This window comes from Primulina eburnea, chromosome 15, assembly GCF_022965805.1.
Source record: "Primulina eburnea isolate SZY01 chromosome 15, ASM2296580v1, whole genome shotgun sequence".
Lineage (NCBI taxonomy): Eukaryota > Viridiplantae > Streptophyta > Magnoliopsida > Lamiales > Gesneriaceae > Primulina > Primulina eburnea.
The window spans coordinates 35,318,475-35,532,757 of NC_133115.1; the positions used below are offsets into that span (position 1 = coordinate 35,318,475).

Here is a 214,283-nt window from a genome sequence, read left to right on the forward strand (position 1 = left end):
CCTGCTACTAACTTCCATAAATCTGTAATATATCAGATATTAACATCTTCCATCATTTTATTACTTTGTGTTCTGTGTTGAATGAAATAGTGCACATGTCGCTGTAATGTCAACTCAAATATTGCAGTTATTAGGAGACATCGAACCCATTTCAACACATCATTGATATACTCGGACATTTTCATCGTCATTATCCCTCGTTTCCATTCACCATCATGGGCCAATGACAATTTTTCATTTGTGATGTTTGACAAATAAGTGAAAGATGTTGCATTATTTGTTCTTATTGCTTCCATTGTGGCATCAAATTTTCTTATTTGGTGTTATATCCCTGCTTCTCAATATAAGTCATTCAAATGAATGTTTTTGAATTTACTGTTGAAATTAGAGCAATCATGCTTCAAACAAAAACGATGAACACCACGGGGAGGCTTGAATTCAGGGAGATCTTGCAATGCACTTGTTATACCCGCATATCTATCAGATATAAGGAACACACCTCTGCACCCTCTTGTAACATGTCGTGCAACATAACTTAGGAACCAATGCCGACTCATAATTTTCTTCATCCACAAGCGCAAATGCTAGAGGCAAGACCTGGTTTTGCATTCAAAGTAACGACTATGAGTAGTTTATGCTTATACTTGGTGTACATATGTGAATCGTCTACATTAATTATGTTGCGATAATGTCGAAAACCTTCTATACATGGTTTGAAGGCCCAAAATACAAAGTTCAAAATTTTATGTAGATGATCATATGGTCGAAGGTACTTCTACTCTAAAATAGTTCCTGGAATTTACTTCGACAAAGCACCCATAGATTTAGGAAGAAAAGTCATAGAACTTTCCCATGTGCCATAGATGATCACCACCGCGCGCTTCAAACTCTACCATGCCTTAGCATACGATATATCATATCCATATTTTACTTTAATACTTTCTCGCACATATTTGATCTCGTATGCATGATCAGAGCGCACGATTCTCAAAAGTATATTGGCTATCATGTTGACGTCAAGATTGTGGTGATCTATACCCATTTGGCTAGATATGCATGTGTGTTCATCATCATATTTTGTGATCATGAAATAGCCTAATTTTTTTCAATGATTCTCGAAGTCCCCACCCACAATTGCCACCTTCTGACCAGTTTTGCATTTGATCTTCCAAATTGTTGGAGAACTTTGGACAACGATATATTAACATCTCAAACTCGAACAGAAAAATCCTTCACTAAAGCTATTATATTATTTTTGCTCTTAAAAACCATTTTCACAACGAGTTCTTGTCTATTAGGATTGTAAAAATTTGTTCGTGTCGTTAAAGAAAGACCAAATGAATCTAGAATTTGTCTGTCATATACTTCATTGAAAAATTGGGGAATTTCACGTAAATGTTGCTCTGGTGCATTACGAAAGTTCTTTGTCAGTGTTGCTCCAGACATCAGAACACTCGACTATGTGCTTTCATTTACATTGTCAACATGGTTATCATCTTCTTCGTCGATTGATGTAGCATACAAATCATTATCGCTATTCATGACATGATGAGAACTGTCCCCAAATGAATCATCTTGCTCAAGCATGTGTTCTGTAATGGGAGAGGGAATATTTGTAGCATTAGTAAAACTTTCGAAATGTCTAACATTTGTGCTATTTTCTTCATCATTCCATTAATTTAAATTCAATTGCCGTGTTCTACTCGAACCCCATGCAACATCAACTCCTGAGGGAACCGTTATATGATGATCCCAACCCCCTGGAGTAAAATCTCTTTCTCGTGTTTGAACCATCCCCATGCATAGTCTTTTTCGATGTGAGCCGTGATATGGTGATCCCAAGGACCAGTCTCGATCCCAAAATATGCATGAGTTGATTGTTCATCAATGTGATACGTAGAAGATCCCGCTTGATTTAAACATATGGTTCCCAAACTTTGCGTTATTACTGGTATGACTGCATCAAAATCATAATCACTTACGTTTGGCAACATTGACGATGAATCAACATACAAGTACATGCAATCCAGTGCAGGAAAATCAAACATAAATCGTAGACTATCATTATCTGTGATATATACATGTTCTTCAATATAATGAGACAACGAGCTATAAGAATATTTCTTTGAAAATTTGATGTAGAATTTTGATGAGTCGATCTCCAGCATGTGATGCACATAATTCACCAATTGAGAAAATGTAAAAGACCGTGTGATTTTCAAGGGTCTGGTCGCGTGGATATTATATCCAACCATATCATATTCAATAATGATATAGTCACCTACGTAAAGTAAGGCCTTCACAGTATTCATGTCTGAAACAAAAACTAATATATAAAGTCATACAATCATAAAAAAATTAATTATGAGTTTCTTGTACATGTATTAAAATATTTATTTTATCGGTGATCAAATTTCAAAAATCACTTAAATAATTATTCTTAATATTATTTTATTAAAATAAATATTCTCAAATCGATTTAATTACACAATATTTTTATTCAAGCCTATGTGTGAATTTATGATATAAAAAAAAATATGTTACAAAAACTTAATTTAGGATATACAGTAATATTTTTCAAAATTGTTTTGTATATAACCATATAATATAATTTGACATTAAAAATTAATATAATTAATTAAATTAAACTTTTAAGTAAGTTAAGTAAAAATATATTGTTGGATAAAAATATGTTAATTAGAATTATTAATTTCTTATATTAATTTGTATTAACATAAACATAATTAGAATATTATATATTATATTAAAGTGACTGACGTTATGGAGTAATTATACACTATTTTATACTATAAACTCTTATAATTTTTTTTAAAAAAAAGTAACAAAATACTTTATAATTCCATTAGTATTATGTGCAATAGTATTAACTAATTATCATATTTAAATAAATAAACTATATTAAAAATACTAATCTTGAAATATTTTCAAAAAGCACAAAATTATATTTATTATTTTTTTAATATTCCTATTATCATTTTTATATTGTGATTAATATTAAAAATATAATATTTAACAAAATTATATTTATTCGCATAATACTAGTGAACAAAATTATAATTATATTAATAAAATATAAATAATACAAATAAAATTTTAAGAAATTACTTAAATTATCTTCTCAAACGTGGTTATACAAAATTTGTAATAAAATCAGCGAACGATGTTAATATCTGAAATAAATGACAAACATTAACATAAATATTAAACAAAACAAAATATTACTTCTTAATATATAATTATAATATTATCAAAAAAATTAAATATTACCTTTTAACACTTCTTCGAATGAAATGGGTGACAAAATCAATGAATAATATTAATTCAAGACCGAAGGAGAAAAGAAGGATTTTACGCAAATAAATTGGATGAAGGAAACATTTTGCGAGAATGAATCGGAGGAAGGAATCATTTTGGGCAAATGAAACGGAGGAAATGCGCGCAATTTAAAGGAGAAGAGTTGCATATTCTTTTTCTCTAATTTTTTTTAAAAAAAAATTAGAATCCGTTATAAATTTCTATGGATTGCATTGTTTGTATAGACATCTCATTTTTACAATAATTTACTAAATACTTTTTAAATTAATATTATTTGTTTTAAAAAAAACCCAACCTTCTATCAGTTGTACATAAAAAAAAATTTATTTAAATATTTGAGGTCTTAAATGTGTGTTTTAATGATTTCACATAAATTACTATATAGGGAAAAAAATGGGAAAACGAAAGATAGAACAGAATTAAAAATGAGTGCATTAATTTCAAGATGAGTTACAAAATCCAGGGACACGTTATTATCGCCTTTGAACACCAATTTCTTTCTTTTTTTGACAAACACCAATTTTTATGCCACTTTGCTTTCAGTACTGGCAGAAATGATTAAATAGAAGCACTAATGCAAAATCAATGGTCTTAAGAGCAATTATAGTACCTTGGTATTCGGACTATAATTATGGTGAGGCTTGTAAGAATCCAACTTTATTAAATGCGTAATCATAATCTATTTCACATTTTTGCACTTTTCAGAGTTCGGAGATATAATTGAAAGATACATAGAGCTGATAAATCAGGAGAGTCAATTTTTTATTTCTTTAGTTCGAAGCCAGGCAAATGAATTAGCTCATCTGCTAGCTAGAAATTCTTGTTTACATTTAAATTCATCTATTTGGCATGAACCACCGTCATTTATAGATGATCGGTTATTGGACGATGTTACTATGTTAAATTGAATAATGAAAAGCTTGTTCTTGCTCAAAAAAATAAAAATAAAAATAAAAAGAGTGAGTCTCGTGTGAGATCGTCTCACGGATCATAATCTGTGAGACGGGTCAACCTACTCATATTCACAATAAAAAGTAATACTCTTAGCATAAAAAGTAATACTTTTTCATGGGTGACCCAAATAAAAGATCCGTCTCACAGATATGATCCGTGAGACCGTCTCACACAAGTTTTTGTCAAATAAAAATATGATATTTCAATATTACGGAGTATATAGCCAAGGGTATCCTACTCCGAACAAAAACGCTTGTTCTAAAATACCAATTTATATATGGGCCGTTAGGCCTCTGCTTTTGTTGATTTCATTATAAATGACTAGTGGGCTTAGTCCAGCCCATGTACTTGCACCACGGCCCGAACTTAGGTAAGACTACCGTTAGATCAAACTAACGCTTCATTTCTTCGATCATCCTCAAATGGCGACTGATGGTCAGGGTGCCATATTTCGGTTAAATCGAATTAATCGGCAGAATCGAATTAATTTGAAAATTCGGAAGTTCAGTTTTTTATTTTTAAACAATCGGTTAATTCAGTTCGGTTTCGATTTTAATCTGAAAAATTCGGTTAAATCCAATCAACCAAATTACTATATATATTAATTTAAATTGAATATGAGCATTAAAAATACATTAGAAGGAAGCTCATTTATCCAATGATTTCATATTGAATAGTTCTATTTGTTATTTATATTTTTTGTTCAATATTTTTTGTTATTTATAAGCTATCAATTTTTTTTTGTTAAAATTCGCACATTTAGAAAAATATCGGTTATTTTGGTCGTCGATTTGAAAATTGGTTCGATTAATTTTGTTTCTATGAATATTTCAATATGTTCATTTATTTGAAAATAAAATCGATTAAATCGAGGCAAAAATTTGTGTGAGACGGTCTCACAAGTCGTATTTTGTGAAACAGATATATTACTTGGATCATCTATGAAAAAATATTATTTTTATTGTGAATATCGGTAGGTTGATTCGTCTCATAGAAACATACTCTTAAATCAGTTATTCAATTATAAATTTATTTGGTTAGATCGTTAACCGAATAGTTCAATTACACACCTCTACTGAATGTTACGCATACAATTAAAGTCTAATATTGAAATTAATTGGAGAAAATATGGCAGGTTTTTTTTTTGTTAGAGTGAATTTTGGATTCTTCCGTTTCAATGTTCGAAATTTTTTAATTTATTAAGCATGATACGTGTTCCTGAGTCCTGACCGATGGCGTATCGACAAGGTGAAAGTTTTCAAATCTGTCCGTCCAATTTTTTCTCTTATCAACGGCTGTATCTACTGATCCGCGTGCTTTAATTTCCCGTTCCACTTCAAATTGCCAATGATCCCATCTCTCTATATAAACTCCTGAATGACTCGCCACCAAGTCACTTCCGCGTCGTTTTAGGGTTGACGGTTTGCTATCATCGCAAAGCTAAGCTAGCACAGGAGCGCGAATCTTTATCTTCACTACGATGGCGGGACGGGGAAAGACTCTTGGATCTGGGTCTGCCAAGAAGGCCCAGTCCAGAAGCAGCAAAGCGGGGCTCCAGTTTCCTGTTGGCCGTATCGCCCGATTCCTCAAGGCCGGCAAATATGCCGAACGTGTCGGTGCCGGAGCTCCAGTTTACCTCGCCGCGGTCCTCGAGTATCTCGCTGCCGAGGTTATTCATGCGAATATCTAACATTTTGTTTTACCCCAATTATAGGGTTTTTGAGATTTGATTACCTAATTTTATGAATTATCAGATTGCTCGATCTATTTACTGATATTTTTTAATTTATAAATATGAGGAGTTTGTTTTTGATTCTTTTAAGGAAATTTATTTCTCTTCTATTTTAAATCGTCGGCTGCCATAAATTGCTCGCCTTCAGGAATGCCCGAATTAAAATTAATTGGTGTCTGTCTTATGTGGGGGTAAATTCAGGTATTGGAACTGGCTGGAAACGCAGCAAGGGATAACAAGAAAACTAGAATTGTGCCCAGGCACATACAATTGGCCGTGAGAAACGACGAGGAACTAAGCAAACTTCTTGGTGACGTCACAATTGCCAATGGTGGTGTGATGCCCAATATTCACAACCTGTTACTTCCTAAGAAGGCCGGAGGATCATCCAAGCCCTCTGCTGATGAAGACTAGATCGATTCATTTCATGTTCCCAAAGATCAAACTTTTTGACCCCATGATGTCTAGTGCTGCAAGTTTTTCAGTAGTGAAATTTAAGTTCAGTCAGAAACTTACATTTGAATATTTTGGTTGTAGTCTGTGAAGGGCTTGGATTTGTGAATATAAATCGAATGAACTGGAATCTATTTCATGCTTACTGCATCTTTGGGACGCTGTTTTTATGTTATATCGTAGTTAAAAGAGCTCTGGATTTTCTTATATCCCCCACTCTGTTCGTATCTACTTAACTGTGTGACGAAATCTGGAGAAAGAGTTGCACAATTATAAATTCTCTGTTTTTGGGGCAGTAGCAGATACATTCGATGTCTGCAATCCAATTTAAACACATCTTTTGACCATCTTTCTTCATTCATTTTCTTGAAAATTTGGTTTTATAGGTGGTGAGCAGTTTTGAACATTCGTGGCATTGAACCTATCTTCTCCAGTTTTCTGTCAGCATTAGTGATAGCTTGGTTTGGATTGTGTTAGCATAGTAATGGTAAAAATGTTGGTATTGTTCTGCTATAACTCTTCAGAACGATTAAAATTTGTGGGAACCAAGAATGTTATCAATTTCGTGAAGCTTGTGGAAATAGTCTACATTTTTATTCAATAAAGTAATATGCAAGGCCCATATTTTTAAAGAAAGAAAGACCACATTTGGAGTGCAACATTAAGATTCAATTCTTACCGTCTTCATTTTAGGACTTCTTGTTTAGCTCAGAAGTGATTGGGCTTGTCATGGACCGAAGGCCGAGGATAGCTAGATTGATCAACAACTTGGTTTGCACCCCATGAAAAAAGAAATGCAGCTTAAATGCATGGGACAAGGGAGTATCATCCATTTGTACAATAATAATACTCTACTCTCGTTGTCTCAACTCAAATGCCATACAAATCGGTTGCCAGACAAAATATGATGACAAGTCTAATCTAATCTAATAAAAGGGTCAAGTAATTAACAAGTGGCTTTGGCTACCTAAGATTCATAAAACAACACGAAGGTTGTTGAGTCAATTTTTTACACCCCACATACGATTTAAGATTTTCCCATATGACGAATGAGTGAAAAAATCAACAATTTTAATATTTCTTGACCATCATTGTCGCCCTTCAACACTGATGTACCAATCGCAACAAATTTGAGTAGTTGGTATTTCAAGATATAATTCAATAACCAGACTTTTTATTAGCTCGACCGTCTACATCTCGATTTATAAAAGCTTTCCTATTCTTTACACACTTGGGCATGCAAGTACCTTTTGAAAAAAAAAGAGACGAATCGATTTTACTTATTCATGAAGCGTATGTAATGATGCTCTTCACTGCGTACATAATAATCGATTCACTTTATGTAGTAATTCAGACAATCTTCTTGTCAATTTTTTAATGCACAACTCTTTAATTTATTGCGATCTTGTTTTATGAATTGACAACATAAGGCGAGCAGTGAACATCAATAAATGACACCGAAATAGAGAAGGTTCGACACTACTTGTGGGAGTAGTGGGCAGTGCCTCACAGGATCTTGGTCATTGATTTTAAAGAAATTGGTGTATCTCATGTATGTGTATAAATCTGAACTTTTGATCTTTTCATAGAGTAGTGTCCCCATAAGATAAGATGAAATCTTCCCGAAATAGGTATGGATGGAGGTCACTAAATAGGTGCAATGGTAGCTTCTGATTTGTTCCTTTTAGCGTTGATTGATTAACATATGCCAACGACTAACAACTATGTACTACTAGTTCTCTGTCCAGTTTCACCAAAGGCCAGGTGAAGTGAAAAATTCTTGCCAACTGCAAAAAAAGATTATTATATGTAATTTGGATAATAATTATGTTTTATAATGAAAAAAAATCATGGGATTGGAATAGGACAATTTTCACACCAATTGAATTCTTTTATTTTAAAAAAATCATATGCTTGTTTTTTTACTTGTTCAAAAGAATAATACATTCATTAGAAACATAATATAATTTATTTCAAAATATAGTACGCACGAGAACTCCAATGAAACTAATGTATCGAGGTACGTGTTGTGTATTTATACAATATTTTTTATAATTTATCTGATTTATATTTAAATGATGTAAGGTATTACACTGTAATTTTGATATATGAATTAAAAACTAAATAGAAAAATAAATGAAAAATTTTGAAATAGGAATTAAATCTATAATTTGATATGAAACAAAGATCTATCTGCTAAATTATAAGTTGTTTGCATTGGAATTTTAACGCCTTATTAATATATATCTATTTTATATTATAATAATTGAAAATATTAGAAAAACTGTTTAAGGAAGGCACCGATTTTTTTCTCTTTTTGTCCTTATCTGGAACACCAAAAAATCTTTCTTTTTTCTACCATAATATTATTATATTTTTTTATTGTAATTAAGTTTAATAGAAAAATAGATTTTTTGTAATACACAAAATATTTATATCTAATTACAAATATCTAATATTCATTCTATAAATTAATTAAACAAAATTTCAAATATTTAATATTATGTTATGGTATGTTTTTTGTGAGACAGTCTCGCGAATCTTTATCTGTGAGACGGATCAATCTTACCTATATTCACTATAAAAAGTAAGGTTATTAATAAGAGATTTGTCCCACAAAATACGATCCATTGAAATCGTCTTTCATAAATTTTTGTAATTATGTTAAATTGTATATCTCAATCACTAGTATATAATTATTATTATGATTAGACGTACTCAGTAGGGTAAAACGGGAGTCGTAACGAATCTCTTTCAGAATACCGCCACCGTTGTTTTCAAAAAAATTCAAAAAGCAATCCTCACAGAGACTCTCTCTCTTGCCGGATTTACTCTCTCTCTCTCTCTCTCTGTTGTTCTACCTCCTTTTGTCGGTGTATTGTGTTGCGCCTGGTTCCTGCAATTCCAAGCATACAGATTCTGGGCATAGCTTCGTTTGCAATTTACCGCGACCCCACCAATATTTTGATCACTTAAATTCTCTTACTCTATCCCTTTCATCACGCACCTTTTCGTACATATGGATTCCAAGAACCAGAACAAGCCTCCCAGTCCTACACATGTGAGTTAAACACTAATTACTCTTGCGATTTGAAGTTCAAGTTATAGCGGCTCACTTGAATCTGTTGTAGATTTGGGAAAATGGGATCTAATTGTGCTCACAAAAGTATGTTTGTGCTTCAATTTTAGTTTTACGAAATATTTTTTTCCTCGTGTTTTTATTGTGGGTGAAGAGAATCGATATTTTTTGGGGGATAAGTTATGATTCTATTTTTTCCTTGTTTAAATGTGGTGTTTAGGTTTCGGTGGATAAAAGGCGGAGGATCGGAAATTCAAGAATGGCACCGAACACAGGGGCACGGGTACAAACTAGACACGCGTTTTCGGTACTAAATGGGGGCCAAGATCTGCCTCCTAGTAGTGGGCCGCCAAGCAACTCTGGCTCTGAATGTGGTGTAATTGAGTTCACAAAAGAGGATGTGGAGGCACTGCTTACTGAGAAACCGAGAATTAAAAACAAATATAACTATAAGGTACGGCCATTATTCACCAATATTTGTTTTATAATTTGATCATTATTTTGTACCGCACATGATCTTATGTTACATGGTAGCGTAATGAAGTAACTGCGAATCTGCTTCAGATTTGAAAGCATCAACGAGTACACTTGTTTTTAATCTGTATCTTTCTGTAGGAAAAAAGTGAGCAGATGCTTGAGATTATAAAACGTCTCAAGCAATGTATCAGGTGGTTCCAACAGCTTGAAGAAAATTATGTAGTAGAACAGGATAAATTGAAGAATTTGTTGGAACTTGCTCACAAGAAATGCAATGACTTGGGTACGTGTGTGCTCATCCAATGTTTTGATTTTGCGTAAGAATGTTACTCATTAAGAAATAACTCAATCTATAGATTTAATTTTATAACGTGTTCCGTTTTGTTAATTTTGTCAGATTTATTCATGAAGGCCAAGGAGGATGAATTGAATTTAATTATCACGGAGTTGAGAAAAAATTTGGAGTCGCTGCAAGAAAAATTTGCCAAGGAAGAAACAGATAAATTGGTAACGGATTTACGAATCATGAAATTATGAAAATGGCTTTTAGATATCCAAGTTGTGTTACATTTTATTAAATAACAAAATTATGAAATACAATTACCAGGAAGCATTGGATTCTTTGGGAAGAGAGAGAGATTCTCGACTTGCCGCTCAGAGATTGCAAGCTTCCCTCACGGAAGACCTGAAGAGAGCGCAAGAAGACAATATCGGCGCAAACCAAAAGGTAAGTACTATGTAGAGTAATTGGCAGTTTGTTTCCCATTGAGTTTTTTTAGATGTCACAGTGAAAATGTTCTCGCTGTTGACTCTCTTTGCCTTCTACAGATACAATCATTGAATGATATGTACAAGAGGTTGCAGGAGTATAACACAAGTTTACAGCAGTACAATAGCAGACTTCAATCCGAACTTCATGCAACAAATGATACGTTCAAGCAAGTTGAAAAGGAAAAGTCAGCAGTGATAGAAAATCTCAGCACTTTGAGGGGCCGTTATACGTCTTTGCAAGAGCAGCTTACATCTTCTAAGGTTCTTGTTTTTACCACTTGGTTTGATGATTTTTTTTCTGTGGATCGGTATGACCTGTTGTTGCGTGATTTTCTGAGGGGTACTGAATAATGATTTTGTCTGCCTACTTAATGACTTCATTCTTTGTTCTATTCTAGTCAATATGCATAACATTTTGACGATAATTTATTTTGACATCTGATATTTTTTATGTTTAAGGTAGCAATTCTATTTCCCTAAAAAACAACGTCAAACATATCAAGTATTTTCCCTGAACCCTCACAACTATACAAAACTAACCCTTGGAAATTCTTATGTACAATGTGTTAATTATCCCACATCGGTTGAATAAATAACTTTTGAGTGGTATATATGGGATTGGACAATCCTCCCCCTTGAGCTAGCTTTTGGGGTTGAGTTAGGTCCAAGTTCCAATCTTAACATGGTATCAGAGCCCGGGTTTCACCGTTATGTGTTGGACTGCCAATATTAGGCCACCCGTTCTGTCCATAATGGGTCATTTGTAAACTCCAACGCTCCAGATGTCAGTCCTGGGCGTCAGAGGGGTGTGTAATTGTCCCACCATCGGTTGAATAAATAACCTTTGAGTGGTATATATGGGATTGGACAATCCTCCCCCTTGAGCTAGCTTTTGGGGTTGAGTTAGGGCCAAGTTCCAATCTTAACACAATGCTAAGTACATGAGTTATGTCTGTAACTTTTATTTTTTAACCTGATTGATTGTGCTTCACAATTTGTTTAAAAATATTGGCAGGTTGCTTTTTACAAGTTTACTAATACTTTTCCACTTGCACATGTGTCGTAATGTTTGATCCTGGAAGAAATTACAAGATGAGACTGTGAAACAGAAAGAAGCACTAGGCAGTGAAGTTGCTTGTTTGAGAAGTGATCTGCAACAAGTAAGAGATGATCGGGACCGTCGATTGTTGCAAGCGAGTGCTTTAACAGAGGAAGTAGAAAAATATAAAGAAAGTACTGGAAAATACTTTGCGCAGTTGGATGCAATGGAGGCATCAGCAAATAATCTCGAGGTTTCGATTTTCATACATTGTTGCTTATTTTATATCTAAAATGCAAATTTAACAAAATTTTATTTTTTAAAGTCTACATGCATGCCTGAAAGTGAGGAAAATAAACGATTACAAGAGCAACTAGCTTTGGTGCAGAAGGAATTTCAGGTTTAGTTTTGATAATATGATTTTTTTCAATCTTGATACAGAATTGTAGCTACTGTAGAGTTGCATATCGTTTGCTAATCTTGGTGTAATACGTTCATCTGATCTCACAAGTCATTTTACCAGATTTCTGATTTATCGGCAGTGGAATCAAGACGTGAATTTGAGGAGCAAAAGACTTTAATTCTCCAGCTGCAGAATCGACTAGCTGATGCTGATTTGAAAATTTTCGAAGGAGAGAAACTTCGGAAAAAACTACATAACACAATTTTGGTATTAGATTTGCAAACATTACTATTTCAATTTATCCTACTAGTTTTTTGTTAGACGTTTGTTTCTTCTTTGTTTTAGTGAAATAATTTAGTCATTTAACTAAGTGCGATTATTTTAACAAGACCCTTTTGTTAACGCAGGAGTTAAAAGGAAATATCCGTGTATTTTGTCGGGTGAGACCACTGTTAGCTGATGAACCTACATCTGACAGCAAAATTTTATCATTCCCAACATCAATGGAAACACAGGGTCGAAGCATTGACTTATGCCAAAATGGTGAGTTTTCATTGTTGAACAATTGTAAACTATCTTGTCCTAACTATCCTTCATACTTTTCCCGATATCTCTCCTAATTTATTATCGTTTTTATTTTCTTCCAAGGGCAAAAGCATTCTTTCTCTTATGACAAAGTTTTTATGGCTGATGCGTCCCAAGAGGATGTTTTTGTAGAGATATCACAGCTAGTCCAGAGTGCCTTGGATGGTTATAAGGTTTTGTATTACCTACTGCTCTCCATTACATGTAATTTATCATTATATAGAACGCATGTGATATGTTAATGGCCTTACGATAAAAGTTGAATTTATAACCTTTGCAAAATTTGAGGACCAGTGAACTTAAATTTAGTTTGAGACTGCAAGATTTTCCTGTTTTTAGGGAGTTTATTGATTGCTCATGATATGATTATGGGGATTTTATATGTTGGACCTCCTTAAGAAGCAGTGAGCTGAACAAGCAAATTTTCTTTTAGTTTGTTATTTGTAAGGATTAAATCTGTGTGAAGAATGATTTGTTTTTGGTAGTCAGTGAGAAGTTAATTCAACAAAATGATAAAAAGAAACTTTCGATCAGGTATGTATTTTTGCCTACGGACAAACAGGTTCGGGCAAAACTTATACAATGATGGGCACACCGGGAATCAAGGATCATAAAGGTTTGATCCCGCGATCACTGGAGCAAGTGTTTGAGACTAGGCAAATTCTTCAATCTCAAGGATGGAAGTATGAGATGCAAGTGAGTAATTTCTTTACATTGTTGCCTCTTCTTTAAAAGATGTGTAACGGGTTCAAATTGATTACTTTTCAGGTGTCAATGCTTGAAATATATAATGAAACAATACGAGACTTGTTGGCACCAAATAGATCAGGTTTTGATGCATCACGACTAGATAATGCTGGAAAGCAATATGCCATCAAGCATGATGTAAATGGCAACACCAGCGTCTCTGATCTTACAATTGTGGATGTTCGAAGCAGCAGAGAGGTTTCGTATCTTTTAGAGCGCGCGGCACAAAGCAGGTAAAACGCCTTCACTTTTATTTTTAATAGGCCTTGATAACTTGGAAATGAATCGTCACTCTCAAGTGGTTCTGACATTTAGTTTTTCATGTGTCATAATTTTTAAATAGTAACTTTAGGTGATGAAATTGATGAAAATTACTAACATGATTTTAGGATTCCCTTACACCATATAATCTTTGGATTATTCAATTAGAGTCACTCCAAGAGGTTGATCTTTTCCTTCTTTTCGAATTTCTTTTTTGTTGTTCTTTTCCAGGTCTGTAGGGAAAACTCAAATGAATGAACAGTCTTCAAGGAGTCATTTTGTCTTCACCTTGCGAATAGTGGGTGTTAATGAGGTATTTGCACCTGCCTCAGTGATTCCAAACTTTGGTTTTCAACTTACATGGCTTCAAATTTTACATTGTATTCTTTCATATTTTTAGGGCATTGATCAACAAGTTCAAGGTGTGCTGAATTTAATTGACCTGGCTGGTAGTGAGCGTCTATCTAAAAGTGGTTCCACTGGGGATAGACTGAAAGAAACACAGGTGCAACCGAGCAACAATTATCTTTATTTTTTTTCAAGGTTTATGGCTTGATCTTGACTGATTTATCTTTTTATGACTATGTATATTCATATATACTAGGCCATCAACAAGAGCCTATCATCTCTAAGCGATGTCATTTTTGCCTTGGCTAAAAAGGAGGAGCATATACCGTTTAGGAATTCCAAACTCACCTATCTTCTCCAGGTAATTTGTGCCCAAATATGGATGCTACCTTGAGGGAATTGCCACAGATTTTTAATTCCCAAATATTTTTTGGCCATGTGGGGTTTTATACCTTTTTATGTGGTTACATTGTTTTTTTCTTTTTCTCTAGCCTTGCTTAGGTGGAGATTCAAAGACCTTGATGTTTGTCAACGTTTCACCAGATCCTTCATCTACGGGTGAATCTCTATGTTCACTTCGTTTTGCAGCAAGGGTTAATGCTTGTGAAATTGGCATCCCAAGGAGACAAACCAATATAAGAACTACAGACTCTCGTCTGAGCATCGGCTAGGTAATCGATCGATTACATTGTCAGGAAATTGAGTGTTTATTTATGAAAACTTGTGGCATTTGAGGCTTTTTTTAACATGACCACGGCTGAAGGCGCCTTTAACAACCAACAGTTGCTTATAATTTGTATAGTGTAAGGAGTACGATACTTGGGTATGTAACCAGCTACAGCAGGGATGGTGTAAGCCCTGCTTTCACTGATTTGAGTTGTATCCGATTATACCCCTGTAGTTTGTAGCGATAACTTATAATCACCAATGGTTTCTAGCATCTCGCGTTCAAATGTAAACTCATGTTTTCTTGAACTCTATTTCTTGCCAAGAAAGCATGAGATTTGAGTTTTTATTTTTGCATGTTTTTAAGCTTTGAGAGTGTTAGATTGAAATGAGCTCTCGAGAATTAATAATAGATTAGGCTAGTGGGCAGCACGGCGTGATTTAGGAAGTTGCTTTGTGTATGATCAACAGTAAGTAAAAAAACACCTTCATTTTTAAAAAGAAAAAAAGAATTATTGATGTCCTCGCTTCTTTACTTTTTTGTATGGATTCCACACATCACTTTCCACAATGCCATCATATAATTCTTTTGATAGTTGAAATTTTGTTCTTTTTAAATTTTTCTGGTGACACAACACCAATAAATTAAATCTACCAAAAGCGAGCATAGGATATGCATCTAATGAGGTCAGAGCAATAAATCAATTCGGTGGAGATAAAAAGAGTGAGTATGTGTTCTTCTCGTCTGATGTGTATCTATAAGATGTTCGCACGAATATCTCACTAAAAATAATGATTAATCTCATATTTTTTTATTTTGAAATGAGATATTCGCACAAACATCTTTTACAAAAACAAACCTGTGTAACATAAACTCTTCGGTAAAATACAACAATAATTGATCATCGCTTGATTCTTGAAAAGTTTGCGAGTGTCAATTTATCAAAACTTTTTTTATTACTAATTACTGTCTCGTTTTAATTTTCTTCTTTAAAGACTGATAAGCATTTCACATGGCAAAATTCTATGCAGCTTGACCATTGAAATGAAATTTATCTCCTTGCAACATAAGAAGAACATAATCTTGTCTTAATTTTTCGATATAGTTTTTTTACCTTCATTAATACTCTGAATTATATATATAAAAAAACCTAACATTAACTCATTTTTTTGGCCATACATAATGGGAAATAAACTAATATTTATCCTTTCTTCTCTTGTAGTTTTAGATCAAATTAGTGGAAACTCATGATGCAAAATATCACGAGGACACAATTATCACATTAAAAGGAAAAAAAATAGATTTTTGTTTATAATTTTTATATAAACAATCTATGATCTGACGAAGATGCTAAATAAAATATATACACTAGCTGAGTTGTTCCATATATAAGCGACTTCCCAATTTAGAACTATCACCAAGACTTGGGATGTGACACACCGACCGTTAAAGGAATAATGGCTATGTCATCATATGCTGACAGCATGTCATCAAAAATTTGTTTAGTTGTTTTTTTTTCCCAAAAATTTGTATGAGATTGTCACACGGGTCGTATTTTGTGTGACATATCTCTTATTTGAATTATCAATGAAAAAATATCATTTTTTATGTTAAGATTACTACTTTTATTGTGAATATCGATAGAGTTGACCCGTCTCACAGATAAAGATTCGTGAGACCGTCTCACAAGAGATCTATTTTTTTTTCATTTGCTATTTACTCAATTTTGAAACAATAGCATTCTCAACCACAACAACAAAAAAATTGTATTAATAAGTTTCAATCAAAAACTTATAACTTATCATATCTTAAGTTTGAGATAAGAAAAAAATTACAATCTAAATAATTAAGGATTTAAGAATTTTTAACAAGCTATTATGTTATCGAACAGAGACAGTTTAATTATTGACTTTTTTTCTATGTCATAACATAGATTTATATATCGTATCGCCGTCACACGATTGTTTATAAATGGAACGAGTCCAATGAGAATGATGATGGTGGAATTGAGTTTGTTGAAAACCATATAAGACAATAATTACAAAACTCAAATGTTTTAAAATTATAATGAGTATTTTGTCTTTTATCATCTCAACTTAGCGTGGATTTTCTTTCTTGAAAAAAAAATCATTCGAGTTCTTTTGGCACGGCACGAGTAGAAAATACAAGGCGACAATGATTGAGCATCATTTTCCCAAAGGCATCAGAACCACAAGTCTCAAATCCATCTTTCATCACCATTCACAAATAGCAACCAAACACCTCAGCATTTAACCCAATTTACCAAAATTGGATAACCACCCAAAGGACAACCGAGAGAATTTGTCTCATTTATTGATGAGTATATCTATTGTGAGATGATCTCGTAAATTTTTATATATAAGACAGGTCAATCCTATCCGATATTCACAATAAAAATTAATACTCTCAGGCATAGCTTGATACACGGGATAAAGGAGAGATTGATAAATAATCCTCCTTATCTCATATTTGGTAAATTTTTAGAAAGTCCATGATATTGATAAATAACTTTATATAAGGATAAAATATCTCTTCTATTTCTATTAAGTGTGATGATTTTAATTTAATGATAAAATACTCTACAAATGACTTAATAGCACTCAATTTATAAAAATCTTAAACCCTATCTTCTCTCATTTCACTTGTGCTTCCATCGATCCTTCACAGTCGGTTTAGTTGTTTGATATCTATTTATTTAAATTTTTTAAAATTAATTTAAATTATATATATATATATATATATATTATAATATATAAAATTAGGTAAAAATAAATAAATCATGCAATCAGAACTTCTTACACAAGTTTTTGCCTTTATTGAATAACGAACTTGACATTTGGTTTCTTAAATTATTATAACTTAAATATTTTCAATGTAACTAATTAAAATCGAAGTCGACTAAATATTTGATATTGATTTCGAATTCAACGTAGAATTATTTATTGTAATGTAAAATTGTTTTAAAGGAATATGAATAAGGTATGCACATTTTAACCATTGCTCAAATTGAGTGGAAACAATAGTGCGTCGCCACTTGCTGTGTCTGATTCCTATGGGGAATCTCCTTTTATTGTTATTATTATTTTTTTGTTAGAAATCCCAAATAGCTTTTGATTATTAAATGGTCTGACAAATTTTTATCTGTTAGGCAGATCAATCTTATCGATAATCACAATAAAAATTAATACTTAGCATGAAAAGTAATATTTTATCATGAATGACCCACATAAAAGATTCGTATCACAAAATAGACACGTACGTCCGTCTCATACAATTTTTTGTCAATGTATAATAATAAACTATTAAAAAATCATTTCCCAGTTGGATTTCCAATTTCCTCTTTAGACTCACGTGAGAATCCATTTTCTTCTCAAATCATTTGCGCAGACGCCCAATCAATCCCCTCGCGTCCATCAAAACCTTTTTTCTTTGTGGGAATCTATCTCTTTCAAGGGTTTCCCCTTTTACTGGCTGCTGATCGGAAATGGTTTCTCCGGAGAACACGAATTGGCTTTACGATTATGGGTTTGAGGATATCCCGGTTCTCGATACCAATTTATCTGCTCCGAATTCTGGGTTTTCTTGGTCCGTGCAAGCCTTGAACGGCTCATCGAATGTCGGGTACTTCAAGATTATGACTCATTTGTTCTCGTAATCAATAAAGATTTGTTCTTTGGCGAGTTTTCATTTCAATTATGTCAATCGTGCACCTAAGAATTTTTCGGACGAGGTGGCATAGATTTCAATATTTTTAATAATTAGACATGAAATTTTAGTACTTTGGGTCTGAGGGGGTGACCCAATGGTTCCATTATCGGCATAGTTGTATTTGTCTTTTTACAAGTATTTATTGGGGTTCATTTATTTGTTAGGATACAAGGAGAATTTTCTTTGTATTTTGAGTATTTACTGGGAAATTCATTTCGTAGATGGGATTGAGTGAAACCAATAGTTATATGAATTACTTCAAGTCTAATAATCCATTTAGATTGTTATATTGTGTGAGAGTAAGATGCTGTGTGGTTTGTGCTTGAAATTTCTATGGACGGTGATGGTCTTTTTTTCTTTATAACATGAGAATGTCGAGTACCTAGCCCGTTGTTGTAATTGATTGCTTTGTTATGGTTCCAAAGAATTACGATTTATACACAGCTGGATCAGTCTTGTTTTGTTGTACTTCTTTTATTTCCTTCGCATTTTCAGGCAGTAAGCAATATCCATCACTGTTATAGTGTTATTTATATTTTGATATTATCTGGTTCTAGTGTGGAAACTGATGGCGGCTCATTTGAAGAATCGGGGGGTCAGAAGGAAACTGGCTCAAAAAAGAGGTATGATAAAGTTTGGCTCTTGTTGAAAAGAAAGGAGGTGGCCAGTTCCACTCTGTATGCTAATTTTGAATTTGTAAAACTATATTGATGTTTAATTGGTCAAGTCTTTATCTCTTAAGACCGGTCTATGGTTGTCTCACTTTTTTTACTCTTCAAAGATCTCGAACTGAATTGTGTACTCCATCAAGCTCCAAGGCATGCAGAGAAAAACAGCGGAGGGATCGGCTAAACGACAAGTAATCACTTGCCCTTTTGTGTTTCCATATTCGCTCTATGTTTTACTCTTCAGTGACTTAATTGTGCACCTTTTAGGTTTCTGGAATTGGGCGCTGTCCTAGAGCCTGGTAGACCTGTGAAAACAGACAAGGCTGCTATTTTGGTTGATGCTATTCGAATGGTGACTCAGCTGAGAGGTGAAGCTCAGAAGCTGAAAGACTTGAATTCAAATCTCCACGAGAAGATTAAGGAGCTTAAGGTAGGACATGGATTTCTCATCTTTCACTTTGCATGTAAATCTTTATCAATTTCATGATCCAAGGATAATTTTAGCTGATTAGAAGCTTACTATTTAGAAAGAAGTAATTATCTATGTTTTATGTGTTTCACCGTGTTGACTTGCTGACAGGGATCGTGGACTTTGAGATGTAATCAATCTTATTCTGTTTTCTTCTGTGTTTTGCTTTTGAGAATAGGCTGAAAAAAATGAGCTACGGGATGAAAAGCAAAGGTTAAAGGCTGAAAAGGAGAAGCTAGAGCAGCAACTCAAGACGACAAATGTACCCCAACCTGGCTTTTTACCAGCTCCTCCCCCCATTCCCGCCGCATTTGCTGCTCAAAACCAAGCCATTGGCAACAAATTGGTGCCTATCATCAGTTACCCTGGGGTCGCGATGTGGCAGTTCATGCCACCTGCAGCTGTTGATACTTCTCAGGACCATGTCCTTCGCCCGCCGGTTGCCTAAGTTGGCAATGGTATCCTGCAATGGTGCCATCCGAGTCATGGTCCAATTGTTGAAATCATTTGTCTATGTTATCGTCTGTTTTTAGTTTTTGCTGAACCTTCTCTGCCTGAGATCTCATGGATAATTGGGACAATCGCTATTGTCTTGACTTTAATTTAGTTTGTTCTGGTCGCTACTTGTAAACTTAAGTAAATCTGTTATGTTGCATTTACATTTTCATAAAAATTCTCCCGCTCCAGCTAAACGCATCCTCTAAGTCTGAGAAATTGCTTGTGGATTGATATGTTTCTACGCCCAAGCAAAACTGCGATTTTCTGGGGATTGGCAGATTGCAACAGCTCTGAAAAGGCCATAGGTTATATAGTTTCTAAATGTAACTTCTGCAAAGTTTTTTTGTTGGGGTTAACAATATTCAGTGGCATAGACCATTTAAACTTGAACCTAATCTATGGATACCAAAGAAGTAAACCTGAGTCGACCCTGTTCAATACTGCCAATGATAACCCAAATTCTAATCTATTTCTAGAATTTTAGAGGCTAAAAATTTTCCAATCTGTTTTCCCTTGTCGCTATTTATATTTCCCAACTGCGATTCACAAACAGAATGACTTCTCTTTTTGACAGCTACAATGGCTTCCAAACTGTTGAAGATTCCTGTGCAAACTACCATAACTTCAAAATCGTCATCCAATTTCAAACCAACAACAACTACTTCGTTGCTTTTTCGTTAGCATCGCAACACGAGCAGAATCATAGCTCCCATCTGTTTATCTTCCATAAAAATGGAAAGTCTACGCGAAAATCAGGAATCTCGCATCTATTCCCGGTCTGTTCCATGTCTTCTTCCAATCCGCCATCCACAAAAGAAGAAGCCATTCTCCAAGCCAAGACTTCACTTATATCCACCTTAGAGAAACCCCTCAACAACCGGAAACTCGCAGGAAAGCTCAAGAAATTAAAGCAACCAAGATTCCGCGTTGAAATTCCGATAATTGACGACTCACCCGCATCTCTCTCTCAACTGGCTGTTGAGATCTTTGGAAGATGCCCATTAAAAGAAAAGGCCCACAAATCAGAAGTCTAATTTTATGGCCCAACCAGAGCTTAACAGAAGCTGCCATTAACGCCTTTGATTCTCGATACTCTGGCACTCTTGTCCAAAACGTCGACATTTCATCAGTTCTTGACGAGGATGTCCGAACTGTGAATTCGGCTGATGTAGCTGTGTTCATGGATCCGGAGGTTTCTCGATTGGCGGTTATACTGACAGCAAACCCAAGTGGGCATTTGAAGAGGAGATAGATTTCGATGAGCTGAGTGGTTTTGTTGCCTCATTCGAGGAGGTTTATTCGTCTATGGGATTGGAGGTTAGAGGGATTTTTAGTAAGAGGAAAGGTGTAATATTTAAGTGTGTGAGATGGTGTTTTGAGCTGTGAGAAATGGAATGCTTTTGTTGAGGAGTAAGGCCAGTTGAGAGTTTTTTCGAGGTTCAAAGCACGACCATCCATCACTCAGGTCGAGAATGTTTTGTATAATCTCATGGCTATCAACTCCCCAGTTACAAAATCAGCCATGTTCTTGAAAGACTTGGTTTCAAATAATGTACTATTGAGAATGCCTGATGATGATACACATTTTGTTATTCTTGATGCTCTGAGAATTTTCATGTTCTTTTGTTTAATTCGATGAAATATGACAAACGGAAATGTTGATTGATTGATTGATAACTAAGCTTTGCTTTTTTGTGATTGATTCCAGTTTTCTTTTACTTGTCTTCAGTTTCTTTGCTCATAAATGCCAAGCCAAAATAATATCAAGACCCAAGAAAAAGACTGTTTCCAGAATTTTGATGCCTAAGGCTGGGGTGTTTGACAAAAACGAATGCACAAAAATTTGAATGTTCCCTTTTAGAATATAATAAAAATGAATGAATGCAAGATAAGATAACAAGAACTTATTAGAAAAGAGATCTCAAAATTTGAATTCTCTACTCACTCTCAGAGATCATTAAAGCTGTGAAATACTCTACACATGTTCCCCGCGTTCTCATTTACAGGGGTAAAGAGACTAGATCATTTTCATGGATAAAATTTATCTATGACGCCCTTATGTGACAGCCCTTTATGAATCTATCAGAAAAGTCAACATATTTTGTCCATAGGGGCCGCAGATGTGGAAATGCTATATCTAGCCAAGGCTTCGCTCTGCCGTTGAAGTGGACGACACCAGCACTAGCAGCATCTGTAAATGTTGTATTTTCCTGGTACCCTAATCCAAGCATGTGCCAGAACGGATCAATAACGTGGACATGACCATGAAAAGCTATTAGACCAGGAGGTAAGGTTCCAAGCTGCCACAAACTTAAATCCGACTTCAAATTCTGCAATAGTGAGAAAAGGCATTATCAGAGAATCCACCTGTGTTCATATTTTATTTTGACTACCCCTAAATGAAGAAAGTGTCTCCAGATGTAATATTAAGATCTCACCTCTTCTAGCCAATAAAGGTATGTCTTGCTTATGTTTGTTCGTCTCCAAGCATCTAGATCAAAAATGTTCATGCCATAAGCCCATGCACATTCATTTGGATCGAAGTTCTTCGCTATCAGAAGATGAGAAAAGTTCAAATAGCTTTTAAGCTTCTTTGACATCACAAATTTGTCCTCTCCTTTACACGTTTCAACTGCTCCATTGACCTTTCCATTCAAATCAATGTCCCACAAAGGTGAAAGATCAGTTTGAATCACAATGTCGTCATCCAGAAATACAACTTTGTTTAGACTTGGAAACAACTGCAGCAAATTTGTACGCAGTTAATATTAATGTTGTCAAGAACTTTGTTAGGGCCATGTGATTTCGAATTTTTGAGACTCACCTCGGGTAAATGTATCCGGATGTGATTCATCAATGAATTGTACTTGGGGCTGAGTGCTTGCAACTTAGCCGCGATAATATATGGTTTTTCAGTATTATTTGCCACAATAGTTGATGAACCACCCCTAAACTGTGAGCGCACTTTTTGATCTTTCTCCATTGCCTCCAAAACTGGGAGTTTCCCCTTCGCAAACCAATCAAAATGATGCAAGGCTTTTACCTCTATTATTGCAGGTGTTAAAGGGTGTAGCGAGAACCAAGCCTGCATGGGGTAGTAGGTCTTTCTATCGGTTATTATGTGGAGGACTATTTTTTCCGGGTGCAACGAATTTTGAACAAGTGATGTTGCCACAACAGCTGCGGCAATAATGTTGTCAGAAGCAAGGACAAAGTGAAAGAACGAGTTATCAACAAGGGCAGGTACAAATTCTGCCAAAGGAATCTGGAGTCTAGCATTAGAATTAGTAGAGTGCTCATTTGCTAGTCTTAGAGCAAGACAATGAAGCTGCTTAGGGATGCTGCTAGAGGCGACGTGGCGATACAGGTATTCCTGAATTTTCGCAGTTCTTGTTCTTTGTTCAAGCAGTGAAACCTGTAATAAATATAGAGATCATTTAATTGTCACTAGCAATAGAGGTAGCTTATTTATTGAAGCATCTTCATACCATAAAGAAAATTATTTCAAGATAAATAAGTTAACATTGGTGCATAATACCATAGTTTTGAGTTTAGAAGCAAAAGTCTTAGCATCAGGTTTTTCATCCTTCATTTCTGCTATAAAATCTTCCAGCGTTTGGGGAATTTCTTGTCCTGATTGTATTTCACTTTGGTAAACGGGTTCTTCCAGTATTTGATATATTACTTCAGGAACCTGACAAGAACCCTCATAAATTAGATTCAGACGTGTGTGCAAATAGAGAGAAATCGTTTTTATGTTCGGAATTTAGGCACAACTCCATGCTGCCAAGCGCTACAGAAATATGAAGTGATGTCTATGTAATCATCAGTGTCGAAACAATTTAATTTAGGCATTTGCTTACCGTCAATTCAAGTCTTCTTCCCATAATTCTCGGACCTAATTTTTTCCCCAAGCAACCTACATTTAATCAAGAAAACATGATTTTATGAGAAACCAAGTAATGGCTGCTAGAAATCCATAGATTGATTGTTAAATTGAACATCAAGGATCCCGAATATCGAGGACTTGAACAACAGAGGAGCAAGATAATTTAACCTGCATCCGTGATTTTTTTATTTTTTCTTGGATATACATGCTCAAGTTATTATTAATGAGGACATTCACAATTTCAAGAGACCATGTAATCTGTATCTTCAGTCCTCACTCTCAAAAACATTAAATTCTTTTATAGATTTTTGTAATGCGAGATATATTGATGCCAAGTATAGTTTCCTATCAATTATATACACACACAAGTGACTGGCATACCTATTGTCAAACGCTTGGCTTCTCCATCAATAGTATCAACTGCAGTTAACACAAACATGAACCGAAGAAGAAAGGTGAAGAGCAAAAGAGCATAGAAAAGCATTCTATACGACAATAGTCTCGAACCAATCTTCGCTTTGATCAGCTCCCTAACATTTTTTGCAGGCAAGAAAGTAACATGCCTCAAGCTCGGAGACATATACAGCTGCATATTCAAGAACACTAACAAAAAACAAGAACTCACATATTCTAGCTACCTATGATTCATTTACCAAGGCAAACCTGCTGATAGCCTCTAAATGTTAGAGAGAAAAGCTGTGAAAAAAGCTGTTTTTGTGAGTGTGTTCAGGGTTGCTATCCATCACCTAAACTCGCTTAGCATGAAGGTTATATATATATGAAATCTCTTTTTTATTGTTTTATTTTCTTATTCGGTGGGGTTAGTATTATTTTGGACAGGGAAGAGGTAGTTGGATGGAAAAAGACTGGAGACCGAGAATGGTTTGCATGGTGGCTTGATTTCGAAGAAGGGAAGTTAGGAAAAAGAGACAGAAAATACGTTCTTTGAATTTAATAGTGAGTAGAAATTTGATGTTGCTTCACTTGGCCTCCACATGAAGTGCATATCGGAAAATGCTGCTGTTGTCTTAGACATTACCATAATTTCTAAATGGAAAATGACTTCTTTGTTTTATATATTTTATTTTAAGAAAATTCTAGAGCACAGCGAGATTGAGAATGAGATTAGACCCTATAATTATTCCCTTAATTGAAGAGGGGTTGAATTTATAATTTAAAGAATTCTTTTTTAGAAAGTTACGAAAGATTGTTGCTCTCGTTCTGGTATTTCTATTTTGGTCCTAGGATATGGAACCACGACATCAAAATTCAAAACCTCTCCATCAAAAACATATATTCTAAATTCGAAAATGAATCGCGTCAAGGAATGACTGCGGAATCCAAGTTTGCCCATGCTGTAATAATAAAAACGAGAAGAAATTTGTAACCATTCACGAATCACAATCTCATAAACATGCATGCATGCACAAGGGAGACGAATTGAAAAACGAAAACTTCAAATGATACAAGTCAAATGATTTCTGTTATTCACATTAATCAGCTAATCAAAGACGCCAACACCGATTTATGTCAGCAAACTTTTCCTTCAAGCTCCCCAAAAGTCTCTAGTTCACTATCCTCCACATATAGAACCCACATTCTGAAACTTATTGCGGACCCTCACGGAGAACAAAAGAATTGCTTCCTCGCCGACCAACAGGGATGTGGCCTAGTGGTACTCAGATGCAAAAGAAATTTATCATTAGCCTGGTCCATCCATCAACACATGAACAAACAACAAAGAAACCAAGGGGAAGCACAAGACTGTACGGTACTTTGAACAGGAGTCGAAGAAAAAGGATGTACCTTAGTCAAACTGGTCACTTTCTGCAAGTTTATTCTCCATTTTCAGGCAATCTAGATTATTTAGAGGTGTAAGTTGGTTATTATTCTCAGGGTGGTCTCTAGTGTTTACAATCTCAAGCCGAGAATTAGCCGATGGAGAATCATTGTTAATATTTACAACGCCCCAGCTTTTTTCAGTGGACAACCGAAGACCACCGTGCCCTGTTTGGTCGACATCCTTGTCCACCTTGTTACCCACAATTTTACCGGTGTTTACAGAGTCAAAAGCACCGGAACTACTCCTGCAGATGAACGTGCCATTCTTGGACAATGGAAGATGCCCATTGATGTCGCCCCTGATGAACGAGAAATGTTGTTTAAAACTACAGTTTCACAAGATAAAAGGACGACAAATGTAGAAAGATAATCAAGAAGATATGGAAAAAGGAAAACCATATATCTTCGGTATTCGAAACACACATACTCAATCCTCATCGAAGATAGAGTACATGTGGCAGACACAATACATACAAAATGTTAACTAATATATACAATTCATTCTGATACAAAAGCATCAGAAGAACCATCACGACATACCTCCCTTGTTGAGATTTGGGAGTTTGAAGGTAATCAAAAACTGGAACCAAGTCTTTGGGTCTGCTTTCAAGCACACGCATGGGTACTCTTTCAATCTCAATCTCTCCCTCTCCCAAAACTTCGTTTGTATTAATAGCATCAACCGACATTGACTGAAAATATATCTGCACAAAGGTAGCACAAGAACACAAGGATGTCACTCATCAAAGTGATCAATAAAGGTTACTCAGAACTATCGCAACTTTACAGAAACTGCAAGTACCTCGGATCTCACCCATAATGGATTCTGGATCTGATGCATCTGAAGCTCAGCTTCACATATATACATCCGATGCCTTTCTTCAGTACTGATATTTTGTTTCGTGGCAGTATCCACAATGCTGGAAAATACAGTAGTATTTTTCTGTTCCATTCTTTCAGGAAAGACTTTACAGCTGTCAGAATTTCCATTTTCACCATGCATGTCAATATTGTCTTGTCTCTCCTCGCGATTATGTTTTTGGCAAACATCCCATTTTCGCATGGCCTCCACCACTATCCTTGATTCACTGCTGAGATTAGATTCACAAGTGGTGTTTATGGGCAAACCTGTAGTACCATTAAGTGCAGGAGATATTCGCAGAGCATATTGTATCAAGCAACCAGAAGGAGAGAAAACAAGTAAATGATAGTTTTTCTTCAGAGAACTGGAATCTACATTAATTTCGTTGCCTTTACAATTGTGGAAAGCTGATGCGATCGCTCCAGAGAGTGAACTAATCCGCCCAGTTGAAGCTGCAGCAGCACCACTTACTGAATTTTTCCAACCATTATTTCCGTTCCTTATTCGGCTAACAGCAGAAAGTGTAAGTGGAGGGCCAGATGCACAGATGTTTTGTTGAGTCAACATCTGTAATCCTGAATCAGATGATCCAGAAACCGGAGTGTTTGACATCAAGCTGGATCCATTATTTTTGACACGACAAGCATCGGCTGATTGAAAACTAACTAATCCGCCCGAAGGAGAGATAACAAAAAGGTGGCTTGTCCCTCTTGAGGAACTGATCAAAATCCAGTTACTGTTACTACTGAAGCTTATATCTTGTATAACCTGAAAAAGCATGAACAACGAGTCTGATTCATTGCATAGAAGCTTGCATTGACAGAGAATCATAATCCTATTCTTACAGCATTTGTGAAACCACGTTGCAGCCGGTAAAGGTGAGCATAAGAAGCTGCTCCAGAGGATTCTCCAGAAAGTCCAGGCATTATTCGAAAAACATTTATGTTATGACCTTGTACGGAAGCTGTCGCTAAAAGAGTACCGCTGGGATCAAAGCACAATGACAGGATAGGACTTTTATGTGCCCTAAACTGAGCTATGACAGTTTTCTTAGCAATGTCTCTGACAATTACCTGATAGAGAATTTATAGACTATACTTAGCTCAACATAGTATCACACTGCAATCATGGATGTGCACAGGTATTAGATGAGAGCACACAAGAAAAGTCAAATAGAAAACCAGATAGTTTGAACAGGATAAACTTGCGACAAAGAACAATGCCAACCGATGTATGGCACTAGCATTGCAATTTTTTCTTAAATTAGTCTTGTTACCTTGACAACAACACAGACAAGATAAATCTGTTGGCAAAAGTAACAGAACCAAGGAAAATCCAAATACTCATTTTTATAGGTCAGTAATTCAACCAACACATGAGAAGAAAATGGCATACCATGCCAACGCTGTCTGCATCATGGGAAAATCCATTAGCAACACCGTGTACCTTTACTCGGGAAGTCCCAGATTGACTGCTATTATCTTCAAGTAACAGGTCAGAATAGTAACTCGATAGTTTCTTATAACTCATGTCCCCTAAAGTCAATATACCAGCAGCAAGTTGCTTGCTAGACTCTTTCGCATAATGTGCAACTAGGCTTCCATTTTGTGTGGGATTGGGGAAGCTGGCTGAGGGATTAAGATTTTGTGGAGTAACACGCCCAAAATTTGAAACCTCCACTTGAGTCCCACTATAAGCCATCCACCGGGGACCGACCGCAAGGGGACCAAAACCTTTATTTCCTGACCCACAACACCCCGTAACAACAGGATTGGTAAGGATTGTATACTGTCTCTCTAATTTAAGAGCATCAAAACAATGTACCTGTAGAACCGGCATATCATATCCCAAACAAGGCCAAATAGCATGTTGCAACATAGTATAGCATAATCTAAGGATTCATGAAGAGACAGAACATACCTGAGCTGATTGTAAAACAGCAACAACTCGAGAGCTGCATCGCACCAAATGGACGACTGACCTAAATCTTAAAAGATGTACATATGATTGAGATCTCAAGGAATAAAACCAAACCACAGTTGATGCACAACTACTTTTAATTGGCCCAGGGCACTGTTGGACAGAGCCATTGCGAAGAATTCCCGACCTTTCCGGAATGTTGTTATCTCCAGTAAAAGATCCATCAGCACAGATAATCAACAATGGGCGGCTGTCAGAAAATTTATCTGCGGTTTGCTTAGATGAAATTGGTTTTGGTAACATTTGCATGAATGAAACAGGCCCATCATTCCTGGAGACTTGATTGCGCACACAGTCTGCTACTTCAACATCCCAAACCTGAAATCCATGACTGTACCCCAGCAAGAGAACTTGTCGTGTGATGCCTCTTTCAAGTTCTAGTTTGTCAAATCCAGCCCACAAAACCTAAGGTGAATAATTGGGGCAAAACTAAGTAAATTGCAGAAAGGAGTTCTCATCTACATGGATCTAACATTTGTAGCAATTATAAATGACTTAGGATGAGATGGAAAAGGAAGCTACAATATCAATAAATTAACGTCGAACAATTCAGTACTACAAACGAAGGTCATAATTTTAGGATGTTAGGCTATAGCATCAAACCAGAACAGCGAAGTTGACAGGTCACCTGGTGATAACATCAAAAACAATCCCATGCAATCACCCATTGCATGGAAGTATATTATATTGGATTTGACAAAAATTCAAGGACTATTTGCAACTTGCCTTACTTTTTCTACAAAGCCTGGTCACACTTAGATTATAAAAGCCAGTGATGTACTATTTGATATGTTTTTTTATCGTCAAGCAGTCATGCTTAGTTCAAAAAAGGTTTCTTTCATTTTTTTCCATAAGTAAATGCTAAAATGTTTGAAAAGTTGGGTTTCAGTAATTTTGAAAATGTGTAGACCAAATAATGAAATCGTCTGGAACTTGTCTATGTGGTCATATTGATATCACTAAAAATATTACAAGAAGTACCTCTTATAATCTTGTCAAATGCTACCAGCAGCATCACTTATGACGCACAAAATGTAGTATGAATATAAACTAATATAGTACGTATTTCAAAAATAACATTTAACACTTAAATGGTAAGAACAATATCATATTTGATAAAGCAGTAAAATGGAAACAGAGCTTTTTCAAATTCAAAATGTGGTTACTTGGGATGAATACGAAATTAGAACCCGATAAAAAAAAATCAATTATGGGGTCTCGACAGAAACCAAATCCTCATAAGTGCGCAACACAAGTTGCATAGCCAGAAAGAAGTTTTGGAACACACGAACAAACAGAAAGTCTATGATTTCCATCCCTGGGACCCCCATCACAATTCAAAATCTGTAATTGAAACAATGGCGTTACAACACGTTAATCAGTGGTGATGGTATGTCAAAAACTCAAACCGTGAACGATTTTAAGGAATCGGGCAACTAGTTGAAGAAATTTCAGTTGCCAAGAACTTAAGTTATCCGATCTTAAGAACACAATGAGCTTTTACTAGAAATTCAGACCCTACAGGAGTAGCATCGGCAATCCAACATAGAAGGCATTACACAACAGCAAAAGCTATATTTCCCAATATTTATCTTACCTGTCCAAGGTGAAGAATCAAGAAATCAAAAATGGATAATTCAGAATCCCACCTGATCGTGGTTTGTCTCACTGTCCCTCTCCCCAACAGAGGATGTCGCAGACCTCACAGACGCTGCCACAGTAGAGGCACCTGAGGAAACAAATTTCAGGTAACTCGAAAGAGATTTAAAAGAGTTAGAAATGACCCCATTATTGCTCATCCCCGACCGTGGCGCCAAGGCTTCCATATCAACTCCAACGCCACCTCTTCTCTGGCACTCATTCTTCATATCAAGGCGGAAAAACCAATGGAAAATAATACACAGCAAACTCCCAACAGCACACCAACCACAGCTGCTCAGCTCTCTCACCTCTCTCACCTCTCTAATGACCATAAACTCCGCAAACTTGCCTGTTCCTGGCAAAATTGATGAACATCCCAGTTAAGAATACAGCTTGAAGTTTCCTGGTGTCTGCGTCATTGGCTTCCAAGCAAATTACAAAACCATGCAACTCACAACAAGCCAGCGGTTTGATGATGCTTGCCCCACAGTCGAGCTCTATTTCGTAATTGACATTAATCACACACCGGGAGTTAAACAAACCTGGATATGCATATCTGACAACCATACACGACAACAAAATTCCTCAAAAAACTCCCTTGTATATTTCTTGTGCCTATTCACTTGCCTCTTGATTATACGAACAAAAGCACCAACCCAACTTCAGGAAACAAATCAAATAATTCACACATAGTATGAAGAAATATCTATACAAAAATACGTGTATATATATATACACAAATCATAAAAGGGTTTCGTAAATCTAGCTAATATGAACTCGTTAGGATTTGGATTATGTTCGAGATCGTCTGATCCATGTAAACCAGATAGAGAAAGAAAAACGTATGAACTGCTTGTAAGAGAGGGAAAAGGCTAGCTCGATCATGAACAGATAAGGAAAAAAAAAGGCTTTTGCGTATCACGTCTCTGAAATTGATTTTTCCGTTGATTTGATTAAATTTATAATTTGTTTTCAAATTTTCTTTCTCCTTTGTTGAAATGGAAGAATATTCCGCACGTCTTCTCCTGTTCTCCCACCACGGTCAAATACAGTTTTTTTTTACCGCTGGTGTAGTTTATTTTTTCACAAAGGCAAATTTCACGAGTTTATGCTCTCAAGAAAAATATTTATTTATTTTCTTACAGAATTTAAAATGTTGATTTAGGCTTTGTATATTTAATTTTTTTATGTATCTTTTTGTATAAATACTTTTTTTTTGACATATTTTGTATAAATACTTAAAAATATCGTTTATGTGAAAAAATGCATTTGGAATTGACCTTTGAAGAATTTAAATCGATCCAATCGGACGGTGGAGGTTGGAGTGGTGAAGGGAAATTGGGTGGACGGAATCCAATGAGAATTTACGAATCATTTTTTCGCATCTCCGTTTGTGCGGTGCACGGCACATATATCCGATATATCGCGAGATGAAGGGGAAAATATACATAAATTGAACATATAATTTGTTTTTTTTAAATGAAGTATAACTGGGTTGTATCTTGTTTTAAATTTATATTATAAATGGTCAGTGAGAGTATCTCATACAAGTTTTTGTCACACACATATATATGATTGATAGGATGGGTAAATTACGCAGGTCTATATATTAAGAATCATGTCAGAATATTATATATTTGTTGTCTAACTTGATTGATAAAAATTATTATTTTTTATATTTAAAAATATTTTTTTTCCATTTTATTTATAGATCGGATCGATCGTATAGACATAAACATGTGCGACCGTTACGAAACAAACTTACTCTAAATATAAAATGGAGTGGGTCTCATGTGAGACCGTCTCACGGATCTTAATCCGTGAGACGGGTCAACCCTACCCATATTCACAATAAAAAGTAATACTCTTAGCATAAAAAGTAATACTTTTTCATGGATTACCCAAATAAGAGATCCGTCTCACAAATATAACCCGTGAGACCGTCTCACACAAGTTTTTGCCATATAAAATGATATCCCAATAAACACGAATATATGACGATAAAAATAGAAGCATACATCTCGCAATCGGGTTGGCAAATTTTATCATGTTGTCTCTTTCAGGTTTCATCTCCCCAAACAAGTTGTCACGTTACTGGTTTAACTCGCCCCCACCATTACTTTGTCATTTTAACATCGAATCAAATATACAAGATCAAAGTTTCTGTAATGCAATGATACATTATTAGACAACACATTTGGCCCTTTGATGTGTGTGTTTTTGTTCATGGCCTAATGAGATATTATTGCCTTTCTACACGAAATTCCATGTGTTTACAAAAGGAACAAATAGCATACTTAAAAAAAAAAAAAAGAATAGGTCTCTTGTGAGACTGTCTCATGAATCTTTATATGTGAGACGTGTCAACCCTAACGATATTCACAATAAAAAGTAATATTTCTCACGATGACTAAAATAAGATATTCGTATCAAAAAATACGACCCATGAAACCGTCTCACACAAGTTTTTGCCAAGAAAAATAATAATAATCCAAGTTACTTTCAAATCTTAAAACCCACCTAGTGCGACTGCGAGTGAGTCATTGGTTGATCAGACATCTTAATTTCTACAAAGAATTAGAGTTATAATTCATTTTATTTTATGTATATATTAATTAATCATTAGTAAAAAAATTAGCATTGGAACAACACTTACAACCTAAAATAAACCAAAACCACATAATTAAACACGTGAAAATAGTCCATGTCAATACATTAGGTTATTTTTATGCCTTTGTCCCAACCAATTGCTCGATGCAGTGTATGAAACAACATCCACCGTAATTATGATATATTCATCGAGACTGGTTATTTAAAGTCTAATCAAATAAAGTAATTAATTTTTTAGCTGTAAAGCATAATTTAGAAAATATGGAACACATGGTTGTACTCGTGTCTTTCATTTTCAAACTACAGTTTAAATACAGCCTTTGTTATTTTGTGGAAAGTTCAATATTTTAACTTTAGGCATCTTGGCATATATCTACTCCGATTGACTATAGAGATTTAATCAATAAGTTGAGGACAATAATGTAATCTAAATTTGCTTTTATTTGTTTAGTGTTTTATTATGTTTTCTTGGTGTTATTTTTAAATATATATCTTTTCACTTTTGTCAAAACATTCCATTACGTGATTATAACATCTATCAATCAGTTGAATTCATATTAGCTTAATACTAAATATTAAAAGCCAATAGTCTTAAATTGATTTGAACATGTGAGAACTGTAAAAATATATGAATATCTGATATACAAACTGAATTTTGATTTTTTGATGTAGTTGAGTACGTTCTCTTCATATTTCATCTGATCAAAATCACTGATTACTTTCAAATCATAATAAGGTAATGTTTAGGGCACCCACATTGGGTGTTAAAGGGGTAACACCCACTCTCACGCGAGAGAGGGTGTATGGCGTTCATCTGTATGAACCCCCCTGTGTCAGTTTATTTTTTAAAAAAAATTGCACACTTAGCGACGGTTTTAAAACTCCGTCGCTATTAGCGACAGATTTCTAGAAACCGTCGCCGATTTTATGAACGCAAAAAAATTAATATTGTTAGCATAAAAAGTAATACTTTTTCATGGATGACCCAAATAAGAGATCCGTCTAACAAAATACGACCTGTGAGACCGTCTCACACAAGTTTTTGCCTATTCTTAAATCATTCATTTCACTCTTAAATGTTTTTAAATATAAAATATTTTTTTTTAAATAGTTATCCAAATAAAGTTTCAATTCTAAAAAATTTGTATAAAATAGTTTTTTAAACACATATTTATTCTTAAAACAACTTTTAAATCATTTGACTTTTATAAAAGTTTTATAAATATTTATTCAAATGAAACCATAATATTTTGTGCACTATCGATTTCGTTGTTATATCTAGAAAGATAGAATTATAAAAAATCATAAACGACATAGCATGACAACATGAAATAACTTCATACTGAATAATGGACCAAAGCAACCATTCAAGCGATTATTGTAAATTACCCAACAATTTTAGTTTAATTATTTGTGTTCCTAAACAATGGATTGATGTGTAAAGAACCCGTTTGTCGTTCGATTTCATTTGATCTTGTGTAGTATATTATATTTCCTTGGTAAAGCCGTAAATTAAACTATGATAATCCAAATTTTCCTTTGCCATGGCAAAACGTAATGCATTTGGATGATCTTCACCATGCTGTCGCAGAATGAAACCATGTTTCCGAACAAAAGGAGGCGAAAGCAGGAGCTCGGTGGAGTTGGAGAAATTTTCATTAACTTAATTATTATATCCTTTGATTGATACAGGTAAGAAGTTCAGAAGGAATTAGCAACAAGAATTGCCTGTCTGCAGCGTGCCTTGGCCTGTTGAATCCTCTCATTCAAGGTATCCTCCTTAACAGCTGCTTTCACCATGGCCAAATCCATTTCCATTAGCTTCAAAACCCTGCACAGTTCAGTCACCATTCGCTCCTCCACTTTCCCTTCATCCACCAGCACTTCTGCTTCTTCTCTAGCTCTCTCGGCCACTATTTCTCCAACTTTAGCCAACAGCGTGGTGGAGCCATACTCTCTTTCCATCAGCTCCACCAGTTTCTCCAGAAAGTCCATTATCACGTACCCTTTTGGCTTCTCCAGTGGAATGGGTTTGGTTCTCTTCCACCCTATCTCGAAGTTCGGAGGCTCGGGTTTCACCAGCCCGCCTCTTGATTTCCTGTCTCGTATTATCTCTGATCTTCTACGCTTCTCGATGGGGAACTGTTCTGAGCTGATGGTGGGGCCTGGATTTGGAAACTGATCATCTTCAGGAGTGGAGTCGGAGAGGCTTGTGAAATTTGTTGATGGAGGGTCCGAATTTGATGTGCAGTGGATGGGAAATTGGTCGAGACGTATGGGGTTCTGAGGATTTAGCTTGGGGTGCACAAGAGTTAAAGGATTGGTGTGGTGATGGAGAAATTGGAGGAGACTGGAAGCCATTCTCAAAGTAGCAAGTGCTGATTCTAAATCAGAGATAAGGTTACCTGGCCTTCTCTTGGTTATGACACTCTTTTGCAATTTATCATAATAAACCTTTTTCTATGGAATAATATTTCAATTATGCAAAGATTTATTTCTGAAATGGGGTCAACTCTACCGATATTCACAATAAATAATAATACTCTTAGCATAAAAAATAATATTTTTTCATGCTTGACCCTAATGAGATATCTGTCTCCCAAATAAGAATTTATAAAATAAATTCTAAAAAAATCAAAATATTTTTTAATCATAAATAATAACTTAAAGATTTAAAAATAATTAATCAGGAACTTGGATACGTTTCGCAAATGGAAAGCCCAATAGTTTTGGGTCACGCATATGGATCATGGAGCATTTTATCGGGTGCCCATATTTACGCAGCCCAAGGACCCGGGAAACTAGCACTAGATTATATTATTGCCACGTATGCTTAGAGGCGAAGCAGAATATATAAACTAATTTATTACGTCCCATACGGTAATCATCGTTTCGGCCTTCTTCGAAGCCCTAATTTCCTGGTCAGGTGATCTCTCGATGCCTTCTTGGTCCCAATTCGGGATCGATCCTGTTTGATCTGTTTGATTCAATTGCGATATGAATGGTTGATTTGGAGATTCCTATTCAATTTTGTCTTTACCTTGCATTAATTATGGTGTATGTAAATAGATGAAAATTTTTCTTCCGTTCGATTAATTAAATTTATCACGCTCTAATTACTTTTTATTGTGGCTATTTTCGTTTGAATTTATTCATATGAATCACTTTATACGTGCTTCTTAAATCCATTTACATTTCGAAAGGACGTGTTAACCACTTTTATGCGCCAATTCTTTGTGGAATTCAACCTTGGGCAGCTACCTCTTTACCCTGTTAATTTCGCCCCTTGTTTAAGTCTCCTATTTTAATGAATTGGGTGCTTAAAAATTCGTTAAAACTTTAGGCCAGTCTTTCGTTCAGGTTGTGAATGTACGGGAGGTTATTGGAGTTCATGAATTTGTTTGTCTGTCTGGACAGTCTGATTTATTGCCAGTCTTGTGTTTTTGCTAGCCAAATTTGGGTGGGGTCATGCTTTCACATCTCTCATTAGTGGATCCTCATTATAATCGATCTAGCAATTTCTTTAAAGCTACCAATTACATATTCTCGTATTTATCTGCGTAATTCATTCTGATACACGACATCGTTATTATTTATTTATTTCTTTCTGTAATCATTAACTGACTCTTCGTTCCCGTATCTTAATTTCCATGTGAGATGATCTTGTTGACTGATGTTTGGTTCGTGTTTCTATCTTTACTCAGGCCTGATTTTATTATTAAAAATAATCAAGTTTCATGTCTGATTTTGACATCCAGACTCCTACTGCTCTAGGTATGCTTCTTTACTGCTTTTTGTTTGTCGATGCTGTTATAGTTCCTGTGATGATTTGAAAAATGGAAATTAAGTTGATGGAAAAATAATAATGTTTGTAAATATTTTATATGATAATAATGAATGAGAAATGATGTGGTTGTCTATTGCTAGATCTAGAGAGATTAGAAATCCTTCCTTTTCGTAGCTGACTTGATTTTCCCTTAATGGCCAGATCCTTTCGCTGATGCAAATGCTGAGAATTCTGGTGCCGGGTCAAAGGACTACATTCATGTTCGCGTACAGCAGCGGAATGGTCGGAAAAGCCTAACAACTGTGCAGGGTTTAAAGAAAGAGTTCAGCTATAACAAAATCCTTAAGGATCTCAAGAAAGAGTTTTGCTGCAATGGAACTGTTGTTCAGGACCCAGAACTAGGCCAGGTTTTGTTTATTCTAATTCGTTACTTTTCTTCACTTTTAACCCTTTCATGTTATCAATAAAGGATTTTCCTATGAAGGTTATTCAACTCCAAGGTGACCAGCGGAAGAACGTGTCTTCCTTTCTTATTCAGGTGATTACTTCTCATAGTTTATTCATCACAATATTTGCTGGCGTGATAATGTGCTGGTCAAAATCATAATTTAAAAGTATGAAAACTGACTGTTAAGCAAATATAGATAGTCTGGGAAAACACTCTACTCCATGTGCAGCAAAACAAATCATTAGATGCATAAGACTTTCTATTATATTGCTGAACCTCTGAAGCTTGTACGTCAACAATCTAATCTTTCTAATATTTGATCTTGGAAATAGGCTGGGATCGTGAAAAAGGAGCATATTAAAATTCATGGTTTCTGAATACCAGCCTTTGTCGTTCTGCTCTGGCAGTTGGATACTGCGTCAGTGCTGAAGATGATATGTGCAGTTCTCTTAAATTACGTCAGTTGTATGCTACAACGTTTCCAATTTCTCTTAGTTTCCCAGTGTCATGCGTGATGTTGACCGAACTTTTTTCTGTTTTGATGGATATGAATAATGACATTCGTGCGTTGAATGCAATACATTGTCTTAAATATTGCTTTCCATATTTGTTTTGTACTATTATAATACTGTCTTAAATATTTTTTTCTGTATTTGTTTTGTAATCTTGGACGAAAGGATTTGAAGTTATAGATTTAAATCTGTTTGATTAATTGAATGGATTTTAAATCCATTTCATCCTCAACTTATGTATTAAGATGGATTTGAAATCTATCCGTGATGGGTGACATTTCAAATCAACCAATCAAAGATAAAGCCCTGCACTCATTTGTTTACGAAGATGTAGGAATGTGGAAAGGATTTTTTCTTTAAAAAAGATTCATGAAAGATTGTTTTTTTTCTTCCCAATTATCACCTGTGTTTTTTTTCTTCCCAATTATCACCTGGTTTCGCACCTAATCTCTTTTATGTTGGAAAAAATTTATGTCATTGTACCATAAATAGGGTGGGCTGGTGGACGAATGAATCTGTCAGCATAGTGTATGCCTCGTATGATCTGCCATGGATATATATTGATTTGTCTATTTTGCAACAAATTCTCCCTTTGTTTGACACCGACACAATAAAATATCTGTCATCAAATCTATTTTACATTCAAAAAGATTAATTCAATACAAGTCTGCTCATGCTAAGATTATTTTTCAATGTAACCACATTAACATCCACATATCAATGTCATAAAATAATTATCCAATTTCTATTCAAATGGGAAAAAGCCCAATGGACCAAAGTACAAAATCCAACACGATTATACGAGACAAGCCCAGATAAAAAGTACATATAATTTGTACACCATGAGCTACTGAAAACATTTCTACATATTGATATGAGTACTATTTCTAGCTCAACAAATTGTTTTTTTCCACAGAGTCTTGTGATATCTTTATACGGGGATCATAGATAGGTCTCTTTATTAGTTTCTATTCGTGTTTTCAGGACATCGATGCCTAGTCGGAAGCTAAAATCAATAGAATAGCCGGATTAAAATGATTTTCAGATCCTATATTCAAACATTTGTCTGTTTCTCCCTGTACCAAAAAAATCTATTGTAGGAATTCACGTTAGATTTGGGGGTAGTTTTGATTTAAGCGACTCGTGATCATGTTGCTACGTACCTTCAAAAAGTAGTTCGGATATTCTATGATTTAGCAAGTGTGTTACCGTCCAGGGTCCACCCCTCTTTGGTGTGGGCCCACAGCAAATGAAAGATGGACGTCACACCACATCGGGTGAGGATATCCAGTGTGACGTGGAATTTCGTCTCGATAACCAATTTAATAATTACTAACTAGGATCATTCAATCGATGAGCGGATATCGTGGGTTTGAATATATAATATAATATAAAATGTAAAAAATTTTGTACCGTGGCTGATTTTTTTTCCCCCTCGAGTCAATGACTAACAGTCCTGAAAGGGACCACACCTATATTATTGAGTAAAAATCTATGTGAGACGGTAGTCGTATTTTGTGAGATATATATTTTATTTGGGTTATCTATAAAAAAATTTACTTTTTATGTTAAGAATATTACTTTTTATCGTGAATATCGGTAGAATTAACTCGTCACACAAATAAAAATTCGTGAGACCGTCTCACTGAAACCTACTTATATCAGTGTAACTTACTTTTGGTTTTCTTTTCTGCCAATATGATTATTTATTTATTTATGGCTTGGATAATTAGGGTAGATAATATGTCAATATTGACTGGTTGGCATTATTTCAATTATGCTGCTATATCATATATTTATAGCACGTTGAACCTGCTGTATTTTCTTTTTTTATTTTTATTTTTATTTTATGATGATTAGGTAAACTCACATGCTGATACATTAGTTTGCAAAATACTTTAATCGCCAATCACGTTAGACAAATCTTTTATATAACAAAATAAATATATTTTGTAACTCAATTTGTATGTTTACAGGTACAATATAAATTAAAAATTTATTATATGACGTTTTTATCAATAAAAATGGATTAAAATATTACTACTCCTTCATAAAATATAGCACTAAGTATATAATAGTGTATATATATATATATATTTATATTTTATTATTATTATTATTATTATTATTATTATTATTATTATTATTATTACATTAATAAATGTGTGTTGATGTGTACATGCATCCGTTAAAAAATTATATACCCTATGAAATTAAAATATGGAGAAATTATTATTGTGTTTATAATATTTTTATTTTTTTTGAAATACGGAAAGGGAAAAATAATTAACAAAAGCCTAGGCGGATGGAAACTAGGAGGATAATTTAAAGCGGTGATTTATATCGTCATCATGAAACCAACTGCATCTATTGTTTTTTTGTCATATTTTAAAAGGACAAAGAACCACTTATGCTTTAAATAAATTGAATAAATAAATATTTGATTTATATTCGAATTTATTGCATAAATTCAAACTTGAATATGTTAAAAAAAATTGAATTGAAGTAGAGTTATAATTATTTTGTTCGATAATTTACGGTCACTTGCAAGATTTAATATTTTATTAATATAATATAAGTATATATCAAATATATATAAATTTCGAGTTTTTCGAGCTTTTGAATCTCCCTTCTCGAACTTTAATATCCAAATAATAGTTTGAATAGTTCGTGAATAACGAACATTTCTATTCGAACTCAAGCAAAAAAATTAAAAATTTCAAATTTCGAATCTATATGAATCCGAATATATTCGGGGAATTCGACCCTTAAATTTTTATTAATATAAAGCTCGATTCGATTGATTTACCTATCTAAATCCACATGTTTGTTCCTTTTTCAAAAAAAAATTTCTCATGGGTATATTATATTTATTTATGGCCGCGTTGATTGCTACGAGACATTATTCCAATTTTGTACATATTCTATTACATTATCAGGGTTTACGGAACACCTCGTATATTTTACACAAGTAAAACGACAACAAACTTTATTACTACCATTACTTTTTTTTTTTTTTAAAATAATACCCTACTTTACATTTTCTGTCGGTGGATGGCCGATGGCTATATTATATATAGAGTTAATATTTTTTTTCACTCTGATTTAAATTTGACATTTAATGCTGTTCAAATAATTAATCATCATTTCAAAAAAATAATAATTAATCATATATTTTAATAAATAATTAATAATTTTAAGATTTGTTTGATCAAAATATTTTGTTAGATTTAATTAATATAAAACACAATTATTTATGATCAGTTTGTCACGAGCTTATCCCGTCATCATATAAACGTGCCTGTATTCTTTTTGGCACTGCCACACACAATAATTTGGCAGATGAAACTTTTATAATTATTATTTTAAAGGAAGTACTTTCTTTCTTATGCTATAATCTCAACGAAATAATTGTAACTTAATACGCAATTTTAAATGAGATATAAAAAGACGACAGATCTTTTATTGGAGTTATTTATAAAAAATATTATTTTATAGGCTAAGAATATTACTATTGGGAAAATAAGTTGGGTTGACCAGTCTCATATATAAAAATTTGTGATATCGTCTCACGAAATACCTACTCATATATAAATGTATCAATTACTGAAAATTACACTTTAAAAATTAAAGAGTAATCTAATATTACTCGATTTACTTATCCTTACCACCATAGTCTTCTATAAAGCAGCCGTAGAAGCAGCGGGCAAAGGGCGAACCATAGCAAGATGGCTTCAACAACTGAACCTCTGCTAAATACTCCCCGAAACTCCAGGTTCATCTGCAAGTTCCTCTACACAGCTTTAGCATTTGTCGCGCTACTCGTTTCAGCTGTTTTTCTTGCTTCAAATCTTAGCAAACAAACCCAAAACGACGTTTCACATATCTGCCAACGAGCTTTGCATCCCGAGACATGCCAAGATTTTGTTTCTCAAGTTGTATCCAGTGCTAGTTTTGAAACCAAAGATACTACGGTCATCTTGCAAAAATTGTTGATGAAGGAAGCTCGTCTCATGAAGAATGCTTCCTTTCATGCTAGAAATCTGAGGAATCAGATGAATGAGAAGACTGAACAAGGGGCTTTGTCTGATTGCCTTGACCTGTTAGACATGTCCTTTGACCGGGTTCTTGATTCCGTCAAAGCTATTAGGGATGGAACCAGGATGTCTCGTGCTGATGCACGAACATGGCTGAGTGGCGTGCTCACTAATCATGTCACCTGCTTTGATGGGCTCAAAAATTCCTCAAGAAAATCAATGGAAACCTTTCTCGAGGACCTTATCTTGAGGGCAAGGGCTTCTTTGGCCATTCTTGCCACGGTATCAGAGCCTGACACGGATTTTGCAGTGCTTTCTGCACTTGGAGGGATGCTACTACCTCCCTGGATCACCGCAATGGACAAGACATTGCTGGAGACCTCGGGTAACGCGATAAAAGCTGATATAACCGTTGCAAAAGATGGATCGGGTAATTACAAGACAGTTGCAGAAGCAGTTAAAGCGGCCCCGACCAATAGCAAGACCCGTTACGTGATCTACGTTAAGAAGGGAACGTACAAGGAGAACGTTGAAGTGGCCAGCAACAAGAAGAATCTGATGATTGTTGGAGATGGTATGGATTCAACAACCATCACCGGTGATCTCAGTGTAGGTGGTGGATCCACTACCTTCAACTCCGCCACTCTCGGTAAATAATATATTTAATCACTTGAATCCGTTTTGCATGGTATGAATTAATGGTTTGTCTGGGCAGAATAAACATTAATGGAGCCCATATATACATAATTATATATTTAGGCTTTCACATCCTAATTAACTCCACTATCTCACTATACACTGCGTGGAGTTTTTTATATTAGTGAAATGCTAGTTTTCTAACATAAGCTACTTGCGCATTGCAGCCGCAGTTGGAGATGGATTTATACTACAAGACATAGGCATAAAAAACACAGCCGGGGCGGCGATGCACCAGGCAGTGGCACTCCGCCTAGGTGCTGATAAATCCGTCGTAAACCGCTGCCGCCTCGACGCTTTCCAAGACACACTGTACGCGCATTCCCAAAGGCAATTTTACACACAGTGCTACATAACGGGAACCGTCGACTTCATATTCGGCAACTCAGCAGTTGTGTTCCAGAAGTGCAAACTGGCAGCCCGAAAACCCATGGCTAACCAGCAAAACATGGTCACAGCACAAGGCCGAACCGACCCAAATCAGAACACGGCCACTTCCATCCAAGCTTGCAACATCATCGCTAGTAGTGACCTAGAACCAGTGCAAAGTTCCTTTCGTACTTACCTAGGTCGTCCATGGAAGGAGTACTCGAGGACCGTGGTCATGCAGTCAAACATCAGCAGCGTCATAGATCCGGCTGGATGGGCGAAGTGGAACGGGGATTTTGCGCTGAAGACTTTGTATTATGGGGAGTACCAGAACCAGGGAGCTGGAGCTGGAACCAGCAAGAGGGTGGATTGGCCTGGATATCATGTTATCACCAAATCGTCTGACGCCGTGAAATTTACAGTGAAGGAACTGATTCAGGGCGGGGACTGGTTGGATTCCGCTGGTGTATCTTACATCGAAGGATTGATCTGAATCATGCGATGTTGGTTCTAGATCCATATGAGTTTAAGTTGACAAAAATTACATCAATGGCGTCATGTTGTACTTATAATCTTGTTTTTGGACGAAATAAGTTGGATATCCAACATACTTTGCTTGTGTCTACTAGTCGATGGTATTGTATATTATTATAATTATATAGATATGGCTTTTTAATTAACAGATTGAACAAAAATATATCAGCGATCTTTCACAGTAATCCAAAAGTTAGATTATGACGTTTTTTTTAAATTTATTTGTGTTTTAGAAAAGCCTAAAATATTCATGAGACCGGACTTTGGCCCAAGTAATCTCACCCTCTTTTCCTCTTGGTTAGAGTTCGAGCTTTCCACACCCCATAGTTCAGGAAATCTAAAAAAGAAAAATTAAGTGTAAAGTATTCATAGGTTCATGATTCAAACATAGGTATGTACGTAGAGTTGGGCCTAGAGTAAGGATGTGCGGCAACTAGATTCATGAAGTAACACATCTTGGTTAATAACTCGACACATTTGAACAAATTTCCTATTTGGGAGATCGGTTCATGTTTATAATAATAAGTAATATTTTTTTATATATAATCTAAATAGAAAATTCGTCTCATGAAATTGACATGTGTAAATTTATCACATAAGTTTTTGTGTTTGGATAAAAATAATCAAATTAAATTAAGAAAATTAAAATTATTATATAACTGAATTTACCAAATTAATTGAATAATATATACCAATCTATATGTGCCAATTCAATCTAATTATTGCCTGTGGTTGGTCAATCTACAATTTTGCAGAAAAAGTACTTCATAACAAAATGACAGGTTGGACTGTACGCCATTTTTCCGCTGTCTAGGTGAATGAAGTATTTGCATTTATACCCCATCTTTTGGCCTCCGCAAGAATCGCTAAACTAGAGGAAGAAAACGCTTCTTAAATTTAGTTCCTACGAAAAACGTGCGTCTCTTATGAGCCTATGCCAACATTGTTTTCTCGTCTCATCTGTATCATTTTTCTTCTCATCACCTTCATGCACCGTGTCCAATTTCACGGGGCATTGCCTGGTGATCTCTGACAAGTAAACACTTCCGGCTCTCCGCCGATCCCCAACGCTGCCTTTTTAGCTAATTCAACATCAAGGCTTATGAAAAAAATAGAAAAGGATTTGAAAACAAATCCACGTTTATTCTCACAAATGTTGGCAAGAAAATCAGGCATGAGAATACAACGGTTCTGTGTTTTACTTGTCCTGTTTGTATCCGCCATCAACGTCTCCAATGCTCAGGATTATGACACCCCGGAGACACCGCCTCCGGAACAAGAGAACTGTGATGGAATCTTTGTGTCCTACACATTCATGGGACGAGAGAAAGAGTATCCATTTGTCAAGAATGTTTCGGCTCAGGCATGGTCATTTAAGGCCATGTTGAGTGTTCTCAATGCTGGGGCTCAAGAGCTGAAATCTTGGAAAGTTTTCGTCGGCTTTCAGTATCGAGAGCTGCTGGTTTCTGCAGACGGTGCTGTGGTTGTTGATGGGGATGGATATCCTGTCCGAGTCGGGAATAATGGAACGACTCTCGCAGGGTATCCGCAGGCTGATTTGAAAACTGCGATAGATACCGCAAATGATTACGGTCAGATGATGGTGCAGGTCAATCTCAAAGGAACACAATTTGGGCTTGGAACTAAAGGGACTCCCATGCCTAAAAAACTTAAGCTTGTTAATGAAGGGTACAAATGCCCTGCAGCCACTCGAAAAGGTAAGCCAACACCTCAAACGTTATGTCTTTTGCGACACATCTGTTCGTTGAATCGTTTACCAGGACGTGCATAATTTGTACTATAAATGATGCTTTAATATTATATTTAAAATGCATTCCCTTATCTTTGTTTGAGGGTTGTCAGGAGTTTTGGGTGGATTTTCTTGTTGTATTCGTCTCATTGAATATAGTTTTCCAAGTGTATAATGTCTCGTCTGATTTTAAATCCCCTTAAAATACATCTTTATATACAAGACATGTTCTTCCTATCATATGGCTTTTGAGTACCAAATGGAACTGTTTGCAATCTCAATAATGTGAGCTGAGTAAAATTGAAAATGGGCGATTTCAGGAAGTTACATGCATGTTTGCTGCAAAAAGGACCCAAAATACAAGGACAAACTCAAAACCAAGTTTCTGCCTCGAAAGTATGGTGATCTCTCCTTCACATACGATGTTCTTCGAGCATATGAGAACAAATATCTTGCACAAGTCACCATAGACAACAACCATCCACTTGGTCGTCTTGATCAATGGAACTTGACTTGGGATTGGATGAGAAACGAGTTCATTTATGATATGAGAGGAGCTTACACCCACAAAAAAGACCCTTCAGAATGCATTTATGGCCCTCAAGGCCAGTACTACCAGGATTTCGATTTTTCTAATGTAATGAACTGCCAAAAGAAGCCAGTTATAGCAGACTTACCTCCTGAGAAGGAAAACGATGACAAGGTTGGCAGGTTGCCAAATTGCTGCAAGAATGGTACTTTGTTGCCAAAGACAATGAATGAGACTCAGGCTAGAGCCATTTTCCAGTTAGAAGTGTTCAAACTTCCGCCTGACTTGAACAGAACCGCTCTTTATCCACCTCAAAATTGGAAGATCGATGGCCGACTCAACCCGACTTACAAGTGCAGCACTCCTATTAGAGTAGATCCAACAGAGTTTCCTGATCCTTCCGGGATTGCTGCAGAGACTTTCGCAGTAGCAAGTTGGCAAGTGACTTGCAATATGACTCGTCCCAAGCCGAAACAATCTAAATGCTGCGTTTCCTACTCAGCTTACTATGCTGATTCAGTTGTTCCTTGCAACACTTGCGCATGTGGATGTGATGAAAAAGCTCGTTGTGATCAAAATTCGGCTCCTTTGCCTCTTCCCGCAGATGCCCTTTTGGTACCATTCGTCAACAGAACAGAGAAAGCAAAAGCTTGGGCCAAGATTAAGAACAAGAATCTACCGACAAAATTGCCTTGTCCAGACAACTGTGGAGTGAGCATCAACTGGCACATTGATTCAGATTATAACAAAGGATGGACAGCGAGAATAACACTTTTCAACTGGGATGATTTCTCATTTTCTGATTGGTTCTCTGCCGTCCAGTTAAAGAAGGCTTTCCCTGGTTTTGAAAAAGCTTACTCATTCAACGGCACAAAGCTACCTCACGTCAATAGCACCATATTCATGCAAGGCCTGCCTGGATTAAACTACTTGGTTGGAGAGGTAAACGGGACTCACCCTGAAACGGATCCTAGAGTTCCTGGAAAGCAACAATCGGTACTTTCATTCACAAAGAAACATCTAAATAATATAAACATACCACAAGGGGATGGATTCCCTTCGAAAGTTTTCTTCAACGGGGAGGAGTGTTCTCTTCCAACAGAGTTGCCTCGTAGAAGCGACGCAGGGCGATCTCGACTTGTTCTGGTTTCACCCATTCTTCTTTCCCTGCTGACTCTCCTGCTTCTGACATTCAGCTTTAATTGATGACAGCTCAGAATTTTCTTCTGGTATAGAGACGCATTTGTCTAAATTTTTAAAAAGATAAAAGAAATTCTGCAGCATGGTCAAGACAATTGTAGTTCAACAAGCAGATGACGAGAATGGAGATAGAGTTCGAGATTTATGGGCTTCATTCATTTGTGATTGTTTGCAAAAGAATAATACACTTTCTGTAGCTTATACTGATATAGAAAAACAAAATTTGTTTTCCTGTTGTTCATGTTTATGTTCTTCCCAGGAGTTTCTGAAAAAGAACCTATATTTTGATACTTTTAGGATCTTTTTATCACGCTTCTCTTCTCTGTCGGCAGAATCTCTCCTTTTGCGTTATATGATTTGTTTATAATCAAATCAAGTAGGCAAAAACTTGTGTGAGACGGTCTCACGAGTCATATTTGTGAGACGAATCTCTTATTTGGGTCACCTATAAAAAAGTATAAGAATAAGGTAGGATTGACACTCACATATTATGATCCGTGAGACGGTCTCAGTCACATGAGACCCACTCAATCAAGAAACGGCCAAAAGAATAATTGAAGATGCAGCAGCAATCCGATCGAAGTCCATTTGGAGAAACAACCAATTCTTCTATTTCTACCAACAGCTGACTAACCATGATCGAAAACCACGGCCCATGAGTTTTATATTACATCACAAGGGTTTGATTATTACAAAATTCTCTTTTATTTTTCCCATATTTTTAATTTCAAGGAAACCCCGGCCCCTATTTATTACAAAATTTCATCCTTTTTATTTTGATTTCAAGGAGTCGAAGTTTTATTATAAATACATGAAATAAATTTGGGCGTCGGGATTTGAAAGGCCAAGCCCCAGCTCCTTGGAATACAAAAATATATTGTTTAGATTAGATTAAAAAAAACGTAGTAATATTTATAAAAAGAATAAAATAAATTAATGATAGTATCAAATTTTAAATATTAAGAAAACTAATAAAATTAATAATAATATCAAAATTAGCTAGGGATGAACCGAATTAGCCGATTTCATTGTATAATAATGATGATGGTGCTAAAAATATAATAAATAAATAGTAATAAATGGCAAAATTGTGTGTGAGTAAAACTTTGGTTAAACTAAAATAAGCCGATTAAATTCAAAATTTGTACATCAATAATTATTCAGTTTGTTTGATTTTTATTCTCAATAAGCTTAAATTTTTTAAATAAACATCTTATTCATAAAATTTTTCGGGGGTAAAAGTTGGTTGATATGCAAACGAAATAATCAAATTTAATTCGGTTCGTTTGTTTGATTTTAACTTTTGAACTAAATTGTTTCAGCTGATGTTTTGGTTTAACCGAAATCTTATTCACCATGACTACGACAATATTTTGTTATTGAGTTTTTAAAAAACTTATTATATGATCCTGGACCTGAAGATAGGAACATTTTTCCTGGCCAAGGTTCTTTTCCTCCACGTCAAAGTAAAAGGGGTTGCATCCTGTTAAAGAAAAATTTCAGAGAAGTTTAAACTTTATTGAAAACTCAAAGTTCATTGCACAAAGTAAAGGAAGCATGGCCAGTAAAAGGAAAAACCAGTGATGCTCTTTTATCGATATGATATCATTTGATTTCGTACGAATGGTTCCATTTATTGAAGTACAACTTTTGAGAAAGATTTAAACTTTCAGAGCAGTATTAGAACATCCTATGTCTAATTCTCAGCGGTATAAATAGTTCAGAAAAAAAAACTACACAGGCAAATTGTTGAATTGTGGAATTCAAGGCAAATAGTAATACTTTTGAGATAAAAAAGCGTTTTTTTATGAGTGACTCAGATAAAAGATTCGATTAACAAAAATGACCCATTAGACTATCTCACGAGAGTTTTTTTTTTAAATTTGCTTAAAACTTCACATTTCCTTCAAATATATTTGGGCAAAGTAAAAAATCATATATGGCTCACTGTATGTTATTGAATCTGCTCTTAAATGTTGCTGTTTGACTAAGACATCTAATGATTTTGCTTTTAGAGTACCAAATATTCAAAGTCATTTACAATATATCCAATACTAAATTAAACTGGCTTAGAATTGAAATTTGTTTATAACAACCGATCTACTAAGATCAAGAAGAACAAATGTTAAAAATAGATTTCTCCCTGTAAATAGATTTCTTGGATACCATTTCCCAAAGTGCAAGACATGGAAATATTCTTGGCGATGATGAAGCAAAGTATCAACTAGCTAGGGGAACAATTTTTAAGTGGAAGCTAAGAATAACAAAAGGCACCAAAAGCTTCATCCCCACAACTTGTGCAACCACATCTACAAATACCTATCTTGGTCTCATCTTAAATTCATTAATTACCTTCAACAAAATCAGACATTTTTCGGTACAAAATTATACTATTATTGGTTCTTGGCCTGGTGGGTGCATTCTTCTCCAATGGCCCGATTTAACGTCATCTATTTCTTGGGGATTTTCAATGTTTTATTGTTGATCAAGGAAGGTGATGCATTTGAATTTAAGGTTGGTGGCTCCAAAGGTACTTGGACAGTTCCTGTTGATCCTGATTCTTCCGAGTACAATAAATGGGCCGAAAGAAATCGATTTCAAGTCGGAGACTCCTTGTGTAAGTCAATACGAAATAATTATTTATTTCGATTGGGAAAAAATATTTTAACCATGTTTAATTACATTAATGTAATTGTTTCTTTGCAGTATTTGTGTACGTTGCTGATCAAGATTCCGTTCTGCAAGTAAACAAGGATGATTACACAAACTGCAAAACTGCGTCGCCTATTGCAAAATACAATGATGGGAACACCGTGATCAAGTTCAATCAGTCAGGTCCTCATTATTTCATCAGTGGGGTGGATGATAATTGCCACAAGAATGAAAAGCTGGTGGTGGTTGTCATGGCGGATAGAAGCAAGCATTCTTCTGCTCCAGCGGTGGAGATGTCGCCACCATCTCCTGCACCTTCTGGCGAAGAATCTCCTTCTCCGCCTTCCGAAGCTCCCTCTCAGGAAGCTTCTCCTCCTAATAATGGTGTTTCTTCAATCGTGCATGGTGTCGTTGAAACCATTGGAGTTGCTCTTCTTGGTTCATCACTTGTTCTGGCTCTTTGATGTGAATGTGTTGGAGTTGAAAATGGGTTTTTTTTTTTTTTTTTGGATTTTTTCTGAGGTTGTTTTACGTGGGGACTAATGGGGATTTTGTGGGGAAATTTATTATTTGTTTGGAATTCCTTGAGAAATAAGGTGACTCCTATGAGGAGTTTCTAACTTTGTATAGAAAATTAACATGTTTGTGTGTTATAATTGTGTAAGATTGAAAATAAATTGATCTGATCATCGTTGAAGAAGGAAAGTGTCATGTTGGTTGTGTAACTTGCACTCTTGTGATTTTGTTATTTATTTAATCATCTATTAATTTGAAATTTAGTTAAATAGAGAATCAGAATCATATATAGGAGTGAAAATGGAAATTCTTTTACCTTTCAGATAAAAATCGCATTTTTTCCAAAAAAATAAATAAACTTGGCATGTGTTGTGTTGGCTCCTTTCAACGACGTCGAAATTGGTGTTCACCGCTTCGTCTTCTCGGAGGAAATCGTTTCCAATTAAATAAAATAAAGTAAATGAAGAAAAAACAAACAGAACTAATGGCAATCAAGACAGCGTTCGGAGCGTTTCGAAAATCGTTCATCTTCTAGTCGTGTGTTCCCCTGCTATCGACCTGTAAGTCATCTTGTTGTCTTGTTCATAGCTGCTTAATTTGGGTAATTAACAATAATTGAAGGCGGAAACGAAGCGTCTAGTGTTCGGAAAATGTTTTTTTGTGCTTTTAAGTAGCTAAGTATTCAGTATAATGAAGGCATTCTGTGGAAAAGATTTGATTTTTTTAGATTTAGTTGGTGAAATATGTTGGTTTAGGTTTAAGCTGCGTTGACAGAGGGGGTGGGGCAAGTATCTGAATTTGCTCTGTTGTTAAACTTGATATACCAGCCATCGGCAAGCAATGCCATGACAATTTAGTTTCTTGATAAATTGATAGCTAATATTTTGGTGCTTAAAGGAAATCCTTTATTGGTATAAACCTGGGTCTAAATTTCCTTCTATTCAATATCCTGGGTATAACAGCACACTGGTTTGAGCTGAACATGAAGGAGGCTCAATGAAAGCTTCATCGCTGAGTGCTGTTGAGGTTACTTTTCAATTCAAGTGTTTTCATCTTCTGTACAATAGACCGATGGAATAGGGTATTAAAGGTGCACATGTGAATGGAAAATAGGCTCTAGGCACATGTCTTATCAAACCGAAGTGCACCAGGTGTTAATATTTTAAAATTGGATGTATGGAGAAAAGCTTATATGTTATGTAAATTACAAGCCAAAGTCAAACAATTAAGTAATCTTTAGAGTACAAGCAAATATGAACAACTGTTACATTGGATTTCATTTCAAATTAAAGTTTCTTTAATTTAACAGGCATTTAAAATGCGCCTTGGGCCTTCTTGGTGCTCCAAGATGCTTGTTTTTTGCCCAAGACACGCGCCTCACAAAATTGATGTGCCTCGGCATGTCTTCAAGTGCAAAGGTTGCATGCTTCTTTGCCTTGAGCCTGGAGCATACTTTGATGGTTTTTAATGAATGGTTAAAAGGGTAGGATGGTCCAGGGGTGACAGCAGAAATCTGTCTTTTTTGCCAAAAATATATTAAACCATCTCATCATCAAATTTAATTGTCTAGACTTTTGGTGTATGATCAGTTGGCTTTGAATAGCTGCTAGCGACATGCTTGGTGGGAAATAATGAGGTTTATTATCAGTTCCCCCATGGTATTATTATACATAAATCTTTCTCAGAAATACAGCTGAAATATGTGAAAGTGTTTTTCTTTCACATGATAGGTATCCATGTATGAAAATATTCAGTCTCGTATTGTTTTCTAGAAAATGAAATTGCTGCAACTTATACTTGTCATTTGTCAAGTGATTTACATCATACTTTGTCCGTGGAGAAATAGTCGGTTGCTAGACCTAAAGAACTGTATGTCCGAATTTACTTTCAGGTTGTGTTTGATTTGGTGGATTTGAAGAAATGATGTCAAAGTGGATTTCAAATGATTCCAAATTTGGAAGATTTTCAAATCCATTTGAATGACTACAATATAAGTTTAAAATGGTAGTGAAGGAATTTGAAATCCAAAAAATCCACAGTTATCCAATCAAGTGAAATCGATTTATATAATGGATCTGTCAATCAAAACACTTGTTCTATTCGAAATTGGAACTAATGATATAAAACTACGGAAAAGTTGATACACTAGAAATTGTTTAACAGTGTTTAGCAGCATATGACATACTACACTATGCAATTTCCTTTTTCGGATTCTGAAGTTTGTCATATGTTTGTTATACAGGTTCTTATTGCTGATTCAGACAAGTTTACCTATCCTCTGGCAGAACCATGGGCTCGGCTAGTACGTATAGTGCATCAAAAAGGCAGCTACTCACATATAATTGCTGGATCTGGTTCTTTTGGGAAAATATACTCCCTCGTGCAGCTGCTCTGCTGGACATTTGTCCTATCACTGATGTCAGGGAGATTCATGGGTCTCATCAATTTGTCAGGTAATTTGAAAAAAATGATTTTCACCAGCAGAATTTCGTTTTCTTGTGAGAAATAAAAGATTTATTGTCTTCTGATTAACCATTCTTACAGGTAAGGAACAAAACTTGTCTGGGCTTCTGAACAGGAAACGATAGAAAATTGCTTCAAAATCACTTTTATTCATATTTAATCCTCTTTGTCTGTCTTTCCATAAGAAACCATTTATTGCAAATACAATTTAGTTTTTTGACAATTTTTACTGCCGTGTTTAGGTGCAATGTTATTACAAATAGCTATAGATTTATTTGTCGAGATATGTTATGCATAGCGGCTTGACGCAGAACATTGTGTTGTAAATGGCACAGATAACGATTTTAGGGTCTGTAGCTAAAACTTGCATCTCCAACAATATAAGTGCTAATGATGATTAAACAATGCTGATGGTTCTCGATTTTGTCCAGTTTACGCACATATATGCATGTGCTGATAAGGCATTGTTATTCTAACTGGTAGGTCAGACTGACAGACAATGCCCTCTAGATTAGGCAACCTTAGAAAACTTCATCATAATTCTTCTGGAAATGGTCGTGGTTGAATCGTTAATTACATCTTTTTAGCAGAGTCTACGTTGGCTGCTACGGAAAATGGGATTTCTTGAATTTTAACTGCGGAGACAACTACAAATTCATTATATTTTCTTGGTATAGACTTTAATAACACACACCTGCCAACCTGATCGAGATGATAGTGTTTTTATAAAATATATCGAAATTTTCTGGGACAGCGCATGTATATAATACTGAGCTGTTCCAGTTATTAGTATATTGCTGATTCATGTGAAAATTTGCATGCAAAAGTATATTGTTAATTAATTGGTTTAAACATGGCTTTGGGACACTGTGAAAGATGTTATCGGTTGTTGTTCTTTTCGGGTACTTTTTTCTCTTTGTGCTAACAAAATAGCAGTAAACCTGCAATTTTATTGGATTTGACTTTACTTCTCACTTATGAGTAAAATATAAATTACAAAGGTTGTCCCATTAAATATATAAGTTTATTGGATTTGAACTTTACATCCTCACTTCTCAATAATTGCTATGCAACTAGAATGATTGATTAAACATGGAAATTTGTAAAATTTAATCTCCAAACTACGCCTATCGATATATCTCCATCTATTGCTACTTACTATTATTTCCGGTATATTTGTTGGATGCATGAACCAAGATGTCACTTGGTTTCATCCATTAATTATGTAGAAAATTAATAATATGATAACTAATTTTCAAGCATTTCTTGATGGAAAATTCGGTCTCTTTTATGAGTTTATTATTATAATTTTTTTAAAAATAAAAATCAAGTTTTAGTACAAATTGAAAAAGATTGACGAAGCTACGAGAACCGAACAAAAATGAACGTGGATGTTGCCACGCTCGACCAAAAAAAACCAAGTTTAAGTGCTGATTGACAAAACTTATTTTACTTAGTTACACTGGTGTGGATGAATTTCGATTATAAGTTTTATCATTAATAATGAAATATATAATATATGAAATATTAAATTCATATTTTAATTATTTACACAATATTAGTTACATTAAGCTGAATGAATTTCAAATATCTATATTATTGGGTGAACTCGAAATTCATCTTAAATAATATAAAACATTATATAAAGCTGAGTGAGTCTCATGTGAGACCGTCTCACGGATCATAATCTGTGAGACGGGTCAACCCTACTCATATTCACAATAAAAAGTAATACTCTTAGCATAAAAAGTAATATTTTTTCATGGGTGACCCAAATAAGAGATCCGTATCACAAAACGACCCGTAAGACCGTCTCACACAAGTTTTTGTCTTATATAAATATGAAAAGTGATAGATTTGAAGTTTATGATCTTTTTTTATCTAAAACTATATAAAAAGAAATACATTTTAATACATGTGAAATTCATCATTCCAAATGCAACATATATAATAATTGATTTAAGATTTTAATCATAATTGATATCACTGCATTTTCATGATCCATATTTGGATTCTCCTGTTATACTAAGATAGTCTTTGCAATACCTTATTTTAAGTTATTCCTAACATCTAAGTATAATTTTCAAACATTTTATTGGTTAGAAGCTTTGAAATTCTTAAAATAAGTTTTTGCAAACAATATGTTCTTTTTTGCTAGAGATGTGATGTAAATGGCTAATAGCGTTGCATATACAATTATCTAACTTTAATGTTTCAGGATCAAGACCCAATCATAACAATTCTAGCCCAATTAAGAAAAAAAATATTATCATATCCCAAAACACGTGGAGGACTCATGTTATACTCGGTGTGCGTCGAAAACTGCCATGGTATATATCCAAGTGTTAGATCTCTCAAATCTGATTATAGACGAAGTTAAAGCATAATATTTGTCATCAAAATCCAATCTATATAATATCTATATTCTATATAAGTCAGCCACAAAAGATATATATAATTTGAATGTCAACCTTACTGTTGGAGCACTAAAGGTCAAATACTTTCTTTCATATATGATATATTATATGCACAACACATTTTATATTATAAGTGACGTAAGTATTCACATAAAAAATGAAAAGGAACTTGCTGCCTAGCTAGCTAAATTCAATGCTATGTATATTAACTTTGTTCATCTCAATCTGTATTCAATATTGGAAAGATCATGCTTTAGAGAAGAAAATAAGAAGTCCAAAAAGAATACTTGAAAGAAAGGCACAGTACTATCCAAATCAAACAAAGATCGAATTAAGTACAGTTGAATCAATGTCACTCATCACAATGCCGCGCACGCACTTCACCCTTTTTCTTGAAAATACATATTATTCAACATTATATGTATAGATGTTATATGTATCCAAGTGATTTTTATTATTTGATATCAATGATTTAATTTCTGATTCATGAAAGTTAAAAAAAAGAAAATCAATAATCACAGGTCCTCTTCTTCAAGTCCTGTGCTGTTACTCTCCTTCTCAACATGATGGTCGTTCAATGCTCCACCCTTGCCAAATATATTTCTTTTCGCCTGTTCAACAAACAAGAAATTAGATAATAATAAGCTAAACCCTCGAAATGGAATCCAAAAATATATAATCCAGTCGAACGATCATGAATTAGTAGTTTTCTTCTCGAATGGAGATATATATGTGTGTTGTGTGTCTAATTAAACATATATAAAATACCTCAGAAACATCTATCTTTCCTTTCTCTTGATGATTCATGAACTCATTCATATGAGAAATCTATTGAACCGAAGCATGCAAGAAACATAAACATTACACAAAATTCAGAAACAAACGCGAACGAATGGTTATGATCTCTTGTTCGGAGACTAACCTTGGGACTGTTTGCAGGAGAACTTGCGGTGTCCTCTAGATCATAGTCCATCACAGCTGCAGGAACTTTAGTTTTCTGTTTCTTGAAACTGTTTTGCTTGCACATGATACTAATATTCTTCCCCATCATTTTATTATCGGTATCATGGTTATTACCTCTGATTCCATTAGGAAACCCTAAATTTGTATCCGTGCGGTGAATATCTGTCAACTTTTTGGCAGCGGAAGAACCGGCATCGGAAACGAGAGAAGGGGTTTCATAATCTGAGGACGAGGAGCTGTTTTGAGCATCATCACACATGAACCCTTGTATGTAGAAAGTCCAGCTGCTCTCTTCAGTACCAGAATCCGCCATTTTTTTATCTGAAGAAATCTTCATGTTTCTTTCATTAATTAATTGAAGATGGTGAAGTTAGGTATTTAACTTCTTAATCCAGTTTTGGAGAATTAAGCCCTCGTATTGGAAAAAAATACATATGTATATATAGTGGAGTATGCGCAGCTATTATCTGAGGTATGGGAATCTTGATTAATTGAAGTTGAGGTAGGTATAAATTTGACCTACTGCAACTTAGTTTTTTTATATATAAAATAATAAAAATGTATTTGGTTTATTCCACTATTAAATTTTATATTATAATATTTTGATATGGTTCCACCGTGTCCACGTCCATGCGCATCATATCTAATAAATCTGTTACACCTAATTGATAGACACATATGTATACACAGTGAATAATCAACATATCAAAACTATATATATAATATGCATATAAGGTGTCATGGGGACGGCGTTTTAATTTGTGGTGTTAGATTAGAATATCATTGGCAGAAGAGATTTGCCAAATCTCATTTTCTTATCTCCCCTTTCCCTTTCATCTAATATCTATAATATTGGAATATAAATTGGAACAAGTCTTTAAGGTTTTGAAGAAATGGACATTTGACATAAACATTTCCTTAAATTATTGTCCTCTTTATCAAAATAATGTTCTCTTGATAATCATCGTGTGAACCAAATTAACTTAAGATTAAAAAAAAATATTCAATGGAAAAAATAAATTTAATTCAAAAAGAATTTTATAGTTGCGTCACCACTTAAATTAATACATGGATTGTTTCGAGACTGAGACAAGGAAGATTGGAATTAACTCTTGGAATCAAATTAAAAAGTATTATTTAATTTGCCTATAAAAGTCTAATATCTGTCCAAAATAAGTGTAATTTATTTATAGAATATATAAGTTCTCACCGTTGAAAACAGATAAACGTGACCCAAAGTATCTATCTATGACATTACATATTTATTGTCTTAATTAAAAAGGCTTAAGAAACTTTTGACATGCCAATTTAATTAACTATTATTTGTTGATGTCAAACAATTAACGGTATTATTAATTAATATTGAATTTTCATCGTCTTTACACACACACACACACACAAAAACATGTATTATTGCGACTAATGTAGAATCAATGTATCGTACATCGATCACTTACCCTACAAAAGTTTGGCGGCTGTAACTGTCGGAACATATGCATACGGTAAAGTTTAGTATTAGATATAACTTCATGCAGGAAAAATTTAATTACAGGCTAAGCTCCTACGACTCCCTCGCTCTATACATGCATATATTATTACTTTTTATACATTCATCTGATTCTGTTTTGATCATAACGTACAGATAAGATATAAAAATGTACTCTTGAAATTTCACAGGCATAAATACATATGTATTTATATACGTATGCACAGGGTGGAGCTACATAGCCCGGGGTGGCCCAATTTTTTTTTAAAAAAAATTATATGTAAATTTTGTATAATTTTGAAATAATATGATATTAGCCCAGACAGATCAATTTAAAATATTAAAAGATTTTAGAGTTTAAAATTCTAGCTCGGGCAGAAGCATATTTCTGGCTCCGCCATATGCATAACGAATATTTATTCTACGATATGAGTGTAAACTTTTCTTAATCATACACTGGCATCTAGCTAGTCATACAAAGAAAGTTTGTTTTCCATCGTCTCCTACAGTTTGATCACATAGTAACCACTGATCTAGGCAATCGAATTTGACTTCTAATTGTTAGAATTTGGTATTGATGGTTCTAAGAGATAAATTTAATTTAATGTGTTCAAAGTAACAATAAAATAATGAGGAAAGAAATTAACAGTTGATAATTTGACAGGTATGGATTAGAAATTTTAGACAATATTGTATTGAAGAACTTAATTAATCTATGAATGATAATAATGATTGAAAAATGATTCAAACTCCCATTGAGAACGAATTGATCAAAGGAGAAGTTAATGTTGATATTGTTGCATATAATTAATACAAAAAATTGAATCTAGAGAGTTTGTTTCAACCTAACTCAACTCCAAAAGCTAACCCAATATTTGCAACTCTCAGATATTTTATCCAACCGACGTGGTACAACTAACACACATTTTCACGCTCATGAATGAACATCTGGAGCGTGAAGTTTATAAGTGGCTCAACTATGGACAGTCCAAAACATAACAGTGGAAAATATGGAGCGTGAAGTTTTCAAGTGGTCCAACTATGGATAATCCAATACATTACAGTGGAACATGTTCTCTGATACCATGTTAAATTTGATACGTGAACCTAACTCAACAGAGACAATTGTTCAAGTCTATATATATAACTCTCATAAATTTTATCCAACAAATGCTGGACAACTAACACATATTATTTAATAGGTCTAATTTTTTATGTTCGATTCAGGTCGCAAAAATTCCTAGTACGACACTGTATACACAAACATATGTATATTTAAGATGTTATGAACACACATATCGTTTAGACCTCAATTTATGATCATCTGGCAGGCAATATATATGTTACTAATTATTACATAAGGAGTAAAGTAACAAAAGAAAACACAAAAAAGTTGAGAATTCTGTATTTGGTGGGACAAATAAGTTACCCTACAATTAGAGGAGAGCATACAAATAAATGCAAAATCAGGCAAATTCACAGGCCGACCCTCGTGTTATGATATTGCGTTTATTTCCATTTCACCTGTGAACTCTCAAAGACAAAGGACAATAGAATGCGACGCATACCGACAACATTGTTGCAACAAATATGAGGACGATAATTGTGATTAATTGGGTCTACGTCCTGTTTTAATCATTTAACCATCTGGCCAACACCCCTAATGCCAGAGAGAGTAGTAGGTCTCTTGTACGAAACGGTCTCACGAATCTTTATCTGTGAGATGGATCAACCCTACCGATATTCACAATAAAAGTAGAGTAGCTAGGTCTCATGTGAGATCGTCTCACTGATCACAATCTGTGAGACGGTCAACCCTACTTATATTCACAATAAAAAGTAATACTCTTAGCATAAAAAAGTAATAATTTTTCATGGATTATCCAAATAAAGATCCGTCTCACAAAATACGACCCAGTGAAACCGTCTCACACAAGTTTTTGCCATAAAAGTAATACTCTTAGCATAAAAAGTAACATTTTCTCATGGATGATCCAAATAAGAGATCTATCTCACAAAATATGACTCATGAGATCGTCTCATACAAGTTTTACCCAAAGAGAGAGACGTGAGTTCGAACCCACGTTACAACAAAACTTTCCAAACCCCGTTGTAATTAAATAATAATAATAATAATAATAATTTTAACCATCTGGAAAATTTCAAAATTTGAGAGATTAAAACAAATAGTTTTAGAATTTAATTTTTTATTATTTTAAAAAAATACGATTAAGAAAATGAGTCCTTCGACTGAATCACCTCTTGCATCTGACTTAGTGCAGCAATTGATTATAATACACGATAATCGTCGGCTTTTTAAATATACGAATAAATTTATAAACTGAATATTTAAGAATATCCAGGAGTTTCGAAATTAACAGCCCAAGGAGGAATAAACATTAGCTAGGGACGTGCAAGAAGACTTGCACATGATTCAGATGAAAATTTAGACACATATATTAATTACATAATTTTTTATGAAGAAATTTCTTCCTCGCTCGAAATTAACTCAAAAAATTTAATTTTATATACTATATTATATATAAGAACTTAAATTATCATTTTATTAAACTTCTAAGACATTAATTTTTTATATTATGCCATATCTTAGATATATGTTTTTATAAAAGAAATATGTTTGAGGATTTTGTTAGATGCATGCATTTAGTTTTTCAAGATGTTGGAGTTGCACTAATAATATACTTTAACTATTCTAGATATATCATATATGTTTTTATAATATGTTGGAATCGGACCAATATAATTTTTTTAATTAATTATTCTTAATGTATCGTATATTTTTAAGACTAAATTAGCCGGCAATTTCACTTCATTATTATTTTAAACGAACGACTACTCCGACGACCGGATAATTTGTACGAAATTAGGTGTAATTATTTTTATATATAGATGCATATGACGTGGAATTGGATGACACGTCATTTTAACATGTGTGGCTTGCGTAGATTGTTTAGCAACGTGCACTTTTCCACCCAAGCGCTGCTGCAGTCGGTGTGCGTTCAGACGACGTTGCTTGAAATGCTTACTGATATTATTGAAACTGAAATTCCAAAAATATTATTTCCTACAGGAAAAATTATTCTATACCTTCGATTTTCGAAAAATAAGTTTTGCAAAAGATTTGAACCATTTCAAAATGTAATGTAATAATAATACAAAAGATGGTACTTGTGAGAGCAAAAAAAAAAAAAAGACTCGTTCGATTGTACTAGAAAAAAGTTAAAAACTGGAAGTGAATGAACCCAAGTAAAGTAATTTTCTTAGATACATTTGTGGGGGAGGGAAAAGGAAACTACACCACGGTAACCTAGCAGATGGATTGGTGGCTTCAAAGACGAATCTGTCGAAACAGTGAATTTTAGAGTTGGAAAGAATAGACTTGTCCCACGCTTTAATAACATTATAAGTTCCACATCAAACCTGCCTAGGACATTTTCAACATCACCGGCACATAATTAGAAAACCTCAGCCGGCTAAGAATGCAATGAATTGTGCCAATATGTTGTGAATGAGTGATTTGAATAACTAGAAGTCACAATGGTGTTTGTGAGAACTTATAGTTTGTTTACACGTTAATACAAGCTCCAGGTAGGAGCTTGCATCCACACGTATGCACAAAAATGATAGACCATTTGAAACTTTCTTACCTCATATGAAAATATTTTGTCAGGAAATAATGAGGAGTATCTAGCCATAAGCAGAGGAATTAAAGCATATATTAAAGCTGGCACAGATATAAATCAGAATCAAAAAAGTGATCCGGCAGATAACTTATTGCCATACATATTGAATTTTGCAGGCTATATGTAGCTACTAAAATCTCATTTCAAGTAAAAGAAAATACAGAATACACGGAGTAAACCTGCAACCATTGGCATCATGAACAGCTGAAGGAAAATAGGAATCAAGAAGCCGTGGGGCATTAATTACAGCCTGCAAAGCAGCAGCCATTGCAGGAGAGGTCCAATGATGTTCCTAAAACATCACATTGGCAAAGAAACATTAGATATCCAGGCAAACTATGACCAAAGAAATTCCGACTCATTGGTAGAACAACAGAACTCGTTTGCAGGAGAGGTCCCATGACTATCAATAAGCAAAATCTCTAGAATTATTACTTCAATGGAGAAAAATAAACCAAACCGCTTGGCAAGTTAGAGAAACAGGAGACCATTTGCGCAAACAAATCATAAGAAAAGTTACAGTAACATACTCTCACAATAAATAAAATGAGTAAAAGGTGTGTGAAACATTAGTTGGCCAAAACATTGGCCTCTAACTTGCAATAGCACAATCATGGAAAAATAAAGGTGGTTATTAGATTAGATGTTTCCGACCAAAATTGAAGTAACAAACCAGAGGAAAAGCTATAATGGTCCACCGTCTAATTATGATAACACCAAATACTTTCATCCTTTGGTTATCCTACAAGTTACACAGAAAGTACCATACAGAAAGGCCGTCATTATCATCCTTGAGGAGATCAAGAAAGATATAGTCAACAGTCATATTAGTGCTATCTTCAGATTCAGAATCTGCACCTCCATCTCCAATGGTTGAACCTGTATATGCTTCATCCATGAGTGCGAGCAACATCTGTATTCAGACAAGGGTTATTAACATTGAGTAGAAATATAACTGGCATATTTTCTAGTTCTGTCCAGACCTCAGGTGCAGCGCTTTTTTGAATTAAAGCTATGCTGCTTCCAACAAGTGACCCAGAGCTTCGTTCAACCTTTTCCAGTGCCACAACCAGTACTAGTCAAGACATATAGAAAGATGTCACAGTGTAGAATGATGAGCAAGAAATTTTCAACAAACAGATCTTTCAATCGAAACAATGGTTGTGCTGTTCCTGCATACTTGAGAAATTCTTGCAAAATTGTGAGTGCAAATAAGAACCTGTATATCTAACAGATACCTATTCATGTAAGGCAAAAAGGCTAGAATAAAGAAAATTACTTAATTCTACTTTTGCTTCACCAACTCAGCTTAAACAGTGTAAAAGAACAACAAAGATAAATTATATACATAACTCCCCGATGAAATTGTAGCTTAGCACTTGAAGTATAAACACTTTACCTTTAAACTTAATAGGAACAATAACATCTGAAACTAATTTATAAGATTCAAATAATCTGAACACCAATGAACCACATGTACTGCATAAGATAAACCCTTTTGCTCCAGAGTGCTAATGAATGCAAGCCAGAGATCATAGTTGTCGCAAAATCTAGATAAACGAACTCACTAGGTAAGTCAACAAGTGATTGGAAAAGGAGAAAGAAGTATCCAGGAGACATGAATCCACCAAAAACTCTTATGAATAATTCTTCTAATCTGCATAACAGAGAAAAAGATTCAGAGCTGAAAGACCATTTGACTACAAAACAAACGACAAGCTCAGTGGTGACATAAAATGCATTTATTTGGGTGATATTTCACCAATAATTATCATTCACTAACTTGAATTTTGGTGGAGAACACAGAAGAATGTGGTAGGAGGAGACTTATCTCCATTCCATGCAATAAACTTCAGCATTAATTGGAAAAACTGCATGTTAACAAAATAACTTAATTGACCATATCATGCTGCGAGACATTAAAAGAGGAAAGTAGTGAATTAATTACTATTCTTTCAGTTATTTATTATGTCGTTGCTAACACAAATCTAGAAAGTCATTCACTTATCAACACAAAAAAAAAATACTACACTTACAATTCTTTCAGTTATTACTTTGTTGCTAATATAAATCTTGAAAGTGGTTCTGTTACAAGTTTGAGGCTTTAAGCTATGGGGTGGTAGTCGACTGGACCAAACTGGGGAAATACAAAATATCTAGAAACAAGAGAGGCAGAATGCATGTAGGAGGATAAAAGGGGGAAGTTAATATTTAGGGGGAGAAGATTTTGTTGAGAGATGTAGCTAGTACTGCTAGGGGAGGAGAGATAATATATTTTATTTTCTATATCGCGAGACCGTTCTATCTTGAGAGAATTTCATCATGACTCGCAGTCATCTATTGCACGTCATTAATTATATCTTCTCATTTATTTACTACGGCGATGAACTATCAAATTATCTCAAACCATATGCATCAATAGTATCTAGAAGAATTTATCTCAAAGCATATACCTGAGAAAGCAATGTGGGAAAGGATTTTAAAAGCTTTCCTTTGTTTGAGTTAAAAAATTCCGTAGTTTTTTCAGCAACAAGAGGATCTGCAAATTCACTACAAGAATAATCCAAAATCGGCATGTGTATGACGACCATTAAATTGATAGATCCAGGTCCATTGGACTGGATATAAGAAATCACTTCGTAAATAACATGACATTAACAAATGCATTGTGGAAAACAGATATAACTGAGTTGGCAATAACTCTGATTCCATATACCACAAAAAGTAAATAAACACATTGTTATTTTAGAAGATTTTGAAATTCACCAGTTTCGGTTGCTTGGTAATTTCAAAATTTAGTAAATAAAATGACCGCTGTCAGTTCAAAGCGTTGCTGCATACTATCACAAATTCATGAAGTTAGATACAGAATCCGATGACAAAAAAACTGGAATTTATCAGGAACTCAAGCATGAGCAAACAACGTATATTTATCAACACAACAATGGGGGCATCCAAAACTAATTAGGTAAATGTAAATGTGACCCGAACCTACAGCAGATAAAATGAGGATTAGAAAACCAGGAGGTCGAATTCAGTAAATCTCATGTTTACCAAAATTAATTTTTCCACTCTTTCAGTCTACTTTTGCACTGGATATCCATTCAATATAGCACACAACTCATATAGTATGAGTATAGGACAGATGCATAAGCAATATCCCTACATTTTTATTTTTATTTTGCCAAGAGAAGAATGTGAATTTTCCCTTACCGGCTCAAACATGAGCAGGAAAATGTTCCAAGGCAAGGATCAGCATCGTGTAAAATGACATCCCCAAAATCAAGGAAAAATTGAAGAATGGCCTAAAAGACAAAGGATGACAGCCTAGAGTATGAGCAAACAATTCGGATTAAAACGAATCAGATTCATCATCAAATGGGAAGAACAGCAGTACTTATTTCACAACAAAACAATGATTGACAACAATTTTCTACAATTCGAGAAGTCAGTAAGACATAACATCGTGCTTTGTTAATAATTTGGATCTTATTTGTTTCTCTACTGGAAGATGGAGTGAAAGATAGCCTCTGAAGTGGTTTATTTCTCAGTTACATATGTTTTTCCCTCAAAATCCCACCTTGACCGCAAATATTCCCAGAAAATTCATTATTTAGATTATCCAGTTGATCTCACTCTTACAAAGTTCATGTAACATTTTGATCTACGCGATTCAAACAAACTTCAATTAAACCACGTGCCTTCCTTAAAAAAGAAAGAAACAGTAAAAAGTAAAAATACAACTTCGTTGCCACGTGGCGAGCCCAAAATTTTCGACAATGTTAATTTAGCCCAGTTATCGGATAGTCCGGCCCACTGCCAGCACACAAGGTAAGCCTGTCTAAACTCGACCACGTCGGTTTCCACTATCGCAATCTTTCCTTGGGGAAGCGACGCAGTGCCCTGCTCCAAAGCCTAAACCTTAAGGTTAGTCCCCTTCAATGGCTGCCTCCATTGTTTAATCCAAAGTTTTGAATTTTTTACTCAACGGCACTTCAGAAAAGAGAGAGTCCATGTACTTGGATTCAAAAGTTCGGTTGGTGATATGATAGAGATTGCGGAAGATTATTTGAGATGGCTTTTGTTTTGAAGGAGGATCCGAAGAACTAGCATTCTTTTCCAGTCAAATTACTTATCTGTGCGAAGATTTTATATCATTCTCTTTAGCTCTGATGCTGATATTATAACTTCATTTTCACAATTTAATCGACTCTTTTATCTCTACAATTTTGTTTTTGTTCATGAATATACTTACTGATTTGTTAATATCATCGGAGAGGTATTTGATTCAATTATTTTTTTAAAAAAACTTTGGTCTCAATGTTTCTGAAAATTCTCAAAATAAGTGTTAGTTGTACTTGTATTGTTTTTTGACATAATGAAAAGGATGTCATCTGATCATTTTTTATATTTCTGCAGAGGGCATACCCAAGAACTGCTGAAAAAAGGTGAGCCACCTATTTAAAATCACTATTTAATATTGCATTTCAAGATGCATCTTTTAGCTGTCATCAATTATTCGTATACATAGATAAGATAACAAGTAGATAGGGTGCTTTTGAGGAACAAGTTAATATGTGGATTTAGTTTGGCATTCCTGATCTTTTATGACGACTTACGTTCATGCTTCAAAAAATGTTGTTTTTATTTTAGTTATCATATAATTATGATATTTGCGAATCTGGCTTTTATCAGTTTGATTTTTGAAGTCATCGTTGTGCAAATAAAGTACTGCATAAGAATTTTGAAACTATATCATAAAAATTCCGCGATTTATGTGGGCCTTGTATTGTCTCTTAATTCTGGTTTCTGGTTCTTGTGAGATTGGCTTGGATAGACATTGCAATCATTGAAGTCCATTACATTTTCATTTTTCGTCTTTTTAGATCTATTGTTTTCTCATTTTGTAAGAGAGATGTTAGATTCCAGGGGATTTGTTTCTCTGGTGTGTGGTAAGCTGCTTCATGGCTTTAGCTTTTGCATCCTTTTACATTGTTATTTCTTGCGCAAGCAGGAACGATGACAATGATTCATTAGCTAATTTGAAGGCCGCTGAAGATACACCGGAAGCCAAAGAAAAGGTATCTTTTCCATCAGACATAGTCATTTCATTCACTGTCGCCTAAGCCAGTTTTTATCTGTTTTTTCTTTCTTACTTTTGCTTAAACATTGAGCTGGATATATTTATTAAAATTATGAGCATCCGAGACTTTGTGCTTAAATTTATTCACTTATGAGTCGAATTACATTTGCAGCAAAAGCCTTCATTTGAGCTGTCTGGAAAGCTTGCTGCTGAAACTAATCGATTCAGAGGTAATTATTTGATTGTCTTTCCAGTCTAGTTAAAAGTTGCATCTAAACATAATGCTCTTTTGTATTCCACTTCTGATTGTGGTCAAAGTAGGAAAGATTTTGAACCTTTTGAGAGAACTGCAAAAAATTGATGCTTTTCTTCATCGTGTAGAATTATCTGCTTCATTTGATAGTATTGATTAGTTGGTTGGTGCAGAAGTGAGCATGTGATGAAGTGAAGTTGATTGAACGGTTGTTATCCTCTTTCCTTGCTTTGATAGATTATTTTAAACTGTGACCTGCACAATACTGTTGCTCTTCATTTGTGTATAAGCCATGAAATTTCTTGTCAAGCGAGCATATGAGCTGCCATTCATGCAACTTTTTTCCAGCATGTGATTGTTATTAGTTAAATCAATTTTATTTTATCCTCTATTTGATTATTATTAGTTAAATTAATTTTTTGAAAAACAAAGGAGATATATGTATTATAAAATTATTATTAAGAAAACTCATAAAGCCCTAACCAGTAACCCCACGGCCCAAATTTGTGTCTCCCGCCTCTGTTCCCAGCCATCCCGGGAGAACACGTACGCAAGTCAACGCCAGCTAACCACATAAACTTCAATTTGCATCTTCGTTTCTTCCCATTTGGACTTAAACTCGACTATCCCCGACCCATCTTCTCAATTGCTGCTCAGAATCATCGCAGCTTCTCAATTCCTCGGGTTCTTTTGTTTGAGAAATTTGGGCTTTTTTGTTAGGTGCCGGAGACAGATTGAAGCATATGGCTACAGATATTGAAACAGTTGAGCAGAGATTGAAGTCGTTTCTGGGTCAGATACTAACAGAACGAGGCATTCTTGAGAGAATTGTCTATAAACACAAAAACCAACATCGAAGATGCTCTTACTTTCAATATGTGCTGAAGGTTCTTTTTCGCTCCACGTTTTGCGCTTCCTTGTGAATGTGGCTTGGTTTGAAGTGGCGAGTTTTCTTTCTTTTGTGTTATTGTTTTGTGACGTATTTTGTTCTTTTTTAACGGGTAGGTTCGACGAGATTTGAACCTTCTGAAATCAGTGAACTTGGAGGAGATATTGGACGCCTCTTTCTTGGTGATCAACGGGAATAAACCACAGCAAAAGGTTCAGCTTTTGGAAAGGTTTTATATTCGTTATTGTTGTTTTCTTCTATTTATTCTCAGTTTTTCTTATTTTCTATACTATTTCCATTGAATTCCTTATATGCACCAGTCTTACAAATGCTCATCCCCTTTGAGTTATATTATTTGTTGGCGACCCTTGTGGTTTTAAATATGTACTTGTGAATTCTTATGTTATTTTCGTAGGCCATTTTTATGGTCACTGGCAATTATCCATTACTGTTCTGCTTATAACCATTTACTTGTGTAATGTATCTTGTGAGTACTTAGCTAATCAATTTGAGCAGTGATTTATTAGTAGTTTGGATCGGGGTTGAATTACACAGTTTAAGTGATTGGGTCAGGATATTAATTAAAGTTTCTAGCGAAGACACTATATTTGGTTAAGGCTTCTGCTGTGTTTCCCACACTTTTTTGTTAATTCTCGTCTTGGTGTATGAATATATCACTAGATTAATATAGTTTTGGAAGGAGGACATCTTAAAACTTATTTATGATATACCTATTTCTTATCATATGCCAAGGAGAATAAACTAAACTACAACAAACTAGATTATTCATTTTCATCTGTTGGTAATATAGTTAAAGTTAAATTACTAATTCTTTGTATCCGTTGATCAATTTTGCATGTGAAAGGAAATTCTTGTATAATATTTTATTCTGTTTTTGCGGCTTCAGTTTGAAGAGGAGACGGTGTGACGGTGGCAAATACAATTTTTTGGAGAGGCTCTTGGGAGCTGCCCGCTTACTGTCACAGGTTTTCCCTCCAAACTTTCAGTTTCCTTTTATCGGACCAATGTACTCTTAGTCGTAATGTAGACTATGCATTATTGCAGATGGTTGAGCCCCTGTTGAGGGCAGCTATGTATCCTTTAATTTCATTTTGGTGTTTAGTTTAGCCTCTATCCTTATATGTAGTTGTGATGTGCATGAAATCAACCAAAATGTTCTTTGTCAATGTTTTCTCTTAACAATTCTAAGGGAGATATCTACACTGCTTGCTCAATCATTTTTTATGAAGTTATCCCTGACTACATTGGCCGTGCTTGCGCGCGTACGAGTATTAGTTCAACAAGTAAGTATAACTGTGTATCTTACAGCACACACACCCAGACTTCACTGCCTTTAAGAATCTTTTTGTCATATTCATCGCTTTAATCATAGAAAAGTATTTTGGAATATTGTTTGTCTTGATTATGTACGCAGGTACTTGTTGATGTTGTTCTTGTCTATAATTATGTTTCTTCTCTTTCTCAAAGGGAACATACTATAAAATTAAACCAAGAGGGATTTGAGGTTAGTCTGCTTTAGTTCATGCAAAAGAGATCTCTCTCATGCAACACATTCATTTTGATTTCGGAAGTTGCTTTCGATACATGTAACAGCTATTTCGAGAATATTATCCTAGGAAGATGGAAGCTACCGTGACATTAGACTGCATTTGGCAAATAGATAAGTATGTGTTAGTCGAGACGACAGATGAAAGTGAATCAAAAAGTCAAGAGAAGGATGGCAAAGAAAATGTCTTCATACAGCCATCAAATATAAAATATGATAATATTGAGGCTTTCCTTGGAGGTACGTCCTCTAAATCAATGTGATGTATTATATTAATACATTATTCAATGACGGGGTTACAGAAGTTTTCATGGACCTTTAGTCTTCCTCTTTTCCTTTCCTCTTCTTTCTGTTGAATATCTTTCTTGTAGCTTAATGTATTTGGTGTGTTTGCATGATGTTATTTCCCTTTTTTATTGTGCAGTAGATGAATCTGATCCCATAGATGTGGAGCTTGTTTCAGCAGAACCGATTGTTGGTGAAGAAAGTTCAGTGAACCATCTTGAAACGCATGTTCAAGATGATTCACATAGTGCTGGATCATCGAGTTTTAATTTGGTTTCTCATAAATCTAAAACATGCGGTGAAAATTTGATGGAATATGATTCATTAACTGCTAGTAGCACGGCTCCTCTTGTTAAGCCTGTGAAACATAGAAGCCCAACAAAGAAGAGTGTTGCATTTGTATCTGTTAATCCAAGGAGAACACCATTAACTGCAAATCAATCGGAGTTTCAGCTGAGAGGAAACGAGAAGAGTGGAGAAGATCACTGCTGAAATTCACAAGAATAGTCTTTTCAAGGAGGTGAATATACATGAAAATGAAGTTATATGAGATTTTGATACAAATTTAATTCTCAAGTATCATCAAGGGACATCATATTTTTGTAAATCTAATTTTTATTGGATTGATTAATTGGCTTTTGGTCATGTTAAATTCTGTTTTTTTTTTTTCTCGTGTCTTAAGATCCCTATTTTATCAAAGGTGTGCACCTTTTCAGTGATTTTATATAAGATTATCCATTCATGTTATTGGATTTCACAATATTTTTATTTGAATTCAAAACATTGATGTTTTTACGACATATTTGCTTGCATATGATATCAAGGTTGGTACCATATTTGGTGTGAGGTTTTGGATTTGTATGAAGATCTCAAATTTCGTGTATATGATATCTCATATTCAAGATTGAAACAACTATATCTCCTTACTCAAAAAAATTTATTATTATCATAAAATTTTTTATGAGATGATGTGATAGATTTTTTATTTGAGATACTCATAAAAATGTTATTTTTATTTCAAAATTATTATTTTAAATACGAATACAGTTGACGGTTTGTGATAAGTCTCACAATATGTCTAAACGAGCAAAAAATTAAAGTTCACAAGAGATCTACTGTATTATTATTTATGAGAAGTTTTGACCTTTTTCCGCAGATTTTGGGGCGAGTGGTGAGCAAGGCTAAAAATGAGGCGGTTCGGGTCTCTAATATTTTCTTGGCCGGCAATGTATCCTCACGTTTTCTCCTCACTTTTTCCGGAAAATGATGATGTGATGTGTCACTGCTAATCTGGCGACAACCAATAATGCTAATTACTTCAAGAGCGATCTGTATTCAATGGTCATCTTAGTATTTTTTTTTTCTATTAGGCAATGTTTGGTTTGCTTGATTAGGTAGGTTTATTTTTTTTAAACCCACTTAATCACTCGTTTGATTCGATTTTTATTAAACCAAATCAATCTGTAAGGCCCGAGAAATGTATTTCATTAATCAGAAAGGATTAGGCGATAATTAATATAATGATTGGTGATAATTGATTTAATTATAGACGGAACAGATAGGACCGGATAAGACAAGAAAAATGCACCAAATCACGAGCAAAGCCGAAGCATGCGCGCACATGCGCGACTTCATTGCGCGCACATGCGCGGGACATCCAGGAGCTTTGGCGCATATGCGCGGACGAGTGGGCGCATATGCGCGAGAAGCAGAAAGTGCCGAGCAGAATTACCGGCGCATATGCGCGGCGTTGTGCGCGCATATGCGCGCGGCATGCAAAGTAGAAATGTGCCACTTGTAATCCTTAGATGCAACATGGGTATATATATATACATATACGTACATGAAAGCTTTCTTCAGAATTAAGGAGGAGAAAAGAAATAGGAAGGAGAAGCTCCAAGTTCTTCCGACGAGAAAATCGTGAGTTACGTAAAATCTGCTCGTCCGATTTTAAATCTGAGTACGGTACTGTGTTCATATCAACGCAGGCTACAACTGGACGTAAGTTTTGTTACGTTTAGACAAGATTTGAATTTATGATATTGTCAAAATTGAATACGAATCAAATATGATGTTTCTGCTATCGTGGACATTATAGAATTGAAGTCAGATTAAAGAACAGATTGTTTATGTATTTGTTATGATTTTTGAAAGATATTGACTGAGATTTTGATATCAGAATTGTATATTATTGATTTTGAATATACCGATACTGAGATGATGAGTTCTGGTATTATATTTGTGATGTTCAGATTGACGGGGTTATTCAGATTGTATTGTTATGCCGTCGAAACATCAGTTGATTTAAATTGATCAGATTCAGATATGATTTCGATTATATTGTGATGTCGATGATATGAATTGAATTGTATCTTGTTCAGATATTGATCAGATTATGTACTGAGTTGAGTATTGATCAGAACAGATTGTGAATTGAGTTATTCATTGATACTATGTATTCGATATTGTCTTTTCAGATTGGATATGGACAGAGTTGAATACAGGTCATCGTCTTCGTCAGACAGGGACGACAAAGGTATAATTCATGTGATATTTGGGAAGATATAACTCAAATCAGATCTTATTTGAGTTTCCTAACTAAATCACATACTAGACTTATTGTTTATCTTTTGATATGATTATGATTTGTTTATAGAATTGTATTCGAATCTTTTAAGATAATTATGCATTGTTTACATATGGTTATGCATTGCATTTGAGATAGGAAAGTTTGACAGAAACAGTCAGACTTCTAGACGTTCGGTGTATCGTTACATAGGAGCAGACACCGCCCTATTGTAGATTATTCGATACAGATATGACCGAAGTCTAGGAATAAGACGTACGTCACCCCGAGTGATAGGGTAGGTGACAGCCATTGACGTCTTATTCACACCGGGATCCCTAGAGTTATAGTTGAGTCGAGTCTAGACATGATTTGACTAGAACTGCATGTGTTTATAGATTTGGTTTCATAGACTATGAAACCCATGGTTATTGCTTTCAGTGATGACATCATGTTTATACACTACAAGAAAATGGACCTTTAGTGACGGGAAATATCATCACTACATAATCAAATCCCGTCATTAAATACTTTTAATGACGGGAAATTTCCCGTCATGGACCGTCGTTATTGCTCTCCCGTCACTAAAGGTAGCGACGGATTTCTAATCCGTCGCCAAATAAGCGACAGTTTTATTATCCGTCGCTAATTTTAGCGACGATTACCTTTGAAGACCGTCGCTAATTTTCGCAACGGTTTTGTTTATGTTATCCGTCGCTAATTTGTTTCGTAAAATAAAAAATAATAATTTTATTAATTTAATAAATCTAATAAAACAAAAAATAGAAACTAAAATTTTGTAAAAAAGAAAAATTTTAAGTATTGTTAAGTAGTAAAATTATGTAAAAGTAAAAAATTTTAAGTGTTATTAAGTGGTGAAAAAAAATTAAAGTGATATGGTAAAATTGTGTAATAGAGAAAAATTTTAAGTGTTTTGTGAAGAGGTAAATTTGTGTGAGAAAGAAAATTTTTAAGTGTTGTGAAGTGTTGTAGAGGGAGATGGCGGTATTTATAGAAATGGTGCGACGGTTTTTTATTAAACCGTCGCTAGTAGCAACGGTTTGACAAAATACTGTCGCAAATTTAAAAAACGTCGCTCATTTTAGCGATGGTTATTATTCGACTGTCGCTAATTTAAATTTTGCGACAGATTAAAGTCAAACCGTCGCTATATTTAGTGACAGATTTGAAAAACCGTCGCTATATTTAGCGACCGCTTTGAAAAACCGTCGCTATATTTGCGACGGTGTTAATTTACCGTCGCTAATGTTTATAGATGCGACGGTTTTGATAACACCGTCGCTAAATATAGCGACGGTGATTAATCCGTCGCTATATTTAGCGATTTTTTTATTAAAAAAACTCTTGTAATGACCACTTTTGTGTACCCTCATTATTTTTTTGTCATTATTGATCAAATTTCTTGTAGTGATATGATTTGATTTAAATTGCATGTTTATCTGAATTGAGTTGCATGCTTATTTTGATTTGATTTCATAGATTATGAAATCTATTACTTTTGAATATGATCATGATATCATGTTTTATGATTTAGATTGTTTCTATACATGCTTACCATGTTTTATACTGGGATTTATTCTCACCGGAGTTATCCGGCTGTTGTCTTGTTTTGTATGTGTGCATGACAACAGGTGGGACATGATCGGGGTCGAGAAGATAACGAGAGAAGACGAGTTTAGCGTGGTGATTCCGGACTTACTGTAGATTTGGTTTAGTACTTGAACTTAGTAACTGAACCCTAGATTAGTTGAAAGACTGTTGTACAGTATTGTACTTTTATACTGAAATGTATTTTATACTGAGATGTATATTAGTTAGATTCCATTACCTTCCGCAGATACATTTTAAAAAAAAAAAATTTAGACCGTGTTTATCTTAATTGATAATTAAATCCCAAAGATGATTAAGAAAAAAGATCAGCGTCCGGGTCCCCACACAATCCCTCCTATGAATGATTAGGTTATATTAGGTAGGTTAAAATAATACCTTCTCACCCCCTAGGATTATTTATCCAACTCTTAATACCTCCTATTTTTCCAATTTTATCATTCTCTTATATTCAAACTCACCACCACCTCCCATCACCGACTGCCGCCGTCGCCGCCGCCCGACCACCACCGACCGACCGCCCGGCCGATTTTTCCGGCCGCCCGTTTCATGCCGCCGCCCCCGTCAGCCGCTTCCGGCCGACCATTTCCGGTCGGCAGGCCGCCGCCGCGAAGGGAAAGGGCAAATTTGTCTTTTCATCAAAAAATTCAAAATTTTCCTACACTTAAAAATCGTACCAAACATAATATTATTTTACATCATATATTACAATCCTACCACAATCATTTTCTTTATCATACCAAACATAATATTATTTTACATCATATATTACAATCCTACCACAATCATTTTCTTTATCATTTACATACTAATCATTAATTTATCCTATCCAACCAAACTTATCCTTAGGAATATACTCAACTTAGGAATATACTCAATTGAAGTTATGATCAACAGCATAAACCAATAATTGAGTAATGGGTCCGTTAGTCTTAAAAATTCAAAAGTTACTAAAATCGCTCTATAAATTACAAAATATCCCTAACACAATGTTATTAAAATAAAGGTAATTCTCCTGAGTGATTGTGTCGAGATATATTAGTTGAAAGTTCTTGTGATGAAGAAACGTAAAACTTCTGTCATGCTTCACTCTTTTGTGTGGCATTCTCGTCTTGGTATATTAATACAGCGTTGGAAGGAGGACAACTTTCCAACGAATAAATGGTTATCTGATGGGCAGTTTTTGACTTGCATGAGTAGAAAGACATTAACTAACCAGAGCTCGCCACCGAGTTCCTGTTCGACATATCTGCATCTTCCGACTTCCATTTGTTAAAGAAATGCGGCTAGATATTTATCACGCTTTTACTTTATAATATGTTTCACAAGTCGCAGAAGAATAATCATAAAACTTTGGAGTCCCGGTAATATAAAAAGGACATCTTTATTCAGCCTGAAACTGGGAGAAGATACACTCACGCTGCACCAACATGTAGAACTGTACAATGTAAAAATTACACACGATGGTATGCATAAATTCTACTTAATTATTGCATGCATGCGGACCTCCTGCATAAAATCAGCAAACCAAATTAATGGCTGCACTATTCGCGGGAGACAGGCACAACTTTATTCTCGAGGCATGAGGGCTGCGTGGGCTATCGAGTACTTCAGGCAGCATTCAGGCGGCAATGCTCGCGCATTTGCATTCCGCACATTTGTGGAAGATTCTCCACCATTTCCCTCATCTCTTGCATTTCACCCATTCTGGATCCCTGCTCCCGTTGTTGCTCCCTCCACATCATTTTCATGGCTTCGCACCTGCATGGAGAGCTGATCTGCTCCAGCTGCTGGCAGCACTGCTGGAGGTGCTCTCCTTGGCCCCGCATTGGATTGCTCACGGCGCTCCTCAGGAAGGAGGCATCCAAGAACCGTCCTCCCATTTTCTGCATCCACATCTGGCAGTGGCTCATCTTCTGTTGTTGTTCGTATTCGTGCATGCAGGATTCGCCCCTGCCACGTGGGTTCTCCTCGTCAACCATTGTGGTGGTCACCACCGTGGTGTAGGTGGTAGCGCTGGCCACGGCAAGAAGAGCAGCGAAGAGAGCCGCGAAAGCGATGACTTTAGCCATGATATTTGCAGATCGATATACACTGAATACTGAATTGTGCTTGGTGGGAGGAAATGGAAGGGGACGAGGATGGTATTTGTAGCGGAGTAAAGCGCTTGCATGATGAGAACGTGGAATATGATTCACATGCAAAACGGTAACAGGTCGGAGAGGTGGCATCACCATTGGAATCGAGCTTCCACGTGTGTAAATTCATGCAAATGCCCTGGTTCTAGGCATGATACAAATAAACACTGCCAATATTTGGCGGTATCTGATCGTATTTTAGAAAAATAAACATTCTGAGAATAAAATGTACATTTAGTTATATTTTAAGAGAATAATGATAAATGTCAAATTTTATCTAGATGGCACATCTTGAATACCTATATATCAAATCACTATTATTTTATTGGTTTGTAGAATCATTTTTATACGTTTCTTAAAAAATTGATCATTATAATTATACGAGATAAGTCTCCGATCGATGTCCATGTATACATGAATACACACGTATATTACACATTTACAGAGAAAAGAATTTGTAGTACGTAGGTAAAGGGAATTGAGAAGACCTCCACAAAACACCAGCGCATGTTTGGAGAACATTCGATGACAGAAACAAACCTTGTATGAGTTAGAGCACAAACTATTGAATAAATGAATAATGAAGAGTGTTAATCGAATAGAAAAAAGGGTGAGACTTGTCCCACATCAGAAAATGAGACAAGTTAGGTCTCTTTTATAAATTCTAAGTTTGAGTTAGGGGTTTGGGTTCCAAGGAATACTAAAAACTTTTAGAAAGGAGAAGACCTCAATAGGTTGTGTCTCAGTATAACATGCGCGCGTGGCCAGCTGGTGAGGCGTGGTATGGCGCGGTGCGGTCTTTGCCCAATATTAATTTTTTTGACCAAATTTATTTGGAAATTAGCACTCGCGCCTGAAACGCACAACGCAAGATGATGCATTCGGACAGAACTAGGCGCGCGGGTGTGCCGCTTCCCGCGCGGATGCGCGCTTGTTGTTGGTTCAGCGCCAACGGACAGAACCCTGCGCGTGGCCGCACAGCTTCTCACATGGGTGCGCGACGGCCGCGCGCTCCGCGGATTCTGAGATAACCAAACGTTCTGTGCGTCCCTTGGCCATCATAACATCTTCTCCAAGCTTCTTTTGGCACAAACCATTGTGACCCTTCACTACTCTCGCAGAAAAGTTGCGACTCTTCTCCGCATCCGATCTGGAAAAATGCATCTCTTCTACGCATTCTGTGATCATTTATAAATAGTCCTCTAATACATCATTATTGGGGTTCGAATTTTTCTTGCCATGTTGCTGCACTTATTTTCGTTTCATATTTGAAAGCTACTGCGTAATTTTGTTCGCTGTTTTCAAGAATTTGTAGTACTTCGATCTCTCGACTTGAAGTTGTATTATTTTGGGGACGATTGTCTGCAACATATAACACTTTATACGGTCAATTTCGTCTTGCGAAAGAAAATTCCTTGCCTTGACTTGCTTTTTCTGTTGCTGCTTTTGTTCCTAAATCAAGACAGCCAGACGAACAACAAAAACAAGCATGATGGTTAAATGAAATATAATTGTAATATGCTAATGATGTGAATGAAGAAGGATGTTTAATGCAACCAAATAAATATAATCACAGATAAATTTATGAAATTCAGATTATTAAAAATTAAAGATATGAATAAAAAATTATATTACATCCGACCTTAATAAGTGCGCATCAAACGATGATGGATCACAAACAAAATCATTGGTCTCTGTCCACAAAGATACTCAGTGAGAAACGAAAATTAAAAGCCCTCAAACTTATCTAAGTTTAGCTAGAGAACTGATCGAATACAAGGTAAATTTATACAGCCACCACCGAACAAATACAACGTGATCACACGATAAAATATTTCGGGACACATCTTGCGCTTCAAGAATCATCAAGCTTTTTGCACAGAGAATCCAAGAATAAATTCCTTGATTTCATTGCTGGCTGCTCTATCCAACGCAGTCCGACCCTGTGCATCCTTGATGGTGTAATTAGCTCCAGCTCGCATCAACTCTTCGATCTTCGGTTTATCACCCTCTGAAGCAGCCAGCAATAACAAAATATCGACAGGGTGGATGTTCTGGTTCAGTAGAGCCTCCATTTTATCGTATGAACCCTCCACAGCTAACATGCCCATATAGTTGAAGTACTGCTCAAAAGTTCAAATTATCACAGAAACCAAGGTCTTTAAGAAGATTAAAACTATTAATTAGAACATCAAGCTGAGGAGATACACTTGACTCTATCAATGCAGCATCGACTTCAAATTTTATACTGGATAGGCTTCAACGACAGATTTCACTGCCTCGTTTTCAATCATAGCACACACAGTCCTCACCTTCAAAATTACTATTGCACTATACAAACCAAAGCATCTAAATTTGTTATCAATTATACTATGGCATTATCCAAACAATCCAAGCTTGCCCATCTTGTAGGTTAAATTCGAACTACACTGCAGCTTCAACCTTGAAATGGATATCTAATTGGTGTATCCAGTAAATATTCGATCAATCAAAAACTTAGGCTTCAACGACAGATTTCACTGCCTCGTTTTCAATCATAGGACACAGTCCTCACCTTCAAAATTAATATTGCACTATACAAGCCAAAGCATCTAAATTTGTTATCAATGATACTATGGCATTATCCAAACAATCCAAGCTTGCCCATCTTGTAGGTTAAATTCGAACTACACTGCAGCTTCAACCTTAAAATGGATATCTAATTGGTGTATCCAGTAAATATTCGATCAATCAAAAACTACCTTTTACAGTTCCAGTAATCCTTTTATCATTGTTCAATACATTTCAAGTGAAAGTGATGTATGGTATCCCAGTACTGACTTAAATAAGATCACCGTAACTAATACGTTCGCAAGCTTTTCCTAAGAAAATCAGGGCGAGACAGAGGAGGATTAATTTTCTGTGGAATTTTTCTCAAACTAAAATCTTTGCGCCCAAATCCACATCAGAATTGCGAGGTTCATCAACTACACCACAGCATTCAACTTAAACTTTCGGTGCTCTAAAAGTTTTTTGCATCTGGGAAATAATCAGCCATTAAGTGTCAAAGATTAGGCAGTAATCGATACTTATCTTTTCACATTATGTTCTCCCAATCTAACGAACAAAACTTTGCCGTAAACTCAGACACAAAAAAGCGCAGGGAAAAATTGCCAACAATTAAGGCGTAAACAAGAACAAAATCAGTAGCGATATACTACACCTGTTCAACATCGTCGCGGTCAAAATCATCGCGGGACTGACTACCATAAATGCCGGCTCCTTCAGCATCGACTCCATTCTTCCCGAACTTGAACCAACAAGTGGTTCTCGAACCGCAGCTGGGACCCAATTTTCTTGTGCTTCTGCACCATCCAAGACCATTTGCACAACCAAGAAATGGACAAGTCCGCTGCGGGAGACTTACAACAGCAGACCCACTTGAATAAGAAGAAGAACCTATAGGTTTAGAGGAGAAATTGGGTCGGAGAGAAAGTGGAAATGTTGATGCCATTGGCGATGGTTTCAGATTCTCGCCGACTCTGGAAACCAATGGGTCTTATCATCTATGACTGTAGGATTGGAATTTGTTGTGAAATGTGAATATTAATTAGTATTTATTAATTAGAAATTTATCCAATGTACATCAAAGTACAACATCATCATAAAAATTAATAATAAACACGTAATTGGCCTTTTATAGTGAAACAATGTTGGTAGCTCATCAAAATACTATGAACACACATTAATCTGATGGGGCTCGCAAATGTATTGCGAAAAGAGCAGATTCAACAATAATATTTTCTATGGGACATCAACTTTTATGGTATGTGATGGAGACAAGTATATGCAACCAATATGTGTTGAAATGTTTGCATTATGTCCCTTAACCACATGTTCAATTATATTATTGAAAAATTCACTTTTGGGCTCTAAAATTCAAAATTTCCATGTGCACTCTTCTGATTATTCAGCCACAACATGCCAGTTTACTGCATTCATTAATGACTTGCTTATGCTCTAATAAAGAATTATCATCCTATTGGAATCAGATCTGAACCTTTACATATTTTCTCAATTCTTGAAAAAAAAAAGTCGGAAAAAATAAAAGAAGATAATTTATATAAGTAAATTAAAATCGGATTACTTGAAATGAAAAATGGGGGATAGTAAAGTCGATCCTGGGTGTGGGGCAGTGCCCCCACACCCAATCAAGGGTCAAGATTCAATCATGGGGGGAGAAATTTTTTTAAAAAAATAAAATAAAATGGGCCAGAAATTTTCTGGCCCTTGGATCTGCCCGTGCAGGCAGTGCCTGCACGGGCAGCATCGAATTTTCCGGATTTAGATCCACTTTCAGTCACAGATCTATCTGACTGAGCTATCCAGGTACACAGCAGTCAGCAGATGCTCTCATTTTTGCTTTCGATTTTAGCAACCACCATTGATTCCGACCCCTCCCTTCCTTGATTATCATCCTTCCCTTCAAATATATTGCATTTTCAATTCAAAAGATTTCAAATTTACCTCATTATCCATCTCCTTGTTCCTCTTAAATTCAATAAATCTTTTTTTGCGTTGTTTAGTTATTCTTGTGCTGCAAAAATTCAAAAATGAGCTCGCAAAGATCTTCAAAACCCACGAAACCTCCTAACCAAACAAGCCCTTTGAGATCTTCATCTGCTTCTTCCTCATCTTCTTTGTCGTCCCATTTGGCCATGGTTGAATTGAAGCAAAGAATCCTTACTTCCCTCTCTAAACTAGCCGACCGAGACACCCAGCAGATCGCTGTTGAAGATCTTGAGAAGATCATAAATGGACTCTCAAGCGACGGCATTTCAATGCTACTCAACTGCCTTTACGACGCCTCCAATGACCCCAAGCCTGCTGGCAAGAAGGAAGGTCTCCGCCTCCTCGCCGTGCTATGTGCCGTCCACACCGACCCTGCCGCGACCCACCTCACCAAAATCATTGCCCACATTGTGAAAAAGCTCAAGGACTCTGATTCACAGGTCAGGGACGCGTGTCGTGATGCCATTGGTTCTCTGGCAGGGTTGTACCTGAAGGGCGGTAATGGTGGGGACGGAGTTGTTTCTCTGTTTGTGAAGCCTTTGTTTGAAGTGATGAATGAGAATAACAAAACTGCCCAAGGCGCCGCTGCTATGTGTTTAGCTAAAATGATTGAAAGCGCCGTTGACCCGCCTTTGGTTACGTTCCAGAAACTTTGTCCTAGGGTTTGCAAGCACTTGAATAGTCTGAATTTCTTGGCTAAAGCTTCACTATTGCAAGTGGTTTCGAGTTTGTCCCAGGTTTGGTCCCCAATGGTGATGGATTGATCTGCTTAGTTGATGTTTGATATCTTATTTAATTCGCCTTTTGAATTCATTACTACTTGGAAACTTTGTTTTTGATGTTAATCGAGATTTATTAGAAAAGCTTGCTGAAGTTTTACTGTATCTTAAGCTATTTCTGATTATTTTTTCTACTTTTTGTAATACGTTTGATAACACCATAGTGAAAGACTAGATCAATCAAAAGCTATATTTGATTATTTATTCTACTTTTGTATATATGTGATAACACCATAGAGAGAGTAGATCGACGGAATATGAAATATTTGTCATATTGGTTTCCACTGTTTTACTTTGTGCTTCACATTTGTGGCAAAACTCCTGGAGCATGATGAACTTGTAATAGACAATGTTGTATTACATTGCTTTAACAAGTCACTTAAGCCCAGGATAATTTTGATATGCCCTAGAAAGTAGAATCCATCCTTCTCAATGTTTTATTTGTGTCTATGTGGTTTCCAAAAGTTTGGCTGTACTTAAGCATGTGAACCACCACAGAAACAAGTGATGTCGGTACTTAAAGTATTTATTCACCACCCTTACCTTGTCAAGGTCAATAAGGGTTCCCAATAGTCATCATATCACTTTACATATCTAGCATCTTATTATATGCTAGGAGAATGAGCTTTCCGTGGATGAATTTCAATGCGCAATATTTTTTCCACTCATTTTGATTTAGTCTGTTCAGGTTATTACATTTCTGGATTTCTGCAATAGCAATACTAGACAATAACATGAAGATGTCAGTTAATATTCTTCTGTGGTGATAGTATACGTGTTCTTTATGTTGTTGCAGGTTGGAGCTATCACACCTCAAAGTTTAGAATCCTTGCTGCCAAGCATTCACGAGTGTCTTGGCAGTTCAGATTGGGCCACTAGAAAGGCTGCAGCTGAGGCGTTAATTTCCTTATCTTCTAACACGAGTAACATAACACCGGAAGGAGCTGCTTCCACATTGAATGTGCTCGAGTCTTGTCGATTTGACAAGGTATTCATGCATCAAATAGTGTTATATCTATCCAAACTACGATACATCAAAACAGTATGATATATTCCTGAACCATCTTTGACTTTTTATCTTTTATGAATTTCTGGCATCAATGCAAAGATACTAGTTTATATAACAGTTGGGTAAGGTATATTTTCATACGTGATTCTCCTCTTCTAAAATGATGTTTGATTTTCTTAAATGGAGATTTTAGGTGGGAATTTCAGTCAGTTGAGGATGTATTACTTCTAGTATTATGGGTAACCTAACCAACTATTACAATGCCAACTTTTCCTTAGATTAAACCTGCAAGAGAGAGTATGACCGAGGCTTTGCTGATATGGAAGAAAATTGCTGGGAAAGGAGATGGATCTTCAGATGATAATAAAGCTTCATCTCATGGTAGGCATTTGATAAAAAACTTCATCATTTAATATATCATTCAGTTGGAATTTTTCTCTTCACAAGTTCCATATTAAAATGCTCAATATTCAGAAGGTGAGGCTACCGACCCATCAGATAGAAACGATCTTACAAGTCTCGGTGTTAAAGGAAGCGAAAATTCTGTAAAGGAAAACAACATTTCTGACAAGACTGTAGGGATACTAAAGAAGAAAGCCCCAGCATTGACTGACAAAGAACTTAACCCTGAATTCTTCCAGAAACTAGAAACTAGAGGTTCGGGTGAGTTACCTGTAGAAGTGATTGTCTCTCGCCGATGTATTAAAGTTTCAAATTCACAAAATGAGGAAGAGTCAGAATCATATGATACAGATCTGAATGGGAACGTTGGGCTCAACATACAGGCTGGTGAAATCAGAGGGAAATATGGAAGCATGGAAAGGGGCATTGTTGGTGAGCATGGTAATTCTTCTATTCAGCGAGAGTCATCCAACATTTACCCTGATTTTTCCAGAAATTCAGGTCAATCTGAGGGATTTATGAGTACTAAAGGAAATTGGTTGGTAATTCAGAGACAATTGTTACAACTGGAGAGGCAACAAGCTCATCTAATGAATATGTTGCAGGTTTCTTTATTTTATTTGCATTTAGATCTTGATTCCTGAATTGGCATTTATGAATGTTTCTTTTCCATTGAAGGATTTTATGGGCGGGTCTCATGATAGCATGGTGACCTTAGAAAACAGAGTGCGAGGTCTTGAGAGAGTTGTTGAAGACATGGCACGAGATTTGTCTGTATCCTCAGGCAGAAGGAGCAGTAGTTCTATGGTAGGATTTGAGGGATCTTCAAATAGGTCTCTCAGCAGATACAATGGCTTTCCTGACTATTCCAGTGGAAAACTTGGAAGAGGTAACGATGGGCGCGGTCACTTTGGAGAGAGGTTTACTGCATTTGATAATGTTTCTTCCGGACTGAAAGGTAGGGGCTCTTCTTGGAGATCTGATGTATCAGATTCTTGGGACTTCCCCACATATGGCAAAAATGGCCAAATTGGCTCAAGAAGAGCTGCTGGAAGTGGTCCGACAGATTTTAGAAATTCTAAAACAGAAAATGAGGCTGATCAGGCTGGTAACCGGAGAGCTTGGGAAAACGGAGCAGGGCCTGTTAGATTTGGTGAAGGACCTTCTGCAAGAAGTGTTTGGCAAGCTTCAAAGGATGAAGCAACCTTGGAAGCTATTCGAGTTGCTGGTGAAGACAATGGAATTACACGTAGTGCTCAAGTGGCTATACCAGAAATGACAGCTGAAGCACTAGGAGGCGATGGTCCAGTGCAAGAACGTGATCCAATTTGGACGTCTTGGAGCAATGCAATGGATGCTCTTCATGTTGGTTATGTAGATTCAGCTTTTGTCGAGGTTTTGTCTACTGGAGATGACCTCTTACTAGTAAAACTCATGGACAAATCAGGCCCTGTAATTGACCAACTCTCAAATGAGGTGGCCAGTGAAGTTCTGCATGCTGTTTCACAGTTTCTGTTGGAGCATAACTTGTTTGATATGTGCTTATACTGGATTCAACAGGTATAACTTCTGTTTCCATGTTGGTATTTAAAATTTGGTCTTTTCATGCGACTTTATTTGACAGTGGTAAAGGATAAGTCTATTGATTCTGTTCTGCTTCCTTAACTCAGTTGGCAGACATTGTCTTGGAAAATGGTCAAGATATTCCTGGCATTCCCATGGAAGTGAAAATGGAGATTTTGCAGAATTTGCAAGAATGTAATTCAGTAGACCTGCCTGAGGACTGGGAAGGCTCGTCAACAGACCAATTGCTACTGCAGTTGGCATCTGCCTGGGAAATTGATCTGCGAAACTTGAGTAAATAGCCGTCATAATTCCTTTTTGCTTGATGATGGTGTCTGGAGTTGACGTTTGATACACATTTTATATTTACACACCCTAGCTCAAATGCCTGGAGTGCATTGTTAAATATTGCAGTTGCATCAATCTTGAAATGGATGTAGAGAATTTTGCCAGAGTGCATTATTTGTTTACAAATTCTCTGAGATATTAACAGAATTGTTTGCTGATGCTTCGATCGTTTTCGTTCAATCAATTCATTGTATGTTTTTATGTATTTGGAGCTAGTGATTATGTATTTTAAAATGCCAATACTCTAAGAGCTAGTGATTTTTTAAATTATTTTTTGAATGGAAAAAGCATTCATTCATTAACCAACAAAATCACCAGTGTCATGTTTTACAGCAGTGCTGAAAAATAAGGACGTAATTCATGAAACACTGGAGCACTGAGATAGAATCCATGAGATGTCAGTCTGTGCGCTACTTGATTTCATCTCTTCGACAAAAACGAACTTCTCAATGAATGAGTTGCAAGCATCCCTAAGAGAATGAATACCATACAATCATGTGTAAACCTTAAGCATCAGAATACCAATCTTCTTCAACTCACTAACTTAGGCAAACAAGGTAGAAAATTATGGACGATAATGATTAATTATACACAAAAACTCTCGTAAGACGATACATTAGTTAATAAGTCAATTTTGTAAGATAATTGTCTATTAAAAATATTATTTTTTATATAAAAAAATGTGGAGATGGCATTGTAAGGGTTGATTCTATGTTAGACCATATACACTTCTACCGCGTATTATAAAACATCGGATTCCCTAGACTGGAACAAGTTCTCCAATGTAGAACGAAGGTAGACGAAAGACAGATCAATGGATTATACCGGGTATTATCGGGATAATATCTATTTTCGTCCTTTTCGTTAACCGCTTTTCCCATTTCAGTCCCACATGATTTTTGACTGCGTAAATAATCCTTCATGTTTTCAAAATATTCCCGAATTGGTCCCTACCGTCATCCCAAAGTTAAGGTTAACATTGACTTGACATTAGCGATGGTTTAATATAAACCGTCGCTAATTAGCGACGGGTTTTCAAAACTTCGTTGCTAATTAGCGACAGTTTAATATTTTCATAAAATAAAAAAAATTAATTTTAAGAGAGAAAAATTAGAGTAGGTTTAATAGACAGTTTGCGACGGATTTTACTAGAACCGTCGCTAATAGTGACGGTAAAATTATTAACATTGAAGAATAGACAATTCAGCGACGGTTTTTAATAAACCGTCGCTAATTAGCGACAGGTTTTAAAAACTTCGTCGCTAATTAGCGACGGTTTAATATTTTCATAAAATAAAAAAATTAATTTTAATAATTTTAAAAAAAAACTTAGAATCGGACTCTGCTAACAATATTAATGATCTTAACTAACACTTAAAAATTTACAAAAAATTAAAGCGAAAAAGTTTACCCTAACTCGAAACTAAAATCGTGTAAGAGAAAAAAAATTTAAGTGTTGTTAAGTGGTGTGGATGAAATGGAAAGAGAGTATTTTTATAGACAGTTTGCGACGAGTTTTGGTAACACCGTCGCTAATAGCGACGGTAATATTATTAACCTTGAAGTATAGACGGTTTTGCAATCATCGTCGCTATTTTACCAAAAGCATAAAACAAACTGTCTATAAATATACTCTCTTTCCATTTTCATACACACCACTTCACAACACTTAAAAAATTTTCTCTTACGCGATTTTAGTTTCGACTTAGGGTAAACTTTTTCGTTTTAATTTTTTGTAAATTTTTAAGTTTTAGTTAAGATCATTAATATTGTTAGCATAGTCCGATTCTAAGTTTTTTTAAAAAAATTTATTAAAAGTAATTTTTTTATTTTATGGAAATAAAAACCGTCGCTAATTAGCGACGAGTTAGATCATCGTCGCTAATTAGCGACGGTTTGTAAAACTCCGTGGCTAATTAGCGACGGTGTAACAAACCGTCGCTAATTAGCGACGGTTTAATATTTTCATTAAATAAAAAAAATTAATTTTAATAAATTTTTTTAAAAAAACTTAAAATTTATTTTATGAAAATAGTAACGACACTAATTAGCGACGGCTTTTGAAAAACCGTCGCTAATATTTGCAGTTTTTCACAAGTCAACGTTAAACTTAACGTCAGAGTAACGGTATGGACCAATTCGAGAATATTTTGAAAACATGAAGGATTATTTACGCAGTCAAAAATCATGTGGGACTGAAATGGGAAAAGCGGTTAACGAAAAGGACGAAAATGGGTATTATCCCGGTATTATCACACATCGGATTCCCTAGACAGGAAATCATCGATTTCCATGGAAGCTTACTCCACACTTCACTTGTACAAGCGAAGCTCATTCACGATGAAAAAGATTTTCCACATCCCTCAGAACCATTTTGACATCACGAATTCAGTCTACTTTTAACGATAAAATTATGTCAAGAAACATCATTGGGATGTGGTTATTTCAAATATCAGAAGATAACATGAACAAATTTCTTGAAATAACCGAGCACGGTATTTTTGCTGTATGCTGCAAAAGATTGCATTTTTTTAACAAAAGAAACATAGAAATTGAGGGGGTGAGGGCGTGGGGAAGAGAATCCCTCGGAATAATAATATCATCATCGATATCAGGCCACTACTTTTGATTTATCATGACGATCTTCACAGGGATTTTCGAAATAAAAGATAAAAAAAATGGAATCGCTTGAGATAATTAACCCTAATCGACGCAAAAGTAACCATCGAAGCTAACGACGGCTTCAAGACGCAGAAAGAAAGAGTGATAGGGTATACACACAATATATACACAAAGAGAATGGGCCGGGTAGTTTCCGATTACATGGTGGGCTTCTGACTTACGTGAATTAGTGGGCCTCATCGAGTCAACGATACAAGAATTTATCTTTTTAGTATTTTTTTTTATTAAAAGATAATAATAATAAGTTGCAACTTGCCACCCCATTTGACATAATTTTTGGCTTCTTGATAATTGTTTTTTTCATTATTTAATCAATTAAATTTCAATTTAATACTAATTTTTTTTTAATAAAAACCCCCTTTCTAAAAAAAAAAGCTTTTAACTTAAATATTTTTTCTATCAAAATAGAAATTATTTCTTATTTGTGGAATCCAAATAGTTTTAACTTTTCACCAGCTTTCATCAAAAATTCGTTACAAATATTTATAATTGGTTGTTTATATCCACCTGTTTTATGTATTTGAGAGTTATTTTCTTTATTAAGTATAAAAATTATAATATGTTAAGAAAAATAAGTATAAAATACATAAAATGTGACAAATTATAACATGTTAGGAAAAATGAATATCAAATACATAAAATGTTAAAGAGGTGAATATAAATTACCTTATATTTAGTTATATCTAAAATTTGTATCTTTTTGTGGTGGATAAGGGGTGAGCAAGACTTCGATTAAACCAAATTAACCTACCGAACCGAGGTAATCTAGAAATTCGGTTCGGTTATTTCGGAAATTCGGTTTTCAATTAAAAAAATTCGTTACATCGGTTAATTCAGTTTGGTTATGATTTTCAAAATTTTGAAATCGGTTAATTCTGACCCACTCTGACCCTTTAATTTAACATCCAATATGACTTGCATTTGGAGCTAGTTGTTCACATATATTTCTATTGTGTTTCCAGGTTCTTGGTAATGGTTTTGAGGTGATATCTCTGGGTAAAAAGAAGCTTGTTAGGTCTGTTCCTACAGAGCTGAATAAAGACCACAATGAAATTTTAGAGCTTGCTCAGGTTACTCCTAGACTCCTAGTCTATACGTTATTTCCCATGTCAAGCTCTTGAATATGGTTGCTCACATTTGGAAATCTTAATGTTTTCAATGTTTTTGGAGGAAAAGGATAATTTAATTGCTCCATCAAAACTAAATGATCTTAATATCAATCTTGCAATTCGTGCTTCTCTATGGAATTGAACATGTATCACAATATAGTTATCCAAATAAATAAATAATGAACTTCAAAATTTGGGACAGATTCTAAGCATTGCTTTTAGGCATAGAACTTAAAGATCGATGCACATGAATAAATTCTCATATTCAAAACTGGCCCATCATCGATCCAAGGAAGTCTGGAGGTGTCCATAATACCAATCCTCACAGTTTCAATATAGGATGGAACCTATAATTGAATTTTCGTTGGCTACTGATTTCAGTAGGTCTACAAAATAAAAGGGGAAGTATCTTAGGGGTTTCCTGGGCCATGGCTCCGATTGGCTGTGCCCTCCTTGCCTCTCGCCCCCCTCTTCATAATGATGCAATTTATTTAGCAATATCCTCTTCTTGGACTGACATTTATATCATAATTATTACCCTGTCTTTTTTCTTTGTTCTTAAAATTATTAGTTGCCTAGCTTTGTTTGTTTTAGGGTCTAGGCTATGTGCCAGTTGATGAGGTACAAAGACGACTTGATCACTTTAGTAGAATTATGTCATATATTCTTCATCAACGTGCGTATGCTTTAGAATTTGAACGAGTGCTAATCGGTTCAGTTTGGTAATACAGGAAGGTCTTGCTATGACTGATGATGGCCACAAGGATGACAGACGTAGATATTGGTTTCCCTGTGTATCATCTGTGTCTTCCTTTGCAGTTATGGATGCTGTCTAATATTTCTTCTGTCTTCTTGTTGACCCCGAGTGTTACGTTGTATATTAAAGTTAGTGTCGGGCGAACTTATTTTTGGGGTCTCCTTCCAAAAAAAAAATTAAAATGTGGTATTCTTGTGATCTTTCTTCCTCTGCAAAGTCAACCATTCGTAGGTTGGGTTTATTGAGATGATGGAATATGCCTCCATACCCCTCTGCTGCTCGAGCATGATTCGTTGGAATATTCAGCATGATAAAATGTTTGAACTTGTCATGTGGCCCTAGTTAACAGGAACATTTGAATGGTGGTGGAGTTTTGTACCGTCTGGGGACTTTGATGTGACGTGAATAAATGTATCCTATATTGTGCGAAACAAACTAACATAGATTTTTGAGATTGTTCTACATTTACAATTTCGGGGCATGCAATAGATTATTTATATATAAAATCTTTTTTTTGGGGGGTTCTAGAGAGATTCCCACTTCACACATTATTAAAGTTGAAAACTAGTAAGATTGTATATCAATTTATAAGTTACAACCCATCATAGTAGTATAAAATTTGCAAATTATGCTGGCAAGGCTTGGTTTAACTGATAAAAGTTGAGGGATAAGCGAGGTTGAAACCTTGCATTAGAATTTCGTTAAAATATACATAATTGATATGGTACAGCAAAAAAATTGAGTAATCCAATCTGTACTTCATACACAAAATAATATAAAATGAATATTTGAACAACGGAGTCCAAAGTTATGGAGCCAAAGATGCAGTTTCTGCTTCTTCAGGGACATCAGAGTTGGGTTCATTCCATGATCTTGGCCTGACCCCGAACTTGAAGAAAATCGCCATTTCCAGCGCCTCAAAAAACCTCGACTCATCCAAAAGCTCATTCCAAATCCCACTCACTATGCAATAGTTGTTGTTATATGGTGTGCGGTGGTGCGCCGCGTGTTGCGTCCTCGATACCAGCACTCCGGCGTCTTGCAGTGCCACCACCAACGGCGGGAGTTTGCTCTTAGTGGTATGAGCCCACGCGTGAAACTGCTGACTAAACATAATGCAGCCCGAGCACACAGAAACGAACCCCATTATTGTCGGATCGTCACAGATGAAGTTTATTGGGAGGACAGTGAAAATCGTGCCTTTTGCCAGCGAGTGTAAGTTGTTGGCGAACTGTCGACGTGTGATAACCCAAGGCCACTTGTGGTGACCCTGAAATCCTTCAATTTGTACGCCGAAGACTGGGGTTCCCCTGCTGCCATAGTTGTCAATGCCCCAGTGGTAGACGCCGGAGGCGAGATCAGCGAGCACATAGCCAATCAAGCCGGCTAAGATGGGCTCGAGCCAAATATGGGGAGCCTCAGCAGCAAATACAGATTTCGTCAGAGAAATCAACACAGTGGTGCAGCCGCCTGCCACCCATGCACGCTGAGGCCACGTAGATTTCAAAGTCGGGTCATTTAACACCGGGGAGCCGCGGGTTGTGAGCTTGGGTTCGAGTTCCAAGTTACCCGGAAGGAAGTGCTTGGGCGGCGCCATGGCAGAGCAATGAATTAGTCTGTTAGGAAGGGAAATTCGATGGCGAAATCTGGCACCATATACAAGTTTATTAAGAGTTGGATTCGGCTGAAATACAACATCCATTGAAATAATTAGTGTGATCAAGAAAGCGAGTACAGAGCCAAATATATGTACGTAGCAATCACAAAGGAAAGTGCGGAAATGACAATGAAGAATCGGTGGCTGAAATTGGGATTGGCCTGGCTGTTTTGGGGTGTGGCTTAGTTTCCTGTTGCGTGGGGCAATAGCAGTCGTAGACACTTTGTGAGATTTACAATGTTTGTTTCATTTTCAAAGCTATAGTGGTAAAAGATAGCGCTCGGGAAAGGTGACGTAGAATCACGTATTCATGCAGGTCAAGTTGACCCTGGAATTCGCTAGAATCGTGCCAGTTATCATTATTATTATGATTTATGATTATTTACTTTTTTTAATGTCAATTGTCCTCATATTATGTGTTTACTATTTAATTTATGTTATTTATTCATTTTATATTTGTTTAGATTTATATTTTCATTTCATTCTAATATAATTATCGTTTCTGAAATATTAAATATATTTATAATTATTTTAATTAATTTTAGTTGTTCAATTTTGAAAATCTCGTATCATTTGTATAAATCGAAAGACTTCATATAAACATATATTTAAAATTTTAATACCATAAAATATATATGAAAATCGTATTCTATATTATTTTTATTTTATTTTTTAAAAATAATTTATTATTAAATTAATAGGTAATGACTATAAATATTAAACCAAAAACTAATATTAATCATGATTTAAATTTTAGAACCATTGTTCTTCATGCTATCCTGTAAAAATCCCAGCCGATCACCTGTCAAGAACCCCATTAGTTGAAGTCATATCTTACCATTAGAGGACTTCGTTCCTCGCAACCCCATTCAATCTTTGAATTCCTTGAATCATCTCTCTGTTTCTTCCGCCATGATAGTTGGGTTCAAGATCAGCATCAGAACCCATCATGTATTAATGATATTGTTGACTATTTTCATCATTTCTGGTGTATACACTCGGGAAGCACAAGCCTATAAAGCAATCTTTCATCCTAAAGATTTACTGCCGCTGCTTCCTAGACAAGTTTCCTGGCCTATTCTAAATGCTCTCAATAACGAGGCGGACCTTTTGCCTGCTTTTGTCGGAGCTGCCACTGCTGGTAACGCTCCCCAACTAGAGTGGAAAGGTGCTTGCTTTTACAACAACACTGCTTGGTTGGAGTTTCACAACAAAAGTGAAAGTAAATTCGGGGGCGGTACTCTTCATATTAAGGTGATTGGATGCAGCTTTATTGTCTTCTATCGATCGATTTCGAGGTAGTTAGGATTATTGAAGGGAGTTTTGGAGGTTTGGGAATTTGGGATTTCTTATTTTATGTTTCGGGTTGGTTTATTTATATGCTTTGAACTACTTCTCGAAGGACTTTCATATTAAAGGCTGATTTTCTTAAGTTCTTTTTGTTTGACTATTTCTTTAGTTCGGTTATTGAAGAAAATTTCACTGTGTAAGTTCGGGACCTTTGTAAATTATGGTTCCTTTGAAACTATTTTTGCTGAAACTCTTGAAAAGTGGCTTTCGGTTATTCCTCCTACAGATTACTTTAATGTTAACTAGGGTGACGTACAAAGGTAAAATACAAATTCTGTTGAAAGTTTCGATTGCAGCTAAATGCCTTTTTAATGTCCATCATCTTGTCAGTTAAAATTATTTCTTGATTACGGATGAAAAGGGAAAAAAAATATGATTTATTGATTCAGGTAAGCAATGCTCATAGTTGGACGTGCATGGATCTTTATATCTTTGCAACTCCTTATCAAGTTACATGGGATTATTACTTTTTATCTCGAGAACACACCCTCGAATTCAAAGAGTGGGAATCAGAAGCTGAGTTTGAATATGTGAGTTCAAGTTTATTTTAATGAGAACCATACTGCTTAGTTTTAGAGCAAGTTTTTTTTTCATACTAAATAAGGATGGATCCCCTTAAAAATCAGGTAAAAAATAGAGGGGTATCGATCTTTCTCATGCAAGCAGGGATGTTAGGAACCCTTCGCGCTCTATGGGAAGTGTTCCCTTTGTTCACCAGCTGGGGGGAGAGTTCTAATGTTGCATTTCTTAAAAAGCACATGGATGCTACTTTTGATGAACGCCCCGAACCGTGGGTCACTAACGTTACTGTTGAGGATATCCAATCTGGAGATTTCCTTGTATTATCGAAAATCCGAGGTCGGTGGGGTGGTTTTGAGACATTAGAAAAATGGGTAACTGGATCATATGCGGGTCATTCTGCGGTCTGCCTAAGGGACTCTGATGGAAAGCTATGGGTTGCAGAATCAGGAAACGAGAATGAGAAGGTGATGATTTAACTGGTACTGGAATTTTCTGGTGTTAGATTCTTGTGAAATCCAGGCTATTTTTGTTGGTTTTGAATGATTTCACTTAGTTCTTTAGATTTGCATTATTTCAGATATATTTCTCTATCTGTGCTGGGGTGAGTCGTTAAGAATCCTCATGACTTGCTATCCATAAACCAAGTACCTAATAAGAGAGAGACACATCCTATTGTCTCCTTGTAATGTCGTTGTTACACGTCTTTAAAATTAATTTGATGACCGACAGGTCTAATCTAATAGGCATAACCTGCATGGAACATGTGTAGCTATTGGTTCTTGATCCTAAGTTATTGAGAGTTGAAACAGCTATTGGTGTCGACTTGGTGACACATCATTTCTTTCTTTGTCTTTTCACTTGTATGCCATTTTTAATTTCATTTTACTTTTTAGGGGGAAGATGTTATTGCTATCTTACCATGGGATGAATGGTGGGAATTTGAACTCACAAAAGATGATGCCAATCCACATATAGCGTTACTTCCCTTGCATCCAGAACTCCGGGAAAAGTTCAACGAAACTGCTGCCTGGGAATACGCACAAAGCATGTCAGGAAATCCTTATGGTTATCACAATTTGATATTTAGCTGGATAGATACAGTTAGTGGGAATTACCCAAAACCTTTGGATGCTCACCTGGTACTGCTTTTTTGTCCTTCGAGAGTTTTTCTTCCGTCTCACCAAATTTTCAGGTTCCAGTATGCTTCAATACAAAATATATCCTGATTGAGAGATGTATTACCTATTTTTTTAAAATGATTATATGAAATTTATAAAAAGAAACAAAGAAACAAAGAAAGAAGGCAGCCAGCCAGCCATCATGAACAGATCATACCACTGAACTCAATGTCTTACAAATTTACAATCACTGATGCTGCTGGTTGGTCATGCCACCATCTATACCTGCAGATGTTGCATCACCCCGTGTATTGATGAGATATTTTTGCCTCTTTATCTTATTTTATTTTTTTTAAGGCCCTTAGAAATAAATGTGAGCTATATTTTTGCTTCTTTTTCATCTTTTTTTTATATATATAAATCACAGGTGGCTTCTTGTATGACTGTTTGGACACAGATGCGACCTTCATACGCCAGTGACTTGTGGATTGAAGCATTGAACAAACGTCTTGGAACTAAGGTTTCATTATTATACACATTTTATTTATCAAATATGTACGCATTTTGAAGGACCTATAAACTTGATCTGGGCGGATTGGAGGAAATTCTTCGAAATAGTTGCATTACCACCAAATAGCATTCGATTGGATGCTAAAGATGGTATACTTTTGTCCTTGCAGAACTCTACACTTTCTGAAATTCTCGTCGAAGTTGAGAAGCGTGGTTCATCTTTTGGTGAATTGTTGACTGTTCCAGAACAAGATGATTGGGTTTATGCAGATGGGAAGTCAACATCATGTGTTGCTTTTGTCTTCGAATTATACAAGGCAGCAGGGCTGTTTGGTGACCTTTCGAGCTCTATTCAAGTCACTGAGTTCACTGTAAGTAAAGATTTTAAAGTATTCTGTGTTCCAATAAATATGTTCAGCAAACAGTAACACTTTCTCGACTTTCTGTCACTGCAGATAAAAGATGCTTACTCACTCAAGTTTTTTGAAAATAACATGAGCCATTTACCTAAATGGTGTAACGATGGGGACACAGTAAAGCTCCCCTTCTGTCAAATTCGAGGAAAATATCGAATGGAATTACCGGGATACAACACGGTGGAACCTTACCCTCACATGAATGAAAGGTGCCCTTCGATGCCTAAAGATTATTACAGACCAGCTGGCTGCTGATAGACTATCCTACCTTCAAATCCCAGGCTATATCGTACAGCACTTACATACTAGAAGGTTGTAAACCTTTTTTATATCATTGTATACATCTTGTATATTTAGGTAATAACATGTATGTTGAAAACATCAAACGCAGATTCAATCATCTGTACTTACTGTCTGCTCAAGAAAATAGAATTGTATATTTTATACTTTACAGTACGCCAGAGGTTAACTGACAGCAAGTCGCATCCATTATTAATCTCCAAATGGTGATTTTTTCCCCTGCTAGAAGAGAGTGAAAATTTTGAAGATCTCGATCAAGTAAAATAGTAGCAAAGTTGAGTCCACATAGGAAGATTGCGAACAATTTGATTAGCAGAATTACACATCGGGCAAAGCAGCATTCAAACAATTTTAGTAGAGTTTATGAGAGAAGTTACATTTCTGGATCAGCAGAGGCGATTCAAGAACTTTGAAGAGGCGATTTTGTTTACAACTCTAAAGTAGCATGTTTTCTATCTGTAAATATATTGTTGAAACTATATGGCAATAAATTCTCGATTCCATTACTCCTTCTTAGGTGGGATATGGTTCCCACCAGTTGTAATCTTGTAAAGATAAAATCCAGTCATGACAAAGCTGCAAACAAGAAAATACGGCGACAAAATCAGTTCATTTCGAGTATAGTTGCCTCATGCAATTGGCATAATCAATAAATAAGTAAGCATGAATACCCTGAGAAGTTTTAAAGCAAAAAAACCTGCAAAAGCAGAGGAAAACCAGAAAAGTTGGACATTCCCCAATCATATCTCCAGTTGACAATTTGCCATTAATAATTGAATAAGTAGATAAAAAATTAACTTAAGAAACGTTACATCTAGTGAAACATTTGAATATTATAGCAGTTTTATGTGACAAACGCCAAGAAGCAATATGAATCAACCCAGTCTTTGTTTATGGAAACCAGGCGCATTGGTACATTTTAAATCTTTTCAGTTACCTGAGACCAGCAACAATACCAGCAGGCATTATCTTCGAAGTTTGCATGTATCGCTGTCCCATGACCCATGTTAGTACGGCAGCAATAACTGTTAAAGGCAATCCCAAATCAAATAAATTTATTACATAACTCGCAATCAGAAGCACGACACCACATGATTTTAACAGAAAGGAACGTTCTTTTCACGGTTAGTCATTTACATATTGATAAAGAGATTCGTGGTAAGAAGAGGCAGTGAGACGTAAGAAATTTAAGATACATAAAAAAGGTGATCAAGTCACAGCTTCATGCCAACAAGAGTAATAGAAGAACGGTACGATAAGTGGCGTAACCAAGCGATAGAAATTACAGGGTATTCTAATTGTACAGTGAATGCTTGTTTGCTGGAATCAGATGTTTCAAGTGCAAAGGTCATTTACAAGGTGAAGTTTAGCATTGGAAAAGGTTTTGTATATGTAAACGAGCTCTGATTATCACCAAGATCATTGATGTGAAATCAATAGCTGAATTTTTTCAGCAATGAAAGATACGGATCTGGATATCTATTGGTACTTGCTATATTGCCAATACAGAACATCTTGATCAAACTACCATTTGAATCGCAACAAGAGATCAGAATAATAACTCCGTTCCATTCACAACACTGGTGGATGTAAAGTAACAACTCTTAAGTTGCAAAATCATTTTTGGATCAGTTCAATCATTGCATCAAATATTTATTTTGTAGATGGTTATATACAAGCTAAATGCCGACTGCCAATAGTTTCTCAATTATCGTACACATTACAGCCAGTTCAAAGACCACACAACTCCTCATCCCACTGGTTTTCTCCAAAATAAGATATCGGTTTTCCTGATATTTTTTGTGCACTGGTACGGGCACAAGGCTAAATGCAAGTGAGAAATTCAGTCACCAAGCAACATCACAACAAAAATAATGAGTCGAATACCAGAAATACGACAGAAGCTAATGGCAACGTAGAGGCGAAATTATGATCAAGGCCAAAAGTTCCCGACATAAATATTGTCAATATAATAGGGTAATGAAACAACTGATGTCTAAATCCTTTAATCTATACAGTCTAGTAAGGTGGAAATTCACAACATAGAGAAATATACTTTGTCTCATTGCAAGCTACCACAAAAGTCACGAGTTAACATGCATCTTTCCTCTACAGATCCGAATAAGGTTCATCAAGAATTTGTGTATGCGGACAAATCCAAACGCGGTTGTAAAACAACATTAATTTCTACGTGTGTGTACACTGATTATCAAAGGAACTGTAAATCCGTAAAAAGAAGAAAATCTAAGCATACCCGTTTCAAGAATCAAGGCCAAGTAAGAATTTTTGCGCTTATTGAATGCTTGGAGGCTGAGGTAACCAGCGAGGATAAGAAACAGACCAGTCCCGCAGCCACCAGCCAGCGACGCTACGCTACCTTTTTTGGCATATCCTATGACGCCACCACACACCAGAAGCAGTCCATATGGGATCGTGAAGCAAAAGTCATGCATTTCTGATTCCCAAATCAGGATCATTGGAGAATACCGCAGTCAATATGAAAAATAAAATGGGAAAAAAAGAATGGTAAATATTTGTGATAAATTTGTGTGCAGCAAACAAAGATGCTCAAAAGGAAATGGCGTGTGCTACCGTCGGGTCGATGCTCTGCTGGTCAAACTTCCGGAGTGTAATTAGCGATGGCAGTGGGACGGTGCGTGGGCATATAATTATTTTGAACTTTAATTACTATAAAATTTAGCTAAACAATAAAGTTTTATATCTTTGCATCAAACAATATCTCATGGTGATTATCATTAAAAAATATAATTAATTGGATAATAAAAATATAATATGGAAATAGTTACCAAAGATTAAAAAATAGATACATGCTCCCGTTTAGATAAGTACATATAAAACGTTTTTATAAATTTATTTTTAAAAATTAAAAAATATTTAAATGTTGTTTTAAGAATAAATATTTTTTTGGACAACTATTATATAAAAATGTTTTTACTTTTAAAAAATAATATGTTTTGATTTTCATTATTGTCTTCTTTTTTTAAAAATAAAAAAAAAAAAACATTTAAATTGTTTTTTAAAAATTATACTTGAAGAACATTTTTAAAAAAACAAAAACTTTTTACAAAAATCTTATCCAAACAATATTTTAAGTTTTTTTACTTATAAAAAACTAATTTTTTAAAAAAGTATTTGTCTAAACAAAACCTAATTATAAAAGGTAGAGAAATGCTTTATCCATGATTATATTTGAAATGTTTTTTTTGAATAAGAAAACTTTTCATAGTGTGATTTATTTAAAGCATTTCATATAACTATAGTATCAAATTTGGTTCAAACTTTGGTTTGTAAGAAAATAGTCCATCATTCGGGTTAATTTAAAATTTTGTCCTACAAATCAAGGGAGTATTTGGAAAAGAGAAGTGATTATTTATAAATGATGAAGAAGTTGAGAGTAATTAGAAGTTAAAGCAAAATTAAATTCCTACCCTTTATTTTATTTAAATTAATCATAAGATAATGTAGAATTTGGGTAAAAGAAGACAAATTGTTAGTTTTATTTTTATTTTTTAAATGAAACGTTCATTAAAATATGCAAAAAATTGTAGTTACATATACATTAAGCATCTCCAAGAGAATGACATATCAAATCATAAACAATCGTACAACAGAGTTTGCAATAAATCCGAAATTATCTCAACAGCATAAGGAATGCAACGGAAGGTATGAATCTGAATTCTTATAATGATGTCATCCACAACTTTGTCGCGTAGAGTCCATATATGATAAACGGTAGCTGTAGGTGCAGTAAGTTTCATTATTGCTATAATAGAATTCCTCATATATTGCTATCATAGAAGTCCATATGTAATTACGGAATGATTAAATTGGTCATGTAATTATGTTTTTTTTTTTTTTTATCAATTTAATCATTTCAACATTAAATTATGTAATTAAATGAACAAGATTATTGTTAAAATTTGTAAGTACGGGGTTAAAATAATTTTCGAGATATACACGTATGTTTGATAACGTAATTAAAAATTTTAACAATGATATTATTCGTTTAATTACATAATTTTGATGATAAAAATATATATTCACAAGAATATAATTGACATTTAACACCCAAATTGATTTTAAAACCAAAAGCCAAAAATATTTTTTTAATCTGTTGATATACAAGTATGTGATTAATAATTAGCGGAAAATCAATAATCAATGATACCCGGCAACCTTCAGCTCATTCCGCTCGGTTCTGTGATACGAATCGGATCGCAACAGGGAACTTCGCCATTCAACTCCATCCTTAATTTCCCCACAACAAATTTACGATTTCTCCGACTGGTGCATCAATCCGGGTTAATGAAGAGACCCACTTGCCCCTCATGCTCCAAACCTACTGTTACTTGCCTCTGCAACACATTGAAGACCCCTGCTTTCCATAATTCCGTCGCCGTCACCATTCTCCGTCACAGTCTTGAGAAGAAGCACCCCTTGAATTCTGCAAGAATCGCCACCCTGGGTTTGAAAAATGTGGATGTTGTCACCGTCTCTGATGTTAATTTCCAGGCCCGGTTCTTTATTCGGTTGCTTGACTCAGGTGGGAGAATGGATCGGATTGAGACGGATGGAAGCTGCAATGTGTTTGATGAAATGTCAAGTGAAGGGGAGACTAATGGTTGTGTTGTTGGGCCCGTTTTAGATAGACAAATTAGGGAAAAAGACTGCTTTGATGGTGGGAAAATGAGCGAAATTTGCAATGATGATACAATTTTACCGTTGAGGAGTTCTCAACTGGATGAGGTAGTGTCGGGTGGGATTAGTAAAGATGATGTAACTGACGAGGATATAGCAGCTTTCCATGGTTGTAAATCTTCTGAAATCAATTTCACGGTTGAAAAATATGGAGCTATTACGTCCTTCGATCAAAGTTGGACTGCAACAAGCAAATGGAGGAAACTGGATTTTGATCAATTGCTGCACTCTGATGTAGCTGTTGATCATTTAAGAAAAGGTTTCGTCGTGAAAAAGCTTCAAAGCAAGCCAGCGGTTGGGAGCAACAGACACGAAGAGTTTGAAGAATTCGACATGACTGTTCCTCCAGGATCAGTTCTTTTATTTCCAAGTGAAGAAGCATTAGGCATTGAAGCTTTAACTGTTGATGTCAAGAATTTAATTGTGTTGGATGGAACTTGGGCCAAGGCAAAGAGAATGTATAAGGAGAATCCTTGGTTGAAGTTCTTGCCACATATAAGGTTGGATATACACGAGTCGAGCTTATATGCAGAAGTGAGGCATCAGCCAAAGGCTGAATTTTTGTCGACTATTGAAAGTATTGTGTATGCATTGAAAGGTGTTGGAGAAGAGCCTGATGGATTGGATGGTCTTTTGGATGTTTTTCGATCCATGGTTGGATATCAAAGGCGTTGCAAAGCTGAGAGATTGAGCAACGTTTCTTGAGCTTCGTTCAGATTTTATGTTCGTACCCTTTTTGTGCATGTTCTCTGTCACAAGAAAGCAAAGAGGTAACTGGGTGGAATTGAAAATTTGAAATGTCGTAAAAACTGCCGGGTCAGATGTGTTATGATTCTTGAATTGGAACAGCCAAATACCAAGTTACAGTTGAGGAAACAAGTGAACAACATTCGAAATAAATTATTTAAGCATGACACCTACATATGTCAGTCACTTGGTGGTTTTGATTTTGCTCCCAAATGCAACCATTGATCAATCCACCCCCTTCAATTGCCATTTAAATTGTAATTCCATTAAATATAATCCTTCAAAATTTCAATAGAAATCTACGAAAGAAGTATTTATTAACTCAAAAAGTGTCTTTTTAATTACAAATTCACACAAAATTTATATATAAAAAAAACATGTGAAATTCAAACGTATGTGTATATGAAATGCTATATTTGATTCTACCCCGCATACTTCTGCCGCAGAACCCCCGACGTATGTCAAATGCTGAAGCTCATTTCATGGCGTCGCTCCATCTTCCGACAACCCACAAACCCTAGATTATCTACTCAATTATGCTCATCATCAATCTTCTCCATCGTTTGTTTTCTTTGCCACTCTCCATCAAAGGAAGAAATTTACGACCCGCCATTTTCACGGGCCACAACACAACCGCCCAAAAAGAAGAGCAAATCAAGTCTTTCCGTGCGTAAAAATCAACCCCAAAAAAGCACCAATAAGACGAGTTCTGACAACGCAAACCAGTTTCCGGTGAAGTCCGACTTGGCCTTTGATTTTATGTATTCTTATTCGGAGAACAGCCCGGATGTTCAGCCCATTGGCTTCCGCGAACCTCCGCGCTTCTCACCCTTTGGACCGGGTCGGATAGATCGTATATGGACCGGTACTTGTGCTCCGGCTGACCATAAGCCGGATTTCGAGAAGTTGAAGGAGGAACGTGAAAGAGTTCTCGGGGAGCCGCTTTCAGAACAGGAAATAACGGAGCTTGTGGAGAAGTATCGCCACATTGACTGCTCGCGCCAAATTAATTTGGGTAAGTCCCCGTTTCATGAATATTTTATTTGTGACCGGAATTTTTATTCTTGTGTGAGAACTAAGAACCATGCAGTTTTCGTTTTTCCATCAAATTTTTTCAGGCCACCTGAAAATTTTGAAAGTTACTTTCGTTTTTTTTCTTTCAGGAAAAGAAAAATGAAATTGATTTTTTTCCTTCCAGTTTTGGGTGGTTAGACTTCTTTAAGAGTTTTAACATTACTAGATTGATACGAATCATTTCTACTTCACATTAATCTTGTGGCAAACAATTCTGGTCGTGCTAGGAAAAGGAGGAGTTACTCACAACATGCTTGAAGACATCCACAACCACTGGAAAAGGGCAGAAGCAGTGAGAATAAAGTGCTTGGGAGTGCCAACACTTGACATGGACAATGTTTGCTTCCATCTTGAGGTTTAAGAAATCATACTTCCTATGTCTGAAATATTGAAGATTTTCGATTTAATTTCTACAGTGTTAGCTGATGAGAATTTCAGTGTGTATCGTAGGACAAATCTAGAGGGAAAATTATCTACCGCCACATAAATATCCTTCTCCTATATCGTGGTCGTAACTATGAATTCACCAAACGACCACAAATTCCTCTAATGTTGTGGAAGCCTTATCGACCAATTTATCCAAAACTCGTGAAGAATGTCGCCGATGGTTTGACTTTTGAAGAAACCAAGGAGATGCGGAACCAAGGACTTACTTCTCCCCCTTTGATGAAACTGTGTAAATGGATTTGGTGTTTTTGTTCAAGTAAAAATTTCAGATAGTGTTGATTTGCAGATGGTGACCGTTAAATGTCATGTCTTGTTTCTGCAGCTAGGAATGGGGTGTATGTTAATGTAGTGGATAGAGTACGAGCAGCATTTGAGACCGAAGAAGTGGTGAGGCTCGATTGTGCTTATGTGGGTGCCAGCGACTGTAAAAAGATTGGGGTCAAATTAAGAGTATGAGGCCCTCTCCTTTATAGCAGTTGGGTTTTGCACTTGCCTTTATACTGCTATTTGGATCTTGATTTGAAATTGCACTTGGAAGGGTATAAAAGTTGGTTCGTGGCGCTAAGATTTCTGCTTCATTTAAAAGATTTGTATGGATAATTACCATGAACAATAAATTTTAAATAGAGCGAGACATTCGGGCAAATTGCATCTTTAGTCTTGACTTTTGATATTTCTTCTATTCTAAATTCATGCGCATACCACAAGGGGAAGTTGTGATCGTTTACTTCTTGTTTTCCATTCTGTTGTGCAGGATCTGGTTCCTTGTGTCCCTATCCTTTTTAAAGATGAACAGATTATTCTCTGGAGGGGAACTAAATAGAGGGAATAGAGCTCCTGATTATCAATGAGATTTCAAACAACACAAGCACAGTAGTTAATTTCCATCTCATTTCCCTGAAAAATTTACCCCCGTAGATTTAAATTCGGTTGCAGTGTTACCCCCCTGCAGTGGGAATGTTTTCCATTCATCGGAGAATCGTCAACGGTCAGTATCCTGGAGTTTGGTTTTGCATGTCTGACTGCATCTTATGTTTTTGTTAACCGGAAATGTAGTCTTGTTCAGTAGTATATTTATGTAATGTATTTCAAACGCGTATCATTTATATGTACGCATGGAAGAGTAAATTTCCTTTTTCCTCGGCGTTGAGACATACTATTTTACCTTCATCACCATGGACAGAACCGTGAAATGGCTTCCTGGCATTCCTGAGATGATTGGGCGGTAAACCTTCAATGAAACTTACGTCGAGTACTTTGCTATGTTAACAAAAGACACAGAGATCGCATGTTCTACAAGTTCTTGCAATTTAGATTAATAAAAGTTGGTTTTTCAATGTATGCACGGTTATGGGCCTCAAAATTAGTTTTGAGAAACGAAATGGGAAATGGGATATATTGATTCAAAATATTACAACAGTAACTCATTTTTATTTGTTTTTGCAGTAGCGACAGTTTTCAAGTCAATGCATATAGCATCTAATACTAGAATTTTGTAATAAAATGCCGATATACTAGAATTTTGTAATAAAATGCCGAAATATACAAGCATCAAAAACTTGTGCCTCACCTTTTTTAAACGAAATGCCGCGACTAAATATGGCCATCAATTGAAAATTTTTGTAACAAGATTTGCGCTCCCCGAGAATAATATAATTGCCATTTTTTGGTTGGTTGAGATTAAAGAGACTAGAAGATCTACATCTATAAATATATTTGGCTCTACACAAGATTCTTAAGAATCAGTAATACCGTTTTTTCCCCTGCTGCAGAAGCAAAAAGTAGCAACGATCAAGGCCATAATCTCTGATTTAGACAAGGGTTTAGGAGTGCATCGAACTCAACAACTTGAGAGCCATTTCCTCTTGCTCTGCAAGAGTAATGGAGTCTGTACTCATTCTAGTACCTTGCCTCATCTCACCATCTTCGCTATCATGGAGATAGATCTTCGACTTTTTACTGACTCTACCAGTGGGTGCCTCTTTGTCTGAACCAGAGAGATCACCCTCACCCTCACCCTCACCCTTCTCATCTCTACGTCTCTTCAACTTCATCTTTTGTTTGATACGCTTTTCTCTTAAATGTTGGCGGTACGAAGCTTTGTCTTCCTCGTCCACCCCAGTCACCTCCTCCCGCAGCTTGGTGTATCTTTGATTAACTGCAATAGAGGCCAGGTAAAACTATGAGGCAACTCATCGAAGATGGCTTTCTTTATAGTATTTTATCAATTTTTTAAACTTGGCCAAACACTTTAGGCGCTTCACTGAAGCTTTTGTGATTTGAAAATGACCAGTGTTTAACTTCAAGCAAAATGGAGAAGGTTATACAATTGCTGAGACCGGCTAGTTTGGAACTGATGTTAATTCAATAATGACGATGACAATTTGAAATAGGACATATATGCTAGAGTCCTAGACAAGTCCTCAAGTGCACATGAGCTTAATTTCTACTAAGAAGTTTCAACAATAAAACGGAATAACTACAACTGCTAGCTTTTGATGATAGAATTGTAGGGCAAATCCAAATGTTTAATTTTACCTATGTCCTTGTCCAGCTTACTGGAATCAGACCAAGTCTGCGCATTGGCTAGTTTTGTAGGAGAGGTTGAAGTGTCGCTACCATCAACATCATCATCATCAAATACAACATGTCTGCCTGCCGGTCTACCCACATTAATCTTCAGCTTCTTATTCTTTAAAACCCTAGTGGCAGGCCTACAAAATCAAACAGCTAGATTAAGGTAAAAAAAATAACCAGATAGTCTGAAGATGGTGATCATCTCCGAGTCACTGCATACAATGGGCAAGAACAAATATTGCATTATTAGTAAGGACACAAAGTAATTGAGCACTCATTTTGGAAAAAGGTAAATGAAGACCCTAACTATAGCCTTTTTCCAAATATATAATAGTACAAAATGTAGATAAAGAGCTATCTGACTCCTAAACTGTCAGAAAGCAAAACGATTTTGTGATGAATTTCTCAATTCTTTGCAAGTATTGGAGCCTTTTCCAACTTTCTTCTTTCGCTCTCCGCAAATTCTGGGATGCCCAAAATCACGCCCTTTCCGTAATACAAGTTTGGAAAAAGAGGTAATGTTCAGAAATATAAATCTACAAAAAGTTAAGTGTGGAAATGTACACGTCATCTCTAATATCGGGAGTATTATCTTTCCCAAAATGCCGAGTGACCATCTTCAAACTAAGACCACCTTCAGTGTGCAATTCTGCTTCATCGGATATACCAGTGCCTGAAGTTTCTTTTAACAGTTTGAATCGGTTCTCAGCAGCATTGCTTTCAGGAACAAGGGTCAATTCTTCGGACACTTTTTTGTCCTTAACTTTTATTTTCAGAAAACGGACCTTTGGGGTCATGGGGAGACCTAGTGATGCGGAGAATTCATCTATCGGAAGTTTAGCAACATCAAAAATCTCCTTATCACGCTGCTTATGGATAGACCTCAAATATGTTACAAAGGATCTCTGAGCCAGATATTGCAGATCGGAGTATTTGACCAATAATGCCTTTAACAATCCTGAAACAGGTTGCAACCTTTTGGTATTTGCCTGCAAGGGATCATAATCAATTATTGATATAAAATGCAATTTGTCCAATGATTCAAAATGCTCAGTATTACCTGAGAGTGATTAAACCAAGCATCTGTGCCGTCAATAAAAAGAAATAATGAAATACTAGGAAAACTAAACATAAAAGAATATCAGACCTTAATAAATCGAATAGGTATCTTTTTCTCTTGTAATTTTTCAAGCATTTTTGTCTCCGAGGGTGCAAGGAATAAAATGGATCTCCCACCAGAAAGGTAACGAGCAGTGCGCCCCACTCTGTGTATGTAAGAAGCAACATCTTCAGGGCAATCTACCTAGAATTGCAAGGGCAATCAAAACAACAGTTCAAAGTTTATGTAGTATGTTTCCACGTGATGCTTCATTTTATGTCACTAGTCAAAGTTGGAAACTAAATTAGGATAGAAACAGAAAAGACCAACCTGGACAACCCAATCAACAGCTTTATTAAAATCAAGTCCTCTAGAAGCCACATCAGTGGAGAAAAGTACAGAATTCTTTTCACAAAATTGTGCATATATTCCCATGCGTCTCTCCTGCTTCATCCTTCCATGGAGACATTTCAGAGGAATTCCGGGACGAAGTTTCTTGAATGCTTCAAACACAAATTTTACCTGTGGCATGCACCAATATCCAGATAAGCAAAGTTATCAAGAACAATAATTTTAAAAAAAAGGAAAGGAAAAACAAAGAAAAATAGAAAATATGAGCTTCATCACACAGAGTAGGCCTGTGCTCACATCCTTTCTACTAAATCACATGATTCAGGAACCCAAAGTACAAAAACAGTAAATAGAAATACATCATTGGGTGACCACAAATGCAAAAACAATGTAGAGATACAAACATTCCTCCTATCAGTCATTGACCTAATAAGAAACTGTACAATCATGTGGAATTCAGGAACTGGATAAAAAGGAATCTTTGATTTACGGGAAATTCATATCAAAAAAATTGTAAAGATACAGTGGGATAATTTGGTCGAGGAGATATCTTGATAAATACTAGCTCTTATTAGTCAATGCAGTATTACCTGCTTGCAGCTCGAAAGAAAGACCAGTATCCTTGAACCGAGATGCGCCTTTAGAAAACTCCATAGCATGTCAAGCTTTTGGTCAAGAGGAACAATCAAAGCTGTCTGCTGTAAACGATTAGGTGTAGCAGTTTCAGACTCCTCATGCACGCTAAGGTACTCTGGATCTTTCAGACTGAGTCTAGCAAGATCTTGAACAGACTTTGTCTGGGTTGCAGAGAATAATAATGTTTGTCTCTTTTTTGGTAATTGAGATATTATAGCATTAACATCTTTCTTAAAACCAACATCAAGAATACGATCTGCTTCATCAAGAACTAACACCTGTTTCCAAGCCAGAAATCTAAACTCAAGTCAATTACACTGTCCTCTTGTCACATCTAAGAGCAGTTACACAGAGAATGAATAAGCCAACAGAATCTGTAGATATAATATAACACATCTAGGAACCTAGGGACGCTGGACGTTCCATTAAAAGATATTCCATTATTTTTAGTGGCCTCTTTATTGTCAAATCATAAGCATGATAAATTATATAAAAGTGTGACCGCAATTCTCCATGCTAAGAAGCCTAACTTACAATGCTCAGGCTGAAAGCAACATACATGGTACGAGCAAACTATAACCAACCAAATTGAATAAATAAACAAAATAGAAAAAAAAGATAGCTGCTAATGGCACACAAGAACAGGCAAGGGCAAATGCAAGCAAAAATTGAGGATGGCAATACAAGCATGATCAAGTCACTACATGACAACTAATCACATATAAGAATTACCGTGTCTTATTCTACTTCACAAACATTTATCACAGTCAAACACAATCCAAGAGGCCAAAAACATGATTATACTACTAATAATTTAATATATGTTATGCGTATGTACTGGTTATCAGCCAAGAAGGGCTACAATACACAAATGAAGAAACAAAATTGCCCAAATGACCGATTTAATCTATCTTTTGATTTGTGGATCGCTCGTCCACTTGTTTTGTAAACTCTATTTCTATTATAATAAATAAATGTTTCTTATCAAAAAATAAATAAAATTGCCCAAATGAAAACCTGAAGTTGTGAACAGTCAAAATTTGGGGTTTCATCCATGTGCTGAAGTAGTCGACCTGGTGTACACACCAAAATGTTCAGCTCGTTTACACGCTCTTTCTCTGTGTCAACATCCTTGCGACCACCAATTAAAAGTCCAGCACTGAACCCATGGTGCCTCCCCACAGATTTGAATACTTCGAAAAGCTGACCGGCTAATTCTCTGGTGGGAGACATGATAATACATCCAACCCCATCCTCTGGACCCCATCTATCTCTGTATAACTTCTCTAAAACCTGCATAACAAGAAAACATTGTGATCACGGATCTTCTTGTGCACTCCATCAAACACGGACACGATGCCACCACTAAACTACAAGAATATCAGCCATATTAAATAAAGCTCACCGGGATAACAAAAGCCAAAGTCTTTCCAGACCCCGTTTTAGCAGCTCCAAGGATGTCACGGCCGCATAGCGAGTGTGGGAGCGAGGCCCTCTGAATGTCAGTCATTTTTGAATACTTGGCTTGCGTCAATCCATCTTTGGTTTTCTTCGATAGAGGCAGTTGAGTAAATTTCTCAGCCCCGGAATAGGGAGAAAAGGAACCGTCAGGAAGCCTCCCAATTCGACCTTTTTCCGGTGGATGAGGCTGGGAGAGCGGGTTGGTACCGGAATCAGGCTTCCCCGAATCGATCCATGAATTGAGTAGCTCGATTTCATTAACCTCGGATAACCGATTCTGCAATTTTAACTTGCTGGTTTTAGGTCTTACCATTCTCTTTCGACGCCTGTTTTAGCGTTCTGTAAGCCCTAGGGTTTGCACTGAGGTTTAGCAAAATTAGATATAATAATAAAAAACAAAAGGTTTAGCAAAATTAGATATAATAACAAAAACAAAAATATTTTTTTTAACACAGTCTCACGAATCTTTATTTATACGACGGGTAAATCCTACCAATATCCACAATAAATTTAATACTCTTAGCATAAAAATAATATTTTTCATAGATGACTCAAATAAGAAATCCGTCTCACAAAATACGATTTTTGAGATCGTCTCACGTAAATTTTTGTCTAGTAATAATAATTGATTGTGCTTTATGGTTTGAAGATACGAAAATGCCCCTGTCTTATGAACATACCAAAAAAACACAGAACACATCCATCCACACAATTGGGGATATTATGGTATATATGCCATACCGTCTTCCCATCTAAACAATGAACAATCCCCAAATATAAATTATTTTTATTTTATCCATCCAAAAATAAATATTAAAATAAAACTCAAAATAATATTTCAAATTTTTTAAAGAGGATCACATCATACTAAAAACTTAGATATCTCAATTTTATTTTTTTTCGTATAATATAACGTTATGCTAATAATTAAAAGACAAAAACTTGTGTGAGACGGTCTCATGGGTCGTATTTGTAAGACGGATCTCTTATTTGGATTATCCATGAAAAAGTATTATTTTTATGCTAAGAGTATTACTTTTTATTATGAATATGAGTAGGGTTGACCCGTCTCACAGATTAAGATCCGTGAGACGGTCTCACATGAGATCTACTCTAATTAAAAATGTCTATTTTAAAAAACTAACTAATCTATTCGTCGATTCTCCAATCGAACTTCCAGAAATTTATTTTCGAAGAAACATTTTGCAGAAAAATCAAAATCACCACAAAACATTTCGTGAGAATTTTTTATGGAAGACATGTAAATAAAATATACAATAACAACACAAGCTATGTGTCTCACGACCATTTTTTTTTTTTTTTTTTGGGTCTTCCTCTTCGTCTATTGATATGAGTACTAGTCATGATCTGGAATATAAAAATGGATATAACTGCGTTCAATTGAAATAAATTATGGATAATACTGAATTGAGAGAAAAGAAAGAGAATTTAGAAATGTATTAAATAAGTGAATTAACCAGAACAATTCATCATTATAATCTATTTTAAAATTATATATTCAAATAAATCTCATGAGATTTTTAAAAGTATTTGAATTTGTTAAGAGTGTTGCCAGATGGTTAACGTAAATATCCATCTAAAAGAGAAGGCTTCTGAAGTGGTACATGTAGATCTCACACACGTTCTTTGACAACAGTCTTTCAATAATGTTTCAAGTAGTATGTATATTCGTCAGAATACAAAACAGCAAAACTGAAGTACACCAAAGAACTGAGAACACAAGGGAATCAAATTAACTGATGAGAGATTAACAAAGGCCATGAGGGCGTCTGTTACTAAGATTATCATCAAACCCATGGCATAGAAAAGGGCGATTTGATTTGATGTAGATACCTTTACCATTATCAAATCCTTTCTCCCACGGAAAATCAGCTATCCTTCTTGTAGATCCTCGAGTCACGATAAACAAATCCTTCAGCAGTTTTGAGGTTGAAATACAAGCACAAGGTATACGCCAAGTATTTCCATCATGGGATGCTTGCTTCATTTTTAGGATCAGTTTCTGCACTCCTAGTTGCATGATATTCGACTTGGGGTGCAAAACTCAGTTGTTCAGCAATTTGGATCGGGTTATCTTTCTTATTTTCCTGCACAGCCTACAGATTGGCATCCAATTTATGATCATCAAGGCAAATAACTAATTAAGCACAAATATTTGCAAGGTTTAATGCTACATTCCACCTTTAAAAGCTCGGTCATTCTTCCAGTTCCATAGGTGAACAGAGGTTTTGCAACAAAAGTAGTTTGCAGGGACCCAGTCATGAAGGGCTCGTTGGAATTTCCAGTCTGCTGGTTTGACACGATGCCTGAATTTTCTGGGGAAGATTTACAAGCTTCTGAGTCACTCTCGACTTGACTATCTGTTGATTGTGATGAGTCTGGTGTATTAACATCTGTTGATTCCACTGGCTTGCCTTTCTCACCATATCCAGCCTCAGGGATGCCTTCATTAAGTGAAGAAACCTTGTCATTCTGCTCACTTTCTTTGCAAACTTGGTGGCTCGAATTGGGTTGTGTGGTCACAAAAATCTGGCTAGCTGGAATAGATTGATCTGGAGATAACATAGCTGACGATTCAACCATATGATCATCTTTGTTTCCAAAAGCCATCACATGAGGAGCTCGGGATGTATCCGACAGCATTTGATTGGGAGCTGAATATCCATTTGAACGGTTAACAGGTTGAAGGACAACAGGAACCACAGTGCCTCTCGTGCCCACAGTGGGAACAGAAGGAGCTGTTACTGGTGAGGGATACTTTAGTTTTGAAGACACCGGACCAGTTGTTTGGATGGAAAGGTTCTGGCCTCGTGACCAACTTTGGCGCTCATGTGGGAGACGGACATCATTTCTTTCGATCATTTGGAGATGTGGAGCTACATCAGTTTCAGCAGTGATAGGAGCGTAATTCCCTGGCTTAAAAACCACACCCCTAAAATTTGTGTTCGAGTTGCCTATTCTGACAGTAAGCAAATAACCAGCATCAAATGTGGCCTGAACAACACCTGTCACAGTCTGGCCAACCATATTATCACTATTTGTTTTATAAGGTCTCTGAGGATGGTATTCTTGTTTGACTTCAAAACCAGGAGGTGCATAAGCCGCTCGAGCATGCTTAAGGCTTGAATCTTTACGTGGACGACCCCGTCGCTTCTTTACTTGATGGATAAATGGGATAACAGAGCCCTCACCTTGATTAACTTGATTCATTTTGAGAAATCACAGAAAATTTTACCTTGTGTTTTAGCAAAATATATTAATATAACGTAATTGTTGGTCCCTGAAAGTCAAAAAATAGTAAATTAAGACAATGCAATAGGCCCTGGTGAATATTCTGAAAAATATCTGGCAATAATAACAGATAAAATCAGAAGTCATAGTAACTTTTTACACATAGAGACACACCCACGTAAAAAAAGCTGCTGGAAGTAAGGCAACTTATTTTCCTATGAAAACGAATATATTATCTATTTATCTTCAAAGATACTCGTGCTACTTATTTTATAATGATGCAGATCGAATACATGTCATTGAGTCACAAAATTTAACAAAAAGATTTGGCCACATTCACCCAATATGTGATAACGCTGATAACCTACGAGAGTCTCTTCTTTTTCCCTTTCGAAACATAACCGGCTCTAATCTTGATTTGCTTGTAATTACTATAGGAATCCCTTATTTCGGACGATAAGTGATAAACTCCTGTAAATTAAGTGATACGTGGAGTGAAACAAGTTTACACAAGGCTAAGGCTACTATATAACATAGCACAATAATACTAGGTTTAGGGTGGATATTAGCTAAAGCTAATTCAGTGTCTAGATCGGCAAGAATAAATAGCAATCAATAATTAACTTTATTTAAAATCTAACTCGGTTTTATCAAGAATAAGAAGATAAGAAAATGAAGGGACATGCGAAAGAAAGCAAAAAAAGAAAAAAAAAATCAATACAACAAATAAAGACAGGCACAATCTGCCCTTCTCAGTTTTTAGGGTTAACAAATAAAACAACATATTTTACAGCATTATCATGTTTTGTGAAAAAAATCAATAGAAAATATGCTTTTGTTAACTGTCTTGAAAGAATGGAACCCGTACTTCTTTAATCCATAGGTTCTATGGTTACTTCTTAAACCTTTGACTTCTCTTAAAAAAATTTAGCAAAATGAAAATGTAGAAGAAACGAATACCAAACAAAGATTTTTTAAAAAAAATTTGAAAATGTTACATTTCAAAATCTGGTCAAACAAAGGTCATTCTTTCAAATTTCTCCATTTATGGTTATCGTATAGAATCATATAACTCAATCAAACTTTAGGAACTGTTTCTCTATTACTGATATTCGTTTCTTTTTCGTCAGTCCTACGCTACATTGCAATAAATGCAGCTAAAACCTCAGAAAAGCACTACAACACCTTTTTCGCAATAGAAACTCAACAAAACTAGCAGCATGGTAATGATAGGAGCAAAATCAATCAACAGTACCAACCAATGGGGGTGGAAATCACACAGCTTCTTTGACAGTAGCAACAAAAATTTATTGTTTTTTGGCTGCGAAGATTACTAAACCATAAATTATCGCATGAAAGAATGCTCAAAAAGCTCACAAACAACATGCAACAGAAAGAACCCAATAAATTATTAAAAAAAGAAGAAGAATTAACCCAATAAATTCCATCGTCGTTTAACCCAAATCAACAGAAACTGCACCAGAAAATACTGCTCCCAGTCTAAACAAGCTAAATGCACGCAACAAAAGCTCAGATTTACACGCGTCAGTGGAGGAAAGATAAAATACAGGAAACCAGAGGTAAGAGCAGAAATCGTGAGAAGTGTGCACCTTACCTTAGAGAAGAGTTCCGGGAGGATTTAAACTTTATACTAAAGATTATACATAGCTGAAAGAATCAAGGGTCAGTTCGCATCATATAGAAATTGTGCCAAAGAAAGTGAATTAATTCAAATTTGGGCTTTAGGTCAAAGACGAACACGAGTATAATACATCCCTTTCGAATAAAATAATATAATTTACTTTTAATTTCGGTTTCCGAGTCCTGTACAGCTATGGTATCATATTATATACTAATACAACGACGCACGCTGTACGATATGTTTTTATAATTTATTTGATTTATATTTAAATGAGGATCAAAATATATTTATAAGAAATAATGAGTGGTTACATTATAATTTTGATATATGAACTAAAAAATAAATTAAAAAAGAATAAAAAAGACCCAAGCAAAAATTGAACCTACAACCTCATGATTAAGAAACATAAGCTTTATCCACTAAACTACATGTGACTTGCTTTTATTTTTTAACACTTTATTAATATATATAATTAGTAATGTAGAGAGTGGGGGTGAAGGGTATTTTAGGTATTTTAAAAAACAGACCAAGGAAGTTACTCTAACCTACTCAGCCTTAATAAATAGTAAGATATATATATATAAACACACACACAATCACACGTATTCTGTTAACATATAATTTATATTATTTAAAATTAAAAGTTAGTTTCGGAAACTTGAATTTAACTATGATTTTTGCTTCTATGATATGATAATGAGAAAAAAATTGTGATATAATCATTTAAAAATATAAATAAAATAAATTTTTTGAGATATAACAATTATGATAAACAAAAAATTTACTAAAATAGATTTTAATGATATTTTTGATTAAATGAAAATTAAATATTATTTGTAAGTTTTATTTACCAAAAATTACATTATGACTCAAAATTAGTTATTATACGTCATTCATGTATTATAATAGATTGTGTATATATATTTCATAAAAGAATGTCTAATAAAATTTTTTTTATTATTTTTTGCTTCCTTACTCGTAAATAATAAGGTAAGACAATAGACTAAAGTTGCACGATCGATATGTTAGAACTAATTTAAGAAATAAATAGTATTTTTAAAAAAAATTGTTTGTTATTTGTCGATAAGAGAGACAATGTTCGATATTATAATTGCGGACAATGTCCTGAAGGATAGCTGGGCTGGATAATGAGTCCAGCTAGGGCCCATGTCTGGATTTTGAATCAAACAGGCCTCATCTTCATCTTCGTGTACATACATGACAACGATTTAGAATTCTTCTCAATCCCTCTTTGTCTGGGGACCTGGAAATTTTTTCATTTTTGGTTCGTTAATCTTGTAATGAATGATTTTATTATTTGATAATAAAATTACAAGCTTTACCGTCAAAAAAAAAAATTCGAAAAATAAGGTGCATCTTTTGATTATCAGGGTTTCTCATTAAAATTTAGACTATGGTAAAGTTTAAATTTACAAAACATAAATTCAAACAATATTGGTCAATATACACATATTAGTCCACTCATTTGAAAACATCGTTTGCACTCTGAAACATGTACCACAAGCAAAATTGATAACCCATCCACAGCCGACCCTTCCTCGTACAACGATCGGACCATAGGTTATGCTTGAATGAAAATATTTGTCACGAAAAAAGATATTTGAAGAACGAATTTGAAATAAAATCCGATGGGACTTCAAGATCATCATTACATGCACATAAAATTAAAAGAGAGATCGATTTGAAATCAATTTAATATAAAATCATCCAAACTTTTCAAGGCAAATACTTGTGTGAGACGGTCTCACGGGTGTATTTGTGAGACAGATATCTTATTTGGGTCATCCATGAAAAAGTATTATTTTTTACGCTAACAGTAATACTTTTTTTTGTGAATATAAGTAGAGTTGAACCGTCTCACAGATTAGGATCCGTGAGACGGTCTCACATGAGACCTACACTTTCCTTAGCTTCGAATACATTTATTCAAGCGCAATGATATATAGTGTGACAGCTAATAATTTGAAGTGCCATGTTCTGATGATGGTTAATTTGAGGCAGATGGGAGAGGGAATTTTCTGTAGTTAAAAGTTAATTGCTTGTATTTGACAGATTAGGCTAAAGTTGTTTATTTTCAATGGAACTAATTAGATTAAGGATAATGTATGTTCTTGTTTACATGAGAAATGCACTTTTCTCTTCAGAAAAAATAGTTGAGTGATCAATCTAGCCATATATGTAGGTCAAAATCAATGCTATTACTGAAGCATTATGGTATATTTTTCATAATTTTATACATAACGATGGCTCAAAATATTATGCTGTGAACCTGACTTCGTGTATATGTGTGTGTGTGTGATAATTAATCAATTAATTAATCGTTGCCATATTAATTGCCGATTGCGACCCAACGAGTTGTCTACAGAGTGGGCAAGTGGGTCGCCGGGTGAGCCATTGATCTATGCAGTGTATGTGGAACAAATGCCTGCAGCTTGGCAGCAACCTCGCGCGTTCACCATCCATTACATCCTAAGAAAACACTCGAAACAAGTCAAGTCCCAATTGCCATAATTTCTCAAATATTAATTTTGTCATTTCTCACGTGAATTCAGAATCGAATTATTATTACTGGCATATCGTAACACGCACGATATGTACATTACGTAAAAAAATAAATAAATAATGGAGTATTTTTTATTTTATAATAAAATTTATGGATTTTTTGAAATTGAAATGGTAGGAGATCATAAAATAAATATAAAAAAATATTATAATATATATAACTAAAGGCATGCAAGTTTTTTCATAAGATGGAACGTATTTTAGAAAAATTTCTAAATTACATCATAGTTAGTATATTATACTATATTGTATTATATATAGTAAAATATTATTATTGTTGTTTTTTTTTATATAACTCGTGATGTCTTCTTGAATTTTAGAAATTTAATAATACAGTTTAAAAATTAAAAGAGCATGTCATGAGAAGAAGTAGAATAGTTAATCCAATATCGAACCACGACCGAGAGAGATCAAATTACCAACCTGGAAGCAGACTGCGCAGTTTCTACTACGACTCTCCGCCTCGCTCGAGTCGAACTCGATAATCGGTAACTCTTTTATTACTTCCTCAGGTAATCCGGTGGATGTACTCACCTCAAATATGTCGTCCACGATCAAGTTACTCGACTCCATGTTACTAATCTGAAACAGCCAAATATTGAATCCAACCAATTCCTTAACTTGTTTAACTTATTGCAACTTAATTCAAGAGGCAGCCGGAAAAATATTTAATCAATACAATTACTTTCCTGCCACTGATAAGCTTCGAGCACTGAAGTACTCACCCATTCCCTAAATATCTTCCCATTCAAAAGACTACATATTAATGCCACCTGCAAATTAATTAAGACATATACAATCCGGCCTGGATCCTTGATTAGTAATTAATGAAAAATGTTATATGTACGATGATGTTAGGTTACACATGAAATTATAGAGTTACCACAATTGTATTTTTAAAAGAGTTTTTCACATTTAAAAAAGTATTTTTGTAATTTTAAATATAATGTGTAAAATTAACGTATAAATAGGTGATAGATAGCCTGGCCACCTTGGAAAATGGCTCTCCATTGATTATGAGCTCCATTAATTGGACGCCAGTGATGGCTCCTGCCACTGCCCCAACACCCACCCCACGTAGCATACCAGTTTCCGTCGTATGTCCTTTGAGCGCTCCTGCTATTGATCCTATCATAGCTCCACCTGCACCCTCAATGTTACATTAAATTCCCAGTTAAATTTCAAAGAAACCATTACTATTACTGAACTGGGATCCAGACCAGCATAATTTCCTCGCAATCCAAAGAAAGAAATAATTTTTTCCATGCATATATATATATATATATATATACACACACTCCTTTCGCTAGGTATGAGGCTACTTAGTAATGCAATCAAGAAACTATTGAGTTACAGAAGCCAAGTATGATATCATATAAAAAGTAATATAAGAAATCGATTGCATTTAGTAAAATACTTGATTAAGACATATATCTCGATATTTTGTGGAAAAAATGGCACTGTGGATCAAGGGGCTTACCCAAAGCAAAGATACAAGCGGACAGGATAGTTGCAATTTTACTGATCAGCCTGGAAAGAAGCCCGGATTCGGATCTGCTAGCTAATTCTATAGAAGAACAAGAAAAAATGGCAGATAACCACCTTTTCATTTGTAGGCAACACATGAGAATTGATTTGTTCCCGCGAGATTAGTAAATTTCAGAAAGATGCTGATTGTAATGCTTTTTTTGTTAGTGTGAATAATTTTGTGAAGTAGTGGTATGAGCATTTATAGAGCGAGAGACGCAGCACAGTAGAAAGAAGAGCATTCAAGTTTGTTGGATGCTTGTCAGCTACCTTATAACCCGTACTCATTTGCTGATTTTAGTACAACATCTTAGTTATAAATATTCCGACTTTTGTAATGCTATGAGAAAATTATATTCTTTATTATTAACGTAATATATATATATATATATATATATATATATATATATATATTACGTTAATAATTTATATATATATATTAAATTTTTGATCACGTTGTTAGTCAATTTGCAGTTAGTCCACTAATTTTCAAAATATATACATCAAATTTTTTTAAGGTAATTGAGGTACGAAAAAGCAAGAAGGCCCTAATTTTCCTTTACCTAAGCTATGTTTTCTGGGATTTATGCAGGATATATATTCTCGAATTTTTTTAGTAAAACATGAGGTACTAATTCTGATGGGTTTTTGTGCAATCGCCTGAATTAATATACACAGGCATCCATCCTAATGGCTATTAAGACCCATTATTAATTTTTCAATCACCGCCATTATTAATTATTAATTGTGAATTAAGATATTGACTCTGTGATATGAGGCTCAGATTGCTGGCTAATCATTAGGTCAACGGAACCCATATAAATATATTGGAGTAGGTCTCTTATGAGACTGTCGCTCACGAATCTTTATTTGTGAGACGGGTCCATCCTATCGATATTCACAATAAAAAGTAATAATTGTTCATGAATGACCCAAATAAGAGATCCGTCCTACAAAATACGGTCCGTGAGAACGTCTCACACAAGTTTTTGTCAATATATTGAGATATTTTTTGACTGTTAAATGAGATGATAAAATAAAATATAACGATAAAATTATTATTTAATTTAAATTTTTATAAAATTTGATGATCTTTCAGATGATATAAATAATTTAAATCTTATCATTCACATCAAGCCATAGTCGTGCACCATTTCATTTAGAAACAAATTATACATCTTTATATAAATCAACCATTTTGTTTTATTCTCCACGGTTCTTTTGTTTTAAAAACAAAAATTAAAAATTCTCCATTAATCTCTACCACGCCACAACTAAAATAAGATAAAATTTATGTGAGACAGTTTCTCGGATAGTATTTTATGAGACGGATCTCTTATTTGGGTCATCTATGAAAAAAAATATTATTTTTTATGCTAAGAGTATTACTTTTTATTATGAATATCGATAGGATTGACCCGTCACACATTTAAAGATTTGTGAGAGTGTATCACAAGAGAGATACTCTTAAAATAAATATAAGACAATCATATACATCGAATCCGCAAAACAAGGTGCCAAAGCCTGGAATGCTGCTGTCTATCTGTGGGCTGCTGACGAGAAAATAAGCAGGTAGCTTAACAACTCGCAGAATGGGATGTGACATTCTGTATATTATTATTGCCTTGTTGGCACGTGATTTGGTTTTTGTGTTGGTAATTAATGTGCAGCATCCAAAGTTTTTCCCCTCATCGAAATGGAGAAGGCTTCACAATCTTCATGTAAACTATTTTTATTGGAACATCAACACTTCTATGTATTTCAAGAATTCTATGCACCTGATGGTTTTAACTTAATGATTGTAATGATTCGGTATTAAGATATCAGATTCTAGAAAGAAAGGACCGCACTTGTTTTCTTTAAATGGGTTTTTCGTAGTTTCAGAAAAATTGTATAAATTGTTCAACTAGAATATTAATGAAATTAAACAATATAAGTGATGATACCCCTGTAAGAGCTCGGGTCATGAATGACCCGGAATATCAAATGGATTCCCAAATCCGAGTGAGTCTACAGATAGATTCTTCTGGAGCCGGGCAGGTGAAGGCACATGCTCTACTCTCCGGGCAGTCATAGGTCCGGGCTCTTGTAATCTCCCTAGAACTTTCTACCCGGGCCACCTCGATATAAGCACCGCACTCGAGTATACTAGCAGAATAGAGTGTGGGTGACTGCCCTATCTCTAACACCAGGCAGATGGGTTGACAAAATCAGATAGACGGGATGTGACTAGTATATGAATTGACGTATCAGGATATAGGGTACAGTCAGCCGCCCTACTATAATTAGTAGGTAGCACGAAGAACGAGGTCATCATTACTTCTTCTACTATAAATATCAGGTTCTCTCTTTACATTTACATTCATTCATTCACACCAATATCACAGCCATCACTTGGCTACATTGGTTTTATTGCTTGAGTACCCTGCTGACTTAAGCATCGGAGTGGTCACGCCGGACACCCCTCCGGCGCCCATTCACGAGTTCATCTCCTTGTCTGCAGGTCACAGTGGAAGCTATAGCTCACAGATCCATCTATTGTGCTCATTTTCCTGAACAACATTATTGATTCGATCCGGTGGAGCAACCGACCCAGCTCACCCATTTCACTAGGATCGCATCATTGGCGCCGTCTGTGGGAACTTGAGCTCAAGACGTAGATATGGTTTATATTCAAAAGTAAGTCCGAACTTGCTCGGCATCTCAGTAAGCCCAACTCTGCTTGGCAAACATACAAGTCCGACCAGCTCGGCACTCAAATCTTATATTTGGATTTTATATGGGCTCGAAGCTCAGCAGCTATCTCAGATTGGCTTGGAAGAACATTTGCTATGCACTCAGTAGTATACAGCTATATTAGTCACCTAATTTAGCTCAACCAGAGAAGTTGCACTCTAACGAAAATGAATTCGGATTCAGTATTTCCAGGTTAGTGATTTGGTTTTTAATAAAACAAATATAGCAGGAGAAGCAAAATTATTTGAAGCCCGGGAGGTACGAGGCCCCGGCATATTATCTAAAGTACGGGAGATACGAGGCCCCGGCACTTTCTTCTAAGCCCGGGAGGTACGAGGCCCCGGCATATTATCTAAAGTACGGGAGATACGAGGTCCCGACACTTTCTTCTAAGCCCGAGAGATATGAGGCCCCGGCATCCTATATTAAAGTCCAGGGATCCGTACCCTGGCTCGGGGCTCCGTACCTCAACCACTTATGAAGGCCAGAGCTCCGCACCCTGATTATCTATTAAGTCCAGGGATCCGTACCCTGGCTCGGGGCTCCGTACCTACCCTGGCTCGGGGCTCCGTACCTCGATCATTTATGAAGGCCAGGGCTCCGCACCCTGATTATCTATTAAGTCCAGGGATCCGTACCCTGGCTCGGGGCTCCGTACCTCGACCATTTATGAAGGCCAGGGCTCCGCACCCTGGTTATCTATTAAGTCCAGGGATCCGTACCCTGGCTCGGGGCTCCGTACCTCGACCATTTATGAAGGCCAGGGCTCCGCACCCTGGTTATCTATTAAGTACAGGGATCCGTACCCTGGCTCGGGGCTCCGTATCTCGACCATTTATGAAGGCCAGGGCTCCGCACCCTGGTTATCTAATAAGTCCAGGGATCCGTACCCTGGCTCGGGGCTCCGTACCTCGACCATTTATGAAGGCCAGGGCTCCGCACCCTGGTTATCCATTAAGTCCAGGGATCCGTACCCTGGCTCGGGGCTCCGTACCTCGACCATTTATGAAGGCCAGGGCTTCCCATCCTGATTATCTATTAAGTCCAGGGATCTGTACCCTGGCTCGGGGCTCCGTACCTCGACCATTTATGAAGGCCAGGGCTCCGCACCCTGGTTATCTATTAAGTCCAGGGATCCGTACCCTGGCTCGGGGCTCCGTACCTCGACCATTTATGAAGGCCAGGGCTCCGCACCCTGGTTATCTATTAAGTCCAGGGATCCGTACCTTGGCTCGGGGCTCCGTACCTCGACCATTTATGAAGGCCAGGGCTCCGCACCCTGGTTATCTATTAAGTCCAGGGATCCGTACCCTGGCTCTGGGCTCCGTACCTCGACCATTCCCAAGTCCCGGGACATGCTCCCCGGCCCAAGGCTCCGTACCTTGGTTATTTATAAGTCCAGGGATCCGTACCCTGGCTCGGGGCTCCGCACCTCGACCATTCCCAAGTCCTGAGACATGCTCCCCGGCCCAAGGCTCCGCATCTTGGTTATTTAGAAGCCCAGGGTTCTCAAACCTGTCTCGGGGCCCCGCACCTCGACCATTCCTAAGTCTGGGAGATATGAGGCACCGACAATCTATTTTAAAGTCCATGAGACACGAGACTCTGGCATCTTATCTCAAGTCCATGATACACGAGACTCCGACATCTTATCTCAAGTCCATGAGACACGAGACTCCGGCATTTCATCTCATTTCTAGGAGACATGAAGCCCCCGATGCTTTTATAGAACAAGATTGATTATCTCTTTGGGAATCCAAGCATGACTGATCGGGACAGCGAGTATGACTCTAGCCCGACTATTTAAGGGATGTGTGATGATACCCCTGTAAGAGCCCGGGTCATGGATGACCCGGAATATCAAATGGATTCCCAAATCCGAGTGAGTCTATAGATGGATTCTTCTGGAGCCGGGCAGGTGAAGGCACATGCTCTACTCTCCGGGCAGTCATAGGCCCGGGCTCTTGTAATCTCCCGGGAACTTTCTACCCGGGCCACCTCGATATAAGCACCGCACTCGAGTATACTAGCAGAATAAGGTGTGGGTGACTGCCATATCTCTGACACCAGGCCGATGGGTTGACAAAATCAGATAGACGGGATGTGACTAGTATATGAATTGACGTATCAGGATATAGGGTACAGTCAGCCGCCCTACTATAATTAGTAGGTAACACGAAGAACGAGATCATCATTACTTCTTCTACTATAAATACCAGGTTTTCTCTTTACATTTACATTCATTCATTCACACCAATATCACAGCCATCACTTGGCTACATTGGTTTTATTGCTTAAGTACCCTGCTGACTTAAGCATCGGAGTGGTCACGCCGGACACCCCTCCGGCGCCCATTCACGAGTTCATCTCCTTGTCTGCAGGTCACAGTGGAAGCTATAGCTCACAGATCCATCTATTGTGCTCATTTTCCTGAACAACATTATTGATTCGATCCGGTGGAGCAACCGACCCAGCTCACCCATTTCACTAGGATCGCATCAATAAGCAATCTCATACACATTATCAAATAATGTTTTTTGATAAGAGTAGATTTCTTGTGAGACGGTCTCGCGAATCTTTACGTGTGAGACGGGTCAACCCTACCGATATTCATAATAAAAAGTTATACTTTTAGCATAAAAAGTAATATTTTTTCATAGATTACCCAAATAATATATTTGTCTCACAAAATAAAACCCGTGAGACCGTCTCACACAAGTTTTTGCCTTTTGATAATTAAACTTTGAAATTCGTGTTCAATTGATATTACATAAGAATCGATCTCAACAAAATTCTTTTAGCTTCTATTTTCCTCCCATCGATGTTGGAAATATTGATTACAAGAATAATAAATGAGAAATTGCATTTGTTGGAAATTCAAAATGCTTGATAATAAAATCCAAAGTTTTTTAAACATATTTACAGAATATTCAAAAGATTAATTGTAGTGTTTTTCTTGCACAACCAATACATTGTAACTCATAATCCGTTGGCATAATATTTAAAATCTATTTTTCATTAAAAACCCCATTTAACTAAAAATATATCAAATCAATATCTTTCCAAAATATTTCTAAATATTTGATCTTATATTAATATTCTTTATGAATATGAACAAATCTTTTCTCTTTTATCAATATTTCTTTATAAATATTGATATAGTTAAACATAAATCTATATCTTTCGAGAATACATGTAGATCTTAGATCTCATATAAGATCTTAACCATAAATCTCCTTGAATTCTCAATTTTCGGATTTTGATCATGAATTTATTTAAATTTTCAATACATTAGATATTATATCATATCTTAATCATAAATATACCTCAATACAAAATCATTATGTGTTAATTTAGAGCCATCGACATTAATATAAAATCATTACACTTCACGGACACGTTGTATAAATAATCATAATTGTACTATTTCTGGAGCATCAACGGATATCTCATAAAATTGAGTACTGAAAGCACATTGTTCTTCATGGACATCAACAAAATGAGATGTATCTTCATTCACAATTGATTAAAAAATCGTGCTGCTAATGTCAGTGGCGGAGCCAGAAATATAGTTCTATCCGGACTAGAATTGTAAATTCTATAACCTTTTAATATTTTAAATTGATATACCAATGGTAATATCATATTAGTCCAAACTTATATAAGATTCACTTATAAATTTTTTTTAAAAATCGAGCAGGTCTCTTACCATGTGGCTCCTCTGCTGGCTAACATAGTGAAAATCATAAAAGAAAATAGAGATGAATAAAAAAATTCATAAAATCAATATTTACGTAATTTTTATTCAACTCAATCACCCTCTTTATAGAAGAAAATTATAACATACAATTTTACATATATTATCTTGTCATATTGATCACAAATATAACAAATTTAAGCAAATAAGAATAGACAAAAACTTGTGTGAGACGGTCTTACGAGTCGTATTTGTAAGACGGATCTCTTGTTTGAGTCACCCATGAAAAAATTACTTTTTATGCTAAGAATATTATTTTTTTTATTGTGAATATAAGTAGGGTTGACATGTCTCACAGATTATGATCCGTGAGACGGTCTCACATGAGACCCACTCACAAGAATAATCATTACAATAAGAATACATTTATGATAGACACAACAATATTATTTATTATAAATAATTATAATAACAAATTAAAATGCTTATTAAATTTATTGTTTGACTGCTTGGGCTTGCATAGCATAAGAATCCACACTCTTTTGATGGTCAAAACTGCTTACCACAAGTAAAAAGAGAATTGGGCTCAGTTGGTTTTTCTTAATTTCACCCTTTAGGCCTTTAACTTGAGCCCAGAGTTCAGTTCATGATCAAACACCGACAAACGTGGCAAGGGTCGGATATTCACAAGATCCGACTCGCAAGAGCGTCGAGGGAAGGCCAAAACGTAGGAAATTGAAAAGAGGAGAATTGGCAAAACTTTCGTGGGTCATTCATTATAAAAGATTTTACCGTCGGCGAAGGCGGTGACGGCGAGAATATACCTTGCCCTTGTATTGTGGTGAGCATGAAGTACTTATTGTACATTATTGCATTCTCCTATGTTTTGAAACTTTCTGTGTACAATTTAAAGTTGAAGTATAAAGATCTTGAAAATTCAAAATAATTAGTTGCTCAATAAATATTATTATAATTGTTATTATTATACATTATTTTATTTATTATTATAATTATTATAACATTAAAAGTATCTAAAATAACAATAATATTTATATATTATATTATATTATATTATATTATTATTATTATTATTATTATTATTATCATCATCATCATCATCATCATCATCATCATCACATTATTCTCTCTTATTATCAAACATGCATTGAGTACTTTTTTTATATTATTTTATAGGTACTCCTTTTTTATTGTTTTTATTTGGAAATTATGATAATAGAAAAAAGAAAATCATTTTTATGCAATTATATTTCTCCTACAAAATTTATTAATATATTTATTTTGAATTTAATGTATATTTTGTAGAGAAACGGAGCCCCGATTTTGTAGGTTCCGCTTATTTCTTAACCTCCGTCAACCTACAACGCTCCGACAAGCGATCGTGCCGCCAGAAAGAGTTTGCTGTCTTCGGAAGAAAACCTACAAAACAACGGGCTACACCGATTTTCGTGCTCGTTCTATGACGTTCAGATCCTTTGAAGCCAGAAAAATTTCCTTAAACCCGAAAAACCCAATGAACTGATTTGAAAGAAGTCGAAAGGGAAATACCATGTTCAGTTCCAGCTTATCTACGATGATCATCTCTGAACTTTCATTCCACAGCTTCGCTTCGATCTCTTTCCAGTCGCAGCTTAGCCCATTTCCTGTTGTTGATCCCACACCATCTTCAAGGTTTAATTTTTGTCAGTTCCAAAGACTTCCCTCTGTTCGAAATGGACTTCGTGAACTTCGAGAGAGAATTGAAACGGTTAAAAACACGCAGAAACTTACCGAAGCAATGAAACTAGTGGCTGCAGCCAAGGTCCGGAAAGCACAAGAAGCAGTCATTAACAGCCGACCCTTTTCTGAAACCCTTGTAGAAGTTCTGTACGACTTAAACCAGCAGTGTCAATTAGATGATGTGGAAATTCCCCTAACAGTAATCAGGCCCGTGAAGAAAGTTGCTCTCGTTGTTATAACTGGTGATAGAGGCCTTTGCGGAGGTTTTAACAATGCGATATTGAGAAAGGTAGATGCCCGTATCTCAGAATTAAAGAATCTAGGGTTGGATCACACTTTGATTAGTGTAGGTCTAAAAGGCAATGCACATTTTAGTAGAAGGCCAGATGTGAATGTGGATAGATTTATTCGAGGGGAAAGCTTTCCTACATCAAAAGAAGCTCAAGTGATTGCTGATGTTGTATTTTCTCTGTTTTTGAGCGATGAGGTTGATAAAGTGGAGCTTTTGTACACAAAGTTTGTGTCTTTGATTAAGTCTGATCCTGTGATTCATACATTGCTTCCTTTGTCTGCGAAAGGTGAAGCTTGTGATGTCAATGGGAAAAGTGTTGATGCTAGTGAAGACGAGTTCTTTAGATTGACTACTGAAGGGGGGAAGTTGACTTTGGAGAGGGATCATACTTTGGGTATGCAACGGGTAAAAATGTTACCAAATTACACATTTGAACAGGACCCAGCACATATTCTTGATGCATTGATGCCCCTTTATTTGAACAGTCAGATATTGAGGGCTTTGCAAGAATCATATGCTAGTGAACTAACTGCTAGAATGAATGCAATGAGTAGTGCGACTGATAATGCGATGAAGCTGAAGAAGTCTCTTTCAGTTGCATATAATCGAGAAAGGCAAGCGAAGATCACAGGCGAAATTTTGGAGATTGTTGCTGGAGCTGAGGCCTTTATGTAGTTGCAAATGAGTTGGACAACTGAAGTCCTAATTGTTTTCTTCTCTTTGCATTTTATTATATCCTTTTCAAACTCCTTGGACTTACCTTGACAGGAGATATTACATTGTTCACATGAAAATGTGTCACGTAGAGGTCATTGCTAGGATTTGTTTAGGTAAATGTGGTTGATTTATTTAGTTTCTCCGAGAGAAGGTCGCCTGCGATGGATCTTTTCGAAAAGAATTTGTGCTTATCCTATTGCATCTATGTCAGCATCCTTGTTTTTATTGGCACAACTTCGTTCTCATGTCCCTTTTATTTGGCCTCTGTCCTTTTATCAACTATTTGTCAAGTCTCAAAGCAGATAAGATGTGTCCTGTAGTATTATAGAAGTGTGGAAACTAGAATACTTCCCTTTTTTGTTTCTTGAGAAGACCTTGAGAGATTTTCATTGATAGCAGAGAAATATATCCTTTCGGCCGAACTGATTATGTTTAAGCATTGTGTGTCGTTTGCCGAATGGCTCGATGTGCTGCTTATAGTTAATTTGTTGTTATAAGATTATTGCATTTCTTCCACTCGTGATTTTTATTAATATCCTCAATCCAAGGTCTCTGAATTACCTATATTGTTGTTTCTTTCAAGTGGTGGTTGTTCGAATAGGTTAACTAGGTAAAGGAAGTTTTTCTTAGATTGATTATCAATACTGCAAAAAATAGCTGCAACTGTTTACCGTTTCCGTTCCTCAGGTTCATTGTAAAATCATGACATTAATAATGGGATTCGGATGGGAGTATTGGAGCAAATTAGTCTTGATGCAAACTGATTTTGATATTAATTTCGACATAGTCGAGGGATTTGTTAGGAACATGTATCTCTGATGTTCATCGATCATCATGGATGCTCGATTTTATGGGTAAATTCTTGTGGGATTTCTAGAATACGATGTTGAAATTCTTGTGCTGTATGTGGGAAAGATGGTGTATAAAACTCCACCATGCCTCCAGAAAACGACTTCTTTCTTTCTTTCTTTCTTTTTTTTTAGTTTTTGAATTGTTTCCCAAGACAAGTAAAAATGTAAAACCTGCGCACAAATTATCCTTTTGATTTCAACAAAGATTCTCGATGGCTGTACGATTGGCAGCTGCCACTTTCTTTTTACTATTTCGTGTCGACTCGATATAAAGAATTTTTTTATAAAAAAATACAAAAGGAAGATTCCTATACTAAATTTCTAGTAAACCGAGGGTTGAAAATGGCGTCAATAAAATTCGTATCTGTCTCAACTTTTAGCGCCAGATTCACTGCATGGCGGCGACCGGGGACCCTCTAATTCATATGGCTGTTGGCTTATTTTGTAAGATAATGATGTTCTATGAACAAATTAAATCGGTTTATCAACTCTTGTAATCTAATTCAATTGGAACCAGCTGTTAATTTTTTTTACCCTTTTGCTTCGTTAAATTAAATGGTAATTTCTTTGGTGTAGTTATTGTGTTATGCCGGTTGCATTTACTGGTTCAAATGATTTTTTTTATTTATATTTTCTAATATTTTGGTAAAAATTAGTATATATATGTTTATTAGGAAAAAAAAGAGGTTAAAATATTAAAATCATGTGGGAACTGATAGAGACTCTTCATTTGAACGTGCCCATCATGATATTTGCGTAAGATGTCATAATCGATCACTATTTCCTTGCATCAAAACTGTTGACACATCTTTTTTGTGGTTTAAGTTCAAGAAAATATTAATTAACCCACCATCCGACCAATAGTCAAATAAGATTTTGAGGCTTTTCTTGAATTAAAGACGCAGAATTTCAAATCATTTGATTTTCGTAGATGAATAAAATTTCATGAATTTCAAATATATTTTGTGTTAAATTACATAATTTCAATAATAACCACGATGGATTTTAAATACATAAATCAATCAATACAAACATGGTATGAGTTAATTCCGATTTTTCAGTGACATTTCATTTATATTTGGGAAAAACGAATGCATGAACCTACCGCAAAGCAAGCAACGTAAGACCTTCTGTATTAGTTACTAATTGATCAGCAAAGGGAATGGATTAAGCTAGTTTTTTTACGAAGATTTATCGTGTCTTGATAAGGCGAGTTGGGAAGTGTCCAAATACATCGTCTGCTACACGTGGCTCTAACTCAGCATCGCATGCATTGGTTTCGACATTCTGTTGATCGCTTAGAATAGATTAATTGTCACAATCCCATGAAGAAAAAGTGGACAAAGGAAACAACCTCGAAAGGCATAAACTCCACTGTGAGATTTTGAGTGGGAAAAAATAAAACAAAAGTGATATATAAATCTCCCATTTGACCTTTCCACAAAGAGAAGAAAGAGTTGTAAATTTAGACCAATTAAATGTTAAGGAAATGGCTTTATATTGCCTCCCCCTTGTCTATCATTCATTTCCAATTTAAAACACAAGCTTAGCTCGATCCTGTGACCAGCGCCTATATTGTAAATAACAAAGCCTTCAATATTCTATACCCTCTAAATATTCATTGAATCAAATTGCTTAAGAATATGGGGGTGATACTTGAAGCTGCATAATTTTTCAAGACACTGCGCTGAGGAAAGCAGTGCCTGGAAAATTGTGTCGAAAAAAAGTAAGTTTTTTCTAGCTTCTTATTCCGTATTGTGTAGAATCTTGATTTCTACTAGGAATTGCAGAATCTTGGATCTTTTTAACCGAGTTTTTGTGTGTATATGTATTTCCAGGAATGGAGAACAAGTACGGTTTATACAGCCCTGGAAGCAGCGGGTGGACATCGTTGAGAAACGAAGAATTCCAGGAGGAGGATGTGTGGGAAGCTTTCCAGGAAATACATGATTCCATTTCCAGGGAGAAGACCGCTTACATGTCCAAGGGTCTCCAATACCCAGCCAGGGCAATACCGAATCCCAACAGATATTCTTATTCCAGCGAACCCGAAATCATTCAACGTCGCTCAACACCTTTGAGCATACCCATCTGTTCAGAAACCTACAAAAATTCTCGTTTTTGGCTGGATGCAGATTCCAACGTGGAAGAGAATAATCGTGGATTTGCAAGAAACAGGTGGAACAGCGACATTGAAGAAGAAGATTATGATGATGGTGAAATCGAAGAGAGTACCGTCATGATTCCTCCTCATGTATGGATTGCCCAAAAAATACGGCCGTCATCTTCTGTGTGTGAAGGTGCCGGAAGGACACTGAAAGGCAGAGATTTACTCAGTGTGAGAAACGCAGTTTTGTCCAAAACTGGATTTCTCGAATCAAAATCAAACTGAACTCTGTTTCTTCAGAAAAATTGTAAATATTACGCTCAAAGTATTAAAAACTGTAAATTTTTACGTTAAAAAATTATATGTTTGTATATTACGGCTCATAATGGATACGATAATGGTTGACTTTTTTTTTCTGGTCTCCGCTCAATGATAATGTTACAGCTGTTTTTGGCAAATTCCATGTATTTTCTGCTCTTCTTCGCCTTGCCGCGTTTGCCCATTCAATCTACATTATTATCAACACATATGGGAAATTTCCTCTATGTTTTCTTTCTTTCTTGAAAATTTGAACAGTATTTCCTCAACATAATTGAATTAAAATGTCGGATTTCTCGATCAAACTATCCGGTCACAAGATCACTTAAAAAAGTACAATATCGATTTGTTACTAAAAAATCTTCTCCGAACTTTTGAATTGTCGAAACAAGAACTTTATGTAAGAGTTGATTATGGAATATTAGATAGAATTATTATGGTTAAACACGCAAAAGTGGATTTATTTTAGCTTTTTTTATCACTAGATATTGACATATTGTGCACATCCAATTAATCAATATGTGGAATGGATAAAATATGGAAAACAAGTATGGCGTCATATTAAAATTTTTAAGTATAAAGTTTCGTACAATAATATTATTGTTGGAATCTTATTGGTGTTTTATTGTTAATGTTTTTCTAGAGATCGACAATGTGAATAAAGAAATGGAATAGGATGTAACCACATGAATTCCATATTGTTAACATCACAAGGACAATATTGGATCATTGGACCAGGGTGGCTTGATTTCGTTGGACTCGAAAACGGACTAGGGTGGCTTGATTTCGATGGACTTGTTGAGATAAACTTCAATATCTTCGTCAATGGATGTCCTGTCGGATTGGCTTTTTGGGCAACAGCCACAACAGTAGGCACGCAACGCAAGCGTCAATGTGATCTCCCCGAAGTCAAGTTATCTGTAAATGTGTACTGGATAAATTTTTCGGACTTAATACACTAACATGTAATCCACGTCAACCAATTAAACTACATTAGATAAGTTTTGTATGACCGATTCGTCTAAAAAAGTGTTGGTCGAAAATAAAACATGTGATCAATTAATTACAAGTACATCTATTTTACTAACTCAAACACTCGAGCCATTATTATTTTATTTCTGATAGAACGACTGAGAGTAGTAAGTCAAGGAGCTATGTCTTGATCAGGCCGACCCAAACTAAATAGCATTTGATTTGAAGAGTTCGATAGTGAATACAAGTGAAAATGACAGGTAAGATCGAGTGAATTTTGCCTTCACATGGTGGGCGTTTATTGAGGTGCGTCACGACCATACATTAGTTAATGATCAATCAATCCAAAGATCACGACTATGTTATATCGACCAATGACGGGATATTTTTATTTTTTTTTGATATCTCATATATTTAGACACGTAAAATGAGTCGATTCGATCTATATTTAATTTAAAAATAGATGATCTCATGTATTTTAGATATGTGAGACGAGTCGATTCGATTCATATTTATTTTAAAAATACCATTTTGAACATAAAAATAATCTATTTTTATGAAGATATATATTACAAAAGTGATTTATAACATCTTTGTGATAATTATAGTTGATCTCTCTCTCGGAAAACAATTACAAACTGCCTAAAAAATGTACAAAGATAAAAGAATTTTTTATGAAACCCAAACCGTTTCAACAAAAACACAATTATTTATTTAGAATAAGTGTTTTCAATAATTTTTTTTTTTTTTTACGTGTAACCAATCTGTCGGTGTAATAAAGGTACGAGTACTTGCTACCAATGCATTAATTGAGTTTGCGTTGAGCCGAGGGTTGTCAATCATGTGGAGACATATGTGCTTAAAATTACATGTAAAGATATTCTCCCAAAAAAAAAATTTAAAAAAAAGTAAAATATACCTTTTATTAAATTCATATATAATTCTGAAATTCTAATAAATGATATCGATAAAAAAATAATATTTCATAAAATATATTATTCGACCATATATTTAAAACAATACTATAAAATAGAAAGTGAGATCGAAATTTTGAACCGATCGTGTGGTAAGCTGTCGACCCATTTCAACCATAATTTGCAGCTGCTTGCTTCTAAGAGAAAACTACTCGTCACCTACTGCTCCATTCCAGGAAAATAATTGGAAGAATGCAACATTTTATTAAATCGTGGGCTTTAATTATATATAAATCATTGAATGGACAAAAAAAAATGTAATCGACCAGTAAGGGACAATTTAATTACTTTTACGTTTTCCCGATTAATATTATTTATTATAATAATAAATAATTAACATAAGAAAAAAGAAAAAGAAAAATGGCAAATGTTCTTAAAGTTGGCTATGACCTGTAGAAAAACTTCGATAATTCTGAAGAGAGACAATCACCATGTTCGTTACACGTGCACCATGTGTATGACTAATTATTATTTGTTGACGGGCCTGTCGATTCCTTCTGATATCAGGGATCTGAGATATGGTCGAATGTAATAAACAATTCGTCGATTTTTTTTTTGTGTTCAGTCTTTGAGTACTTTTTTAGTATTACATCTTTACATGAAGTGTACCACATTTTGTATGATATAGTACCACAATTTTGTGGGTAAGAAGTGAACCAAAGAGATGTTTTGATTGAGGATTTTTCACCAACTCTTCCTTTTCAGAGCACCAAAGAGTGGAAATATGATTCAGATAGGCCTGTCTTACAATATAAACATATGAAACGTATCACAACAGACCAACTTTTCTGGAAAAAAAAACACTAACATGTTGGTTTGTCTATTTCTTTTTTATTTCTAACTTACACTGCTCTATATTTTAAGTTAGAAATAAGTAAATACTATGCAGAGATGTGGGTGAATATGTATGAATTAAATTTTTATCAAATATATATTTAATTTGTACATACAAAATAAAAATAAGGTAGTTTTATTGTCAAAGTATTAAGATTTAGAAAAAAATTCAGAATAAAATTAATAATAAAGGAACGGAACAGAGAGCAGTTGAGGTGGGCGGTGGGTCTATTCTTGCCTTGGCAGATTGAATACACACCTTCAGTCTGCTTATTCGCCTTCTTCAATTCTTCATCTATATTCCGTTTTAGATACCTTCCCCCGATGAAATTAAGCATCACGGATTGAATAACCCACCTCTACATAAATTCAGGTTGAGAAAAAATTGTACTACCCACTTTGGAGATAATTAATACAAGCTCTAAGAAGTCCCATTGACTTGCCAAAAAGAGAATCACTGGAAATCTTCTAGCATTATTTATTTTTTTTAGCCTTTTCTCTCTTTATTTCTTTTTTTCTTCTTGATCTCTCCAATCTTGTTTTGAAGTTTGCTTAAGAAATCGCACGCTGTTTTGCGTGTGACAGTTGTGTAACTTTTTGTTGTTTTAGTTTTTTTTTTTTGGGTGTCCTGATCCTTGTGTTCTTGAATTGGGTTACTGTAAATCGGTAGCTATCAAGCGAAAGATATCAGCTTTTGATCCTTTTTATTTAGTCGATTCTTTAAGTTTCGTGAACTTTGATATGGGGTGTGCTTTATTTGAGCAACTGGGAGTTTAAAGTGAAGAATAGAATAATGTCTTGGAAGAGCAGAGGGGTGGAGTCAACTTCCAAGAATGTGGTTCACAGAAAACTCACAATATTCCTTTGTATTGGATGCTTCTGTGCTGGGATGCTCTTCACCGATAGGTTTGATATTTTCAATTTCGATTAAACTTGCTAGATGGAGCTATTCCATATGCAATTCATTTTTAACCTGTATAATATGGAGTCTGATGACTAAAGATTTTGGTTAGTGATGGGAAATTTGGAATCATGATAGCCTATGACTATCAATTTAGGTAGTTGGTCGTAGACTTGTTGGTGTGGTTTCTAAAAAGTTGAATATATTGTAATCCAATTATTAACAAAAAAATCCACATAAAGCTGCTTATCATTTCCTGGAGCCAAAAGTTAAAAGTCGGGATTTTAGTGGCCTTCTATTTCACTTATATTTTTTTGTCTACCTTATCTAGGACGTTTAGGTACCTTACAGGCGATTTGGCTTGTTATAGATGTTTATTACCATTAATGGGAAGATATAGTTTGAGTGGGAGAAATATCTTTGCGAGGATTGCTCAAGATTTAGCATGTGAGAAAATATTACATTAAGCTGAAACCGACACTTCTAACTTAAACTCGGAAACTATTATGCAAAATCTGTTTATTTACTTGTTATTGAAACAGCCTCTATTAGTTTGTTCCACACGTTCCTTTTGCTGGGTAGGACTTCCTATGGATGTAGCTTGCTTGATTTAAATTTACTGGTGACAGAAAGTGGGCAGATCCCGAAGCTAAAGACAAATCACGGTTGACTGGGGCAGGAGAAGAGAAACTCAGTTTAGTTGCAGATGGTTGTGATCCAACTGTTGTGAGTACTCACGTAGTAACTATTTGAACTTTACTCTCATTCTAAAGGGATTTGCTTAAGTCCGAGTGTCTCTATACTAGTTGAAAAATTCATTACTCTGTATTGCTAATCATTTTTTATTTATCAGAAGGATGTAAAGGGTGAGTCCAAGTCTATATCAAGTGAAGTTTCAAAGTCTCAGCATGCAATTGAGTAAGCTCCATGGACCTTGAATAATTTATAATTTTTAATGTTTATCAGTGACATAAATTGCATCACTTAAGCTCAATTACAATGTGCAGAACCTTAGATAAAACAATTTCAAATTTGGAGATGGAATTAGCCGCAGCCAGGGCTGTACAGGATTCCTTACTCAGTGGTTCTCCCATCTCCGAAGACTTGAAGATGCCCGAATTAACCAAAAAAAGAAAATACTTGATGGTGGTGGGCATAAATACTGCCTTTAGCAGTAGAAAGAGGAGAGACTCAGTGCGTGCTACTTGGATGCTAGAAGGTGATTGAAATTGAGATAATTTGATTTGATTATCAGTGCTCGCTGTTTAGTTTACATGATCTCATTCTTCTTCATATAAATTCAGGTGATAAACGCAAAAGGCTTGAGGAAGAAAAGGGCATCATCATTCGATTTGTGATTGGTCACAGGTGGGAAATAGTTATATTTGTTGATGTTAAACAATTTTGAGCGACTGTTATACTGTTATCCTTGCTCATTTGAAATTTATTTCAATTGCTCTCTTTATGCTGGACAATAATTTTCAGCTAATCAATTACATGAGAATAGTAGAATACCATTTGCACTTGATTTTTTGTTAAAAATTAGTTGTCTTGGATTTTCTTTTATTCCTGCTTCCCTTGTGTGTTTTATAGCAGTGTAGGGCTGCTTCTATTTCGTTCAATTGGTATCTCATGTAACTATTGGTGAAACATAATTGAAGTATCATGGAATGTCTCTGAACGAACTTAATCTTAGTTTTCAAACTTTGTGATGATTATATATTCTTCTGATACTTTCTCACCACCTTACTATTATTCATTTTTTCAATCACAAAGAACTTGAATGAGAATGATTATTATGTTGTTGCCCATTTTCATTGCATCCCTTGGTCACTAGCGCAACGTCAGGAGGTATCCTCGATAGAGCTATCGAAGCAGAAGATAAGAAACATGGAGACTTGTTGAGACTGGTGCGTTTGCTTATTTTTTAGTATAGCTTGCTTATTATTATTTTTTGGGCCTTCTACTTCCGTAATGGGGGGGCAACTCATGTCTATACCTACTTCTTTTGCTATTCAATAGCTATTTTAAGTTATACAATGTCGTTAAATGGTTGACTAGGAACATGTAGAGGGGTACCTTGAACTATCAGCCAAGACTAAGACTTATTTTACCACTGCTGTTGCACTCTGGGATGCAGATTTTTATGTCAAAGTTGATGATGATGTTCATGTAAATATAGGTAAGCATTGAAAATCTCCCTCTGAAAGTTTGCATGTACATGTACAAGATATATATGACAGTATGTGTTCATGGCTTGTGAGTGTATATAAATTATGAATAACCAATGAAGATGGGATGTGCTATAGAAAGCAGCAATTGTGAGCTCCCCTCTTGAATCAAGGAATCGAGTATTAGTATATAATTTCTGCTGCTGGAAAGGCTCAGTTTGGACCATCCCAAATATTTATTTTGATTTATAATTTTTTTCCTTGAAGTACAAGTATTTATTACAATGTTGTTAACAGTAAACTTCCACTTTATGTACAAGGTAAGGAGGGTTGGAGTTTTAGGACCTGGGATTATAGTTTTCGCAACACTAAGCTTTTAAGTATTTATATTGTGTGTTGTGTCAATTTTTTCAATCTTGCAAAAGCAAACATGGTGGGGGTTTAGTGAGCAAGCATTTAAAACAAATGCTAGCAAAATTTAATCGGAGCTTCTTTCTTTCTTTCTTGTGTTTTTTTTTTTGGCAATGCTACCACACGTTTTGATGTTCGGAACACAATATGTAGCAACTTTAGGAGCAACTCTAGCTAGGCATCGTTCCAAACCAAGGGTGTATATTGGATGCATGAAATCTGGTCCCGTCTTGGCTCAAAAGTAAGTAAGAGTATCATTAGAGTATATATCCGCTGATGAATTGACGTGATGGATTTCCTGTTTCTGGACCTTACATGCCCTTGGCCGTGGCATTTCCTTGGCAGGGGTGTGAGATATCATGAACCCGAGTATTGGAAATTTGGTGAGCAAGGAAACAAATATTTTCGTCACGCTACAGGGCAATTATATGCCATTTCTAAAGATTTGGCTACCTACATATCAATAAATCAGTGAGTGTTGGCTTGTTTCTTGTTATCTTCACATCTTCAAATCTGTGGAATTTTTTTCTGAGTTTCACTTTTGTAGGCATGTATTGCACAAATACGCGAATGAGGATGTGTCGTTAGGAGCTTGGTTCATTGGATTGGATGTGGAGCACATAGATGACCGAAGATTATGTTGCGGAACACCACCTGGTAACATATATCCTAGCCTTAAAATATGCACTTGAATGAAATGGTTAAATATGTTGATTTATATCACATATATCCACAGATTGTGAGTGGAAGGCCCAAGCAGGCAACATCTGTGTTGCTTCGTTCGACTGGAGCTGCAGCGGAATTTGCAATTCGGCTGATAGGATTAAAGAGGTGCACCGAAGATGTGGAGAAGGCGATAATGCTCTTTGGAGCGCGGTTTTCTAACATATATCGGCTCAATGCAAAGCAAAGTTTTCTTCTGATGCAATCGTCCCATCTCAGGACAACGCTAAAAAATCCAAGAATTTGCACTTGTTTTATATTCTTGTAATATATTATAGGTGAAATAAAGACAAAAGAGCTACCATAGATATTTGCTCCATTTTTGCCTGGAGATCGATGGCGCAGGCCATATTACTGCATATTTAGGCCTACTGGTGTAGTTCATAGTATTAATTATCTATTCTTTATCCAGCATCCGTACCCTTTTTTCTTCGCAATGCACAAATTTCATTTGTATAAACTTATTATTATAACCAATAAATATAAATTAGAATTATTTATTAATATCTCTATCGATGCTATCTTATATATTTGATAAAAATATAAAAAAATCACTCATAGAATTATATCTTATATTATAATTTAGCATACATGAAATATTTATAAAAATATATAGAATATTTCAATCGAAGGACATTATAGTCAAAGAAAATTTTAATTCTAATGTCTATCGCCAAAAACTTGTTCATATATAAAAATTCGTGAGATTGTCTCACAAAAAACTATTGGATCTATATTTATCCTTGGCCGAACATGTGAATAAAAATTTTAAAAAATAAGATTTTCCAAGTCTTTTCTGCCTTCCGTGACAACCTAGACAGGAGTCCTAGCAAAGTAAGCACGGCAGTAGTAAGCTGAAGAAGTTACCATCAATCCTACGCCGATGGATCTCAGCGCTCTTCTCCTTTCCCTCATTCCTTCGTGGACATCAGTTTGTTCGCCTTAACTCTCTGCAAATCACTGACAAATTTGTTTAATGAATGTGTATCTGTATCTCATTGTAACGACTACCTTTTCTGCTGTATTTTTGAAAAAAAAATGGAATAGGTTGCTATGATACTGTTATTCTTTACTTACTTGGCGATTGTTGGATCCCTTTTGCCCGGGAAAGTTGTTCCTGGAGCGGTGCTTTCTGACGGAACTCGGCTCCATTATCGTTGCAATGGTTTGAAATCAGACCACCATTCCTACAGCTTTGGTTCCAATGACGTTGTTTCATAATTTTTAATCGGTTTTTTCTTTGTTTGGTGATTACAGGTTTATTATCTCTCATCGTATTGGTTTTTCTACTCGGGATAGGCGGATGGATGGATTTTATATCACTCACTGTGAGTATTGTTATCTGTAGTTTTAATACGCGCTCATATGGAAAATGAGTCTTTCTTTCTTCTTTTGTTTTGGTTGCTTGTAATTCGTCATAAGAGGCTGAAGATTGTGGTAAATTTGTTTTGTTCACGGCATTTAATGTATGATTTGTGGACTATGCGCACGTTGATGTCTGAAACGCATTTGGTATCGCTACATTTGCTGCAGGCAATTGCAGATAGAGGGCTTGAGCTTTTGTCAACAACGTTTGTATTCAGTGTATTTGTAAGTTTCTGGTCAACCTGTTGTTACATTTCTTCAAATGAATGGTTGGGATCTAGTTATAGTACACCTGACTAATTATTTTTAATCTAGTAAATATATGTAATAGGTTTGTTGGTACTGAATTATGACGCTGAGTTGCATTTTCCAACATTTAGCTGAGAATCACGTTATTGGGGTCATCCATCACAAAGCGACTGAAATATTGAAATTTTATAAGTTAGTGTTGTATCATCACATACACTCGGGGCACATCCCGGTAACTCATTTTGACTTAAAGGCAGTGAATTATTAATCTCCTAAAAAGCACTTGCATTCATTCGGTGATCATACACCTTGTAATTTTTGACGATCTAGTGTCTTCTTGCCTGAACGTCACGTGTGTTTGTTCTAATGGTGTTTCATGACAGATGACATTTCTTCTCTATATAACTGGTTATAATTCCCGATCACAAAGTTCTTCTTTGAAGCCCCGAGTCACCGGAAACTTCATTCATGACTGGTAAATAAATCAATTTGTCATACGAAGTCTCTCAAACTATTATTGAAATCAAATATCGTAGTATCCCCTGAAAAGTTCTTGAAAGCAGTTTGTGTTGATCATTCAAGCTCCAAGAACTATTTCACCTTTTCTTTTCTATTTATTTTTTCATACATAATGCTTTATTTACTAAATTTATAGATTGGCCATTAACAGTTTTCTGCAGTTTATGCTTATGTATTCTTATGTCATGCTATAGGTGGTTTGGGATACAACTAAATCCTCAGTTCATGGGAATTGACCTCAAGTATGTTTCCAAACCTAAGTTGCTAACTAGGTGTCTTGAAATTCTCACAATCTTCATAACACACTCTGTTATTAGTGCTTTTGGCATTTTCTCACCAGACTCTACTGCCAGTTAGGGTTTTATTTTTCTCTCTCGTATGCTATGTATAAATTAGTGACAATTCCTTCAAGTTAATACCTTTTTGATTGGAAGAAAACTATAATTGATCAGCTTTTTTTCCATTGTCTATAAGTGAATGTGATTGTTATTTCTTATGCTTATAAGTAGCCACCTTATCTCCTCACATGGTGAAATTGGCCAATACATTTTTTCAATATAATGTAATCCAATCTATCTTGTAGATTCTACTTTGTTAGAGCTGGTATGATGGGATGGCTTCTTATAAATCTGTCTGTTCTTGCAAACTGCATTCAAGTGACTGACTTAAGCCGATCAATGATACTCTACCAGATATTTTGTGTGGTATGTTGGTAAAAATTATATTGTGTTCTTGAAATCGTTTAGTTCTTAGAATTTTTCTTTTGCTTCCTAATTCAGCTATACATCCTGGACTACTTTTTCTTTGAAGAATATATGACCTCCACGTAAGTATCACACTTTCCTCTTGTATGTGAACATATATTTCACTGCAACTCTATCCATATCATCATTTGTTTGTCCAATGTATATGTCATAGAATAGCTCTCGTTGTTTGGCTTTAAAAGTTTTGTTGTTCAGTTAGTTTTGGTTTGCCATATTATTTTAGAATGCTGATTCGTCTGTCAAAGATCATGTGGAAATGTTACACTAGTTTTTGTTCTGCTAGGTTTGTATAACATACATTCTGATTAGCGTTGAAGGTTTGCCATCTCTAACAAATTAATTAGTTTCCTTTTTTCTGGTTGATTTTTGAATAGCCTAGTTGTTAACCTTCCATTCGCATGTCACAGAATAGATAAATCTAACCTCAACCAAATTGGCATCTTCTTAGATGGGATATAATTGCAGAGAGGTTGGGTTTCATGCTGGTTTTTGGAGATCTAGTCTGGATTCCATTTACATTCAGTATCCAGGTATACGGTCGTATAGGCAACACTTAACTCGATTGTTTTTTCAAGTCCCCCTTTCTTAAATTCAGCTCTACATACTTTTACCCCTCAAACTGGGTTTAGGCAAAGCATAAAACTTTTCTGGAAAAATCAACTTTATGGCACTCAAATATGAATTTTGTCATGGAAGTTATTCCCGGATATTTTAATGTAGTTAGTATTGAAATGGTTTTGGAAACATTTCGGTCCTGGTTCATTGTGTGATAACTACCTTCATATTCCCATTCTTTTAAAGTCTTCCGATTCCCTTTGTCTTTCTCCAAACATATCCAATTTCCACCAATCCCTTTCAGACACACGCATTCAGTTATCTATGGGCATGTTCGCCTTTCCTCTATGAAACATGACCTTTATTGCAATTTTACGATGGCATTGTTGAGGACATTCTTCGTCTATCCAGTGTCTTTAGCGATGATAATACCAATGCCATACCATCATGAAATTATGTTAATGTGGAACCATATAAGTTGTAGATTATCTAATTATATTTGGTCAATCCTTTTGATATATGATTGTTGCTGCAGTTGTACAATGGTTATATTCTCATCTCTATAATTTCCAAGGGTTCCTAGAAACAGCCTGAAATTCAATTTTGACTTTTTCTGTTTCATGCCTGTTTATCCATTTCTATAATGTCATTATGCAACAAAATGATTTCAATATTTGTAACTTAAGTAAATACTATGTTTTTGTTGTCCTACTCTATTCAATTCTTGAGCTACTACTCATTTTTTCAGAAATGAACTATTCTATTCATTTATTCTAGTCATCTCCTTGTTTAGTGTGCCATCTGATCAGTTACTCTGGCTCAATCTGGCATGTGAATGATGCTGTAGTGTATCTGTGTATGCATGCACGAGCATGTTCTCCTTGTAAATATTTTGTAATTTATTTCTTCTCTTTTGAAAGGGTTGGTGGCTTAAAGATAATGAGGTGGAGCTAACAACTGCTGCTGTTGTTGCCAACTGTCTTGTTTTTCTCATTGGGTATTATTTCTCTTTCAGATGAGGCAATCACAGCTGCTATTGTGGTTGGTTGTTTTCAACCAACATATTTGGAGTTTCTGATCTTGTCTATTTTCTACACTGACATGCTTGTTTTGTGGTTGCAAAGCTATCTCGTCTTCCGAGGAGCTAACAAGCAGAAGCATGATTTCAAAAAGAATCCCAAAGCACATATTTGGGGTAGGCCTCCAAAAATAATTGGAGGGAAGCTTCTTGCTTCTGGTTACTGGTAAGCATCCATCTGGCATTCAGAACATCTCTCTGTGGTTCCCTTTATCTCATGAAAATATGATCGAATATATATACGTTATAAGAATATTAAGAAGAAGAACATGCATTGTAGTTGCATAAAATAACCAAGAAAATTTTTGTCGATAAAACATCATATATCCGAATGAATTAAAATATTATTTTAAAAAAAAATTACTGCTAATCAAGTGTGTTAATTAAAAATATTGTGAAATGAAGTGATATAAATCATTATAATCAAAGAATTACAGAATTTGAAAAATATATGATAAATAATTTACCTTGAATATGTTTTAATCTATATGAAATTATATTTTAATTGACTCGAATCTAAAGAAAAATATTAGAGATTGAATTCATGAACATTATAACAAAATACACAAATTAAAATAACAAGAAGACATGTATATCACGGACAAATTTATTGTTTGCGAGAAATGCAACTTCCTAATTAAATTTTTGTACTAAAAAAAGTTAAATCTATCATTATTATTAATATAAAAATTTCTGTACGCAACAAATAGAAAGCAGATGAATAAAAACTGAAAAAACACATATTAATTATACATAGATCAATCAAAGCAATACACATTAGATTAACACTAATATGATTTCGTCCATTTTGAGTGTTTTATGAAATCGAAGTACATTAACTTATTTGACTCAAAAAAGCTCAACACCTTCACTGCTTCACATGAGAATGAAAACAATGATCATTGTCCACAAAAAATTACTTAAGTCAAAACTATAAATTGAAAATATACATTATTTAAATCTGGTTGTTTTTTTTAACATAACTGAAGTCGGAAAACTTCAAAATTTCCGAAACAACAAATATAATAAAAAGATTGAACCTCAAGACTCAAAATGTACTTATGCAATTAAATAGTTTAACCAAAAACAAAGAAAGAAGCAAATTTAAAGTTAAATATCAGACAAATGACAAAATTACAGAAGTACGGAATAGCAGTAAAAACAATACGTGTAAGTTGATCGACTAATCAAATTTCCATATAAATATGATTCATACAAGGAAAAATACTTGTTATTTGTTGGTTATTAGTGGCATCTCGAAAACTTCTGGGTTGAAATATTAAGTTTCAAATTAATGAATGTCACTGCCTACAAAAATTTATTTAAGTTAAAACTATAAATTAAAACTTAGATTATTTAAATCTGGTTGTTTTTTTTAAGCGAAGTCGAAATTTCTAAGTCTCCAAAGCAACCGATAAAATAAAAAGATTGAACTTCGAGACACGAGATGTAATTATAAAATTAAATCGTCCAAAAAAAAAAAACAAAGAAGAAAAGTCAAAGTTAAACAAATTACAAAAGTACGATATAACAGTAAAAATAATATGTGTAAGTGGATGGACTCATCAAATTTCCATTAAAATAGGATCTATAAAAGGAAAAACACTTGTCATTCATTGGATATTAGCGGCATCTCGAAAACGTCCGGGTCGAAATATAACTTTCAAATTAAGTTTCGAACTAGTGAATGCTGCCAAAAGGAGTTGCGATGCCTAGATTGAACCTCAAGATGTAACTCTGAAATTAAACGGCACACCCAAAAACAAAGAAAAAAAATCAAAGTTAAATAGACAAATAACAAAAAAACCAGTGATCTCAAAAGATAAACATAAGAAAATACCAAAAGACAAACATAAGATATGATGACAATTTAGTAAACAAACAATGAAACCACGTTTATAAAGATAATAGATAATAGAAATTAATATAGCTCTAGAGAGAAAATAGAGGCCATGCGACATTGAAAAATGAATGTAGCCACGAGGTATCTAGATTCTAATGTATCATCTCTGAAAGTTCGACCATCTGTCTTGCATTGGTCCTCTCCTTATGTCTAGGCCCTACAGTACCACTGCATTTTGGTGTTCCTTGTGTTTCTACGAACTATGAGTTGTTCCTTCATCCTAAGTTACTATGCCTCCATTCTGGTAGATTTTTTTTCCTTTTTCAGGGCAATTGCCAGGCACAGTAATTATCTCGGTGATTTGTTGGTTGCTCTGTCCTTCAGTTTACCTTGTGGGATAAGGTCATAATCTCTCTCTATATATCAAGGAAGGGCAATTTATAGTGGCTTAATTTTGTCGTCTTTTACCATGTTTACACAGTTCTCCAGTTCCATATTTCTATCCAATATACCTATTTGTTTTACTGATATGGAGAGAAAGGAGAGACGAAGCCCGGTGTGCACAGAAGTACAAGGAAGTTTGGGCGGAATATCGGTACCTGGTTCCTTGGAGGATATTTCCATATGTTTACTAATGGCGAGCTCCTGCTTTATGTATTCATCAATGGATAAATTTCCATTTCCATATTTGTCGTAGAATGCTCTATTTTTTCAAACTTTATTCTTGTTAAATGAATATTTTTGGATTGATGTAAAATGTCTGGACAATTTGAGGTTCTTGATGCTGGATGAAGAGAAATGGCTGTGCGAGTTGCATTTGTTTTGGGTATTTACGTGGATAATTCACTTGCACGCTGTGTCAATATCGATGTGGATTGGAATTGGAGGAAATATTTCTATTTCCAACTATATATCCTAATACATGTATGAGACGGTCTCACGGATCGTATTTTGTGAGACAGATCTCTTATTTGGGTCATCTTTGAAAAAATATTATTTTTTATGCTAAGAGTATTACTTTTTATTGTGAATATGGGTAGGGTTGACCCGTCTCACAGATAAAAATTCGTGAGACCGTCTCACAAGATACCGTTTCCTTGAGGAAACCTCAAGGATTAGGTTTCTTGACTTACCTTTGTTTTTAAGATTTCTCCACTCACTTATTTTGTATGGTTCCTTTGTTGGGTACAATAATTGTCATTGCTTGGTAGAGCGATCGAACCATGGTGCTTAAGCTACTGTGTGGTTTAAAAGATTTTAGTTGCACCATTACCACTAGCTATAGTTTTTGGTAAAGCGGTAAACACTTGGTACTACAATTGGTATCAGAGCTAAGGTCATGAGTTCGATTCCCAGTGATTTCAAGGAGTGCAATTATTGGGAGGGAGATTGTTGGGTGCAATAATTGTTCTTGTTTGGTAGAGCGATCGAACCGTGGTGCTTGAACTGCTGTGCAGTTTAAAAGATTTGAGTTCCACCATTGCACTAGCTATAGCTTTTGGTAAAGTGGCAGTATCAGAGCCAATATCATGGGTTCGATTGCCATTGATTGCAAGGAGTGCAATTATTGGAGAGAGATTGTTGGGTGCAATAATTGTCTTTGCTTGGTAGAGCAATCGAATCATGATGTTTAAGCTGCTGTGTGGTTTAAAAGATTTGAGTTGCACCATTACCACTAACTATAGCTTTTGGTAAATCGGTAAGTCAGAAGATGAGTTAAAATGCGATGCGACGACAATAATGCTAGAGGAAATATGGAATGTTATTGTTGCTTCTGATAGAAAAGTAGATCGTCTTTCCAACTATTACAGTGAACAGAATCGGAAAACCGAGGAGTAAAAACTCTTTGGCTTCCCTCAAGTCGTCGTTCAATCTTACATTGTTTCCTCCCACTTCTCGTGAAAACCTTGTGGATAGGCCTTTTTTCTCGGCTCACAATAAAATTCAAATTCCCTTGCTGCTGCTATTCTTTCTCTAACCAAGAGTATTACCATGTTTTGATGTTGCTTAACTAGTGATTATCAAAACAGTATAAATTTAGTAATATTTGGAGTGATTTTAACTTTTGGTAGTATAGTTTATTATGTAGTATATAATAAATAATATGCACCTAACACAATAAGCTTTCTCTTGTATATGTTGATTTTCAATCAATGTTAGATTTGTGTATCGATATCATATGTGTAGCTGATTGTTGTTCTAGTTAAGTGTATTTGAAAATAATCTCATAGAGTTCTTTTTTTTATTGATAACGTGATTAATCAATTCAATATTACAAATAAGGTTGTTACGTTCACATCTTTAGAGTTTTATCACAATGACAAAAAATCTTAAATAAATATGAAATAATTATTTCTTTAACATTTTTACATATCTAACCTATAAAAAAAAATTAAAGTTCAAAAATCTTGCAACATTTCAAATTTATTTTTATTGATAATACTTTTATAAATTATATATTTTTAATGTTTTTTGCAATTATTTTCTTGAAAAATGATTGTATTGTATTATTAATTGTGGACATCGTATGACATAAACATCTTATAAAATATCACACCAGTTATTTGTTCACATATGTTTTCGATGTGGATGAAGCGTACTAGGCTAAAATTTTCCAAAATATTACGTTAGTGCAACTATCAGTGTATATATATATATATATATATGAGTAGGTTTCTTGTGACATGGTCTCACGAATTTTTAGTGAGACGGGTCAACTCTACCGATATTCGCAATAAAAAATAATACTTTTAGCATAAAAACTAATATTTTTTCATGGATGACCCAAATTAGAGATCAGTCTCACAAATACGGCCTTCTCACAGATACGACCCGTGAGACCGTCTCACACAAGTTTTTGCCACACAAAAATTAGCTAGTTACATATTTATTTAACATTTTATTTATGGTTATATTCCTTGATTGATCGAGTACACTAAATCAAAAAATGATGAATCTACTAATAAGTCGGAATTAATTAAATTTTAATATCTCGTTTTCAAGGCAAGAAACCTAACGTTGAAACGCGAATTTTCTATTCTTTCGCCGATCGTTGTTTTAACACCGGACGCCATGGCCAAAAGCTCCTTCAAACTGGAACACCCTCTTGGTAAATTGTTGGTCCTTTTGTTTAGGAGCCCTAATTTCCGTCTTGGAATTTGGTTACATTTTTTCATGTATCGATTTTGTTTTTTCATTAGAATTGAGATAAAATCTTATTTGTCAAAGAGTGGTCAAGCTCATGTTTCTTTGAACTTGGATGATCTTGATCTTTGACTTTATTATTGTGGATGAACGACTGATTTGATTTACGGGAGTCTTGTGTGATTTGGCTTTTGACTGTAGGATGATGCATCAATTTTATGTTGATTGATCTTAGTTTGATTGAGATTTTAGTTACTGGTGAGACAGTGTTGAAATGGCGTGGGACTTTTCCGTATTCTATGATCAATGCTTGAGTTCTCAATACTAGGTTGTGAGAGTGGATCAGGGGGGAAACTGGCCTTTTGTTAATTTTTATTTAACGTATGTAGGTTAGTTTTCATTGAGATACTGCTGCAACTGTTGAGTTTTAGTTTTCAAACAACTTCTAGCGGTGATTTTTCACATTCTAGTTGTTTGCTTATAAACTGTGTTTGCTCTATGGTCTGAAATTAGAAAAATTGTTGACGTTTCTTGAGGAGTCGAATGGGAAAGTTGTGCATGTTGTAGATGGCTTTGAGTTTTTTTTTTGTTCTTTTGGGGTTTGTTCACAGTCTGCAGTGTATATTAATGTAATGTGTTGCAGAGAGGCGACAGGCTGAGGCTGCTCGTATCAGGGAGAAGTACCCTGACAGAATTCCGGTGAAAATTAGTAAATTTTCAATAATATACTTTTTTTTTGTTTTTTATCGGTCAATAAATCCTTCGCTTCAACTCCTGTGGTGTAGGTAATTGTGGAGAAGACTGAAAGGAGTGACATCCCAGACATTGACAAGAAGAAGTCGGTGACCTTTATCGACTTCCAACACTATTTATTTTTCTGGATCTAGTTAAACTTATATGCATTGTTATCTTTGATGTGAAACACATTAGAGAGCCTAGGCAGTACCCCTTGATTATATTTCCCAGCAATATTATAATAGTTTTAGCAACGGCGAGTGTTTAAGCTTTAGTAGCTACAGCAATAACAGCATTTCCTTGGCTGGAGATAACTTTATCTTAAATTACCCTGTATAGCATTTTCTTTATTTCAAAGCAACTGTCATTTTGTGTAGGACCGTAGTTTTGATCCACCTTCGTTTCATTTTTTTTCATTGGCGAAAAGATATAATTTTCCAATTGACTGTTTGTCTGTTCCCAACCTGTTATTGTTTTTTTTTTATCTCAAACTCTGCAGATACTTGGTACCTGCTGATCTGACTGTTGGACAATTTGTTTATGTTGTCCGAAAAAGAATTAAGCTAAGTGCTGATAAAGCTATATTTATATTTGTCAAGAACATTCTCCCTCCAACTGGTGAGAGAGAAACTTTGGCTGTGTTTAAATCGAGATGAGTTAGTTCTGTTGTTTTTAACAAGGGCCTTTGTTGTGTGTTATTTTAGCTGCAATGATGTCTGCGATATACGAGGAAAATAAAGATGAAGACGGCTTCCTATACATGACGTACAGTGGCGAGAATACATTTGGATCATTCTGAGATGTATTTGTTGCTTAGCCTCTATGTGTGTGTGTGTGTATACATATATACTGTTTAAGATAAACTTGTATATTCTTTGTATTGCCTCGGTTATATACCCTTCTAAGAAAGATTATTTTCATTTTGAACTTGATAAGAATTTGAGTAACTTTTATGTGTTGTTTAATAATATTTTTATCCACTAGATGTTATTGTGCAGATTTTCTGTATGTTGATGATCGTTAATTGAATGTGTAAAACATACAATCAGTACAATGAAAGCAGCTTGGAGAAACATCCGATGAGACCTTGTTTAATCTCTCGGATGAACAAGATTTGACATATCTCTTAGGCCATAATTGGTACATTAAAATGGAATAAGTTATAAAATGAAGTATTTGCAGAGTGTTCTTCACCAACGTTCCGAGGTTGAAGTATGGTTGAAATTGAATATAAAAGATCTGTTGATGCATTTGGCAAGCTACTATATCCTCTTGAGAGTAGGGTGATACCATCATCTAAATGTGCAAATCAGCTTTTCAACCAACAGGAACTATTCATCATCTTTTAAAGAAACTATTCATCATCTTTTAAAGAGAGAAAAAATCTTTAAAGAATTTAGGGGCTATTACTTCATTAATAGCTTAACATATGTACTCTTCACCTACTTATATATTCAAAATATAAAACATAAAACATAACAGAATAAAATTGTTTACAATAATTAAATAAATTTTAACTAAAAATTCAAAATAATTATTCGATAAACCAAACCTCTCCTCAAGAGGGTAGATGGGATGATTCCATTTTTTTCATTGGGTCCGGGTATTATTATTATATGATTATGTTCTATTAATTATTATAAATTAATGTTATCAATATACTAATATACTGATAATTTTAATATTACTTTTTTCTATTATTGTTTATTTAATAGAATAATTATTCATTTAATAAAATATTACAATAATCATTTATTTTGCTATATAATGCGAAAGATATATTTTAAATTTGCAGGAATGAGAAAAAATAATTGAAATTAAAGTCTAATTGATTTTATAAATTCTTTCAAATCAAATCAATTTTTTATCGAGTCATATTAGGAGAAAATTTCTTATACGATTATAGGGGTTATTGTTTATCTACATCTATTGAGTCGTCTATCGAATTGTTGCAATTTATTTTCGATCTCAAGATAAGGAAAAAAATATTTAAAAGTGGGGTTTTATAATCCAATGAAAAGTTAAATTTATTTAAAATTTCATGATACTTTATACTTTATTTATTTTAATTATCAATATTAGCATCAATATTATCCATTTTTTACAAAATAATTAGAAGTTGCTAATATTGAAGTTAGCATATGTTAATATTGGGCTAGGGCCTCGGAGAAGTAATTATTAACAGAAGGCCTAAATATTGGTCTGTGTCTTCTACTCAAAGTTTATAATATCAATTAATGGGCTAGGCCCAAGGAAAGTTAGTATTAACAGTATAGCAGGTATAAATATTAGGCTGCGGCTTTTATGAGAGGCCCTTGGTAATTCGTTGGGCCGAGTCTTCAAGCAGAAGTTGCTAATATTTAATATGGGGCTAACCACATGTTAAATATTGGACTAGGCTCAGGAAGTAATTATTAACAGTTCTAAATATTGGGCTGTCTCTTCTACTTAAAAGTTTCTAATAAATTTTTTTGCTCATTCTGCAAAGAATTTTATAATTCATAAAAGACAAAAATTTGTGTGAGACAGTCTAACGAGTTGTATTTTGTGAGACGGATCACTTATTTGGGTTATCAATGAAAAAGTATTACTTTTTATTGTGAATATCGGTAAGGTTGACTCGTCTCACAGATAAAGATTCGTGAGACCGTCTCACAAGAGACTTTCTCATCGTAAAAAACGACATCTTTTATAAGATTAGGTAATTGTGCGTAATTAGAAATTGTATTTAAGACATTATACAATGTAAACATAACAATCCTATAAAAAACATACAAAACAACATATTATTTCTCTCTATATATTGCTCATCAATATCTTGTAATTTTTTTTTATCACACTTGTGAAGACCTGCAATCTTGCAACGAGAAAATCTATATAAGTCATAGGAAATTTCGACTCATTTTTGGCACGACATTTTTAGTTCCATACAATCATAATCATGAAAATTTGAATAATCATTGTCTCTTCATTATTGACCATTTATCACCATATGGAAGTGTACCAATCTTGGAAGAGATTCATGCAGCGGAAATCACTCTCCATTTGCACTTAAGGAAAACCAAAATCACTCATGAATCTCGGGTGTGTATCTTGAATCAAGAAGAGGCCACGTTCATTCGGGAGAGAAAAGTGCAATCATCACGTTGATTAAGCAATCAGCGACATTCTTGGAGTGATACGGGCTTACCTTTATAGTTGATTATTCAAGCCTATATAAGAAGCAAACTCCCTCCCCATAACTTCAAGAATTCGAAATTTAGCATTTGCAGCAGCCTAGTCGAAGCTCTACCGCAACCTTGTTCGAACGAAGTTCTTTTAGCATGTCCTTCTAGCGCCTTAATCCAAACGAAATCAGGTAAGTGGGCTTTTGCTATGTATTTATTTGTAACTTAAACTTTGTATAAGTATCTCATGACATGCGTCTATGTGTGTCAAATAATTTTCGGAAAATGCTATTATATATTTTATAAAATCTCGATCGATGTACGATATGTTCTTCTATTTCCTTTGTTCTTTGATTCTGCTGAGTTTATTCAAAAATTCCGATAAGTGTTGTTTGATACATCTGATTCTGTGGTGCACTGTTATGATTCGAGTGGGATATGGAACGACGATTGTAAATTTATATGGCCCCCATCAGTGGGTATAAAACTGTGTTTCGGCCCCCATCAATGGGTATAAAACTGTGTTTTGGCCTCACCCCTTAGAGGACTAATATATTGGGGACAATTTGACCATGGAAAACGAGATGAGTAACAGTGTTTTCGTTTGTTCTGATTCGTTCTGTTCTGAATTGTCTGATAATCTCTGTTTCGCACTTCGATTCCGATTCTGATCTGATATAAGATACTATGTTTTGAAAAATCAGTTTGCAATATGAGTTTTAAATTATATTTATATGTATTTGTGGTAATCGATCGACCCCCACTTGCTGAGTGTTTCCCAAACACTCACCCCTTACATTTCTCCCCAGATAAGAATGAAGATCAAGTAGACGAGGATGAAATAAGACATGCTTTGGAGTTGGTGAGGAAGTCTTGAGATATGAATATTTCTCGCTTATGTTCTTTCTAAGTTTCGATTTAAGTTGTACACTGCTTCCGCACATTTTATTTCGTTTTGGAATTTATCACTGTAAGACAAGATTATTTTGAGTTATTTATGAAATAGACTGGTTTTGGTTTATACTGAACTACGATGCTTGTTGTTTGACGATTATGTGATTGTTGAACAACGTCGGTGTCGACTAACCCCGGTCTCGGGGCGTGACAACACTTGTATTCATCCTTCATTCGTCTTATCCATAACTGCAACGATATCCTAAAGTTCAAGAACAGAATTTGTGAAGAAATTGCTGCGCAGATTTGTATTGGAAAAAATAAGAAATGGAAAGTAGTTGCAAGATAATCGGTTGAAGCAATATACGGGAAATAAAAATTCCACAAATCGTGGACGGCCAAGTTTCTATACTCGATGCGAACACATTAAGCTTAAAAATCCCCTCATCCTTTCCCAAACCATCGGCTTGCTTCTCCTCTAATCTTGGGATGGATCATCATCATTTTCTTCTGACTTATCTTTTCGATAATCTTCCATAATAAACCCTGGCACGAGAAAATTGGCAATCCAGTATGCTAACAGAAGTACGGCGCTGCCAACAAATCACAGAAAAATCAATCGATGCACGACGAAACAAAATATAAACATCACAATCTTACACCTTGTCTGGAGCAGTACGGATAACTTCCCGCCGGTAGCTGACGAACTAGCGGTGATATACACAGGAGGGACTGTAGCCCTGGTTTTAAAAGACGAGAATCCAGTTCCATTTTCTTGAATCTTGACTGGTTTCTTCGGCTGAAAAACCATCATCGTTTGGTACATATCGTTGCGTTTCGGAAGAGATGAAGGAGGTGGATAAGAGTGGTATAATATGGAATTCATTAGGATAACTTTCGATTCACCTGTTTGATGTAGTTTGTGGATAATGGTTGGAGGATATGGAAGGGAAACCTTTGCGCAAGACCAATTGTGTGGGCGGGATCAAGCATCACTAATGTTTGTATTTTGCATAGCATATAAGTGTGTTTATCCACTTATTTCAATATAATTATATCAGGTGGACCTCTCATATTTTATAAAAATTTAATATATATATTGATGATCTAAAGATTAATATTTAACTACATCGATCATCATATGACAGAAATACTGCGGTATAATATAGAATAATCTCATGATAATCAACTAGTATGTATGGAAACATGGAAAACAAAGTTACCTCATGTTAATAGACATATTTTTTTTTTCAATATAAATAATAATAATAATATATATTATTTTTTATATTAAAAATATTATTATTAATTCAAATATAGATCTAATCTGTCATAACTAGGAGTGGTCACAGTGCGATTTTGCGATTTTTTTTTTAAATTCAACCAAATTTTCATATACGGCCGGTTAGCATTTTTAAAAAATAATCGCGGTTTTAAATGTAAAATTACTCTTACGGTTTTGAACGGTTTCAGACGGTTGCGGTCGGTTTACGGTTTTTTTAATGAAAAATATTAGAACATAGTTCAAATGATGTAAAGATAAAACTAGATAAAACAATAATCAAAATGATGTAAGGATAAAACTAGATAAAACAATAATCAAAATTCAGAACTAACTTAATAATTTAAAAACACATCACACTCACAACAAAAATGACAGTTATACTATTTTATAATTTTTTTTTTTGCTTTCAAACTTCAAACAAAATATTGTGGTAAAAGAAATAAATACTCTAATAAAATACTAATATAAATAATAATCAAGAAGAAAATAAATTTACTTTGTAGGAGTGATAATTTTGAAAAAATTTGAGATATAATGAATGACGACTTTTTTAATTGAATATGTTGTTTAAAAATTATTATAATCCAATGCCAAATATTATTTCAAGCTATTTAAATGGTGCGGTTCTTAAGAAAAAAATAACCGAACTATAAATGTGGTACGGTTTATGATTGCTATTTTTTAATCGCGATTTTTATAAAACATTAGAAAAAATGATGCAATGCAATTTGATTCGGACGATTCAGACATTTAATAAAAAAAATTGATAATTCCTAGTCACAACCTAAATAATAATAATAATAATAATAATAATAATAATAGGAGTAGGTCTCTTGTGTTCATATATGAGACAGATCAATTCTACTGATATTCACAATAAAAAATAATACTCTGATTATAAAAAATAATATTTTTTTTTATAGATGACCCAAATAAAAGATATGTCTTATACAATACAATTCGTAAGACCGTCTCACATTAATTTTGCTCAATAATAATAATAGTAGTAGCGGTAGTAGGGCGTAGGTGCCACGTCTCCTCTGATTCCTTTCTTCGTCTGCTGAATCGAGACATACGGTAAAAACCCTTTCTCGCAAGCGAACCTTATTCCGAAACCCCTCGATCTCATCTCATTCAAAAAATTTGTGAATCTTTGTCCGGAAAAGATGATTCAGCCTCTATACGGTCTGGTGTTCGCCGAAGTGGCGGTGATTCTGCTGCTTCTTTTCCGGACGCCGCTAAGAAAGCCGCTTTTGATGTTACTCGACCGATTGAAGCAGGGGCGAGGGCCTATCGTGGCGTCCACGACCGGAGCTACTCTTTTTGTGATAATGGCGTCCTTATTGTTTAACATAAACCGAATTCAGAACCGATCTGAGGAAGGCGGCGTGGCTAATCCAACCGATCAGATTCTCTACGCTACTCAGCTTCTCGAAGCATCACTGCTAGGTAAGTTTTTAAATCATTCCCTGTTTCTATCTTCTTCAGTTATTCATTTGCTAGAAGTAAATTTTCATAGGAATTCTTGTTCTTTAGCCTCCAGATATTTGTTATAATCTCATTAGTTTTTTCCGTAAAAAAACATTTTTTTTCCAACAACGGTGCTTTTGCATTTTACTATATGACGATTTGAATTGTTCGACCCAAGTTGGGTCAGGAATTTGTTAACTTTGCAGACCTGCTTGCAAATGGTTTTGCTTCTGCCTTTTTTTTGTTTACGTCTATTAGATTCGTGGGTTTTTTAATTGGTGAAGTAACCCAAAATGATATAATCAAGTTATAACTTTTTTATTTATGTTAATTTTCTGCATGAAATTAAAAAAAAATGAATATATTTGTTAACTAAAGTAGTAAAATTTACATTAATGTATATTTAATTGTGAACTGAAAAAGTAACAAGTTCGGTAATAATAATATCTTAAAATCTGATAAAATGTGGACAAAACTGAATTGCTAAAATATATGAGCTTAGAGAGAAAAAGTTTGGATGATAAGTTATTTAAAAAATAATAAAATAACGTTTAAAAAGAAGAAAAAGGATTTGAAATAAATGAACGAGGCAGGAAGGAGCGAAATTTAGGAAAATTGTGAAGGATAAAGAACGTAATCTATCTTGTTCAAGTATTAAATAGAAACATCATGTGAACAGAATTAAGGGGTCTTCTATCTGTTTCGGGGTTATTTTGGTTTATTGTTTTCAAGAAATATATTCTCCTAAATTGGATTTTATACATAATGTTTCCTCGTACAAATTTCCTGATTCTGTCACTCATTTCAACAAGTGTAATTTTCTCGGTATCTACAAGTGTATATTGAAAAATGTCAGAAATTGTTTATATGTTGTATAGTTCTTTATCCAGTTATGATTCCATTCTATTTTGGTTGATCGATACAAAAAATGATCTTATATCCTATTCATCGTCGGTTACCATATATTAGTTCATATGTATCTATCATGAGGTAGATTAGAAGTGCAAGGCACTCTGACGTGCATGGTTAATATGCTTGGATGTCGTGGATCCTATGCGTAAAATGTAAAGCTAGCACACTTTATTGAAGTGAAGCGATCTATTGGTAACGTGGAAATATTGAAATACATGAAGAAAATTTAATTACATATAGCTGAATATATACCTTTACATGAGTATCAAAAGATAATTTACTCATGTGTTTAATAACAAAAATAAACAACCGTCGTTATCTTAGTTTGTTATCCTTACATCAGGGGTCTTGAGCCTTTGTAGCTCACCGAAGTTGGTGTTTCATAATTAAGGGATGAAGCACGGAGTCTCAGCTTGTGTCGAGGCTTGAGGTTTGAGCCTTGTAGACTGCGTGTGATTTTAAAAAACTATGTTCCCTACGTGAACTCTATATAGGGGGGTTGATTACTTTGAATTGATCTAGCAGAAAAATACTACAGTAAATTCTACTCGGTGTTGAATATGTTCCAATGATTGAACAAACCTTTCTCGATCCTGAATGTAGGTTTTGTACTCTTCCTGGCATTGATGATCGACAGAATCCACTACTACATTAAGGAGGTTCGCATGCTGAGGAAACATTTGGAGTCTGTAAAGAAGATGGATCAGACACAGGGAGATGGCAAGGGTAAAGTTACAGAGGAAGAGGACTAAAGGCAAATTGTGAAAGCTGACATTTCGCTTGTTGGGACCAATTGAAGGTTTTGATTATTTGGTTAAAAAAAATGCTTGTTAGGAACAATTGAAGGCTTGGATTATTTGGTTAATAAAAATGAAATTCAACGGTACTGTGAACATGATCTAAACATCATTTGCTTATTCTCCAGTGGAAGGATTTACTTATATTTGTTGTGTGCTTGAAATTTAGTCGAGTTTATGGTCTCAAATTGTGCAACGATATGAGTCATATTTGTTCTCCTTGCCTCCATAACTTGATGCAAAAGTTGTTCTTCCGGTTTTTATTTTTCTAAAGCTGTGCAGCTAACTAGTCCTGGTTGCATCGAGTGATTGAAGGAGAGGATTGATCCGGTAATGGGTATTGGTCTGTTGCAAGCAATTATCTAAAACTGAAATTATAAGATTTCATTCACATTCGAGCATGATTTTTTTCTGAAAGCCTTATGGGCTTTACTAATTTATTGTGCTGGTCGGACACTGGAGTGCGGTAGAAATCTGTTTTAAAAAATATCATTGCTTGTTATATACTAGTGGGAACTGGGAACCAATCCCCGGACTTCAGGTTTCCATATTTCAGGCAGTAGGATTACTTTTTTTGTCGCGTGTCCCCTCTCCACCTGTCAGATTTTACTATTCTGGGATTGGATTTGTTGCTTGAATGTTTAATCTTTAGTGGGTTTTGACAGATTCTTATAATAATTAGCAAATCCTAAATGTTTTTCAAGATATTTTCCTTTTTGTGAATAAGCCTGTAAGCGTAACTGGGGACAAAGCGTGTCGCACATGCATGTGTTGTATTGCGGAGCCCCCCCTGGTCTGTAGCAAAGCATGTGACCATGCCTAGGGTATTTGTGACACAAGAAAGGAAAAGATTCAAATTTCAGCAAACACGCACCTAAGTAGAATATGAAAAAATCATTACCGAATTGGATTCCTACGTGGATAGTGTTTGTGCTTTTGTCGAAAGTTGCATAGGATTCGCGAGTATTAACATTCAGATTCCACCACGCGACATATGCTTTGGCATTGAAATGAGCCGTCAGATAAATATCTTTTTCTTGATTTATGTAAGCAGATAAAATGGGAACACAAAAGCTGCCAGTATCTTCTTCCGTGTGACAACGTCCGACTAAACTAATACGTAAAAAAAGATTACCTCCCCTGGAGCTGTCTTGCTTCTGGTGCAAAGTAGTGGGCTGCCTAAAAGTCGTTAAATTCCAACCAATTCGAATGGCCACAATCCCACCCAAACAATCGAATATCCGTCGCCTATGTGCGACAAGAACAAAATGGAACCATTCGTTTAGAAATTGACCTAATCTCACGTTTCTGAATTAACAAATGGTTGACTTCCTGAAGCAATAGGACATCGACGCATGTATTGCTGGGGGAGAAGCCTAACATGTTCACACACAACAGTTCGAACACGGCTTTTGACCAACTACACAACTCCACACGGAAGAAGTCGTGTGTATCATTCACACGTAGCAAAAGTCTTGCGTGTCGTCCCTCTACAACGCCATGTGCGACTACCCATCCGTCATTATTCTCTAGAAAATTCCGCACGGCTCCAATGTGAAGTGGACTCGTTTTTTGCAAGATTTCTCGTGTTGATCAGTCATGACAAAAAGTTGGGCCATGGAGTCGCGACACTTGTAGCAGAGTTGATGAAAATCAGATATAAAATTCAGCTACCAACACTTGGAGATATCGTAAACGTCACACATAATCACCGAAGCAGCGAATAAATTTTGTTATCCTTTTGAGTAAGATGATTAAGCATTACTTTTGTGAATGGGCATTTATTTATTATTATTTTTTGGGGGTGAAATCCTACGTGGTTGATTCTACCTAGTACGAGGATTGTCAGATCAAACGACCCAGATGTATTTGGAGCCATGAGGTCAGGCGGAAGGTAGGTCGCGTGTGATTTGACTCCAAACCGATCTATAGCTAATTTGAATATTAAGAATCAAAACGTTTTTGTTTTATAAATCGGATAGAATAGAATTAGATTTCAAATAATATCACTGAGTTCTTTAATGCTCATAGTCGCTGAACCAGTTAGATTTGAGATCCATATCACATACCATATACAGTATTAAATTTTATTTATTGTAACCAATAATATTAAATATAATACATAAATGTATAGTTTACTCAAAACTAATTTTTTTCATCAATTTAATGTTTTTTTATATAAAAAAATATTATTTTTTATCATAAATATGAACGAAGATTGACTCTTCTCACAAATAAACATCTATAAAAGACCGTTCAGAAGAGAATTACTCGTCAACTTACTAATTGTAAACTTTATTATGACACATCATAATCTTTAATCCATTTATTAGGCCATAATACCATGTGAATTTGACAAAATTATGTTATGTCCATAGGTATCGGTAAAGACGGTCATAAGCAATAACTATAGATATAATTTCTCTTATATTAAATTAAAGAAGAAAAGGTGCTAAAAGATTTCGAGAAAGTTGATCCAAATGACAAAAAGAATTCTGTTAAAAATCTCAGTAAAATTACGATTCTTGATACAAAAAAATATCGTAACACTGTGGGTTATGCTAATTACATCACCAAAACAATCAAACATTAATTGATCGTCAGAGGCAACCGACGTTTGAATTTCTTCTTCACCAACGCCTGAAAATGTTGCACGTTCTTCATCAATCAAGGTTTCAGAGTCACCATTCGCAAATCTGTAACATTCTTCAGATTCATCGCCCCGCACCGTCACCCAATCATCGTCCTCCACCCAATCCGGTGAATTCAAATTCCATGAAAAATTATCAGTAATCAAATCACTGATCCTTTGCTCCGGAGAATCTGAAGAAAAAGAAATTACACCCGTTGCAGTTTGAGAAGAACCTGACTCTTCCAGCTCATCCCAGAAGCTCTGATCCATTACACTTGTCGGAGATTTCCTCGTAAACTCCCTGATTTCTCCACAAGTCTCCGTGACATCATCAAAAAACGCGTGCTTTAAAAGCTCGCCCGCCGTCCACCGTTTTCTTGATTCCCTAATCAAGCACTTGCTCAATAAATCCTTACCTTCATCAGAGAACCAGCTCGGGAATACAGGGATGTCGCCGGAAGAAGCGATTCTGTAAAGGACCGATGCGGGGTCCTTTATCTCAGGCCAGGGATAAGATCCCGTTGCCATTTCAATAACTGTACACCCAAAGGCCCATATATCTGCCGCAAAACTTTGCTCCTCTCCCCGAGCAACCTCCGGTGCCATGTAAGCTGGAGTTCCGGCGAACATTTCTTTCGAAGAAGTGTCGGATTCCAAAACCCGCTTTGCACACCCGAAATCAGCAATCTTCAACCCACTCTCTCCAATCAAAATGTTCTGCCCCTTGATATCGCAGTGCACGAATCCGTTCAGGTGAAGATAATCCAGCCCCTGCAGCATTTGATGCGCGTAAGATCGAATCAAACCTTCGTCCAAAGAACCCCCCTGCTTCGCAATCTGCTCAGAAAGCGTTCCCCCGGGAACATACTCCAAGTGAAGATTGCAAACTCGTTTATTATTCTCAACAGTAGTGTCAAAGCCCAAGCATTTTACTATATATGGTGAGCAGAGCTGAGAAACCAAAAGGTGCTCTTTTTGCAACAAGACAGAAGAAGAGAAATCAGCAGACTTCACAGCAAAGAGCTCCCCACCGGCGGAGGTGGCGAGATACACGGCGGCCGAGGAGCCACGGCCGATTGCGGGACCCCTCGTCCAATCCATAGCGGAGAGAAATCTGATCAAAAGAATAGGCTTGATTTTGAAATGGGTGTTGGGAGGAGGTTGTAATGCAACCTATATATGCACAGATGTGGGGACACGACGTGTCCTGGTGTGTGTTAGATTATTAATAGTAATAGGCTGTTGTATTTATTGCGTGTCCTTGTGCCTTTGGTGTGTGTTTTGGTGGCTTTTTGCGCAGAATCTTTATTGGGTATTTCAGAGTGACGGCCAAATACTTGGGTACATAACCTAGAAAACCATCCTTTTATTTTCTTGGTTCAAGTAACATCCAAAAATTTGCATGTTTTATTAAGTTTCTATTATGCAAGTATATATTCCACATCAATATTAGGAATTTTATAAAGATCAACCAATCGGGACTTTTCTATTTCATTTAAAAATTAATAAAATATCACTTGCAACATAAGAATTTTAAATAGTTAGGTGTAACAAATGATAAAAGAAAATGAAAGGAGGTATGAGTTGGCAACCTTGGGCCAACGGGGGAGCGTTGCTAAGTTGGAGAAATAAAAGCCATCCACATGAAAACAGACACGTGAACATGTATCGCTATTCACCAAGCTGGGGTTTTTAAAACATTGCGGCGCGCTTCACACTTTGCCCCAACCAAATTCTTAATCCGAAGGTTTCGGATTCAGCTTAGGCACAATTACCCATGATTAATATACACTGTTTAATCTCTTCTATGTATTGAATTAAAATTGAGGGGGTTTTTCAAAAAATTCTTGAACATGTATACCATGTGAAAACACGACAAAAAGGATTCACTTGCTTTGAATATCTTTAGGTCAATGGACAGAAATTTTCTAGTTGGAAGAGAAACAAGATGATTAATGTATTGTTTGCCGGCAACGCAATGTTCCTTGTTGCTTGTAATGCGATGAAATTAGCTGCAACACCCAGCACCCTACGTTTTCACTTCTCCTGTAATAAAATATATTATAGTTGTGGACCATTTACAACAATCAAGAAATCAAGGGGATACAAATATAGAGTGTGTCGAAAACTAAAGTATCGTTTCTTAATGGTATAATATCAAATTCAGTTAGGTATGTGTAGATATATGACATTTTAGTTATGTCTCTTCTGTGAATCAATTACACACATATCGTATTTGTGAGACGAATCTCTTATTTAGGTCACCCATGAAAAAATATTACTTTTTATACTAAGAGTATTACTTTTTATTTTGAATATGGATAGAGTTGACTCGTCTCACAGATCATGATCCGTGAGACGGTCTCACATGAGACTCACTCTTAACTAAATCCTAGTTCTTCTCACCAAGATCATATAATTAAATTATCGACAATACATTCAAAACTCTTTTAAAATATTTTAGACTTCGAATATACACGATACTTGCACATAACATAACTGGTTTTTTAGATAATGATATTTAAATCGTATTTTGAAAATAACAATTCAAAATCTCATGAACATGTAATGATAATAATAAATGCTTCAATTAAGAAATATGGGTTGGACATAAGTTACAAAATATTTATTCGTTCAACTTTGGGAATGTGCCTAAACGGTAAGTATTCAATGCGAAGAAAGGAAGGACGATGAGAACCAAGGAAAAAGTATTTCACAGATAATAACAGCTGCTAGTAGGTGCATTGGCTAACCCCATGTTAATGCCAACCATTTACTATTTAGACTGCTCTCTTTTAATTGAACCTTAGGAATTAGATGTTCATTTAATGTCCACACTAACTCCTCGGTTGAACTCTGCCACATGAGAAATTAACAAACCTAAAATAGTGGTGGGATAGCAACACAAGTCTTGTATAAATAATATGTATCAAATGTTAAAATGTAGATGCAACAAGAAAAAGTCGGGGGCGTGAAGGTTTAAGTGGGAAGGGACAATGTAATAAAGTAGGAAAGATAAGAGAGGAACAATGTAAAGTAGATTCTGTGAGACCCAAAAGTTCAAGAAATGCAACCGCCCAGCTATTTTCAGCTGAAAAAGTAAACAGTTAAATGATGGGGCTGGTGCTTTAAGTAATGGAATGGTAGGCGCTCATGCTAATCAGGGATTCAGGTTTTGCATGTGTAGTTTTCAAGCAAACCCAATCAGCAAAAAGTGCATCATCAGCAACTCCTGCTAACGATTATGTCTTGCGTCGTTTTAATTTTTAAATTTCATCACAACTCTTCGGTATGTTAAGTCATATCTTGTTATATGTCTAGATCACATTCTAGATCATATCAAAGAATGTCGAGATGGGACGAGAGAACCACGTTTACATAGGATTTAAGTAACCATAAACTTTGTATCGAAGCAGGAACAGGATCGGGTGGTCAAGCTTTTTAGCTGATTGCCCTCCATGATTTTCCTTGGGTGGATTCTTTTCCGCTTTGTTTTCTTTGTTTTTTGAATTTGAGCATAACTACTACACGACTGCTACACATTTTTTTCAAGACACGAAATGGGCAACCGGTTTCACACATGCTTTTGTTATTCCTGCCTTTTCAAGTGGGCTTCCGCTCTTTCTTTACCAAATTAAGGAGCTAACTAATTTCTGGTCAGATTCCAGTTCGACAGCTTCAAAAACTAAAGAAAGTCACAAGTTCTGGGCAGGTTTCTGATCACCACTAACTTCTTAAAATATCATAAAAACCAAAAATAAATAAATCCATCTCGCTGAGGTAACCTTGTAGGCATACGAAGCCACGCGGAATAACCATTTGTGTGAAACGTGCCGGTAAAAATACGTCTACGGTCCTTTCTTTAGCTAATGCAATTGCAAAGAATCAAATACGCGTGCGCATAATCGACAGCAAAGATGTTGATTTAATTCCGTGTAAATTACTATTTACCATATCAGACCGGGAGCATAGAAGTTGAAGTACAGACCGGCAGTATTCAATTAATAAAATTGGGGATAGAATAAATGTAGAACCAAACAAAAAGCGTTTCAGGGATAAACGACCATCCAATGGAAAATAACAAATCATGTACATAACTCATTTTCCAAACAACAAAATCGCAAAACAATTCAATGTCATCAACTTGTAGCCACAAAATTTGCAAACAAAACATCCTTCGCTTCAAAAATAAAATAAAATAAACAAATACACGCAAGTCAAGTGACACAAGCCCGAGAGCAAAAGGGTCACGAGCAACAGAAGAGGGTTTACGGCAAAAAAATCCAGTGTAAATAAGCAATTCTAGATCTACAACTGAGTAAGAACCCCAGCCAGTGCAGAAGTGAGATTTGTTTCCTTGATTTAATGGCAATGTCGTATCACCTCACAAGTCAGCAAAGAACTTTGGTGCATCAGATTTTTTTCATTCATTCTTCCACCATACAATTTTTGCTATATTTTGCACTGAAATAAAATTAACAATTAGTTTAATGAAAAATATATTTTTATTTTTTTTTCCATGGATATTAAAATAATTTCGTTGTAGCTTATTTAAGAAATTGAATAATCAATTTATTTAAATTTAAATAATAAAATACATTTAACCCAAAAAGAAATGGCTGCATGGAACTTACGGGTACAATTGTTGGGCCTACTGGGTTGATTTCGTTTCAATAGCCCATGATTTTCGATGACTGAGGTCTGAGGCAGGCAAGTGTCGGCAGCACCGCGCATGAGTTGCACGTGTCCGCTTCACCCTGCTTTTACCCTTCTCGCAAATATAAATTCCGAAACAGAGATCATTCAACAGAGAGAAAAGAATGGCGAACCTCGCTCCGTCGCTAAACTTGAAAGCCACCCCCTTCGAAGCCGGCAGCACCTCTTCTGTTCCCAACAAAGACTGGAGAATGCAATCGTCTGAGCAGTTAGTTCTCGATCTTTGCAATCCCGATCTTCGGGAAAACGCACTCCACGAACTCTCCAAGGTTTATATTTATTTTTGTTGTTTGCACGCAATTGTTTGAGTGTTGAATTTCTTTTTTCTGTTCTTAAGCTTTGACTCAGCCTTAAGGGACATGCAATTGTACTCTTTATCTTCACGTTTCAATAATTACGTGGTGCTGTTTTAATCCAGATTCATTGATTGAAAAATCGGCCCCATTTGCAAATGTCCGGATTCATTTTTCGGTTTTCTCTGAAATAGAAAATGACGAGATAAATTCTTCTGCATTTGCATACAATCGGGTTCTATTAGATAGATAGATAGTTTGGTGTCTCATTTTTGCTCCACAGCGGTAAATTCTCCATCTAAATGCAAATTTTTGGGAGTCCTAACACCGGGATTGTGGTCGTCTTGCCTGCTTTTATCTGCCCACTACTTTATGGATGCCTTATACACTGTTTATTATTTTCCATTAGAAGAGGGAACTGTTCCAAGATTTGGCTCCGTTGTTGTGGAATTCCTTCGGTACTGTTGCTTCCCTTTTACAGGTTTGTTTACATACATATATATATTTACACACACATAAAGACATTGATACACACACACATGTGTGTGTGTGTGTATGTTTGCAACCATATGCTTATATTTGAGGATTATGATGTTGCATCCGTTCTTGATTGATGTGAATGCTGCTTTCATTTGACGTGCAGGAGATAGTCTCCATTTATCCTGTTTTATCACCACCAAACTTAACTCCTGCACAATCAAACAGAGTTTGCAATGCACTCGCTCTCCTTCAGGTCCTATGGTTTTTTGTTTTCAAAATTTCATTCAATTTTCTTATATTCTCTTTTAAGGGATATTCATTAGTGTTTTGGGGCCACTTTTTTAATGGCCCGGATGCAAGCTATATTGTGCTGATGCAATTAGCTTTTAATTATGTATATGATTTTATTTTGCTCCTGTTTCATTTTTATGTCTCTGAAGTCTCTGGTCAACGCATGTGTGGCTCCAAATAGGACTATTTTATGAGTTAGATGCTTAAGATCATAACCTCTCTTCACATGGTCGGGATGTGAATTAGATGTTTGTCTAATTTATTATAAATGAAAATGTCTGTTGGTGGAGCATCATCCTAATCATTCTCTATTCATTGTTCAGGCGGGAAGCTTATATATCTTTCTAATTTTGCATCTTTTAGTCTTATTTCTTCTTATTTTTTTGGCTTTGGATTTTTCTCTCTTATATTCCCATGCCGAGGATACAACAAAAGAAAACTACCTACTTTATGTTTGTGCACTTACAATGTCATTTGAATCACTTTCAGTACTCCTGTAGTAGAAGCAGCAACTGTATTTAGGTATTTAGGATTATTCTGATATCTCTTCAACCCTGAAATAATGATATTAGTTTAAACTTTTTGCAGTGTGTGGCCTCCCATCCGGACACTAGAATGCTGTTCCTTAATGGTAATTTTTATTTGTAGCAAATCTTTCCGTGGCAGGTTTCTCTCTTTTTGTAGTTTGTCATGTTTTTACCTGTTACATAGCGTTTTTGTTCTGATATGATTGCTACTCCAACTGTGTATGGAATTGAATTTAGTCTATTTAAATTTTCTTTGATGTTTGATTATCTCTAGAACGGTAACCTTTCTTTTATATTATAAAGGTGAGTAAGGATGGAGTCACAGTTGTTGTCTGGTAACCTCAAAATGTTGGTGATTGTTTGTCTTCTGATGTTTTACTGTTGCAGCTCATATTCCTCTTTACTTGTATCCTTTTCTCAACACAACCAGCAAATCAAGGCCCTTTGAGTACTTGAGGCTAACTAGTTTAGGTGTCATCGGTGCTCTAGTGAAGGTATTTTTTAATTACGTAGTTAATCGTCAAATTTCATGCTTAATAATGAGAATCCCTCTTTTTCTATTATTTTGCAACAACAGAAATTGTAATGTAAAGACACAACTGCCCCTCTTCAGTGAGATTGATCTGAAGCTTGGCTTATTACACCCTTCCCCTTCACTAACCCTACCTTGTCTTACCCATTACCCTGTGACATGCTTGTGTGCATTCTTTCTGCTGTTAAACGTGTACATTTTGTCCCAGTTTTAGTTGCTATTAGTTATTTCATTTCATTGCCAACTTATCGACCTTTTGAATGTATGAGAAGATAGTTCGGTAGCAAGTCAATGCTAAGTTGCAAAAGCTTCCCTAAGAGAGTTTTTATTCCATTGCCAACTTATCGACCTTTTGGATGTGTGAGATGATAGTTCAGTAACAAATCGTTGCTAAGTTGCTAAAGCTGCCCACAGAGACTAATTTTTTTATATATCTTTGGTTGTAGCTTTCGCTTTTTTATTTCTGTATTCATCATTCTTGTCCATCGGTAATTCTTCTCATGATATTAATTGGGTGCAATTGATGACTTAATTCATGTCTTGTCATCTGTAGCCCATGATTGTGTGGTTTGTTCACGAGCAAGTTTAGGGCACTAGCATTCATGCTGTTGTTCCTGGTGTATGAAAATTTTCCTTTTTCTTTATCGTCGCTTCTAACAATAAATTGTGGCTTGTGGTTTTCAAGGTTGATGACACTGACGTTATTAGTTTCCTTCTCTCTACTGAGATCATTCCATTGTGCCTGCGCACAATGGAGATGGGGAGTGAATTGTCAAAAACAGTTGAGTTTCATCTATTAATTTTCTATTAAACTATACATGTCCTTATTGCTCTTACGCATTATAAGTTTCATTAATATAGTTAATGTGTTAGCTTGACAATGACGGTCTGTGGGACCATCTTGAGAAGATTATGTTTCTTCTTGTTTGTCACTGGTTGTGACAAATTTTTCATTTAAACTGACAATTGTTTGAGCTCTTCCAAGACAATGCTCTTGTTTATTAATATTTTGTTGGAGCCTCGTTCCATGAATTTTTTAGGAGAATTTTTCCAGAAAATGGTTCTGTATGCATATGATTTTTTGCTTTAAGGTCGTCCATTGCATATGGCAGCTGATGTGTTAAAAATTGCTAACTGTATCTGCTTTGATGTATGTTTTTTCGTTCTACATTCCTTTTTATCAGTAGATGCTGATAGCCATTGCTATGCACGAGCTTTTCACGTCCCACATGATATACCCAGCAGTAACACTCAAAACGAGATTTCTTTCATTAGCTTCCGACCTCTAAAAACAGTTCAATATGACCTCTAAAAACAGCTCAATATGATTCCCCGTTTATCAGTTACATTTTGTTGTGGGTTTAAGCATCTTATTCGTGATCAGTTGAGTTTATCTGAGCATGGATTATCATTGGCAGGTGGCAACATTCATTGTGCAGAAGATTTTACTTGATGATATTGGCTTAGAGTACATATGCACAACAGCTGAGCGGTTCTATGCTGTTGGTAGAGTACTTGGAAACATGGTTACCGTGCAAGCTGAACAACCTTCTCCTCGGCTGTTAAAGCACATAATCAGATGCTATCTTCGGTTGTCTGAAAATCTAAGGTGATCAACAAATCATGAAATATTGATATGAGAATGTTTTCCTCTTTCTCCATTCATATTTGGTGTAATTGATCACATCACCTCGTTATATGTAGAGCTTGTGAAGCACTGAAAAGCTGTCTACCTGATTTGCTTAGAGATGCGACATTTAATAGCTGCCTTCGTGTAAGTAGCAACTTGTATCACATTATAATGAATACAATGTCCTATCCTAAATTCGTGTAAGTGGGCATTATGAACATTCTTAATGTTGTGGTCTTCAGGAAGATCCAACTACTAGAAAGTGGTTACAACAGTTGGTTTACAATGTCCAAGCTGCTCGGGCTCCTATGCAAGCGGGAGGTGGATTCGAGCATATGATGGTCAACTAAAATCGAAGCCATATGCAGATCTTAGCCTTTATATGGTCCCCGTTTAGAACGAAAGTACATGAGTGTTTTTTGGCAAAGAAAGGAACCTGAAAACCGTGACTTTTGGATTGGTAAAATACTTGAAGCGCACATGGCATGTCTTTTCTCCCTACTACATTTGTAGACAGTGGTTATCTTGGTTTTTTCCTTGCGTTTGGATCGTGGTGTTTCTTTTTGTTTGGTGGGTTCGGGTTGTCCGTTTCTTTTATATGAAAAGGTTTTTAATTTTATTTATATTTTTTCAAAGATGCAAACTCTCATTTTCATGACAATATTCCATATTTTCAAATATGATAATCTTTCCCTAATTTTGTTTTTAACAATCGCTTAGAGTGACAAATTTAAAGTTTATGCCCTTGGGCCTTGACTGGTATGTTATGGATCGATGCTCTGTTTATTATTTGCTTTCTTCAGATTTTAATTCAAATAAATTGAGAGAATAACATATGAAATTTTTGTCATATTGGAAATATTTATCTTGTTATTTTTAAATTCATGATATTTAAAAATTTAAATGTAAAAGAGGATCAGAGATTAAAAAATTATTTTCAGAAGGAAGTTTTTATGAAATAGATAAATAAATAATATATATATATATATATATATATATATATATATATATATATATATTATGATATGATAACTATAGATTAATTATTAGATAAGATTTATTGACATCATTTGAATTTTTAGATAAATTGAGATAAGTAGGAGAAAAATCAGAAAAAGATAAAAAAATATATAAAAATTATTAATAAATTAACTTTAAAATTCACGTTTATAAAATTAGTTAACAAATATCAAGAAGATTGTAATTGTAAAAAAAATTATTGCCATATTGATGTATAAATTTTATTAGTATGATATGTTGAGATTTAATAATATGATATGAATTTCATTTTTGTACTAACAAGTAAATCAGCACAAAAGTTAATTTATAATAAAAATGATCAGGAAATTTGATTTTCTCCGAGCGACTTAGGGTGGGCCCCTTTTGTACTTTTGGTGGAACAACCGCAGAAGCCCTTTCGAATTCAAAGCAACCATGTCGCGGGCGACCAATGACACCTATTCCTCTATCATGATCAAGAAATACCTGACGTAGCGACGTCGGTGAGGCTGGTGGAGAAAGCTTCTAACATACTCTTTCAAGAACAAGAGCCTACTGGAGGAGCCACTCACTCCTCCTACACTGAATCCGCTTCCTACCAGCGGCTTGAGTTCCTAGGCGATTCGGCTCTCGGCTTAGCAATTACCAGTTATCTTTTTGTGGCTTACCCAGAACTTGACCCAGGTAAGCTCTCCCTGATACGAGCCGCCAACATTAGCACGGAGAAGCTCGCGCGCATCTCCGTCCGTCACCAGCTCTACAAATATGTCCGCCACAACGCCACCACCCTTGACGAGAAGGTGTGTTGCTCTTTAATGTTTGGGGAATTTTCTATTATTTGTCACCTTGCTTAGTACGGTTCGAATGTCGTACCTAAGTTTTTACCTGCTTGGTAAATAGCTCTTTTTTGGCACTAAAAGCACTGACGCTTTTGAGTTCTTTGTTTGAAGATTCAGGGCTTAATTCTCTTGTTGTACTTGTACGGCAGAACGACTCGTACTTCGTGCTTGCATAGTCTAAGAAATATCTATGGCTGTACTGTTTGATTGAAAAGCGTTACATTAGCAACTAGCAAACTAGTGCATGTGCGTGAGTCTGTTGATTTACACATATTTCGAATTTGTGGCCCTTCCGGGGACATGGCTTTGGTTGAGTTGAATTTTGTGAGTCCAATAAGCAATTGAGTATGGATATTCCTACATTGTATCGTGTCACCAGTTCCTTTGATGGAAATATTTCGGCTCATTCTATGCTACATCCATAGTAACCCGTTGCATTTTTATACAAGATGTTTGTGTGAACATTTGAATTCAAAACGAACAATGTGGGTTCATTAATATTTTTTATTTTGAATTCAGATGATCGCACGAACATCTTATATGAAATACATCGAATATAGCAATCCCAGTGTAGCATAAACCAAACAAAAATTTTCTTAGGTGCAATCGAGTGAAGTATGCACTTATTCTATGGGCTCTGCTACTGGGATTTTGAAATAAGAAGTGCCCATGTCTTTTATAGGTGCATTGTTTCTTTTTTGCGCCCAAGAATGGATCCATCAATTACCCACTGAATATGCATATCAAGTGCTTGTTGGGAAGCTAGGCCAATTTTTCGATATTGGACTCTACCAAAATTGTGCCCCTTTGCATTAGTGTATTTCAGGTTAGGGAATTTGTGATAGTGGTACAGCAAGAGGAAGGACCAGAAGTGTATGGAGGGTTGATTAAAGCACCAAAAAATCTTGCAGACATTGTAGAATCAGTGGCTGCTGCTTTATATGTTGATTGTAACTTCAATTCAAATGCTATGTGGATGGTAAGTCTTGTTTTTCCGTATTTTTCTGCCTTGCTTTTCTTAATGCATCTTTTTTGCCTGCTGTATAGAAATATCAATCAGATAGTGTATTCCCTGTGTTTTGTCAAATTTGTGTGGTCACTTGTTAGAGGCATAAACATTTTTCACTAATGCCATGGCAGGCCTTTTTCGGTGAAGCCTGCTAGCACGGTTAGTCAGGCACAAAAAAAGGAGTTCGGTGGAAAATTCATATTAATTGTTTTAAATATTCGCTTTCTGGCTACAAAAACGTGCCATAAATGTTACACTTAATCCTTTCTTTTATTTTGGTGTCCCATATATTGATTTTTTCAGGTTTCAATATATATTGATCAACACAAGCATACCCCCAAAAATCCCTTATTAAGTTGCTTGTTTTTCTTTGGAATTCACGCTCAGATAATCAGAGTTGTCACGCTTGATGTGTTGGAACAATGACCACAACCAGTGACAGCGCTCTTTGAACAATGCCAAAAGGATGGCAAGCAAGTTGACATAAGTCATAGGAGAAATGGAGACAGAAATATTTCTAGTGTCTATGTTGACGGATGTTTTGTGGCTTCAGCTTCTTCTAAGGTGGTCGATACATGCAGCCAACTCAATGGGGATAATGAAATTGAAGGAGCAAAGCATAAGCTGCATGAGCTATGTGCCAAGAAGAATTGGCCAACCCAAATTACAAAGTAAGAGTTTTCCTGCTGGAAGCTCGTTGTGTTAAAATTTATTATATCTGTAAACAATTAAGTTGATTAAGACATAATTGTGTTTGTGATAAATTCAGACCTTGCATTACATTTGATTAAGGTCATTGGTCTGCGTATCTGTGAAGTAAAAAAAATTCCATTGTTTTTAAATTGCTGTAACAATTTGTGCCAGGGGAGTGCTTGTATGAACTGTAATTATATCTGTTTCTGGTGATTTATTGTGTGAAATCATCAATACTATTTATCTAAACTCATTTGTAAGCCACCACTCCCCCCACCAAATCACTGCGAGAGTCAATTATATTGCAAATCCATTAACTGATTTCTATGGAGTCCTTCTTGATTTCTATAGATATACAAGCAAGCATTAGTTCTGGCTTTTTATTTTTGGAGACTCGAGTGAATTTCAGGTCGATTGTTTTCCCCAGAAACTGCCTAAAATCGTGCATGAGTATTCTCCAGGTCCCAGGAATGTGGATTGGTGTTTAAGCCCAGGTATTGCACCTGGGAAACAATGCACACTTAAATTTGCAGCCGGATCAATCGCCTCATGACTAACCCATCAAGATAATAGTTGGCCATTTTTTTCTGCAAATTCTGGATTGTAGTCTAGGATTTCAAACACTTGTGTCTGAAATTGCCTAGTCGATAACATCATTATGATGCCCTTAAATTTATGGAACAGGTTTTCCATGAGAATATAACGACAGTGATTTTGTGGTTGAACTGGGATACTGAAGGACTGACGGTTGGTTACCTGCAGTGTCTTAACTGGTGTCATATACTGGAGAGGTATCAATCTTTTCTTGCCTTCTGTATTGCTTAGCACTATGTTTCTTCTTGCATACTCCTAGTATTAGAGGGAATAAGCACCCTTAAGTTGCTACTTTCAATCCTACTCGGGCATATTTGGCAAACACACAACGAAATGTTCTGTTATCACGGGCAAATCCTGTCATCTCCAGCTTTCTTAGATCCTCTCCTGCATACATTAATCAAGATTGTCAAGTTGGCAACATTATGCAGAATATTTGGACGATTATATCACTAACCTCGTACCGTCTTTCTAAAAGATTGCTCAATGCCTGGTGTTTTTGTCCCTGCTGCTGAAAGTATAGAACCGTAAGAAAGAACAGCTTTTATGAGAAAATAGTAAGGGGAGGTAAGTAAGAAAATCGTAGGAGTTGCACTCAAAAGCTGTGCCACCTTTTGCATTTCTTCACCACTAACAAGTTATTGCGTTGTATAGTTAAAAGCAATATCTTAGCAGCCATGTATAATTGTTTAGCAGTCTGTTTTTTGACCCAATAAATATTAATTGATTTCTGGGAAATTGTGATACGAAAATTTTAATATAATAAATATTTACAGTTGAGCATGAGGTCAACTTGTGATTGTAGCAATGGTGCAAAAAATGTGCTGAATTTATTATTAACTATGTTCGGAAAAATCGTCAAAATGAATTACCATGATATCGTAGAAGACAAGATGAAAAATCTTTACAGTAAACACTAATTGCGTACCACGAATTTCTTTGATTCGTGAAATTCCCCGTTTAGGCTGCACTCGGAACAAGCAGCCAATTCAATACAAAAATTAAATTCAATCTTCTGAATAAATTATAAGTAAATTTTTTTTTTTTTGCAAAATCTCCTATCCTACTCGTGTGTGGTTACAGAACCGGATCTGAAAGAAGACTCATCGCTTCGACCATTGTTTCCCGAAATCTGGCAATATTAACTCTTACGTTCTGTCCATTTAGATACACCTCCCTCCCTGCTTCCACACTGAGCCAATGGAACTCTGTCAAAACCGTATGATTCGGGCTTCCGTAAACCTTCGAAATCGAGCTCTCCTCCGGTTCAATCTTGTATCTCAAATAATGCACGTTCATTGCACGGGCAGTGTCCCCATAATAAGTTGCTGCAGCCCACGCAAGGCCGATCAAATCTATTTGCACCATTACTGCACCATCAGGCAAGAAAAGCTCGTTTGTTAGACCGGCCCCATGAGCTCCCACGAAAACGCTACACGAGTTTATGTAATTCGCAAACATTCTCAAATTCGAGATCGTTTTTGCTCTGGCAATGACTATGACTCGAAATCCTAGTTCCTCCATTGTGGAAACCATTTCTTCTTCGTTGAGGAATCGTCTCGTTGTTCTTCGGGATAAGAGCATTACAGTAGGCCGTCTGATCTGGGAAACATGACTGAATTTTAGGCCAAAGGATTGTCTAAGAAACAGTCTGAATTCTTGCATCGAATGTCCTTTTGGGATGTCGCTGGAATTTAGAGACAGATGGCCGTGAAATTTGAGCCCGATCACTCCCCCTGGAAAGCAGTGTACAGTTTTGTTTATGGCGGGATTAATAATCGGGAAATCCGACAACTTATCCAGGGCCTTCCCATATTTTCTCACGAATGAAGGATTGTAATCCAGCATGATAAATTGGACCTGGGATTTGAAGATTTTCGTGGTTATGTACAGAGGTATAAGAATTTCATTGATTTCATGGAAAATGTTCCCCACAAATCCGCTGGATGAGAAAATTATAGCAGGGACTTGGTGATTGTACTGACAAACTGGTGAAGTTACATCCCCCTGCAATATACTGACAGGTGTCACACTTTTGAGTAGATTTTCATCTTCTTGCCTAGCATAGGGCCGAACCACTCTTTCTTGATTGGTCAGATTGGACGGGATACTAACTGTCGTTGATCTGGTGTCAATCCAAACAGGTTTACTTGTAACGCAGTGAATGGAGTAGACTTCAGGATTACAAACAAATCCAGTCGTTTGAAGCTTTTCTTGATCTTCCCCTGTAAAAATTTCACAAAAATCTTAACACAGAAGTATTGATCAGGAGAAATATTTCATATATATGAAATATTTTGGAACCTTTCAGCAATCTGGATAAAACAAAATCAAGGGAGTCCTGGTTTTCTTTCACGGTTTCATTCAATCTAATCTTTAATATGTCTGTTGGAGTAGTTTCAGAAGTAGAGTTGTATTGCATCCCTGACAAATTCCATGTGAACTAAATAAACTTCAGTTTATGACAGAATCACAAGTATAACCAAGTTAGTATATATACTAATCAAATATCTCAAAAAACGAGAAATTCAGGTAAACTTACATTCATCTAATCGAATAAAACGAACCCACAAAAAGTCAACATACAGCCAAAGAATCACAAGCAAGAAAATCAAAGGAGTTTTACAAGAAAAGAGCTTCCTAGGAGCTCTCTCCATTGCTGGTTGCACAAAGAACTGTTAGAAAATATTAGTTCTCCAGATGCAAGAAACGAATCTATAAGCTGTGAGGCAAAAGAAATAAAAACAACTAAATAAACAGAGAGAAAGAATAGAACAATATCTTGTCCACGAGATGCATACTGTGTTCTGTTTTTTGTTGAATTTTTACAACTACACTTCATATTAATTGTATTGTTTAATTGAAGGAGACTTTTTTTCTTATTTTTTTCATTGTTTGGTTAAGTATCTCTATCTTTAGTTACAGCTACTAATCAGTCCAGGTTATGTAATAAATGTGGTTTACACTTGATTTATTAATTAACCTAACTATTTTCTTAAAGTGGGATTTTAATTAATTTAAATTATTTTTTAAAAAACGAAACTTTACAAGAATGAATAAGTTAAATGGAGTATTAACGATTGTGCCTGATATTGTGCTTCATTTGTTCTCTTCGTCTTCGAGTTCTTGAAAATAATATCGGACATTTTTAGTAGGATCAGGTCTGAAAAAAACATGCCCATGTGGTAGAAATAAATAAAAAATAACGTGAATGTGAATTGGCTAAAAAAAATTAGTGAGTTTGTGTTTTTAATTAGTGCCGACTAAATATATTTACATTATATAACTGTGACAATCGAGCCATAATACAGTCCAATATGTCCAAATCATGCATGTAAATATAATTAACTATAATAATTGGTAAGAAATTATATTCTAAATAATATAAACGAATATATATCCTGACAAGTCCAGTGGATCCTGTGAATGAGCCAAATTATTTATTTTTCTGATTAAGCTCGCGCTAAGTAGCCTCCCCATTCTAGTATTTTTCTTTTCAGAGAGCCATTAAAATGTAATTAAATAATAATAAGCAACTTGCTTTTTGAATTTACCACCATTACCAATATGGTTCACGTTTTTCTTTTTTCCGCTAATATTCGTAAAAAATTCGATGGTAACTTCTTTGTATCATTTTCCGATGATTTCAAGATTTTCTATCTATGAAAAGCTAACCATCATTTTATTACAAATGAATAATCTTTGCCTACCTCTCTAAATCCGTAACTATGCTTAGTGCTTCAACAAAGTGTTTTTCTAAACCTTACAAGATTGATCCTTACATTCTGCAGATCAAGATACAGAGTCCGGGCCGCCCGGTATCTGCCTTTATTATACATGTATGCAAGATCAGTGATTACCGGATGATTTCTTCCATACAACTTCACTAAGGAACTCTCTTCTGGCTCGATTTTGTAGCGCAAATAGTGCTCCCCCATTGCACGGGCTGTGTCGCCATAGTACATGTTCGATGCCCATTCGGTGCCGAGTAGTTCTACTTGCACCATTACAGCACCAGAATGCAAGAACAGCTCGTTTGTGAGTCCGGCCCCGTGAGCTCCAACCAAAACGCTGCAAGAATTGATCATTTGTGTGAATTTGTTCAGATTCGAGGTGAGTGTCGATCTTTTAACAAAGGTTACTTCATATCCCAGCTCTTTCATATCAAATCATCTCATCTTCGTTCAAGAATCGCCTCCTGTTGGTACGAGATAACAGCAGTAGCCTCGGTTTGCTGATCTGTGAAACGTGTGTGAACCTCAGACCGTATGATTGTCTGAGAAGATGTCTGAAATCTGACATTGAATATCCCCCCGGAATTTCACTGGACTTCATTACCAAATTGTCGTTATACTTAACACCAATAACTGAACCTGGAAAACAGTGGACACTTCCATTTGAAGCTGGATTCATGACCCAAAAGCGGATAACTGTGACAAAGCTAGATTTATATGCCAAAATAATCATAATCGAGTCTTCAAATGGTAAAATCAAGTATAGATAGGATGGAATTAGGTACTACTTGTACCGATTTAGGTACCACATCTTTAATTCACAAATTTAATGATAAAAAATCACTCAATATCAACTTCAAACTATAATTTTGAAGTCCTCAAATAATCAAATTTAAGTATTTAAGGGATAAAATTAAGTATCCTAACACAATTTCAAATAAAAGACTACCAAAAACAGAATTTATGGTGATTGCTCGAAGATCCAATATTTTCTTACACATTAGAGTATTAAAATAGCCAAATTATGCATTTGGAACTCCATAATAAGTACTTTGTAGGTCAAAATAAATATATAATCTTATTTCATAATGTGTGGTGAAATATTTTTTTTTTAAAATTCAATTCTGCTTACAAACCACGAGAAATCATCACTGCTCATGCGTGCTAATCTCTGAGACAATAATTTCAAATAAGCAAGAAAATCAGGTAAGAAATGACCTTAATTTCAGAATGATACACAGTCCATGAAATGTTACAGTGGATGCAAGTTACAAAGAAAAAAGTTATCACGCTACGGCCTCGCATATAATCCAGCAATCAACAAATTAAATAATTTTACCAAATCATGCATGTAACGCCATAAAAGATATAGTTTTTCCACTTTCACGGGTAATTTCGAAAACAAATAACAATAATTTAGCTGCCAAAATCAGATTCAACCAAAATTCGAATCGAAAGAAATAAGTAAAACAAAAAATACCAAGTAGTGAAAGGCTTTAGAAACTGCGCGACAGCACACGCAAGGAAGGCCGCGACGAGAGGCAGGTTGGAAGGAGCAACAGACGAACGGAGTTCTGATCGGCAGAAGATTTGGGGAAGGTGAATTCACGCTGTCTGCAGTTGGGACTAATTAACTGTGCGTTTTCCGTCTTTCCCAACTTTTTCAGTGACCTATTGACACGATCTCATCTCCTCATATTGTTTTTATGTTAAAATAATATTATTCATGAAATCTAATTTTCTCGGTTTATTCGTAATTAATATCAGTGTTAACACTGAAATCGGTGATGCTAACTGGGAGGTCAGACCTTCGCTTGGAGCGCTCGGATCTAACGGCGATACGCTGGCTGAGAGGTCGACACGTCACCAGTGGAGCTCGGATCCGGCACCTTGAAATCAAGAAACACAAACAAGAGTGTTAGAAGGGGGCCGGAAGGTTGTTCCGGCGTAGCCCCTTCGACGCTCAAGTCAGAGAACGGAAAGTTGAGAGAATGATGTGTGTGCCGAGAGAATGTGAATAAGTCTGAATTCAATTAATAACGAGTTAATGTAACCTGGTATTTATAGGGGAACCATAGAGTCCTAGTTTTGGTAAGTTTATATCTTCACAATCTTGATAAGGATTTGGTCATATCTTGTAGATTTAGTACGGATCCTATAAAGATTTGGTAAATCTTGATAAGCCTTATCTTTCGGGGCTTGATTCTGGCAGGTTATCCGGTATTGCCCCAGAAAAAGTTCTCGTGAACATATTTATCGTAATAAATACCAGCAATACATGCACATTTTAATTATACTTAATTTAGATAAATTTATATATGATAATTTTATAATCACAAAATAAACATAATTATTTAAATAACATTGACAAAGTAAGAACATAAAATATGATGTTTGCGGAATTCTTCGCCAAGACAGTTACTAGCTAGACTGGTATTGAATTGAATTAAAATTATGTAAAATGACATGGTCAATAACTTAATCGGTCGATGACATTGTCGGCCACACGTTCAATCAGTTATTAAGCAAAAATTGGGCCTTTACGTGAGCCTCTGGACCATTTCGTACCCATCGGCGGCCCTTTGTCCCACACCACACATGTGTCGTTATGTTGTGATATTGGAAAGAAATAAGAGAATTTTATCAGGCAAAAACTTATTGAGACAGTTTCATAGTTTATATTTTGTGAGATAAATTTTTATTTGGATAATCTATGAAAAAATATTACTTTTTATGTTAAGAGTATTACTTTTTTATTGTGAATATTGGTAGGATTGATCCGTCTCACAGATAAAGATTCGTGAGACCGTTTCACATATAAAGATTAATGAGACCGTCCTCACAAGAGACTTATTCATTTTATTATCATAAATTAGTTTCCGAGCCCCATACGGAAGATTTAGATTTTGCAAGTGGATTTGCCTAATTTTGTTGATGTCTGTTGTAAATATGGATTTGTCTGATTTAAATTCGATCCATGAAAATTATTATGTTTTATTACCTATATGAATTTGATTGAACTGTTTCACGAATATATAAATGTGAAATCATTTCATACTAAACTTATTATAACCATATATATTCTTATATATTTCCCACATGTGTTTATGGGTGAGCAAGATTTCGGTTAAACCGAATTAATCGATCGTATCGAACCAATTCGGAAATTCGGTTCGGATATTTCGAAAATTAGGTTTTCGAATTTAAAAAATTCGGTTATATCGACTAATTCGATTCGGTTACGATTTTCAAAATTTTGAAATCGTTTAACCGAACTAACCGATATAATAAATACTATTATTTAATAAATTTTTATTATTTATCAATTTTTTATATATTTTAATTTTTAATTTTAAAAGTGATATAATATGTATTAATTGTGTTCAAACAAACTTATACATTTGTGATGTTTAAGATTTTATGTTTTTATATATTTGTGTAGGCTGTAGTATTCAAAAAAAATTATATATATAATTAAAGTTAAATTGCAATTTTTTAAAAAAAAACGAATCGGTTAATTCGATCGGTTATCGAATTAACCCATTTTAATTCTGTTCGGTTTTCATTGGTTATGAAAAATAACTCGGTCGATTCGACTATGACAAAATATTTCGATTCGTTCAGTTTGGTTATTACTAATTCGGTCGGTCGGTAATGCTCTGTATATCTATACTATTATATTAAGTGTGAGGGCCTTAGAATAACTACCTTTGAGGACACCAACTTTTTTTCCAATTTTACCCTTACTTTTGTTTTTGTTTTTTTAAAATTACAACACAAACTTTTATTTTTATTTTTATTTTAAACATTCAAATATCAATTTAATCCCTCCATAATTTGTCGAATTTCACTTTAGTCCATCAATAATGATAAAAAATTATACACACGCAAAGTAACTGGTATATATATATCACAGCACGAGGCGGTATTAGATTTCCTCTTTCCTTTCACCAAAGTCCGGTAATTCTTTTACCCCTTCCTCTCGAAATCCGGTGGCCATCTCGACATACCTTTTTTCGCTGAGGCTCTCTCTGATTTCAAGTGAAAAGGTTCTAAATACTCGGTTTTTCTCTATTTTTTTGGAAGGGGTAATACCCGAAGAAGAAAAGTTGTCGACAATCACGGCTTTAATCGGAGTTAGTCGCGCTGTTTTGCATGTCCGAGAAGTACGACGCAATGGCTGCATAATCGGGAGCAACCCTGCGATGCACGGCGGACGTGGAGCTTTACCATCTGAAGGCGGATGCCCTTCAGATCTGCTGTTCCTTGCCGGCGGCGGCTACTTCTTCTTCTATTAGTTCTCATTATCTGTAAATATTTTCACGAATTTTGGATTTAGTATCCTGTTATTCTAGCAAGAATTTGTCCGATTTTCCCCACTTCGTTTAAGAATATATCTGTTATTAGCAAGAACGACCAAGAATCTGTCTGATTCTACCAACTACCAAGGACGATCAAGAATCTGTTTGATTCTACCAGCTACCAAGAAAGGGATTGTTTAAAAGGCACAAATATTAAGATGGTGCTCAGCATTAAGAGGGTTCCTACTGTTGTTTCCAACTACCAAAAGGCAGAAACGGAGGAAGTAGCTCGCTATCCCAGCGGCTGCGGGCGCAATTGCCTAAGAAACTGCTGTCTTCGTGGTAGTTTTGGTTGTTTCTGTGGTATTTTCGAGTCTCGTTTGTTTGTTTGTTTATTACTGTGGTGGAATTTACGGGATCTTGTTTTATCAGGTGCAAAACTGCCATTATACGCTTTTAAGAGGGTGAACAAGTTTCCCTGTGACCAGAGGTTAGCTGGCTCTGGGAATAACGGTCCTTCAATTGATTTCTTGGACGCACTTCTTCTTGGCGAGGTAAAAACTGGGTTAATTTTATATTTTTACTGAAATAAGTTAATTTTGTCATAAATTTTATTGCTCTCGTGGACAGTGGGAGGAGCGTATGCTGAGAGGCCTGTTTCGTTATGATGTCACTGCTTGTGAAACCAAGGTTTTGTCCTTTTCTTTGAACTAATCCGGTTTTGAGTAATTTTTTTAAGTCTGATCTCTATCATTTTCGTTGTAATTGTTTGTGAATAAAAATGGCGTATAGTTGATTCCTGGGGACTATGGTTTCATTGCTCAGCTGAATGAGGGCAGGCACCTCAAGAAGAGGCCTACCGAGTTTCGTGTCGATAGGGTATTGCAACCCTTCGACCAGAACAAGTTCAACTTCACTAAGATCGGGCAAGAAGAAATGCTTTTTCAATTTGAAGCCAGTGAGAGCAATGAGGTCCAGTTCTTTCCGAATGCACCAATTGATATCAAGAATTCGCCAAGCATCGTGGCTATTAACGTACGATATATTTTGCTTTGCTCCATTTGATTTTTTTGCCTGTTAAATTGATGGTAGGTAATTGTCCTAGTTTGATTGATTTAACAGGTTAGTCCAATTGAATATGGACATGTGCTGCTGATTCCTCGGATTCTTGAGTGCTTGCCACAGAGGATTGACCGTGAGAGCTTCTTGCTTGCTCTCCTTATGGCTGTAGAGGCTGGTAACCCCTACTTCAGAGTGGGTTACAATAGCTTAGGTGCATTTGCAACCATCAATCACCTCCACTTTCAGGCCTACTACTTAGCCGCACCTTTCCCTGTCGAAAGGACTCCTTCGAAGAGGATAATCACTATGAAAAGTGGAGTGAAAATCTCGGATATTCTTAACTATCCTGTGCGGGGTCTTGTTTTTGAGGCTGGAAATAAGGTGGAATATTTATCCAACGTGGTTTCAGACGCCTGTATTTGCTTGCAAGAGAACAATATTCCTTACAATGTACTAATTGCTGATTCTGGAAAGCGTGTTTTCCTCTTCCCGCAGGTAAAATCATATTTGATTTCACTATCTTAATATATTTTTCAAGGGCCTTTTGAATGCATTTCTCATGTTCAAGTCAATGAGGCTAACTTTTAGTCGTGTACTCGTGTATGGAAAATCAGTGCTATGCAGAGAAACTTGCTTTAGGGGAAGTGAGTTCCGAGCTACTCAACACACAAGTCAATCCTGCAGTGTGGGAGATTAGTGGACATATGGTACTGAAACGAAAGAAGGATTATGAGGAGGCATCCACAGAAAATGCTTGGAGGCTGTTGGCTGAGGTCTCCCTTTCTGAAGAGAGGTTCCAAGAAGTGAAGGAGCTTATATTTGAATCCATTTGCTGCTGTACCCACGAGCCTAATGTTATCACCGAGGATTCAGCTGTCGCCCCTCTATCTCGTGAAAATGAGGAGGATCTCAAAGGCACCTCTCATCCTGATATGGTGCCAGTGTAGCAGCAGAATTCCTTGGTTCCAAGCTCAGATTTCGGTTTATCGGTTGTTTCAACAAGTCTGTGATTGTTGTGTGTTTCTTTTGGTTTTTGCCGTCAGTCTGTTTTATTCATCGGTATGCTTTTCTGTATCTGGATCCATTCCTGTGAAGAAATTACAAGTGTGGTTTGCATGTAAAGACAATCTCCTCCTCTTGTCTTTCATAAAAAGACATTATTACACCTTACAATATTTCATAATCTAACCTCACTGCAAATTAATTTAATTTTTTTGAGTTCGACGATGTATCCCATGATCCATATTTATAGTTATACGTACGGTCTGAATCACACGCTTGGTACAAGTGTAGGATCTCATTTAAAATGCTGAGAAATTTGTGCATATAAATAATCATAATGGTATTATCTTTCTTAATTTTTTAACTTTTCAATTCCGACCCTAACTAAATTTTTAAATCCTCAAAAAAGTTATTGTTGAATTTTTCATTATAAATTTGTAAAATTTTATTAAAAAAAATTTATTATCTTTATTTTTAAAATACTTACATAGATATGCAGTTGGGACATTTTGCTAATTTGGCCAAAGTTTGGGGACGGAAAATTAATTCACAGTAGATATTTCGTCTCTTTCCCGAACGACATGAAGAGTTTTGCATCGCTGCCTCCCATATGTGCGCTCCATTTTATTTCTCGCACAAAATTTGGTTTTGCTAAAACCCTAGACTCTTGTCGATTCTCGACATCCAAGGGATCCAAAATATACATACGTAGCACAATTTCGGTAAGCCTATTTCTGATTTCTGATTTCTCATTCTTTCACCGTTTTTATGTTATGTTTTGCAAATAAAAATTAAGTTGCTTTCATTTTTAAGAGAAAGATCATAGCTTTGAAGCTTATATAGTTCATTTTGGCTACCGGGTTCAATGAGTTTGTTTCATTTTTTGGCATTGATGCCTTGTGCAGTTGCAGAGCGCTTAATTTGATGTGGAGATATAATGTTCAATTATTTCATATGGTTGGTTAATCTATGTTTGTATAATGTTTAAATATTTGATGTCGAAAGGTCCATTCACTGCGAGGTAAACCATCAGGAATTGGGAAATATCCATTCAAAGATGTTTTCTATAATAATAATGATGATGATGTGTTTAGTCAGGTGGTTCTATCTGTTGCAATGGCATCGTCTTCCTCATTTTCGAAATGGACTGTGAATGGAAGTTGTCTCGCTCCAGAGGCTGCAAAAAACAAGGGGAATATTAATTTCAATTACATTAGTAGTTGCTTTAAACGAAAATTTATTTCAATTTCACCATCTTCGTTAGCTGACATGTCACAGTCATGGGTATCGTGGAATGAGAAATCAGTTGACCCAAGATGGGGTAAGTTGTCTCACACGAGCCGCGTCAAATGCAGTTTATTGGAAGTTGAGATTAAACCTTCATTTGAAGTTGGGAATAAGTTTCACCTTGAGGATGTCATTGAAGCTCAGCAATTTGATAGAGACACTCTGAATGCCATATTTGAAGTGGCACTAGAAATGGAGAAAATTGAGAAAAACACATCCGGGGGCCGAATTCTTAAAGGGTATCTGATGGCCACTCTTTTTTACGAGCCCTCGACCAGAACTAGGCTTTCGTTTGAATCTGCTATGAAACGTTTGGGTGGGGAAGTTTTGACAACAGAAAATGCTCGCGAGTTCTCGTCTGCAGCAAAAGGAGAGACACTTGAAGGTATTCAGTAGATTTATTAACTTAGAGTAATCATTACTAACCATTGACATTGATTTTTCCTTATGGTTCAGATACAGTAAGAACAGTTGAAGGGTACTCTGATATAGTTGTGATGAGACATTTTGAAAGTGGCGCTGCCAGGAGGGCAGCGGCGACAGCCAGTATTCCAATTATTAATGCCGGAGATGGCCCTGGACAGCATCCAACTCAGGTACCCGATTTTTTTTAGATCAACCATATCAATGGGTTCGGTTTTGTGAAAACCAATTTATTCTATACTTTTGTCAACTCTCTAAAATATGTTCCAATATCACATATGAACCGGCTTATTGACACCCCCAAAGGCCCAAACTGACCCCCTTTTAAGAAGCTTTTAAGAAGAAGGAAAAGTATATTCCTTTTTTCAAGAATATCTATGAGAATCACGTATCCCAGTTTGTTTGGGAGTAAAGCTGCATCTCCAGAAATTTATTTATGTGTGGATTTGTGTAGCTCGTAGTCTGTATTTTGGCTCTGACGATGAACTGATTGTAGACTTTGGACTAGAAACATTTTATATGAGTATTTAGTATGTTGTATCAAGAAAAATGTCTCTGAATAGCTTCTGTAATGAGACAACAATTATGAACAACTTTTTGTTTAACCTTGTATTTTTCATGGTGCAGTTCTTAGCTACAAATTATGATCGTTGCCACTAGGGGCATTTATCAGTTGTAACTTGTGATGACTTTTAACTTTCCGCATGAGTTTCTCTTTACAGTCGGTCTCTCTTGCCTGGATCCTCATGACAAAAAAATTAAAGTACGTCATATAAATAATATTCCACGGATAAAGGAAGCAGTAGTAATTCGTGGCGCCAGTTCGCACATGATGTTTAACTGTTTGCTTGAACAGGACTTTAGCGAATCAAAACGTATTATGTACCATAAAGTTTACTCTAGAATTTGCACTTTTTAATTTTATGGCAATGAACAGGCCCTCTTGGATGTGTACACTATTCAAAGGGAGATAGGAAAAATTGATGGCATCAAAGTTGGACTTGTTGGAGATCTTGCTAATGGAAGAACAGTTCGATCACTTGCCTATTTACTTGCCAAGTACAAGGATGTTAAGCTATACCTCGTGTCGCCTGAAGTAGTAAAGATGAAGGTGAAACCTATTGGAGTTATAAGAACCTATTTTCAGTTTATGTGTATGAATAGTAAATTTGTAAATTGGATCCTATTAGTAAATCCTTTGTGAACTCATTGCTATATCATTACCATTCCAATTTCAGGATGACATCAAAGATTATCTGACATCTAAGGGAGTTGAATGGGAAGAAAGTGCTGATTTAATGGAGGTTGCTTCAAAATGTGATGTGGTGTACCAAACTCGCATCCAACGTGAAAGATTCGGAGAAAGAATAGATCTCTATGAAGAAGCTCGGGGAAAGTACATAGTGGATCAGAATATCCTTAATGTGATGCAGAAACACGCCGTTGTAATGCATCCGTTACCAAGGCTTGATGAGGTTAGGTTCTAGTTCCATCTTCACTGGTACCTTCCATTATGATTCTGTTTCAAACAACACGTCCCCTTAGACCCGATTTTTAATGATTATTTCTTGATTAATAATAGATCACCGTTGATGTCGACGTCGATCCACGGGCTGCATACTTTAGACAAGCAAAGAATGGTCTTTATATTCGCATGGCTCTATTGAAGCTCTTACTTCTTGGTTGGTGAGGCAGGAAGCAGAATTTTATAATATTTATTCTTGGTCAGCTCTTCTTTCTTGAGATTGAAAGAACAATTGTGGGGTGATCAGTTTTTGTCTCAACCGGCTCGATTTACCATTAAAATTTTGTTGGAAATGGATGAACTTGCATCGACGATTACTAAATTTTATGACGAACCTAAACATGATTATGATTAATAATTATATCGTCACCCATCCTCTAGATCATCCTTAATTTATTAGAATATAATTTATTGGGTGGGACTTGGGATCAATACAGTATTATCGGTTATATCATATATGTTTCATAAAGTTGTCTTGGATTATAATTATCTAAGCTTCCTCAAATTCTCATAAAGTTGTCTTAATCCAAGATTTCTAAAATAGATCTACTCGCAAGTTATATTGTTTCACAAAAGACCTCATTATCCGGAAAATTCGATGCTGCCCGTGCAGGCACTGCCTGCACGGGCAGATCCAAGGGCCAGAAAATTTCTGGCCCATTTTATTTTTTTTTTTAAAAAGAATTCCACCCCCATGATTGAATCTTGACCCTTGATTGGGTGTGGGGCAGTGCCCCCACACCCAGGATCGACTCTACCAATCCTAACGATGACTCGACTTGCATTGATCTTACGTTTTTTTGTTAACCCCCCAATCCAAATATCATGATTTTTTCCACCAGCACAATGCGAAAATAATTATTATCATTTTGGTTAGTTTTAAAATTCGTTCTCTGAAATTCCAAAAGAAATTTTTCCTTCACTTTTTAATTCGTACCACGACTTCTGAAACCCGATTTTTAAGGCCACCTTCACCGAATAAAGGCTAAAATATGGAAACTATTCGCGCTGACCTATGCCAAGAATCTGTGTTTGTCCTTTAAATCTTTATGCCAGATCAATTCGCATGTGTTGTGTCTCAAAATTTAATTCTGTACGTCGGTGAAGTGACACGTTTGATTCACCTCGTTTACTTCTTCTCCAGTTGCTGGTGGCTGGCAGTTCGTGCAATAACTGAAAATCAATCACACACAAAAAAAAAGGGTCTTTGGAAAAATTGAATGTTAATTAATTCCCTTTTCTTAACTATTATTTTCCCTGTGTATTTTCTTCGTTCACGTGCTATACCAAAAATAGTCATGTCTGTTTAAGCGAAGGAGACTAGGGAGAGCCTCTCCGAAGCAGTGGCAGTGGAATTGCCCTCCTCCAGTGAGTGCAACTTGGCGAAAACCCCAACCAAAGGCGCTGTATTGTATGTGCAAGCCTCAGTCTGAGCAAAGTTACCCCTTCGATCCATGAAGTTATCCTTATCATCGGGTCCACCAACCAAGGCTCCTACTATGACATTCGGGTTTGGTTTCTGCCTTCCAAACCAGTTATCATATCCCTGCTTGCACCCAACAAAAACCTTGCTATTCTTGAACGAATCCATGGATGCTCCCCTATGGTGTACTCGATTGGGATAGGACGGTCCATAGCCAACCAGGTAACTCAATCCCATAGGATTCGAGCCCAGAATGTAGTGTACTTGAGATTTGACGAATGAGAGGATTTCATCGGAACTCACCAAGTCTTTATCACAGTTGAGTCTTCGGTTAGTGGATTGAAGATGATCAGAGTAGAGTGTGAGCAAGAATACTGCGGTGGAAACATACTGCATGTTGTTCCATCTCCGGGTGTACAGTAGGCCACCCGGGGTTCGTCGCACGTTGGTCGAGTTGTTCTTGTTTAGGCAAGCACAAATGTATTGTTCTCCTTTTGAACGGTACTGATCGAGGATCTCCTTCTGCTGTTGGCTCATGCCTTCCCTTGGCAACTGCAAAAAATTTACAGAGGAAAACATTATTTTTTTTTTTTTAAATGAAAATTCATTAAAATTAGGTAAAACATTATGTTAAAAATAGTCCGAGTGGTAATTTCATTTTTTGCATGGAATTCTTGGCCTTGTAAAGAAAATTTTGAAATTTAAAATACAACATGCATGCATGAGTTGCAAGCAATTATTCATCAAATCCGAAACGAAAAGAAATTAGCATTAAAAAGAAAAGTTAAACGTTTACGTATTTACCATAGCTGCGATGATCTGAAGTCCCGCATACTTGACATCCCAGCTAAATTCAGCAATGGCCCAAGTGATCCCACGAAAAGATTGCGCATTTTGAATGGCGTAATTCAAGTATTGTATTTCATTGTCGGTAGCCTTGTAGAGCCACAAAGATGCCCACAACAACTCATCTACGTACCCGCTCACCGACGGGTAATATCCCTTCGATTCTTTAATGCTGCGGTCATATTTCTCTCTGTATTTGTGACCAAATTCAAACAACTGCACATAAACAATTTCCCACTATGTCATCGGACATTAATGCGATTTAAACTTAATTGAACTAATTTGAAAATGGGGTTTGGGTTTCTAATATGATTGATTAATGATTCTTATTTTTTCATAGGTGAAACGTGTAACACATATCTTAGTATCTTAGTACAGATTATTAAATTCTAATTAAATATATGAAAAAAAAATAATTCAATCGTAATGCTAGTAATTTTCATTTTTCAATCTACTTTTATCCGCCAACTTGCCTGTTTCGCATGCTCCAAGAGAAGGTGAGAGTACTGTCGGTTTGTTCTCCTGAACACTATCGCCGCTGCTGCCATGGCGGCTGCGGTCTCCGCCACCACTTCGGAACCCGGGTTCTCCTCATCCACCTTATACGCTCGGCGGGATGTCGTCATATCCTCCGGTCGCTGCCAGCATAGGTGATCGGTGTCACCATCACCCACCTAATTAAAAGACAACGTCATTTCTTTTAAAAGCAACATCAAAATCCAACAATCCCTCTAAAGCTGACAGAATTGATAACATAAAAAATCAGGACTTTAAATCTTTGAAGCACGCAGGAAATGGGAAGCGTTTAGTTTGTTGAAAATACAATAAGAATTCACCATAGCCCAAAGAACATTAGGATGTGTGTGTGCTTTGATGAAGTAATCCGTTCCCCATTTGATCGCTTCGAGGGCATGCTGGAGTTCTCCTGCGGCAGCGATTTCATCCCGGTATTCAATGACACCCCATGAAAGCATTGTAATGGTAAAGGCCATTGGAAGACCAAACTTGACGTTATCACCTGCATCATAATATCCCCCCACCAAGTCCACCTATTTCCAAGAACACGGGTGAAATTTCATTAGATTTCAAGAGGGATTTTTTCTATGGTTCTCGTTTAGCACATTAATCTATTTAATTTAACATTTGAGCACAACACAAAACAGACCCCTTGTTCGAGGCCGTCGGTAAGGCCGGAGTGGTGGCGCCATGTCACCCTCTGATTGTACGGCAGGTGGCCCGATCGCTGCGCTTCGAAGTACAGTAGACTCTTGGCTAGAGCATCTCCATAGTCGAAGGAATGAGAGAAAGGAAGAGTGGAAAATAAGTAAAGTATTTGAACTAGCAACTGCGGAAAAGGCATGCATTGGCACTGCCTTTTCCTCTCCCCCATTGCTTTCTTGTAAGCGAAATCTTGAAGTTTCTGTTAAACTCTGAGCTATCACTAACTTTCTTCCTTTTGCTCCAACGACGTGATTTTGTCCTCTATATATAACATTTGGTTGCCTGGTGATTTGGAGTATTCTGCATGTTTTTAATGTTCTATGATATTTGGTTTCTTGGAATTTAGTTCACAATATATTGGATTTATGGTAATTTAACAGAGTCCAAATAACTAACAAGTATATAAACTGATGTAAAACATGTCAGATATACACGTGGCGTTGTATAAATTACATGTAAACGAAATGATATATTGATTTGGAGAAAGATCCAACCGTTCATTTATGTAGCTAATCTGTATGTTTCATGTGCATAAAGTGAATTCAACACAGCTTAACTGGCAAAGGAAAAACCAGATTTAATTTGGGCATTCATACTAAGGCTTATTTGGAAATTTCCAGATGTTTATATGTAAATTCGTTGGAACATAGCAAATAAGGCCATCGATGGGAAGAAATGGTAAGATTTTATTCATGCTGTGTCTATGAATCGGAAGTTGGGTTTGAAGATCATCGCCATTCCGGAATTAGATTTTTTTTTCTGCAACATATTTTATTTTTGATGATTGAGATGTGAGATTAACATTTAATATTATTTAGGCATCTTCAACGTTAACCATTAAAGACACTTTAAAAAAGTTGGAAAAAAAATGCAAATTATGAACTCAGAAAGAAAGTTTACACAGTGTAGGCATAACGATTTGATGATTGTCAAAATCATGGGTTTAACCACTATCTAAATGTGGGATTATTACATTACAATAATGAAAAAAAGAAAGTGCATTGCTATGAGTAAATTTATATATATATAGATTTAGATGATCCTTTTATCTTTGGACGTAGAATGCATGAACAAACAAGGTTTTTTTTTCATTTTTTATTTTTACTATAGACCTCTTTTAATTTTCGGTGCACACTAGTTAAAACATGACGAACATATCTTTTTATAATTGCCAATTGATGTAACAATTGAATTATTGAATTTATGGGGTTACTGATTTTGGATTCATCTTTATAAACATAGGAATTCATTCTCGTGCGAGCTATAACGATGAATCCAATATACACACATCAACATGTTGTGTGGTTTTGATCGTGACAGAAACGAGATGAACGAACTGGGTCATTTTGAATTGGTGGGTCTTCAGATTGGACTCGGACACTTAATAAAGCCGGGTCTACAATAATTCCACCAACCAACTTTACGCCACTCGATTCGTTGGATCGGCCTAACAAGACAATGTTTACCCCCACCTCAGATCTCATGGCTTCTTGTAATTTAATTTATAATTCTCATCCTCTCTCCATAAAACTAATAAAAATGAAAGCCTTGCCAGCCCTCTCTAGCTCCACGACTACAACAAAAAAGAATGTCGATTGAGTAAAATAAAATATCATTTAACCCATGACAAATATTTGCCAAGGAAGTAACTTCAGTTTCAGCCAAATCATTCCTTTGTTTCTTTCTATTTTATACAAACTCGAGGACAAGTAGCAACCATCAAAAAACAGGAACAAAATGAAGCCAATGAAAACGAGTGACAGGCTGTACACAAAAAATATATGACTGTTAATACTGAGTTTGATAAAAGAAGAAGAATTAGCAAATGTATGGCTTTCAATTTAGATTCTTACAAACCCAATATACCAAAGCAAAGCAACCTAAACTGTGCTTAAAAGAGTTGATCAAACCGACTTGTATTAATTTCACGTCTTTCCATCGTCGTCGTCGTCACAGATATGCAATGGTGCCTCCAGTCTGGTGCAGCATTGCATCTATCTCATCACCATCTTCCATTTCTAGCTGTAAAGATATAGTATATATAATCAGTGTGTTCAGGAGCTATAAGATCATCTCCGGCCCATTCCACAAGTTTAGCATCGGATAATATCAATATAATAAATCTTTGTTTAATCGAATAATTCAATTTATTTCATTTAATAATTGATTTTCTACTTTATATTAATTGTATACCATTTAAATATTATTAATTAATAAAATTTATTATTTAAATCATTTTAAACAATTATAATACATATGCAGAATAAAAAAATATAAAGGAAAAACATGTGTTAGCGCAATGAACAGTGTTGTGGCATTGCCATCCCATGTGTGAGGATGGTGCCCCTGTTGGAATGAATGCATGATCCAGAAACGAGAAAATGAGAGAGATGTAAGACCTCATCTGGAGTTTGTTCTCCTCGGAGACGACGGCCATCAAATAGAAAAGCAATAGAATTGAAATCCACGGATTGTCGGTCACAATAGGCGTTCATAAGCTTCTTCAGCTGAGTATTCTTCTTTATCCTGAAAAATACTTCGTTCCCATCCTACAAAAATTCACTCAGATCAGGCACTTGCTTATTCAGCTTCCCAGCATCCAAAAACCAAAATGTAATGGACAATTAAAGTCTTAGCACGAAGTTTAATAAAAAAAGATCAATAAGAATGACCTCTAATGTTCAGGTGGAATTTTTCTTTTAGTCCTGCAATGGTTATGTTAAAACTGACCAAAATTCACAAACACATAGAAACAGGACGAAAATTTCACAGAAAAGTTTTTTCGCATGGGTTTTTTAAAATTTTCATCTACGTGCAGTCCATGTTATTGTTTTCTTTTTGCAGAATCCTACAAGGCAGAGCTTACTGGAACCAGAAGCCAACTAAAGGTAGCAACAGATATATACTACGGACAATAACTCTCAGAAATGATTGATATCAGTCACCATAATCATAGCGAAAGGGAATTCGAAGCTAACATGTACATGTACTTTGGGCATAAATGGAAAAAATATTCTGATAATTTGTCCTTCAAAGTCAACCAGATAAACACGGTCCCTTCAGGCTTCAGCAATAAGCTACTAACGCATGAAACTCCCAAATTTGGGGGAAAAATTTAAATCCAACCTTGGTTGAGAAGCTCTGATCTAAACATCTGATACGCCATAGGAGAACACCATAAATAGCTCAACGTCCATCAATCACCATAAAATTTCAAAAACCAATAGAGGCTAAATCATGACAATAGAACAAGTAAACAGAATAAAAGAGGAAACTAACAAACTAGAAACTCAGCCTGCATCCATAATTCCAGAACCCACAAGAAAATCATCAATCATAAAAACCAAAGTGAGAAAGCAAGACCTGCCCTTTGACTTTGAGATTGATGTGTCCCGCCGGATCAGCGGGCTTCTTCTCATCTTCAACATTCGACATTTTTTTCTCCGAGGTTTTCGATTACTGTTCTTCTTCTTCGAAACAGGGGTTTAAGCTTTTCAGCTCCTATGTTTATTCCAGCCTTCTTATTTGGGGTTTGGGAAATCACATATTTTTTAAATTCGTAAATTAATTAGGGATGGCGTGGGGATATGAATTTGACGGTTCCGAGGCTTTCATAGAAAATCGACGGTCCCAATTCCGATGTGTGAAACGACGTCGTCGCCATGGACTTTTCTCATCTGCCAACGAAACAACGGACCTCGATAAATATGCCGCGTAATTTGTAAGCCAATGTACCAAAATTGAGTGGGGTCCACGGAAACAAGAGAAGGTAAAACATATTAACATTTTACCCCTTCGTGTAGCGTATTATTTTATTTTTAAATTAAATAAGGGACCATAATGTAAATAGACGAAACTTTTTTAGAAAAAAAGGCCTCCCCAAAAGTGCTGCAATCATTTTTAGCCTTATTTCAAGTTAGTTTATCAAAAATTCTTTAAAAAATATTTATCAAATTAGTATTTTGCTAAGGTTATGTTATAAGTACATCTTTTAAAGTTTATACTGCATTACCACAATCAATTTATAATCATATGTTCTTCTCTCACATCTATTTTTCGCTTGGTTGTCTCGTAATAACATACAATTTCTCTCACGAGCTACTATAAAAGAGACGTCTAAGTTCAAACTTATTTAAAAACCACATGATCATGAGACTAACATTTGCAAGGCACTACAAGCAGTGCCAGCGGATCACTTGCATATTAACTAACTCATATGTGATGGAGACAATCGTATCAACTCACATTACATGATAATGCCTTTGAATAATGAATTTTGTTATATCTAAGTGCAATTATTATTTATTCAAGTATACGAATAGGCTAGGGATTAAAAAAAAGTTTATTGGATCGATAAAGATCGGGTTCAACAATGATGAATCAAGATGCAATTATTACTTGTGCCAATAATGATGCTCATTAAATTTCATTTTAAAAAAATTCTCACCTAATACGGATCCCTTAAGGTTGATTAAGTAAGCTTAAATCATTTATCCAAATGTTTACACTACCACTGCTCCATTGCTCTAGCCAAAAGTTACGTACGTATATGGGGTTTGTTTCACTCTACTCGTGCAGGTACTGCCTGTACGGACAATGAACGGTTCGGATCACTCCACATGAGTGATCCGGACCCACCTCTCTGTAAAAAAAATAAAAAGAAATTGACTCGAAAAAATCCGAGCCGTTGGATCGACCCCTGCGGACAGTGCCCGCATGGATAGGGTCGACCGAACCCGTATTTGCCGTGCACGTTTATTTTCAATATCAGCTTTGAATTTCTCATCGGATTATTGATGCAACACTATATATATCAAATGTCACATCAAAGTCATGTGGAGAAAAAAAATAGAATTGCCAAAAGACAAGAATAGATGACTAAAATTGAAATTTGACAACATAGAAGATTAATGTCCTTCAAGCATCTTACATATATGTCACATCGATATCATACTGTGGATCTTAGAACAATACAGTTTTCTCATGGCTCTCATGGCCGCCATGAAAAATGTTTATGTATCCCTGGTCAGGTACGGGGTCACTTTATCCATTAAAGTTTCGCCCTCAATGCCCTTCAAGCATCATACCCTTCATCATCCATTGCTTTCAGATCAGATCTCGTTATGCGCACACACACATACATATATATATATATATATATATATATATATATATATATATATATATTATATCATGCCTTCATTTGATATCAAAATTATATTTTTGTTTTTAATTTTTTTAAATTTCAAAAAACATTTTTGTTTTTTTTTTTAAATTACAACGATTCAAATAACATTTTAGTCTCTCGATAATTTGTCAAATTTTATTTCAATCCATAGATAATTATAAAAAACTGTATATACACTGCATGTGCAAAGCAGCTAGTGGCAAGAAACGCGTTGTCTTTGTATGATTCTAACCCATATCTTTTCTTGTCCTCCTCCTTTCCATCTTAGAAATGAACATTCTCGGGCCATTTTGCTTTGACCTCAAACTCATCATAATAAATAACTCAAGACCGTATGTTTGTTTATAAGAGTCATTTTCGAATTTGCCTTTGAATCAAAAAGTTTCAAACTCATTTATTGATTTATTTCTGAATATTTCAATCTGATGAGATTTATTATATATTTTTAGATCTGAAATAATCTGATATTTAGTTCTCCAGATTTTACATGATGAATCTTGAAGTGTGCGAACAAGAACATGGACATTACTATCAGGGGCGGATTTAGTGTAGGGCGAACGGGGGCCACGGCCCCCCCAAAAAAATGTAAAAATTTTTTTAGCGACGGTTGTAACGGAAACCGTCGCCAATTCGTGACGGTTTTATCAAAAACCGTTGCTATATGGCGGCCACGGCCCCCCAAATATTTAAAAAAAATTTTTTAGCGACGGTTATATAGAAACTGTCGCGGTTTAGCGACGGTTTGACAAAAACCGTCGCAAATCCGTCGCATATTGCGACGGTTTTAGAGAAAACCGTCGCAAAAATGGCCCCCATAATGCCAAAATCCTGGATCCGCCCCTGATTACTATCTATTAAGAATCTCCCTAATAGAGACAAAAAAGTGGTCTGTTTTTTGCTTTCTCAATTTTGCCTTCATTTATATCAAAATTACATTTTTGTTTTGTTTTTTTTAAAATTTCAAAAAAACATTTTTGTTTTTTTTTTAATTACAACGATTCAAATAGCACTTTAGTCCCTCGATAATTTATCAAATTTCACTTTAATCCATAGATAATTATAAAAAAAACTGTACACGCGCATCGCATGTGTAAAGTATCTAGTATCATATTAAAAATCTATTTATATTTTTTATTTATTGCATAATGTATACTTTAATCTTTATTTGTATCTAATAATATTTGAAATTGAAATAATTTCTTTAAAATAAAATATATATTTTTAATTTTGTTATGAGCTGAAGATAGATTAATAGATTTAAATTTTTCATAATATGTTTTTATTCCTACATATTATTTAATTTTTTTTTATAAAATTTTCAAAAAAAATCATAAATATATAGTTGATGATTCCATATTACTCAGTTTGGTCATCCATTATGAAATTTCAATTTTCTGATCATCTAAATATGATAATAATTTTTATTAAAATTCCGGAGATTTATATAATGTAACGGTATTTAAATATGAGGAAAATTATTCTAGTCGATGATAACCTGACTCCGTAATGTGGACAAGATTACTGCTAAATTCATTTTTATGTACCAAATCAAGTTTCAATAATTCAAACTGGGAATGCACCAACAATTTGGTCGACGCCTACTTTGGAATTTAATCTAGGAACTTCGTTAAATAATTTTTGCGAAAGGAAAATTCAAATTTCAATTATTGGTACCTTTTTGTTTATATTACGGTATAATGTTTTTCTTCTTAAAAATTAATTGATCAAGCGTCAACGTCCCCAAAACTTTATTCTCCTTTGCCCCAAACCATGGGCATTTTAAATTAAAACCCATGGTTACGAGATGATTCGATATATTAACCACTCATTTCAAATTTTATGACATTGTCTTGTAAGTTCATCATACATCCTAATTTTATCTATTGGATGATTTTTTTGTGTTTACGAATTTAATTAATTGTATATGAATTCACTGTTTAATAAATTAAAAAAAGCCTAACATAATAATCTGTAAATTATGTGTTTCCAAATTCACACTCTTATTAGATCATTTTATGTGTCAATTTTATGATACGTACCCTGACTAATGAAAAAATATATATTATTTTTTATGTCAAAAATATCATTTTTCACCACATATATAGACTGAGTCGACACATATCACGAATATAAACATGCGAACCCGTTTAACAAAAAACCTACTCTACCAAAATATAAAATAAACTATTATGATATACTTTATTTGTGAACACTCAGCTTACGTAAGTAATAATAAATAATTTACCAAAAACTTTACACATCCACTAGTTAAAATATACCAATTTTCCCAATTCGACTCATTCACAACTTAGGCAAGGCATTATGATATATTGGAAGTTGAGCAATAACTTGTATGAGACGGTCTCACGGGTCGTATTTGTAAGACAAGTCTTTTATTTGAGTAATCCATGAAAAAGTATTATTTTTTATGTTAAGAGTATTACTTTTGAAAAAATATTGTTTTTTATGCTAAAAATATTACTTTTTATCGTGAATATCGGTATGATTGATCCGTCTCAGATTAATATCCGCTAGACAACTTACATGATACCCACTCTTGGAGTTGAGGGCATTGATCATGTGCACGGTCATGGAATGCAAAATCTTGAATGGTGGCCGAACCAATCCAACTAGCTGTCTCTGCTGGGGCTTTTATCCTACTTCAAATGGAATTTGGTCCAGCCATACACGTGCTCCTTCAACTTCTACTGTTTGGCTACGATCCCTTTAATTTGAAACTCAATTCACCTTTACCGGTTTACGTGTACTAAAGTTAACCAAACATGAAGTTTTGAATTGCAAACAAAACGGTTCGAGGCACACATTCATGTCAATCAACAACATTCTCCATTGGACAATTGTGGCCCAAGTATTCGTGTTAACAAAGTTGGAGTGTTCAATATTGAGATGAAACTTATTTACTGGATGTGCGGTTTTGATATTATCTATCACATCCACGAGATGAATTTCATCGCAGCTGTATGCATCAAAGTAGATACGATTGATGGATAGTATATAAAAAAAATACACATACACCGTGAGGTGGATGATAATTTATCTAAATTACACATATAAACAAGATTTAGTCTTGAGGTCTCATGGATCTTTGACATCTCCTTTGTCACTAGGTCTATTAAAGAACATTCGTTAAAATTGGATTGATGGTTGGCAAAAATATTATAATATCTATATCTATATTCACGAAATATGTATTTCGTGTATTTTATACTATTGTACAGCTTCATTTAGAACTCCGGCGCCGTCGATAAAAAGCCGTTAATATGAATAAATTGGTGGTGATAGCAGACAAAGAGGGAAAAAACAAAGTACATGCATTTTTTTAAAAGTTAGGCATCATCTTGAATTTATATCATGTTCAAACGAGGAATTACATCTCTGCTGGCCCCTACGACAACTAACAAACCATAAAATTACGAAACATAAAAAAATACGTCAAAAAAAGATTTTTAGTAATGCGGTAAACCAGACCCCGATCCTCCAATATCTCCAAAATAAGATCCGAAGTTGTCATTTTCTCGACGTTCATCTTCAAGTCTTTTTTGCAATATTTTTTGTTGCTGAGCTTTAGTGTACTCACGCAGAGTTGGATCAGTAATTTTGCTCAAATCTTTGTATAAAATTCTTTCATCCATTTTTCTTTCTTCTTGTTCAAGTCTAATCTTTTGAAGATCGTAGTTTTGTTGTCTTTCGGCAGTTCTTTGTTTCAAAACATTCAAATTAAAATATGAATTAAAATATTTAATTCACATTTTAATATATAAATTAAAATATTTAAATATATAAATTTTAATATATTAATTATAATATTTAATTATCATTATATTATCAAATTACAAATAATTAACATAAAACAAAAAAATTAATATTGAGAAAAAAAAGAATATTCTTGGAATATTCTTATGTAGTGTAAAATATAGTGCAATGTGGTTGGAGATGATTTTAGTGTAACATCAATGTAGTGCAGAATGTAGTGCAGTGGATTGGAGATGGCCTTACATCTCTGGCTCCGCCCAGGCTAAAATTTTAAACTCTATAATTTTTTAATATATTAAATTGATCTAGCCGGACTAATATTATATTATTCCAAAATTATATAAAATTTACATATAATTTTTTTTAAAAAAAAATTGGGCCACCCCGGGCTTTGTAGGAGCCACACCATAAAATATTATAGTAAAATTAATTTCATCTTACATGTGGTTTCTATCATAATAACTTTTAGAAGTTTTCAACCTAAATTTCGATGTCAATTTTATTATTTATTATCTCTTATGAGACGATCTCACGAATTTTTATCCGTGAGACGGGTCAACCATACCGATATTCACAATAAAAAATAATACTCTTAGCACAAAAGTAATACTTTTAGGGATGACCCAAATAAAAGATCTTTCTCATAAAATACGACTCATGAGACCGTGTTACACAAATTGTTTACGTTATTTATTTGCATAATTATATATATCAAGATGTCATACGTCTAGTTTACAATAAAATTATGCCAATTGTCAGATATATAAAAAATTATTATCTCGCAGTTTGATGGGGTTTGTAGGGATGACGTGTGTGTAAAAACATGACACATGGTATTGAATACGTTCACATTGAAAATTTACTCTTTGACCAAACAGTGAAACTCTCATAAAACCCCAACCAGAAACCATTTATATACCACGCCACTGTTGCTGCTTTCTCACGTAAATTGTGAAGCACAGGAAATGACATTACCAATCCAGCTCCGACTCTGACCCCACTAATTAATTTATATTTATATTTATATTTATATCAAAAACATTTTTTATTTATTTATACAGTTGTATACGTTGTCACCATTATGATTGAATAAAAGAACAAAAAGAAAAAAACGAGAGGGATTATTAAAGGAGTCTGGAGAGATTAGAGGGGTGATTTTGTCTTTTCGTGTGGAGCGATCGTGGAATATTGGTGAAAGACGAGGTCGATTTGTGGGGGCGCGTGAGAAGGTAGAGAAATCGATAAAGCCATTCCTCTTCCCCCCACCAAATATACGTTATAATTTTAAATTAGGTTAAAATCAATTTCCATCCTTTCTTTATCTGTAATAGAGAGAGGATTCTCGAAATGAGTAGGATTGCCAAATTCTAATTTATTTCTTTCTGGGAGCTTGTATATATGTGTTGTTCTTGTTGATTATTTCTTTTTCTTCCCTTATCCTTTTTGTTTTGTAAATTTTGGCTTGATTTGTGTGTTTCATCTTTGAGTTGGATCATGCGGAAAGGCAGAGTAGCGGCGGCGGTTGACGGCGGAGAAGCTAACGGATCTGGGGGATCTAAGGAGATCAGATTTCGTGGGGTGAGGAAGAGGCCATGGGGAAGATTTGCTGCGGAGATCAGGGACCCTTGGAAGAAGACCCGTGTTTGGCTCGGAACTTTCGATTCGGCTGAGGACGCCGCTCGCGCCTACGACGCGGCGGCTCGTTCCCTTCGTGGTCCCAAGGCCAAGACCAACTTCCCGTCGCCAATTGATGGCACTGTTTTCCCTGTTTTTAACCCGCAAAAGCCTAATCAACCTCGAATAAACAGTAACCCACACGATCCGTTTGTAGGTTCTCGGTTTTACCCCCAGGATCACCAGATGCTTGCCCATCAAAGGCCGACGTCCAGCGGCATGAGCAGCACCGTAGAATCTTTTAGTGGGCCACGGCAACCGCCGCCTCCGCCTCTACTTGGGCATCAGAGGAGACATCCACGGTCGCCTCCGGTTGTTCCCGATGATTGCCGCAGTGACTGTGATTCATCCTCATCTGTCGTAGATGATACTGAGTGTGATAACGCCTCATCTTGTAAAAAACTCTTGCCTTTCGACCTCAACATGACGCCACCTGTGGACTCTTCTGCTGACATGGATGCTGACCTGGAAGATCTCGCTTGTACCGCCCTCCGTCTCTGAGTTGTTTAAGATGATGAGGTCGGGAGGAACTCATTTGGTTAATTTACTCATTTTGAAAAAAAATTATTTAAGGGAAAAAAACCAACAAAATATGAAGAAAAAAAAGTGAGAGGAGAGCTCATAGACAGGGTGGAGGCCTGTAGTATTATGTGTTATAGCAGCTAAGAAAACTCTTGAGGATCTGTTTTCCTACGAGTGTTTGTTGTATGATGAGAAAATTTTATTTAATGTTTTATGGATAACAGAGGATATAATGATGGATACTTTGGCTTGTTGTTAACTTAATAACAGTAGTCTTTCGAGTTTATATGAATCCCTTGGTATTGGACCATTGCCGTGACTAAGAATTAGGTTTAGAATCATTCTGCATCTGTTTTCCCGCTTATATGTGGGGTTTTGAACATACTGGCTTTGCAATCCATGTTATTCCCATTTCTTGATGTTAACATAGAAATTTTTAGTGCCTTGGTGTTACTGATCCTATCATGGATGGATAAAGCTACCACAGTTGTAGATCCACTGATGTTTTCTATTTTTCTTGACTAGGTTAATCTGGATATCTTTTGCTGTTTCCTTTGGTTGATGATATTCTGGTTAGCTGGTATTTTTATCTTATGGTTTGACCCATGTTAGGGTTTGCATTTGAGAATTGTTTGATGAGAAATGATGTGGGTTTCTTTGCATGAAATGATCGATTTCATGATAATTTAAATTATCTTTCCATTTTTGTTTACAATTTTTCCCTCTTCAATTAAGTATAATGTTTGGGAGTTGTTGCTTTGTTAAGAAGTGGTTATTGAAAACCCATAATGAGTGAGAGTTGGCTCAAGTTTAGGCGAGTTGCTGCTTTTGTGCCTTGTTGCAAGCTAAGGTGCTTGATTTGGATGCACTATTACATAATGCTTATTCATTTTTCTCTCATAGACTGACGAGCATTTATTTTATAGTTGTCCAGTGGTATATAAAGCATTTATGTTGAATTACGTGTTCAACTTTTCTTTAGAATGTGGTGTGCGCACCTTGTCCTGATCATGGGTGCCATAATATTTATGAGCCCCATTGGGCCTTGCTCTTCGAACAACCATGATCGAGAATCACTGCCTTCGAGATTTACTTATTGAATCTCCTTACACTCTTTATCTAAACCAGGTGTGTAAATTTATACTGGTATCATTTGTTTCAACGCACCTTGTCTCATTGAAGGCATAAATAATGGGAGTAGTTACTCTTTTTGGATTCACTGCATATATTTCTATGCTGTGCCTGGAATCTTTGCAACTCAAGGCTGGGGTCCATTGCCTATCTCTTCCGGGAGTGAGCCTCATGTGAGATCGTCTCACGGGTCATAATCCGTGAGACGGGTCAACCCTACACCCATATTTATAATAAAAAGTAATACTCTTAGCATAATAAGATACTTTTTTTATGGGTGAACCAAATAAGAGATCCGTCTCACAAATACGACCTGTGAGATCGTCGCACACAAGTTTTTGCCCTCTTCCGGTCAGCTGACATGCTACTGTCGGAGCTTTATTTTCATATCAACATGAATGACTTCACTCAGTGACTTGACATGTTTGTTATGGTTCCTGAATATTTTCATTGATTTTTTACTCCTTCAAACCCAGTGGAAGTTATGATCAATGCATGTGAGTTTCAAATGTGTGAAATTTGTCATATCTCGTTTTCATTTTGTGTTGGTGACTTCGAGTTGAGATTTCTCGCTGGTGATACCCTCAATTGATGATTCCATATGTGAATTCTCTAAAATATACTCTATTAGAATGAACTAATTGCTCATTGGGGATTCCTAAAGTCTGATATGTACAATGGGTATTAGATTTAAGACATCTGTTGGGAGTATACCGATTATTGTTGTATTCTTCAAAACAAGACCAGAATATTGTGTTTTATTGTACTGCATTGTGTGATGGTGACTGTAATATTTACTGGGCTTTTGCATCTACTAACACTGAACCGAGGAAGGCTCGTCTAATTTCTTTATTGCCGTGAGGTTTTCATGTGCCTAATCATATATCCTGGGAGGGTTTCAAGTGTCAGAAATTTTTCTGAAGCTATTATTTATTGCTGTTTGATCTACAGAGGAACAATCTCACTCCTTTGCTCTCATTTTCTCTCCAAGCTTTCATGTAATCCTCCTTTTCCCTCGTCATTTAACAGCAAGCTTCTCTGTTGCTGTTCCAATGCTTCTAACATCTGACTCGCTACTGTGCGATTTGAGAAATCATTCCCTAACAAATGATTTACTCCAACAGCCTATTTTCCTCCCTCCTTTTCTCCTTTTGTATAGTACAACTTTCCATACATCCCCGATAAAATTTCACCCTTGCAAAATCATCTTGAGACTGATCCTGGAATTTAATCATTAATTATTTATCTTAGATAAATCAAATCATTGAATTGAAACTATTGTATCATCCTTAATAAAATAATATTATTAATATTTTATTAATGATTAAAAAGACAAAATGATAATTTAAATCATTTAATCTCAAATTTAATTAATTAAATCAAACAATTATATTTATCAATCGAATCAGATATTGTATTAACTATCATTATTTATTTATTTTTTTATATATTATATTAATAATTTGCATATTATTATCATATTTCGACTTCAAACCATGCGTTATACCTAACCATTTTTGCCAATCTCTGATTCACTAGCTCCAATGCCCAGCTCAGTCTAATTGTTAACCAAATCAGATATCTGTGTGTTTTCGATTTCACAAAAGGGTAATCGGATTTTTTTTAATTGATTATTGGCGACAAATCGTCTCATACGTTTGAACGTCTGATTAATAGTCAAATTATATACATTTAATTTAATTATTTACTTTTAATTTGTAATCTCGATTTTTTTTTTTTTTGGTTTGGACCTTGCCATCAAATATTCTTATATATTGAATATCCAATTTATATGTTCTACCCAAATTAGATACTTTTTCATTTCAATTTCACGAAAAAAACCCATAAATTTTTAAATAAATATTGACATCAAATAGTCCAATGTTTTTCAATGCCCAATTTTCATGTTCTAGGTTTCAATTTATTTTTTTACACTAATTAGATAATTTTGTTCTTTGTTTTGTGAAAAAATTAATTGATGAAAGGGTGACGTCACACGCTTTAGAGTCCTGCAATGGCAACGTCTTTCTTTTTTAGTTTTTAGTTAATTCAACAACCGATGGATGTTTCATATTTAATAACTAGACAATCATTACGTAATAGTTACCTTCTGTCAATTTCTATCTTCCACCCCACCCCCACCGATATGTAGGAAAGTAGAATTTTCAAGAACACTGCTCAAATTTTACTGTCGAACCCATTGATGTTGATTCAACCATTCCACTTCTTATCTGGGTTCATTTATCCCCAGACATACATTAATGTCTCGCTCGATTTTGGCTTTTGTGCTACTCTTTTTGTTCACCCTTTCTTGCAATCGTGTTCAATCTGAAGAAGGGTATGTAGAGGCAGAGATATCGAGCAAAGGTCTGGATTTTCTCAAGAATTTGCTGTTAGAAAAGGCAGGAGTCTTCTTTGATTACACTGCAGCTGCCCAGGATTGAGAAGTCCGTGAAAATCCCGATATTAGGTAACGTTGATGCGGTTCTTTCCAACATCACAATTGAAAGAATACACGTGAATAAATCTACTTTGCAAACTGGAGATACTGGAATTGTTATGGATGTTTCTGGCGTCTTTGTGAATTTGACCATGAATTGGAAGTATTCGTACAGAACTTGGCTGCTTCCCATTTCGGTCTTCGACAAGGGAACCGCTACTGTTCGGGTATGATGCTTACACGAACTGTTTGTTATGTTTATTCTAGAATCAAAGTGTGGATGATTTGAGTTTTGGAATCTAATGTTTAGTTTACTTTGGCAAGAACAAGAATGGCGTGTCAGCATAATGCATAGAAGGATCAGGTGAGGCGAGGGGCTGCAAATACAAATATGTTCAATATATATGATTCTTCTTAAGTACAGTGCACCAACCAGTCTTAAAATGGAATTTGCCGGTCGTCCGTGGCTGGATGTGTTATGATTGTGTCCCTATTCTGTTTCGACATTGTATTTGTCTGCAGCCAGTCCTTGTATCTACCAGACTGAATGAAGAAAATTAAAAATGCATTTTTATGTAATTTGATATTAAAGGATCTTATAGATCTTGATTATAGTGGTTGGCAAATCCAGACCACCTCAGTTGGAGTGAGGGATGTCAATGTGCACTGGCTTATTAGGAATCATGGGCACATGGCATGCTAAAAAAAAATAAAAGATGCAAAATAAAGATTTAACATAGTGGCAGGCTTAGTTTTTTGCAATAATGTGCATAAACTCTTGAATTGGTTTACGCAGTTGGATAATAATGACGGTGTAGTTGTTTTTCCATTTTGATTAAATAGCAAAATTATTAAATTCACTATCTTTGCTCCAAATTATCTCACAAATGGACGACTCTTAAGTCATGAGCATGTTGAGAGATTTAGAATATATAAGCAACAATGTAAACAAGTTTGTGTTGCGTACTATACACTTTTCACACTCAAGTATGTGTTGTTGTTTCCGAAGGCTGATGCAAGAATTCAACCGTCAGTAATTTGTAAAAAATTGAAGGGAATCGATAATTGTTTTAATTTGATTAAATGTGTTGGTGCTTTGGATGCTGAGATAGTTGCAAACATGTGAAACTGATCCTTTCAAAGACAAAGCCTGTCAGGTTCTGCATTGTCCTCTTAGTCTTATAAAATAAAATTGCTACGAGCTTATTTGTTTCCACAAATTTCACCATTTTAAGCCATCTGGGTTTAGCAGAAAAATCTGTGAACCCTTGACATGAAATCGTACATTTGTCACTGAGTTGACTTTTGTACTGAGGCTTGATGAATTTTGCTCCTTCAAAGGTCGAAGGACTGGAAGTTGGCCTCTCTCTCAGTTTGATGACTATACACGGGTCTCCTAAGCTTTCTCTTCTGGATTGTGGATGTTACATGGATGATGTTTCAATACATTTGGACGGAGGATCTTCATGGTTTTATCAAGGGTATGTTTTCTCATGTGGTTTTTTTGCCTTTTGAGGTTTATAGATGATTTTAGCTTTTTCCCACCAGATGTTGTTTACATATATAAGTAGAATATCAAAATTGTGCGAATTTCATTTTGTCATCCTAAATATGTTTGAAGCGGTTTCTTTCTGTAATTTTTGGAATTTGATTTATGGGCTTCAGCATCAGCTTCCAACAATCTATTCTGTCTGTCTGCTACTTCTTTTGTCTTCTTGTTTACACTTGACGGGTTCTTCAGACTTCAAACCTTTGTTATTATTTCCCCTCGTAACTCTTAATGGTTTAAAAATTATTCCCCTTTCTGTTTCCAGGTTGGTAGATGCTTTTGAGGATAAAATCAGTTCTGCTGTCGAAGACGCTGTTTCTAAAAAAATAAAAGATGCGGTGGCCAAGCTTGAATCTTCATTACTATCTCTTCCTAAAGAAATACCAGTTACTGATATAGCTATTCTGAATGTCACGTTTATCGATGACCCGGTATTGAGTGAATCATCTGTTGAACTGAAAATTAATGGGTTGGTCTCTTCCAAGGATGGAGTCGAGCTTTTGAACCACTACCATAAACTATCACATGATTCAGTTTCATGCAACCTAGAAGATAAGATGACCAAATTTTCTATTCACGAAGATGTTATCAAGTCAGCATCGTCAGTTTACTTCGAGGTAAGTTTTTTTAATTTCTCCAGTTAATCAATCGGATCAGAGTTGTTCAATAGTATCGATTCTTTAATTTTCTTTATCTTGGCAGCCTACCGCAAGTGATTACTTAATTTGGCTGTTGCTTTCCTTTTCTTTTTGATCGGTATTGGTTGTCGCTTTCTTGAAATAACAGAACATTGTTATTGACCGATCAACAACTAAAAGTCATGGTTTTTTAAATAGGCAGGTAAGATGCAATGGATGGTTGATAAATTACCGGATCAATCCCTCTTAAACACAGCTGAGTGGAGGTTTATCATTCCTCGGTTGTATAAGAAGTACCCAAATCGCGACATGAATTTGAACATTTCCATTTCGTCGCTACCTATCGTGAAAGTTGGAGAGCAGAATATCAAGGCAACAATACCCTTAAATTTGGTGATTGATGTTTTGGATGAGGAGGAATTGATACAGGTTGCATGCATTTCCATGGTAAGCCAAGAGAACAGGTCAAATGAATCTAATTACCTCTGGTTGAAACTTTTGTGAATTTTTATTGAATCTTATTCTTGTATAGATATTGTGTTGTTCTGAATATTATGGTTTTTTTTTTGCCCCTGCAGATGATTGATGTTTCTGTGGTTGCTGAAATTTCAAGAAACGCTGTGACTGGAAATATTAAGTTAAATAAGTTCTCTCTGTCTCTTGAGTGGAGCAATATTGGAGAACTGCACATGCATCTAATCCAGGTATCTGATCTGGTTGGAAATATCAAATTCTTTATATTGGTTCGGTTACCATTTAGTGGCTACAACTTTAACCATGAGTAAATAAGAACTGAGACAAATATGAGTCTATGACAACCCGGTGGACACCTCACACCAGAAGGAAATGGGAGAAAAATAAGTGCTATTGGAGGTGGTTAGACAAAGCCGTGTTGCATTCTCTTTTTTCTTCTTTTGTCACTGGTGGTTCTGTTTTTCTCCTTTTATGGCTGGTGGTTCTTGAAATATGTTTCACGAGATTATTGTTTGTAAAATAATGTTCTTCTGCTGAGCCCTGAACCGTCTATCATCGCAGACGTTTATGTCCACCTTGCTCAAAACTGCCGTCTTGCCTTACTTAAATCTGAAACTGCTTGAAGGATATGTGCTACCAGCGTTCCATGGTTACGAGCTTCAAGACACCCAAATCCTCTACGCAGACTCGTGGATCGTGATATGCAGCAATGTGGGGACTGCAAAACAGTTCAATCTCATTTAGTTACTGCTCACTCTTGACTCCATTCATGAACATTGGGGACTGGAGAGAGTAGCTCAGGACATTCTTCCCCCATGGCAACCTTGAGCGTTTCTTGTGTATTCTATATTTGTATCTTAAATGATCCTACCCCCCTTTTCTTTAATTGAATGATGTTTTAATGGTTTCAAAATTATAAGATGCACTAATAGCAGGCAGCGAGAATGAATATTTTTTTGATGTTTTTGGGATAAAAGTGGCTTCTTGGAAAAAATCTTTGGAGTAAAAAGGAGACGTGGGGGCAAAAACGTAAAACAAACGTAATATAATATATATATAAATTTAAAAGGGCTGAAGAAAATGGAAAAGATTAATAAAATAAAATCATTATCCCGGCATGCCTCTTCAGTTCCCATTAGTTTTGTTTGCACCCAACCCCAATCACACACAGCGCACGATTAATCAGAGTTTTACCTCTCAATTACCCGCCAAAAGGTATATTTTCAAGTTTTTCCGCGAATCCAACCCCCCTCCATTCTTCCCGATGCCTAGGATTTGTATTCTCTCTGCCCTTTCCCCCCTTTATGGTTTCGAATCTCTCTCTTCTCTGCAGGTCTGTACGCTGATTCCTGCGTTTTGTCGTACCGAGACGACGCCGTCTATGCCGGTGTTTCCTTTGGGTGTTTGTTAAGGTTGGATGGAACTTCTGGGGGAGATTCAATTGCCCGAGGAGAGATCGGAGGCTGTCGGTGGCAAGAGGCGGGCGGTGGATGATGGGGATGTGTTGACGGAGGAGCGCTCACCGCATAAGAGAGTTAAGGAAGGGGGCTTGGTTGTGGTTGGGGATGCGAAGAAGGTGGCGGATATGGTGTTGGTGTTGGCTGCAATGGGGAAAATGAGGGGAGGGAAGGGCCCGACTGAGGCTGAGAAGGACTTGATGGCTGAGGCACGTGACACTCTGGTGAAGATTTGTCGAGGTTTTGCCCCCAAGGATGTGTTCCCCAGGGATGCTTTTGGGGGTTTAATCGACGATTTGGGACTTAATAAGTTGAAAGAGCAGAGGCTAGGGTTTCGCCCTCCCAAAATATCTATTTCTGGGAAGTTGTTGATCTCCAAAAGAAAGGTTCTTTTTAAAACCTTGCTTTATTTGATAGACAACAAGTTCCAGTTGAGTATGGTATGTGGATGTGAAGCTCTCTTTCGAACGGATTCTTTCATTTTTATTCCGCTGGTATTGAGTTTTTGCTTGTATCAATTCTGCATCGATCTTTGTTTGATTGCACCTGCTAACTTTGTTAAATGTCTGTAATAGAATGATATATAACTTACCTGAAGATGACAGTGTTGTTAACTCATCAAGTGAACGAAACCAATTCAATAGCCCTGAATCCTTTTGCTTTTTTGGTCGCCTTCTCAAACTTTTGGGTCTTATTTTATTATCTATTGGTTTCAAAATTCAGGATTGTATTCAAGTGGGTCTGAATGTATAAAGATATGTTGTATGGGATAATTGTAAAAATGGAATCATATGAAGTTATTGATGTACAGCTTTTCTCTTGGATAACTTGTTGCACATTCAGTGCTTTGATAATGGTAATTTATTTGTAATTTATGATATATGTTGGTAGCTAATTTTCTATATATTTCCTTTAGATGGAAAAAGCAGAGGATTTTTCTCTACCATCTACTCCGCATCCATCACAGAATCTGCAGGGGAACTTTGGTCAGTCGGTCGAAAGTCGTTCTGCATTCCATCCTGCTCGAACATCTCATTTAGATAAATCTAGTCACATGACAATGTTATCTGGAATCCAGTCTACCTCACCTTTGACTTATGGTACTGCCACAACTTCTACATCTTTGCCGTATCAGCTTCCTACCAGTGAGATAAAACCAATGGGTTCCAGTGCATTGCCCTCTAGCCATTTGGGTTCAACAACATTGCCAAGTGTTGACAGATCCCATCCTAGATCAAATGGTTCTTCACATGCTTCACAAGTTCCAGGTATCACAGATGCTTGCCTTTTATTATTAATGGTAGCAGATAATCTCTTCCTTAATCATTCCATGAGCATCTTGGGTAGCCATATTTAACTTTAGTTTCAGTTACGCAGTTACTTTGCTGTGTGTATATGCGTTTGAGCTCGAGGTCCTTGCTCTAGCTACCATAAAATTTGCTCAAGGAATTTTCGGCGTTTCAGGATAAAAATGGCATAATTTGCTAGAAAATTGTTGAATTCAAGTGATAATATCTTCTGAATGCTATATTGTTGTATGCCACTTCCTTTTACAAGTTTCTTAAAGCACGCCTTCTTATATTTTTTCAAGCCCTCTATCGATACTTTTTATCGTGCAGCAAATTTGTCGTCTAATGCAACTATGAGGACTCCAGCTTGGTCAGTACAACCTCAATCTGTTTCATCTGCCAAAATTGGAGATAACAAGGGACCAGTTAATATGTCTCCGAAAGTTGAGGGAGCTGTCGATATTAAATCTGGAGCAGTTCCTCAAACAAGGGTTATGACAGTTGCTCAGACGACAGCTGGACCCCTTTCACGAGGCACTAATAATGTCCATGTTCCTCATTTGGGAAATACTCATGCTGAAATCATCAAGATTGTTCAAAAATTATTAGAACTACAGGGTTCTGAACGGCCAACTTGGATTCCACCTTCCAGGGATTATATGAATAGAGCATTAACTTGTCAGGTGTGCCTGTCTACCATAACAGAAGTAGACAGTGTACTTATTTGTGATGGTTGTGAAAAAGGGTATCATTTAAAATGCCTTCAGGCAACCGATCAAAAGGGGGTTCCAAGAGGGGAGTGGCATTGTGGTAAGTGCTTGTCATTGAGCAATGGGAAAGCTCTGCCTCCGAAATATGGTCGTGTCATGAGAAATGCCACTCCTCCCAAGGTTCTTTCCAACTTAGCAGCTGGTCCATTCAATTTGAGCCAAACAATTGGTGCTTCAGGGGCTGAGAAGGCCGGTCCTCCGAATGTAGCTTTTAATGGAAGCATTTCGATGCAAAATGTTTTTACTGAAGTTGAGGTGAATAGCTATGACTATCAGATTTCTGGAACAAATAGAGAAGTTTCAGTAGGAACTCAAAAGAAAGATGTTAGCTCGACTGTGTGTAGGACTGACGATAAAATATCTTCTGGGAATGATCCTAATAATGTTATGAAAACTTCCACTTCTGGTTCTGTTTTATCTGCAAATTCAGTAGCTGAAAAAACTTGCGGGGAGAAATTTGTTGAAATAAATCCATATCCTCCTTCAAAGTGCGAAATAGTTCCACATTTCTCTGATAATTTCCAGGTGATGGTGAATCCTCAAGATGGTAACAAAGACCAGCCAAATGCTGAAGCAAAGCCTTTAAAGAAATCTCTACAAAATAACCTTGCGTTGATGGGTTCAAATCAACTAAATGAGCTAGAAGTTTTAGGTACTAACTTGGCAAATATTTCTGGTGATACATGGGTTATAAACAAGGATAGGTCTCGTTTACATGCTGTCAGTTGGGTTGGCGACCCACTTCAAATTTTGGATGAGAAAATCTATTACTCATCATGCTGCATCAATGGACATGTTTATAAAGCTATGGATCATGTCCTAATTTGGTTTGGCAATGAAAAACTTGTACCTTCGAGGCTTCAGGTGAGGAGCTGTTATGCGAGGATTTGTGGATTGTTTTTATTGTTGTTTCTACTTTCTAATCAGTATTTGTCAGGAACTTGATCATATCGTTTCATCATTTCGAACATGATCAATCATATGTTCACAGTTTGCATTCTAATATGTTTTCCAGTTTTGCATTTGAATGGTTGTACTTTGTTGTGACCATACTGATATGATCACTTGAGCAGACCTGAATGTTTAATATTTGTTCTAGAAACTTATTTCAGTTAATTTGTTGCTCTGAGGTGAAAAAAGGACTTGGCTAAGTATCTTATGGTTCTTGCTTTACGGATATTGCTTCTTTTCCGCAGTCAATTTGGGAGGATAACGATACTACAACAAAGTGGGTAACTGTAAATCGGTGCTACTTTCCCGGTGATTTACCTGCGGCTGTTGGTCGTCCATGTGGCCTTGAAAGTTGTGAGGTGAGGTGAATCACAATGTTGAATTTTTTGATGAATTTACCGAAGTGTGATGTTGAGTGCTTACAAGGTTCCAACATAGTCGAGCACCAAAGCAGGAATGTGTTTTTGGATCCTGTATATATTTGTGCTCATCAAAACTCGCGTTAGAAGAGGAAACATTGCCTGTTGCTTATCTTAGTACTCATAAATGTTAAGACGCTTATACATATTATTGAAGAAACTAAACCTTCATGAAATTATAGTCTTTGTATAGTTTTGTTCAAAAGAGTGTTTTAAGGGGATCACATCATGGTCGTCAATAATTTTTAAGAATTTGCAGGTTTACGAGTCTTCTTGTGGTAGAGTTTTGATGGCTGGATTGATAGATAGTCCATGTCAAGTCCTCCCTCCAAGAAAGTTTACCGAAGAGAGTGAAAGGAGAACTGTTTCAGGAACGCAACATTGCTTGCCTCCACTCTATTTGTGCAAGTGTGTCCTTTGCTTTCCCTGTACTTCGAAGCTATATTTATTTAATTACATAAAACTTTATCTGGATGCTCTGCTTCTCCCAATCATGCTGTTATTCGAGAATATCCGTATATCCTTTTCTTGGAACTATAGCTATATGGTGATCTTTGCTTGGAGATAGCTGCTATGAATGGATTGTGATTCGTTTGTTCTTTAACTATGGACTTCTAGTGCAGACTATCATGATATAAGACGTCTGCAATTTCACATCCTTCACAATCTTTTAAATTTACCCCTCAGCTCTTGCTTATACAGAGGTGATAATTTGTAGACATTTCACATTTGTGTCAGCACCCTGTTCATTCCGATTGGTCTTCATAGGGCACGATCTTATGATTTTATGATATCAGGAGATTGGCTGAAACTTCCATTTTTTCCAAGGGAATGATGGAGGGCCATGGCAAACCCAACTAGTCTTTATTGTTGCCTGCTACTTTGATTATTTGATCCCTTGAATAGTTCAAGTTGTGTCAAACAACGGACTCTGCAAACAATTTTTTTTCCAGTTTCAAGTTTTCTTTTTTCATATACTTGGTTTACGAGTCTATCTAGCTTTGCTATATCTCTCTAATTTGGCAGATGGATTTATGACGAAGCAAAAGGGCTATTCCGGGATATTTCTTGTTAAATATGGCAAGTCATATTATCAGTTGATAAATTACACATGCCGCGTCCTGTTCATACTCATTTAATAAGGTACTTGGTATTTTCATATCTATTGGCTCCACAGATATTTGCTATTCTAGTAGAGTATTTTCATGTGGAGACCTATTTATCCATTTTTCATTGGTGATCGCAAACATTTGATCAAACTGTATGTTTCAATATCCAGCACCTATAAATTTAAATTAACTTTTAAAGTGACTTGATCTGTTGTATGAAACAGGTAGCTTGTTGATGCAGTGACCCCATCACATTGAAGCAGAGGATAGCTCGAAATTCAGTTTTGTGTACAATATGGTAGCTCTAGTTGTAGTTCTGTATCATTTCAATTTTCAGCACACTCTTTTCGGTGCTCAACACCTAAATTGCATGATTTGCCGGATGTACATGGGACAAGTAAACCGTCTTTTAATCACATGATTTAAATTTCACATTGTAAAGTAAAAAAAGAGATGTCCACTTGCGTGGTAGTCTGTCTTCTTCGGGTTGTTGCGTCTTGTAGAGTGGCTTGTGTCACGTAAAGCAACTTTTGGACTCGGGCTTAAAGAAGAGATATTGATTATGCTTTTCAGGGGCCGTGATGCCTCAAAATGATTGTTTTCTTCGAGATAAGATGGTATTTGAAGTTTTATATATAGAATCAACTAATTTACTCTATAAGAAAAACCAATTTGAATTTACTACCTTGTTTGACACAATATATTTAGTTTTGTGACTAGTTGATGTTTTACTTTGTATGTTAATGATGTTCAGGACCAGGTTACTTTTGACTCCCATGTTGAAGTGGTGCAAGCTGTAACTTTTCGTACAAATAAACAGTAATGATGCATACATATGGCCTCCCCTCGCTACCCAGTTCACCCAGTCACACGCATCATCGTCTTTTATATATATATATATATATATATATATATATATATATATATATATGTACATATATATATTAATGAATGCACGATTTCCATGCACCTCTGTTTTCGACTCAACTTCTTGCAATATAGGCCATTCATTCATATTATCCATAGTAGAGTGAGAGGCTGTTCCTATTATTACTATGCTTTTCTTGTTCAGTCGCTCCAATAAAAGTTTGCCCCACTTTTCGAAAACAACGAATCGGGTTCTCTAATTACTGTGTCGGGTAAAAAACATTGAAAGAACAGTATGATTGCTTTTACTTGTATTGTAAGTCGTAGCTTGCTCAATTTATTGTGCTTTACTTTACGTATAAAGCATTTTATTCGATGTAGTATAGACTGAATTGTTGAACCCCTATATAGCCTAATTATACTTGTTTCTATAATGTTAAATTTTTTTTTTTTTGAAAAAAACAAAATAGAAGACCAAACTTTAATTTCGTGTACAAGTTTTATTTTTGAAAATGGCATAACATGGGGTGATGATGTATATTTATAGTAATTAGTGAATTAGTTCAATAAGTCGTTGAGGTTGAATTTTAGTGTGCCTCATTTAGTTGACATGTCTGTGTTTTGCCTGTTGAACGCACAACCAATCTTTAACATATATCAATAATAAGAGGAAATGTGTTCCTTACTTAACCTACATATATATACTAACTCTTATTCATTTAATCGTCATCTTATGAACCATTATTGCTACCTTAGGAATTATCATTAATAAAACGTTAGAAGTATATAAAATTCAAATAATAGGTCTCTTATTCACAAATCTTTATCCGTGAAAAAACGGATCATATCGATATTTACAATAAAAAGTAATACTCTTAGTATAAAAATTAATATTTTTTCATGGATGAGCCAAATAAAATATCTGTCTCACACAATACAATCCCTAAGACCGTCTCACACAAGTTTTTGTCAACTTCAAATTTCAAAGTGTTTGCAACGTCTAAAAAAATTATTATTCACTTTTCATTCACAATTTTGCGAAGGAAATTGAATAATCATTTTTTAGAAGTTACAAATACTCCAATAATTATAGCTTCGAGACTCAGGAAGTTTGATTGGGAATTCATTAGTTTTAGTACATCACATGTAGGTAATTATTAATTATATGAACAAAACCTAAAAAAAAAATTGGACGTAATCGCTACTTGTAAAATGAAAGCGTAAAGTCTCGGGTTGCTTATTTTTTTTGTCCAATTGGTGGTTTAGATTCAAGCACCCTGTGTCATCCCATATTATCAATATAAATATACATTTTTTACAAATTTTTTTTTTTTAAAAAAGTAATTTTTTTTAGAGAAATTGAGAATCACACACGATTAATTACTTGCTGACGAAAAAAAAAAACTAAAAATTGTTAAAACTGAAAACTTTGTTCTTGAATACTATTTCTTGAATCGACGATTCTTGAAATTACCGAAAGATAATAATAATAATAATAAATATTATTATTATTATTTTATAAAAGAGTAATATTCGAAACTCTAATTGACCCCACTTCCCTCCTAAACCAAAAGAAAAAGAAACCAAGACAAACTTTGAGCACAATAATAGCTAACTTAGAAATAATTGTTGTGTTTGACCAAAGTTTACTTTTGAATTCCGTCCAGTATTCAACAACCCCCCACCCCCCAAAAAAAAGACAGAAAAAAATCAGTATTTTTTGTTTATATATTTTACAAAGATGTTTTCACTGGTCCTTATCCATCCAGCTTTCACCCCGACATGGCACAAATATTGCAAGGACAATAATATTAATTTGGTTAATTTATTTAGAGTTCTTTTCTCTGGATTGTCTGCTAAATTCGAAATGCTGTCCATTCGAAAAATTAAATTATCTAGTTCTGTTGGTTGAATATTAAACCTTGATTTCTGGGATTGATTACTCTTTAATTTAGAATTTAATTAATGATCCTTATGATCTTTCTTTAATTGTGCCAAAGGCTACTCTTAGCTAGGGTCTCCTCGAAATTAAATTTCCTTCATCATATCCCACTAATTAAGCGATTACGCAAATAGGATTAAAGCAGTTGATAGCATCTAAAACTAATGGCTCTCATAGAGTTGATTTGATAGAAGAATTTGATCGAAGAATTTTAATTCAATGGAAATTAGAGATCTTTTGTTATTAATTATTCTTGTATTTTTCTGTTCCTAACATAGGAATCAAGTGTGACCAGAAATTAAAGATTTTCTGTTTTTAATTTGTATTTCTAATGTATGTTAGACACAGAACGAAGATTCAACTGTTACAAATTTAAATCAAATTTAGAATTTGATTTAAAAATTATATCTCGTGAGTGTGAGAATATCTTTTGGCTCTCCACATTATTGAGTTAATTGTGACTCATAATTGTAGAAATGTCTTTTGACTTTTCACATTCTTGAGTTAGTTGAAGACTTTTGACTCTTCATAAATCATATTTTTGAATTAATGAGAAGATTAATTGTGTTAATTAATCTTGAATTACTCTTGATGTGCATTTTGGAGCTTATAAATATTGTGTTTATTTCTCATTTCATATACACGAAAATCACATATCTTTCAAGCATCCTCTTGTATTTCATATTGTTAGCTTTTCATTTGCCCTCCGTTAAATTTCGGTGATAAAGTAAATATACGTTTTCAGTTCGTCGTAGTAGTGCAGTACTAAGTCACTGCTGATTGTTCCATTGTATCCTGAGAAACAGACATCCAAGACGATCCTCGAAACACATATAGGAGGGGATGAATCTGTTTTAAGTACACTGTACTTCGTACATGTTTCTGTTTGGTTTACTTTAAAGTTTGTTCTATTGTGTTTTTTCATCATTTTATTCACTGGTTTTTACGAAAGTTTATTGTACTTTATCGTTCGATATTCTGTGCAACATCAACATCCTTGCATCATCCGGGGTTTGACTCGATCCAAGTTTTACCCTTTCTACCTTTATATATTATATTATAATTAAGACCAAGACTCGGGCTGTTGGGATTAAAGTTGTCTCTCATATAA

The 214,283-nt window shown here is 35.4% G+C and overlaps 39 protein-coding genes, 3 long non-coding RNA genes, 1 other non-coding gene and 3 pseudogenes across 71 annotated transcripts; 28 read left to right on the forward strand and 18 right to left on the reverse strand.

The window, feature by feature from the left end:
• The first annotated feature begins 5,650 nt into the window (after positions 1-5,650).
• Positions 5,651-6,620, forward strand: LOC140813693 (histone H2A.6). Its single transcript, XM_073172333.1, has 2 exons — positions 5,651-5,959; positions 6,224-6,620. The coding sequence occupies exons 1-2, from the start codon at positions 5,771-5,773 to the stop codon at positions 6,434-6,436; spliced, it is 402 nt and encodes a 133-aa protein (XP_073028434.1). The 5' UTR covers positions 5,651-5,770; the 3' UTR covers positions 6,437-6,620.
• A 2,585-nt stretch (positions 6,621-9,205) lies between these two features.
• LOC140813691 (kinesin-like protein KIN-14N) lies at positions 9,206-15,200 on the forward strand. Of its 3 annotated transcripts, XM_073172332.1 has the most exons (18): positions 9,206-9,536; positions 9,607-9,641; positions 9,775-10,008; positions 10,170-10,314; positions 10,429-10,538; positions 10,639-10,758; positions 10,860-11,063; positions 11,885-12,094; positions 12,167-12,241; positions 12,365-12,511; positions 12,652-12,787; positions 12,893-13,002; positions 13,364-13,525; positions 13,598-13,809; positions 14,069-14,150; positions 14,238-14,342; positions 14,442-14,546; positions 14,677-15,200. In XM_073172332.1, exons 3-18 carry the CDS (start codon positions 9,814-9,816, stop codon positions 14,854-14,856), a joined length of 2,298 nt encoding a protein of 765 aa, XP_073028433.1. In that variant the 5' UTR covers positions 9,206-9,536; positions 9,607-9,641; positions 9,775-9,813; the 3' UTR covers positions 14,857-15,200. The 3 variants fall into 3 exon arrangements, with proteins under 3 accessions (XP_073028433.1, XP_073028432.1, XP_073028431.1); XM_073172331.1 differs by having other exon boundaries at positions 9,206-9,641; XM_073172330.1 differs by lacking the exon at positions 9,607-9,641.
• Positions 15,201-18,192: 2,992 nt separating this feature from the next.
• On the forward strand, positions 18,193-20,410 carry LOC140813465 (transcription factor ILR3-like). Its single transcript, XM_073171939.1, has 5 exons — positions 18,193-18,494; positions 19,139-19,204; positions 19,363-19,440; positions 19,517-19,679; positions 19,897-20,410. The coding sequence occupies exons 1-5, from the start codon at positions 18,358-18,360 to the stop codon at positions 20,164-20,166; spliced, it is 714 nt and encodes a 237-aa protein (XP_073028040.1). The 5' UTR covers positions 18,193-18,357; the 3' UTR covers positions 20,167-20,410.
• A 150-nt stretch (positions 20,411-20,560) lies between these two features.
• On the forward strand, positions 20,561-21,855 carry LOC140815685 (uncharacterized; annotated as a pseudogene).
• A 229-nt stretch (positions 21,856-22,084) lies between these two features.
• LOC140813464 (probable galacturonosyltransferase 12) lies at positions 22,085-24,697 on the reverse strand. The gene is made up of 6 exons (XM_073171938.1): positions 24,487-24,697; positions 24,080-24,135; positions 23,755-23,910; positions 23,041-23,631; positions 22,655-22,957; positions 22,085-22,546 (listed from the first exon to the last, which is right to left on the reverse strand). Exons 1-6 carry the CDS (start codon positions 24,695-24,697, stop codon positions 22,262-22,264), a joined length of 1,602 nt encoding a protein of 533 aa, XP_073028039.1. The 3' UTR covers positions 22,085-22,261.
• On the forward strand, positions 22,368-25,615 carry LOC140813466 (uncharacterized). Its single transcript, XR_012113958.1, has 3 exons — positions 22,368-22,503; positions 23,274-23,583; positions 24,652-25,615. It is a non-coding gene; the product is annotated as an uncharacterized lncRNA (long non-coding RNA).
• On the reverse strand, positions 25,546-31,382 carry LOC140813463 (autophagy-related protein 18f-like). 7 transcript variants are annotated; one of them, XM_073171932.1, is made up of 9 exons: positions 30,973-31,380; positions 30,439-30,785; positions 28,730-29,194; positions 28,205-28,633; positions 27,655-27,882; positions 26,750-27,577; positions 26,488-26,651; positions 25,912-26,246; positions 25,546-25,746 (listed from the first exon to the last, which is right to left on the reverse strand). In XM_073171932.1, exons 1-8 carry the CDS (start codon positions 30,995-30,997, stop codon positions 25,913-25,915), a joined length of 2,820 nt encoding a protein of 939 aa, XP_073028033.1. In that variant the 5' UTR covers positions 30,998-31,380; the 3' UTR covers positions 25,546-25,746; position 25,912. The 7 variants fall into 7 exon arrangements, with proteins under 7 accessions (XP_073028033.1, XP_073028032.1, XP_073028034.1 ...); XM_073171931.1 differs by having other exon boundaries at positions 25,546-25,812; XM_073171933.1 differs by having other exon boundaries at positions 25,546-26,246; positions 26,762-27,577; positions 30,973-31,382.
• A 3,292-nt stretch (positions 31,383-34,674) lies between these two features.
• LOC140813886 (protein CHLORORESPIRATORY REDUCTION 41, chloroplastic) lies at positions 34,675-35,488 on the reverse strand. Its single transcript, XM_073172675.1, has one exon. The coding sequence runs from the start codon at positions 35,399-35,401 to the stop codon at positions 34,742-34,744; it is 660 nt and encodes a 219-aa protein (XP_073028776.1). The 5' UTR covers positions 35,402-35,488; the 3' UTR covers positions 34,675-34,741.
• Positions 35,489-35,900: 412 nt separating this feature from the next.
• On the forward strand, positions 35,901-37,881 carry LOC140815086 (protein translation factor SUI1 homolog). Of its 2 annotated transcripts, none has more exons than XM_073174195.1 (5): positions 35,901-35,966; positions 36,745-36,814; positions 37,029-37,234; positions 37,312-37,365; positions 37,608-37,881. In XM_073174195.1, exons 2-5 carry the CDS (start codon positions 36,778-36,780, stop codon positions 37,650-37,652), a joined length of 342 nt encoding a protein of 113 aa, XP_073030296.1. In that variant the 5' UTR covers positions 35,901-35,966; positions 36,745-36,777; the 3' UTR covers positions 37,653-37,881. The 2 variants fall into 2 exon arrangements, with proteins under 2 accessions (XP_073030296.1, XP_073030297.1); XM_073174196.1 differs by having other exon boundaries at positions 35,902-35,961.
• A 3,589-nt stretch (positions 37,882-41,470) lies between these two features.
• Positions 41,471-43,586, forward strand: LOC140813554 (pectinesterase-like). The gene is made up of 2 exons (XM_073172111.1): positions 41,471-42,473; positions 42,688-43,586. Exons 1-2 carry the CDS (start codon positions 41,516-41,518, stop codon positions 43,380-43,382), a joined length of 1,653 nt encoding a protein of 550 aa, XP_073028212.1. The 5' UTR covers positions 41,471-41,515; the 3' UTR covers positions 43,383-43,586.
• Positions 43,587-44,374: 788 nt separating this feature from the next.
• On the forward strand, positions 44,375-46,911 carry LOC140815285 (COBRA-like protein 10). The gene is made up of 2 exons (XM_073174411.1): positions 44,375-45,141; positions 45,494-46,911. Exons 1-2 carry the CDS (start codon positions 44,526-44,528, stop codon positions 46,906-46,908), a joined length of 2,031 nt encoding a protein of 676 aa, XP_073030512.1. The 5' UTR covers positions 44,375-44,525; the 3' UTR covers positions 46,909-46,911.
• Positions 46,912-49,224: 2,313 nt separating this feature from the next.
• Positions 49,225-50,214, forward strand: LOC140814090 (early nodulin-like protein 9). The gene is made up of 2 exons (XM_073172960.1): positions 49,225-49,519; positions 49,609-50,214. Exons 1-2 carry the CDS (start codon positions 49,333-49,335, stop codon positions 50,016-50,018), a joined length of 597 nt encoding a protein of 198 aa, XP_073029061.1. The 5' UTR covers positions 49,225-49,332; the 3' UTR covers positions 50,019-50,214.
• A 5,045-nt stretch (positions 50,215-55,259) lies between these two features.
• On the reverse strand, positions 55,260-56,343 carry LOC140814695 (uncharacterized). 2 transcript variants are annotated; one of them, XM_073173759.1, is made up of 3 exons: positions 55,873-56,341; positions 55,719-55,778; positions 55,260-55,561 (listed from the first exon to the last, which is right to left on the reverse strand). In XM_073173759.1, exons 1-3 carry the CDS (start codon positions 56,248-56,250, stop codon positions 55,466-55,468), a joined length of 534 nt encoding a protein of 177 aa, XP_073029860.1. In that variant the 5' UTR covers positions 56,251-56,341; the 3' UTR covers positions 55,260-55,465. The 2 variants fall into 2 exon arrangements, with proteins under 2 accessions (XP_073029860.1, XP_073029861.1); XM_073173760.1 differs by lacking the exon at positions 55,719-55,778 and having other exon boundaries at positions 55,873-56,343.
• A 4,186-nt stretch (positions 56,344-60,529) lies between these two features.
• Positions 60,530-64,922, reverse strand: LOC140813545 (uncharacterized). Of its 5 annotated transcripts, none has more exons than XR_012113975.1 (7): positions 63,557-64,922; positions 62,931-62,974; positions 62,672-62,760; positions 62,087-62,178; positions 61,868-62,016; positions 61,283-61,395; positions 60,530-61,144 (listed from the first exon to the last, which is right to left on the reverse strand). XR_012113975.1 is itself a non-coding variant. In XM_073172102.1 (7 exons), exons 1-7 carry the CDS (start codon positions 63,692-63,694, stop codon positions 61,108-61,110), a joined length of 657 nt encoding a protein of 218 aa, XP_073028203.1. In that variant the 5' UTR covers positions 63,695-64,922; the 3' UTR covers positions 60,530-61,107. The 5 variants fall into 5 exon arrangements, 3 of the variants coding, with proteins under 3 accessions (XP_073028203.1, XP_073028202.1, XP_073028204.1); XM_073172102.1 differs by having other exon boundaries at positions 61,873-62,016; XM_073172101.1 differs by having other exon boundaries at positions 60,530-61,395; positions 61,873-62,016.
• On the forward strand, positions 64,327-69,906 carry LOC140815686 (uncharacterized). Its single transcript, XM_073174755.1, has 13 exons — positions 64,327-64,365; positions 64,911-65,030; positions 65,523-65,551; positions 66,118-66,184; positions 66,359-66,416; positions 67,160-67,326; positions 67,445-67,557; positions 68,236-68,314; positions 68,394-68,422; positions 68,539-68,632; positions 68,764-68,853; positions 68,943-69,135; positions 69,320-69,906. The coding sequence occupies exons 1-13, from the start codon at positions 64,327-64,329 to the stop codon at positions 69,670-69,672; spliced, it is 1,431 nt and encodes a 476-aa protein (XP_073030856.1). The 3' UTR covers positions 69,673-69,906.
• Positions 69,907-77,074: 7,168 nt separating this feature from the next.
• Positions 77,075-79,089, reverse strand: LOC140815061 (protein LHCP TRANSLOCATION DEFECT-like). Its single transcript, XM_073174164.1, has 2 exons — positions 78,716-79,089; positions 77,075-77,636 (listed from the first exon to the last, which is right to left on the reverse strand). The coding sequence occupies exons 1-2, from the start codon at positions 79,004-79,006 to the stop codon at positions 77,379-77,381; spliced, it is 549 nt and encodes a 182-aa protein (XP_073030265.1). The 5' UTR covers positions 79,007-79,089; the 3' UTR covers positions 77,075-77,378.
• Positions 79,090-79,853: 764 nt separating this feature from the next.
• Positions 79,854-84,417, forward strand: LOC140813876 (microtubule-associated protein TORTIFOLIA1-like). The gene is made up of 6 exons (XM_073172668.1): positions 79,854-80,801; positions 81,640-81,831; positions 82,131-82,233; positions 82,327-82,859; positions 82,933-83,814; positions 83,925-84,417. The coding sequence occupies exons 1-6, from the start codon at positions 80,106-80,108 to the stop codon at positions 84,117-84,119; spliced, it is 2,601 nt and encodes an 866-aa protein (XP_073028769.1). The 5' UTR covers positions 79,854-80,105; the 3' UTR covers positions 84,120-84,417.
• A 2,327-nt stretch (positions 84,418-86,744) lies between these two features.
• LOC140815803 (small nucleolar RNA R21) lies at positions 86,745-86,821 on the reverse strand. The gene has a single exon (XR_012114448.1). It is a non-coding gene; the product is annotated as a small nucleolar RNA R21 (small nucleolar RNA).
• A 2,524-nt stretch (positions 86,822-89,345) lies between these two features.
• On the reverse strand, positions 89,346-90,669 carry LOC140814650 (fatty acid desaturase 4-like 2, chloroplastic). Its single transcript, XM_073173690.1, has one exon. The coding sequence runs from the start codon at positions 90,413-90,415 to the stop codon at positions 89,522-89,524; it is 894 nt and encodes a 297-aa protein (XP_073029791.1). The 5' UTR covers positions 90,416-90,669; the 3' UTR covers positions 89,346-89,521.
• Positions 90,670-91,124: 455 nt separating this feature from the next.
• Positions 91,125-94,742, forward strand: LOC140815136 (uncharacterized). The gene is made up of 7 exons (XM_073174247.1): positions 91,125-91,624; positions 92,110-92,250; positions 92,347-92,706; positions 93,136-93,381; positions 93,788-93,880; positions 94,041-94,241; positions 94,326-94,742. The coding sequence occupies exons 1-7, from the start codon at positions 91,283-91,285 to the stop codon at positions 94,539-94,541; spliced, it is 1,599 nt and encodes a 532-aa protein (XP_073030348.1). The 5' UTR covers positions 91,125-91,282; the 3' UTR covers positions 94,542-94,742.
• Positions 94,743-94,871: 129 nt separating this feature from the next.
• LOC140815140 (protein FATTY ACID EXPORT 5-like) lies at positions 94,872-97,246 on the reverse strand. Of its 2 annotated transcripts, XM_073174251.1 has the most exons (4): positions 97,179-97,246; positions 96,841-97,041; positions 95,524-95,611; positions 94,872-95,162 (listed from the first exon to the last, which is right to left on the reverse strand). In XM_073174251.1, the coding sequence occupies exons 2-4, from the start codon at positions 97,037-97,039 to the stop codon at positions 95,090-95,092; spliced, it is 360 nt and encodes a 119-aa protein (XP_073030352.1). In that variant the 5' UTR covers positions 97,040-97,041; positions 97,179-97,246; the 3' UTR covers positions 94,872-95,089. The 2 variants fall into 2 exon arrangements, with proteins under 2 accessions (XP_073030352.1, XP_073030351.1); XM_073174250.1 differs by lacking the exon at positions 97,179-97,246 and having other exon boundaries at positions 96,841-97,162.
• Positions 97,247-98,747: 1,501 nt separating this feature from the next.
• LOC140815137 (uncharacterized) lies at positions 98,748-100,632 on the forward strand. Its single transcript, XM_073174248.1, has 2 exons — positions 98,748-100,049; positions 100,499-100,632. Exon 1 carries the CDS (start codon positions 98,769-98,771, stop codon positions 100,008-100,010), a length of 1,242 nt encoding a protein of 413 aa, XP_073030349.1. The 5' UTR covers positions 98,748-98,768; the 3' UTR covers positions 100,011-100,049; positions 100,499-100,632.
• On the forward strand, positions 100,296-102,405 carry LOC140815138 (CRS2-associated factor 2, mitochondrial). The gene is given in 5 exon segments (XM_073174249.1): positions 100,296-101,067; positions 101,354-101,481; positions 101,577-101,802; positions 101,896-102,023; positions 102,328-102,405. Coding segments are annotated over 5 exon segments (1,110 nt in total). The 5' UTR covers positions 100,296-100,517.
• An 816-nt stretch (positions 102,406-103,221) lies between these two features.
• LOC140814129 (DEAD-box ATP-dependent RNA helicase 32) lies at positions 103,222-108,068 on the reverse strand. Its single transcript, XM_073173007.1, has 8 exons — positions 107,642-108,068; positions 107,254-107,529; positions 106,191-106,514; positions 105,580-105,771; positions 105,298-105,453; positions 104,715-105,139; positions 104,112-104,287; positions 103,222-103,731 (listed from the first exon to the last, which is right to left on the reverse strand). Exons 1-8 carry the CDS (start codon positions 108,008-108,010, stop codon positions 103,397-103,399), a joined length of 2,253 nt encoding a protein of 750 aa, XP_073029108.1. The 5' UTR covers positions 108,011-108,068; the 3' UTR covers positions 103,222-103,396.
• A 1,272-nt stretch (positions 108,069-109,340) lies between these two features.
• On the reverse strand, positions 109,341-112,720 carry LOC140814008 (uncharacterized). 5 transcript variants are annotated; one of them, XM_073172855.1, is made up of 4 exons: positions 112,565-112,709; positions 112,384-112,458; positions 109,900-110,998; positions 109,341-109,814 (listed from the first exon to the last, which is right to left on the reverse strand). In XM_073172855.1, the coding sequence occupies exons 3-4, from the start codon at positions 110,926-110,928 to the stop codon at positions 109,686-109,688; spliced, it is 1,158 nt and encodes a 385-aa protein (XP_073028956.1). In that variant the 5' UTR covers positions 110,929-110,998; positions 112,384-112,458; positions 112,565-112,709; the 3' UTR covers positions 109,341-109,685. The 5 variants fall into 5 exon arrangements, with proteins under 5 accessions (XP_073028956.1, XP_073028953.1, XP_073028957.1 ...); XM_073172852.1 differs by lacking the exon at positions 112,384-112,458 and having other exon boundaries at positions 112,565-112,720; XM_073172856.1 differs by having other exon boundaries at positions 109,341-109,805; positions 112,384-112,716.
• Positions 111,311-111,920, forward strand: LOC140814010 (uncharacterized). Its single transcript, XR_012114053.1, has 2 exons — positions 111,311-111,832; positions 111,881-111,920. It is a non-coding gene; the product is annotated as an uncharacterized lncRNA (long non-coding RNA).
• Positions 112,721-114,777: 2,057 nt separating the features above from the next.
• LOC140814370 (NEP1-interacting protein 2-like) lies at positions 114,778-116,969 on the reverse strand. Its single transcript, XM_073173318.1, has 5 exons — positions 116,655-116,969; positions 116,166-116,317; positions 115,900-115,947; positions 115,598-115,756; positions 114,778-115,081 (listed from the first exon to the last, which is right to left on the reverse strand). Exons 1-5 carry the CDS (start codon positions 116,797-116,799, stop codon positions 114,923-114,925), a joined length of 663 nt encoding a protein of 220 aa, XP_073029419.1. The 5' UTR covers positions 116,800-116,969; the 3' UTR covers positions 114,778-114,922.
• A 7,473-nt stretch (positions 116,970-124,442) lies between these two features.
• Positions 124,443-126,081, forward strand: LOC140814993 (ATP synthase gamma chain, chloroplastic-like). Its single transcript, XM_073174088.1, has one exon. It carries the CDS (start codon positions 124,702-124,704, stop codon positions 125,836-125,838), a length of 1,137 nt encoding a protein of 378 aa, XP_073030189.1. The 5' UTR covers positions 124,443-124,701; the 3' UTR covers positions 125,839-126,081.
• Positions 126,082-128,571: 2,490 nt separating this feature from the next.
• LOC140815687 (protein S40-6-like) lies at positions 128,572-129,123 on the forward strand. The gene has a single exon (XM_073174756.1). The coding sequence runs from the start codon at positions 128,572-128,574 to the stop codon at positions 129,121-129,123; it is 552 nt and encodes a 183-aa protein (XP_073030857.1).
• A 3,003-nt stretch (positions 129,124-132,126) lies between these two features.
• LOC140813851 (probable beta-1,3-galactosyltransferase 2) lies at positions 132,127-136,642 on the forward strand. Of its 2 annotated transcripts, none has more exons than XM_073172621.1 (11): positions 132,127-132,842; positions 133,467-133,563; positions 133,694-133,755; positions 133,845-134,056; positions 134,142-134,205; positions 134,675-134,747; positions 134,899-135,019; positions 135,573-135,660; positions 135,765-135,890; positions 135,967-136,076; positions 136,156-136,642. In XM_073172621.1, the coding sequence occupies exons 1-11, from the start codon at positions 132,730-132,732 to the stop codon at positions 136,302-136,304; spliced, it is 1,215 nt and encodes a 404-aa protein (XP_073028722.1). In that variant the 5' UTR covers positions 132,127-132,729; the 3' UTR covers positions 136,305-136,642. The 2 variants fall into 2 exon arrangements, with proteins under 2 accessions (XP_073028722.1, XP_073028721.1); XM_073172620.1 differs by having other exon boundaries at positions 132,128-132,842; positions 133,691-133,755.
• A 272-nt stretch (positions 136,643-136,914) lies between these two features.
• LOC140814667 (delta(14)-sterol reductase) lies at positions 136,915-143,334 on the forward strand. Of its 3 annotated transcripts, none has more exons than XM_073173718.1 (13): positions 136,915-137,073; positions 137,190-137,307; positions 137,400-137,470; positions 137,676-137,732; positions 138,140-138,231; positions 138,470-138,517; positions 138,859-138,979; positions 139,055-139,101; positions 139,488-139,569; positions 140,515-140,591; positions 140,719-140,838; positions 142,843-142,917; positions 142,997-143,334. In XM_073173718.1, exons 1-13 carry the CDS (start codon positions 137,026-137,028, stop codon positions 143,148-143,150), a joined length of 1,110 nt encoding a protein of 369 aa, XP_073029819.1. In that variant the 5' UTR covers positions 136,915-137,025; the 3' UTR covers positions 143,151-143,334. The 3 variants fall into 3 exon arrangements, with proteins under 3 accessions (XP_073029819.1, XP_073029818.1, XP_073029820.1); XM_073173717.1 differs by having other exon boundaries at positions 143,005-143,334; XM_073173719.1 differs by lacking the exons at positions 138,859-138,979; positions 139,055-139,101 and having other exon boundaries at positions 143,005-143,334.
• Positions 143,335-145,462: 2,128 nt separating this feature from the next.
• Positions 145,463-147,379, forward strand: LOC140814902 (autophagy-related protein 8C-like). Its single transcript, XM_073173997.1, has 5 exons — positions 145,463-145,624; positions 146,303-146,358; positions 146,445-146,497; positions 146,894-147,012; positions 147,099-147,379. Exons 1-5 carry the CDS (start codon positions 145,588-145,590, stop codon positions 147,191-147,193), a joined length of 360 nt encoding a protein of 119 aa, XP_073030098.1. The 5' UTR covers positions 145,463-145,587; the 3' UTR covers positions 147,194-147,379.
• Positions 147,380-149,218: 1,839 nt separating this feature from the next.
• LOC140814176 (uncharacterized) lies at positions 149,219-151,480 on the reverse strand. 2 transcript variants are annotated; one of them, XR_012114077.1, is made up of 3 exons: positions 151,118-151,452; positions 150,671-151,048; positions 149,219-149,233 (listed from the first exon to the last, which is right to left on the reverse strand). It is a non-coding gene; the product is annotated as an uncharacterized lncRNA (long non-coding RNA). The 2 variants fall into 2 exon arrangements; XR_012114078.1 differs by lacking the exon at positions 149,219-149,233 and having other exon boundaries at positions 150,669-151,048; positions 151,118-151,480.
• A 1,262-nt stretch (positions 151,481-152,742) lies between these two features.
• LOC140815171 (uncharacterized) lies at positions 152,743-155,065 on the forward strand. The gene is made up of 2 exons (XM_073174283.1): positions 152,743-153,189; positions 154,726-155,065. Exons 1-2 carry the CDS (start codon positions 152,907-152,909, stop codon positions 154,872-154,874), a joined length of 432 nt encoding a protein of 143 aa, XP_073030384.1. The 5' UTR covers positions 152,743-152,906; the 3' UTR covers positions 154,875-155,065.
• A 2,264-nt stretch (positions 155,066-157,329) lies between these two features.
• Positions 157,330-158,720, reverse strand: LOC140814994 (mitogen-activated protein kinase kinase kinase 18-like). Its single transcript, XM_073174089.1, has one exon. The coding sequence runs from the start codon at positions 158,650-158,652 to the stop codon at positions 157,372-157,374; it is 1,281 nt and encodes a 426-aa protein (XP_073030190.1). The 5' UTR covers positions 158,653-158,720; the 3' UTR covers positions 157,330-157,371.
• Positions 158,721-162,307: 3,587 nt separating this feature from the next.
• Positions 162,308-166,639, forward strand: LOC140814095 (uncharacterized). Of its 2 annotated transcripts, none has more exons than XM_073172966.1 (9): positions 162,308-162,536; positions 162,970-163,041; positions 163,204-163,293; positions 163,920-163,962; positions 164,246-164,352; positions 165,076-165,171; positions 165,809-165,999; positions 166,095-166,164; positions 166,263-166,639. In XM_073172966.1, exons 1-9 carry the CDS (start codon positions 162,372-162,374, stop codon positions 166,368-166,370), a joined length of 942 nt encoding a protein of 313 aa, XP_073029067.1. In that variant the 5' UTR covers positions 162,308-162,371; the 3' UTR covers positions 166,371-166,639. The 2 variants fall into 2 exon arrangements, with proteins under 2 accessions (XP_073029067.1, XP_073029068.1); XM_073172967.1 differs by having other exon boundaries at positions 162,340-162,536; positions 162,973-163,041.
• Positions 166,429-170,917, forward strand: LOC140815688 (ribonuclease 3-like protein 2; annotated as a pseudogene).
• Positions 170,918-171,036: 119 nt separating this feature from the next.
• On the reverse strand, positions 171,037-172,979 carry LOC140814020 (alpha-1,3-arabinosyltransferase XAT3-like). Of its 2 annotated transcripts, none has more exons than XM_073172870.1 (3): positions 172,697-172,979; positions 172,459-172,597; positions 171,037-172,379 (listed from the first exon to the last, which is right to left on the reverse strand). In XM_073172870.1, exons 1-3 carry the CDS (start codon positions 172,700-172,702, stop codon positions 171,232-171,234), a joined length of 1,293 nt encoding a protein of 430 aa, XP_073028971.1. In that variant the 5' UTR covers positions 172,703-172,979; the 3' UTR covers positions 171,037-171,231. The 2 variants fall into 2 exon arrangements, with proteins under 2 accessions (XP_073028971.1, XP_073028970.1); XM_073172869.1 differs by having other exon boundaries at positions 172,459-172,578; positions 172,697-172,978.
• Positions 172,980-173,821: 842 nt separating this feature from the next.
• Positions 173,822-175,546, reverse strand: LOC140814374 (alpha-1,3-arabinosyltransferase XAT3-like; annotated as a pseudogene).
• Positions 175,547-177,803: 2,257 nt separating this feature from the next.
• LOC140815266 (GDP-L-galactose phosphorylase 2-like) lies at positions 177,804-180,378 on the forward strand. 2 transcript variants are annotated; one of them, XM_073174394.1, is made up of 6 exons: positions 177,804-178,552; positions 178,622-178,743; positions 178,820-178,879; positions 178,982-179,224; positions 179,312-179,746; positions 179,866-180,378. In XM_073174394.1, the coding sequence occupies exons 1-6, from the start codon at positions 178,408-178,410 to the stop codon at positions 180,196-180,198; spliced, it is 1,338 nt and encodes a 445-aa protein (XP_073030495.1). In that variant the 5' UTR covers positions 177,804-178,407; the 3' UTR covers positions 180,199-180,378. The 2 variants fall into 2 exon arrangements, with proteins under 2 accessions (XP_073030495.1, XP_073030496.1); XM_073174395.1 differs by having other exon boundaries at positions 177,805-178,531.
• Positions 180,379-180,819: 441 nt separating this feature from the next.
• On the forward strand, positions 180,820-183,868 carry LOC140815264 (aspartate carbamoyltransferase 1, chloroplastic). Of its 2 annotated transcripts, none has more exons than XM_073174392.1 (6): positions 180,820-180,975; positions 181,352-181,925; positions 181,997-182,136; positions 182,901-183,074; positions 183,202-183,438; positions 183,546-183,868. In XM_073174392.1, exons 1-6 carry the CDS (start codon positions 180,835-180,837, stop codon positions 183,651-183,653), a joined length of 1,374 nt encoding a protein of 457 aa, XP_073030493.1. In that variant the 5' UTR covers positions 180,820-180,834; the 3' UTR covers positions 183,654-183,868. The 2 variants fall into 2 exon arrangements, with proteins under 2 accessions (XP_073030493.1, XP_073030494.1); XM_073174393.1 differs by having other exon boundaries at positions 180,842-180,975; positions 181,348-181,925.
• A 718-nt stretch (positions 183,869-184,586) lies between these two features.
• LOC140814167 (endoglucanase 11-like) lies at positions 184,587-187,328 on the reverse strand. The gene is made up of 5 exons (XM_073173052.1): positions 186,923-187,328; positions 186,594-186,806; positions 186,231-186,431; positions 185,716-185,973; positions 184,587-185,463 (listed from the first exon to the last, which is right to left on the reverse strand). The coding sequence occupies exons 1-5, from the start codon at positions 187,145-187,147 to the stop codon at positions 184,795-184,797; spliced, it is 1,566 nt and encodes a 521-aa protein (XP_073029153.1). The 5' UTR covers positions 187,148-187,328; the 3' UTR covers positions 184,587-184,794.
• Positions 187,329-188,746: 1,418 nt separating this feature from the next.
• LOC140814909 (small ubiquitin-related modifier 1-like) lies at positions 188,747-190,652 on the reverse strand. Its single transcript, XM_073174004.1, has 3 exons — positions 190,342-190,652; positions 189,378-189,527; positions 188,747-189,000 (listed from the first exon to the last, which is right to left on the reverse strand). Exons 1-3 carry the CDS (start codon positions 190,411-190,413, stop codon positions 188,929-188,931), a joined length of 294 nt encoding a protein of 97 aa, XP_073030105.1. The 5' UTR covers positions 190,414-190,652; the 3' UTR covers positions 188,747-188,928.
• A 6,486-nt stretch (positions 190,653-197,138) lies between these two features.
• Positions 197,139-198,422, forward strand: LOC140814470 (ethylene-responsive transcription factor 3-like). Its single transcript, XM_073173467.1, has one exon. It carries the CDS (start codon positions 197,435-197,437, stop codon positions 198,113-198,115), a length of 681 nt encoding a protein of 226 aa, XP_073029568.1. The 5' UTR covers positions 197,139-197,434; the 3' UTR covers positions 198,116-198,422.
• Positions 198,423-201,368: 2,946 nt separating this feature from the next.
• LOC140814766 (putative BPI/LBP family protein At1g04970) lies at positions 201,369-205,167 on the forward strand. The gene is given in 7 exon segments (XM_073173853.1): positions 201,369-201,672; positions 201,674-201,934; positions 203,049-203,188; positions 203,522-203,873; positions 204,093-204,341; positions 204,473-204,598; positions 204,930-205,167. Coding segments are annotated over 7 exon segments (1,455 nt in total). The 5' UTR covers positions 201,369-201,528; the 3' UTR covers positions 205,113-205,167.
• A 603-nt stretch (positions 205,168-205,770) lies between these two features.
• LOC140814764 (uncharacterized) lies at positions 205,771-210,976 on the forward strand. 2 transcript variants are annotated; one of them, XM_073173851.1, is made up of 7 exons: positions 205,771-206,211; positions 206,742-207,093; positions 207,445-208,748; positions 209,081-209,194; positions 209,514-209,662; positions 210,281-210,397; positions 210,588-210,976. In XM_073173851.1, exons 1-6 carry the CDS (start codon positions 205,786-205,788, stop codon positions 210,327-210,329), a joined length of 2,394 nt encoding a protein of 797 aa, XP_073029952.1. In that variant the 5' UTR covers positions 205,771-205,785; the 3' UTR covers positions 210,330-210,397; positions 210,588-210,976. The 2 variants fall into 2 exon arrangements, with proteins under 2 accessions (XP_073029952.1, XP_073029953.1); XM_073173852.1 differs by having other exon boundaries at positions 205,786-206,211; positions 210,281-210,404.
• The last annotated feature ends 3,307 nt before the right edge of the window (positions 210,977-214,283 follow it).

Bases quoted from the DNA above. Each gene is read 5' to 3' on its own strand.
- LOC140813693 (XM_073172333.1), top strand. From the start codon at position 5,771: ATGGCGGGACGGGGAAAGACTCTTGGATCTGGGTCTGCCAAGAAGGCC. The intron at 5,960-6,223 runs GTTATTCATGCG...GGGTAAATTCAG, and splicing joins TCGAGTATCTCGCTGCCGAG to GTATTGGAACTGGCTGGAAA.
- LOC140813463 (XM_073171932.1), bottom strand. From the start codon at position 30,997: ATGGTTGTCAGATATGCATATCCAG. The intron at 30,786-30,972 runs GTTTGTTTAACT...CAATTTTGCCAG, and splicing joins TGTCAGATATGCATATCCAG to GAACAGGCAAGTTTGCGGAG. The intron at 26,652-26,749 runs GTACTTGCAGTT...ACCTTTGTGCAG, and splicing joins CATTATGGGTGAGATCCGAG to ATATATTTTCAGTCAATGTC.
- LOC140815086 (XM_073174195.1), top strand. From the start codon at position 36,778: ATGTCTGATTTTGACATCCAGACTCCTACTGCTCTAG. The intron at 36,815-37,028 runs GTATGCTTCTTT...CTTAATGGCCAG, and splicing joins CCAGACTCCTACTGCTCTAG to ATCCTTTCGCTGATGCAAAT. The intron at 37,366-37,607 runs GTGATTACTTCT...TCTTGGAAATAG, and splicing joins TGTCTTCCTTTCTTATTCAG to GCTGGGATCGTGAAAAAGGA.
- LOC140815266 (XM_073174394.1), top strand. From the start codon at position 178,408: ATGGTGCTCAGCATTAAGAGGGTTCCTACTGTTGTTTCCAACTACCAA. The intron at 178,744-178,819 runs GTAAAAACTGGG...TCTCGTGGACAG, and splicing joins ACGCACTTCTTCTTGGCGAG to TGGGAGGAGCGTATGCTGAG. The intron at 179,747-179,865 runs GTAAAATCATAT...ATGGAAAATCAG, and splicing joins GTGTTTTCCTCTTCCCGCAG to TGCTATGCAGAGAAACTTGC.
- LOC140814129 (XM_073173007.1), bottom strand. From the start codon at position 108,010: ATGGTAAGACCTAAAACCAGCAAGTTAAAATTGCAGAATCGGTTATCC. The intron at 105,772-106,190 runs GTAATACTGCAT...TGCATGCCACAG, and splicing joins TTCTTTCGAGCTGCAAGCAG to GTAAAATTTGTGTTTGAAGC. The intron at 104,288-104,714 runs GTACATTTCCAC...TTGATTTTGTAG, and splicing joins CCCGATATTAGAGATGACGT to GCCTGCCACTAGGGTTTTAA.
- LOC140814095 (XM_073172966.1), top strand. From the start codon at position 162,372: ATGGCGAACCTCGCTCCGTCGCTAAACTTGAAAGCCACCCCCTTCGAA. The intron at 162,537-162,969 runs GTTTATATTTAT...ATTTTCCATTAG, and splicing joins CACTCCACGAACTCTCCAAG to AAGAGGGAACTGTTCCAAGA. The intron at 166,165-166,262 runs GTAAGTAGCAAC...TGTGGTCTTCAG, and splicing joins CATTTAATAGCTGCCTTCGT to GAAGATCCAACTACTAGAAA.
- LOC140814370 (XM_073173318.1), bottom strand. From the start codon at position 116,799: ATGTGTTGCCTACAAATGAAAAGGTGGTTATCTGCCATTTTTTCTTGT. The intron at 116,318-116,654 runs GTAAGCCCCTTG...TTGAGGGTGCAG, and splicing joins CGCTTGTATCTTTGCTTTGG to GTGGAGCTATGATAGGATCA. The intron at 115,082-115,597 runs GTTGGTAATTTG...GTGTTTTCTTAG, and splicing joins ACTGCGCAGTCTGCTTCCAG to GATGTAATGGATGGTGAACG.
- LOC140815140 (XM_073174250.1), bottom strand. From the start codon at position 97,063: ATGATCCTGATTTGGGAATCAGAAATGCATGACTTTTGCTTCACGATC. The intron at 95,612-96,840 runs GTATGCTTAGAT...TGCCTTTAACAG, and splicing joins GGCCTTGATTCTTGAAACGG to TTATTGCTGCCGTACTAACA. The intron at 95,163-95,523 runs GTAACTGAAAAG...TCTTGTTTGCAG, and splicing joins GGTATTGTTGCTGGTCTCAG to CTTTGTCATGACTGGATTTT.
- LOC140813554 (XM_073172111.1), top strand. From the start codon at position 41,516: ATGGCTTCAACAACTGAACCTCTGCTAAATACTCCCCGAAACTCCAGG. The intron at 42,474-42,687 runs GTAAATAATATA...TGCGCATTGCAG, and splicing joins CTTCAACTCCGCCACTCTCG to CCGCAGTTGGAGATGGATTT.
- LOC140813545 (XM_073172101.1), bottom strand. From the start codon at position 63,694: ATGGTCGTCATACACATGCCGATTTTGGATTATTCTTGTAGTGAATTT. The intron at 62,761-62,930 runs GTCTCCTCCTAC...TCTGTTATGCAG, and splicing joins ATTGCATGGAATGGAGATAA to ATTAGAAGAATTATTCATAA. The intron at 61,396-61,872 runs GTATGGTACTTT...GTGATGTTTTAG, and splicing joins ATGATAATGACGGCCTTTCT to GAACATCATTGGACCTCTCC.
- LOC140814667 (XM_073173717.1), top strand. From the start codon at position 137,026: ATGGATCTCAGCGCTCTTCTCCTTTCCCTCATTCCTTCGTGGACATCA. The intron at 138,518-138,858 runs GTATGTTTCCAA...TCTATCTTGTAG, and splicing joins TTCATGGGAATTGACCTCAA to ATTCTACTTTGTTAGAGCTG. The intron at 138,980-139,054 runs GTATGTTGGTAA...TTCCTAATTCAG, and splicing joins TCTACCAGATATTTTGTGTG to CTATACATCCTGGACTACTT.
- LOC140813691 (XM_073172330.1), top strand. From the start codon at position 9,495: ATGGATTCCAAGAACCAGAACAAGCCTCCCAGTCCTACACAT. The intron at 10,009-10,169 runs GTACGGCCATTA...ATCTTTCTGTAG, and splicing joins AAAACAAATATAACTATAAG to GAAAAAAGTGAGCAGATGCT. The intron at 14,343-14,441 runs GTGCAACCGAGC...CATATATACTAG, and splicing joins ATAGACTGAAAGAAACACAG to GCCATCAACAAGAGCCTATC.
- LOC140815264 (XM_073174392.1), top strand. From the start codon at position 180,835: ATGAAGAGTTTTGCATCGCTGCCTCCCATATGTGCGCTCCATTTTATT. The intron at 183,075-183,201 runs GTGAAACCTATT...TTCCAATTTCAG, and splicing joins CTGAAGTAGTAAAGATGAAG to GATGACATCAAAGATTATCT. The intron at 183,439-183,545 runs GTTAGGTTCTAG...GATTAATAATAG, and splicing joins CGTTACCAAGGCTTGATGAG to ATCACCGTTGATGTCGACGT.
- LOC140813851 (XM_073172620.1), top strand. From the start codon at position 132,730: ATGTCTTGGAAGAGCAGAGGGGTGGAGTCAACTTCCAAGAATGTGGTT. The intron at 133,564-133,690 runs GTGAGTACTCAC...TTTATTTATCAG, and splicing joins ATGGTTGTGATCCAACTGTT to AAGGATGTAAAGGGTGAGTC. The intron at 134,206-134,674 runs GTGGGAAATAGT...CTTGGTCACTAG, and splicing joins CGATTTGTGATTGGTCACAG to CGCAACGTCAGGAGGTATCC.
- LOC140814470 (XM_073173467.1), top strand. From the start codon at position 197,435: ATGCGGAAAGGCAGAGTAGCGGCGGCGGTTGACGGCGGAGAAGCTAAC.
- LOC140814902 (XM_073173997.1), top strand. From the start codon at position 145,588: ATGGCCAAAAGCTCCTTCAAACTGGAACACCCTCTTG. The intron at 146,498-146,893 runs GTCGGTGACCTT...CAAACTCTGCAG, and splicing joins CCAGACATTGACAAGAAGAA to ATACTTGGTACCTGCTGATC. The intron at 147,013-147,098 runs GTGAGAGAGAAA...GTGTTATTTTAG, and splicing joins GAACATTCTCCCTCCAACTG to CTGCAATGATGTCTGCGATA.
- LOC140814909 (XM_073174004.1), bottom strand. From the start codon at position 190,413: ATGTCGAATGTTGAAGATGAGAAGAAGCCCGCTGATCCGGCGGGACAC. The intron at 189,528-190,341 runs GTCTTGCTTTCT...GAATTTTTGTAG, and splicing joins ATCTCAAAGTCAAAGGGCAG to GATGGGAACGAAGTATTTTT. The intron at 189,001-189,377 runs GTCTTACATCTC...ATATCTTTACAG, and splicing joins GAGAACAAACTCCAGATGAG to CTAGAAATGGAAGATGGTGA.
- LOC140813886 (XM_073172675.1), bottom strand. From the start codon at position 35,401: ATGGCTTCCAGTCTCCTCCAATTTCTCCATCACCACACCAATCCTTTA.
- LOC140815687 (XM_073174756.1), top strand. From the start codon at position 128,572: ATGGAGAACAAGTACGGTTTATACAGCCCTGGAAGCAGCGGGTGGACA.
- LOC140814167 (XM_073173052.1), bottom strand. From the start codon at position 187,147: ATGGGGGAGAGGAAAAGGCAGTGCCAATGCATGCCTTTTCCGCAGTTG. The intron at 186,432-186,593 runs GTGAATTCTTAT...TCTTTTAATTAG, and splicing joins CTAATGTTCTTTGGGCTATG to GTGGGTGATGGTGACACCGA. The intron at 185,464-185,715 runs GTAAATACGTAA...AATTTTTTGCAG, and splicing joins TTCAGATCATCGCAGCTATG to TTGCCAAGGGAAGGCATGAG.
- LOC140815285 (XM_073174411.1), top strand. From the start codon at position 44,526: ATGAAAAAAATAGAAAAGGATTTGAAAACAAATCCACGTTTATTCTCA. The intron at 45,142-45,493 runs GTAAGCCAACAC...GGGCGATTTCAG, and splicing joins CCCTGCAGCCACTCGAAAAG to GAAGTTACATGCATGTTTGC.
- LOC140813464 (XM_073171938.1), bottom strand. From the start codon at position 24,697: ATGCAGCTGTATATGTCTCCGAGCTTGAGGCATGTTACTTTCTTGCCT. The intron at 23,911-24,079 runs GTAAGCAAATGC...GGTTCTTGTCAG, and splicing joins GAAGAAGACTTGAATTGACG to GTTCCTGAAGTAATATATCA. The intron at 22,958-23,040 runs GTGAGTCTCAAA...AATTTGCTGCAG, and splicing joins TCCGGATACATTTACCCGAG to TTGTTTCCAAGTCTAAACAA.
- LOC140815061 (XM_073174164.1), bottom strand. From the start codon at position 79,006: ATGGCATCAACATTTCCACTTTCTCTCCGACCCAATTTCTCCTCTAAA. The intron at 77,637-78,715 runs GTGTAGTATATC...ACTTTTGAGCAG, and splicing joins ACCGCGACGATGTTGAACAG to TACTTCAACTATATGGGCAT.
- LOC140814008 (XM_073172852.1), bottom strand. From the start codon at position 110,928: ATGAATCAAGTTAATCAAGGTGAGGGCTCTGTTATCCCATTTATCCAT. The intron at 109,815-109,899 runs GTGGAATGTAGC...GCCAATCTGTAG, and splicing joins GAATGACCGAGCTTTTAAAG to GCTGTGCAGGAAAATAAGAA.
- LOC140815171 (XM_073174283.1), top strand. From the start codon at position 152,907: ATGATTCAGCCTCTATACGGTCTGGTGTTCGCCGAAGTGGCGGTGATT. The intron at 153,190-154,725 runs GTAAGTTTTTAA...TCCTGAATGTAG, and splicing joins TCTCGAAGCATCACTGCTAG to GTTTTGTACTCTTCCTGGCA.
- LOC140814650 (XM_073173690.1), bottom strand. From the start codon at position 90,415: ATGGATGTTGTATTTCAGCCGAATCCAACTCTTAATAAACTTGTATAT.
- LOC140814020 (XM_073172869.1), bottom strand. From the start codon at position 172,811: ATGGAGAGAGCTCCTAGGAAGCTCTTTTCTTGTAAAACTCCTTTGATT. The intron at 172,579-172,696 runs GTAAGTTTACCT...GGAATTTGTCAG, and splicing joins TTTTATTCGATTAGATGAAT to GGATGCAATACAACTCTACT. The intron at 172,380-172,458 runs GTTCCAAAATAT...AAATTTTTACAG, and splicing joins TTTATCCAGATTGCTGAAAG to GGGAAGATCAAGAAAAGCTT.
- LOC140814764 (XM_073173851.1), top strand. From the start codon at position 205,786: ATGGAACTTCTGGGGGAGATTCAATTGCCCGAGGAGAGATCGGAGGCT. The intron at 207,094-207,444 runs GTATCACAGATG...TTTATCGTGCAG, and splicing joins ACATGCTTCACAAGTTCCAG to CAAATTTGTCGTCTAATGCA. The intron at 209,195-209,513 runs GTGAGGTGAATC...AAGAATTTGCAG, and splicing joins GTGGCCTTGAAAGTTGTGAG to GTTTACGAGTCTTCTTGTGG.
- LOC140813876 (XM_073172668.1), top strand. From the start codon at position 80,106: ATGAGCTCGCAAAGATCTTCAAAACCCACGAAACCTCCTAACCAAACA. The intron at 82,234-82,326 runs GTAGGCATTTGA...CTCAATATTCAG, and splicing joins TAATAAAGCTTCATCTCATG to AAGGTGAGGCTACCGACCCA. The intron at 82,860-82,932 runs GTTTCTTTATTT...TTTCCATTGAAG, and splicing joins ATCTAATGAATATGTTGCAG to GATTTTATGGGCGGGTCTCA.
- LOC140815136 (XM_073174247.1), top strand. From the start codon at position 91,283: ATGATAGTTGGGTTCAAGATCAGCATCAGAACCCATCATGTATTAATG. The intron at 93,382-93,787 runs GTACTGCTTTTT...TATAAATCACAG, and splicing joins AACCTTTGGATGCTCACCTG to GTGGCTTCTTGTATGACTGT. The intron at 94,242-94,325 runs GTAAGTAAAGAT...CTGTCACTGCAG, and splicing joins TTCAAGTCACTGAGTTCACT to ATAAAAGATGCTTACTCACT.
- LOC140813465 (XM_073171939.1), top strand. From the start codon at position 18,358: ATGGTTTCTCCGGAGAACACGAATTGGCTTTACGATTATGGGTTTGAG. The intron at 19,205-19,362 runs GTATGATAAAGT...TACTCTTCAAAG, and splicing joins GAAACTGGCTCAAAAAAGAG to ATCTCGAACTGAATTGTGTA. The intron at 19,680-19,896 runs GTAGGACATGGA...TTTTGAGAATAG, and splicing joins AGAAGATTAAGGAGCTTAAG to GCTGAAAAAAATGAGCTACG.
- LOC140814994 (XM_073174089.1), bottom strand. From the start codon at position 158,652: ATGGATTGGACGAGGGGTCCCGCAATCGGCCGTGGCTCCTCGGCCGCC.
- LOC140814090 (XM_073172960.1), top strand. From the start codon at position 49,333: ATGGCCCGATTTAACGTCATCTATTTCTTGGGGATTTTCAATGTTTTA. The intron at 49,520-49,608 runs GTAAGTCAATAC...GTTTCTTTGCAG, and splicing joins TCAAGTCGGAGACTCCTTGT to TATTTGTGTACGTTGCTGAT.
- LOC140815137 (XM_073174248.1), top strand. From the start codon at position 98,769: ATGATACCCGGCAACCTTCAGCTCATTCCGCTCGGTTCTGTGATACGA.
- LOC140814993 (XM_073174088.1), top strand. From the start codon at position 124,702: ATGTTCAGTTCCAGCTTATCTACGATGATCATCTCTGAACTTTCATTC.
- LOC140815686 (XM_073174755.1), top strand. From the start codon at position 64,327: ATGAGCAGGAAAATGTTCCAAGGCAAGGATCAGCATCGT. The intron at 67,558-68,235 runs GTTTTATATTCG...TTGCGGCTTCAG, and splicing joins AAGGTTCAGCTTTTGGAAAG to TTTGAAGAGGAGACGGTGTG. The intron at 68,633-68,763 runs GTAAGTATAACT...TTATGTACGCAG, and splicing joins TACGAGTATTAGTTCAACAA to GTACTTGTTGATGTTGTTCT.
- LOC140814695 (XM_073173759.1), bottom strand. From the start codon at position 56,250: ATGAAGATTTCTTCAGATAAAAAAATGGCGGATTCTGGTACTGAAGAG. The intron at 55,779-55,872 runs GTTAGTCTCCGA...TCGGTTCAATAG, and splicing joins CTCCTGCAAACAGTCCCAAG to ATTTCTCATATGAATGAGTT. The intron at 55,562-55,718 runs GTATTTTATATA...TTTGTTGAACAG, and splicing joins GAAAGATAGATGTTTCTGAG to GCGAAAAGAAATATATTTGG.